At 40.2% G+C, this 288358-nt stretch overlaps 1 protein-coding gene and 1 long non-coding RNA gene across 4 annotated transcripts; one reads left to right on the plus strand and one right to left on the minus strand.

Moving 5' to 3' along the window:
* Nucleotides 1–11773: 11773 nt before the first annotated feature.
* Nucleotides 11774–145505, minus strand: LOC119034220 (leucine-rich repeat and fibronectin type-III domain-containing protein 2). 3 transcript variants are annotated; one of them, XM_037125030.1, is made up of 6 exons: nucleotides 144632–145505; nucleotides 100834–100944; nucleotides 75574–75709; nucleotides 60837–60925; nucleotides 21668–23067; nucleotides 11774–16323 (listed from the first exon to the last, which is right to left on the minus strand). In XM_037125030.1, the coding sequence occupies exons 5-6, from the start codon at nucleotides 23044–23046 to the stop codon at nucleotides 15333–15335; spliced, it is 2370 nt and encodes a 789-aa protein (XP_036980925.1). In that variant the 5' UTR covers nucleotides 23047–23067; nucleotides 60837–60925; nucleotides 75574–75709; nucleotides 100834–100944; nucleotides 144632–145505; the 3' UTR covers nucleotides 11774–15332. The 3 variants fall into 3 exon arrangements, with proteins under 3 accessions (XP_036980925.1, XP_036980926.1, XP_036980927.1); XM_037125031.1 differs by lacking the exon at nucleotides 144632–145505 and adding an exon at nucleotides 144183–144363; XM_037125032.1 differs by lacking the exon at nucleotides 60837–60925.
* Nucleotides 145506–168748: 23243 nt separating this feature from the next.
* On the plus strand, nucleotides 168749–170163 carry LOC119004978. The gene is made up of 3 exons (XR_005070351.1): nucleotides 168749–169372; nucleotides 169640–169929; nucleotides 170038–170163. It is a non-coding gene; the product is annotated as an uncharacterized LOC119004978 (long non-coding RNA).
* The last annotated feature ends 118195 nt before the right edge of the window (nucleotides 170164–288358 follow it).

A 288358-nucleotide genomic window follows, 5' to 3' on the forward strand; every position in this document is an offset into this window, starting at 1 on the left:
GTGGAGATGAAATTCAGCTCATATACATTTTAATACGAATGTGACATGTCATGTGTTGCAGAAATGTTTGTGCGCATCAGGCTGTGCAGAGGACATTTTCTAGGGTACTGGCAAATGGCTAACCCCAAACGCCACTGGCCCCCACATAACACCAAGCCATAGACACCAAAAACATAATCAAGGGGAAACACTGTAAGGAGTTTGTGTGTTTTGAGGAGCTATCATTGCCAAGTAGTCCTTTAGAAAGATGAAGAGGAAGGATAAAGTGATGCAGGACTGAAGTCTGTATATTGGAGGCAAGAGGACAAATAGGTAAGACAGGTCTCACACCATGTGGAGTGAAATTTGAAAGCATATCTCTTTTTCTTGCCACCTGTGTTGACCATTCTCAGCCACAAACAGAGCAAAGCGTGGGGCTTGAGAGAGCACAGTGACAAGATGGACACCAGGCAGGGTCGTTTGCATGTGCTCACCTCTGGGTTGGATTGTTAGTTAACATGACATTCTAAATGAAGCCTGTAAAACACACAATCCTGTATAATCAGGAGATTACCAGGATAAATTACCAATAGGGAGCACAGTGAGAGAAAGGGTCGGAAATAGGGAGGCCCTTGTGAACAGGTACATGCAAATTTAAATCTGTAGGATATTTTTTGTTCTTTTTAAAAGAAATGTATAACGCCAACATTTTATGCTGGTGACTGGGCTGCTATCTGCACAAATATAGAACTGCCTCCAGCCTGATTTTTACAGAAACATGACACATGACACTTTTTTGACAGTTTTGGCACCCCATTAAGACTCGATAGAGACAGCTTTACCAGCAATGAACACGTAGACTGAATCTACTTTTATATCAAGTGCTGATGCATCACAGCCATCATTCCTGAGTTTTTGCAGGCTGTGTCGTTTTGCCCTTTTTATCCAACAAGAGAGTTAAAAAATGAGTCCAACATGTCCAGGATATTTCTATGCCTTCTGTCCAGTTGCCTGCTTGAATAAACTCCAGCTTTCGGTGACCCTGAACTCTAATTAGCAGGTATAGGAAGTGAATGAATAAGAATGTCAGGGGGCCCTTTTTGTAAAACAGCAATTATGTGGCCTTGACGTCAATCATGACGCAATTGATATGCAGTAAGCTTCCCTCAGTAAGTCTCTGCAGGCAGTTAATCCTTTATAGATCCACTGTTCCGGTCTAAGTTGTGTCCTTTTCTCTGACTTATCCTTTGTGTTGTCAGCGGATTCCACAGGTTGTCCGGACTGATTGCAGATATTGCTGCAGGGTACGCTTTCGGGGACACAGGAAGCACAAGAGGCTTTACCAAGCTGCATACACGTCTGGGAGACACTCTCCCAACCTCAGCTACCGTCTCAGGGGATGGTAGATCTGACTGGTGCATTTGGGTTGATACTGGACTCTGGCCAAGCAGTTACAGAGTTATTATCTTTTTTTGTTTCTAAAAGTTGTCTTTTTTAGCTCTTGAACATCATTAGTGTGGGAAGGGTTTCTGGACAGATTATTCATATACATCCCAGTCATTGATATGTTTACATTTTTGGACATTTAGCAGACGCTTTTGTCCAAAGTGACTTAAAGTAAGTCATACATAAATACATACATACATACATACATACATACATACATACATACATACATACATACATACGTTGACTGATGGTGGTGGCTGCCATGCAAGGTGCCGTCCAGCACATCAGGAGCAGTTTGGGGTTCAGTACCTTGCCCAAGGACACTTCGACGTGCAGACCAGGGGAATCAAACCAGTGACCTTCTGATAACAAGAGGCTGGCTCTACCCCTTGAGCCACAGCTGCTCACAACAGGTTGAATTACTGTTTGGCCACATGTCAGTGCACATTTATTCATCCTGTAAACTTCACACACAGAATGTGATGTACATTGTGTCTTAATGCAAGATGTAACATGAGAAGAACTCTGATAATACATCTTGAAGGATTTTCTTATTCGTAATTGTGTTGCTGCAGGCACAAATGTCGGTAGTTATTGTTTGGGTCTCTATCATTATCTCTCAGCATCACTGAGATGAATCTTCATGAAATGTGGATACATTATATAAAGACTTTAACCTGGACTTTGAAGACTCAATAAAGACGCAATAAAGACTAAGACTGCAATGTTCTCTAATGTATTCTGCCTGCAGAGAGCAATAATAAGCCTATGTAAACAGTGAATTTGAGATAATCTCATTATGCCCTTCAAAGCAGATTAGTTCACCCCAAGAAATATGTGGCATTGACCATTTACATTTCAATATTTTATTCCCAACAAATTGTGTGTACTCTCTCAGGTCAAAAGCTAAGTCAGCTGCCACTGCTGCTCTGCTAAGGGAGGTTAGCATTGTGTGGTACTGCCTGTTTTTGTTCCCTTTGTCAAGGATGGAAGGAGAATGAGTTTTGGCCTAGAATAGATCCCATTAACGTTGTTTATCTGGATAAAGGGACAGATTCAGCAATTTGAAAGTGGTCCTGTACAAATGGCTGGGTACTAAGGGACTCTTCGAGAATATTGATTGTCATTCATCGTAGTTGTTAGTGTTAGTGTTAGCTCCATTAATTGCAGCCAGGTACAGCCAGCCACTTTTAGCGGTTACTTTAGCAACAAGTTGCTACAATACATATTACATACATTTACATTCATATACAAAATTACTCCGACTGCAATGTCCTGGAATCTTCTTCTCAGCAGCACACAGCCTTTAGTTCAATATTTATAATATTTTAAATTAAACCATACAGTAAAATAATGAACAGCATCTTCATGAGGACCACATTTTGCCTACCAGTAGTCCTTTTCACACAGAATCTGTTGTATGTTCACACAGAACCATGCAGCTCCGGCGTAAAACCTGCACTGGTGTGTCAATTCTTCTAGCTCCAGCACTGGGATCCAAAAGAACCGCGACATGTCTTTTTTTCAACTCGTTTCCACCTGTTGATCTTAACATGTACCCGCTGACTGTTTCATGCAGCCTGGAGTGACCAAATAATGTTTTTTTGCTTTAAATTACATAATTACATGATCAGTACACAGCAGACCCTGTCTGACTCACTCACTCACTGGGAGGGATGCTGTTTTCTGGAGAAAAAGTTCACTGATGTCTTGGTCAGGAGATGCGACACTACAACAGCACACTAGTGGAAGATGACAAACACATTGTGACTTAAAGTTTTATGCTTTGAATCACATCACATGATCACTACCATTCAACTGCGGGAGCTGCCTGGCTCTCCTACCAGGGACAGACACCGTTATAAGGCAGGAATGTGAGGAAGAGTCGGTAGGACAGACAGGATGACAGACACTTGTCCACATAAAACTGTGGTATTTTTATCTCATATAAGTTGCAAAAGACATTACCAGTGACCTCAGTATTGTTGTTGATGTTTGAAGGACCTGTTTAGATGTCACACTGTGAACACCATCAGATCGACAGGCCCCTGATCCGAGCCCCTGGCTTATCCATTCACACAGACACTGGCTCGCCTCTGCTGTGCCACCTGCCCTGACACTACCTCCAGAGGCACATCAGAGCAGCGGCGAAGCTGTCCCCCCCTCAGCATCTGCAACTTTCACACAGAGGATGTAGTGAATCGCTGCATGATTCCTGTACTCAAAGGGTAGCGTGAATGGGGCCTCTACACTAATTAACACTGTGTTTATATCAACCAAAAATTGAATCCTTGTTGAAATTCACACCTACAGGGTTGCATTGTTTCATGCTTTTGATAATGTTTCAACAAACAAATCTAGTTTCACTTTTATATCATATAATGTCACCTACAACAGTTTTCTAGTTCTAGTTTGGAGTTGCACATTCCATATGCTGTTTTCACAGAGATGTTTCTCTGTGGTTAATATATGTAGAGGTCAGTAAGTCAGATTCTGGAGTCCTGCATTTTTTTCAACTTTGCCATGCTGCTTTTAGGCATTATTGCATTTTAGAACAACACGGCCTGAATACCAATGATACCATGAAATAGAGTTATAAAAGAGATGGGAACGATAGTATAAAGCAGTGTCACCTGAGCACACAACAAACACACTGGTTCAAACGTTCATTTTCCTGCTCATTTTCCACTTTGGGAAATGTGGGAAATGTGAAAACACCACATCGAATTTGAATCATCGCTGGTCTCTGTCCAATTTCCACACTGGTAAAAGGAAAACAAAATAGATACAACCAGAGGATGACTGCTTACCTGGCAGATGGGCCTGAGAAAATATCATTTCAGTTAATACAAATTCTGTCTGCAGCTTATTTCCTGGACCGTTTATGACTTTGAAAGTGTGCCATAAAATATTCATAATGGTTGTTGTTGAGAAAGAAAATCTCTCTTCTCAATTACTGAGGCAATTTTTATGCATGAGCTTTGCAAACAAGTTTACCACATATACCTGCTACAGTTGGATGCAATGATGTCGTCCCATTCATCATCCCAAGCAGCTGGATGACACAGTGGTGGATGTCGTTGTGCTGGTGACTGGAGCCACCCACGGAAACGGTTCAAGGTTTAACACATTTTCCTTTACTCTATTTACTGAGTGACATTTACACAATGTTTTACAAAGAGGGAAGCTGAGGTGAACTGCTGAGATGCATCACGTTGTGCTTCAGATGTCATACTGAGCTGCATTACACCGCGCTCGCTGGTTGAGGTAGAGTTCAGTCATGAATCAATACATAACTTTCCCCTTTCAAATAAAACCTTGGAAATGATATATTTTTCGTGTATCAAATTCTGCTTTGGCAGATGTTTCTTTCTTTCTTTCTTTCTTTCTTTCTTTCTTTCTTTCTTTCTTTCTTTCTTTCTTTCTTTCTTTCTCTCTGTCTTTCTTTCTGTGGTGCTTGCATTGTAAGATCTCAGGGGTTGATGTAGGTGGCTGCATATCCTGCATTGATCGAAATGTCTTTCTAAAATCCCGGCTACAGCTTTGATGCAGCAAAGTCACTTTCGGGATGAAATATTATCATATGTGCATGGTTATCATCTATGCATTCAGATGCATTTTAATACTATAGCTGGTCATTTCTGCAGGGTGAGAGAAGAGCAGATGTCTGTCAGTTGTTTCATGAAAATTTCCTCTCCGTTCTGTTTTACCCTATAATTCTCATTTTAAACTTTTAGTATTTCATTTAGATTTCAGCTACACACCTGGAAAGTTTTGTGTGGTGTATAAGCCCCCAGGAAGTGCGCCAGGCTCTGAAGCCAGTTTTCATAGTGGCCAAACCGTGTAATTACGTCGAGTGAATTTATTTATTTTTTTCCATAAGCTTACATTGTGAAAGAAGTGTCCGCAAAGCAGTGGATATAATTTTTTTTGGAGCATCACAACCCCATTTCCCAGTCATGACTGGAGCCATTTGGTCCAGTAAATCACACAGCCCTGGGGGGATTTAAGTATTGAGCCACAGAGAAGTTTAAAACTAACGTTTCTTTATGCTCTTTTTCGGGTAATTTTTATTTTTGCTCTTGTCATAATGCTGTGCTCATGCTCTGCTTAGATTTAGGCCTGGATTCGTCAAAACAAAAACAGCTGGAGATGGCCTGCTTTATAGTAAAAATAACACTTTTCTCTTATTCAATTCACATAACTGTTATAGAAGTAATGCAGGAAAGCACAGCACAGCAGCTCAAATCAATAAATCAAAGAGTTACATAAAAATTAGGAAAGGAAGTTGATTTTCGTTCCATAGGCTTTTCCACCCTGCATGAGAATGCAATAATTTAATTTTGTCTTTCTATTCTCTGCCTCAGTAAACACAGATATTTGTTTCATTTAGTCAGATTTTTGTGATCAGCTGTCAAGTGAATGAATGATGTATTAGGGAAGTAATTACACGTCGAGTTGGCAGGTGTACAACTACAAAACGGAAAAAATAAAGTTCAGAACCTTGCACATAAACAGACTTCAATTCATTGAAATGTGTGTTTGCTGATAGGGCTATTTGACAGCAAGATTTATGTTTTAACTTGGTGAAGATAAGATTTTTGTATATTGCTAGTGTGGAGTCTGTACTAGCAAGTATTGACATGCTCACTGGACAGAGCTATCGACAGCAGGCAGAGGAGATTTCAATGCCAAGCCTCCAGTGAAATATAAGGTGAACAAAGGTTAAAAAAAATACTGCGGTACTCTGTGAGCTTAGAAATACTTTTAGTAAAAGAGATGAGGAGTAGGAGGTGATGAAACAAATCCGTTGAGGTGGAGAGGTGTTGATGCAACATGAGACATATGATCACTGGATATTTGCGAACTCGTCTTCGTGAAGGGAAAGTTTGAACCTCCTTGCCTGATTCTGAAAATGTACAAAAAAGGAGATTTTATATAATCAACCAAGAAATAAAGAAGTGATGCCAGTGAAATCTGTGCGACAACAAGGCAACCTTGTGCAAATTAAGCATCTGTAAATGTATGAAATATATATAAAAATAAAATATTAAAACAATAGATAACATAGGACCCAACAGTTACATTTACTGCCAGTTTATTTGCACAACATTTTCCCAATATTATGTTGGTAATGCTCGAATATATGATGTTGAAATGTTCTTTCTTTCTTCTTGTTGTTCACTTCATTCATTTTTAGTATCATGACCCTTCATACTTCACTACGATCATTTTGATTGACAATGCATTCACAAAAACATGCAATCATCTTATACAATCTGATGTCATGATTTGGATTACAGTTCCTAACAGCAAATAAAGTAGGTAAACGTAGCATAGACCTGAGCTGGTGACATTAAAATGCTACTTAATGTATAGATCACTGTTACCAAAACAACATAAATGTTGGCGCACGGGGCATTGTTGTACTCTCGCATTGCTAAAACTAACTGGTTAGGTTTAGGAAAACATCAGAGTTTTTCAAACTTACTTTGTTACTCATGCAGCTTTGGATATGATTGTGCCATAAGTTAAGCACAAAGCTTTGGTTATGAACATATGTGACATAACGTAACTACATTAGTAAGTTAAAATAACTCACCCTTGAGTTTCACGCTCACACTGGACACAAACGGTGGTCTCCTGGAGGAAAGTTCCTGCGTTTGTTTGATTTAACCATCCGTCTCTGACCTCCTCCATATGAACTTTACTCCTCCTTTCTTGCTGTAATACTAAACATTCAAAATATATGCTCATTCAATAGAGGTCAGGCACCTGGCCATTCCACTCTCCTTTTAGTTGTTCAGATCTTTTTTCCCAGCTCCTGAGGGAAATATCTGCCTGTTTGGTTCTCCACTATATGTTCACTTGCTAGTTGCAAATTTTGCTAAACTTCTGTTGGGTGCTTGGCAGGTAGTACACAACTGGTTAATCAGGGCTGAAAACAGCTCCTTGGAGCTCGGAGCCGGGCTGATTTGAATAAATCAAAACAGTAAAGTTTGAAGGGAGTGAAACCAAATTGCTGAGAGATGCTAAAGTGCTTTGCAGAGTTTAGGGGATCTGCAGAATTTGATGATATCTCTGTGAGTTTGCAACCATGAGCGAGATCTTTTACAATAAAACACACTCACTAGTGCAGTTTTAGGTGAAGTTTTGAATGCCTTACATAAATAAGAATTTTTATATTGCATATTATGACTTCTACTAAAGTAAATGGGGTTCCGGTACTTATTCAGACATTAGTAAACATAGTTACTACAGCAACAAAAAATACTGCAACAATATTTATCTATAATGTCAGACATGAATATATCAGAGCTGGAATTACATTATCAGTTAAAAGTGTGTTATGAGGAAATACCATAGATGACAGTTAATGTAATAATGTGGTGATGTGATTGCATTTCCCAGCCATCCAGAGGAGCATTTTATTGCATCCTGACATATTATTAGACTATCCAGCAGGTATCACCTAATTGCTTGTTACAGGGGGAGAGAAAGAGTGACAGCAGATGAAATACTTATTAAGACTGAGTGAGAGGATTCTGAGACACGACAAAATAAACTCTGGCAGGCTCAAATTTCTCTCTCCAATCTTGCTAGAAAACTTTTTTTTCCAGCCAGACAACTTTGTCTCGGAAATAAACAAACCCCAGACCCAGCCAGCCTCTCCCACAGACATTATTAATAATGACGTTATTAATGTAGCATTCTGGGTATAAAGAATCCCCATGAAAATGGTGATGAGACTGTAGATGCAGAAAATAGATAAGGTATGCTCCACCAGAGCTGTCTGTAATGGACACTCAGGTTTCTGGGGATTATGAGTCCCCCTATGCAAACTTTTTTGTCATGACCTCCAAAAAAGTCTGCTTTCAGTTCAAAAAAAGACAAAACACACTGCTGCCGGCCATAAAAGATGATGGATAGATGTGCTTTGGGGGCTGCTAGAGCGAAAATGTTGCATAAAAGTAGCTGCAGAAAAAGTACTTCAGAAAAACCTAAAAGGGGTCACTGCCCCGCAAAACAAGATTTTGTTGTAGGTTTTGAAATAAAATACTGACAGCGAAGGTTGAGATAAGAGAAAAGATAACTAGTACGGCCATCACGGTAGGCAGGACATTTCAATTATGACAACGATAGTCAACAAATCATTTTCTGTATGCCTCAAACATTTCTTATTAACACATACTTATTTGTTAGAATTTATTCAGACAGACACGATAACAAACTAGTAATTCCACTCAAGTGATCACACTGAATCTGAATAAGTTGGCACATATCCTGTCAAATCAGTTGCCTCATGCCACTCTTCAATAGTTTCGACTCAGTCTAAGATCGCGATTGTAGGGATGGAAACATCTGACTATTGGTCTGTTCGCCACTTTTGTCCAGACTGCAATATCTCAATAATCATTGGAGGGATGTGTGTGCACATTTCGTTTGCAACATCTTCTAATAAATTGGTGACCTCCTGACTTTTCCTGTAACATGGGTGTTGTTTGTCTCCACCACTTTTTTTAAATGGCTAATTTTGTTTCCATCACTTTTTAATTTGCTTAGATAAATGTCAACTCACAAATAAGAACACTCTTCTCTTCATCAGCAGCTGCTGGTTGTGGTGCAAAATTAGGAAGAAAATGCCAACAAAATGTGCAAGAGAACTTATTACTGACCAGCCTAGATAACAGAGCTGATCAGTATGTACAGTAATTTCATAATACAGTAGGTGGACTGCTTAGCTAGCTAGCTATGATAGCCCATTTTTTTCAAACAGAAACCATGTTATCTTCATCTTCATCAGATTGTAAGGCACATAATAAGCTAGGGGCTACAAGCAGAGTGCTGCTTGCTAAATAATGTGTCCTCTCCCCGTAACTGTATAAAATTACATACATATGGCGATGATAGTGTACCCACCACTTTCCAACACAAAGCGTCCTGTCGCACCACCAGGAGAATAAAAGTTTTGTTTTTGTAGGAATAGCTTAAGAAACTGGATAAATTGCCAATTGCAATTTTCTTCTGACTTGGTACGATTCAGGGGATTTTAGGTTTGTGGGAATTCAAATGACATGAAGACCCCTTATTCAGCAATCTAGTACCACCAGAGCTAGATGGATTGTTACAAATTGCCCTAGTGATATCATCATGTTAGAATTTGAGTGTCCAATACTTTGGTTTGTAACCAAATACATGCTTAACAGACTTTCCCATACCTCGTTTTTAGCAATTGCCAAATGTTACGACATGCTAAACTATGGCGAACATAACTTGATACCTTTTAACGTCAGCATCGTGACATGTTACATGCTGAGACACGTGGCTCAAAGCAGTGCTGTGCCTTAGCCCTCTTGGGGGGAACTGTGCTAAGGATTCTGGACACTTTTGGGTGCGACATGGGTCATGTGCGGGTAAAATGGAAGAAAAGGTTGGGGGGTTATAGTAATTTATCTGGCAATTTACAGTTCAGTATAACTGCAGAAGCCATTAGGCGATATGTGTTTCTTTCAACACTCCAGTCAGGGGAGTATAAACTGTCCTCACAAATCTCCCACTAACTTTTTGTTACTAATTCAGTCACTGTCCTTTTTGTCCGTCTGATCCTGTTTTGCAAGTATTTTTTCATACATTCTTCTTCTGGCATGATGAATGTCGACGCGTTCTCACTTCAAACTCGTCAAATACGGCAGCTTAGTCAGTGGCCTTACACTTCAAAGTATGACTCTCTTCTTATCCCTCTAGCAACAGCATGTGTGAACTGTTCAAAGACCCGATCCCGATGCTCAAGGGACAGTTTGCCAGCATGTCCTCATAGTCTGCTGGATATCTAGCGGGCTAAATATAAGGCTGAGTTGCAGACGGATCAGGCTGCCAGGTATGAGTTACAGCCAATGAGAGCAGACCCCTCCCCCTCTCCTTTCTCCCTCTCTCCTCTGCTGGCCAACACGGCAGCTCTCTGAACCCAGTCCAAGCATGCATAGGTGTGTATGGAGCACGTCAGAGTACATACACGCAACGGTTTCAGTATGTAACCGTGGAATCCTTGCTGAACCACAATACGCACAAGCCGCCACACGTTTGCAGCGGCAAAAAAGTAATCCTTGCTCCCTGTGCATCTTGTAAGGAGACCAAACTTGTGTAGTGTGAACAGGACAGCCGTCTGTGCTCAAGCCGTAACATACATTATGTAACTCAAGTCAACCTTGAGACTTGGTCGCTCACAGGACGCAAACCCCACCCCGACTCAGACTTCTCTTGCTCCCCATACTACTGCCCTTGAAGGAAGCTTCCAGAGCTGATGCTGTAGGTTAAATTACAGCATGAGACTTAGAGATAGGACTACTGATCAGTCTGCTGTATTTTACGCATTGCATCACTAAAAGCAGCAGCAGAGGACACTTTCGTTCATCTCTATTGCTTTGCAGACATGCACACCAGTGTCAAAACAGCCAGGAGGTTATATGTTGAAACCTTTTTTTTTTTTCTTTTTTTTTTTTTCTCATTCAAGACAATCATTCTTCTTATTGTTTAAATTGATACACTGGCTTGTCATCAGTTCAGCCGTCACAGAGGGAAACAGACAAGAACAATAAATGTCAATATATTAAAAGGTAAATTTTTTCAAGGGCATACAGCGTGATGCCATTTCAAAAGGATTTGCACATCAAGAAAGTTAAGATTCTCTCACCTGCTCACACAAAGAAAGCTGAGATGATTCAAACACTGCTGGAGGCAGTTTACTTTATAATATAAAAATGATTTCAAACGTTTAACATGTCTTTTTGGTGTGCTGAATATCCTTGATTTGTATCTGTTTTGTGCCAGCTGAACATATGGTAACAAGCTTCCTACATTCAACATCCAGGGGTCACGTCCCTCCTGAGCCTCAAGCAGGCACATATCGCTGTCTTATCATGCAATGCTTGGCCCTTGTGGAGATTATATTTACTCTGTGCTGCCGTAAGCACCTTTCCTGACAGATTATATGAATTAAGGCCTTATTATGGGCTCTGGCCAGGAGCTGCATGTACCGGTGATTTGTAATAAGGGCAGCGCTGAGGTGAGTCAGCAGCGACTGGCCTGATTACAGCAGCTGGACCTCAGGAGGAAAACCCTTGGCTCATCCACAGCAAACATAGACAACAAGGGAGGAAGGACACTCCATTAGCTACTCAGTGCTTTGTGTGTAAGGACGGTAACGTAAGACTTTAAGCTCAGAAGGATGAAGGCCAAAATGTAATTAGTAATGTTATCCAAGGCACATGAAGTAATGAGTGTATCAGTGAGATGCTTCAAGAAGAAAAAAAAAACACAGAGGAGCCAGTTTGGTTCATAGGAATTAATCAATATTTTATATTCTTTTGTAGCAAAAATTATTCACACAGAAACAGTTTTTATTTTTTTTTTTCTTGTTTTTGTCCTAGAACCTCAGGTGAGAATCATGACTATGTCGAGTCAAGTACACACTTAAATTGTATTCTTAGTTAGCAGCATGGAATAGGGTGTTACATGAAGTCACAAGACGGGAAAGCAAGTTAAAGGGTCAGTTCAACCGAATGACAAAAAGCATTTTCTCATGTACTGTCCCTCTCATTGTACAGTATCTATCCATGCAGACATTTTTGGTTTTATTTATGCAGGTTTTTAGGATAAACATACAGCTTTCTGCATCCACTCAGTAGAATAGAGATGAATGGAATCTTGGTTTTGTTGCTCAAAGTTTCAGTGAAACAATTTTCTGTGCGTGATAACTGTGGTGAGGTTTCGCAGTGGGTTCAAGAGTAGGACTAGGCAATATTTTGATATGGTATCATTATCAGGATAAGAAACTATATATTGTCATTTGGATATGGTTATACTATAATTACTGTGAGTGTTTTCTTTTCCTGGTTTTAAAGGCTATATTAAAGTAAAATTTTTATTACCTAAAGATAGTGGGATATTATTTTAGGGCTGCATTGCCTGGCCCTAAAAACGAGGATGCGTCCAGTAAAGAAAATGTAATTTGGTCCTAATTTCTGGAAAAATACTGTTAATGGAGTTGAGCTAGTCATACTAAGTATATAAAAAGGTTGTTCATTTTCAGATGAATTCCTTGCTCCATTTTTAATTCAAGTCAATATTCAAATGTTGTTATGAAACATTGTTCTCCATGTTGAATTGTATGTTATCCATTAGACATGTTTCATACTTTTGCATGCTCAGCTGAGCACTGACTAAAAGGCTCTCAGTACATCATCATTCACAAATTGCAGACCTTTGATTAGTGCCAAATTACAGAGGTGTTTCTGAGAAACTTTCTATGAATTTGCAGTGAGATGTCACTTAACTTCTCACAAATTATGCAAAACTATGCCTGTTTTGAGGATTTTATGGATATCTCCTCTCCCATTATGAGAGTGGGTGATAAAATCCCCAATCCAGTACATGTAACCTGTGACTCTGATGGGAAATGTAATCATTAATGTTATTATCATTGTCATTCTTATTGGGGTTTCTGGATCTCCGTTAAGAGAATCAGTTTTAGGTCTGTTTTTGACTAGTGCATCCAATACAATAGGTGACCGAATATAAAGTCCATTAAAGACTCAAAACCTACAATGTGTTGGTCTGTCTCAATAATTTCTGACATATCTAGCCTATGTGTAGCTCTGCACATGGCTATGTAAGTCATAAAGGGTATATACAGTTGCACAAAAAACCCAATTTCCTAAAGCAGCTGGGCAATGTAGTTCTGGATTACGTAAATTAAACAGTTATTATACATGTTGTATTTACTACAGCAGGACGCTGTATCCAACTGAACTCAACTCAAGGGCTGAATGCAGTCCTTTAAAAACTGTATTCTGGCCCTTATACCAAATATACTAAAGATAAAGCTGCTATGGTATGGATGGTGGTGTCATCCCCACTGTATTGTGATAGAGGTGGAAATATCATAGAAGGGCATCTCAGAACCTGAACAAATTAATCCAAGTCTGTCTGCATGGTTGACCACCACAAAATGTAAGTCAGAAAATATGTTTTTATGTAATTCGATTGAACTGACCCGTGAAAAACCCGCCAGTCCTCCACTTCCTGTTGTATCATATAAAATCCTGTTTCAGTAAGCCAACTAACAATGACCAAGTTGGTACACCACAGTAAAGCACCTTCTCACTGTTTGCTTCACATGAAAATAATAATATTACTGCACGATTCCCTCCCTTTACATTCTCACCTGGTTATTGTACAAAAAAAATGCCAATATACAGAACAGTACACCGAGGGAAGAAAACCATAATAATGATTAAAAAAAAAATATGACTACCCCACATCTTGAAATGCAGCAGAGGTCCACACGATATTGAGAAAGGCAAGTGTGTAGGGATGTCTCAACTGATCATAGGCAGAAATCTGTAAAACTATTAATTCACAGTATCTTACTGCAATGTACAGCTCTTTGTGAACATGACTGAACGATAAATGGGTCTTTTGATGAATCGAGACAAATAATACATAAACCAAGAAGGCTCTGTAGCATGCAATCTGGTGTAATAGATTTCCAGAGTTTTCAGCTGTTTGGCCCTTGAAAAAGTGAGTTTGCTACCATTCTCTCCCGTTAATGCCGCCTCTTTATCAAGTTAATAAACCTAAATTTGGTCTCATTCCGCCATTTAACCAGGCTAAATGGATAATTGTATTCCTCTTTTATTTGTGTTACCAAATGAGAATGGCAGCTGAATAGTACACCCTGCTGTAGGTTTAAGCAAATGATTTATCGGGGTTGATAGATTTCAAAGACTACTCCCGTCTGACGAATGTAATATGTGCTGATATCTGAAACCAAACCCTGAGGCAAACACTTTGTTTCCATCAATGGCCTTTTAGCCTACAGGGACCACTGTCACCAGAATTCACCAACGGAGAGTGCATCAGAGCAATTAAAAAGACATTTTGTCACAGAAGACATTCAACCTGAGCTCTAATTAATCGGCTGGAGACTAAATCATCCTTTGAAACAATTGCAGACATCGTGTTTCGAGCTGTTTTTGACCCATCTTGTGCATTTGAGTTTTGTTTCACTTCCACTTGCTTTATTTCATAAATAACCTCATATGATACATAACCTGAGGTAGAAACGCAAGACTGGCTTGTTGTGGTTCAGTGTTGCCAAAATTTAGTGCATGGGGATAAAATTTTATTTGAAATAAGCCATGTTTTCAATTTGTGATTGAAATGTCACTGAAAGTACTGTTGAACTAAATGAAATTGCTGCACGTTGGGCTGTTTTTTGATCGCTGACAATTACAACCTTATGAAAGAGCTTTGCCTCTGCCTGCTGATGGAGCACCTCAAATAATAAATAGTGAAAATGATAGAAAAACCCAGATGAAAATAAAAATGACTTTGTTTTAATTTTCTGTTCACTCCTCTGGTCCTTCTCGCTACTGTTGCAGTAGTCCTATTTCACACTGAGGGTCCAAGACATTGTGATGTGGAAAAAGTTCACCACAATTGAGGCAAATCCTCTGAGTGTTCAGTTCTCGTGATGAAGACGTAGTAAATCCACTCTGACTTCATCTTTCATCTTTTTCTCTCAGACACACTCTCGCGTGCCCAGTGGTTAGGGAGTTATTCCATCTGCACAATCTAAGATTCCATGTTGTTTTGAATCGGTAGCAATATTTCATACACAGTTAGACACCGTCAGAGATTAGAGATCATGGCCAGGAATCCATCCATCGACTTGAGTGTCTTTTCTTACATAATTACTTAGACAGTATTCACATGGATGAACTTCATGCAATACCGAAAGGCAGGTTCCCACAGTAGTATGCCTGTCTCTGCTCTCATGTTCCTTTAGTTTCTGATAAAGATTCATTGTTTAGCCATGGACCTCACAGTCAGAGCAACTGCACTCAAACTGTGCTTTCCATCACCCACTCAGCGCTCTCAAAAGTGGGCTTCTCATCCTCACTGTCATCGTACTGCAACAGCATGCCATTCACAGACAGACTGCGCTTAGTCCAGATGTTACTAATCCTGCGGGGGTGGTTGCTGCGACGCTGTGCTGCCCCCACATGACCCATGTCAAACGAGTGACTCCTCTTGGGCTTACCCTCCTGGGGCAGGCCTAGGAGACGGCCCAGCATGGTGGTGGACTCAGCCCTCCCGAGAAGGGGCTCTTTATCTGAAGGGGGTACCGTTGCCACTGCCATCACAGCATTGGAGGTGGTGGGTGGGCCAGAAGCCCCTTGGTGGTCCCTTGCTATCCCTCGCAGCTCAAGTGAGGTAAAGGCCCCTAAAAGGTGGTCCAGATTTTGCCGTGCTTTGGCACCGTGCCCGTGCCTCCTGAACTTACTGCTGGGCAGGGTGCTGCATTCACTGCCCTGCACACTGTAGCGGTCGCCAGCACCCCTTCCTGTTTGGCTGTCTAATGAGTTAGAAGAGGATGAGGATGAAGAGAGACTGCTCTGGAGGGAGCCACACTTGAACTCTACCATTTCCTCACGCATCACTACCACGGTGGATTTGACTTGTGGTGGGACACCATTGAACCGGTTCAACCCCCCATTGGTCTGCGAGTATGTGTTGCTCACGTTGGGTAATTTATTAGTCTGGATGCCGCTGGTCACCTTGTACCGCACCATCAGGATGATGATGAACACCAGCAGAGTGGCCACAATGATGCCACCAATGACAAGGATCATAGTGCCACCCAGGAAGCCACTGTGAAGAGACTGACACTGCGGGTAATCCTCTGTTGTGATGAACTGGACACAGCCGACGATGTTGGTGGCAGTGAGGGTGGTGGCAGTGTCATCCCAGATGGCCAGGACACACAGGTCGTACTGCATCCCTGGGACAAGATTTGTGACTACAAAGGCTCTGTTAGTCATGGGAATCATCCTGAAAACATACAGAGAGACAGAAAGACACAGCATTAAAAATACAGACTTCTCACAATGGGAGTTCATGATCAGGGTAGGGGACTTTAGTGTTAAAAGCAGCACTGGATTAGACTGTTATGCTGGGGCAGATCAAAGCAGAAGTCAAAATGAAGCCTGCTAAGTGGCTATTCATATGCATAGAGTAATTCAGTACTTCATTGGTCCTAGTATATCCCATTTGATATGCATGACGCAATAGTAATGAGATAAGTATTCAATGATCAATTTTTGAATATTATTTTAGCTCAATGTGATTCATGTACATTCCATTTAATGTGCATATTTTTTTTTCAACTCACTCTATTATTATTCCACATGTTTGAATATGACTTTGACTGTGATTTACTAAGCTTCTCTTATGACTGAAAGTATAGGTCAATGCTGCAGTAGAAGATGTATCACCAGTCAACAAAGTGCTGTAGGCACCTTTGTGTTATAACTATAAGTAGGTCTGTGTTATCCAATCTGACCATCCAACAAACCAATGGACACCGGTGAAAATATAAACTCCTTTGTGGCGGTATAATGTAACTAAGATAACAACTTTTGATCAATCTATATCAATTTCAGGCTTAAGTTAGTAATTCTGGGCTAGCCGCATCCTTTCCTGCTTAAGCAGTGCAGACTTCTGGTCAAAGCCATGCATTAAGCATATGAATATGAGTACAAAGTATGGTGTACTACACAAGGTCATTTATAGGGTAATAATAGTAATTCAATCATTGTTGTTGCTGTTGCAGCTTTTACACTGCAAACTGTCTGTTTGGTGAAATTAACTCTACTGGCCACATCTCATTGAATCCATTGCTCATGTTCAGTGCCAGCGTATGAATATGTGCACTGTATGTTGTGAAACGGAAAGTCAGAAAGTGTATTGCTTTTTAAACATGCATTCCCACATATTGCATCTTGCAGATGTGAGAGTTCATGTATGAAGAATTGCACAACTGACACTTCAAACAGCGACAGGATACACATGACAAGTAACTAAAAAAGAAGTAGATACATACATAGATAGATATACAGTGCCTGTAAAAAAGTATTAAGCCCACTTGGATGTTTTCCCCTTGTATTGCTTTTATAAATGGAATTATACTTTTCATTACAAAAACAAAATCTTTAATGTCAATGTGAAAACAGATTCTTGTAGACACTATGAGGAAATGCCAACTGATTCAAAATATATAATGTAAAATGAGGGAGAATTAGAAGCATGATAGACTGGCGACCTGTCCAGGGTGTCCCCTGCCTTCGCCCTAAGTCAGCTGGGATAGGCTCCAGCCCCCCCGCGACCCTGCAGAGGATTAAGCGGCGTACATATAATGTGTACAGATGATGGATGGATGGAATTAGAAGCATGAGTATTCACCCTACAATTAGTGAAATGGGGACCACCTAAGTGCAGTGAATGTGTCGCAAGTGATCGTAGTATAAAGAAACCTTTGTCTGGAAGGTCCATTCACTCATAATCAGTATTCCTGGCAACAATTACACCATGCACACGGAATATCACTCCATGCCACTTAAATTGAAAAGTATAATTGGATGGATGGATAAAACATATTCTTATGTTACTGAATATCCCCCAGAGCTCAGTTAAATCCATCATGAAGAAATGGATGGAAAATGGCACGTGTAAATCTACATAAAGCAGGCTGTCCTCACAAACTGAGCGACCATGCTGGAAGGAGACTAGTGAAGGAGGCCACCTAGACACCTATGAATAGTTTGAAAGAGTTAATAGCTTCAGCAGCTGACATGGGAGAGACTCTGCATACAACAACTGTTGCCAGGTTCTTCAACGGTCAAAGCTTTATGGGAGAGTGGCAAAGAGAAAGCCACTGCTGAAGAAAGCTCATTAACTCCTGACTAGAGGTCACCTATGTGGAAGACTGAACAAGGTCAATCCACCATGAGGAAAGGTGGTAGCAGCATCATGCTGTGGGGATGTTTCTCAGCAGCAGGCCCTAGAAGGCTTGTAAAGGTAGAGGGTAAAATGGATGCAGCAAAATAGAGGGAAATCCCGAGGGACAACCTGATTCAGAGAGCAAGAGAACTACAACTTGGGAGAAGATTTATTTTCCAGCAAGACCATGACCCGAAGCATACAGGGAAAGCTACACAGAAATGCAACCCTTTCTGAGACCAATCCACTAAATACTGACTTGAAAGGGGTGAATACTAATGCCATTATGTATCATATATTTTGAATTGACATCATTTTGTAGAAATCTGTTTTCACTTTGACAGTGAAGAGTTTAATTTTTGTAATCTTTTTGTCAAAAATGCAAAATATATTGACCATGATTCCATTTATAAATGCAATAAAAGGGGAACACATGCATGGGGGAATATTTTTTATCGGCACAGTATATATAAAGTATAATTTATATAATTAATTCCCAATCTGGGACACTAGCAGGGGATGCATCTGAAATTGTGTGACAGAGAGACAGGAGTTTAAATAGAGAGCCAAAGGTAATATAACAAATAATGCATACTTTGAAATGTTCAGTGTATGGCATGACAGATGGTGGTGGCATGTCTGCAAACTTGACCAAACATATTGCAAACCTATTCAAGGTATTCATCATTTTAAGATAGCTATGATAAAGTAATTAAAAGTAATATCACCTATTATATAATTAGAGGTGTCAGAATAGATATATAAAACACATATTCAGGACACAGGAGATGGTATCAGTGAGGGGCCTCATTTAATATGTGTGAATCTGACCCAAACGGGCTGGAAATTACTGCTACATCATCTATACACATATTGAGCTATAAAACATGTACCGCATACCTTATGTGTAAAAAACGTCACTTAAAGACTCTTAACCATATGTGCATCTATAAATAGATGCTTCAATCATTCATCCTTTGTTGGCTTGCTGTTCTTGCAGAGTTATGCATCCTTAGCTTTGATCTCTCTAAAGCGCCTCAACCACAGAGCCCAGACACCAGTGGGGCTACAGTCCATTATTCATCCTTAATTGCCTTTTTCCATAACTAGGAAGAAGCCGCGTTGCCTCACATGTTTGAGAGAAGTCATGCAATTTTTCTCCTCCCCCATGTGGCCCTGATTGATTTTTAATCATGCCATTGCTTGAGTGCGGGCAGTGCCCCGGGAAACTGTGTCAGCCAGCTAGAGGAGCGCAGTAGGTGTGCATGCGCAGGAAATAAAGTCATATCAATATTAATTCAAAAACAGTAGTTGGCCTCTCCGTGCTCGTTATCTTTTGCTCCCAGCTCCTAATTTGTCTTGTGACATGCACATGGATTGCACGCTTACATAAGAGCACAGAAATCTCGTGCTTCAGGTCAAGTTTCTACTGCATATAAAATAGATAGTGTGTCCATTCATTATAAAGTAACAAACAATTTAAAGCATTAAATCATATAACCACAACAAAGTTATCACTCATAAGCAGGAAAGGGAGGTCAAACTGAGGAAATCACAAATCACTATACTGAGGATGTGGAAGCCTCTAACCAAACAAGAAAATAACAAAACAGAACTGAAAATGTGCATGTTTTAGGTCTCAAACTGGCTCTCAAAATAATTCAATGCAATGACTGTTGTCAATGATTCTTGACTGATAACAGTATCACAATGCGTTTAAAATGATCACCACTCAGGGAAATAATCTTGCTGCTGCCAATCAATGAATAAAAAGGGAAAAAAATTGTTTATAAAGCACAGAGCAGAGTGGGTATGTGTGCAGTTGTATAGAAATTATAATACTAATGCATATTAAGAAATGTGCAGGAGTCATCCAAAGTTTCCATTACTGGAAAATAAAGGCGATTGAAAATGCATATTGTTCTCTTTTCTCTGGCATGAAAAACTGGCTCATTGTATGCAAGCAGGACCATCAGATAAACACCTTATTATTTAATTGACTGGGATGGTGAGATGCGTTAACAGTGTTTGAACAAAGTAATATCTTTCTTCATTACTGTGGTACAGTTTAATCTCATACTCTCAGCTAATAACCTGGACTTTTTTGCCTTCCCGTATTCAGTCGATTATCTTTCATTAAACGGCTCTTGCTGGAATGCACAGCAGCTACAGGGAAATTGTGTAAGGCCATGGTGCAGAATATATTACTGGGTTAGGTGTGGTGGGATTCAACATCAGTTGTCACAGTGTAAGGGAAGGCATTAGACTGACAGAATACTGCATACGGCACTTTACCAAATTCCACACTCTTCTGATGCCATAAATGCCATCTATAGCATAGATGAGGCTAGTAATTCTCCGATTGTGCAGTTTTGTTGCAGTATATCGAGCTACTGGAGCCCAGTAGTGGAAGGTACCTACACTTCCTTAAGTACTTGTACACAATTATTTCCATTTATGCGACCCTATGTAAAATTAGCTTAATCAGTAGCAACATTAAAGCTGTGAACACAAGAAACAACAATTACATAACACAATATTACATTATTCTGAAAGGGACCTGTCAGCATGATGAATACTTTCATTTTTGCTACTGTACAAATACATTTCGAAGGTAATATTTTTGTCATTCCCCTTTAGCAAAAAATTCAATGTATCACTCTTCCTTGTAACAGAGTATGTCTGCACCGTGGTAGAAAATGTCTATGACTTTTATATATTACCAGAATAAAAAGTGTAAGATAAAATGTTTCCAATCGATGTACATACAGGACTTATATAAAATGGATCTGTGTTTGTTCTAACAGCACAGGCCAGTATATTGGATCTTTGTTAATGCCTTTCCCAAATTGATTAATGTGAAACGGCTTGGCTCTTTTCTGTATTTTCCAGCTTATTTATCTTTCTGAATGTCACTACTTTCACTGTGTCATTTGACACAGGAAATTGATTTTACAGAGCCCAAAGATCTCTAGCCGTAGTCTCCAAGCTTCCACTTTATGGACTTGAGGAGCTTATGAAGGATACATTAAAATGAGGGTCTCTAATCCTTTTTCTTTTTGGATTTCTAATTAATGGTTCAGGGCAAGGATTTCATTTTGAGTTTCACTTTTCTCAAAAACATGCACTAGCTGTTCATTCATTTGGTGAAAGCAACTGTCCATTTAAGGAAAAAGAAAATGTCAAGACAGATTAAGCAAATATAAAGTTGCTATCTCACAGACACATGGAGAAAATGATTTTGTATTCCCCCGGCAAACAATCAGCAATCGACACAAGAAGCTGAGCATCTCGTATTCAGTTGTTAAAGATTATACCTCAGGCCTAATTTACCACTTTGACTGGAAAGATCTCAGCCCCTACTTGGCTTTAATCAAGATTCATTAATTATCCTTACCTGTAAATGAGGACCTCATCATCAGAACAATTGTACTGAAGCTGGTACATTTTGACCTTTGGGGTTGATTTGTTAACAGTCCATTTGACTAGAGCCGAGACGGCAGTCACCTCTGATACAGACACCACCTTCTCTGGCAGAGGTTTAGGCTCTCTCTCTTTACTGATCTTGGTAGAGCTAGTAATGTCCGACAGCCCTGACTTGGATTGTGTAGTACGGTTTGTACCATTACTAAGATGAGGGAGTTGAATAATTGACAGCTCAATGGAGGCTGTAGACTCCCCAGCAGCATTGGCAGCTATGCAAGTAAAGGTCCCATAATCCTTCGACGTGGTGATTATAATGTCCAGGGTGCCATTTTCATACACTGTTGCACGGGAGGAGTTGCTGATCAAACGGTCGTCAGGAGCAACCCAATGCACAGCTGGCATCGGATCACCGACCGCTTTGCAGCGCAGGCTAGCCGTTTGGCCTTCTAGCACTAGCAACTTGTGAGTGTGTTGTGTAATTAGAGGGGGCTCACAAACAAACTCCTCCTCACGAACAGACCAAAAGTAGCGGCCCTTTAGACTAGCAGGAGAAGCGCAGGTTTCCATATCATCCTCGCGCTCCAGCCTTCGAAGCCAAAGTACTTCACAGTTGCAGTGCAATGGGTTTCCACCAAAGCTGAGAGAGAGCGGAGGTGCATAAGGAGTGGCCATCATCACAGTGCTCTGAGAGCGTGCAAAGATGGGGTCTGGCGGGAGTTTCTGGAGACGATTGGAGGTGAGGTCCAAGCGGGCCAGTTTATCCAGATCTGTAAAAGTCCCCTCGGCAATGAAGGAAATTAGGTTATGGTCCAGACTCATCTGATGGAGGTTAACCATCTTGCGGATGGCTTCCCAAGGCACACTGCGTAAGTTGTTATATGACAAATCCAGATCCTCCAGTGTTTGTTGCAAGTCGTCAAAGCTTGCTTTGGAGATCTGATTCAGCTGATTGTTGTTGAGGATCAGGTGTTGAAGGTTGATCAGCCCTCGGAGGTCATCTGGTCCCAGCTCTGTCAACCGGTTGCTGTCGAGGTGCAGGGATCTCAGGGTCTCTAGGTCAATGAAGGAGAAAGGCTGGATGGCGCTGATGGTGTTACGAGACAAGGTGAGATCCACCAGACCTGTCATATTGGCAAAGTCCTGAGTGGTGATCTTGAGGATGAAGTTGCCGCCCAGCCGGAGCTCCACAGTTCGCCGGTCGATGTCTGACGGGACAAAGAGCAGGCCTTTTGAGGGGCACAGTGTCCCCAGAGACTCTGAGAGGTTCTGACAGACACAGTATTTGGGACATGCATGGACCATCGTAACTGCGGTTCCCAGAAGCAGGAGACTGATGACCACTTTGTCCATGTTAGTTCATACAAAGGGGACCTGTAGAAACAAAAGAGAACAGAGAATCAGTTTGAATTTGACATGATGATCAGCTGAGACACAGTTTCACCACTGTACATATTTACGGCTTCCTATGACAGACAGTGTTTGGTTGCACAAAGCCGCACGATGATTTCAAGCTTAACGGCTAGTCATTCTACAACACAGGGTTGTAAACAAAATGCAAGTTGCAGTCCACTCATGAGGAGTCCTTAAGGAAAGCAGCTGCTCTTGTCTGGTGGTATGGCAGCAGACTTCTGCCGGACAGCGGCAGGGGGCGCGGCTTGTGGCGGCTTTTGGTGGCTTGTGTGGGTGTTGCCTTTAAGTATCCTTTGGGCTCTAAGCAGTAATCTCACTTATAAGATATCACTAACACTCAGTAGATAGTTACATGTGATGATTATGCTGTTGGGCAGTTTTAATCAGCCACTGCAGGGCCCTCCTGCCCTGGGCTGTGCCAGGGTGCCAGTTTGTGATGTGTTTGGTGTCTAATAACAACAACATTAAAAGAAGATAACCCTCTCATTCATAGATAGTTTCATATACTCATGCACAAAACATAACAAAACAGCCGCAGTGATATGTGTGTAGTAGCAGCGACAAATCCAGGTCAGATCAAATTAAATTCCACCGTGGTCTTTGGACCATGTAGGCAAAAATTGCTCACTTGATGAGTCGGACTGATTGTCGTCCTTGAGGATTTTTTTCACATTAATATTCTCCATTATAACATTCATATGCATGTCTTTTGCAATGCAAAGAAGGTGTGAGAAATCTTATGAGGATTCTCTGAATGAAGGTCAGGATTAAACAGTGCTAAGAAGCTATTTTTAATGGTGTACATGCTCATACAGTAAGCTGTCTTTAGAGATATACTGTTATGTATGCAATGGAAACTAGTTCAAATGTAGGCCACATGCATGTTTATTCAGTGAACAATGGAGTTCTTCAGATCGCTGCATCATCTCGCCGGTGTCAATTGTAAAAAGTTTTGATTTTAATCCTGGACAGTGTCTTCTTTCGCCTTTTGTCGTATTTGTTCACTTTCCTCATCATGTCTGCACTGTTTTAGCAAATGTTCATGTGGTTTGGAAAGAGAATATTCCGCAAGCCGCAGGTGTGAGACTTGTCAGAGCTGGCCGACAAATTCAGCATGCATCTGTGAACGCCTTAACAACCCCCACACCTGGCTGATTCCTCCAAATGGATGGCCACGCTTGGCTTCATCCAATGAGTTTTTGATTCCCCCAGACATTTGTATCATTAATTCCTAATACACTCAAAAACTAAAAATCAATTTCAATCATCTTTTTTTTCTTTGTTTCTTTACATCAGAAATATTTATCAATGGAAAACTCTACCCTCTAGTCAGTTTTGGTTGTCACTAGCAACAAGGGGAGGGACAGTTGCAATGTTTTAACCGCATGTTTGTACTATCATTCACTATCTTTCAGAAGTGTGGTATGCTGCACGAGGACTCATTATCTTTGATAACCTGCAACACCCCTTGATGTGGAGACTCTGCTTTTGAAGAAGTCACAATTACAGGAGGCAATATGCATAAATAGACCCTCTCTTTATTGATACCAGTGTGTAATTACATCATGAAGTGGCACTGCACCTGGACTGTGTGTTTTATGGAGATAATTAGAAGGAAATACAAGGTAAGGAAAAAGAAAGTCATTCATGGAAAATGCGATAAGCATTAAAATGAAGAAATGAATCCATAACAGTGAAGGAGATGACATCTTTACAGACATTATGTTCCTAACATTAGGTACATTTCTGATGGGACTTAATGGAATAGAGGTTTGACCATACTATCCCATTTTCGAGCCATTTTTCCTCTCTTTTAAGTCTATATAGCGCTGGTGAGCAATCTTTTGTGATTTAAGTCGACTGTCCTTTTACAGCATTCAACATTTGAGGTAATCCATTGTGCTATTGATGTACTAATTTTAGCTTTGACTGTATCTCAGCAGCCCTTTATATCAGAGTTCAATCAACGCTGCAGACAATGTTGTGAACGTCTGTGAAAAAGATACTTATTTTAGCCAAATAATTGCAGACTTGATGCATACTGTTCTGACCCTCTCGGCACTAATCCCTGCACAGCCTCGTGGTGAGAGCTGTCAGCGATGACAGACTGTCAAAGATTCTCTCATGGATTCATTTTAATGGATAGCATCATGAAACGACAGCTGAAAAGCCTTTTTTTTATTGTATTTTGATCTTCCTTTACCCTGTGTAGGGACAGTTGTTGTGGATAAGCATTTTCGAAAACTGGGGGAAATATACAAAACTTGCAGAAATGCACACAGAGCTGACTGGACGTAGTGGAAAAGTTCAGTGTATTTTCCAATCCAGTGAAAAAAAATCATTAAAGCGTGTGTCATTTGTGAGTACTTTTGTGGTTACTGGGCAGAAAAAAAAAAAAACAGGTGAGGAGAGGCAGAGGTGACCTTTTAGGGATAGAAGAGGTTCAGGCACAAAGAGCTGAGAACCATGAATGATGTTTAATGCCTGTGTCCATTTACTGGTGGCCTTTACCAAGGCTGCAATACTATCTACAATTCAGTGTTAGAGACAAAGAAGTAGCTGAAATACCGACAAGCCCACGTTCAGTGCATCAGTGCGGATGACATATAGAAGTGTGAAATTCATTATAAACTTATTTGAATGGTTGTGACCCTCTGGCTCTTAGTGATTACTGTGCCTGCCATCATCTTTGCTACTGACAATACAGTAAGCTTACTTGGCTTTTCATTTCACATGTGACATGTAATGCATAAGTACAATCTACATTAAGTTATTTCAAAAAATCCATATATATTGAATGTCTGAATATTTAACTTCAGATAATACTTGTTGTGGTATCTGTGAATCATAATAATGGACCATTTGTGAAACATCTCACCCGACTGGCAAATCTCCAGTAATAGTTCAGCAAACGTTACTAGGCCCAGCAGGCCTGTAAAGCTGTGAAGCTTTCTCCACGTGTTAAAGCAATGAGCACAGGGCTCTAGGTTGCACAATACTTAGCACTTAAGAGTTTTATGTCTTTTGTTATCACCTCTGCAAGAGCTGCAAACATTTGCATCAAAGCATGATTGCCTAATTAGCTACTGACACTAATCACATCAACACAGCATAGGTTCAGGAACATGAATGGGGAATGAAGCCATGTCAGTTGTCAGCTCTGTGGCTGAATTCCATCTATTCTTAATCTGCCACCCCAAGGTCCCTAATAGATAGACCTTGATTAGAAATGGCTGTTGTTAGGGTTTTACTGCTCTCACTGATACTCATATGTTCAGTTAAGTTCCTTGGCAATACTCTTATCAGTTCTTTTTCATTAATTGCTTATTTTATTTGTAAAATAATGAATAAAAAAATAACCATATTGTGTCTTGAGCAAAAACAGCAATGTTTACAACAGCAACAGCTACCTTAAATCTCAGTAAAATAAATCATATCCTTGAGATAAAAACATATTGACACATATAAGAAGGATGTCACTCTGCTGATTTTGACTTTTACCATACCCTCACACATTACATCTGAATTCATGTGTGTTAAACAAAGAAACACAGTTATAAACAAAAGTCAGCAGCAGTCACCCTCCCTCTGGTTTGTCTCAGCAAGAATACAAGACAAAGTATCTATCCCTAGCTGTGGTCCCATCCAAACCTGGACCTGTAATAAATAATTGACATAATTGTGTTTTCCATTTTAACTATTGCAGCGGTTTTTTGTTTGTTTGTTTGTTTGTTTTTGTTTTGTTTTTAAACTCAGAAAGGTTTCTGTTTCAAAATAAATAAATAAATAAATAAATAAATAAAATAGAAAAGATAAATAAAAAGGCTTGTCAGAGCTGTTGTGGCAATAGTCAGTTAATAATTGAAGATCTCAGGGGACGCATTAGTTTTTATTAGTATGTAAGGAAAATACAACGACTGAACCTGCTGTTTGTAAATGCATTGTTCTAGTTCTTTTTTCAGCACATTTCATTCATCTTTACATAATTCTGTTGAATAATAGAGTTGAATTTAGACTTCCTCCACACAGTACACCTTGAAACGAAATGCAAATGAACTCGAGTTGAACTAATGTGTTTTTTCTCCATTCTGGCAGCAACTTTGTTTATATGCATCCATTGCTTTTATTGTTTTGTACTTCCCTCTGCAGAGACTGTCCCAAAACGAATGCTAGACATCCTGTGCTGACTGCAAATTGGCACATTTCTTCCGCTTTCATGCTCTCAAAAAAAACAAAAAAAAAAACCAAAAAGTGCTGTTGTTGCGTCTATGAATGTAAAAGGACATCACTTTCTCAGCAGAACAGGGATTTTCTTTTTCAGAGAACAGCCGATAATGTAGTTAGAAAAACACATATAAAAGCTTTTAACAATTAGTGATTAGTTGAGTCATTTGTCGTGGTGTCAGTATAAATCAGTTGTGCTGGCATTAAACCAACAGCACTACAAAAAATGTATTTCATATTTAGATCTATTTTAATGCTTTTTAAACAATATCTGAGAAAATTAAAGGTTTTTCATTCTTTCCCAAATTAATATTGTGTCTTGATAAACAAAGATAACAACACTAATTATGTTACTGATTGTGGGTTTCATGAAGCATGCAACTACCTGGCATGCATGTGTGGAAAGTGTTATACCTCCAAGGAAAAGAAACATGCAGCAATGTTACCATATTCCACATTTTCTTTTTTTTTTTCAGTTTTTGTAAGCCTCTCAGTCTTTTATAGTGGATACTAAGTATACAAAGCAACACAGAGAAACTCTAGATTACACTGATCAATTGTTTTATGTACATTTCCTGAAAGGGAGGGTGTATTTATGGAACCGATTTCCCGTCAGTAGAAAATATATCTTATTGACCGATGATGGGTATTGATTGGTCATCTGCTTTGAGTCAAGTTTGTCAGGTCAGTTTGCGAAACTGACTCCACGTGGACTGCATCCTGACCAGTATGAAGAAAAAGTGTTGTAGACCAGAAAAAACAACAGACCAAAAACACATGAAACAGAAAGTGAGCTATAATAATCAAGCTGAATAATAATAATAATAATAATAATAATAATAATAATAATAATAATAATAATAATAATAATAATAACATCATTAATGGCTAAGAACTAAAGTACAAACCAGAGTGACAGGAGGAACATAGGCAGCAAACTCAGATAAGACACAAGGAGAAAAACAGGGCCGGGAAACACACATGAAAACACAGATGAACCAACAAAGAGTGAGGGAGAATATACAGACTCCAGTCAACGCAGTGCTGAAATGCCTAACTTCCAACCTCTAGGCATTCCAGGTGTTGCGCCAAAACTTGGTAAACAACTTGACTGTAACAAAAGGAGGTCTCTTTGACAAGTGTACACAGGGTGAACTCTCAGCTGTGCAGCCTCCTTGCATTTTAAATAAATAGTAAAGAAGGGAACTGACACATTGGGTGACAGACATTGTTAATGACCTACATTTTATCTTACTGCACTTTTGACACTTGAATATTCCATTCACTTGCCTAATACAAATACTGTCATCCTCGCCCCTCCTCATGTTTGTGGCGATAGTTGTGTGACGTCAGACAACTGCTACCTCATGATGTCAGAGTAGATGGGTTTTGCGCCCTGTTCACAGCGTTGAGTGGCGCTCCATTGTACTTTTTCATATCAGAGTTTTGAGTTGTCTGGACAGCAGCACTAATAAGAGGGGAGACTAATAAGGGTAAGGTGAACCTAATAAAGGCAGTATCAAGTAGCTCTTATTGTATACTTTACATTTGATTCTTCTTATTTGTCTGTCAATGCTTTCATTAATTGCATCCTGTTTATAGTGTAATGACTGTGCAACAATGTTTTTTAAAGATATTTTATGATCAATATTATGATTATTATGTGCTGTTAACTTCCTCGAGTCTCGTCGTGACAATGAGGTTGCCAGGCAACCAGCAGAGACTTACAGAGAGTTACAACAAACCTAGTTTGCAGATAGACTACAGACTTAATTACTCAGAAGAGGCTTTTCAAATAGGTACTGCCAAGGAGCAATCTACTCTAGCTGCCAAATTAAATGTGCATTAGCCTACAGTACCAACACAAGTAAAACCAGCAGCGCCGGCTAGCATCATGCAGCTGAAGCTCATTAAGCAAAAAAACCTGAATTAAATAATTCTCTGTTCATCAATGCATATTACTTAATCTTTGAATCTATCAATAAAAACAGATACTGGGATTCCAGACAGTCATAAAAGTTAAACAAATAGTCTCAAGGAGGGTTAGCATGTACACGTATTTAAGTAGTAACCAACAATCAAATTATGAATCAGAAAATGTGCACAATATGTCTCCTTTAATATCTGTGCGAGCTATAGACTAGCTGTTTCTCCCTGCTTTCACTCTTAAGGCTGCTTGGTTCATATTTAACAGACAGACATGAGAGTTGTACCGATCCACTCATCTAAGCCTCGGGATGAAAAAGAATGAATACATTTCACCAACTTTTGACTTATTCCTGAGCCTCAGCGCTCCTGAAACCTTCCCTGTTTTAGACACTGGTCAGAACACACGAGACTCTCCTCAGCGGTAAAACAACCATCTTCGTTATTTGTCCATATACCAAATAAAAAAACCCCGCTACATTTCAGATGAGATGAATATTCCTGTGTATCGTGCAACTACAAACTGCATGTGACAGGAGAGGTGAAAGATTTCACTTCTTCTCCAGAAAACAATCCATTTTTTTTTCCTTTTTTCTACACCTTAGCCAAGCTTTTGACCCAGATCACGGTCTATTTAATCGAAAGGGTGGCATATTAAAGAAACCATTGATGACATGATTCAATTCTGTATTATTTTATCAAGCAGGACCAGTATAAGCGCTTGAGAATGCATCACGAATGGGAGAGGAAAAAAAAAAAAAAAAGCAATGACAGGCAGGCGTGGCAGAGAGATACTGCGAGTTTGTCAAAAACAAGGTGTGTTGTGGGAGTGGGAGTTTGTTGAACAAGGGTAACCTTCACATGAACATACCCGCACAGCTGTGTTGCCATCTGTTAGGACCGACAGTGGCTATTAGTACACTTGGATATTTGCCTCAGAGAGAGGGAGGTGGTCATTCTGATGCCTTCAGTGTCTTCTCCTCAGTCAGTCCACAGCTTGATTGTGAATTGCTACGTCTGAATCTAAATTTTACAAATATCCCCCTCCTGGAACAGTGAGGACAGCCCCAGTCCTCCAAACAAAGACCCTCCTGACTGAGCTCTTTGCCTCGGTGATATTTGCAGTTGTCAGCTGTGTTCAGTGGTGTAATCTTCCAACACACAGAAGGGAGGGAGGGAGCGAGGGAGGGAGGGAGGGGAGACTCCTGTTGTCTACTAAACAGCATTGAGTGAGCAGTGAGCAGAGAGAGCTGGACTCACTAGCCTCACATCTTTTCTCTTTCTTCTGCCACGCTTTGATAAAACGTGTCACGGGATGACAGCTTGGTAAACCTGACTGTGCCGTGTACAAACCACTGATGTCAAGTTGCATCATTTGTGGTTGCTGACGCTCAAAACTGTGACAGCAGTTATCTCTCACCGCTGTTCGGAGCACCCAGCACAAATAAATTTGCCTCGTGCGGGCCTTAAACTGACAGAATAACAGCTCTTTTCCTTTCATACCCTGAAATCTACAATCTGGCATCTTTAGGAAATTACATGTAAAAATGAATGCGATGTGCAGAATCTCTCACAAGGTTTTCCAGCTGCATCCTGTGGAACGTGGAAAATCTTGACAAAAGATGGAGATTATCAGAGGAGAAAATGGAAGCAGCGCGTCGTGGCTGAAACCCTGACGCTTCCCTGGATGATAACCAAAGTAATCTCTCTGTTCAATCACATGCAGCCACACACACATTGTACAAAGTCGTCTGTGTCTGCTGGATAAGAAAGGACCACCTGAATGGGTCTAACTTTCTAGAACAGCGACAGCCAGCTATTGACATCAACCAGCTGTGAGCCTGTCATGCTGCTTACTTTCTCTGAAAAGACTCTGGGAAATAGAGGCAGACTCTAATCAGAATATCTGTGGACAAGTGCTTGAACAGACTAGAAAAGAAAAGAAAGTCTGTGAGCACTGGTTAAACTAAACAGGAATTTAGGGCTACAGAACCCATAACTTTGAGGTTGCTCACATAAACCGATGTTACTATAACTGAAATCATTGCCAAATGCTTTCTGGCTTGTACACAAGCAGGTCATCGTGAAGAGTTTTGACACAACACAATCTTACTTTTTAACCTCCTTCATGTTGGACAACTGCTGTCTGTCTATTAGTGTGCAATCTATTGAGAGAAACCAAAATCAGTGAGTCTCGCTCTCCCAAATGCTTGGACAGTAAAGTGAATGAGGAAGCTTTCAACCAGACAGCACGGAAGATCCACTCATCACCGTTTCACTGATCCAGTGTCCAACCAAATACGACGTATGGTCACAATGTCCCCTTCTGTTCCTGAGTTATGGTGTTGAATAATGGTCAGAAAAAATGGTTTTGCAGAACACTATTTTGTCACAGTGAAGCTGTCCTATTAGATATAATCACGTCATTATTTTATTCACTTAGACATTTGTGTGTTTCACAGAGTTCAAATGAGGTGATCCTCGAGTCCAAAGGCAGTTCTCTAATTCCACCATTAGGATGACAATGAGATGAGAAAAATCCAGTTTCTGAAGGGGACATCAGAGGTGCCACCAAAAGTACGGTTGTATGAGAAACCACAGGTGGCTGCTGTTCAACTGTACCGGAGAACTGGAAGATAAATAACTTCAGGGTTGGATTAGCATGTTCGAAGATTCAGCTGCTAGACAGCCTAGCATTATTGTGGCCGCACTGAGTCACAAGATTCAGCTGTGAGGTAATGGATGGAACAAAGTGCTGTCTGGTTATAACTGTACATGCTTTTGTTCCGTTGAGTGGTACAAGTGAATTAAAAAAAAAAAAAAAAAAAAGTCAGACACATCTTTTTATTCAAGTTAACTTTAGCAAAGGAGTTATCTACTAGAGACACCACCACCTCCACGCTCCCACAGACTGCTACACTGACTGCAACATCGCATTGAGTGCTAATGCAGAGGTGTGCAGTATTGGTAGGCAGTGGACCAGACCACTGTGAGGTTTATGAAAAACGTGAGGAGACAAGTAAACTTTACGGTTTAGGGTAAGTACGACTGATTCATAAAGCTAAGATGCTTGTGGAAAGCAGAAAAAAAAAATCACTTTGCTAAATGTTTTATCTGGTTTAGATGTAAAGATGAAGTCAATATCACATTTTCGTTCCTAGAATGAAGTCACTGAGGTCATCTCATTACTATCTTTGGGGGAAGGTTGTGGGTTTAGTCTGCTAGTCAGTCAGCATCCTAAATGAGTTAACATCACGAATATTTAAGCCTGAGTATGACTCACAGAGTTGCTGGCATGGCTGTAATGGAACACAAGGTCAAATGTCTCCCTCGTGTTATAATTGTGGATTTCAGAATCTGGGGGGGGATAACATTCTCCCTGCAAACCCTTCCCCCTGCGGCAGTGTGCTTTATTGTCTTTCTCCCTCTTTTGTTATAGTGAGACTTCATTCAGATTCATCCTTGCTCAGTGTATGATGTAACAAAACCGAAAGAGCCAAAATGTCCAGAGTGTTTATATATCAAGGACGACCCACAATACTCAGTTTGTTTTTCACAAGACATCTGAAAAGTCCATAATCAGCCTTGTGTTTGCTGGTAAATAGACTTGGTCTCTGACAGTCTTATAGCCTCTGCAGCCCAGTTGCCAGAGTCGTGATAAGGTTGAGTGGGGCTCTGCAAGGTGCAGTTCTTCTTGTGCCTGCACTTTTTAACAAGAGAACTCGATGAAACCGAGGCCACAGTTATATTTTTTGCTGTTTTTTGTGAAAAGAAAACTTTTGCTCACAGTTTTTGCCCATTGGTCAAACACATGCCTCCCACCTTTACACAACACTGTCAATGGAATATTCTGAGCTTTGTAATGTCAAAACACTGTTTAAAATAGAAGTGAATTTTGACCATCCAATTAATTGTCATCCATACCCATTATTCTAGCTCCCATTAAGCTTTTGTTGGCTGATACTGGCCTATCAGATTTATATTACTGTATGTATTGGCATGTATGTTGCCTGAAAGGTGCCATTATGTTAACATTCTTTAGAGAACAGATGTATCATTCAGTGCAAGGGATTTGTTTTGAAGGGATGGATAATGATTATACATTTTGTATTTATACAGTTCTATATAGTCTATATAGAATTTTGGCCAATATATAAGTATTGGACATTTTTAATCCTTATCAGCATCAGCTCAAAAAAATCGAGTATCAGTCGACCTCTAGCCATAACTTGAGACCAATTTTTTTCAGCTAATATATTTGTTTTCATTTTGTCCCATTGGCACCAGAAAACCATCAAAATGTGCAGCAAGGGTTTAAAAGTGAGCAAGCCAAACTAACAACTAACTTCTGCTTGTTTTCAGAACACCTGCAGACACTTCAAGACTTGGGCTCAATCTCATTTCCAAATTTTATAAGTTTTCCTTGTTTTGAGTGGGTTAGGGTTAGATAGATAGATAGATAGATAGATAGATAGATAGATAGATAGATAGATAGATAGATAGATAGATAGATAGATCCACTTATATATTTTTTGTGCTATATTTACATGTGTGCAGTGTTCATTTCAGATTCTGTTTCGAGTCATCATTTGAGACAGCTGCTTCTTTAACAAGCCATCATTGCAGAAAAGGTCAGACATACTGAGACTGTGTATGCTCCTCATTTGTCTGGTTTACCTTTGTCTTGTGCTAATTGCATACATGCCCCAACATCTGACTACAAACACGCGTTGTCACATACACGCTGATTAATTGAACGACACTTCACAACCCGGCTTGGTATTTGATAAAAGCCCCCCATGTACAATAATGAATGCTAGCGCAGGGGGGAGGTCTTCACAGCCCAAAACAGGATCAAATTAATTGATGCTGCTTCAGGCCAGCAGTTCATAAATTTAATTGTTTTTTTTTTTTTTTTTCATAGCATTTGCAACCTAATTACCCGTTATCGGATTACGCTGTCTATTTATCTTTGTTGTTTTGAATGGCATAATATTTAGCCTGTTGGGGCTGTTATGCCCCTGAATGCGTCTCGTTCCTTCAATGAGTCTTATCAATTTCCTGCTGAAAACACATTGTAAAGTTCTGAAAAGCCATTCAGAATTGACGTGTTGAGGTCAGAGAAGGCGATTTGGGGATGCTAGTGGACTTTAGATCAATAATAGAGAATTCAAAATGAGAAAAGATTAATATTTTATGAGGACAAATTAAGAAGCATGAGTTGGCACAATCTAAGGTTAATAGCAAAGCTTCATCGTGATGGTATTACAACATGCAGTGGCAGTCTGGGCTGCCTGATATAAGCCTAATTCATATTCAGCAGCCAATGTGCTAGTGGAGGCTGAATCATTTGAGCAGAGCAGGTTGCACTGAATTGTCAGGGATATTCTTCAGCATGTGCCAGAAGCATGATTAAGACGTGGAGCGTGCAGATGGTGAATCAGGCTTTGACAGGTTTTATTTTCTTTTCAGCCACCATTATGAAGTAGGTTGCTCAAACCATCTGGAAAGTGTCACGCGATGAAGGCCCAATTGACATTACTCTACCTCGTGATGTAAAAAGCTGGAACCAGATTTGAAATCATTGTTGGTCACTAGAGTTTTTGCATGCTTGAATCAGATCATCTCACTGAATGCTGATATTGGCGCATGTGTTTGGCTGTCAACACTCGCCGTGATGGCATGCCAAGAACAGGCTAAAAGAAGAAAAATAAAAAAAAAATAATAAAAAAAAAGTTCTCATATCTGCCAGTTCCTCAAACTTACTGTGAAACTGCTACTGACAGTAGGAATTAATGTGATCACTACAAACTATCTCGTCCTCACTACATCCAGTTTACAGACACACATTTGGAGAGCATCAGAAGTAGTTGGAAACTTTCATTTTACTCTTTAACAAGTGAGCAGATAATTGGAACAGGACACACGAACAGTTTTGGTTTTGATAAATAATTAGATTTTATTTCATTTTCGTCTTTTTCAGCACACAGTTGAAGGGCCTCAGCAACTAATTGCAGCAAATAAATCAGGAACTATATAACTATTTTGTGCAGTCCTCTTTCCACGTTTATCTCATTGGATATTTAAATGTCTTCTGACTGTGCGTTTCAAATAATCATTATCATATGTATCAAGAATGATTTGAATTAGAGCAGACATTCAGTCCATTTATGGTGTCTCTGCTGCGTTGCTAGTGTGACAAGCGAATGTTATGGGAAGGTGCGTCTTACAAATTCAGCAAAAGGCCTTACCCATACCCAAAACATTTTCCATCAATGATAGTAAATCCAAAATATTTCCACATTCTACTCCTCAGATAGTGACATGAAAACATATGTACCACGGTTTTGTAGTTTTCTAAAAACAGTTCGCCAAAAAAAAGTTAAATTAACAATATATGAGTAGTTTATGACACAATTCAAATGGGGTTGAACAATTATTTGCCTTTTGACATTCTGAGTTTTTGTTTTTGCTAGCTGTTTTCAGAAAACTACCAAATCATGGTAAGTAAGTCGTCGTCACACTATCTGGCTGTGACTTCAGCTCTCTATAGCAAAGTTAACTGACAAGGCAATAGGGCATGCACTGACTCAACTAGACTGTTCATTTCAGTGATCTGCACACTGAAAAATATAAATTCAAACAGGTCACTGGAGAATGGATTACTTGTTTCTCCCAACTTTGAAAAAGTAATACTATCTCATATGCCAACATGCAGAGTTGGTGAAAAAACAAAAGACTGTCTCTGAAAGAGCAATGATTCACTGTCCACAAGTCTTAGCAACCTGGATCAGTCAGTGACAGTTGGTTAGTAAAGTGAACTCCGTTCTGTATTCCTAAGCAAACAGGGAGTGATGATATCCTGTTTCCCTCCTTTCTGTTTTTTTCATTTTTTAGAGGCACTTCTTAAGTGACATAGATATATTGGGTTTTAATGTGTTTCTCCATACATCTCCCACAGACTCTAATGCAGCAGTCACCACAGTCTGGCACCAAAGCAAGACTCAGTGATGTTACCCTCCCTTCTTTTTTAGGCTCCATGTTTCACTCCAGTTCCTCCAAAATGCAAGAAATGTTTCCGAGAGAGGTTCTTGGTGTTCATAGAAAGGTTCCAGTGTTGTACGACGGTTATTTAATGACGGATAAATCAGAAATAACCTGTGCTATAGTTCCGAAGTAATGACGACATCACTTAAAATGTTGTTTCTCCATTAACTGTTCAAAAGGGCCGGCTGTAGAGGCGCAGATATGGAGCCTGTATATAGTATAAACCAAGATAAATAAGGAGGGATGAGTCAGTTTGCTGTACACTTTCAGACAGCTCCCACACAAAGTTGAAAGCTGGCTACACACACTGTTGCAGTGGAGGATACGCTCCTGTATCCATCACATAACACCCCTCACAGCTCCTTTGTTAAGTCACAGGTTCAGCACTATATCAGACATAAATGGGTAATAGACAAGTCATTGGCTACGCCTCCTAGTTTTTCTACTCCGTCTATCCAGCATCTCACTTGTGTCTCTTATTTATTTAATATTCGGTTGGCTCCCTGCCCGGTACATCACATCACTCCTGACTGCTGAACTTTCCGGCCAGAGCCTCTGAACCTTTCAAGCATGAGATGGAGCAAAGGGTGAGATACCACAGCCAGGATTGTGTATGTGCGTGACCATGAGTGTGTGTGTGTGTGTGTCTGTGTGTTTTCTCATTGTGTTCCTGTGTTCTCTCTGATGTGTCTGATCTCATGTGTAACAGGAATATCAAGACTCTGAAACAGCGGAGCCCTGAGGATGAGAGATGGGGAAAGACTTTTTCATGCGGTCATAATGCATCATGAGGTGATTTGACCTAGAGTGAATAGAAAGACAGAGGCCCAATAGTAAACAACATCGCCTCTAAATTATTCTACTGTCTAATTGTCACACAGTTCTACAACTCATCATACTTAGGTCAGTACTCCAAATTCATAATAAATACATACTAATTATTTAAAGAATGATAAAACAAAGTACCTACAACTCAACAACCTTAGAAAATGCAGCTCGATTGGGGGATACTGTGGTATTTTTAGGTTTTTATTATAGTTTCAAAATCCCAAATGTTCTATATTTATGACTTTAGAACAAAATTCCCTTGCACAATATCCTACACACACTGATCAGGTTGTACTCGATCTGTGTCTGTGTACCAAAACACCGTTTTTACATCATTGATGAAGTTATTTTCTGACTCTGTCAACCCCTGGGCTTATCCTTAACACCCGTCACCCTGTAGGTGTGCAAAAGATTTATTCTGTGAATCTGTATTTATGACTTAGAAATACTTAGAAATGTAACAAGTCATATCTTGTATAATTAAAAGGGCCTGACAACATTTGCAATATCATTTACTTATTTATGGGGCTGACAGTTTCCTGCCAAAGTTTGCTGACAGTTTTATTTTTCTAAATGTTTCTTATTTTACAAGCTGTACTACTGTAGTTTTGGTTCTGAGTGGGGGTTTGTCTGTCATGTGACTGAGTGAGATCGTAACTTACATGTCATAGCAGTTCTGAGGTTGACTGCCAGAACACAGTGAATCAAATCTGATCAAACCACACCCACGAGGCAGATTAACTGACTTCAGGAAATTTAAATGTAAGTAAGGTGTCAAACCGTGAACAGCAACGTCCCTGGTTCACTTTGCTGCATGTTATTTCCCATCTGTTATTGCCCTCATATCCTGTCATCTGACTGTTGCTGGCATTAATATAGTGGATACAACACCAAAAACAGTTCAAATCCAGTAGAAAAAGAGGTTAAGTTCCAACCAAACTCCTCTATTAAGGATGTTTTCATTGATTTTATAGAGAAATGAGATGATAAAGAACTAATAAATACAACCAATCGCCCACACAGTTGGAACTGCTGAGAGGTGTAATTCCAATATGAGGATGCATATGACAATACTTGACAATTTAACATATCTGATGCTAACAAATTACTGCCTTTTCAGAGGGATTTGCATTTAACACTACAATAGTTTTATGAATTTGGATTTTAGGCTACATATGGTTGGTCGATAGAATGTAAATGTTGTAGCCGGCCAGTCTAGCACTCCTCCTCTTCGATACCACTGCTAGCGAAGGCAGGATCAATCTGTGGCCCATCATGCATTCACATCCCCATGTGAGGTCTAACATGGATAGCAATTAGGTTTGTCTGACTTCCCCAGAGTCACATTCGCAATTAATTGCAGAATGACAAATAATGTTGGTCCCTGTAGCCCATCCCCACAACCCTAGGTCGAACACAGTATTAAGCTAATACAACAAAAAAGTGTAACAGGGGACCTATTTCCATTAAGAAGGGGCATGTATGCTTTTCAACAAGGAAGGCAAATATACGGATGTTGATAGTAGGCTATTTATCAACTGAGGTAAACAATTAATCTCAAAAGCTCCTAGAAAGAGATTTCAAATAAGATAAATTGCAGCCTGCGGTTTAGATTATCTATTTGTTTATCATTAAGTGAAGGCAGTGTGTAGCAAGACTTTGCTTGGAGCATGCTCAGTTAAGCAGGAGATGCAAGAAGCTGAAGCAGGATCAGGCAGATCTAGAAACTCCAAGAAATCAAAAAATCAAAACTTAAGTGAATGTCTTTGTCAAAGAAGGATCCTCTGTGCTGTCCTCAGTGTTTGCTGTTCACACGTGGTGGAAAGTGGTCTGAAAGGCAGTCCAGTGGTTTAAAGCAGACCTTAACTCGCCTCTGCAGGCGTGTCCTGTTTTGCAGACTATGTTAATCACACACGTCACACATGTGGTCAGTAAACCACTTTAAAAGCTGCACTTACAAATACTACATGTGATAACACTGGGTCAGATGGCTGTGTTTAACATCAAACATGAGGAGTCCCTTTTTAGCTACAGATCCAGTTATTACACAGCGTTATTACAGTCCCAACTATGTGCAGTCTTAAGCGCTGCAAAGCCTTTTAGCCTTTTTCGTCCATTGTTTTGGTTTACCCTATCTCAACTGCAACAATTTCTGGCACACAAGCTAAGTGTTAGCAACAGTTAGCAACAAGCTAGTGGGCATAGTTTAGAGAAAATATTGGACTTAGAATTGCCAGGTAGACAAAAATAAAAGTAGTAATAAAAGTTGCTTTGTGCAGCACGTGTTTGCTCGCAGGTTCAACAAATCCACATTATATGTTAACAGACTACAATGTTGTAACATGCTGCCCTTAAATTAGTGATTTTTTTTTTTTTTTCAAGTTTGGCAATGAATGTGAAAAATACTACTCTTAAAGCTACAGTCATTATCAAATACCAATGTGTAGAATGAAAAGGTGACACTCATGTAACAATTAGCACCAACCATGTAGCACTCCCTGAGCTTTACCTTTAGCTTTTAACCTTTTTCAGTTCACTGTTTTGGTGTTTCTGCCCCACAAACTCTGCCCTAATCAACGTTACTTCCAGCCACAGAAGGGAGCTGTTATAAAAACTCAAACAAACCAAAGACAACATCTCTAACTAGCTGCTAAAAACACAACCGATTATTAATTTGAGAATTGTGGAGCAATTAGCTGTTAGGAGGCAAAAATCTTTCTCAAGGGTCGGTAGAGACCAAAACAGAGGGAATACTTCACTCATGTTCATCACTTGCATAGACACACAAGTCAAAGCTAATGTTGCTCTGCGTCTGCTGTATTAGCAAACAGGCAGTTATTTGCTAACATGTTAGCTTGTTCCACTGCTGCAAAGTGGCTATAAAATCAGTTGATGTTGCTTAAGGATTTGGTGCAGCATGTGTGGAAATCATCACAAAAAGAGCAAATAATGACACTTAAAAGCAGCGTAGCCTCCAGTAAAAAGTGTCTTTTGTAAATCACTTTTTTATTTTCTAGAAGGTCCTTCAGACACAGTACAAATCTTTGCCCATTGGCCTCCCTTGGTGATGAAAAAAAAAAACTTTTAAAAAACATCTCCGAAGGAATAGCACCGGCTCACTCGCTCTCTTATCAGAGGCTGCCAGATGCCAGCCCACAACACCATCCCACACACAGCCTGAAGGTGCACCGCAACATGAAGCCATCGCACTGGGGAGCGAGCGCCAGGGAGAGAGCAAGATACAGTAAAAGGAGGGAGAGGGAAAAAAAGACGTATAGCCTGGGAACATTCAGAGGGAAAAGTGGATCACCGTGCGGAGGAGGGTAGGTGGGGGCTGGGAAAAAGTGGATCTGCGGCGTCAAAGACCAGTCTCCCCCAATCCCCGCACCCCACCATGCCTGAGAGGCTGGAGACGAAAGAAAGGAGAAACAACTTTAGATGGGTTCTGACAGAGTGCGATCTGTTGCTGTCGAAAAAGTGGGGTGGAAAAAAAGCGTTTCACAATGGCTCCAACAACAGCTTTGTGGCAACAGTAAAGATGATGCAAATCACTTGTGAGTAACAAGCTTCATCCATCACCCTTGTTACAGCTCCAGCATGCAGCACAGGCCCAGCGGCAAAGCCAGCCATGCACACATTGTATGCAAAAGCCTATCGGCAGTCTTTCACTGAGGGAGGAAACTTTCTAAATTTCATATGAGGAAGGCAGCAAACCTTTTACCACAGTGAGATACACTCTCTGATCAAGCCATCTGTGATTAGATTTTGACAGGCTGCTGAAAGTGCGCTGGTTGACAGCCACAAAATTCAATTTTGTTTCACTTTCTCATGTGCTCCTCTTAAAGACAACTATCTGTGGTGACAGTCAGACGTACACAGACTTGACAGACGCACCGGCATACACACTCATACACATGATGGCTGGCAGCTGCTCACTGCCTTAACTTATTTTTCAAGCTGCAGATGAAAACTGATTTCCACTGCCAGTCGTCATCCAAACAAAGAGCAGAGAGCTAGAAGAGTATGTGAGCAAAATATTTGCGAGGCAGGGATGTAGGAGAAGGCATCATGAAATGAACATGAAAATTGTGAGAAAAGGAGTCAACTTAAAATTGATGTTTGATGGGTCAAAAGACAGGGAAAAAAAATGCTAAAAATTGAACTAGTTCAAAAATAAACCTAGGGGGTTATTATTGATAAACAGTCTAAAATAAGGAACAGTAAGAAATGCTCAACACAAGCTCTGAGAAGGTCAATGTAATGTCTGTTGTGTCCAGTGCTCCAGAAAAACCTTAAGGTGTTCAGACGAATTTTAAGAAAAGGTATACATTTACAGATCCTATCCTATTAGACAGAACACTTGACAAAATGACTTGACAAAGACCAAAATTCCAATGACTGAATTCCTCTTACAGCCTCTACCAGAGGTGGGAGTAAGTCACATATATGCAAGTCATAAGCAAGTCTCAAGTCTTAGTCGCAGACGTGCATGAAAAAACAAGTGCGTCGCACCGAATGTGCACCGGTACGGTGTCGTGTTGGGTTGTGAGAGCACATAATGCGCGCCCACATTTAAAATAATGGCTTTGTGCACACTGAAGACGCTTTATCCGAAACACACATGCTTTAACCAAGACGACGGCCAAAATCACTGCATGCACCGCGTCATACAGTGGCTGAGGGCTCAATACGCGCAAAAAAAGAAAGAAAGAAAGAAAAGCCAAGACTTTCAAGTCATCTGTGTCAAGTCTAAGTCAAGTCTCACGTTATGAATGCCAAGTCAAAGTCAAGTCGAGTCTTTCATCAGTACTCAAATTTGCGACTCGAGTCATTCCCCCACCTCTGCCCTCTACAGTTCCTATTTGTTAGACAGTTTATTATTGATTCTACTTCTAAACTCATCAAATAATGACGTCTTGGCTTGGTCCGTTGGGACTGCCACCAACCCAGAGCATCAGTATGTAAGGAGTTTAGAAACCCAAAGTGTCAGTTTTTGATGAGTTGGGAATGAGGCTCAATAATCAACTCTCTTACAAATTGGACCTTTAAGGCACAATGCCATTCTAACAATGAGGACATTGTGTCTGGTCAGAGTTCCAGTAAAAACAAGTCTTAAATGGCGGGGGCGATCAGAAGAAGTGTTTGTGATAGGGAAATAGTATAGCCATCTGTATTTCAAACTTCACCCAGATTGAAAAACTCTAGGTAGTAAACTCCACCCATCTGCCACTACAAGAAGGATAAAACAAACAGGAGAACTGTGAGCCAATCTGTATTTAACACAGGTCTGTCCAACGACTGAGCGAGAGCTCACAAGAGGCAGCGTCACATGTGATAGTGGGTAATTAGTCTCTATTTGGACAGTGCAAATGCTTAGTGAGAGCAATATGTGTGTGTTTGTGCAGGACACTGTCCATATGGGGGACTGTTATATAATTTGTATTGCAGGTGTTAAAGAGCTTAGGCTTCTTGAATGAGAGACAAGCAGCTTTGAAATAAGGCCCCTCATTTACAGTGTGCCTGCACACTCACAAAATGGCTGACAGGAAAATGTCACTGAGGAGAAATATGCCCAGGACAGGGATACACAATGGGAGGAGAGGACCGTACGAAGGGCACAAAACCAATCAGCAGGCTGTCAGCCAGCTTTCTGTCAGACTGGAACGCGTCTGATCTGCGGCTTCCCTTGTGGACAGAATGTTTCAAGTTTGTTTGAAGATGAGCTGCGAGAGCAGATTCAAATCAAATCAAAATAATCTGCATGTGATTCAGTCAGCCAATATCCTGGTTACAATAATAGGATTAACTTTTGTTTCCTACTCAATACGTGACTCGCTCCCAAAGCCCGATAAGGGTCCCTTTTAATTAGTTTTAGTTTTTAATTACAACTTTTGGTAACAAAAGAACTCAAAGTGATGTGTGATTGAAGCAGGCAGTGATTTGGAAGTACTGAATACTCCCTTTGATGTAGGATGCACTTTGCTGCATATTGTATACAGTAAACATCCCTGTCAACTAGCAGATGCTGCTGCCTCTCTTCATCATACAACTGGCCTAAAGACAAGAAAAAAGAGATCTAACATCAGCAGAGGCTTGTACAACAAAGGCAGCTGGTAATTTGTATTGCCTAGTGAAGCCTATTTAGTGCATGTTGAGGCCACAGAAGCTCCTGCCTTCTTCTGATCTCTGTGGGCTTCGGTTACTCGCTATTGGAACTAGGAAACTGAGAAACTGGTGATCTATTCTGCTTTTTTTTCCAGGAAATTCACTGTTTCTCCCTTTCTGCGTACTTGTTCTGAGTCCATAAAGGACCAGTCATAAGTGAGCAATTGAAGAGGGCTACCTGAGCACTTTACTGAGAGTTGTCACCGTGTGGGCTGTAGTACTCTGTCTGCAGTCTGGCATTGAGACATTGTCTCTGGTGTCTCAATCTGGGTTTGTTTCACTCATCTTCAATCTGATGCTATGTGTTTATTATGTTCGGCTCTGTTCCCTGCAGACTGCCCCAGCTCTTGCAATGCAGTAAAACAGTGCTAAAAGTTGCCAAAGTTAAATGATTAGTTAGACACAATGTAGCCAATATGAGAGGTTCAGCATAAGAGGAACCATGACGGTTTACGTAATGCTTATGAACGTTGCCAATCACCAGAGTGTTTGCATGTTTGCAGAGCTACACTGCCGAATTCCAATTTATAGGCTGCCCCAAGCAGAACTGAGCACACCACTGGTCATGTCTTCATTCCGCCTGTATCAGTCTGATGGACTGTACTGCAGTTGTCTTGTTAAAAGTCAATACCTGGCACCTACATAACCCACGATGCAACCCAACCGTTGACAAGTTGATCTGAGATTTAGGTGTTATGCTAATAGCAGCTTTGTAGCCTGGAGCCCTGAGCAGACATGAGGCACAGGCTTTAGAGGTTTGGTAACCTCACTCCTTTCTAACTGCACATCGTCAGACTTTTCATTTTCAGACTTTTAGTCTTGTAGAGGCTGGCTAAAGTGACATTAATCCAGGCTCCCTCTGCAGCTACAAAGGGTTTTATTCAACTTTGGTCACACATGTCTCTGTGAAGACAGTTAGATGCTGATATTTAGTGGGTTAGGGTTACATCGTTTGCTGCGTTAAGTCTGCAGGTAAGTTACATTTGTTTCTAAGATGAGATTTGAAAGACAGCGTCAACACTGAGGTCAGATCGTATTTTTGTGTCCGGACAACTCCCTATCAGCACGGGTTGCTATGGTAACAACATAATCGTCACTCACTACGTTTGCAGGTGACGCGGCTTCCCAACTCAGAAGCATGAGAAATGAAGAGCCATCATCTCGTTCTCGAAGCGACTGTGCTGTCAAGTCATCGAGCTGACGCTTTGTTTTGGTGTGACTGTCAGACTGTTGCTTTCTGTGTTGTCTTCCATCTTGCTCTGGTAGTAGTAGCATGGATTCTGCTCAGTCTCTGTGATGCACCTTTTGTCACTCTAGTCTTGATGCTGTTATTATGTGTCCCGCTGCTGGTGACACAGAAGACACTCTGAAAAACGATGTTAGCGTCCAGAACGCCTGGACTGAAATGCATCTGTCGAAATCCATTTGAACCACATATAAAGGATCTGATGGGCAAAAATACAATTTTATCTGTTTATTGCTGTCCAGACTCTCTGAATTCAATCTGGACAAAATCTTAGCATGCCAGAAAATGGATTTGGACTGGCAATCTGAATATAGCCCTAGTTTGAGGTCAGTCTCAATCACTATGTGGATCAGTGTTCTGCCTTGGACTCAGTCTTTTATATTTGTCTGGATGACTTATTTCTTACTTTCAGGATAACAGCATCGTCCTTTTACTTATTTTTCATGAGCTTCTTTGATGGCAACTTTTTTGGCCTCTTAGGGGCAACAAAGCAGACTGTTATCAATACAGTGACATAATGTCACCAAAATACATTTCTGTAGAAGTCAAGTCAAGAAGAAGTTTCCATCCTTCTGATAACTGTAAGTCAGTCACTCCTTCTCCTATAATTTACACCACTCCCTATCTGACTATGTGGCTCTTTTGCCATTAAAAGCTGCACTGGTTGCTAACTTTCTCATTTGGTGCAGGGCAGAAGTTGTCGGCTAAAAGAAAAACAACAAGCTTGAAGGTGCTAAAATGCTCTGTAGAGCTGTAGGAAAACGCAGAGCTGCAGGTTATAATTTTCACATTACACATTATCGTTTCTTACATTGGTAACATACAATTTGTGATTATATTTTAAAGCAGAAATTTCTGGAAGATTAATCTAAACTACACAGGAGGCATACTGATTGTAAATGTGAATGCTATATATCTGCATATTGCTGATACATGTGAAATGCCCTTACAAATCGTGCTGCACTTGCAGAAAATCTCTGTAGTATTTTCTTGACCTTATATTCATACATACATATACATCGTCAATTTATTTGTGTTACATTTAATTGAAATATTCCCTGAGTGATATATCATGCATTTATTTCATAAACCATAACACCGTGATGCTTATTGTTATAAGAAGCCTTTACATGCACATTCTGTTTTAGGTTCATTAATGGAGAAGACAAAGACATCACATAAACATGACAGGCTCTGTGGTCACTGATATGGCTGCACTGACCAGAAACACCCCGTCACTGGAGTCCATTGATTGAAACATGACAGTCAAGAGGAGTGTGTGAGAGGTAGCAGTGTGTGTGCACATTCAAACTCTGCCTGGTGGGGCTGCAGTCTCCTGGGAATCCATTTATCAATCCTGACTGGCTGCTCACTGCTTCTTTTGACAAGACAGGATTCTCAGAAAGACACCACTGACACATTGTACATCGTTCTGGAATTGAGTGCATATGGGTAAGCATCATTTTCACTACCCGTTGAAATATCCCCTGAAATAATGCAGCTCCCTGGTATTTTGTCTTGTGGTGTGGAACCAATATAATATATTTCAATATATTTATTATTTATTTATTATTCAATTTATACTGGCCACGCCAACCAAAAAGGTAAATGTTTCGGGCTCTTGTTAGCCATATGTTGTCCCATATGGAAGAATTAAATTCCGAAATTGAGATTAGTCAACTTTGTCCTTTAACTTAGTGCGTGTGCTGCCTTTATACCTTTGGATTATTAAATTAGTTAGCCGCAAATTGACATAGACATGCCCTTTAAAATGTGTTGGCATTGTCTGCTACAGCATCAGAATTAAGTGTTATTGGTAAAAGTTAAAGAGGTGTAGTACTCAAGGCTGTGTTGAGTAAACTGATGACTCTTTAAACCTTGTGTTCATTCATGTTCAAAAACAATCTGCTCATGTACATGCAATGCTGTACAGTTGAACGAGTTGGCTAATATAGCTAGATTTTGAGCTGACATTTGGAGTTTTTACGGGTGGTGCAGTCTGCACTGTTGTAACTGTGGTTACACTGAGACTTATTCTGGTTGTAAACATGCTGACACTTTAGGGTGATTATGCTATTTTAAATGGTCGTATAACCTAATAGAAAAATCCCCAGACTGTTGCAACTACTTTCTTTAATTTAAGAAGGTAAAACTGTAAAGGCAGATGTGTAATCATTTACCAGTCATGTCTTTTTCTTCTTTTTTTATGTGGCCCCTCATGTTAGATTAAAATTTGTTTTAGCTGTGTATCCACATTCTCAGGCCCGTATTAACCCCATTTGGTGCCCCTGGGCACTATACCTCTCTCTCTCACTCAATATTGTTTTGTGGCATGGTCTTACATGGAGAAAATGGAGAAAATGAATTTTGGGCTGTTTTTTTTTTTTTTTTTTCTTTTTTTAGAATTAATCTCAGCCTTAATGTATAGGCCCTAGTCAACATTCAAATGATAAGCTGTAGTTTAGAAATTAGTTTAGATTATGTTACCTAAGGGTTTTAACACCTGTTATTAAACAGAGCTGAATAGAGTTCATTGACAGAGGAGACAGATTGTGGTTGACAGAGGGAGATAGCTAGCTTAAATTAAAAAAAAAATGAAAAGAAATCCATGAGGAAAACGCCTGGCATTTAAATTTAAATTCCCGTTGGCAATACAAATTTGAAGACATCTGGATTTATTGCTCATTTGTAAACACAACGATTATCAGTCTACAGGCAAGAATCTAAAGGTTTATTAATTCAGTTCTACTCAAATTTGCTCTATTGGCACCAATGCCACAACAACAATATTGCTAAAGCACCAAGAACCACGAAGGAGAACGGCCAAGATGGTCATTTTGACCGTTTTCAAATTTATATGTGCAAAAACTTTGTTGAATGAAAACACCATGGGCAAACAAAAACGCGAGTTCCCCCCTCAGTGAAACAGCAAGCGGAGCTGTTCAACACTAAGGTGCTGAAGTGATGCGACTCTGACTGTGGAGCAGGGAAAGCCGAGGAAGAATGTCTACATCCTGAGCACCGTGCACACAGATGTGGGCACCGTTAGTGGGGTGAAGGCAAAGCCAGAGTCTGTGATGTACTACAACCAGTGGCGGTTCTACATGAGGGCCTACAGGGGCCAATGCCCCTGTAATTATTTCACTGGGCCCCACTGGGTCCCCCCCCCCCCCCCCCCCCATTGAGCTGACTGGATAATGAAATTAAAACAAAATAAATTGATTAGAAGTTATTCTGATTTTACACGCTAGCGGCAAAAGCGTAACTAATGTGACTCATCGTTCTACCCAGAGTAATTAGAGCCGGGTGCGAGATGATAATGAGGACGGCAGCAAGAAGTTTCGAAGAGGGGAGCCGCTAATGTCTTGGTGCAAGAGGCAAATGTAAACAAAGCGATTTCATCTCGTAAAGTGATTTTTTTGCACGTAACCGTGTTACTGTTGTTCCTCACCCCGATAAGAAAATCATGTTTGGAGAGAAGGCAGGTGATGAAAGTGAGGGCACTGACACAGAGAGGGACACTCCAGAGGGTGAGGAGGAAGAAAACACACAGGGACCGAGAGAGGAACAGCCAGAAGAACAGCAAGTGGATCCATGTGGATCACCTACTGCACTATTAGGTTTGTGATGTAGAAAAGGTGTTCTTGTACAGGCCATTTGCAAAGCATTGGCATTAAAAGTCAGAGTACAGTGTGTCCATAAAATGGTGCTTTCTGAAATGAATTATTTTTTGCATCATTGATCTGTGATTCTTACGTTAAAAAAATAAACATTTTAGCCTACATTTTAAAAAACATGCATAAAACAGTAAATAAATGTTGTTTATAGCTATGCCCTATGTTTAATGTGCATCTTTCCACAGATATCTTAGGATCTTAGAGATTACTTTACAAACTGAGAAACTGAGACTAAAGTTATGACTTAAATCTTAAAGAAACTGAGACTGATTTTGCTCATTGAAACTTGTCTTTTGTCACTGCTCTTAATTACGGTGATGTGTCTTTCATGAATTCGTCAGTGTTGTCTCCTCATGCTGGACTCACATAACAAATCTCAATATGCTGCGATCAGCACTTTTAATGCACTCGCCCATCATCTCTGTCCATACATAAACTGAGTCCTTGGTACAGTTTTTTTTTTATAAATCCACTCTGGGCTAACTGCCATCATGCCTCAACCAAGTGATTTTATGTTTGATCCTACAATCATTATTTCAGATCACAACACTGACTGTCCTGCTGTCTGTTCCTACAGACAGAGACATAAAATCTTTATTTTCATTTTCTGCACCCAGCAATTTAAATGAATGAATCTAAAATATCAGTCATTATTTCTCACTACTGTGAATTCTGTCTTAAAAGACTCTTCTGTTCTTAGAATATTCTTGGCCTTATTTTGATAGAATTTTCTGTTTTTTGAGTTTTGTTTCATCTGTTGGCTGCATTTGTATTGTTTTGTCTGAAACCCTTTTTGCTGCTGTCTTGGCAAGATCTTCCTTGCAAAACAGTTTCCAAACCTCTACGGACTTTCCTGGTAAAATAAAAGTGAAATTAATCCAACGGTAAAATTGGTGTGACACAAAACTCTGAATGATATTTAAATGTGGTTTTGAAATTTTAGCCCTGTTCCAATCACCCATAAACATCAGAAACAGTCTTGTCTGATCTACATGGATGGACGCCGAACATCTATGTACGGTATTACATATATCAGATGGAAATGGATATAATCTGCAAAATGGTTTATCGTAGAACGTGTTGATGAAGTGAAAAACATTACAATACAATTTCATCCAGCACTCATCATGCATTGACAATGCTGATTGCTGTATTTTGCACTAGTAACGTGTTTGGTTGTTTAGCAGCTGTGAGAAGGAATGCAACACAGAGCTATATTTTGTATCTATTTAGGCCACAAAATCAACATTCACCACCTGTTCACTTCCATTCCATGCTCGCAAAGGGGCAAACAGAACATTTGCAAATCAAATATGCATCTTCGCTTTGTGTACAGTCACCATGAACTTTAAACTGTGAAGTTGCAGCCACAACCAATAACAAAGATGTGTGTGTGGTCGACCCCTCAAACAGGCCTTCACATCAGGCACCGCCCATTTTTATTTGGGCTTACACTAGACAGAAATCATCTGGTTATTCACGAGGGAAGTTTTAGTCGCAGTACAAAATTACATTTTAACTTCTAATAGAAAACATATAAGATTTGAACAACACACAACATGCCTTGATCAAATAAGAGAAGCACGATGGCATTTGACCTGCACCATTTAAAAGAATAGTATAGAGTATAGAGTATAGAAATGAATGATGCAAAAAGTCTAGGTGGTTAGAAACAGTATTGCATGTGTTTTTTGCAATGGTGTACAGCTCAGAGAACGAATCACATCATGTAGCAATGATCACTTTCATGTAGACAAGTGGCAGTTGACCATAAGGCTGCACATCGAATTTTCATTGTCATCATGATATGAACATGTGCGATAAATATCAGCATCATTAACGTTAGCAACATGCTCACATGCTTCAATGTAAAGAGTGTTAACATTAATCACTGCGACTGTGCAACAACTGGTTTAATCAAAGGGTCCATTTATAAACTTTTTATAATGAAATGATCCGTTCAGCAGAGCAGGGGACGTCTGCTCACTCATCATTCTCCCAGTTTGTGTGCAGGTACTCCGGAAGGTAAACAACAAGCGAATCATGTTATGGGAGGTGATTAGGGTCAAAAGGGGTAATGTGATTCAATTGCATTAATCTAATTTTCTATTTTAAGGTTATGGCAACATTTAACAGTGTTATTGCACATCACAGATTTTCCTCATATGCAGCCCTAGTTGACCATACTATATGAAGATTTATAGTCAAACACGGTGATCTGACCTACCATTTCTGCCATCCTTATAAACTATGTTCCTTAACCAGCATCTCTGATATCTCCCAACAGTGACGACGTGGACTAACTGCTGGTTTTGAGTAAACTCAAGATGTAATTGTCTTTAGTGCATGGCCCAACGGTTAAATCAGCTCTCCAACATAATGTTAGCGAAAGTGTTGTTAATAATCCCATATAAAAGATTCAAATATGCATTTTAGATGGATTAGATGTATACACTTTGAAACAGCATCATGAAAAAAGACCATTAAATTGTATGTAAGCTAGTGCGTGATGTGAGGGTTTTCTGCCCAAAAGTTATTATAATCAAACATTGTAATTGGTTCTATATTCATATTCATGTCGAAAGAGTATGTATATGAAATAGCATGCCAATAGCCAATTAGATTAAAGATTGAAATAGTGAAATAGTTTGATCACATGTTCTTATGTGAACAATGCTTTTGGATGTATTTGTAAGGCTGCAAAATAATTTACAACAAATTGCCCTATCTAGGTGGATCAGGATATATACACAATAGTCTATATGTATATATTTACACAATATGGTCTTCAGCAGCATAATGAAAAAAAAAAAAAGTCCCATGTACTACGAGGCTGTTCATCACAACTCTGAGCAGTATTCTAATAAAATCACAGCTCTTGTACACACTTCAGGTAAAGGCTTTGAACATGCTCATACTCCCCGCTGCAAACTTTTGAAATCACACTCTGCCGCATGATAAAAGGACCTCGCAGTGATGAATCCCCACAAAACACTTTCAAGGCATGAAAATAATGCTGATGTCATGATGCAATGAGAGGCAATGTCATGTGCTCTTCTGAAAGATTCCTGTCCTCATAGCTCATCCACAAAACGCTCTACCCTCATTGCTGTGACAAAAAGTGACACAGGTAATCATGGAAGGGAGTGTCGTGGAATAACTTTTTTTTACCAACAAAAAAATAAGAATACTGTAAGAAGTCCTCCTGTCCTTGAGTCTTTATTTAACCAAATACAGAAACGTGCACCACAGTCTGCAGAGTATGGATGTTTTATACCAATGGGCTTTGTCCTTTTAGACACCTGTCAATGTTTCTCATGTTTCCCTTTCCTAAACCAAAAGGGGCTTTTACTGCTAACTTCCTCCCCGCCGGTGTTCTAGGGGAATTTTGGCACACTGCTCATCTTTGATTTGGCAAAAACAATGTCATCTGGCAACAACTATCTTTGGAATGAACACAAGCAACATCTGGCCAGGTCACTCTGACCTGTTCCTGGAAAACAACCTGACTGGTGCCAGGCCTTACTCAATATCCTGTTTTGCACAAAATCCAAGCCTATTTCGTGTGCAGTTTCATATAATAGTCTGAATATAAAAGTTTTTAACATAGAATCAGCAATGAACCACTACATATTCTCTCTTCATATGACTGGTTGTGTGCTTTTTATTGCTTTGGCTGTAGCCTTGCCCTGCTTGTGGTGAGGATTATTTTTGGGAGAATATCAGTAAAACCTTTTGACAGTCAACTTGGTATGAGTCTAGTCAAGGAGGGGCTCACATCCTGAGCTTACAACCTTCACTTTTCAAACAGGATGACTCCAAACAAAAAAAAGAAAAAAAAAAAGAAAAAACACAGAGAAAATTCCAGAAAGGAATGTATGTGTGAAATTATATCAAATGAAATATATAACAGTGGGCCCCATTGTGCTCATTATTATTATTATTATTATTATTATTTTTTTATTTTTTTTTATTTTTTATTTTTTTTAAGTGATCGGCTTCCATTTGGGCCAAGGATCCCATGTTAACCCTCGCAACTGAAAGAGTTGGCATAGTTTCAAAAGGCCCTTTTTAGATAGAAAAGGCGGCACATTTGCTCCAAGGTAAGGGCGGCAATGTGCCGGCCTGTCTTTCTAAAGCCGAGGGGTAATATTCCTCCTTTTCCAAAAGCTGCCTCTAAGGTAGGCGTAAACATGTGACGTGACGTGAAGCTCGAAGTTGGGCTGTGAACAGTGACAACGAATTTGTATTCAAAATAAGAGCTTTATATTCCGGGCAAACTGAAAGATCACAACAACTCGGCAAAAACAGACCCTGAAAGAAAATAGATTTGCTCCTACATGGCGTCACAAAAGAGAGAGACAAGCCCTTTCTTGGTAAGGTTTAGCTCTTCTGCTTTTTGACTCAGCTCCGCGTACATTTGCAAGACTTCTTCTCCTCCTTCCATGGCGGCAAGCGAGAGCGAAAACACATCAGACAAAAAGCACATGGCAGCTGGTGCAGCTTTTTAACAGCATTAGTTCAGCTCCAGTGGGTTTGTCACACCGAATTGGGAGGGGATAGAAAACTCGCGCAGATTTAGTGCAGATCAATGCACTCCTGTCTCAGGAGTTGTGCATTGTGTGCAACACCACAGAGCAAGAGATGTCCTAGTTTGCAATGCTTCATATAAGCTTGTTGAGCTGATGGGCTGTTCCCATCACATCACATGAAATCATTAAACAAAAAAACACAAAGTAATCCCAAGCTAATAAGAAATTAAGCCAGGCAAATAAAGAAATATATCTGTTATTGTTCTGGTTGAATGCTACAGTGGTGATGTTCATTTGCATTCATGGAAACAGCCTGTCACTATTCCATTAAGAAGATTTGATGAGTGCATGTTCTGAACTTAGATTTCTCCATCACTGGGCTTAGGGATCCCTGCTGGGATCAGAGGGAAAAACGAGGGAGTTATTGGATTCGCCCTTAGATGATGTGTGAATGTATATAACACACTGCCTGGTGCAGATAGTCAATGTCAACTTGCATCTGTTTTCAGCCACTTGTTTTCGTTTTCATAACCAGATAGCCAGACAAAGTTAGCAGCCGGTGGGTTTAGCATTTAGCAGCCAAAGAGCCAGATACTTCCATTTTGAGTCAGTGGAGACCAAAACTTGGGGTTTGGAAGACATCGATTATCTGACATATGTTGACTCTGCTCTTGTTTCGGTGTTTTATTGTTTTTATTGTTTTAATTATTTTAACATTGTTATTGTTTTTATATTTGTTTTTATGTTTTAAGTTTTACATTATATTTCTTATTTATGTGCAGCACTTTGTACCATCTGTGGCTGTTTAAAGTACTTCATAAATAAAGTTGAGTTGAGTTGAGAGTTGAGTTCACATTTAGTATGGTTTGGATGAAACAATGGTCCTGTAACCCCTCGTGTTTGAAAAGCCATGCCCCCACTAGTAACATGTGCTTGTTCATCATGTGTCATCTCCAAGCTTGAGTTGTATCACTTGATATTACCCAACTCTTTTAAGTGGCGCTGTCTGAAACTGGTTAATTGACTTTGATGCCTGTATTAAGTGGAATGCCCCTTTCCATCCTGCTACGTAGCCCACTAACCCACAAAAAAAAAAAAAAAAAAAAAAAAGATTTTTGTCCATCTCACACCAAACTTTTATGGGTTGTAAATTCAAGGAAAGGGTATTCTCATATTTTTAAACCATTATAATTACATATTATGAAATTAAATGCCCCAAAAATTCCATTTCAATAAATGAGATGTTTTATACATTTGTGGACATTCATGCAATAACGCTGTCTAAATCACTGATGTCAATTTTGTCCCGACATTAAAACAACCCTGCCTACAACAATAGACTCCATGTCTCTGTGCTTTTATTTTGTAGCAGACAGACATGGATAATATTGAAGGCAACGGTGTTGCTCAAATTAACAAAGTAATTATTATGAAGGCAAATACAAGCGTTACACCCACCCACAGCCCTTACCAATTTAGTTTGTATTCATCTTCATAAAGCTGAAGACAAGTGCTGTGTGGGTTTGCTGAGTGTTGAATCTCAATAATTATATCTACAATTGTATGTTGTACTGGGAAAAAAAACCTTAACAAAAACAGTTAAACAGTTAATCTAGTATTAGCTATTAAAATCTACAGCAGATATATCAGCCAGTGGGGCTTTTGCTTGCTCCCAATGCAAATCAACTTCTCTTGTTTGAAGATAATTAAACACACCCACTAGCAAATTATATAAGATTTAAAAAAAAAAAAAAAAAAAATGTATGAAATAGTCTGCTTAATAGAACATTTCAGCAGTGGATATGCTGTCCACCTCTATATGCAGCTTGATATCTCCTCTATAAATCATAAAGAGGCAGCGAAGTAGAAAAAGCTTCTAAGCCTGATATAGATACTGTAATTGGTTGATCTCTGGTGTGTAACAAGACGATGGAAATTCTCAACTCTTAAACCAGAAAAAAAGCAAAAAGGTTGGAGAAAGGCCACGTTGGTGCAGCCAATCATCGGCAAGCTGTGAGAATGAAGAAATAAATCAAACAGTAATTGAAAGGGAAAGCTCTGACTTGTTCTTTTTTATTGAAATAAATGATGGATGTTTTTCTAGTCTGTCTATCCTGTAAAGCAGTAGTCCATATTCTGTTTGAGTATACTGTACACTCAAGTATGAGGAATGGTTGAACTGTAATGGATATGAGAATGGATGAGAGGCTTTTACACAGTGTTTTATGGAGGCTGAACTTCACAAAATGATGAAAAAAAAAGAAAAAAAACATGCGGGAGAACAATCGAAGCACACCAGGGAGGCATCAAAACCATGATGAGTCTGTCTATTAGCATTCACAGCCGACTCAATAATATCTTTATAAGGCTGAAAGCTTCTGGTGATTCTCAAAAGCATCTACGGTTTAGCAACTAATGTATGAAATAACACCAGCAACAACAAATTAGAGAAGAGGAGGTAAATAGAGAGAAAATGTGCGGCTGATGGAACACAAATGAGGCAGAACATGTTGCTTTTGGCAAGGCTGTGTCTGTTTTAATCACAGTCAACGTCTAATTTACGCTAGGTACAGGTATATGCACCAAAGAAGACAAAAGCAGAAGACAAATTTACTCAGGTTTATGTGACTTTATTGTGAATTACAGTTTGGTTTTTGGGTTTGCTGGTCTGAATTCTGTTTTAAAGAACACAAACTATAAAAGTAGCCATTGTTCTTTTTAGCCACTGCTGTTAACCCTGTGTTTTAAAAATCAACTGCCCCATTAACCCTCAGAAGCTGTGGTTTATACCGCACCTGATTTCAGTCTAAATCCAATTATTGTACACTCAAGAAAACATAATGGGTGTCATAAATAAGCAAAAAGGGTTAAAGCAACAGATCGAAACACACATCAAAACAGCACTGCAGCATTCTCCTAAAAACAGTTTCTTACTTACACATCCAGGAACGTTATTGGTCATTTGTTCTGGCCACCTACCAAATGTGGGTCCAAATATGCCATTTCCGTTTGCTGTGTTTTGGTCTCTACCAAATCCTGAAGGAACTATTTGCCTCTTTAAAGGAGATGCCTTCATAAAAATAAAAAAGTAGACTTTTAAAAACAGCATTTACTTATATGATAAATGTAATGAAAATGTTAATAGGTTTAATAATTGCTCTTATTACACAAACTATACATTTTAATTATTTTGTGTCTTTTTTATTCATGTGCTGCTGAATATGTCGAGGTACCTCAGACAATACAATGTATCTTCCTTTGAATTTTCAGCCAGGAGAGGGATTCAGACTGTCCATTCAGTCCCATCTCTGTTTTTCCAACATCACTTTCAAGTCTAAATACATGACAAAAAATGTGTTTACTCCAGTAGTCTCCTGTGTAAAATGTCTGAAGTGAGACGTCCCGTGCTGAGAACCATCAGTGACAGTATACTAGATGACTATTTCAACACAATTTATATTGTTCTCAGTGGAAGTGGATCCCAGCTGGCAGCTGATTTCTCCCTCTGTATCTTTGATCACTATTCTTTCATCTTTTGTGAGCCTAGGACTGGAGCAAAATTGCTGCATAGCATGATATATGACATTCCATCTCAGCAGCGTATGAAAAATAAATTAGATTTCTCTACACCATTTCCTGATCACCCACCACCACCACCAGCCCTCTCTCCTTTCATCACACCTGCCTCCCTCTTCCTGATCATGCATGTGGAAGTTCAGCTGTGAAACACAACCACTGAGGGTGTGTTCACACCAAACATGTTGCAGGAGGTTTGTTCGGATTCATCTCCGTACTTTGGTACATTTAGCTAACACAGTATGTGTTAAGTGAGCTGTGCAGGTGGGGGGAGGAGTATATTTTCATTTTGGACAGAGACACACATGGTGTTTGTGATGGGAATTTTGCACTTCATGATGAGAGATGTGAATTGAAGTCTTACACACGGATTATCAATGTATATGTTTAACGTGACCTGTGACCTTGTTTTGGGTTGTTTTATGACCCATGTAAGGTATTAAATAATCATTGAAGGATATCACTTTCTTCTCTGTGAATTATTTCTTTAAGTGCAGGAGGACATGAATCAGTAATTACCAGAGTGAAAACATGCCCACAGAGACAGATAAATACCATGCTTTCCTCTTCACTTTGTAACAGACCTGTGTGCTGCTCTGTGAATGCTCCTCTTGCGCATGATTTGTTTGAACTTTGAGCTGAATCCGATCTCCTTCCTCCAGTACTTAATTCATGCAGAATTATTTTAACAGAGTTATCCTTTGCCATTATGAAATAGGCTAATAATGCACTCACTCAAGCCCTTAACACATGGCAATAAGATCTGAATTTTGGGCAACTGGAGGGGCAGCAGAGCAAATTTTAAATGCAACTCTGCCAAAAATGTAATTTTTCTTTGAAGCTAATCCTGTTATTAAGTTTTTATGCAAATTGTGTAGTTATAATCAAAGGTGTCACTTCTTCCTCACTTTATTTTTGATAAAGAAACAGGGTTACTGATGGTCGGACAAAAAATTAGTGGGGAGACAGTTTTTCACTTATAACATTTGATTAATGGTGTTAAACAATTAAACAACAGGTTGGCCTGAATCACGTTCAGATGATCACACGGCTAGGTGATGAAGCCCTACAAGTTCTGGTTTAGCTGGACCTCCTCTAGCTAAGCAAGTCCACTATTTACTCTTCTTTATCCTCTATTTGTGGTCTCCACCAACTCCCTAGTAAAACATCTGACTTTTTAGCTTGTTGGGTAAGTTTTGTACAGAGGGATTTTTTTTTTTAAAAGCAAGAGTGCTTCAAACTAATCAGAACTGTGAGAGTGAAAACTGTGAAGTTGCAGGCCATAACAATGAAGTCAAAAGGAGCTAAGACACTCCATAGATATGAGAGCTACTAGACAGTCAGATGATCATTTTCTGTATTTCCGTCGATATAAGTGACCCCTCTCACATCACACACAGTCATTTTATCCTTGTGAATTTAGAAAAAAAAAAAAAAAAATCATCATAGGAGCTTTGAGGTTGTGTTGACACAGATATTGACATTTGATAGATACTGAGACTTTAAACAAGGCTCCCGTTCACATCAGGGGCTCCTAAATTATTCAATCCACCCTCTTAACAGCACCACTGCCAAAGAATTACATTGAGGCCAAATAAGGTGAAAACCTCCGGATATAACTGCTTTTGCACCATTTAAAAATATATGTTTTTTTTAATATATTTTAACTGAAACACACATGCAAGCTACTTGAATGTGGGACAAGCGCTCACAGGCTGTGGTTTCTTCCAGTTGTGCACTGTGGGAATACCTCAACAACAAAAAAAAAAAAACTGTAATAAAGCCGGACAGCTGCAGATGTTATCGGGCTATAACAAGGGTTCCTGTCACGCTAAGCATGCCCAGTAATTTAAAAGTTAACATCTACAGTGAATGTGCAAAGTGTTTTCATTAAGACATCAGACTGGGGGAACCATGGGATGAAGTGGGGACCTAATTAAAACATTGCGTGATGGATTTCCCAAGGTACTCCTCAGAGGAAAGCAACTTCTTTATTGAGTCTGAGCGTGTCAGATCCACTCACTTCAGGTCTGAACTGATTTATTGAGCTTTCACACATTGTGGTCTAAAAAATATATCTTCATCTAAATGTTTTATCTTATTGGCTTCAGGTTCAGCCACACAGGCGACTGTTTTTGTGAATGAAATAGCTGGGGGCTATTCGCTAGCCTTCTTCCTCCCTCCACCAGGCAGCCTGGCCCTGTTGCTGTCCTCCTCGGACAGATGCTGAAGTTTTATTTTTTTGCCAATCTCTCACGCTCTTGACTTTGTCGACAGAGAAACGTGAAATGTGAAGCACCTTTTCCATGTCATGAAATATGCTTTATACTTTGCTATATCCATAACTGCGTAACAGTGGAGCACGAAATCCGTCCAACTGAAGTCTTCACTTTTTTTAGAAATCAAGTGCATCTCAGGTTCAAGAGAACACACAAACTTTTCTTGCCTTCGTATTTCTGTGGGGCTGTGTGCCAACTGTAGCCTGACAGTATTCAGTTCACGTACTGTGCTCCCTTAGCTAGACATACTTTAGTTAAAAGTAAATCCTTCATATCATTTTTTTTTTAGTTTAAGCATTTTATTGCGTCAAACAGGGGTTAGAAAGACTGAGGCCGGAGTGGTGAGAGTTGTGCACTTCAAAGATTTGTTGTTGTTTCTGATTACAAATCTATCAAGTAGCACACATTTTCTCCATCTGTAATCATATATTCACACTAACCTCCTGAGTGACAGTGTGTAAAGATTCAGAATCATGAAAGCACTCTTTTGATCATTTTGTTAAAGTGTGTGTCAGGAATGTAGGACAGGCTCAAACGACAAAATGACAATAAAAGCCTCACTGAGATATTTATCAGCCAAAAGTTAATCTATTATCTATTTAGTGTTATTTATCCTTACACACGCATCCATAGACAGGCTACATGGGTTCCTGCATTCATCTGCGGTATGTCAACATTACCACGCCATCATGCATCGGTCTGCCAGATGTATTTCATTACTGAGCAACACAAAAACTGTCACAAAATCAACATTTTTGTTTAAAATGCTCAGTCAGTGTCTAAGCATACTGTATTGTCAGAGGCCAATTCAAAGCGTTGTCACTGCTGAGAAATGCACTAAAGGATTGAAAAATCCCTAACATTAACCAAGTGTCTTTTGTGCCTGAACCTAACCGGATCACGTTGAAAATCGAAAGTTGCAAAGTAAAGCAAATGCGAAGTTTCAATAAATCTGTGGTTCACAAAAGCATACATTTATTCTGACAAAAAGCTCCCACACCTACTGAGCGGACATTTGTCAATTGATATTTCCAAGATCAAGGCAAAACTTTAAATCTCAAAATCATCCATTCTCCATCTGTGGACTGCTGATTTTTACTGAAGAGCACTGTCTAACAAACCTAACAAAAAGTGACTATGTCGAGTCATTTCAACTTATATTTTTGGCTTAAGTTCCAATAAGTTTCCGATTTAAGTCCCGTTTGTTAGCATTATCCTTCCGGTGGGTTGGTCTCAGTGCTGTATATTGATTTGATGGGTAAATATGCCCATTTGCTTTCTTGTTAAAAGTAAGATAATTAAATCGTAAATCACTGAGCATTGGAAGATGAATTTTGCAACCTTTGGTCATAGCTAGGCTCAGAGTTCACCCTGTTTCCAGTCTTTGCGTTTGGCCATGTTAACCAGGTGTTGGTTCCACCTTCGTATCAGTGCCATCAAAGTCTCTGCAAGACAGCAAATGAGTGTTTCTCCCAAAATATCAAATTATTCTTAACTTTGAGGCCTTGTTAAGTCTTTCCCAAGTTCTAGTGTGTAAAACAGTGTGCTATTATGATAGTGTGTCATAGGTTGATTTAAGTCACTTTGTCTCCAGCAAATACTGTGATGCAGGTAGGCGGAGACGGTGCCAAGAGCATGGAGATATTATGTGAGTACAATGATAAAATAAACACACTGCATAAAGCTTAACATGCAGGCTTTTAATGTGAGTGGGATGATGCTCTAGTAGCTCATTTGTGTTTTGCTCAGGATATGAGCTGAAGCGAGAGAAAAAAAAAGAAATAGCAGAAAAGTTTAGCATTTCATCACACCTCCGTCATAAGTGAAGCGTGGACATGATTGATTTCTTTTTTTTATGTCATGTCACGCTTTATCTTTTCACGAGACAGTTTTATATGCTTGCAGAACTACTAATTCCGGCTAACACCACAAAACGGTACATTTTCCTGATCCAAAGCGTCACTTATCGTGAAAGATAACGAGAGTATAAGAATAATTCACCGTCCAAATCCACAAATCTGGTGTTAGGGCTCGGGTTTATCACCTCGCCCTGAGGTTCCCGTCACTTTTATCATGTTAGACGTCAGTCTGCACAGTGAATATGCTGCCTTGGCCTGAGGTTGCTTTTGTATGTGCTTTGATAAGGAAGGATTTTTCAGGGCTTGTTTAAGGCCTCCAACTATTTCTATGCTAAACGGGGACAAAAATGCATTGAAAAGGAAAATCTTACCTATACTGTGTGGTATTGTGCCATATGGTCCCTCAAAAAACACCTCAAGGCCACACATTCACTCACAAAGACCACGATGAATAAGCAGCCTGTAGACGGAAAATACAAGAAAGTTAAAAGCACATTCTATTTTGCCTTTGTTATTGAAAGAGGTTGTTTTTCATTATCGTGTTGGAGGTGAGGTGAAGGAAATATAAAGAGCAGGTGATGTGAGGTCACATGCAGCGTACATCTACTGGTGAATGTTGTGTTGAATAACACGGCCTACGCTAAAGTGGCCGGATCGCACTGTAGACGTGACAACATGAACAACACGTTAACCTCTGGATTGTGGCAGTGTCTGAAACAAGGTCATCCAACACGCATCCCAAGCAATGCTTAGGTGTTAATACATATGTATTCACTGTGAGTCAATCGTGCCATTAAGCCATGAAACCTTTTCCAATTCATGCTCCACTATTGTGGTTTATAAGGAATTATCTGCCTCTCAAACAAAAGCCTATAAAAATCTCCTTAAAACACCATGTAGGAGGGAAGGGAGATTACATTGGTTTATGGAAAGTTATTGAAATAGAGCACAGCGGGGTGTTTGTGCCTGACTCCCGAGTGACATTAAAATCTAAGCAATGACTGAACACACATTATTCTTCTCCTTTTCTCTTATTTTCCTGGCCAGTCATCCCTACAAGCTGTTTGCCTTCCTAAACACACATTCTCAGATTGTTTGTTTGCTTTGCAAATATGTGAGGGCGTTAGTGTGTGGGTGTGCATGCACACATGCCTGAATATGTTTGAGCCTGGCTTCATGTGCTGTATGACAAAAGGACACCTCATTTACAAGGTCATACATGTAAAAATGGATGTGTTGTTAGACGCAGCAAGGTGAAATGCTCTCAAAGGTAAAAAAAAAAAAAACTCAAAAACATATGGTCTCCCGAAGCGATGAATGAGAATGAGGATGTATGGTGCTTTGCATATGTGGCGCTGTTTTATTCAGTGTTGAGGTATTTAATGACAGGACGCTCCACTGATAGCGAACGTCTTTATATCCCACTCGGTGATCATCCTTCGATGTGTTGATATGCTGCCTCTCTCGTGCATTTGCCCTGCCCTGCAAGAAGGACATGATCCAACCTTTCAGGGCTGCCACCGTCTGACTGTTTCATTCACACTCTACTGTTGCCCTTTGTGCCTCTCTCCAGGGACTAATGACAAACCTCGCTCTCTCGGTTCAGATTCATTGTGTTTTCCTGCTCATGATCTCACAAAGGATGTCAGCCAGAGTGGAAGACTCGCAGCCGCGCTCTCAATGGCGCTTTGATTTCTGGGGCAGATCTCGCTCATCAACAGTTTTTTTGTCGACTAGGGGACCCTACAAAAGGAACAATCTAAGCCTCCTTTTTCAGGGGGTCCCCAGCCGATCATTGCCTGGCAATTGGTGCGATAGCAACGCCAACACAGGATGCGCTGCATGCTCACCTCGGACACTGTAACACCACTCAAACCTCTTGTGACTGAAAATATTTAAGCTGATTGGAGAGGTGGGTTCGATGCTGATCACTTGAGATGCGCGCATTCGCTAAGACATTATTAGCTTTTAAGGAGCAGTAGCCAGAGAATCAAAGTAACAGATTATTGATCCAATGTCATTAGTTGTCCTCATTCAAGTTCCATTTAAAGACACTGCTGCGAGCAATTACCTGCTGTGCTGCACATTCAAGCTAACAAAATGGCTGAGGGAATTGAGACTTTTATATGCCAAGAGAATGCTGTTTCATTATAACAATATAACAAGTCTATTAATAACATTCATAATACGTCTGAAATCTGTTTGTCCTTGTGGTTCATTTACAAATCTACAGCTCGATAATAGGGTTTGAGTCAGTATGTTACAATGTTTCCTTGGCGGTTCAGGACCTATGAGGTGAAACACTGAACATCCTGTTCCAGGAGATATCAAACCCAGTAAGCCGGCAATTTCACAGGTAGACTGTGGCAACAAGGATGAGCAACTTGAGGTTAGAAATATTCAGGAAATCAATGAGCTGCCATTATGATGAACAATAGAGGGATATCGGTGGATGTAAACACCTTGGCTCACATGTATTGGAGATCTATCCTCACTTATTGGGTAGCATTGAATGAGCAAAGCCTATAGCAGGATGTAATCGCGCTTCTCAACTTAACGTTTAAAGATATCGTGTGATTACTGTCGCATTTTTGACTGAGAAATCAATGTTCTTTCATCGTTGCATTGGATTGATGAGTATTGTCAGACCGTTGTTTGAATTTCTACAATGCACTCTGATAATAGCTCCCATAATTGACTGCCTATCCACAAGTTTCCTGTGGAGGACACTGGGAAAATGATAATGGCTTATATTTCCAGTATGGGCTAAGTAATATTAATAGTGTTCAGTAGTATTCACTCGATGAAGGAACTAACCTAGACCTTCATGAATGAATGACACAATGTACCAATCACTCGTCATCAGTCGAGCATGCTGCCGCCCTGTTACCATGAAAAACGGTTCTGGTTAAGTTACTGGACTTGTCAAATCTCAAACCCAAAATTTGCTCAAGGTATCACAGGCTTGAAATAAGCCACTTAGCATAAACTCATAGTATTGGTAAAATAATTCATGTTTTACAGTTGAGGTCATGAGCTAATGACCTGATTGAGAATAACAAAGTGTCAGTGCTTGACTTTGACAGTTGCCTTACAAAATGCAAAGTTCTGATAAATTTGAGAGGTCACATCTATAAGATGATATTAATCAATCTGGGAGCAATGTGGCCATGTGTCCTGGCAAATGAAGGTGTGTGAAAGCTTGTCTAGCAAAGAAAACTGATGGCTTGGCTCTTCCTACCTCATTATTACAGTGAATTAAATGGATGAGTCCGCTGAGTGTCTCTGATTTAGACTAAGAGTAGTCAGTACCTGGTAGAACAAATTGTTTTTTTTTTTTTTTCCTTGAAAGGAAGTCCACAGTATATTTGAATCCTCATTCAGTGATTTTAACATTCTGCATGTGTTGAACTCCATGCATGGCCTTTTGATTGGTATTCACCTTAAAACCTATGAGTCAAAGTGGCATTATTCCCATTAATGACGAGTGAAAATAAGAAACTTTTTAATCAGAGTTATTAAAGATACTGAGACATCTTTCATGTTGGTCCTTTCAGCTGACTTGAGTAAGGAGGAGACAGTTATATAATTGAAATAAATAAAAAAAAAAGTGGAAGAAAAATAAATAAAGTAAAACAACTAACCCAAACATTATTCAGTCAAAAGCAACTCCTATCAAAATACCTGCCTGTCTATATGCACTCTCTTTTTGCAGTCTTGGTGCATGACTGGTGTATTCCCCAAAGCTAGTAGACGCTTGTATTGCTAATGTGAACAGCGAGCTAGTCGTTTGATTGGATGCATTGAAAAATGTGCCTGCTTTTGCTGGTTTACACAATCTTACCAATATACACGCAAAATGTTTTTGCGCTGAAGATTAAATGTATTGTAATATATTGGAGAAACACAATATAATTTTACACAGAAGCCAGAGCGAAGTCTCTCACAGAAGAGAATGACATTAGTTGTTTTATAGTACTTTCAGGACAGAGACCCTAATTTCCACTGGTTATTTTCCCCTAACTGAAACACATTCAGAGGTCTTAATACATGATTAACATGATTTCCAGGTAAGTCTCAGTCATCATGTTTTCTGGACATTAGAACAATATGTACAGGATCTGGGCATTTTCTAAGGTTAAGTGGTTCTAAAAGCGTGGTTCGAGCATCTCCACGGGTCCTAAACAGTTCATCGCAGGGCTGACAAACAACCCTTCATGCTCACACTCACACCTACGGGCAATTTTAGAGTAAGTAGCTTGTTTGTCGTTGGACAATGGGAGGAAGCCAGAGTACGCAGAGAGCGCCCACGGAGGCACGGGGAAAACATGCAGACTCTGCACAGATTGGCCCTACCTCAGCTGGATCTCGAACCCAAGACCTTGCTGTGAGGCAAAAGTGCCACCCACTGCACTGCTGTTCTGCCCATGAAAATGTTACGAGAACCCTTCTTTAAAGCCTATGGTAGTAACAAAGTAGCAGAAGGGCCAGTGAATAAGTGATAAAACTAATGATTTTGCTTACACACCAAAGAGGCAACAACACACGGTGTTATCTGCATTACTCATCACCGAATCATCATCGACTGGCTCATGCTCAGCTTCAAAAGCAGACATAGAAAATGGACAGAAACGCCTCTTCCACAGCATTCCTCGGACATTACACGCGTGTCAAAGTTGTTGGTGGGGATGTGGCAACTGAAAAACTGTGCCACTAGTGACAAGCAAAGTCCCCACCCCCACCCAAACAATGTCCCACACTGCACCTCCTGTGGACAAGTGTAATCACATTTTCCGCAAGTGTGGTTCTAGTGCCAATGAGAAAAGGGTTTATCGAATTCACACACTTTGTCATGACACAGCCCATGTGGTTTTCCTCTCAAAATCTGCGACCACTTATGTCCAACCAGAGCGGTTCAAGGAGTATCAAGGCTAAGAAGCATACACATGTTATGCTGGGAGCGCTTTAGATAACACAGAGGAAAATTACAAGGTAGGTTGAAGGATGTGTTGAATTGCATTTGGGGGTTTTGCGAGCACTGAATAGATCTACTTATGAATCCTTAAAGCAATGATTTGCCAAATTTGACACAGTTTCCGTCATTAATTGACGTATAATGATTTTCATCTATTTTAAAACCCTTTAAAGTGTGTCCAAAGTTTTGGACAGAGCTACTGACGTCCCTGCAAATAAATCAATTCAAAGCAGCACAGGCAGAGAAGTCTTGGCTTCAGGAATTGGTGTGGGTCAAGCTCCAAAGGCACTAGATCCTACACTTTCTATAATAAACCTTGATGAATATAATTTCTTTCACTAAATTGTGCTTCGCATGATAAGCAAGAGTCTTAGTATTGGACAATTAATTGAATGCAGATTCATTCAATACTAAGTCTTTGCAACTCTAGTGTGGTTACCGTTAGGGAAGAAAGGTTATTTTCTATGGTTAAAGGTATGGCTAGGCTAAGGCAACTAACACATGTTAAGATTGGGCACTTAAAAAATCAACCTTCTTACAAATTAAACACCTAATTAAGGAAAGCTGTGCATGCGGCCAGTGCTGACAATAAACTAACAGCACATCACTTGTTTAATGTTCAGTCTGTAACCTCCATCATTTCTCCATTATAGATCTTGAAGTGGGCTGAGAAGTTTTGTGGCCTGTTTAGAAGTACAAACTGTGTCATCCCTGACGTCTAAGCATGGAGGAATACAAGTATGTTTACTCCAGTTTGGATGACACAGGCGGACCGGCCATCTGGAGTCTTTTTTTCACCAGGAGGTTGGTGGATGTGTGGGCCAGCACTGAGCCACGCAAAGTTTAAATAATATCCCACAGTATCTGTACCTAATGGCTGTCATGTGTACTGCGCAACCCCAGCCCATCTTTCTACCCCTCAGGTAATATTACCCCAATGAAATACACTACGACTTTCAAATTATAAAAATTAAATGTTCTGTAAAATTGAAAAGAAGAAAGGCAGGAGACTAGAAACAGAAGGTAGGGCTGAGAATTTGAGAAAAAAAAAAAAAAAAAAAACCTGAGGCAAAGTGGCCTAATGCCACAAACTGATTCATTTATTTGGCAGTACGGCAGCAACATTGCTCCTTGCATCAGTGTTGAGCTGCATATTGTCGTCACTGAGTCAAAATGCTTTGTTCTTGTGCCTTCTAGTGCCTCCAGGATTTATTCTCTCCTGATGAAAAGGATGCCAACAAAGATACAGAGCTTAAGAACGTGAAAAACAGTCAACTACACATGAATTTACAAGTATATTGGTGAGTGCCTTCTTCAGTGGAGGATCACTAAACACGAGAGCTCAAAAGACGAAGTAAAGAGTCATGCAGCGGAGCACTTTAACAATTTAATTTTTAAGCGTTGAAAGCGTGAGAGCATGTCTGAGCAGATTGGAGGTGACTGAAATCATTTTATGGATTTTTAACTAGAAACTTGTGATTTGACTATGAAAAGTCAACACGGATGCATTTAGGTCAATCCTGGCATGCTCTTTTCATTCATGCCAATGAGACCACTGTATTGATCTGTGGAGATGCATGGGGGAAGCAAGCAAAAAAGTAGTGCAACTCTGGCAAATCATCTTGCAATATGTTTGCCCATGTAGTACGTACCATAAAAAGATACAAGTCAGAGTAGAGAATCTATAACTTTGTCCACTCATTTTTGACCTCTTGAGTAGTAAAATGCTGCCTCAGAGGAGTACAAACTATCGTGCATTCTGTTGATGTCTGATAATCTTTCAAACTAGACTTCCTGTTCTTCCTGGTTTTGGTTTCATCTCTTCACTGGTACCTGTAGAACACCTACGCCAATGCAGACCTCTTGCATTTTTATTGATAGTGGGCTATTTTTGATGTGAACATGGCTTAAGAGGGCACCACGATCTCCAACAACTCTGCATGAGCTGTTTGTATGTGTAGGTGGGTAGATGAAAAGCTTAAATATTGCAGAAATACGAAAGAACAAGAAATAAAAATTTTGCATCAGAGTCACTGCTTACTGCTGCTAACTGTAGCTGCCCTTAGCTAGACCAGCTCAGTGAGCCGTGCGGTTAGCTGTTTGTACTGGGAACTGTGGGCCACAGCTAACTTGATAACATGCTAACATCCATAAATATCTCTGGAACGCAAGAAATCATTATGTCAAAACTGCTATTGAATCACATTATGTATTTGTTTTATGTTTTCAACAAAAAATCTTACATACTGCTCCTTTCATAACCAAAATAATTATTTTTGATATGACACTGAAACCAAATATCAAAACTAAGGTATTTTGCATTTCAGGGTTGTCCAACCAAGAGCTGGGCTTTGTGTCACTAATCATCATCATTATCATTCCTTACATATGAAAACTGTTTTCAGTGACTAACTAGCCACGATGCCACCACTGCCAGCAGTACTTTTAGGTACATTTATGATTTAGAGTTTTTAAAACTGCTCACAATCAACCACAAATATAACTAATACAACTCAATGTCAAATTCATAGCATTGCTCCAGCCGTCTACCCCACATGAAACTTTTACATTGTGAATGGCTGTTTGTTATGGCTGCCTTCAGTGACGTTAGCCCTCATACATGGTCTTGTCTAAATGAGATTCACACCAAGTGTTGATAGTATTAACACAATAACGTTGGTAAACTAGATCTTCACGAATAAGTAAGACGCTGAACCAATGGCTCTAACAAAGAGGATTAGAGTTCTGTTACCATGGAAAATGCCGGATCAGCTCAAGTGACATGATGCACTGCAAATTTGCATCCATAATTCGCAAAAGTTTCATGGTGAGTAGGAGTAAGGTGGATTGCCATTAACATTTGCTTCACAATGACACAAAAAGTAAGAAACTTGACCATTGCCGGTTAAAATGTACAACATATATAGATATATACTGTAGGTAGCAGCCATTGTTTGAATTAACCAGGAAGGCCTCTCACAGGCACATGGAATATTTGGAATATATTAAGTATTAAGATAAAGAAAACAAAAGCGTTTCAGTTACACAGTTTCAACACAACATTTTTTTTGCAGCATATATAGAAAAAAAACTATCCAAACATTAATATTTAACTATAATCACTTCTAGGCCACCCCTGCTTCTTCAGTTTAATACCTTGTCAGACACATTTAGCTCCTCTCTATGCTTCAGTATTACACACCCATTCCCCTCCCCCTTTTGGATTAAAAAAACATCCTTACTACAATTCACTTATAAATAGAACACCTCGCAACTCAGAGCGTATTTCTGATTGAGAGCCAAAGCCACTCAACTTTGTGATTCAGCCTCACCGTGGATGATTTGCATTCATCAAAACAATCTTCCCGTTGCCCGTTCGTCACTGGAGCCTTAGCATCATTTTGTCAGTGGAAGTTATATGACAGGATTCCGGCGCTGCATCGCCAGGATTTCAGATGCAGGTTGGACCCCGATGACGCAGCTTCCAATTGGTCTCAGTTGTTTCCAAGATGAATCAGAAAGGCTTTTAATAATAAGATCCAAAAAGCTCACAGGCTTGTACGGGTAACTTCAAAGTGAGGTTAATATAGATCCTCTGAGCGTTTGCTGTGCTGCCACAACCTTCATACTGACTGAGGACTGGACCAAATTACGCTCTGTCAGGAAACCTCACTTATTTCTGCCTATGAAAAGTACATTTGCTCTCAGAGCCTTGGGGCAAGTTTGGTATATGAAAACTCTACTAGCATAAGATAAAGTAATAATGGCAACACATGCAGATATGGACGCTGCCCCGAGCCTTAACCTGGAGTATCAAGCACAACATGCTCACATGAAATTACTGTCTCTGCAACCGGTATTGATCTCGAAAAGCGTCCAAAGAGTCTAGAAGGAAAATACTTCACCCTGAATACAGTGTGCGCTAAAAGCCAGCTTGTCTGTTAAAAAAGAAGAATTGGTAAAGGTGCATGTGAAAGACTATAACAAGAAGTGTGAGTGCAATCCATGCCCTTTTCCCACCAACACCAAGGCGGAGCGAGAGCAGCTGCCTTTCCACGTGTTATCTGGTCCCTTGGCTGACAAAGATATCAAAATCCTGAGACACATACGATATTGCACATGGCAAATTCATGACATCTGCACATGCTGCCAAAGATGAAAGTCATGAGTCTGGTACAAGGCATGCGGGAATAGATGTACAGTAATGAGAGCCTTGGGGCCTGCCTTAATGAGGAGGATTAGTGAACCATGATAGGGCTCTCATGTGCAGCTGTAAGAGGGGTGGCGAGGCTGGATGCAGCAAGGGCTGGACTGATGAGGGAGCTGTAGTTTGTCAGGTAGAGGACGGGCTCACCTCAGCTCCCACAAATCTTAAATGAAACAGAGGGGGTGCAGACCAATAGATGAGGCCAGACTGTAAAAACTGACAAGTGCAATCAATAGATCACACAGTGATATTAACTTGCTATCATCTTTTAGATATCCCACTGAGATGGGACGGAGGAGAAAAGCAATTTTCACGTTCAGCAATTCTGATGTGTCTCCTCAGCACTAAAAGTGTTCATGATTAATTTTTCAGTACTAATATTATGTGATCTTGGAGTGCTTTATGAATCTATTTCTCCTTAATTGCTTAATTTGCCAATAATATGCTATCAAGAGGCATTTTACTACTTCACTGTTCCCATCACAGCAGATGGGACAGATGGGTACAGATATTTACTCAAGACAGACTTCTGTATTAAAAACCAATAATGGCGACATATTTGTCTTGTTTATTAGGTTTGTTCACCGCTTTGAGTTTCATCTCAGCAATGCTCTCATGTGCCAAATTCTTCCTACATCCAGACTGATCTGTTCGCACTGCCAAATGTCTGAATCAAATTTGAGGCTGGCCAGCATTCTGGCAATAAATGCTCCATTTCTGCTAGGTATCTTATGAATTCCCTGTTGCACCAGAAAGTGGCACAGTGAAGGTCATACAAGCGTCCTAATGAAATAGGAAGTGTCACATGCTGCTGTAGTGACTGCTTGCAGGGACAGTCACAGGGGTTCCCATACATTCATTTATTTGTGGCAGCCCACCTTAATATCAAAAATTGGCAACCACATATTGATTTGCCGTTGATGCCATACTTGATCGATCTCCTGATAATCACACACGCTCTGCAGTGAAACAGAGAGACAGATGTAACATCCAACCTCTGATTGAGGTGCACCGCTGCAGTTTAATGTAGGCCTAGTTATACCATTGGTGTACTGTAAAACCATGCAAGTGCACCTATTGGTGTCAACTCACTATATGCAAAAAGCAAGTGAAGGAAGTCAACAGAGTGCACACATAAGCTACAGGGAGAGAGGAACAGATAGAGGCAGGGTGGGGCAAGCTAGTCTACTGCTAGTCTTACTAGAATAAGATGGAGAATTAAGTAGAATTTAAATGGGGAAATAAGAAATATCAAACAATATTATTTCACATTTTTTAAATTGGAAAGTATACCTCCCCTGCTACAGCTGCACTGTGGGTTTGATGGTACCACTGAGTTAAAGAGGGGAAAATGCTTGTCGAGGTGAGTCACGGGGCCAGTTTGACCGAGTGATCATCATGGAAAATGGTAAATCTAGTCTTACTGTTACAGTACAGAAGGGTCATAAAGTCAATAAACTGAATTTGTAATGTTAGTTATACAGCATTGTATAGCCTTCCTACACATAGCTAACAAAACCATAACAAGTTAGGCTGCAGCAGAGAAACCATTAATGTACAGATTTTTTTACAAATGAAAATGGCTTCATGAGGAAGATTGTGCTGTTACATAACCTCACTTTCTGAAAAAACAAACTGCACAGTACCAGTGCCTTCTGTCTCATCATTTAATAAACCCCCCTTCTGTGGAGCGGTCTGAATTCCAGCGAAAAACGCTCTGACAGCTTCTTCCATTTTGGACTGGTTGCAGCACAGTAAAGACAGTTTGCTATTTGTCACTGTTCACCTTAGTTTGAAGCAAACACAAAAAGATCACTCTGCAAATTTTGTGTCATAATTTAGCAAGACCATTTATAAGGAAAGTTGATTCTGAGATTAATTTACAACTCCCCAAAAGAAACTTTTGGATTATAGGATGGGTTGGCAGCCACTACTGTCAGTTTTTGATGGGTTGTGAAGTGGGCTAAAAATATTTAAAAAAATGTATAGATCCTGACTTTGAGTCTCAATTATGGGTCAAGCTCCGAAAACCCTTGATCCTGCATTGCCCTTATTATAAGTCAATATAACTCTCCATTAGACTATCCCTTCCCGGTTAACGCTAATGTCTTTCCATCTCCACAGCCCCAGTTTATAATGCAGGGTTTCACAACCTCATTACTCGAGTGATTTCACTTGATTTCTTTGATTTCACTTGAATTACTCAAGTGATTTCACTTGAGTAATTATGTAAGCCTTGACCGAACTCTTTCAGTGACACAGGAGACATTATGCAACTATTTTCACCTGAACTATTTTCGCCGAAGTAGTTGTACCATTAACTAATACACTGGCTTTGACGTGTACAATGGTTTCTCCTTTGCACTGCTGTTAATGTACATTGAAAAATAAGATATTATGGTTCAAGTTTTCTGCCTTTATACCACTTAAGCAATTGCATAATGAAACATTTACTCTAAGGCAATGTGACTTGAGAGTCCATCTTTTTCAGCAAGTGACCAAGACCTTTTCAGTGCATAGAATATAAGATAATGCATATCACTATCTTACATTCGTAAGCTTAATTAAGCAGGCTTAGTCTACATTTACAATGCAGCATAAGACTTGATATTTTATACTGCCAGAGAGAGGTTTATCTATGATGCTGAGCTTCACAGATGATAGTTTACATTTTTACAAAAGCTTCTTATTGAGCTGCTACTGCAACATTTTGTGTCATGTTTTTATGTGTTTTATGTCTCATAGTGATGATGATGATGATTGCAAAGATATTAATGAGGGCAGTCTCTGCCTACACTACTTTCCTCACCCTGGATTTCATGAAATGTTCCTTTTAGTCAAACTGTGGATATCTTTTTACATTATGTGTGGCTGACATTCTGGCAAGCAGTTTTAGTCTTAGAAGAGCGTTCATCAGCCCCAGAAACAAAAACCTCACATGGCTGCCCAACACGTCCCTGACATTTTTGAGGAAATCAACCCTATTTGCCTGGAAGATTGCGTTTTATCTTTCTCTCAACCTTCCCAATCATTGTAGTCAGTTTTGCCTGGGGTATGGAGCATCCTTGCCATCACTTACCTGAACTCTTTATCTGTTTTCTTCCCCAGAAAGCAAAATTGAAACAAGCAGGGATTAACTCAATGTCACGGCAGCTTTGTCCCTGGGATAATGGGTGACAATCAGCTCTACAGTGACAGCGGTAAATGATGCCAATTTTCTCAGAGAAAGGGAGGATGATAGAATGAGAGAGGAAGAAAAGGAAGAGTTTGGGGAGATGGCTTAAGACCCTAATCCAACTTTGAAAATCAGAACACTCTGGGTTTTTGCCGGTGCTTGTCCAGTTGGAGTGATATATATCATTCACACACTGTGGTTCAGGCAGTACAAATGCTGAGTGAAGTGACAGGATGTGGTTAAGTGACAGAATGAATGTGACAGAAGATTTGATAAAGAATGTCACATTTCAGAATTTGACATGTTTTGTCTTAAGGGGATAAAAACTTTGGCTGAGTTTTTTCTTTCTTGTTAAAGTATGAAGACACTTTTCATCCATACAACCACAGTTAACTAAACTGAATAAGTTCCAGTGATACATGCTAACTTAAGCATTAAATATATTATTACATTTGAGGTTAAGGGTTATCCAATGTTATAAATAATCTTTTCTAGGTTAGTGATTGATGATGAATATATGTATACAAGCATACATATAGTCAGATACTTTTAAATACTAAATATGAATAATAGACAGTAGTAGGGCTATAAACACATGCTACAGGTCAGATTTAAATTTATCTCCGATCCCAGCCTTTCTCAGGAGCTTGGCTGGACGCCACTTCCTGTTGCTTTTGAGTGTGTGTGTGTGGTGCAGGGGTGGCAGAGCAGTGAGAGGAAGGCCTGTGGTGAGAGTTAACCTTTCCTCACTGTACAGACATGGCTGATTTTCATAAAATAGTCAAAGTTCACCTGTGGAAAAAAAACAAAAAACAAAAAAAAAAACCCTTACTTAGTTGCTTTTTGTCAGTTAAAGTTTTAGTTTGAATTATTCCCTTTTTAAAATCAAGAATGCACTGTTGGTGTGTTATCCAGTCTAAGGTCTGTAAAGCACATGAATATTAAGCCTGTTCTCATCAGAAAAAAAAAAAAAAAAAACGGCCACTGTGCAAGCTGCTTGTAATGATGCATGTTAATGTTTATAGCTTGGCAGTATCCTCTCACGACCGCAGTAATCAATATGGCAGTAGAGGAGGATGTCAGATGACAGAGTATTAGCAGCCACAAAGTCTGCAAAAGGAGAAGGACGTGGTGGATGGATGGGTCAAACAAACAAAGGAATAATTTCTTCATCATTGGCAACCCATTCAGTCTTTTAGTTATGAGGATGTGTTGTGTATATACAATATCAGAAGGTGATTCTAACCCCAGTTACATGTTTGATTTAAATGACCAAGAAATAATTTTATCTAAGAAGTCTGATTTTCCTTAAGCCCTTCTTCGATGACCAATACCAGGTTTCTTGGATACCTGGTGTTTAAGATATGAAGCTACTGGTAAAAGCGGATTGTTTCCCTATTACATACATGAAACCATACAGATGGGCAAGTGCCATTGTGTCATCAGAAAATAAATGAGTGATCTGGCCAAAACACCTTGTGCTCCTTGCTCAGTAATAGTGAATCAGTTATCTGTACGAGTGAAATGTCCGAATTAAGTCCAAATGACATGACACATAAGAGAAATATCCCGGGTTACGCAAGTGTGGTTTAAATAATAGCAACAATATCTCAGAATTTTTTGTCAATTAACATATCACTCGAAAAATCAATGTACATGCTACATTAAAGCTGTAGTTTGTAACTATTTTTTGGTTATATTTGCTAAAATTGACATTATGATCTGACAGTGGAATAAGATACAGGTCAGCTGTGTAAGAATCTAGTGTCTGTGGCTCCAACCAGTGGTTGTAATTTGATTTGCAAGAATCAACCACACCCGGCTAAATACAACCAATCAGAGCCAAGGAGAGTGTCTCATGCATACACTGCTGGCAGCCCCCCCTCTCTCACATGCGTAATCAGCAGTGCCCCTCCCCCGAGCAGGCACAGTGCCTGCTCTTACCTGGTTAGATACTTTCATGCCCAAACTGTAAACAATGGCAGAGAACAGACAACAACAAACACAAATGCTTCACCACTGCCCACCTCAAAGAGAAGAAATGAAAAGACTGAGGAAGAAAAGCAGTGAGCCAGAGAGAAAACAAGGGTAAATATCAGAGCGGCATTTCAGAGGTGAAGGGAGCTGCGGGATTTGTAAGGACTCAACAGCAATGCACAGTTAGCTGCTTTTTTGCTGGACGAGTAAGGACCTCTGCTTGATATATGTTTCATTCTATGTTTCAACCACAAGGCTATGGTGGTGGCAGTTACAGTAATACTCACAATAGCGCATATGGTTGTACGAGGTTTCAGTCAAGCTATGTAGCTTCTTGCTAAATCTAGCTTGGTAGTTTGTATGCTAACTCTGGTGTTTAGCTCTGTGTTTATGAATACTGGTTAGCAAACATGTCTTTCAAGTAACCGGGCAGTTATATTAACATTAGTTTGTGTTCAGGACCCTCAAACAAATGTCCCTGTCTGCGGGACAAGGATTTCTAATGCTGATTCTGAATTGGTTTAGAGAAATAATGAAGAAAGATGAAGAAAAAATGTTGCGCTGGGTAATGATTAGCTAGCAGCAGAGAGGAAGAAGGAGGGACCTGGAAGCTGTGTCATTCAAATATTCTAGCTAAGTCCACTTTTTTCTCAAAACTCCAAACTGCAGCTTTAATGTCAGAAACCATGACATGTGACCATGCTCATGTATGGATGTCTATATGATTAAACCACTATCCTGTTTCAAATGGGTTCATTTTGTTTATGTACTTACAGTAACAGGATTGGTGGTTTTGTCAGGTCAGGTATCCAAAGACATATTGAGTCATGTCTAGAGGGTGGGGTCTGAATCGTCCAACACCACGTCTTTATAGTTTTCACATTTGCCTCTGATGGATCTCTCAGGTCACCTAAAGAAGGAAGAGGCACAGTAGGACCGTTAGTGACAGGAAGTTATGGCCGATAGTTGTTTTCATCAGAATAACCTGCAAATTGCACACATCTATAAACAAAAATTTTGGATGTTGATGATTTTCTGCCTTTTTCAATTTGACCTGTAATCTGCTAAGAAGTAGTTCATAGTTAGCCATGACCACAGAAGAATTTAAATATCCAACATTCAAAATGCGCTTTGGAGTGCAGCAGGGAGCCGGAAAACAGTATTTTGGCTTTCAATTTGATAATTATACCCTTCTTAGTTGTTATTTATTATCATTATTATTTTTTTGTCAGTCTGTAGAATTAAAGGATGGAAAAATCACTTTAAGGAGAAATAAAAATATAAGGATGTGAGAGTCACAAGGAGACAGGGTGAATCCCATAATGTTTTCAGACATAGTGGCAAAGGAGCCCTGACAATCTGTTTCTATGTTAGTGAGTCGTATCACAGGAGGGAATAGCTGGTGTCCAATAATACAGCATTCATACATCTCATTAAAATTCTGCGACCATGTCAGAGCACATGTCCTCCCAGAACCCACTGCTGCCTCTCACCCTAATGGGACAAGATAAAAGCAGGGAGAGAGAAAGAGAGAGAGAGCGAGAGAGAGAGAGAGGTAGACACAACAAGCCTTAATACATTTATTTTGGTAAAAAAACTGTGTGTTCTGGCTCCAGGCTGCGCTGGCTGAGGCAAGTAAACAAAAGCAGTTTTGAAGTCTCAATGCAATTAGTGGTCTCTTTACAGAACAATACATCTTTCTGCTTAAACAAGACTCCTCTTAATGTCTGCATCTGCCAAAGGTCGGTCTTTGCCAAATCAGACAGTTGGGGTAGAACACTAAATGACACAAAATCCAACTGTCTGAAAGAAAAGACACTGCAGACTAATGGCCATGAACAAGTGACACCAAATTAAATGGTGTCAGTGTGATACTGGATAATAAGCGCTGTGTCACAGCAGTCAAACATGAAAAAAGGACATTGGTTGATTCCTGAAAATGATTGTCCCTGCACTTCCTGCACTTAAAATCCTGTACGTACTGTCAGAAAGGTGCAGCTGATTGAATGATTGAACCCAAATTACAAAAAAAGCAATTGATTTGGATTAGATATATACAGTATATATAACTCAATTATTAAATTAAACAGGGACATCTTTCAACGGCTCATCTAAAGCAGGGCTGTTTAACTCAGTCACTGAAGAACCTCTTGACTGCAGTTTTTTCAAGTGTGTGATTGATTGTTGACTGATATTTATTTATTTTTTTTTGGTAACCATGGCGACATCTCATCCAGAGCCAGATCGTCCTGCTGCTTTGAATTTTTTCAGCCAGACACCGGGATGGTTAATATCACAGAATGGTGCTGGGGATTGTCGTGCAGCCTTGGTTATGTTTGCTTTAGCATCAATCTTTTGGCTCAGTGTAATGCATATGTAGGACCCCTTTTACACAATTCTTGTTTTAAAACAATTCAGCTGGAAATTTTGAAATGTAAGCTAAGTATATTGTTTTTAAGAGGGAGATACTAGTATACTAGTGATACAATGCCATTTTAGTCAGCAAATTCAGTAGCAGTCACTTGGGCAGGTTTAAATTTACAATGGCTGTTGTTGACGGAAGAAATAGGCCCATTTAGTGATGCAGTCCACCAGTCTTAGAGACAGATTGTTAAGTCTAAAAGTCCCTTTTTGTTAACCCAAAGTAGCATTTTAGAAATCATACTCAATGACTGGTTCTGACTGAACACCGACAACCAATGGTGTACCAACCAGGGAATGAGGCCTAACTAGAGTCCACTCAGCAGCATTTTTGGCAACACCCCTGGGCAGTTATTTCAGGCTAACAAGACCAGGCCTCTTTGTAAATGAATCTAAACTGTGTGTTTGCATCATGCAACAACACGACTGACTCATTTGTTTCCCAGTTCAGCTGTGATAAAACAGATGATTGGCTTTGGGGGGGAGCGGGACAGGAGATGTGCTATTCAAACGCCATCTCCGGCATGAAGTACCTGGTTGGTCTCAATGTTTTTGTCTTAACGTAACAATCAGCTATCTTTCTCCAGAGTGCCTCAGCACCTTTAAACTAGCTTGCCTGTTTGGAAAGGACTGTTAATTCCAGACCTTCATGAACACAAAGCCAAACCTTTCCGACTTTGGAAAAAAAAATAAATCTTAGATGTTGTCAGTGATTCAAAGGTCTGGAACATAGCTAAGATACCTCGGTGGTAGGACAGATAAGAATATTAGTACAAATTTCCCAAAAAAGAATTGCACTACAATTTTCTCACATTTGTAAACTATATATTAAAATAACCTGAAATCATTTAAAAAAATTCAATTTCCTCTTTTTGACAAACAATTTCAGTTGTTATTTCATGTGATTTTTGCCTCTGTCACACTGACAAGCTACAGAATATCCTCCCAAAATCCAATTGACAAGCTCTTTCTGCAATGTGGGGTGTTACTAAGCCCCAGAGATTTCCTGACTTCCTTGGATGTAGCAGTTAGCTGGTGCCAAGTACACCTCTGCTTTGATTCTGGCTGCACAATATGGTTAATGAGATTCCAGAGCCTGCAAGCGGCATTCTCTATTTCTCCCTATACCCACCTACAGCAGCATGAGTGCCCACACTGCCTTGTGGTGAGCTTAACATTGTTCGAGTGTAAACACGCATGCAGCTATGAAAGTTCATCCAGGAATCACACAGTGACAATTTCATGCAGTATAATTGAAACGCTGCTGTTGCATGTAGCGTAGGTCATCAACAGCTGTCATTCCAGATTATGGTTGATGTAACAGAGTGAAACATGGCACACTGGAAAAGATGTTCTCCAACTATGTGTGGACACAGAGTTCCTTTATACACTCTTCAGCTTTTTGCAGTGATGCCCAGTATGTTTTTAACACAATTATAAAGCCTGAAATTATGGGCCCTGAAGGTGATCAATGTGTAAAACAAGGATTGTCCACCTTAGAGTTTTAATACTCAACATCATGCTTTTACCCTTTTTTAAATCCGTTTTGAAAGTTCTGCAGTACATCTGCACTGGCTGTCAGTGTCTTGATGTAAAATAAGCGGTGCATGCTCAGAAGTGTCAAATACCTTAAATGAGATGTGAGCAACCAAATGCCTAAAGGGAAGTTAATTAAGCTGTGTGGTCTCTGAACACTTTATTCAGAAGAAGCTGCATCAAGGTAATCAATCAAGAATGCATCCTGTCATTTTGTACTCTTAAGGGGTCAATCAAAGCAAATAGGGGAGGCCAAGAAATCCTTTAAATGCTTTAAATCCTTTAAATTTAAGCTCTTTGCATCACCGGTTTACCATCAGGTAATTATGAGAAAGACAGCACAGTCAACATCATGTCTGTTATGGCCTGAATTGTATTAAGGATTCATCACAACAATACAGCAGCATTGGAACATCAAGAGTTGGTGAAACACTGTGAATAACACTCAACATGTGGATAAATAACTATACTGTGAACCAAACACACGTGTAGACACACAAATCTCTAATACATTCATTCAGTTGCCATATGAGACACAGGATGTCAGCTACATAGAATATACACACAGTGGTGTTTCCATGATTTCTGGGAACATAATATACTAACATTAATTTTCTGGAGGCTTATGCTAACCGTTACCATAACCATGATTTGCCTAATCCCAACCCCAACAGTAATCCAAAAAGTCTGCACCCTAAAATTGAATGATTTACTTTATGGGGATTTTCGTTTTGTCCTTATAAGAAAGGCAAGTCCCCACAACGTCAGTGTGTGACTTATGTCCCCACCACATTGCCAAAACACGTGTATGAACATACAAACACTGCTGCTTCAGATGATACATTAAAGTGTTGTTATTCATTTTATCTGAGCCACACTGAAAACGCAGCTGATGCCAGACCAAAGCCACAACTGGACCTCACAAGAAGAGAGATGGAATTACATTTTATTTAATCTGCTTGCAGATTGGTTACTGAGAGCAACATGTTTTTAAAATAAGCAGGGAAATGGTTGTTTGATGAGTGGGAGACAGATCCAAACGTAAACTGTTGTTGCTATCCAGGGAGATGATGAGTGTTTCGAGGATGCACCCTTTGCATCTTATTCCCAGTAGAGCAGATGTACATGTTTGTGTCTCCAGCCAGATACTACATCTACAATGTATAAGCTACTTACATATGTACAAATGAAAACATGCACACAGAAAACAATGATTTTGTCAAATTGCAGGCCTTGAAATAAAGAAATGTCTGCAGCCATAGAGTAAATTATTGTAACAATTCTGTGCTAAAGTTATAATTCATCATAATATCCAGCTCTGCAAATTTAACCAATTCCAAACATCAACACTGCCAAATTCTGCAGCTACAATTTAGACCTAGATTTAGTATATATAATATCATATATCTATGTAATTACTTATTGCAAATATGTATCAGTGTATATCTTGGCTGAAGAGTAACACAAACTTGCACTGCAGAAGTCTCAATCTTGGTTTGAGTCATTAAAAAACAGTTGTCTTTACATAGTAAAATGTCTGAGTAGCATTTATCTTCATCACAATTCTTTGAAAAAAATCTAATCTATTGGATCATTGACAAGATTGTTTATATTAATGCAGGTCAATAGAAAGACATTTCTAAAAATACGCATATCGATATTAGTATTAGTGTTAGTATTAGTATTAGAAATCCTAAATCTATCAGGCTAGCTTGTCATTGACAAAATATCTGTACTTTCACTGTACTCCATTGATATAATATTGTCAAACACTTGAACCTATGCACACACAGCTGCTATCAAAATCCTGTTTAATTTGTTTGCTTTCACATGACAAAACCACCACAGTCTGCATGCTGTGGACTAGTACCATCTTTTTAAGCAGCCCAGGTTCGGTTGTTTGATCAAAACCAAGTTTCGATTGGCAGCTTTCACACCAGCCCTAATGAACTGTACTAACCAGGCAAACAGATTTGAGCTCATTTCAACCGGACCAAACAGGTTAGATGTGAAGACATACTTAAAGAGTGAGAAAATGAGTTTCCACTGACTTTGTCTCGTCTTTCACAAGTCTCTGCAAAGCCTCTGCTCCTCCTTACACTTATTACCACGTGGATCCAGATCATCAAAGAGCTGGTGTGCTGTCCTTCCAAATCACATCTAATCTCCATCTGCAAACAGACCTGTCATAATAGCACGGCAGGTTGCTGAGTATATCATGACATAATCTATCTGGAGGGATTTGTATATGACAACTGAGCTGCAAATGAGGTGTCTCAAAGACTGGAGGTCAGAGAGAATGCTACGCACGTCCCTGCTGCCCTGCTGTTGCTAATGTTTTGATCCAAGCACTGGGTGGTTGGACCAGGGCTATCCTAGAATGCTAATGAATGATGGCTTCAAAGAAGCAGCGCTACCTAAAGTCACCTTACACTATTGGGCCTGATGTAAAAGACGACTTCATACAAATGGTACAGCCTGTGTAGACATCAAACAATTGGCCTCATGCTAGAACTATGTTCAAAACAAAACCCATTCTCGTAGCTCAGCGAGCTACTGTGAGAGCACATCCTGCACTAAGAACAGTGTGCTAACTAGCTCATCCCAGTGGTGCAAACATGAGATATATTCATTGGGTGACTGTTGGCTGAGTTTGCAAGGCAAATAATACAAAGAGGAATATATTTTTGAGCAAACTTTACCAAAGTTTCTGAACAAATACTGTGACACAGAGCTCAACTCCCTTTCCTTCCCACTGACTAAATCACACCACAGCACAACACACCAGCACACACGCTAACACATTGCCTCACCCACTTAAAACACTATTTTCCTAGTACCATCGCTCCAACATTACCACACATCATGTTTCATGATTAGTTTTAGTATTATTTTAGTATATGCTATACCTATGCTTTGTGATGGATTTTAAACATTAAACACACTCCTCTGGCTTTTTGAACTAGCTCTGTATAAAACCTACTGTCTTTCTAACACCATTGTAGGCTTGGTGCAGGGGAGGTGAGCCTGACCTGTTGTTGGCTCTATCTTTAGCTCTGCAGCATCTGTGACACAGCCTGTGGATTGCTTCAGTGGGCCTTTGCTACATAATTCATTTGTGTTTGAGCAAAATCAGCTTTAAAGGAATCAATGTAACCCTAGCTCAAACCACCTGCCATATAATCATTATCATGGCCCATTGCAACCAGCCTCACTTCAAGGAGATCCCGGGGTAGAGGAGTCTGTGTGGGGCACTGGGAGGCCAAATGGTCACAGTAATGTTGCCATTTAAAAGTGTTATTACATTAAATGAAATGAAATTACATTAAAATGTTTGTTTTTTTTGGCATTTCTTCAACCATAAAGAAATTTAATGCCATGAACATGTGTACAAATCAGCCAGGACATTAGGTTAAGGGAATAACACTGATTATCTTGTCACACTTTAATGTTCTGCTGGGAAACCTTGAGATCAGCATGGACATGGAGACCAGTTTGACATGCATCTCACACACAAACTCTGCCGCAGAACACACTCCAGGATAATGCACTATGCAGAGGCAGGCTGTACTTTTAGCAAACCAGGCATTTTCCTGGAGTCCCGGGCCCCATACAAAGCCCTCTTTAGATTTTGTCCCCATATTTACGCTTTTAAAAAAAATCCTGTCACAATAGTAGCATTGGGATGTCTAATTTGACGGTCTTTCTGCCAACCATGCACCCCACTTCAGTCTGCACTTCATGGACAATTCCATGTTACGCATCATGGTCCTCATGTTGCACGTATCCAAAACAGTAAATAGTGGTAAGAGAGAGAGAAGAGCAGGGGTTAATTTGCGCAGGATTGTGCTCTAGCAGGATCTGGCACAAATTAAGCCCTGCTGGTTTTGGCCTGCCTTTGTTTCAGGACTTATTTGGGCAGATCCGGTACCTCTGTACTGTAAAGCAAAATAATAGTATTCATATATCCCAATAATTGTGTGTTGTTCATTAAGATTTAACGTCATTTGAAAGAGTCAGGGATCTGCTAAATCTAAAACTAAATAAAGCATACTGTCTATTAATAGGCCGCTGTGCTGTGTTTTTTGTGTTTTACAAGTTAGACCTGTTGAGAAATTAATTGCTGACTGTATACTGTAAGTCCCACCTGTGGTGATGTGGGCATTTGCCTGCGCTGTGCAGAGTGTAGCCTAAAATCATTGTAAATTATTGTCATAACATTATATATCATGGATATCATTAGAAATTGAGGCTTTTAAGTCCCACAACATGGTAAGTGGGCATTTGCATGTTGTTTTTAGCACTGTTTTCTGTATGCGCTCTGGGACCTGTGCCCATCTCATCATCCGTGCACTGTCATATGCACTTTGCCTTCCGGCACCTTATGATTTACAAATTAAGCACTGGAGAAGAGATAAATTGAGAGAAATGACGTGAATATATGAAAGAGGGTAACAGAAAAAGAAGAAGAGGGACCAAAGGCAGTAGTTTATTTAAAAGCTGCCAAAAATATCAAGCTTTTTTACAGGAACAGCGATGTCAGCTGGACCGGTAGTGGAACAAGAGCAGCCATCTACACCGTTTGCACTCACTGGTAATGTTACAGCTGAATCTGTCACCGAAGACAGTATCAATTTGTATCAGTATCAATTTGTCAATCCAAATGGCTCCAAAACCTAATTTCAGTGTTTTACAAAAATATGTTCATACACGCACTGGCCGAGCGTGACAGAAGAAAGGAAGGTCCATCCCTTGTATGGAGTATCTCATTATGCGATATAAGGTACATTAGACTGGTAGATGCAGTGGCACCCAAATGAATGTTCGCCTGGAGCCCCCATATGGTCAAGTTTGCCACTGGCACTTAGTGACCACACCCCAAATACTGCTCCTGAAGGACCGTAGGAACGTGACAAGGAGTAAAAGTGACAGCATCTTCATCTGATCTCATCAAATATCTATTACCTTCCATGGATTGGATTTGATTTAGCACAACGCACTGACACTCATTGGTGTTAGGGTGGCATCCATAGAAAAGTAAGGACCCAAGGTGTCCGAGATGATCAAATGTATTCCACCTAATTCAAAAAGTTTAAAGTTGGTTGTCACTTCAGCAAAAGGTAAAACTAAATTCATTGTCAATTTTCTCCGGTCATTGCAATATCTATAACCAAAAAATATAAATTTGGATTAAGTTCCATCTTGGTGATCTAGTTGTATTCCACTAATAATGCCTCAGCCTAGTAGCTATGATTAAAAACAGCTAAACTCGTGCTAGGTAGCTCCCCTGCTCAGCAGTAATCAGTTGTTGCATTGAACCTTTTTAAATGACATATCTAAATGTGCTACATGGTATATTAATTTATTCTATCTATTTGAATAGACGTATTAACATTAATAGGCAGAGACACACACAAAATAGATATATATTTAAATCCGATCAATATTTCCTTCATCAGACCAGTTAGAAAGGACAAGGATGTTAAAACAATGCACCCTACTATGTTTCCCCTTGAAATTCCTTATGATAGGGTCTTGCACTTTTTAGGTAATATGGTCATGTTTACTATTTCTTTGGGTAAAAAAAACATCTATGTCTTTTTCTCATTTACACTTGGCAAGCCAGTATGAAAACTTGTATCCCTTTTTCACTTCACCCATGTTGCTTCCTCTGTACTTTTTCTGTAGCCAGTTAAACACGGACTAAACCAGGTTTGCACATCTCGTGGCAGGAGATAGAGACATTGTGAAGCGCTGTGAGACAGCAAGAGACCTACAGTTTGTCACAGCACAGTGTTTAATACCACGGCAGTGTGATGCATCTGAGAGATGAGTCGGTGTATTTATAGTCTCATTTGCATGCAAAATATATGATGAAGCCGCATACAGTAATTGACTGTGTAAGTTGAGCCCTCCAGTGCTAAACACGAGATAGAATATTTTAGCTCATGACAAGTACACAAAGAGGGGGTGCATTATTTATGCAAGGGTAATAAGACATCTTAAATTCCAAAACTCTTTGTTGTTGTAAAATCTGTTTTGGGAGAATATTGGGATGAGGCTTACATAAAGAGCCTTGGCCTGAAGCTCGTGTTTGTCTCCTGTCAGGTTGTAATGTACTCGCTGATGTATGCAGGATGTAAATGGTAAGCTATCTGGATTACATCCAAAGCAAACTTCGAAAACAAGCTTAATGTGACATCATTTTATCGTGCATCGTACAGCCATGCAAAGCTGGAGTGCACTATCTTTCCTGTGTACTGTAAAGTGATGCAAAAGATCAACTGACTGTGGATTCATTTCACACCACGTCTCGGCACTCCACCCAACAACGTGCATAACATGTATTTAGCTATAACACTTGTCTTCCTTTTCCCACCATTATTCCAGACGTTCTTGGTAAATCTTGAAGTACATTCACCTCAGCAGAAGAACAATTTATATATGTAGGTGTTTCAAAGGCAATACTGCTCTCCTGTAGCAGAGGGTCAAAGGATGGCATTTTAAAAGATCAGTCTGTAAAGTATGAATACATAGCAATTCCTCTTTCTCATACTGGAAAACAGTCCTTTATTCTGGCAAATAACCACTGTGTTAAAACTGCACATTCAATTATAATCATCTAGTCCATGAACGACCACATTCTTTTGATTTTATTTGGATTTTAGTATTTTAGAGTTTCAAACTCGGAAAACATCTCTGAAGTTTTAAGAGATATTTGATGAATCATGTATCTGATGCTGAACTTTAAAAAAAAAAAAAAAAAAAAAAAACATCTCTTGCCTGCAAAAAAGGTTTAAACCATTTGTAGACTTTCTGAATGGCCTTCACACAGAAAGCCAGTTAATTTGTCATCAAGACAGATTCTAATTAACATCAAGACATTTTTATTAACACGAAAGGCTTATTAACTCAAAGGCCAAATTATGTCCATTAATAAAAATAAAAAAAAACAGTGTATAATTAAGGTTAAGTCCTGTCACAATTATGGATTGAGTGCGAGTTGAGTCACGGATAAACCAGCTGCCGGTTTGTAGGAACGGTGCTAACTTGTAAGTCAAGCTGCTGACGCTGGTGGGCAGATCTCACTTTCTAAGTGCTTCGGTGTGACAGCCAGCCACCCGTCCCTGCTTCCTGTCAGGGTTAATCACAGATGATGAGGGAAGTTGACACATCTTGATGCTGACATTAGAAAACACTGGAAACAGCCTCATTTAACACACAGGTGAAGTATACTCCTATCCACATTTCTCAAACCTTCTAACTTTTTTCCTTTGGTTTTTCTGTTTTTGAGTGTTTGATTGTGTGTGAATTTTTTTAAGGGAGTCATTTCATATCAACTGAAAATCTTGTCTGTGCTGTCTTCTGGGGACTGAAGTATCAGTCTTGCTGCGGTGATGTGGAGGTGCAGTCAGGGCATGTTCAGTGTACCTTGACATGTTGAGCGTGGTTTGTTGAACTGTAACCACACTTAAGCGCAGGCACATGGTTCATTCAAATAGGCAAATGCAAATGACAACACATGGCCCAGCTGGCACAAATGCACACTCGAGTGATCATAATCAAAGCATGCTCTTTCACACAGCTGGAGTCAACAAACATCAGTCCTCACACTTTCCATATAGAATAGAATATACACTATGTTTGTGGAAGAATGTTTACTACTGTTTCCTACTGCACAAAAAGGAAGAGAAAATAAGTAAACAAGGAGAAAAGAGGTGACAAGCTGTTATAATTATGCCAACACATACACATGTTCACCCAGAACTTCATCAAAATGGGGAAATGCTCAAACTGGGGGTAGCACTTGCAGTGCATTAACATTTTCAAATGAAACATTTAAAAACACAACAACGCAGGAATCAGATCTCACATAACCAGCCAACGACCATAAAGCTGATTATAAAAGCTACTTATTACAACCCATATTTACAATTCTTGTTAGGTGGCAACCCCTTGCAGCTGCAGTAATTATTACTGTTGCAAAGACGGAAGTGAGAAAAAAGTAAAACGTCCACATATGGAGGATATTGGGGATAAATTATCAGGTTAAACAAAGCACAGGATTTTTATTCAGGAAACCACTGTTCATGTCCAGTGTGAAACCAAAAGTCAACCTTGAGTTATTTTATTTTAGGATGTCTTTAACATTTACTAAGGTGATTTCATATTTTGCAATTTTGAAAACTCAAAAAGCAGGAGGTTTATAAATTCAGGAATTAAGAAAATCCAGGTGAAACTCACACTGGACGGAGCAAATATTATACAATTTAATTATCTGTCTGAATTTGTATGTAAAAAGAAGTGTGTTTATTATCAGTTTTTAAAAACTGTCAAAATAGAATATATTAATAATTTAAATTCCAGTAGAATTTGAACTGTTACTAATTCAGTTCATAAAAGGTTACAATATGTGGTTTCATAATTTATTCGAGACTTGTTGGTTGGTCTACTTCTTGTAATATGCAGGGTGGATGGAGTTGGCCAGTGTAGCTGCTTTTAGATGGACAGGTAACCTTTGCAAATCACAGCCTTGCATTAGTGTAGGTGTAAATATATGTTAAAGCTAAAAGCCCTAAAGCAGTGCCTATTGAGAGACACAGATTGACAACAGATGCAATGGTCTCAAAAGAGAAAACAAACGTAATTGCAGGGAATATTTCTCGCTTTCTCTTCCTCTCTACTGAAACAAGTGCAGAATCTTGAGCCAAACAGACTGCATACAGTACAGTAAGGTACAGGACTGAGGAGAAACAACAAGCTTTCAGGCTGTTAGCTATAATGGTAGTACCTCTGACTTAAGTACCTGGTAATTATGTCGTCTTTGTTTAATTTGCTTTGATTGTTTTTTTTTTTTTTTGGTTTGTTTTGTTTTGTTGTCTGTCTTTTTGTATTTTTCATAATTACACAGTTTGTGTTCTTAATACTGTTATAATATGTTGCAGTTTTTAGAACATTATCAATCTAAAGAAAGCTTTGCAGCAGTGAGGTATTCCTACACACAGAAATGCTGGTATTTGGTGTCCAACCATCCACCTGTCCTGGACTTGTCCTGCCCCTGAGGCTTCTGAAAATACCTCTAGGGAAGCGACCAAGTGTTGTTAGATGACATCTGTGTTTTTTGTGTTTTAGATTAGACACCATTAGAAAGATTCAAAGGGTGCGTGCATGAGACGTGATTCAGGAAGGCTGGTTGACTTATAAATTCATGAGTTTGAAGGCTTAGCAGATGCCAAAACACGACACAGACAGATTTTCAACTCTATTAAATTATTTGTCACTGGGATCACTAAGTAGAACTACATCTTTAATGTTACAAAGTAATCTACAGGGAAATCACATGTGTTGCAAGCTAAGCCAACCATGTTTTTCTTTTCATTTTTGCTTGAGCCCTCTATATCAGTCCAGTGTCCTCACTGAAATGAATGAGGTGGGATGATTATGTTCATGCAACACGAATGAATGTCTAATGATGTCCCCAATGGCAAAATCATCACTGAATGTGATCCAGATGGCAAACTGAGTGTACATGTAATTAAGGGGATTTCCTCCACTAGGGGTCTCTCAATGAAAACAAATCAGATGTTTTGTTGTGCAGAGAGCTAGACCCTCTGGAGGAATAAACACCACACAGTCCCAGTTAGATTCCGCTCTTCCTGATTGGAGAACTTTTGGGATAGTTAGGTGGATTTATCTTGACTCCTGTTTATCAACCTGAGTACAGCAGCCATCCACAAAGGTGACCTGCGGTGTCAGGTTTGACTGGAGAAGGAGAGGAAATGCACTTGCTGAACTTAATGTTACAGAGAGGACAGGGGAATAGAAGAGAGAGAAGTCTCTGGTGAGTCCGGAGTTAAGTAATTGTATGACACACAGGAATGTGTGTTTCATTCATTCATCTATATATTTTCAGATAAAGACTTTTATGGGTTTGGTGTAGCTGGTGTCCGGCTCTCGTCTTCATATTGACAGAAGCGAGATAAGGAAACACATGTTACCTGCCTCATCCTTTCTCTGTCCTTTACAGGACAACATTACATCTGCCTTCAGGCCTCAAGCCAGGGGCTTGATACAACTGCCCATACTGCAAACACACAGACACACACACACACAAAGCCTCTTAAATGTAACCTCGTGGTTAATGTACAATAAAACTGGCTGTGAGTAAACACTCCTGCAAGTAACACAAAGAAAGGAAATGATCTTGCTGTCAAAATTCAGTTTTCTGGTTGTGAACACACCGTTAAACAGACCACTATTGCTGATGGAAAGCTATCCGACCTGACTCAGGCGGAGATGTTCACGAACAAGGTATTTCTTGCGTTTTATTCATATGACATTTTGTTGCGATCTGTGTCTTCTTTCCTCACATCAAGATAAAGTGGCAGGCAGCCAAATGAACCTATGGGTTTCTCTGGTTTGAACATCAGTGGAAACATTTGGATTAATGCAGGTACAAAACTCAACACGAGTATTTAAATGGGGGTAATTTCTTCTTTTTAGAGCAGTCATACTACATTTATTTATCTGCACACAATGATGACATTAACTGCCGCACAAATGTGCAAATCTTGTGACAAATGTTTAAAATAAATACATGTATATGAAACATGCTTAACAAATCAAGAGGCTGCTAATAAAAAAAATGATCAAATGTTTTATTAGTTCATTTATAGGCTGTGTTTCAAATTGTAAGTTAAGCAAAGTTAATTTAAATGAATTCATGATCAGTGTTTTCAATGAGCTGACCTTCAGTTTCCTGAGAACATATCAGATATCCGTGCACTCACAACACTGTCAGTTAGTGACGGCTTGTATGTTCTTTGATGAAACGCTGATGTTTGTCAGTAGCATGCGGCATTCTGTTTGCAGACTGCTGCAAACCAGTCGCTGAAAATAACAGAAGTGCAAAAATACCAGAAAGACCCCTGAGACACATGAATGAAGAAACGGGGCTGGTTTGACGCTCACTCCATGTATGAGCTCCTCTGATGTGGCAAGTGAGAAGTTGCTCCACATTTGCGTGATGTGGGACTGTTGTTGTCTGGCAGTACAATATATTCCATCCGTTAATTAGATGGAGAGAAGCGCATTTATCTATCAATAGCTGCTTTGATCAATAAAACATGAAAAGCTTTGTCAGCGGTTGCTCAGTCACATTCTAAAAAAATAGTAGTGGGTTGCTTGTTTCTTCTTTTGTGTTTGATTACAGGAAAAAAATAAAAATGAACTCCAGTTAATTTTCACCACATTTATGAGTAATTCTGTGCAGATCACTGTAATTATTTTTTCTAATTAAGTCTAAAGAATGGCTAAGTGCCTTGTTTTTGTCATTAACGTGTATAAATCACTGGATATTTTTTCCCACCCTGTGGCCTCTTAAAGATGGTTTTATCTACTGTTGTAATTAGTTGTTTTTCTATATTTGCCACACATAACACAGTGATATACTGCAGTATTTCAGCAAAAGCTGTTTGTGCATGCCATTCCACAGTTTTTATGTGAATGTAATACAAAATGTCAGTGTTCATTCTTTATGTCTCCAGCACACTATGCAGCCCAGTTGGAAGGATGAAATGTTGCCTGTGTCATAGCTAAAATGTTAAGGCCACTGACCAAGCTGCTGTTTTTGATGGGTTCATGTTTGTACCGTATTTACATTTATACAATCACGTGTGCAGTATGTTTATGACCTGTCCTTCATATAAGACAATGTTTCAACATTTGTAAAAAAAAAAAAAAACACTGGATATTTTTAAGGAGACCCTGGGACTCAATCCATGTTTAAGGTGGAATTTTTAAGCTAAAACATCCTTCCTAACCATAACCTAATATCAGGCAAACACACAGAGTTGTCACAAGATAAACACAAAGAAACATGCTGTTTCCTGTCCTTTTATCCCCTTTATCACATTTCACAACCTCAGATTGCTGACAGTGACATTAAATGGTCACCTGTTGTGTTGAGCAGTCTTTATAAAATAAGTTGTTGCTGTAACACATTTTTCTGTGCATCATTAAATCCAAGCAGGGATTTCAGTGTAATACTGTATCAGTCTGAAAGTCATTTGATGATAACATAATCTCTACACGAAGTGCAATTAACCCAACTGGGAGTCTGAGAGGGAAATTAAGGGAAAACAAAATGTTACTCTCATTACAGCAGTTAGCAATATACAGACTCCCATGAAGCTGTTTTGCTGAAAATTTCTCCCAAGACAGCACACAATGTCAGTGTACTCTGCTACTTTAGACTGATTGCACATGTCTTTGCTGCATCTACAAAGAGCTACATTCAGACAGATTCATTTAAACATTACACACCGTTTTCAGGATCCCTCACAGAGACAGAGAAGTATATGTGAAAAAGCAGATTAATGAGCCTAAATGTGTCATTTTGTGAAGGGTTTGGCTGATGTGGGGGTTTATATATAGGTTTAAATAGGCCCTGTGGAGTTTCTTGTAAATGATATTGCGTTTGAATTCACTGTTGCACACTTAAAGGCATTTTGTTAATCTCAACAAACATTTTTAATAATCCCTTTCTTGCTTAAACGTATGCAAAGCCAACTTTATAACCACTTTTAATCTTCCATTGTTTACATCCATGTTTGCTAGCCTCCAGCCTTCCTCTACCCTTCTAATGTTAATCCATCCCTGCCTTTAGCTCTACCTGTAGATCAGAATGAAATCATCCTTTACAAAAATACCTTTATACAAGTGTGTTATTAGTATACCTATCACAAAATAAAAATAGCAACAATAAGCTTTCAGTTTACTTTTTTGGATTAATTAGAGATATGCTTAAAGCTGCTGCAGGTGTTATTGCAGTCTCAGCTAACTTCTTGCAGTTTGTTCTCAGTTCTCCAAGTCACCACACCATAGTGACTCACTGTCAGTGCTTTCCTTGTTTTGCCATTGCCTGTGTAGGTGGAACCGGAGGATCCAGCTCTCTGTGTGTTTGCTAAGCATACAGGACTTCTTCATTATGGAATATTCTATCCTGATTATATAAAGTAGGCAGGGATACCAGAAAATGTATTTTCTCATGTGTTGAAGAGACTTAGGTAACTGACCAAACACTCTATAAAAGTGATTGTTGTTTGAAAGCAGAGCTATTTAACACATTTTTTACATAATAAAACAACGCTTACGGCTGCTTTGAAAAAAATGATACCACCAAAAAAACTGTACTTGATAATGTATAGTATAAACAGTATCTTATGTACTGGTACGGATAAAATGTTAAAATATTTGGCTTATACTATACTATGTGATTACATTTGTTGGTAGGTGGTTGCAAATATAACCATTTTCTCTTGAAAATGATAATTGTATTCCTGACAAACATCAAAAGGAAAGCCTGTAGTGTATTCAAACTATGGCTCTGTCAAGAATGTACTCAATAAATATAATGGAAATCTACCCACTAGAGTTTTTTTTTCCTGATGGTGGTGGTGGAGATATGGTCCAGACAGCCACAGAAAATAGTACTTGATAAATATCAACAGAAAAGGTTGTGGAACTCCATTGATGCCTTTGTGAACAATTAAGCGTAACAGGATTTACAGCTCACCACTAGCTGTACAAAGATGGTGTCATGTATAACATCTGAATTACTTTCACATCATCAGAACAAACAGCTATTCAACTAACATTTTCAACTGCGTATGCAGTTATTTTTACTCAACAATCAACTGAAAAGTCTAGGCTACAGAATAGACTTTCTGTATCCACTCCTATTGTGTCTACCCAGCCATAGTATAGTTACCAAAGATCAGAAAAAAAAAAAAAATCTATTTGACCAACTCCAGAGTGAAAAACACAGCAAACCACAGGTCATACAACCAAAAAAGAAAGCTTAGTTTCTTGAACACTGCAGTTTTTAATAGAAAATAGCCCGGCTGCCCTTCTATTCTCAGTCAACACTTTTTTAATCAAGGCAGCGTTTTTTTCAGGCGGCTGCTATCTGTTTTATGATGACTGTATACCGTGAGACTTCTCCTTCATGTGTTTGACACTCTTGAATTGGGGTTAATGCTGAGATTTTTGCAATCTAATTTCACATTCTGTTAGACTCTTTGATAGGATTATGGCTCAGGAGTGATTGTGATCAGCCGTGGGATGAAATGCATTTAAGAGTCATTGATATCCGTCTTGCTTGTCAGAGATACTTTTACCTTCTCTGCACTTCCTGTTAACAATAACTAATATGACTGACTGGTTTAGTTTCATACCATTATGTTTGTCTTCCCTGTTGATTACATTCATTATTCAGAGCTAGGAATAGAATCGAGCTGCAAATGAGAAAATAATGTGATTACTCATAAATGAAATTACTACAATGGCCATTCCGGTACTGAAATGAAACGTGATGCCACTTCTTCATGACAACGCAATGTATAAAGTGTTTGTATGAGAGCGTTTACACTGACCCATTTGGAATTATTGAGCCATCGCATTGCTGTGAAATGACTTGGCTGTTCTCTAAAGTTTGAAATGATCTGCTCTAAACATTTTGGCAGGCGGCATCCTTGTCTGGCAAAGGTTGATGAAATGACAAAATGAATGTTTGATGATAATTGTTGTTCATGAGCTTGATATGCAATCATGCCTGTGTAATTGTTTCGATTGCTCTTGTCATCTCATAAATTCTTCCCCCTCCATATATATATATATATATATATATATATATATATATATATATATATATATATATAATTGGTGTGTTGATGTTGAATCTATTGTGCAGCAACACAGAAGGAAAGTCAATCACTCTGTTACCAGTGTTGATTCCTCAGTGTACGGACACCAAAATGTGTTCATGTGAAATAAGTAGCCTGTAAATGAAATGAGGTACAAATATATAAAATTACAGGTTTTTCAGTGTAACTGTTATGATGTAATATCTCATTTTCAAAACAAACTAGACCTTCTATATTTAGATTTTGAAGATAGCAGCATTTAGGTAAATATGTCTTCAAACTGTGTGCTCTTCTCATTTCTTTGTTTTCCTCATCTCCTGTCTGTTTTGTCCTTCTGCCTATGACCCGGAAATCGATCTCCTGCACCATATTAACGGATTTCTCAATTCCCAAAATGCTTCTCTGGGAGTGAGGAGGAGACATGTCAGAAGAGTTATGAGCAAGGATGCACAGGCGTATTCTTTGTGTTTACACCTGTGACATAAATGAGGGGCAGCACACAGCTGGGATATACAAACCATTGTGGGAATGATCAAACTTTCAACTTATAACTGTTTGTGTTAAATGAATTAAATATAAATACATAAGTCACTAGTATGTACAAACTGCCACAAATATGCAGTGTGTTTAAGTGTTTTAAGCTTATACATTTATTGATACTATGGTTTTCTTCAATTTAAGTTATTAACCATACTTCTTACTACTTATTTACATGAGAAGTTAAGCATGAAATAAAGATTTATAAAGATATTTGTGTTTTTCCAAAGTATATAAAAATGGATTCCCATAGCATGGCACATCTCCATACTACAATGAAATAAGCAGACTACTGCAATGAGATTGTTAGCATTTGAAGACACTGGATTATTCATTACAAGCACTTGCCCCCAGGTATCCAAACAGTTAATCAGTGACAGTATAGGGTTCAGTTCACCTGAGACATCCGCTGCATCTCATCCTTCCTATCCCCATCCCTCCTGTGCATGTATCAAAACGAAACAATCCCATATAGCGCGTGATTGAATCACCGCCTACTGTAACATTAATAAAAGTATTTCTTAGTCGCAGCACATGGTGAAACCCCAGGCCCTGTCTAACCACCCAGCACTTCGTTGTTCCGTAACCGCGATGACGCAAGCATGAGAAACAACACCCCTTACTACAGGCTCACTTACAGTTTCAACCCCACATGTGAGAAAGGTGAACAAGACACACAGATCAGGTAGCTCCAGGGGGTTGATAGCTAATATACTCTTTAGCTCTCAGACCATCCAAAGACTTCTGAGGAAGGGGCTGACGTGATCCCGCTCTCAAAACTTCATCCCTAGGGCTTGTGCTACTGTTCATCAACCACGGTGACAGTTTTGGGACAAGTTCATAAACAGATGCTGTAGGAGGCTGAGCTATTCAGGGATCTCACCATCCAGATATTTTCTGATCAAAGCAGATCAGAGGAGGCAAAAAACATTATGCTGCACAGAAAGAGTCTCTGCTTCAGTTTCATCAGCCAGTTTTTATATAATCAGCACGACTGTGGGATGTTGCAGATTTTGTTTGACTGTCAAGTTTGGTTTAGTTCTTTGAACTCAATTTGTTTGGGCAATGTTTAAAGCATATCACATATTTCTCCACATTCTTTTCACAGATCTCTTGTGAAAGGCTTCCAAGCACTCCCACTCACAAAAGATGTAGAGGAAACAATGCAGCCCTGCGTAATTCAAAAAACTGATGGCACATCACTTTCATTGCAGTCGGTCGTGTGCCCTACAGTTTTATTTTCTTCCTGTCATAGAATGTATGATTTTTTTTACTCTTTACAATGTATAGTTATATAGACTGTGTTCAACAGTGCGTCCAAGCAGGATTCCAAACTCCACATGTCCCACCAGCTGATTTATGATTGAAGTACTGAGCTAGTCAGTTCATGCAGAGAAGAAAGTGACAATAACTAATAACAGCACGGTGTAAGCTGAAAACGGATTCATATTGGGTGGTTGTGTCCATTTTGCACAATTTAGGTCCAGTGCCCACAGTCCTGCAAGAAGTGATCACTTTGTTAAGAAGGTAACAGTATGGGAGTTGGGAGGTGTGTAGCACATCTGATTATAGTGCAGGAGACTGTCCATGTCCAGTCCATGTATAAACCCAGTGTGACATCAACATTTTAAGCCTGGAGTTTGGCATTATGTCCATTACTTTCTTGTTTTTTTAGAGCCAGAAGTGACTTTATTTTGACAGTAGGGTGTAGGCTGGGATGATACTGATTGGCCTAACTTGGAACCAAAAGACAAAATCCTCGATCAGCCAGGTCCTGAAGTTAAACTGGTTGCAATCTCTATTTAACGCTAAATTGGACGGTAACACTTATACCACAATACCGATCATTGATAAATAGTAAAATCAGAGTAGTAATACTTAATTTACTGCTAAGAAATTGTTTATTGTAAAGTTGCATTGATGTTTACAAACCTGTTCAAGGTTAATAAGCTCAAGTTTAATCAACTATACATTTACCTTTTAATAATGATGGTTAATATTACCAGCGGGCTATGATTTACAAAATCAACATAATATTATAAGTGGGAAGTAGGGTCATTTGTTCATAAGCTGACACACATCTCCTTTTTGCAACCAGTACAGTTACCCCAGCTGGCCGATAGAAAGAATCCGGTTTTAGGCCCTTTTGCCTAAGATGCTCCATCCACTATTTCATACATACACAGTAAATGTTCATCGTTTAACCAGAGCCAGAACCACACCTTAGCCATGGTTCAGCTCTTGTGTGATGTCTTACTATGTAAATGCAATACTTTGATCTCATCACTCCCCACCACCTATGCACAAAGGCCAAGCCTTGCATATCAGGGAGTGGAGAGTGACAATAACTTTCCCCTGGTAGAACATAAACTCTACATGTGGATGCTTGGGCAAAGGTGGGGCTTATGAGGTGCTTTATGAACACCAGGGTTGTGGTGGCAGTAATAGCAACAACTGACATGACTTAATAGTGGCGAGCGAAGGCATAGCAGCAAACAAGTAAGCGGAGTGCTGCTGGCTTAAGTTTGGCACCATTATCAAGAGGGTGTGTCAGTGTTACATTAAGAGTAGCAGCGGCCTCAACATGGATGTCCAAGCTAGCTTTTAGGCTATGCTTTCTTTTGTCATACGCCATAACCATGGCCCTTCCTTAACCTTAACAATTCCATAGTAGTTGCACAGAGATGTTGTATGAAGTTATTCATTAAAATGTGTTAAATTTGTACATAAAGAAACATTGTTGAACATAAGATCACAGAATTGTCACACAGCAACATTTTTGTCATGTGATTATGTTATTAAAAAGTAAGATATGGTATTATGATACTCTGCAATGGTTCTCTATAGAGGTATTCTTGAGATTAATGCGCAAACTAAAACTGAATGATAACAATGCTGCACCAAAACAAAAACCTTAGGCTGTGCTATCAGAACCCTACAGCACCTTCGGGCCCCCATCATTAACAGTCTCACTACTCAAGCTCACCTTAAAATCCACCACAATCCATTAAAAGAGCAACATGCCAGCCTTTCAATAGCAGTCAAACCTTTCCTTCTTCCCCGATAAGACTTGATGACTGTCTACTAAGTCAACTAAACTAACACTGGTTAAATGGTGGCCTGACATTCAACAGTAACAGTTGTGGAAATGCATTAATTGCCAGTATATGTGTTCAATAAAGACGGAACTTCAAAAGTGAAACCATGAGATTGAAAGAGTCTAAGCAGCCCTCTAATCAAATAGCCTCAGCTCATTACATTGTAAAACAATCAGTCCACAGAGAGTTAAACTCCACTTTCTCAATATGTTGAGGAGTGACATATTGAGATCACATCAATATTGCATTGGCTATTATTAAAATTCATATTATGGAGGATGGAGTGTGTGTGTGTGTGTGTGTGGGGGGGGGGGGGGGGGGGGATCTTTATTTGGCAAATCAATTAGTCTGTGTTTCATGTGATAGACTGAATATCATCCTCCTCTGGGCGAGGAGCCTGTTTCTGGAAAGATTAAAAGCAGCAGGAGAATGTGACATTTATTTGAGGACTAAATTGTCTATTTGTGACTTCATCATTATCATCGATTGATTTACAGATTACTACCAAATGATGCAGTGATGAGGGTTTTGTCTTTATATAGAGTAGTCATACACACTAATGAACTTTGCTCTCAAGTTAATAGCCCTGGCACGGGTAACGTTCCCTTCAACTGCATTGGGTGTGTCATGAATATTCAGCTTGATGTGTTAAACTTTGATTGAGGCATTGTGAGTACACCTTGGACAGCCAACTGTAATACATCCATGGAGTACACCTCCTGACTAGGTCAGTGCATCGTCTCCAGAGTCTGCGGGTTACTGATGGTCAGCAACAGAATATTTCTCTGTCCTGCAGTATTGAAGAACACCACTCATGCTAGAGTTGTACAAATATGTCAGGAATTCCACTTCTATAGACTGAATCGCCGGGACATCTTACATCAGCTGTTACCCCATTTTTGGGTAGACAACTGTCAATTGATTACCATTAGGGAAAAACACGAAAACACCAAAGTTGTATATCTCTGTTGTCATTTTCAGCTGCAAATCTAACATGTAATGGTTCATAGTTTAACAAAGTCACCTATATATATATATATATATATATATATATATATATATATATATATATATATATATATATATCCTAAAGTAAATACAGTCTTCAAACTAACACTTGTGAAAGTGTTGTTTATGACATATGAAGGCACCAAATATGCATTTACGATGAATTACAGTATATGCATACACATAACATTGTAAACAAATAATGCAATTGTTCTATTCATTTTCATGATGCAGGATGACATGGAATTGGTTCAACAAGACGCAGAATATACTGTAAATAAAGCAATGTAAATGTACAGAGATGTTTCTCGGTGTGATTGCCCCCTGTACTGTCTAGAAGATGTGCAATTAGGTGAATGTGATTTGGTTAATGCAGAGATGTGAAACTTTGTTCATTTTGTCAGTGAAATTCTGCTGCGGTTCAATACAGCTCATTACATTTAATTAGCTCTACCTTATTTGTCCATTAGCGAGAGCTTTACCAATACTGCTGCTCTGTTTTAACAACCATACGAGTTGCCTATAACACTTGAGACTACTGTCACTGAACTAGAGGCAAAGCTAAATATCAGTTTCAGTAAGGCACCTGGCAGCTGAATGCCACTCACTGCAGATGTCAAAGATATTTGCACAATATTTGGACTATTCAGGAGGAAATCAGCATGCTGACCAAAACCTAATCAAATCCTCTGTGAATTCCAACCAACTCAGCTCTCATACATTTGAATGAATGCAATTTGTCCCTGGCAATGACATACAATTTACAGTCAGTCTGTGTTTTCATCTGACCCAACTTGTCCTTCACAGTGCCCTGGGATTCTCAACCTATAAAAAAGGTATTATTATCCTGAGCTTGTGACGTAGTTTGACAGAATATTCTACGAGGACTCTGTGCCAGGCATCGGTCCTAAGGGGAATGTCATGGCCCTAACCTCATCTCCTGCTATCATTGGCTCTGCGAGAGCTGTTCACATGCACCAGGAAGCAAAGCAGAAATGAGGAGAATCATGGGGGATCAAACAAAAGACGGCTTGGAGGCAGGAAAGAAGGAAGGAGAGAAGTAGTGGAGAAAGGGAGGAAATAATGCACAAATGACAGAAGGATGGAAGGATGAAAGAAAGGAGAAAAACATGGAAGGAGAAAATGGAAAATGAAGAAACACATGGGAAAGCCGAGTTAGGATGAAGGAACAAAAGGAGAGAGCAGGAAGAGAAGGAAGAAACCAAAGACAGGAGGAAAGAAAGAAGGAAGGAAGAAACCAAAGGCAGGAGAGAGAAGAAGGAACAAGGCAAAAAAAGAAAGAAATAAAATGCAAGAAGGAAGGAAGGAAAAAGGGAAGGAATACAAGACAAAAGTGTGAGAAAGAACAGAACAAAACACGGATGATGGAGGAAGAAAAAGGAAAAATGGGAAGAAGCAGGTAAAGAAGGAATAAACAAAAGTGAGGAGGAAGAGAAAAAGGAGAGATGGAACAATTGCCAGGAGGGAGAACAAAAAGACTAAATGTTTGGATAGGGAGGAAGAAAAGGTAGAAGAAAAGGAAGACAGGAAAGTACACGGAAAAGAAGAATTAAGAAAAGAAGGAAGGAAGGAAGGAAGGAAGGAAGGAAGGAAGAAAGAAAGAAAGGAAGGAAGGAACAAGAAAAGGTCTGGTCTGATTGATTCCGGTTGGAATTCCGGCTGTCTGTGATGAATCCCTCCTTTTTAACACTGCCTGAATATAGATGAAAAAGCCTGTCTGGTCAACTCTCCTTGAAAATAAAGAAGAAAGGAAAGACGAAAAACAGTCAAAACTGAAGTAAGCAAGAAGTATCGATGCCCTCAAGATCAAGAAGTTTACTTTCCGTTCACTCTTCAAAGCAACTTCGATTAAACTAATCAACCTGTAGTGCAGTCACAACAATGAGCGATTCCATTCGTCTGATGCCCGGCGCTGACACATGTGGGCTGAGGAACTACTCTGTTAACATGACAAGTCAAGGAAGCTTTGAACCACTGACATGAGTCAAAAACGCTTTTTGAAAGTGACACTGATGTTTATATAAAAATGGGGAGACATCCAGTCACCTTTCTTTTTAAATATACTGCAAACGCAACACTGCAGTATGCATGCTGCGGTAACTGTGGTTGGCAGCATTCAGCGAAGGTCACAAGTGGCTTTCTCTTATTATGCAATTAACCTAGTTTCCTAGTGAAGCCGCAATCTATGGGGAAGCAATTAAAATCCAAATTCTTCCCAGTGTGTGGACTTCACAGGGAAAAAAAAAACCTTGGACAGCCCAACAAAGCGAATGGAAATGTTGAATAGTGATTTCTTTAGATATATGACATTTTAAAAAAGAGATGAAGGACAGGGTGAACGACAGAGGAAGCAGGAGAAAGAGAGGAGGGAGAGAGCAAAGAGGGAAGGAAGGGAGGACAGAGACGTCTGGGAATTGTCAATTAACTCTTCCATCTCAACCAAGATTTTCTTAAAAAATCTGTTTTTCTGTGTTAGATGTCGGATTCCTCATTCATTCTCCAATATTTGTTCATGAAGGTGGTGCAGCTCATGCATAATATCTTATCAACTCACTGAACTCCTCTGAATATGAACACAGCCAATTGAAAAGAAGATGCTCCCTCCATCTATTTATTTGTTCTCAAACCTGTGTGTGTGTGCGTGTGTGTGTGTGTGTGTGCACATGTGCATGTGTGTGTGTGCGTGAGTGAGTGCACTGTGTACTGACCTTGGATTCCTCCTGCAGGCAGCAAACAATCCCAAGTCCTTCCCCTCCTCCCACAGATGAACGTTGCAAGGTGTCGACTGTGTGTGTGTGTGTGTGTGTTCACTCTTTCACCTGCAGGAAAACAAAGAGGAGAGGCAGAGAGAGGAGAGGATGAGAAACAGGACTGATCTTGGACATTTGTGTGGCATGTAAGACTCATTCTCTCAGTCTCATTCTCTTAGGACATCTTTATTTCCAAGGGAATGTGGAGAAAATCAACCTTATAACAAAGTTCTACAATGTTTTTGTGCCTAATGTGGCGACAAATGTCTGAATTTTGCTGTAAGGCTATCAAATTAGAGAAGGTCCAGCATTAACTAAAACACTACATTTTGAGAGGTATATAGTCACTCAACTAGTTCACAACACAGCTCTCTCTGTGTATGAATTCAATAAACGAGATACAAAGAGTTGGGTGAGTTTGAGAGAATCTGGAGAGTGTATTTGTGAACTTTGGACCAAACTGGGCAAGCTGTTTCCTCCTGTATCCAGCACGTATGCTAACGTGAGCTATGTTACTATGTTACTGATCTTATCATTTAATTTTTGTTGACAAAAATGGTAATTTTAAGTAAACCCATGACCTTATCATAAACTTAACGTCACTAGTTTTTGTACCGTTATTAGTGTTGCACCCACAATAGGTAGTTTGGTTACATAGTTCCAGGCATCAAACAGCAGCTAGCTTAGCTGGATTTCGATTGTAAAGAGAACTCAACTCACCGCTCTCGATTACCGAGTGCAGTAGAGTTCCGCAGCTCAAGGATGAAAATGTATAATTATTACTCCATGGAAATACAATCAAAGTTCATATGTGCCTTGCCTTACAGTTATTGTCGAGAGCGGATGGGGAAAAGAACGGAATTGAGCATTTCTAACTGCACTCGGGAATCAATGCATCGGGCTTCCCCACAAGAGGACGCTGTTGCAGGAGAGTGCTGAGTTGTGTTCTCTTTACAACAGGAATACGATGAAGCTAGCTGCTGTTTGATGCCTCAAACTATGTGCTGGGACCCTATTTGTACTGTTGCTGAAGTTTAGTGCTGTTCTGAGCATTATTTGTGGCTTTTTGTGTCTGTTTCTTGTTGGAGGCATAGACTGCAGTGTATTGTTATCGTGTGGTCTTTTTCTGAGGTTGCTAAAACTACATAAGCTAGCGGTCGGAAAACTTGATCTCTCGAGGGGGTGTCTTACTTGGTGTCACATTGTGTTAAACCATGGATTGACTTACATTGGAATATACCTTTAAATGAAGCAGGTACATTTTTACATTACAGTATTTTCTAGTGCCCCTTCAATCATCTCAAAAGGCTAAAGTCTAACCTTGAACCCACTGTGCTCCCCAGCAGGTCATGAAATGAGGTTGCCACATCATAGTGCCTAGGGGTCAACATGGTAATTGGGGTTCCTCTTTGTGTCATGCTGACTTTGCAAATCACTTCAACATGTTTCTGGGACAGCAGCCTGCGGCATACATCAGTCAGCCACCAGCCAGCTTCACTTGGAGCTAAGTGTTGTGCCAATTATTGCATGACACCGCCGTCCATATCTGCTCTCATGGAAAATTCATAATTTATGACACATCCTCATTTCTGCCTCTGGGGACCTGAATGCTATAATCCTGCTAAAGTGAGATCTGATTGGGCAGCTGCTATCTCGGTTGCTTCTTTGAAGTCATTTCTTAGAGCGCCCTTATATAGTTTCTATAATGTAGCGCCCAACAGAACAGACATCCAGTGAGCCACAGCCTCAAAATGGCAGCTCCATCTAAAGCTCAGTCTGATCGTGGATGTTGGTGCTGAGATATTTGGAACCTCATGTCTGTTTGTAGACTGAGAGTCAGTCCATTCATCATCCTCTATTCTTTGTGGTCCACCATTTAAAGAATACTCCCCCTGGAATACACATTATCTAAAGACAGAGAGAGAGAGAGATAGAGAGATTTCCTGATTTACTATAACATACACATCAATATATCCATTAGCCTTCAGTCACAGCATTGATTTCAGTTTTTAATAGCAACAGAGTCATCACTTAAATCTTCCTATTATTAACTTTTCACCTCAGTAAGCCTTTGCATGACATGTTGATCTAGTCTCTAACTTTGCATTTGCCTCATTTCTATAGCCAATTCTTTCAGACAATGTATATTTGAATCCATCCATCCAATGCTATTTTAAAAATAAACCTACTGTCAGCGTGACACTTTATCAGCTTTCACAGGATCAAAAGGTTATCAAGAAACAGTGTGTTTCACTGCCTCATTAATTAACATGCAAGTCAGCAATTACCTATGATGTTATAAATCTTCTTGGCAAGCTTTCAAGAGTGGATGGTTTTTAAGTATGCAACACATTCATAGTGCTGCAGCAGTGGTAGTTTGTATGTTGCATGCAGTCTTTTCTGACTAACAGTTTTTCTTTGCCTTCCTTTCATTCCTTCCTAAGTCATTAACACTTGATAACACTCAATAACACCTTTCATCTCCCAGTCAATTTACTTCACAATAACACTTCAGTTTCAAAAGAAAATTGTGTATCAGTCATAATGTGATCTGAACTACAAAGTGATGAATCCTGGTTTGAACTAATGGCAAATAATGTGTCCATTTTATTGGGTATCAAATCAAGCATTAATGCCTAAAAGGTTGGACAAAAACAGCTTTGCATTGTGACTGACTGGGATTTCAACTCCAAACCTTCCTCTGAAGCCCTGCAAGAACTTCTGTAATAGAGCAACATCTGAGGCCATGTTTGATTTTGATGGCTGGAGACAGACTGGGTCTACTTTTTTATGCATTGGGGACTTAAAATGCATTCGCCCACCAGGACTTCTGCTGGGCACCTGCAGCGGCAAATAAACACATCAGCTTGAGTCCATCCCGATCTCTCTCTCTTCTCATATTTTCCAGTCTATTGCATGTCATTCCCCTGCCTCATTTGAGCTTCTCTCCCCTCTTTGCAGGAGACAGTTCTGCAAGTCCATTAGCAAAGAAGTTGGCTGAGAAAGCTGCAAGATTGCACCAATTCTTTCACTTGCTGCTTACTTGTTACTCCCAAAGGTGTTTCAGTAATTCTTTTTCTTCCCTGCCCAGCGAGGGACCAGTGAACTTTAGGTGGAAAACTTTGCTATTAAGAACATCCAATCTAACCGCTCTATTTTTCGCTTCAGAAAAAAAAAAAAAAAAAGAGTAAATGTAAATGTAGGTGGTTTTCACAGGCTTACTGCATTTGCAAGGTCTTATTGGGACATACTGCAGGTGTTGTTTAGCACTACTGGGATAATGGTAGCAGTATAAGGCGCAGCTTGCCTCAAATGAACTACGTTAAATGACATGTCATCGAACCCACCCGACCTAAATGGCCACACTATGATGGAGCAAAAACGCCTGCCTTTGCAGCCTCTTTCTTACTGACAGTCATGGAATGTGACTGAGTTCATTAAGTACAGCACCTCAATTTAATTTTGAGTTGCTTGCACTTTACTTGAGTATTTCCATTTTCTGCAGCTTCATATTTCCATTCAACAAAACTTTGAAGACAAAAAAACAAGCTTATTGTTGGAATCGGGTGTGTTGGAGCAGGTAAAAGTCTGAATATGAAACCAGATAAAAATATAAAAATACTGGTGTGCATTTAAAGGAGAACTTCGGTCGATTTAAACATGCTGATTCATTGCTTAAGCTACCCTTGACTTGCCAGTACAGAAGACGCGAACACATTTGGTCCAACCATTACAGGGATCCATGAACGGAGAGTTAGCATTGACAGCTAACAGCATGGGGTCAGAACTTTACGCTGTGTTCATCTTAACATGCTCCACATCTCACCCCAAAAGTCATGCAACATCAGCAGACACCTTACAACACAGCACTGTAGCGTGTATGACTCAAAATGAATAAAAAAGTAGTTAAAACAGTGTGTTTGTGCAAGGAGTTACATATCGGTTTGTTGACATCCGTGTCCTCCAGTAACTCGACCAAACTGGTATATCCATCGAGTGTGCACTTAACAGGCTTAACAGGCTATTGTAAGGCTCATGGCTCATGACAGGCTGTAACATGGACATGTACATTATGAACAGAGAAATGCTGGAATATGTTTCCTTCTCCACCAGTGAGGGAGTAAGTGCACGCTCAACAGATTGACTAAAGCCCTCAGGTGTAAAGGAACGTATCTTGGCCACCCTCTGCGTTTTTCCCACCATCCACCGTTGAGAAAATACATCTGCGAGCCGTGGAAACTAGGCTGCTACAGTGAGCTACAGCAACAGAGAACACTGATAAAACTCTGAGCGGTGGATACAAGATTGAACATCTGTGAATGGGTCACTATGAAATAGAAAGAGACCTAGAAAGTAGGTCCACTGGTCCCCCAGATTAGTCAACATGAATCATACATGTCCTCCATCTGAGAGCATTATATGTAAGTCCATAGCTGTCCAAGCCTGCTCTTTCAAACTGCTAGGATTTTGGCTGAGACAGATAAACCTGCTTATGGATTTACTGTGTTCCTGGACATCTGTGGATCAAAGGTACATTTTCATGATGGCTGCCATCAAGGCTTTACTACTTGTCTCCACAGCCAGCCATGAACATTGATAATGATGCATGCAGGGTTTAATGTGATTTCCATGTTCTGCTTGTCAGTGTTACCTGACAAAAGCCTGTGGACTCATTTAGATCATGCACCCTACAAATCTGTGACTGTGAGAGTAGAGACAGGCTCCAAGCAATTACTAATTGATAAATGGAAATATTTTCCTCAAGTCTATGCTGAGAGGAAAGTTTCTGACAGGTCTTGTCGCAAGTGCAAAGCTAAAGAACACAGTAAACTCAATTTACAGCTTATTATTTATAAACAGCCTTTTATAAAAAGCCTTTGCTTGTGACTTCACTGTACAGGGGTTGTTTAAAGAAGTTATTGAGAGCTTGGACCAAGGTTCAAACTCCTCTCATACTTGACCTATGCTCATCTCTCTCACACTCTCTGTCTCAAACTACAGTATTACCTCCTTGCGATGGTTGATAGGGTTGAGCATGATCTCAGAGATCTTTCAGTCCTTGAAACATTAATCTGGTACAAATGATGTACATTTACCAGTTCCATCCAAGAAAAATGTGTCAGTATTAGATAGCTGAAGTAACTGATTCAAGTATTAAAAAAGGCTAAGTCATTTTTTTTCTCAAAACTCAAAACTGCAGCTTTAAATAAGCAACTTCTGATTAATCATGCCCACTTCCAATTTAAGCATCACCCATTTCTGATTAAAGCTCCATCTATCCTGAGCACTGACTGACACAAAACATTTAGTTGGGTGAACGGATACAGATAATGGTGTAGCCATATATATATATATATATATATATATATATATATATATATATATATATATATATATATATATATATATATATATATATATATATATATATATATATATATATGCCACGTAAACATGTTAACAACATGCAAATTAACATAATATACATACAAATATGATTTATAATTAAGAAGAACACCTTGCAGAGTCATGTCAGCATGATACCATTTATATATGATATGCCATCAGTTAATTACCAATTAATTTCATCTTGAAACTTGATTGCACATACTGTTTACAAGGGAAACATGCTGTGTCACTTTTACGTTAATCTTTCTGATTATCAGTTGTGCAAAGGGGAAATAAGTCAGTTCTTTATATTACAGGTGTAGGTCCATACAGGATTATACACTGTTTCAGGGCTGACCTTTATTCTTTAAAGCATTGCCGTTGTAATTGACATCCAAATCAGTATTCAGAAACCCCACCCTGGGCATTTACTGATTAGTTACAAGTTACAAATAATCAGCCCTGTGCTGTGCAACAGAGACTGGTCATGTACTGTTGATTGAGCAGAGCCACTTGATATTGTCACATTTGCAATAAATCATCTCACACTGTTTTTCTATGTTACAACATAGCAAATGCCCAGTCGATGGGGCAAAAGCCATTGCAATGCAGAGAAACACAGCACGCTACTCATCTGGAAATGTGATCTTCTCTGGTTTCTTTGCAACTCTGAATCAAGATGTAGTGTAGAAAGTGTGAGTAAAAGTAAAGGAACAGTAAGTAACAGTGACAGTTGAACAGTAGTACAGTAGTACAGCTATGATGGTAAAATGTGTAATTTGTCCGCTGCCTACAGTCCCTACAGATTACTGATCACTTATGTTCCATGAGGTAGTTTTGCTTTCACAAATGTGACCACAACCAACCCTATTAGAAGCATAAAATATTCAGGGGTTATTGCCACTGAAGCGCCAAAGCCCCAAAAATGGCATTTGTGACAGCTCTCTAATGAATTTGCTCCATTTCAGGGAAGTAAGGTCCACAGGGGAAAGAGACATGAGGTCAAACAGTCATACGAGTTGTAAACAAGCTATTGAGCCAGATTAGCCTCCAATTTATTTGGATAAAGAACTAACAGAGTGCGTGCTTGAAGCATTGCTAATATTATTTTTATTCTTTACATAAACCTTGAGTCGCACAACTAAAAGTGCAGTAGGTCTGTAAACGGTGACAGACGTTCACAGAATACATTACGGATCATGATGGTTTTTATTTTCTCTTTCAAATAATCTGATTAACCAGGTGGTATTTGCCCAGATTTGGCTGAATCTATGTTAAGATCCAATACATGAGACTTTGCTAACAAGCTGAATCGATGCCTGTAATTTATTTATTCATTACCATCATTATTTTCTATTTTTATTTTTACTATTTGCTAGTAACAGCAGAAGCAACAAAGCACGCTGTTAGTTTGACAAGTCCTTGCATTATCTGAACAAAATCTAACGCTCATCGGAAGCCTACTCTAAGCTCTACTAAAACTGAAAAGTTAGAACACGTCCCATTATTCAACTTTGATGGTCTCAGTGTATTTCGTGTATGTCGGACAGACTTCAGTGTCTTCTGCAATTTTTCAACAATGCTGCAACAGCGCTTTAGCTTACGCCCACTGGAACTGAGTGAAGTCAACAATATACAATTGAGACATACATTTTAATGGTCGTGCGCCTTTCTCTGTCCTCATTACAGAGATACCAAGAATCCATATGCCCGAGTCCCAATTAAATTTGCATTAGCACATGAATGTAAATCCAGCAGTAACAGAGGGGGACGCATGCATGCAAACGCAGACATAATTCACTCTATTGACACCATTCTTTTAACCGCGCACACAGACAACAAAATCCATCCACGTCTCTCAGCACAGCACACAGTAATCGTATTGGATCTGAGTGCCTGCTTGTGACTTTCTCTGCACGTGAGATTTAAGTCATGTGCATGGCTCTCATTAAGCTAATTCAAGGCTTTACTCTGTGACCAGCTTTAAATCCCAAGCTTAAGAACACTACGTAGCACAAAGAGGTAACGAGGGGTGAATCTACTTTGTGATGCCACAAAAATGCCTCCCTGGGTCCTGCCAGCATCTTAATAAGGCCGGCCTTTATTCACCTAGCATTGGCAGTGAAAGGTGCCAGGACCCAGCAGCCACCTGTTTATGCCCATAGGTGGCTGTGGATAAGAGGAAATGTGCCTTCTGCTCTCTCTGGTCGGAAGTCAACAGCCTCCTATTGTGCTTAATCCGTCCAGTGGAAAGTCCACAAGTAGACTTTCCAGACAAGGCTTCGTTATCATAGGAACGCCTCATCTTCTATGTTTCATTTGCTTTCTTGGCACTATTTAGTCCAACCTCTAAACACTGCAGGTGCATACTTGCTGCTTTTTTCCCTTTTCTTTTCTCGTTTTCACTCAGCTTTTCCTTCAGGCAACCCAAATTGAGCAAAGCTTGGCAGTCAGAAAAGCAATTTGTTAACGGACTGTGGAGTGCTCTCATCTAATGTTTCATTAAATTATCCCTATTCACTCGCCTCTAGTCTGTAGTAAAGCCTCTTATAGTGACACTGGGATTTCCAGCAGCGGGCCGAGGTCAGTTGGAATCTGATATTCTTTCTGTGGTAAGACAATGTTTCGGAGCCACTCCAGCTGGGGTTGTCAGGGTCAAGGCTTTGGTGTTGCCATCATATGTGACACTGTGTCCTTCCAGCTCCCCGCTACAGGCTGGCACAGGCAATTACAGAACTGACAGCAGCACAAATTCCACGGCATACACGTCTTTGTTGTATCACACATCAATATTCTGTTGCACATAATTATTTCAAGATCACTGTATGTTCCTTGTGGGAGAGAAGGCTTCATGTTTTAATGTGGCACAGCCAGTGTTATGCTGTCACATACTGACATACAGACACACGCCTTGAGAGTGTGAGGATAAACAATTCACCTTCTCCAGATCTGAACCACTACATTAGCCCATTCCTTAAATGTGACAACCTAATGCCAATAAGTACCCTGCACTTAACCGCCAACATGTAAGTGTGCATTTTTCAAGAGCAACATGTCACCCAACAATGCTGCTGGAGGTTAAAATTTAGCAATAACTACCTGCCCTCTTTATTGTATTATTGTCCGCTGCTGGTCCTCTCCCTCGAGGCACATCCATTAGCATCTTAAAGACTGGAGAGCTGCTATTGCTAACATAGCTGCAGCATGTCCTTGGGCTGTTGTTTGTGTTTCCTAGAGTTTACTTATCAAAAACAGAAAATGCTTCCATAAGGCCCGAAGCAAACTGTTTTCTCAGGGGGGCGAAAAGCACAAAATGCATCATGTAGCTACAGCATTATTCCTGGAGCATGTTTAATCTGTAATGGACTTCTGCTACTAACTACCTGTTTGGCAGTCCCATGTGGGTCATGTGATGTCCTGTAACTCAAATATGTTTGGAGAAGACCAATCAATTTGTGGTACATTATAAACTTTTGTAGCAGATTTACCGACATGTTCTTTTCACATCAATTTCCGTTGATGGCGCCGAATGGCAGTCACTTTATACTATGCATGCAACACTGTCAGCCCAAATCAGTGAATTTGCAATGAGAGGTGCAGCCATAATGGATTCTCTCATTTGAAATTAATGAGCTCCCATTGGAGAGTAATGCATTCCATATATGATCCTACATTAGTCTGTGGTCTACGTTGCATGCCTTCCTTACTGTGTCTCTATATTTCAACCTATATTTCTGCACTTTAGTCACTATGTACGCAATGCATATCGGCCTCCTCCGGTGGCATGCATGAAGCTTAGCAGCAGATTCACTACCACACAAATTAAGCAGCTGAAGTATGTCTCACTATCACCCTAACCTGTCAAGAGTAAGCAAGGTAGGCATTGAGGAATATTTCCTAGGATAGTGGCCTCCTTTCTTTGCTGACGGTAGTACCACAACAACAACAATACTTTCTACACTGGTTAACACATGCCACTTTATTGGATGAAGTGCTTAAAGCATGCACAGCAATCCCACTGCCTTTTTTCCCCTCGTTATTCACTGTACAATTACTCAGTGCTCTTTAAACTTCCACCTTCTCATGCAAACAACAAGAGAGAGTAGCAGCCTGACACAAAGACATCAGTAAGAACATTTTGGCTGTGCAACCTTGATATTTCCATAAGCTGAATAACAATGTGTTATGTGCAGGAAACCCTGCTGATTTGCTGCATGTGGACAACGCGTCAATGGTTTACCAAATCAATTGAAAACAAGTTGATGTGTGCGCTGTTCTTTTCCTTTTAAGCATAGAAAAACAAAAGGCTAGCAGATTTCTTTCCATTTCCCACTGTTGTTGGATGAATGGATTCACATTATTATGTAATTTGGCTTGATAATGATAACAAAAAAAAAAAAAAAAGCCTGCAAACATAACTGAAAACACTTCACTCTGTCTGACTGGTTATTTTTTGCCCTAAGCAATATTGTCTGTTTTTCCTTTTGAAAGTTTTCTTTGAAAGGCAGCCAACGCCAAGTGAGCCCTAGCAGTGAGTGCCCTTTGAATCATACTCCTCCTGCCTACTGCTTCCTTGTATCTTCTGACCTTCTGTCAATACAGGAGTCATTGCTTATGTATGGACTTGGCAGGCTGGACACTTCAACAGTTGTCTTGCTCTGGGAAATGAGTGATAGTATGGAGCCTTGGTCAAGGAAATTAATGCCCATCTGCAAGGTGGGCCTTTGAATTTCGTTAGCTTGGACAGGCTTCTGCCTCTGAAAGGATTAAAACATCTCCTAGGACAAGGTAAAAGCAGTTTAGTAAAGACTGATCAATAGCCAATGTTTCCTAAATCCCTAAACACTACCTAAATACTAAAACGAACCTAATTATTAGATCTTTTATTAAAACTGAAATCCCTGGCTTGCAGGCTCACAATGCAATCTCGTACTTATCAGCCTGTAAAGTGTAAGATTATTGGCAACCCATGTGGACGCCACCCACATGGATGGCATCTGTTGCTACATTTCACACAGTCACACTGTTTAGCCTGACCAGACATCCTAGGAAAATTTAATTTAATCATTATCATTCTTGGATTCACTTAAAGTAAATGGTTGATCAATAATTGACTTTTTTTTTCCTTTGGAAAGCACTCTAAAAAGGTGTAAATGTCAATTTGCACAGGAGGATCTTCCCCATGAGACAGAGTTAGGGCAAGAACACACCGACCCAACTGTTGGACGTCTGAAGTGTTTGGGGAGAGTCGGACAAGGTCGGGAACAAATCTGTTCGGTGTGTTCAGCTGCATTGGAAGCTTTTGGAACCGCAAGGATGTTGTCCACTCCGATTCAACAATGAGAAGTCTAAGAAGGTTGGCTATTGGCCGTCTGAGCCATTGGATTCTATGATTGGTCGTGTGCCAGCTGTCTGGCCATTCTGATTGACGGTGTGCTAGCGAATCAAAGTGAAAGACCTAATTTGCCCATTTGTCTTCTTCACGATTTCGGCTATTAATCTGTGACAATTAGCAGTAGCACTGTTTTATAAAGGTGTCAATCACATCAGAAATCCGCTATTAAAATGCAGAGTCTGCAGAACTTCACATGAACCTATTTAATTAGATCACAATTTTAAGAATATTTAAGAAAAGTGTCAAGACAAAGAGACTACATGGATCAAACTGTTCACATAAACAAATACTCTTGATATCGAGGTCAAGATAACCGATAGCATAACTATGGTTTATACCATCACTTTACATCCGGTAACTCAGACTACTGCTCTAAACTGATGGTATGCTGCCTGCCAAGCCCCCTCTAGCTTCTGACCAAGTGCTTGATAATTCCCCTAAGGACTTGGTGTTGACCAAAAACAGAGCTGAAATGAAACTAAGAATAGATTTTACATTTATCCATTGGACAGAGACACACCCACAACTAAAATGTATACAATAATATGCCAATGTTTTGTTGCCATTTAAGCAGCACTTACGTGGCCAAACCTTCGATCAGTATAGGGTTATTTTCCACTCTCCTTATATCCCAACTATGTGTGAAAACCATGCATACTGTCCTGTATGTATCCCTCTCAGTTAATTCGAACACCAGCTGTTAATAAAATATGAAGAAAATATGCTAAAATGGAGAACCTCACGATGAAAAATATGGGGAGAAAAAATCCCAAGTGAATCATTCAACCTCCCTTGCATTAAAAATGCAAACATATTTTTCATTCTGCTTCTGGATATTTTGAAGCCCTGCTGGCTCATAGCTGTAGCCTTGACATTTGTGTGGTTCTGGGATTAAATTTGGGGAAAGTTGGCCTTTACTCTTATTCGCCCTTATAAATCTTAAAGTGTATTAAATCTAATATGCTTAAGTTTCAGATGCATTATAAGAATCTGTGGTATATAATGGCTGCGGCATATCCCCTGTGGCAGCAGCCTGAGCTGCTACCTACTGTATGCAGCTGCAAAGTAAAATTACCCTTGTGGATTTGTGGAGTATAATGTTACAATATGACATACCATATCGTAGTGTTGGTGTAAGCATTTAGAACACAAACTTCTTAAAACCTTTATATACACTGAGACACAGTCCAGCTGTAGTTCTGCTGATTCAAATAAGTTCAGATTCTTTAGTTCTCAGTTTTAGACCTGTGTCTTTTTATCCAACGATTTCAAGAAACTGGATTGTGGACTTTGTATTAAAAGCACTGAAACTAAAAGTTTAGGCCCTGTCCACACAAAACCAGGTTATTTTGCAACCAAGGTTTTGTTAAATAAAATTCCACGTCCACACTAGTGGTACGATAAAAATAACTGAGAATAACTTTGTACACACGCAACCATAAAATCCGCCACCAAGTGATGCAATATACGCGTAATACATATGGGGATCTATAGGTGGGGATCTAAGGTAAAATGGGTAGGCTGTATTAACCTGTCAAAAGAGTTTAAAATCAGAAAGGGGAAGCGTGGCAAATACCAAAACACAAACAACAATGGCGACTCGCAAGGGTGCATCGTTTGTTTGCCAGCAAGAGGAGCAGTCTCCTTTGTTGCTCATCCAGGCGCCGCAGTTGTTGCATCAGGTTGAGTAGCTGGACATGACAGCCGAACACAGCTGACAGAAAGCCAATAAACAAACACTTTGTCACGTCCATTTTAGCCAAGTTAGCCAAGTCTCAAATGACCATGGTTTCAGTGTTCCAAAAGCACGGTTGCGTGTGGACAGAACAGTAAAACTGGGAACATAACCTCACGGCTGCAAAATTAACCAGGCTGGTGCGGACGGCTCCTTAGTTTTAAAATCCCAGGAGCACTGAAACTGCCTTTTAAGTCTTTAAGTCGACTGTACCACTCCTAGGAGTGTTTCTTGACCTGAGTACATCTGGAAATGACACAGCAGTCACAGCTTTCAAAGTGTTTTGGTTCAAGCAATAAGTAGTGTTGAATGGCTGAACATTTACCCGATTTAAAAATAATAACTGTTGAAGTTTTTATTTAGTCCCTCTCTGGTGGTCTAACATTTCACTGGTCAACCACAGGGCTTGTGCTGGACTATCATCGAGCTGTGTCTCTGACCTTTATGAGCCTAATTACAGCCAGAGATCCTCGGGCAGGGTGCAGTCTGTAAATTCAGCCCAACAATGAAGATCGATTAGGCTTCAGCGTATCAGTGGAACAAGATGCCTGAGGAGATCAGTCCTGCTCCTACACTCACTTCCTTTAAATTACTTTTGAAAAGATCCATCCATTATCTGAGCCAAGTTATCCTGTGCATGGTCACAGTGGGATGTACAGGTCAGCACTCTCACAGAACTAAAACATGTAGACAGTCATACATTCACGCTCAAACTGGCAATTTAGGGTATCCAGTTAGCCTAATCTGCATGTTTTTGGGATGTGGATGTGTCGAATAGAGCAGCTTGGTCAGTGGCTTTAAAATTCAAACTGTGACACTCTACCTGCCTCCTAACGTTAGCAAATGTTATATACAACATCCAGCTACATATTATTAATGAATAAATGATTAACTTAAATACAGACTCTGTCCCCTTTAGCTTTAACCCCAAGTAAAGAACAACACAATAAATGCAATGAGATTTTGAATATTATCAAACAAATTTTCATATTCCCCCCTCCAACGTTTTCAATTTGGAGACACAAATTGTGCAGTGGCCGGTTTAAAAGTGTCGTTTGAGCAGAGGGGGGTTTCAGGACCTCTAACAGTGACCTTTACAGCGAGTGTGGAGCTGCTGTATGAGAGGTCATTAGTGTCCAGCGATGTCATCCATCAGCCACTTCAGCTTTGAACTGCTCACTACATCCCTCTCCTCGGCAGAATTTCGCACCGTTACTGAGAAGTGACTGAGCTGGAGGGTTCATGTGTGAATGGGATTTGACTTGTAGTCTGCTGCTTGGATGAACCACCCCTCACCTAATTTGTCTTCAACAGGTTTCCTTTTATTTAGAATTGTAGACTTGTTGTAGACTAATCTCCACATGTAAATTCTCTACAGTGACCCTTTGACCCACCATTACAATCCTTTCTTCTGTATTTGTGAAAACCTTACATTCAGTTTGATAAAAACTTCTTTCAATGTTCATAGGCTTACAATATGAGGCTCCTACAGTTTAAATATACATCCATTTTCTCACATATAAGGACAGTGGCAGTTTCAGTTCCACTTGAAATGCATCATATGTAATTTTTATGCAGGGGGTCCTTTAATTGAAAACAAAATACATAAATACCAGGGGACTGTGAGAGTTGTTGTCTTCACTGTTAAACAACCACCATTGCAGATGAAAACGTATCTGACATGACACAGAAAGAAATGTTAGTAAGGATGAGGTATTAAAGTTTTATTCATGTTATGTTTAGTCCCCATCCATGACTACCTTCCTCATTCTCACTTGCAAAGTGAACATTTGGGACAATGTAAGGACAGTTGATGCAGAAATGTAACATATTTTTAGATGTGGTGTATTTGACTACTAGTGGTAGTGTAATGCAATGTCTTGATGGCAGGCTCATAGGAAAGCACATGCCCCTCAGGAGTACGCGAGTGGGACATATTTTTGCTGAGTGCAAAAGCTGGTTCCACATGCCAAATGTTCAATGTAGTGAGAAACGTTTGTCAGGATACTGAGAAATCACTGACGATAAAAAAAAACGAATGTAAGCATTGAAAACTCAGCGGGGTACCTTTAATTTGTAAGCTAGTCTGACTCACGTTACACCATTACCCAGGAACACTGTTAGCTTACCAGCTCATTCCTTTGTTGCAAAGGCAAACACATCTCTAATCCTGCACAGCCTACTGTGGGACTCTGAATCCTTGACTTGACCTCCACAGTGGAATAAACTAGCAGCAGCAAGCATTTTTTTTTTTTTTTTCACTCCTCACTTGCATTCCGTAAGCACATGTGATCACTCTTGAATTAAACATACACCAGTGAACTCTTGCAGAGATCCAACAGGCTACGCCTTGCAGACAAATCCCAGTCCAGAGATGTGTGTTTTCCCTCAAGGCTTAGTTTATTCATCCAATATTCCTTTAACCTCAATTAGACATCTGCTGACTATAAGAGAGCACATAAACGACTCTAAACGAGCCAGATTGTCTGCAATGGTTGAATAAAATGCAAACTGTATCTGCCCTTGAGGTCCTAAAAATAAAAAAAGCTTGCATGGTGCCGCTGCCCTTAACTGCCTGAAGAGACGGTGTGGCTACATAGAGCCTTTTCAAGAACAGTACAAACAGACGGAGACTATTTTTACACTCCTTGTACATGAGTGATGCAAGCTGAAGCCATTCTACCTTGGAGCCTGTCTGTAGGCAAAGAATAACCGAACCAAACTTTGTTTAAAATTGCTGCTACATTTTAGTGTGAAGCTTTGCAGCACTTAAGACTCTGACTGGGCTAGAATTCAATCCCTTTGTCTCAGCTCCTGCTTCCTAACCTCTGCTAAATGCCCATGGCGCCTCAAACTGATTTTAACTTAGGCCCTTTTGCAGCATTATCTCTGAATGTTTAACTGGTGAACTGAACTGAGATGGGAAAATTGAACAATATGCCTCCACTGTGCAAAAGAAACAAACAAGAATATATACATAAAACAAGAAAGAAAAAAAATTATACACACACATATATATATATATGTATATATATATATATATATATATATATATATATATATATATATATATATATATATATATATATATATATATATATATATATATAATTTAATTTTTTTCTTGTTTTCACTTTCACTGCCTCCCGCTTTTGAAAGATATATTTTCAGCCCATGTTGTACAAAGTGTTACTGCTCAACCATAAGTGCTTGTTAAAAGATTATGTTCAATATAAACACAGTTCCATAAGACAAAAAGGATCTTTGGGACCACTCTTCCAGTCTATTGTCATCACTATTTTAATGATATATGATTCTCAGATCACACACTGCCAAGGTTGAAATTAATTTGGAAATATTGTTTTAAAAGTTCATATTTACATTGATCATATTTTCTTAAATTAGTCATGAATGTGTCTTTAATGGCGAAATTATCTAGGAAATCTTAAAACTGAGTAACAAAGATTAAAGTAATTTGAACTTAAACCAAAATCTTTCAAGCCTTTAAACACATATCATAGCCTTGTAGATTGAACCTTTATATTTCAAGATGTAATTATACCTTGATAGTTATACCTTGATATACTATGATATTGACAAGACAGTTCCCTATAATTAAGTAATTTTCTTCTCAGATTCAGTACTTTTTATTGTATTTTAGCTGTCCACATTCATATCGCAAGTGTTCGCTCTCTTTGAACACTGTGCAATTCAGCAATATTGAAGAGAAGAAGGCCTATTTGAAAAGTTTCAATGTCATTGTACCCAAGCAGTACTGCAACCAAGCTGCTCTGTCAGGCTGTATTTTGCCCCAGTCATGGTTTAAGCTTAATGCTAATGTCAGCATGCTTACAAAGACAGTGCCTAACAAACATAAACAAGTGTTTACACTAGCTTACTGCAGCATGCTATCTTCTGTTAGTTTGATCAAAACACATATTACCGCTAACTGGATTGAAATGTCATTACTTTGTTCCTTAACTTTTGGACAAGTAAAATTTTGATCGAATGGTGGCTCTAAATGTTTAGCCATCTATTTAATAGTTGTTGGGACATTCCACTCAAAACCTCATATGTAAACCTCATGGTTTCCTCATGGAAACAAGAACATACACATATGCAGAAGATTCAACATATTAATATGTTATAATACTAATAATACTAATAATAATAATAATAATAATAATAATAATAATAATAATAATAATAATAATTTCAAAGTTGTTAGTATCACTCGTGGGATCTGCAGTTAGTTAGAACTGAAGAAGCCTCTTGGATGGTTTAGAAGTGAAACACTCTCAAGAAACTAAAACACACTGAGTTGGCTACGTTACAGCGCTTAGAATTTCCATGACCTGGATGAACCTTCATCAAAATTCAGTGTTATTCCTTAAATTCTATTTTTATTCTATTCAGTATTTACACTGGTCTTATTATTCCTCTATGTTGTTACATCTCTGTTCTTAGATGAAGCATGGCCTGACACTGTTTCTATCCATTGATTTCTTGAGTACCCTTTTTCTAATTTCAAGTCACTATTAGTTATGAATTGAATAAATAAGGACTCACTCTCCTTTTGCAGCATTTTTTTGTTGAACATTGAACACATGAAATGAAATGGATGTGTATGATATTAGGAAAAAAAAAACTGTGATGAGTCAAAGATTGCTCATTCTGATCCTTTTTGGTAGTTTTTATGATAGTGACACATGAACCAAAAGGACCAATATAAAAGTAATGTTGTTGTGAAAAAGCCGGTCCACCAGCTACAAGCCATTTGAACTAATCTGCATTCATGATGAATTAAAATGAGATTTATGCAAAGCTCAGACAGTAAGATATGCAATAAATGGAGCTAATAATTGGCCTAGTTGTGAATAGCCTCTCTCAAGTACCTGTCAAGAAAAATGAATGCACCCTGAGTCTTTCTCCTGAAATTTCTTTTGATATTGCAATTTTCATACTTTGCTTGCTTATTTTCTGACATCTGGGTGAAAAGAAATGAGTGAGGCTTTGTCCCGCAGCACAAATGACCACATAACTCAGATCAATGGAATTAAAAGGATGTTTAAATAAGAAATGGAATAACTTCAGTTATTTGTATTTCAAGATCAGCACAGAACAAATGCCTGATGCCTATGTCAAGTCAAATGCTGACGCGATGTCTGAGCTCCACTGACCATTAAACAGTGCAAACTGTCTCACAGAGGCAGAGGACACACAGCAAGTCATGCTGTGTGTGGCGAGCAATGCCTGAATCATACAGAGAATAAAAGCCTGCGGTGTGGCTTCAACATGTGGGTAACAGCATGATGTATAGACATACTTTGTGGCCGTGATTTATATTGATCCACTGTCAAAGGAATCCGAACCCAATCTAAGGAAAGGTTGTCATGTTGTGATGTGGTGAAGCCTGCTCACATGCATGCTAAATTCTGCAACGCTACTATCTTTTATAGGAGAAGAGTCTGAACTACCGTTAATGATGAAGCTAATGATTTCAGAGTGGGCTTACCATAACATATGTGCAGTCAAATGGCACGACTACAGGGCAGTCACACTAATTTAATATACTGAGTCAAGAGAAGCACACATTGCTATAGTTAATGGCAAATGCCATACAAACAACATGGTAACACTTTATAATAACTGTCATGGATAAATGGTAAATGTGTAGTTTATTAAACTTAATCGATAGTAGTTTTAGAATTAACAGTCACAAAAATGCTTGGGGAAAGGTTGTAACCTTTACAAACCAAGTAATGTTTACTGATGAACAACACAGGAATTTTAACTACTTACATAACATTATTTATCTCAGTCATCTTACAAAGAATAGTTGACAAAATATTTATGTTTGTTATTAGTGAAATAACTATTACCTAAAGGTTAATGGACTATTCATTTACTATTAATTAGTGATGGTTAGTGTTAACAACACTTGTAAAGTTTCCTGGAGAAAACATATAAAATGCAATGCAATTGGTACCCTCTGTTATCACCTTAAGGTTAAAGGATGACTGCTGATTTTTTTTTTGTTTGTTTGTTTCATCTATTATGGAGTTCTGGTGAAGGGACTGTATTTAGGCAACAACTGTCCAATGTAACATCAAGAGCTAATGGAAACACAAGGCCATCCATTTTAGTCAAGACTCCCCATTTTCTCTCTTATATTCAAAAGCTGTCAACTGGCGTGCCTTCACTTTGTCATTCCTCCGGGGGCACTGCCACAATGTCGTCAACCCTCAAAAGAAATACAGAAAACAACAGTGACAGATCACTCTTTGTTTACCAGATCGGCAAAGTTGCCAGCTTTTATTGTTTAACGTACTGCTGAATGGTTTTGCATCCTTTTTTTCAATAAAACCCTGCAGCTGGGTGATTTAAAGCGGATTTAAGGTGAAAAGAGGGTGCAGCCGCAGTGGAATGCCTTCTGTCACCTGTCAATCAGAGTGAGCTCAGCCAGGATTTTAGAGAAGGTTGGAGGCATTTAACACAGGAGAGGTGGTTAGAGTTGAAGTAGACTGTTCCTTGCTATTATCTAACTTCACTGAGGGTTTGTATTTGTCCTCTTGTAGCCATTATGTGATGTTTGTTGTATTTGTAAGCATTGTACATTTAAACATACATTAAAACACTATCCTTTTTTTACATAGTATTTAGAATGTGATGTAAGTCGGAGGGTAAGAGAGACAAATGGTAATGTGTTCCATAGAGTTAATTTATCACTAATGAGATTATGTCTTTTCCTTAACTGGTTATTTTACCATGGGTTTGTCTAAGTGATACATTGGTAGTTTTGTCAAGTATTTATGTCCTATGATGATGATCCTATGTTTAGGTAGGCCAGTACCAAAGGCCAAGATTATGTATCTGTTTACTGATTTACTGACAATATAGGAAAACACATCCATTCATACCTGATTCAACATTATTGTACTTTTGAAGGTGGTTTTACTCTATTTTAACTGAAAAACATATCTAAAGCTCAGAAAGAAAAAAAGCTACTTGGTGGACCCTTAGGTAATATGTTTTTTTCATGATTTCTTGTCAAACTATTATTTCTAAGGTTGAGAGTGAACTGTTTTGTGTGGCAGAAAAAACATAATCTCACCATTCATCTGTGGTTTCTTTTTCACGTCCGGTAATAGGACACTCACATAATACTGTCCCTATTTAGCACATTTAATAGCCAGCCTCTTCATCATGATGGAAAAATAAGCCTGCATTTGTAGAAAGTGCAGCCAGAGCCAAGACAGGCAGCACCAGCAGTAAATACTGGGCAGTTAGCTGTATAATGAGTGTGTAATGATGGGGCAAAGCAGAGGTGGCTAATTCATGTTGCCCCGACTGTGTTCCTGAAGTCTGTATTCAATCATTTGTTTTACAAATGTCATGCAGAGAGTGCAAACATTTATACAACCCTCTGGCAGAACAAACAGAGGTTTCCTGATAAGATGACAATTAGTGAAACATTGCAGCCCAGGCGCCAGAATAAAATGTTTGCAGTTAACATTTCTGCAGTCAGATACATTCAAATGTACACATGTAAGATTGTGAAGTACCATATTGAAAAGCCTACAAGACAGTGACATATCACATTCACATTGCATGTTTGGCACTGGTGAGCCAATGACTGCAGTGTGAGAATGTTTCAACACTGGATCTCTCTAAGGAGACATTGGAACATCTCTAACGGTGTTCGTGGCGACAACAAGCAAATCGGCTGATGGAAGCTGACAGAAGTCGGTCCATCTGTGGCTGTGTTTGTGGCGACCAAGCAGGTATTTTAATACAGAACAAAAATATTTCCTAACCATGACCGAGTGGCTTCGTGTGCCTATAACTAACCAGACCATAAGCTCACTGTTGTGACAACTGAAACAATGGAAACTGAGCTCAAAGAAATTAAAAGTTTTGACTTGTTAAGTGGTTTGAACATTGAGCTTTGACAGTAAGACATCAGTATATTTTTCAGGCGACCTTTCTTGATAGAGGTGCTTCTGGAATTGACGCTGTAAGTGACCGTGGCTTGCAACTGTGTGAAGGTCGGTCCTTTGTGACTATCTTAGATGACCACAGCCAACCCTTAAATGTTTTAAGTGTGTAGGATTTAGGTGAATTTAGGAGCATCTGTTGGGAGAAATATAATATAATATTCATATTTATGTTTCTTGGTTTATAATCACATGAAATTAGAGTGTTTCCACAGTAGCCCAGAATGGACAAACCAAACTCTAGTTCTAAAGAGGACAGCATTTTAGAGGGGGTTGAAGTGAAGGGTATATAATCGGTTGCAATCTGTACCCTCACTAGATGCTTAAATAGCTAAATCAGTAAGGGGTTAACAGAAGCTCTCATAATCAAATAAATCTACCCTAATGTTTGTACCGTGAGAGTAATCATCACAGTTAAGTGAAAAGTTCACCTCTGTGTCTAAACATGAAGTGCACCAAACTGCGTCTTCTGTCTGCAGGCCTGGGCTTCAGCCATAAAAGTTGCATAACTATAAGCTGACCTTTTTTATTGTGATATCAAGTACTTTCTGATGAAAAAGCTTCCAGTCAATTCAGAACTTCAGAAAAATCTCCTCGCAGACGCCCACTGTCAAAAACTGTGGCCAGCTCTCATGAAAGAATAAAGCAGCTTTCAAAGAATAAGAGCAGGTTATGAGCCCTGCTCCTCATTAATGTGTAATGACACGATGTTAACTTGGCACAGCCAAAACAGCATGGCTCCTGCATTGTTTTTGGTACACGTATTCCCAGTCCGCTGAGCCTTTTATTATTTATAACAGCCTACATCCAGGCTGCAGATACTGGCAGTGGATTTGAGTGCTGGGCATGCTGGGAAAAAGACAGATGACACCACTCTGCTGTTGTTGTCAAGCAGTCCACTATACAGTATACTGTTGACAGGCCTGGTCTCTGTACTTGGGGAGGGGGAGTGTGAAAGACAGTCTGGCTCAAACACTATCTTTCGTATTAATGTACTTCTGTATTGAGCTTCAGCTTCACCTCACCCCTTTCCTTCCTCATCACTGACCGATACCTTTAGACAAGTAAAACATTGTCAGATGTGTCAAACATGTCAAAGTATTGTGTCATTTCAAACAGAAAGTACTGATCAAACAGCAGAGGGGCACATGAGAGGGGAGAAGATAGGTGCTTTATAGAACTTTATAGTTTAAATATACACGTCTGCTGCAACTTTACTCAGTACAACTTTCTCTGTCTGTCTGTCTGTCTGTCTGTCTGTCTGTCTGTCTGTCTGTCTCTCTAAAAAAAAATATATATATGTTTTTATATTATATATTATATATATATATATATATATATATATATATATATATATATATATATATATATATATATATATATATATATATATATATATATACATAAACACACATCTCAGTGGTTATTTAAAAGTACATAGGGTGGCTCCAGCAATTTGGTATTGCACTTAAAATACTAAAATTCGAAGGCTATCGCGAGAGAATGTGTGCGTCCCATCCAAAAAACATTGGGTCCCATATTTACCCTAATGCAAACCAATCGCAGCCTCCCTGTCTGATAATTGTCCTCATCATTCAAACTCCACACCAGAGTTTTAACAGAGGCTCTCAGTGATACATTTGAAGACTTAAGCCATGATTAAATTTAAATGACACAACAGTCTTCACAGACTGATAAGTGCTCCTCATGATAAGTACACTTAATTCGAATACCACTGTGTTGTAATCAAACGGGCCTCATTTTTCAGTTTCCGATTTTAGTTTCAGGGCAGAAAATCTAATGAATGAAATACTGAACCCTTCAGCAGTATGACTGGATGTCATAAAGCATTGAAATTCCTCTCCTGAGAAGCTTTAATGAAGTATTCCCAGCTGCTACCACCACTGACTCTCTAAATGTGGAACTGTCAAAAACTTCCAAAATCCAGTGTAGCTGTAAAAGGGCTGCGTTTAATCAATCAAAGCTCCTGCTGATTGCGGCTGAGATCCGTCTCCCAATTTTTTCCTCTCTCATCCGGTGTCCCTGATTGAACATCAGACTCTTTGTCATTAATCAACCTGTGTGAAGACTTGCACTGAAAGGCATCAGTCAGAGACTGTTTGGTTGCCCCTCTCCGAAGAGACGTCCACAGCTGTGTGAAGACATTTAAGAATTTTTGATGCGTTCGTCTGGGATCTGTATAGACAACCAGCAGAGAGAGGAAGCAATCGAACTCAGGCAAGCACCCAAGTCGGTCAAGCCTTGTTATCCAAGGGAAAAAAATCAATGTTCTCCCTTCTGAGTGGGCATGCTGCTCTGCACAGCGCTCACACACGGCAGCAGTCTCTGAAGTAGCAGGGCCAGGCTGACTGACATTTAACAAGTGCGCTTAGCAGGGTTGTGTTTACTTTAGCTGTTAATCAAAAGTGCTAGAGATTGCTTTGAATGCAAGCATTTAAGCTGTTTTTGAACAAAGAATAATTTGACATTTCACCTATTTCCGTACCATCACTTATCATTAAAACTGCAGTTATGCTGCACAATTCAACATATTCAACTGGGATTTTGCATTTGCAGCCATTACCAGTCTACAGTTTAATTAGGATGGTAATGATATTACCAGTGAAGCAAGTCAGGCACACCTGTGTCTCAATTTATTTCAGTGAGTCTGTGTGACTTATTATTAAGTTGTCTTTCCACACAGTCGCCAGAATGAATGTTGGCAATGTACTGCACATTTCAGCAAACCACAGCTATGTTGCGACTTATATTATATTATATATTTCTTTGGGTTCAATTTAGATGTTATGCTGTGAACAGTGCTGTGTTTATGACCTGGTTAGGTTTAGGCACAAAAAACAATCGGCTATGGTTTGGATAAAATCATGCTGGCTGGAGATATTCCAACTTCCCTTCAAAAATATAATTTTAATGTTATAGTATATTATATTAATAATTATCTGTTTTCGCTGTCCATCTTCATTCTCTTTTAACCAGGCATTTTTTTTTTTTTTTTTTTTTTGTGCAGCACAGGTGGAATGAAGACACATCTTCTATAACTCTGTGGCACTGATGTGGTCTATGTCATTAAAAAGCCAGACTTGGAAGAAATAATTTCTTTATTTATAGGGCTTTAAAAAAAATGACACATCCCTCCTCTAAATTAGAACAAATCATCTCATTAGCAATAAAACTGATGCTTATTCAATTTATTACACTCAGGGGTTTTACTGCTACAGCTTTACCTGGTCTAGTATGACCACTTGCTCGGTGGCTTACAGTAGCTAATGTTGGTAAAACTTGAGAAATATATTCTGTGTAACTGATGTTGGTGAGTCACTTGCTGATAGTATGCCGCTTCTCTTATTCTGCTTCTTTTACTGTGTAGTTTTAATTTGCTATTAGCCTTTAAGCCTTAAACTAATGTATTCCTCTTTTCTTCAGTCAACTTGCACATATTTCACACATGTGACAGAAAGCTAAATATAATAGTATTCATATAGATGAAGGTATGTTAGGCATTGTGTTAGTCGGTTAATCTAATCCACAACATTTCTAGAAACTAACACAGGCAGGCCCTGCCTCCAACATAAAAAGTTTCTGAAAATACACAAGAAAGTGTCTGGGCAAAAGGAATGCTACGAAAATGTGAATATTATCAATTTTGAATCTCTTTATCTTTTTAAGCTGCTATATTTGGCCTTGCACTGTTTCAGCCTCTCTCTGTCTCTCTGCATTCCCACACACCGCGTCCCACCATTGGAGACATTTTGTCAGCACCGAGAAAGCACTCAAAGAAATGCATTCCTTGCATGAAAGCACATAAAATGAAAGATGTGAGAGTCACTCCTTGAATCAATGTGGGATTTCCTTGACTGTTGTGGGAATTTCATTTCAAATGAACATCCACATAACATTCAAAAGGATTTGTTTCCAGTGTTTCACTTGTTTCCCATGCAAATGTCAGAAAAGTTTTAACCATGGTGTCAGATATGACTTGGAAATGAATGAGTAAGCTACCGTTGATGACAAGCTTACAAACTTCACAAGCTGACAGGACTGAATCCCAGAGGCTTGATTCACAGCTTTTAAAGTATAGAATTGACATTTAGCCAAATATCTATATGAACTACAGAACAACACTTTTTTTTTTTGTTGGTGTTGTAAACAGCAGAGAGAGAAAGCCATTTTTGCATAGCCATTTGGGTATTTGTCAATAGTACAGAAGAGAGAATGCAGAGTTGAATTAGCTAAGAGTGCAATATTTGTTGTTCAGCCACAGAATTCACACTGTGTTCAGAAAGCTTGTTTAAAACTGCTGTTTCGCTTAAATCAATCATATTTGGTATATTTGTACCATGTGGACAATGTGAATATGAACTAATAGAAAATTAACAGTTATATTTGCAGCTCCCTTTGAGTTAATTGAGCTTTATAGCACATTGCAGCTTGTTTTATTGTTTAGGTTCACTCTCACTTCACTTTTCCCTGAAACTGGAGAACATAGTGGAGGATTTAACGGCTCCAGATGGAAATATCCCTCATGACATGGTAGAGGCCTGAAACCAAATGAGTGCTAATGTTGCTGGGCGATAAGTTAACTTATTTCTGCGGTCTGCTTTGGCCAAGGAAATCTGCTGTTTTAGGTCTGAGCTTGTCTTCACTGGAAAAAGGTAAACCACAGTGGAGCAGCAACCAAAGCAGCAACCTACGCTAAAGAAAAAGTAGCTCAACACAACAATTTCCATGCAAAAGCAATGAGTTATTTGGCCTGCAGATAGCTGACTACACTCAAAAACTGTTTATATGGCTCTGCTCATTGAATTTTACCCACTCACTGCATAAGTTAAGTGCCTTGAAGTGACTTCAGATGCACTCTATTAAGTTTATGAATGTTGTTGAGCCTCATGGCCCTGATTCTTAGCACTTCTCACCTACACACACTTAAAAAGAAAAAAAAAAAACAAAAAAACAACTCAAATATCCCAAATGTGCATATGGGCCACACACGGAACACATGCAGTGTTACATACACTGAAGTGCACCCACCCACTCACATATTTACATTCATCTCATAACACAAACAACTATTGCATACTCATTGTTATTTACTCAGTCAAACATTAATCATCTCCTCTACAGGACAAAGTAATCCATGCCCTGTGAAAAGAAATCACTTGCTACACACCTGCCAGCGGCCATGTTCAATCCATCTCCTTTCCATTTCCACCATCACCAGTAAGTTCAAGTACATGTAATTGAGCTCATTCTGCCCCTCTGAAAACTAATTTGACTTCTAATCATAATCTGACTCCTAATTTGATGCAGCAGGAGATCCATGGCTTGTCTTGGTTTCACTGGCACCCCATTCTTTTTTTAACAACTGCCATTATAGAGAAGAACACACCATTTTAGTTTCTTCTATCTCTAAATTGTCACCTGGAGATGGTGTTTACACAAGCACCTCATTATAATTGAGAGGAATTATAGTCGCCTGGTGATGTAACATCTGTCGGCTAATTCTATGTTTCTCACAGTTATGTAAAGCATTAAGACTGGAGTGATAATAAAGCCTCACATCAAGTGCTGGAATAGTAACTCTTAATCTTATGTATAATCTGTTTCTTGTTTCATGCAGAGCTGTGAAAATATCACCTAAAGAGAGTGAACTGCACGTCATACAGTAGACTCTTTGATTAGAACTGTAACCTACCTTTACATTCCCTGTCATATTTTTTTTTTTTTCTCCTCCAACAAACATTTTCTTCAACTGAATAAACATAATGCATCCCAATCTAAAAGGTATTTCTAACCATTCATAAATGCCAGGGGTATTAAGCACGTTAAAGGGTGTCAGAGCAGCCGCTGGGGGAGAGTCGATAAAAGAAGGGGGCCATTGAGGTAGCTGAACATCGGCCTTGTCAGACGCCAAACTACCACAGCTATCAATTCAGGTCCAGGCACAAAGGATGCTGTGTGTTTTTTGTGGCCCGGTCAGGGCAGAGCTGGCACCGTGTGTTGTTTATTAGTCAGTAACAGCTCTCTTTGCAATCTTGTCAGGGGCGAGAGACACGAAGGATGAAGCGAGCGGCGGTAGCCGACTAAGGCTGTTAGTGCCACAGCCATGAAAGTACCACCACAGCTTTATTGCTTTCAATCTTCAACCATGTCACTGTCATCCGTGATGCCGTGTAAGTCTGCCGGTCGCTTTGAGCAATGTCTGGCCTTATGGGTCTGTTGTGGCTTCAAACAAGACTGAGAAAGGCTCTTTAATGACTATATCACCCTACTGAAACATTCAACAAAATGTTGGCTGTCATTTCTCTCAGTCATACTGCTTGAAAATATATGATTTACGCTGTGGTGTCAAAGCACATTTATGGAAGAGAATGTACTTTATTTGTGTGATAATTGTATTGTTGTGTAAATCTCCCACTGATTTTCATAAAGCTCTTGTTTGTAGTTGTTTGAGAATTAGATTAGTCAATACATTAACATGTATTGTTACAGATGAAGTAAACCAAATCTATCCTTTTGATATGTACAAATATCAATCTGCAAAAAATGTTCGCTGATAAGTATTTACATACTTTACATACTGTATTAAGTATTGATTAATTATCGCGTGTTTTTGCTGCCACAGAGGAAAATTTCCAAATGACTAGAAAACTGGCTGAAAATGACCCTGATGTCTCTGGAAACCGACTGGGGACCAAATCATGTGTCAACCAGCCAAAAACGTCCACTGTCACTGTACATCTGTCAGTCTGAAAAACAGATGGCTAGAAGGAGGAAAAATGAAAGAGAATGAACAAAATCTTAACGTCATACTTTATTGAGAATCTAACATTCTAAAACTCTCACGTCAGGACTGTATTGGCATGATTTTGATCAGATTTGCTTCGACAGTGGTGTTTACAGATGGCAGCACAAGTAAAAAGCCAGCAATCGTCATCATGTTGACAATGTGGCTAAATTTTGATTGGCACATGCACATTTGTGAAATCATCTTTTTTTCCAACAGAGCCCCCGCCCCCTCTATGTGACGATATATTATTTCCTGCAAGCAAGGATATCCACGAGAGACAGATTCTAAAAAAAAAAAAAACGAAAATAGACTAAAAACAGTGAAGGCTAAGAAATCCTGATTTGAAGTCTGCAGTCTCCAAAAACGCTGAATTCAACTCACTTCCCATTTTGGAACCACTTAGCAACTTTTACTTGGTCCTCCCTTTCTGGTAAATGCCTATATCTTTCAAATTCCACACTTTCAGCTTGTATCCTGAACTCTGAAACATCCAGAATCACAGGTCAAAACAGGTCGAAACTTTCAAACAAAGCAAAAGTTAAGGCAATGAAACACCATTTTTCAGAATGGTATTAGGTTACACTATAAAATACTGATGTGTCTAAACCCAAGCTGAGATTAAATAGCCCTGATGATTCCTTAAGAGACAGGGAAGCATTATACTACATGTTACTGTTTTTACAGGCTGAGTAGTTCTAACCATGACTAGTGAACTGACTCGTAGTTAGGCTTGCCTTGGTAGTCAGTGGCACTGGTGTCACATGGTATTCAGGCATTTACCAGTTAAATCCCTTGCTGATCGCAAAGTGAATGTGTCTGCTCAGTACACCAGCAGCAGCAGAGTCACAGCACTGAGTAGCAGGAGTCAGATTTCACTTCTCACTTGAGGAGAGTTCAAAGAGTTAACAACAAAAAAGATGGCAGAGGATTCTGAAGAAAGGCAAAAGCACATTTGGCAGTAATTTAGATTTAAACCCAATGCTAACAGGGAACCTGATAGCATTGGGTAGATGCATCTTGTTGTGTAGATGCATCTTTTAAGACAGAGGGTTAAGTACTAAACTCACTGACAAACACATTGTGTTTCCTGTCATGTCAATAAGATTCAACTTGTGGTAAATGCTTTTGATGTGAAGCAGCAGCAGCAGGAGATGTTATGTTGGCATCAGCAGTAACTTAATACAGTGCTCATACAGATATTCAGCAGCTAATCTTGTCAGGTATAATCGGTAACACCACTGTTGTCTCGAGCTGGTTAAAAGAATATTTTTTATGGCATCATTACAAATGCTGAGTAAAACCATTGGAGTTCCCCTTGGAGATCTGAGTACATATGAAGAACTATCTGTGCCTACTTCAGGTGACAAGGACACATTTTGTTATCTTCTCTTTGCTCAGACAATTCCTAATTGTTTTACTGCTGCCGGCATCACTAGAGAGGAAGTGTGATTGATCACTATTTATCTCTTTACCTCCCCCATCGGTGGCTCCTATGTCTGAAACAACTTTGAACAACAGTGACTGATGCATGAGGGCTCCTCAGCATCACTGGTGGCTGAAAAAACTGCCTACAAAGTGATTGGGATAGGCTCTTGACTGTGACCAGCGGGTGACTTGTTTGCAAAAAGCAGTTGCACCACAGGGCCACACCACATGCAGTGACATGCAGAACAGAGCATGCAGGCAGAAAATGATCCCCCTAGAACGAGCTCTGCGAAAGATGGGAGAGGAACTTTGAGTGACACAGGTTTTTGTTTTTTTTTTGTTTCGTTTTATTTGTTTTGTTTTTTTTTTATGAGGCAGCTATTGTTGCTAGTGAGGGGAGCAGCAATTCACTCAAGCAGAAGAATGGAGCAACGGTATCTGGGATAATTTGCCTTCCAGTGACACTGAATCACGCAGACAAAGTGGAGCTCGGCAAAGGTCCAGGAGGGCATTGTTCACTGATTATCTGCTGGTATGTGCACAGGGTTGTTTCATGCAGAACAGCTCAATAATACACATGGCTCAAGGCTGTTTAGAAAAAAAAAAAAAATCATATCAAATGGATCACTGTTTTTCCAAATGAGCTGTGCGACGGTTCCCCGACCCTATTGTTCAGGTGTGTGTGTCTGCTGAATAACCACACTGTACAATCATTTTTGCACAATGTTACCGTTCAAGGTTGTCAGATCAAAGTAAAAGGACCCAAGGGGAGGGGAACTGACAAAAGGTAACTTTGCAAACTTACTGGAGTTTGAATCAGAAGCAGGCAGGGCTAATGCCTAAGTGGGCACACAAGGGTGCCCGCTTACTTTTATTTTACCTAGGTTGGTCTTTTTGGATTTCCCTTTTGGAAAAATCCAGAAAGAAACACCAGGAAATGGCTAGTGAAATGACCAAGAAAATGCAGATGAACTGCCAACAAGAAAGGGGATGCACATGTAAAAGGACTAATTAGAACAGGTGAACAAAGGCAGGTGAAAGGTGTCAAAAATAAAAGACAGGACGTGTAAATTAACATGGAAACATAACGGCCAACCTTCAGAAAAAACAGTAAATGGCAAGACCTGAATCCATAACCATGACAGAGTAGTACAAGAATCTCAGTTTCCTTATATTAAGATCATTTACACCCCAGATCCTCCCACTCAGTAACAGGGCAGCAAAGCAAAGAAGTGTTCCATCATTTCAACACAGTTTGTTTTTCCAAGGAGTTCTTTAATGGCTTCCCAACTGGCTGGTAAATAACTGAATTGCAGGAGCATATTGTCCATACATCAAAAGTGGGAAATCCAATGAGAAAAAAAAAATAAAAAAACAGCATATCAGAGTGAATGACTCCAAATTATTATTATTTTTGACGGCTCTGAGCAGCTGAGAAATACCTCAATACGTGTTCATGTACTCTACAGGGGTTATAGAGCTGTATATAATCGTCACATGACTGATGGAGACGGATGGGTTAAGCCGAGCGCTGGGTTACCTGGCAAGCCTGCTGACCAAAATTGTGTGTGTGAGCTGTTGTAAACACTGCTTTAGTTTAGATTCAATTGGCTGTCAGCTCAACTCCATTTCACTTAGAATGTTCAAGAGTTTGAATATAAAGTTGAAACTGAAACGATGACAAGGACAATTAGTTTCAGAGGGGGTGGTGATGGAGGTGGGCAGATAGTCACCAGAGTGGCAGGAATTGTTTGCTTGATAATGTAAATAGCTGAAGGGAACTCAGATATGCATTTTTATCATCTGCTCTCATTTCTTGTCTGGATTTTGTCTGCTGGACAGTCTGATGGCAATGGTGTGAGAGATTTTTGTAAGATCGTGAACCAAGGACCAACATAGGACCATATACAGTAAGTGAGGGAGACATGTTTCCCCATTCATGGTGGAATTTCATTGCCTTGTGGTCTATAATTTGAGGTAGTCTCAACTCTCTACTTTATTAGAAACAAATTCACGTTTGCAGCTTACTTCAAATCAGGTCATAAAATAATGTGGTGGTCTGAAAGGGCAACGTTTACAGTTGTGCTCCTCTCCATGTAAAAAATAGAAAGGAACACTAATAATTGATGTATTTTGTGGCTTCAGAGCCGTTACTACAACAAACTGTTGGCAGTTCAGCAAAATTACGGGTAATGCCCACAGTAGAGCTGCAAACAATTGTTTAAAAGAATACATTATATCTATATGATATCAACTCACAGATGAATCCAGAAAACAACTGACAGTGAAAATGGTCGCAGCCCTAATAAACAGCAGGTAAGAAAGACAGTATATCCAGTTGTGCTGCATTGATTTTGATCCTGTCTGTATGTACTGATGCTGACAGTGTTGTAGGAGTGTGACTCTAAATCAGTGCTAGTTTAACCTGTCTGCTAGTTCTGCTATGAGCTGGGGACAGATTTGTTTTTCAGTGACTTTCAAATACTATCAAATACTAAATAAGTAGTAATTAGCAGTAATAAATAACTTCATCTTTCTCTCATGCTGACTGTGTCAGTTCACTGAGTCTATGTGTTTTTCACATGTGTGACAGAGGAAACAACCACAGGAGTGCAGCAACTGTACTGCGTTAGCCTGAAAGTACACTAAACTACTGCAGCAATGAGTGTAATTTTCAGTTGGGTTGAGGTTTGAGACGCAGGTAGAGGCTGAGCTCCGGTCTCAGTTTAAAGCCAGTGACGTGCTCTCATTTCTCAAAGGGAGTAAAGAGAAGGGAATAAAAACTGAATCTTTAGCATTAGCAGCTATAAAACAGATAGCTACTGTATCATATGGTTACGAAACATCAGGGTCTACTCTCAGGTCACTCCATATGAGAGGTGACCTTTAAGAAGTGCCATAAAACAGTACACTGCTGAGAACTCTGACCACTCTTTGACTGCTGCATTAAAATTACAGCCCAGACTCATCACTGTTAAATATTATTAAGATTATTTTAAGCAATTTGTTTACAATATCTTCTTCATAAATGGGAGTGACAGTCCCTGTCAGTGTCTTTTTGCCTCTGTTCAGTACCCACTTCATACAAGCAACAAATTGAGGCTTTGTTGCTACTGTTGACATCTAAAGGATAGCCTGCTGTGGGATTTTATGGGCTCAATGCCTGAGGCTGTGTGGCTTTTTTTTTCTTTTTCTTTTTCTTTCTTTTTTTTTTTTTTTCTGTGCACGCTTCACCAGTAAAAAGCAAAAATATAATGCTAAGATATTGTTTTCTACGGTGGAGATCATCTGTTGGGAGCAAACCTCAACGTCTCAATTCAGTATAACAATTCACAGCCATCACTGCATGGCGTGCACGCTGGCTGAAGCAGATCACAACCCTGTTGGTTCATCAAAACGGGATAAACTGTGGGCATTCACTGCTGGGCGTTCAGCTCCGGCACTGAATCATATTTGCCGTGGGATGATTTCTGTCTTGACAGTGTCACTGAAACCTGCTGGTTTGTGTTGGAATACAGTGGCACAAAATAATCACCAGAGGCACACACAGCTACTTTTTTTTTTTTTTTTTAGCTTTCACCTAATTTTTTTCTATTTTTGGCAGATTTCCTGCATCCCAGGAGTGGCTTGCCAGCAGCTTATTATAGCTAATTACAGCACAGTTACACCACTTCATGTAATCATGTGGAACACAAGCCATGCAGAGCAAAACATCTTAGTTACCGTTAAAAGGAGGGAAGCCAACTAAACGACTGTATTCACACTATAGAAATGATATGTACTAATGTGAGACTAGGATCTGTATAATCACAGACTTTTGTCAGTACATCTCTATTGTGTCTATTGTGGCATTTTTTAACATGATGATACAAAGTCCATGTAAACACGTTGGTCCAAATTAAATCGTACTAAATTAAATTTGTCAAATTCAGACTAACACACCCAGAGTATGCGGTTGGAAGTTGAAGTGCCTTAGTTGGACCTGAACTGCGGTCTGGGCATGCCCTACAGCCTTGCCACAGGATACAATATCTGCTTTGGTGGTGTGAGAGGACATTGGCAATGCGCAATTTAGGCTAGAGCAAGTTTTAAAGGACCCCACTGATGTTATGGCCCATGATGATGACTGCAAGCAGAGAAAGCACGGGGATCCCCTGTCCTCCTCCAGCAGTTCACACACTATCACTGCACAGAGATGCGTCTCCTGGCCTCTTGCTTGAAATCAGAACAACTTTTTCTTTTACTCCTCCAAAGTCTGTGGTTGTAAACGTGAAGCGTGCACTGCTTATGTCACTTTCTGCCATTTAACTTGCTTCATTTCATTCATTTCATTTCATTGAAGCCATAGCTGAAGCCCCAAAATAGTACTCTGTCAGTTTGATCAGTTGTTACTTAAAGTTCACAGTGAAGTGAATTGTGGGTATGGTCAAACAGCTTGTGCTCATATGTAACATTTTAAGATGATTGAGATGTATGAGGAAAGGACATGTTGGAACAGATGTATGTGGGGTTTTATAAATCTGATGATAAGACCACGCACGCATGCCTCCTGTTCTGTGTACACATATTTGTACACCTGAATACACAGAGAGTGACAAAAACATGTTCATTGTTCCATGGTTTCTGTTGTTTCTGTCGTGTGTGAGGATGAGGATGCCACTATGTGAGAAGTGATAATGTCTACACAGAAGTTATTATAATTCATACTCAAAGGCATTTGAATGTATCTTCTGTGGCAAAGCATCCAACAGTTGAAGAGACATTTCACTCTGAGCCAAAAATGTCAGCCTCATCTTTGCATCGCGGCAGTGGCATTCACCAATACTTTAAGGAATCTCCTCCGAGGGCTCTGAATGTCAGTCCATTGAATATGTCACGATAGTTCATTCTAAACCAAAATGGTGGACCAGCTGACCAGTGTTTCCATGTTTCCAAGTGCTGGTGTGGCCAAAAATCCTCCTTTTTTTTTTTTTTTTTTTTTAAACATGGGTGTTTCAGCAGTTTTGTTCAAATTCACTGGCTTCCTTCCTCTCAAGCAACTACTTCTCTGGATTTGAATATTATTGGAAACATCTGGGATAATGTGAGCGAACAACTCAACAAAATATACAACAAAGGACTCACTGGTCTTTCCACATTTTACCGCTAAAATATCCCAATTTGTATCTTTAGACTTAACCTCCAAACATAATCGAAATATCTGACTGCATTGGTGTGTGTGTGTGTGTGTGTGTGTGTGTGTGTATGTGTGTGTGTGTGATATTGGTTTCACAGCTACAGAGAGTTAAGGGAGTTATAGGGTGATAAACATTTCACAGTCTAATATTCTGCTATTTTTCTGCACCCAATGCCTAATAAACGAGCAAACGAAAAGGTTGACGTTCAGCAGCAGCACCGAGGGAACACTGTGTGTGTACTGTAGCCCCATGCTGACTAAGAGATGTACACTGGCTGCTGTGAGACAAGGACAGCGCTTTACAAAGAACCCATCAACAGAGCAATCATCAGGGAGGACCCCAAAGGAGCACAGTGAGATTAAAAGACCTGCTATCAATTTATCAAAGACGCTGCTGAGAGGGAACTTCAACTTTAAAGCAGAATTGGGACATTTTCTTCCTAATGACTGCAATTTATAACAGAGCATGGATGACTATGAAACTGAAATCTCGAGAGCCAATTATGATGAGCACTTTAAGTTGCATGTGGATGTTACATGTTGATGGTGCCAGCGATTCTGCGCCACAATATGGCAATATGTCCGGAGAATTCCAGTAAAAAGAAAGCAAACACATACCTTGGTGCTCAACATAATGGTGCAGCATATGTCAGAGGGGGATCTGAAAATGAGAAATGTTGCTTTTCGAGCATAGTCAGGCTTTTCAGCATCCAGTGGACCCAGTGGCTTTGTCATAACAAGACATGCAGACTATATAATTGCTTGACCACCTATTTCATTTCCTGGCGCAATATTCCCTGCAGCAGAATACAAATGTCACCTATGTAGTGGCAATCGACCTTTTGGACCCAGTTTGGGTGACTCTTGCTCTCTTAACATAAAATTACATGGATAATAAGCAGGACCACAAAGGCTTCATCCAGAGAGTCTTTTTCTTTACTCCTGTTTGCCATCTACAGTGACTCATTGCTCCTGTCAAGTGTGTGTTCTTTCCCACTATTTCTTTATTTTGCTCACAGGCTTAGGAAGATAAGCTTTTCCAACCCCTCTCTAAATTACAGCTTCTTCACAGTGGCGGCTTCCTCAGCAGAGCCTCAATGTTATCACTCCACACCGGCACGAGGGGCTCTCCATTTTAGATCTCCAAACAGTTTTTTGCTGCTAAGCTCTGGGCCCACCGCACACCAGCGAGCTGCTGTCATGCCCTCGGTGATAACTTCAGTAATGGCAATAGTTTTTTTTTTTTTTTTTTTTTTTTTTGGGGGGGGGGGGGGGGGGGTTTTTATGGGGTGGTCATGTGGGAGCATTTCAGTAAGATATTAAAATACTGTTGTGGAATGACTTAAAAGTAAGTCAGGAAATGTGTGCGTGTGTGAATAAATGACTGCAGTTTGTTGGAACACGTGTTTCCTACACATAGGTCTGACTTACTGCATAAGATCTGCAGTCTGAGCAGCCCAATGGCACCCAAAGACAGTTCAATGTCATCCATATGGCAGCAGTGTGCATAGGCACCAGCTGTGTTGATTCACAACCGATTGAGGTGGTTTTAGCTCAGTTGTCCACTCATTAGAAGGTTGGGGTTCTGCTGGGTTAAGTTAATTTACCATTCGAACAGAATGGCAGGAGGACGTTGCCACATCTAAGCACATCAAGTCAACGAATGTCCTATGAAACGTGCTATACAAAAAACCTTGATATGACATAGTGAGTATTATCCCAAGGTAAATAAATAAAAGAGTGAGAGGGAGAGGGAGAGAGAGAGAGAGAGAGAGAGAGAGAGAGAGAGAGAATGTATGTATATTCTATAAAGATATACATATATGTATGTGTGTGATCTGATATGTCAGTATTGGTATTGTTCCTGGAACATCGCAATAATGTTCATCCAAGAGCAATCATGTTTTTGCAATGTTGCAAATGCCTGAAAAAAACGGACATAGAATAAATGATCCTTTCATACATGCATTTCATATATGACACGTGATAGGGTCTTAAAACTCAGACCATCTTTTGCTAAACCTAACCAAGTATTTGATTCCTTAACATATCTAGGTGTTTTTTCTTGCCTAAATGCAATCTCTGCTTCATAAACCATGACAGATAATTGAAAAAAAAAAAAAAAAACGATAATAATAAGTAATTTATTGTTATTGTAATAATATGTCAACAACTTGTTTTAAACGGGAAACAAACGCCAAATGTGGACATTTTCCTCAGTAGCACTGATGGTCCTGGAGCAACCTGAGAAATCACAACTTGATTGGTCAGTTGCAATGATGGGGCAACATTAATTATTAGGGTCTAGGAACAACACCGACATGGTGATAACAGATGAATCATATATATGTGGCATCTCTAAACTGGAGTACATTAATGATAGAGGATTTCATTTTAAATGCCGGGGATTATATTCTAACATGTGGTCCGAACCTGTTTTACATAAGATGTAGTCATTCTGATGCTGCTGAAACAGCAGTCATACTGTATGTAACCTCTGTTGGGACACCAAAATAACACCAACCTGAACTTGTGTGACAGCTGATGAAATCTGTGTAATACAGGTGCTAATAAGTGGCTGTGTTTGCCATACCCATCTGCAATTCATCCTGTTATTCAAATCACAGATTTAGATTTCTAAACGTGGAAGAAATCAGTGTTTATCTCCGGAGTCTCCTATGTTTCAACAGCATGTAACACAGGAGATAATCAGTGTTACATGTTGGTGAGAACAGACTTAACTGAAGATCATTGCCTTTAGAAGCAGTGTGCTGTGCTGGATAAACATATATACAGCAGTATTTTTGGCATTTTAAAAAATGTAAAAATCTAATGTTGTATTTGTGGATTATAATTTATAACATTATATACTGATTGAATAAACAATATTTTTTTCACATACAATTACATAAGTAATTCATTATATTATAAGATATAATAATACAATCAGATTAATACGAATTAATGAGACTAATTAGTTGTATTATAACAGTATTCAGCCATATTTTAGGGTGATTTCATTGTTTCTACATGTGTGGATATCTTTATTTTAACATTAAAAGGCCAACATATAAAAAAAAAAAGGGAAAAAAAGCATCTGAAACGAGTTCTTGTACAGAGTAAGAGGACCTTGAGCTGTTGTAAAGATGTGAAGTTGTTTCAAAGCCAGGAAGGTTAAGACAAGGAGGAGCACCTGTGAGAAAACCACCAGGATGGCCTCTGTCAAAAATTATGCTTCGCTAATCCCTGCAAGTTAGCATGTGACACTGACGCCACGACATATCACCTCTCTCCTCAGAGGCTGTGAACCACAGAGCCTGTGAGCTGTGACTGCAAAAGATGACGGTACAGTACACCACAAGTTCCATGTCATAGTCAACTAGGGTGTATTATTTGGACAGATAGAGTCAGCGACAAACTGTACCATCTTTATTTCCATTTAACACTCCAGGTTACAGGAACTACAATCAATTATTTTGAATTTTATAAAAGAAAGCTCACGAACAAACCCTCTTTGTGAATAAAACAGTCTCGGTCACTGAACCCCATTAAGTGTATTTTTGTCATGTGTGACAGTGGATATGACATGACTGGCCTCTACTCTCAGTCTATCAGCTGCACTGAACACTGTGAGCAGCAAAAGCTTGGATTGGAGGCTTTTAAAATGTAAAGGTTGGGTGAAATACAGTGGCTTGAGTGGGCTAGAACTGCTGACTGTGATGAATGAACCCGCCATTAAATGACGGAGGCCACTGTATTCGAAAGTGCAACAACAACAACAACAGTGGAGAATTCACGTGGGATTGGAGAGGGGGTGACAGCAAAATTAGAATGTCAGCTCTCAGTGCTCGCTAGCCTTTTGAATCTGGAAATCAAACAAAGGAAATAACATGACACACAGAGGGAGCAAGGAACAATCGAGCCTTCGTAATCTGACTCATGGTATAATTTTCATAATGTCTTTAATGTGCTCAGAGTTTGAGTCATGGCTCAGACACAGTGTCGCCTATGCTGGTCCCATAATTATTGCACAAGAAAACATCTTCCCACTGACTCCAAGTCTTCTGAAGTTTCACATCTGTAGCTGTCGCTGCTGTATCTGTGTCCCCACAGTCATATTGGTCAGTCAGCAGTGACATCTTAATGTTCCGACTAGTGTTTCACAATGGTAGGAGGCTGTCGCCTATGCAAACTCCCCCAGGTTCTTCAAAGCTGCACAATGGCCCTGAGTCTGCAGCTGACTTTGACATATGCTACAGTCAAGTGCTTCCTGCTGAGACTTCCAGGAAAGGTCCCATCACAGGACAACTGGAGCAGTGTGGCCACCAGGATACAGTACCAGCAGGTGAACTAATACCAGAACAAAGTGTATGTTGTCCATTTTTCTTCTTATTCACTATTCCATTTGCACTGCTAAGAAAAGAAACTATGCATGCGAATGTCAATATTTTCAGGTAGTTCTGATAACATGGTTTATAGTCGATGTATAGTCAAGTGTCCACGGGTATATTCAGTCTTCTGTTTTCAATTCAAGTGATCATTTTAGGGATCGGCTTATACGATTTTTATAGGGGCCAGTACCTATATCAATGACTCGCGATCAAGGAGACCGTTAACAGATATTTTGGAAACCGATATGCATTTTCAGAGAAAATCATAATCTCTATGTCAACATTTTGGACAACCAGTGATGAAATGTAACCAATTACATTCTACTCTATTATTATCTAGTATTCTAGAATACTTTAATTCTTTTTTTTTTTTTTTTTTTTTTTTTCCATTTTCTGCCGCTTTACACTTCCAATGACTTTGCAGATTCAAATTAGTCAGTGTTTTTAGGCTACTACCCATCACATGAAAAATCAGATGTGGGTGGGACACTGAATAGAGTGGTGACTAAAGAGGAAGAACGCTGCCTCAGAGCCAAACTACTGCATTTTCAAATTCATGTATTTTGCCAGCAATCGGACATGACAAACGCCAACACCAATGACTGAAAAACCAGCTGTTTTTGTTTGTATGGACATTCCAAACAGAAGAAGAATAAGACGTTCCAAACAGAAGAACAATTAAATGTGATGGACGTTACGGTACACTTATCATAAACCATCTATTAACTGATATTTACAGAACAATTACTGTATTGTAATCATGACATAAAACCTGTGACTTGCGCTGTGATGCAAGGCTTTGGCCTTTTTGCACAGCTCTACTACATTGTTTAACTTTTTGACTACCAACTGTGCTACTCACTGTAAACCCCCCAAGACATGAGCACCTTTAGAATTTCTGAAGTTTGGTGTTCTACGTTCCTAAATAAAATATGATATGCTATACCTACCACTACTGTATACACACACACACACACACACACACACACACACACACACACACGTGGAACAGTTCTTAAACTTTGACTTTAAAAAACTTGCACGTTGGATTCCACAGTATGTTGACAGAATGTGAGAAAACAACAACGTCTGCCAGTAAAAGTGGAACCTAAGAGATAAAAGCTGCAAGTGGGTGAAGATATTCCAAACAGACAGTACGGGCCTTTGTGATGTCCCTCAAAGCTTTCCTTATCACAATGGGAACATCAGATAACATCTTATGCCTCATATGTTGCCAAAAGGAATCATGGTTTTCATAAATTTGCCTCATCTAGTGATCTAGTTTAAATGAAAAGCTGTTGATGTTGAGTATAGGTGGCACCCTCAGACCCATATTAAGGAGCTGATTTTAAGGAGCTGATTTTTTTTAAGTGTGGCGTTGGAGAAGAAACAAAGGAGAACTGGAGGAGCTCTCTACAACCACAACTATCAGAACCCTCCTTCAGACAAAGTCCATTCTTAAAAATCTCAGGGCCCCACCCAAGTGTCGGCTTCACTGCACATATGCTGTCCTACAGCAGATGCGCCACAGTCACCAGGCTTGAATGCTAACAAAAGGCTAACTCTGTGACAACAGCAGTGATGATTAAATTCATTAGGGAAATGACTCCGTCTAATGCATGGCAATCTGAGTTGAAGAAGCACATGAAGATGCCCCGCAGCTGTGCATTCCCCAAGAAGTGCTTTAATGCATTATCTTACGACAGATCAAACGCATGTGACTGCCTGCATGCAGGCCCCTCCTAGCCTTTCTTTCTGGATTTATTTATTTATTTTTCTCTTGTGTTTTCTGTGCACCCGGCTTCCTTGTTATGCTGGTGAAGGTAAGTGAATGAGCCATAAGGGAGACATGTCTGGAAAGGAACCAAGCTCTAGTTTTCAGCTGACTCGGAGATGAGAGTGGTGTAGAGACACCACAGAGGGTTTAAGGCTAAATCCCATGTTATTTTCCACTTAATTTCTGAACTTCAATTGGCTTCCATCTAAGCTACTCCATGTGAGAGAGGAATTGATCCCCTCTCTATTATTTTACTGTGTGTGGAGTTTAATGAAAGCGTCCTCCCGTCCCCACTCCTCCCACCTCGCTCTCATAATTTCGCTTGCAAAACAACAACTTTCGAGCATTCTCTGTTGAGCCTTCTGAGCATGTCGAGCTTCTCCCCAAGGTAAAACTGGCCTACTTCTGAGAGCATCCTCAGCATCCATCTGCCGTACCAGTAAATTACATTTGCCTGCGATTGCAGGTTATCTCATCTGTCAAATCGGGCCTATCAATTTCACCGAGCCGTCGCCACAGAAGGCATTAACCCTCCAGCATCATCCTGGCATCGGGCATTGACAGACAATAACTGCCAGTGATATCAACATATCAGATGAGCCCTGTTGACAGTTCTGTTGTGGCTGCTAGAAGTGAGAGACAAAAGACTGAATGATAATGAGTAAAACAGCTCCAGTTCATATTGTTCTCTGGCCAGAAGAGGATGATTATTTTATTTAAAAAAGGATTCATCAAACAATCCAAAATGGAACAATCAATACATCTAATTCAAGTTTTCGTTTTGTCATATATGTAGCCAACAGGTCATACAACTGAAGGATTTAATTGAATCCGAAATATCTGAAGTTATGTTTTGAGCCAAAAGCAGATCAGTGTCTGGAATCTGCAGTAGCTGTTTGTGTTATTATGATGAGAATGATCACAGAAGGATATCGATTTCAAAAATCAGTATGCATGTACAATATTAATGCAGATGCGCATTACAGTACACTGATATTTGAAATGAAGTATTTGAAAGGCGTATTCCAGCAATTTGGTATCACACTTAGTTAAATTTGGGGGAGTTATTAGAAATAGATTTTTTTTGAAAAAAGAATGGTCAGATTTGAAGCAACAGAGACAAACATATCGGGACTTTTAGCCTCAAGTCTGTAGAGCTCCAGCAGCTGAAACACTGGATCCTCCATTTCCAATAAAGCAACTGATGACATCATTATAATCCTGATGTCATCACTATTATTTTGTCTAACTGTACAAAGAAAGCATTACAATGTTCAATTGTAAACTAAACTAGACTTTTCCCCTTAAATCTCTCTCAACTTGAATTCCACTTAAAGGCCCCTGAAAAAAGATTTCCTTACTCAAGTTCTTACTATAAGCGATTACGTCACACACGAACACAAAACAGAACATATTCTGTCCATGTACAATTCTGTCTTGTAAACTGTGATTTGTTGCTCTTTTCGGTAAATGTAACACCTAGTGCATGTCAGTCCGTCCTGGGAGAGGGATCCCTCCTCTGCGGCTCTTCCTGAGATTTCTTCTATCATTTTCTTTTATTTACCCTGTTAAATTTTTCATTTTTTTTCCATCAACAAGGCAAGTTTTTCCTCACTCAAATCAAGAGTCTAAAGACAGAAGATGTTGTTCTCTGTACAGATTGTAAAGCCCATTGAGGGATTTTGATTTGACTCTATTGTCTTTAAAGTAACAACCGTTCACTTCAGTTTTTTTAAACATGAAAGATTTCTGTGTTTGTGTTTTTTACCGTGCTCTTCTTACTTCTCTTTAATGACATGTGAGCCAGAGTCTGGCCAGAGTTAGTGGGTTGTTTAGTCATGTTATATGTTATTAATGTCATAGTTATGGCTTAGCAGTCCGCCCACAACTTTACCATTTTGCTTCACTCTCACTGCTCTCCCAGGATCTATTCTGGCCACAGCGGGCAGACGCTTCCAGTCGGCACAGTTAAAAGCTCGATGGTGAACAAAGCGGAGCGTTTAGTAGCTAAGAGACAGGAATTTCCCTCTGGAGTCTGTAGAGACCAAAACGGAGCTAACACAAAGGGAATATTAGACTTACATACGTCAGGTGGAAGAACTAGCCACCAAATGTTAACACTGTTTCTTTGCGTTCTCTTGGTAACTGTGGGCTGGTTGATGTTCTAAACTAAAATTCTTACATGTTGCACCTGTAAGAAATGATGTAGAAATTGGATGACAGGCCTGCTAACTTCAAAAAGTAATTTTATGTTCACGTTCTCTTTTGTGTTGAAGCCATTGCTGTAAGTAATTACACAAAAAAGGACAAGGTTATGGCTCTTTGTTGTTTTTTTTTTGCATGAGCTGTTTCTGGGCACAGACTTAAGTTGCAGACTGGGACAGTGAGAACAGCTGGAATAAATCACAATGACAAAACATTAAGGCAGGGTATATTTAGACGAGCGCACTTGTCGATGAGTCGTGTTGCGTCATGATAATTCAGTTTTCATGAATAAAACACTCCTGGTGCTCTCAGAAAACAAATACACACATAAACCTACACACACTAAATTCTGTTTAGGAGGACACCGGCCGTATTTATACGTCAGTAAATGCCCATACACATTGTGTGGGAGTCGAACCGTTCCTCCCCACTGCAGCTTCATACTTCTGTGCGCTGTCCGCGGTGCTGAAGTGACCGAGCGGCTCTCTCCGCCGCTACACTCGGATTTCTTACTGCGATCCCGCCAGTGCCATGCTACCACTTGTAATCCACAAGAGGGTGGTGATTACAGCAGGCGGTGGCGTTACACTGCTGCCCGCGGTGCCTCATGACGGCCATCGATCCCTTAACCAGACACGCGCGCGCGCGCATGGGCGTATATGCCACTGTTAGTTTAATCAAATAATCAGCACATAGGAGACATATCATATAATCTGCTCATGCACGCGCGCACACGCACACACACACACAGCAGTCCATTCGTGCAACTTAAATGGAGTTTAACCGTTTAACCCCACTGTCATCACAGGGGAACATTTTGGAAAGAGTAGGCTAATCTTCCAATCCGTTCTCTCTCTGTCTTTCTCTCTCCCTCACACACACACACACACACACACACACACACACACACACACACACACACACACAGACACACACACACACACACACACACACACACAAGACAATACACACGTTGGCACACCCACAAAAAAACGCACGTTTATACACACCAAGTATTAGTATGCGCCGGGCACAGCTATCCAACCTCTCGGCTTCCAGTGCAACTGCTGCAACCTTCCCCACATTGCGTGACAATCCAAAATGAGAACAACAGTCACCTCGGAGCTCCTCGAGCGCTGAGCGGATTCACCGGCGAGCGGGTTACTTTCCGCGGATACCTGCAGTCGTCCGAGAGAGTGAGCCACCCCTCAGCCCACTGACACTCCGGCTCTCAGCGGACGCAGTATAAAACCCACCCTGCACACCTCAGAGGCTATCTTTTGCAGTTAAATCGCATACAGTGCGTCAGGCAGCCTAGTTAGAGGTAAACCAAACCAAAAACATGCAGCACATACAGATGAAAAAACAACCAAATAAATTACAAACTGTTCACATAACGTGTGCGGAGTGCAGGGCAGTCACTACTCCTGTGTATCAGACAATTCCTGGTATTTCTTACCTTCACAGAAGGACAAGTATCCATTGTGTGCCACCGCAGGCTCTGTACAGTAAATTCTGTTTCCTTGGATCGAGGCTACAGCCGCTCCCTTCCCATTCATCCACTAATTCCAGGAGACGAAATGCAACACCAGCTGCCTACCGAGCCGCACATCGCTCCTTCTTCTTCTTCTTCTTCTTCTTCTTCTTCTTCTTCTTCCTCCTCTTCTCTCGCGCTTCTCTCCTTCACTAATTTTTCCCACCAGCAGATGCTCTGGAAACCTGCGCTTTTGCCGGGAGCCAAGCTGCGACGAGGAGCTTCACAGCATGTTTGTAGTTTCCGCTCCAAGTAAAAATAACCAGCTCGCTGCTGTGTGGGCTCGTCTATGTATTTCCAGGCGGTTGTTTAAGAGAGCGCTGCTACATGTTTTTTTTTTTTTTTCTTATTCCAATTTTCTCCCCGCGGTGCTGTAGAGTTACTTGTCTGGGAAAGCACAATATGTGCTTGGTTCTCTCTAGCTCCTAATCGGCCATCCAAAACAAAACGAAAGTTTTTTTTTTTTTTTTTTTTTTTTTTAAAAGATGAAATAATCACATCCGAAAGAAAGTTAATAACTCAAGAGTTATCTGTTAGTCCGAGAGCCAGGGGGTGATGGAGAGTTGCGACCCTCGGTGCGAAGTCTCTGCGCTCGAAAGACCGCAATAGAGCGGTGGACCCCAACCCTAGATGGCACAACTCACCGTGGAGTATGACGGAGCCCACCGTGAGGAGAGGCAGAGGAGGCAGGTCAGCTAGAGCCACAGCGGCTGCACGCAAACAGACACCGGGCTGAGACTACAGCGATGATTACGCGCGAGGGAGCCACTTTGGCACGGCCCGCAGCGTGTAACCTCCCTTGTTGTCTGCAGGAGATTAAGGACCGACCACGGATTAGTGTGTGTGCTTATAGGTGTTTAGTGTCCACACTGACAAAGTAGCCTATCAGGGCAATAGGCGACCTTGTTTTTATGGTGCGTGTCAGCCCGTTGAAACAAGTCAGTTACTGTAAGCGTCGTGCAAAAAAAAAAAAAAAAAAAAAAAAGCTATAGAATGTTTCCTGTACGACACCAAAACTACAGGCTGCATCGTGTTTGACCTTCAAATATCAGAGAGCTCACTTCCGCGTTGCAACACTGACACAGTGAGGGACATTACTCCTGTCTGTCCGGAGTCAGGAAAAAAAAAAGAAAAAGAAAAAAAAAACTATGAATATAGTTGTGAATGTCACAATAGGTTCCTGAATCAATCTGTTCTATCTATTAAATTAACATCCCCCGGTTGTGGAACATTTTCCCAGCTTAGGTACTACACTGATGTATCTGAGTATTCCCAGGTGATGCTTCTGTCTCAAATACATTTCAGAAGGGCATTTGTTGCAGCAGATTTATTTAAGAGCTACAGTTACTAGCTACTTTTATATATCAATTATGATTATTGACTACATATGATTTACACTGAAGTGCCCAGTACCTAATGTAGGTTATGTAGGCTTAGGTTTATTTATTTATCATTTTGCGTCACCAGGGTTCCAAAACAAAAGTGAGTTTAAGTCCCTTTACCCCACATCATCACCAAAAAACTAAACCAACTATTTGGATGGAGAGTTGATGCATTCAGACGTCTCACTGCCCGAGGAAAGAAGCTGTTCAGCTGTGTGGTGGTTTGGGCTCTCTGAACAGACCTCATCAGCGTCAGTACAGATGCCTGGTAGATCTGTTTCAACTATGTTCTGAGCAGTTTAAACTTCCCCCCTAGCAGAACTTTCCTGTCCAGGGCCGTACACGAACCCTGTCAGTTTGTGATGTTTATTGTCAGGATAATGAAATACAATTGAAAAAAAAAAAAAAAAAAAAAAAGGTATATAACATTTATAATGAGACTGATAGGGGTCATTACTTAAAACCCCTTTTTGTAAGATTAAGTTGATTTTTGAGCCTCATCCTCAGCTTGTCAAATACTGATGCTTCATAAGTGCAGGTGGGGTCGGCTGCCATCCGCAAGCGTCAGTTGAGTGTTTTAGTTTCAGTTGTATTGAGCTAAAATTATCCAGTTATTCACAAAAAATAAAGTGAACTAAAAGTAAGCATTTTTTGAAAAAAAGCAGAATTATATTGATCATATTTCCTATCCGTCTGCTCTGTTCTGGTTACCTTCTCATCCTGTGGGCTCTGACTGATGCATGTGGATTATAATATCAATTTATATAACAACATAACATTTTTTCCCTTTATTTCCTCCTAAAACCATATATGCAGTAAAGTTTAGGGTGAAACCATTTCTTTGCCACATGCTCGGCAATACATTGACCATATAAGAAACAAAATGTTTGCTTTCTCATTGTTCAACCAAACAACAATCTTTCCCTTAACTGAAGAGGTTGCATCAACCTCAATAAAACATTGCTAGGGAGTGTAATCATGACAGTAAAAGGGTTATTTGCAAAACAAATTGGTACTATACAAGAGATCAGACTGTAGTTTTTGTTTACCAAATGTTACTTATGAAGTGGAATAACAACACAGACCTAAGCCTACACGTCTGAGTGGTAAATCTCTGCAGGAAAAGAGAATATAAAGAGTTGTTCTTATTTGTTGCTGATTCTTATCTTCATTGACTCCTGTCAAAGTGAATCCATTGATATGTCTTCAGCAGTTGGACGTCAGGCAGGATGTTTTTTTTTGTCCTCTAGTGATCTTGAGCAGAAAAGGATCCCTGGCAGCTGTCTTGTAGCTGTTGAACTCTGTAGGTGAAGTGGAAGTCTCTTGTGCCCCGTCTCTTCCCCTTTCTTTGCTTTCCCTCTGTTTTCTATCGACGCAGAGGGTTGGAAACATGTCAGCGGTGCCTCTCTTGCCCACTGTATCATTGATCTATGTTTAGAATTTCTTTCAAATCTACTTAAAGCAACACCCAGAGGGCTACAATGTATTATTTATATTAGCTCAAATACACCTCAGGAAAGAGATTAAGAGAAAACAAGCAAAGAAATACGATAAATGCCGTGTAACAGCCGCAGCTCTGCCAACAGATCACAGCAAGAGTGTGTACTGTAGTGTAAAGTCTGATGCGTGCAAATACTTTTAGCTGTCCAGTTCAAATTGTTCACAGTGGAGAAACAATGAGGCGGTTGCTCTGCCACTTAACATGTAACTATCGTGCTGTTTAAATTACCTCTTCAATCAGGAGATCAGGAGACCCCCCACCCCCCCCCACCCCCCCAACAACAATGTTAGACGTTTCAGAGAGAGGAAGAGGAAGAGGGTGAGGAAGAGTAAGAGGAAGGGGTAGAGCTGGTAGATTTTCTTTTTCAGTTTTCTGTTTTGTGAGCATATTTATGTTCACTCCTATGTAAACAAATCTGCTGTGCATGTGTTGCACTAACTTGTTTGGTGAAAAACAAACAAACAAAAAAAACTATTTCAATAGTATGTGTGTGTATATGCAAATATTTCTGTGCATTTGAACAATCTGAAGAATTCTCTACAGTTTGAACTATGTTGGTAGTGTGGCAACGCATACTAAAGATGAGAGTGCTTTTCATTATACCCAACAGAGTGTAGTTAGTTAGATAAAACTCTGTATTATGAATGAAGTGTGCGCCATCAGGTTCAGAAGTTTGATAATGCTTTATGTAGTTTTGGTTGCAGTATACTACAATTAGTCATTGCAGTGCTTCATTTTGCAGGATATCTGATGCATTTGGCAGTTTGGGTGTGTGTTTTTGTGAATTGTGTTAGGTATGTTGATAAAACCGGCCTAGTTTGCAAAATTGTGTTTTATCAATTGGAAAAAAACTGTAATTACTGAGCGTTTTATGATGTGTAAAACAGCGCCCCTCTACATGTTATGTGGTGTATTAGCGTTGAAAACATGGTACTACACTCTGTTGTCTGTGAAGAGGCAAAGCTGAGTTGGCCTCCCTTGGAGAAAAGAAAGAATGATTAACCAATCAGGTGAGGTTATTGTCACGACACTGCTCCCCTATGATTGGTCAGGACAGTGTCAAGGGAAGCCACCAACTCGTTGGCATCATGGCTAATCATATGTATAGTATGTTATCATCAATGTCACTGAAATAAATAACGGAAGAATTATTGCCTTGTGTTCATATCTTGGTAAGATAGCAAAATTATTAAACGCAGGTATGAAGGGTTGAAATTTGGAGTATTTGGTAAAAAATAATTTTACTAAACTGCCTCTACAGCGGCAACTCTGAATTAAATCAGATGGCAGGCCAACACCAGAACTAGAGCTCCGTACTGAGAGGAAGAAAGGTTTTCAGACTGTCAGTGAGGAGAATTACGGCTGCACCGAGGGGTTAGCTGGTAGCACCAATCTTTAGTGGCTATTTTGCTGGTCCTGTCTCCTTTTTAACAAAGGTTCCTGAGCACTGAACAATTTCTGGGTTACCACAGGATCCACCGACCTTGCCAACCTGTCTCGGGCAATTGAAAGGCACGGCAAATCAAAAAGAATCACATCGACTGTGCTGTTAAACTGAAGCTGTTTGGACAAGTCAGGATTACGAGGCTCTGGATTTGGCAAAAAGTCAAGTTGATACCTGCTTTTGCAGAGTTTGACAACACTCTTGCAAAGCACTTGGGCTTGTGAACAATCTTCAGTGGTATGTCAAACACCATACAAAATGACGTCATCGAAAGCATCGTTCACATTATCCAGGATGAGACTGATAAAGAAATACGCAGATTCCTTTTCATTGCTGCCCAAGTGTATGACACGTCAGACATATCCAACAAGTGCCAACTCAACGTCATAATGAGATATGTAAATGAGAGAGGCAATGTGTGTGAACGTTTTCTAGGCTTTTATGATGTCAGCGCAGATAGAGATGCAAAAGAGCTAAAAGGTGAGATGGAACTTTAAAAGCCGTGCAGTACATGCCATCCATGAGGGACGCACAACGCTCTATGTGGCTTCTGACAGGATCATGACAGAACCGGGATGGGACAAGGACACTATTGCGCAAAGTTGGGCCTTGAAACAAAAAATTGAGGATTTTGATTTCTCCTTCCTGCTCGGGGTCTTTCAGTCCATTTTCGGCCTCACAGAACCACTTTTTCAGGTTCTGCAAAGCAAGATGGTGGCCATAATAAAATGCCAAGATTGAATCAACAGCATGAACAGTGAGACATTAACTGGCATCTATGAGGAAACAGTCCAGGCAGTCGGAGAACCTCTGCCCCAGTGTAAATGTTGTTGTCGTGGCTGGGAGGATCTGGGACAGGGAGTTAACAAGCACCAAGAAGGAGATGAGGTCATTGTTTCATCTTTCTGATGTCTTTACTCCGAGATTGTTGACAGTATAGTACTGCACATGACCCGGAGATTCGCCGACATGGAGTTTTTTTTTCGGGTACTGGACCACACATCATTTGCATTGTTCTGCAAGCCTGCTGCATTCCCCAGCAGTGACTTGGCTCAGCTGATCAGCACCTATCCAGTCTCTGATGAGCAGAAATCGAGAAATGAGCTGCTCATGGTGTACAACAACAAGTTGTTTCATAATCCACCAACAGAGCTGCTGCAGCAGCCCATTGAGGATGACCTTACAGGGCACAATCTAAGAGGTCTTCAAACTGCTGCGGCTTATGCTCACCATACTGGCTACCAGCACATCAGCAGAGTGCTCATTTTCCTGTCTAAAGAGGATCAAAAACTATCTGAGGAAAACATGTGGACAGGACAGGCTTGTCAACTTGGCCAGGATATCCATTGACTCTGTTGTTGTGGGGGACCTTAAGGCCAGTGGGAAGTTCTTCAACATGGTCATCGATCACTTTGCCACAGTGAGAGACAGGAGAATGGTCTTCCCGTTAGGGTGAGCAAAACACTTTTTTTTTTTCTGTGTGCAGCTCAATAGTTACTGAACTGCCCAATTAGGAATGGGTGTTATTTTTGATGTCCTTACTGTGTCTTGCTTGCCTCAATTAAGCAGCATGTGAGTCCATTGAAGTTGTTGTTTATGTGGAGAAAATGAGCACCACGGACAGTGGCCATGATGGGCCGGGCTGTCTGTGTCAGGTGTGCTGTTTATAGCCACAGGTACTAGGTTGTTGTGCTGCTGTATAATGAACATTTATATATATATATATATATATATATATATATATATATATATATATATATATATATATATATATATATATATATATATATATATACACAAATATATATATATATATATATATATATATATATACAAATATATATATATATATATATATATATATATATATATATATATATATATATATATATATATATATATATATATATATATATACAAATATATATACACAGAGCGTACAAGTCGTGTTTAACATGGATGTAACACTTCACAGCTTCTGATTGAGTGTGTGAATGAATTTACATCTTTCCAATATCAAACGTGTGCTTGTGCTTTTGGGAGGGTGGTTGCATAAATTGATGAGATGTTTAAGAGGACTTAGTGTGTGAGTGAGTGATGAGAGAGAGAGAGAGAGAGAGAGAGAGAGAGAGAGAGAGAGAGCGCATCAGTACTTGAAGTGTTGTTTAGATAACAAGCGTCCTGGTAAAATGATGTTGGACGCTGTAATAGTTCATCTGACTACATGAAATAGCAACATATAAAGTGCAACATACGATTTTCTGCCCCATCCACATAAAACATACAGCTTAGAGGTTGTGTCTCACTTGGCTTCCTCGGAAATTTTCCCCACACCACACCACTGGTGTTCAAGGGCTTTCATTTATAGTCAGCAAATATCCATGTATCTATGCCACCTATTCTATAGTCTGATTAGCAACTTGAAAGACAGGAATGGATATAGAGTGGAGAAACAAGTTAATATTAACCTGAGTGCTGTTGAACAAGCACGGGCTCCCTGAAGAGTGTCTGAGCTGTCATCACATGTGTGTCAGAGACATCATTTGCCACTCCAGGACAAGGCATGTCTGCTGGCTGACCAGCATGCACTGTGGCAGTAATATTATGAACGCTTGATGCATTGATAACTGGTAACACATTAAATTCCAACAGTGAATCACATTAAGTGTCATTAATCTTGTTCAGTTTTCCTCTCCAAACACTTTATTAGGACAAAACATATCTACAAAATATTTCCACCAAATGTTTATCATGTCTGAGGTATTTCCTTTTGATCTGCTGCACAGTACATGTAACTGGCTCTTATATTTTTAGATCATCCACAACCCTTTCTGGTATCAAAATTTAAATGACATGACACTTTTAAATGTAACGACCCAATTACATAAGTTTGACACTTGTTTATAGTGTCGCCCTCAAGGAAAATTAAAAGAAACCAACCTTTATGGCCTAAAACTAGAGTTAAACCATTTGGCTGTGTAATTATTGTGGCAGTAAAGGAGGGAGTGAGGAGATGTAGTACAGAAAATGAAAAGTCCATACAAGGAGGAGGTTGATACTTGGATTAAACATGCTGTTCATACCGCTGGTAGGTAATTTAGGTATGTAATGTAAATAATGTGATTGTTTGGACCCAAACCACAATGTTTTCTCGAGCCTGATGAAGATTCTTTCTTGCCTGAACTTGGATACTAGCCTATTGCTAGTATGCTACAGTGGTCAAGTTGTTTTAGGAGTTACTAGAAATTGACCGATTCAGTCACTTTGTAATGACAATGTGTTTGCTTCACGACTTGACCTGTTTACTACACAGCCATCAGAGACCAAATCTAGAGAACACAGAAATGGGGTTTAAGCAATATTGTGATGGAGCAAATACAATGTAAAATCAATACTAAACCTTAAACCTTCAAAAATATGTAATATGGCCATTCTACAAGACTGCTGTGGTGATGAGGGAGCTGAGCTGGAAGGCAAAACCTTTGAGTTGATCTGCATTCCAATCCTAAACTGTGGTCATGAACCCTGTGACCAAGAGAATGAGATTGCATATACAAGTGGCTGAAATACGCTTCCACTGTAGGGTCACTAAGCTTTAAGAGATGCAGTGAGGAGCTCAGACATCAGGAGCTCGGAGTAGAGCTGTCAGGATTAACGAGGCTCTGGATTTGGCAAAAAGTCTCAGCACAAAGAGGTACAATGAGCAGGTGAAGAAAAACAGGGACCAGCCCTGTACATTGCGCGCCAAGAGCAAGCATTCAGGGGTCACGATGAGGCCGCTGGCAGCACAAACAGGAGACATTTCAGGATGCCCCAGCAGGAGCAGGGACATGTTGCTGAGAAAAGGGCTGTTGTAGCCAGCTGCAACCGCAAACCAACCCTGGAAGCAGAAGAAAATGGATTGACAGATGGATTAAACCTTAAACTATCGCTGTGTATTGACAGAGCAAAGGCCCTACAATGTTAATGTCATGTCTCCTGTTTGTTTTGTTCTTGTTTCTGGTTTTTGGTTCCTTGTATTTGATTTTCATCCTTGTATCTTGTCTTGTGTTATGTTTTGCTTTCTCCATGTCTTGTGTCTCGTTTTGCCTTCTCCATGTCTTGTGTCTCTTGTTTTGATCTTCCATGCCCTCATGTGTCCTTTAAGTTCTCCCCTCTGGCTCCCTCTGTCTGTTGTCTTGTTCCCTCCTGGTCTGTTCCTCTGTGCTCCTCCCCCTCATTATCACACCTGGTTTCCTTCCTCCTCTCTCCTCACCTGTGCCTCGTCATGTCGTTAGTGTGTGTGTATTTAGTCTCTGTGTTTCCTTCACTCCTCGCCCAGTCATTGTATTCTGTTTGTTGGATTCTGTCTTGTGGATTTTGTCTTGTGCTTTTTTGGATTCTGTCTTGTGTGTTTTGCTCCATGCTCCATGCTCCATGCTCCATGCTCCATGCTCCAGTCTTCAGTCCCGTTTTGGTATGTTTTGATTTTGAATTTGCCATGTTTAAGTTGAACTTTGAATCTTTGGTTTGTACTTTGTCTCGCTGTTTTCTTTTGCTACTTTGTCTGATGCTTGTTTGTTACTTGGTCTGATTTTTGTTTGCTACTTTGCCTTTGCTCTTTTTTGTCTGCCATTTGTTTTTGTATTCAGCTTTTTAATAAAGCTCGCCCTTTGTTTGTTCCCTTATCTTTGCCTCCTGAGTTCACTGCGTTGGGTCCACCATTCCCTTCCATAGTTTTCCCTTTTACCCCAACGTGACAGAATGACTGGGCCAGAAATGGACCCACCAGACAGTGTACTTATTTGTAGGCTAGGGAACAAGATGATGGAGATATTGAGCGGCAAGGCTAACACAGGGGAGAAGCTAAAGGCCATAGCAGACTATAACCATGAACTGGATATCAGGCCTTGGTTAAAAGAACTCCCTTGGGTCGCACAGGTTATAGTGGACCTAGATAACCTCAGAAAGGCCTTGGTGGCTACAGCCACTGCCAAGCTATCAGCCCATGCCACAGCTCCAGTCCAGGCCACAGCCACAGCCACAGCCAAGCTTCCAGCCCAGGCCTCAGCCACAGCCGAGCTTCCAGCCCAGGCCACAGCCGCAGCCACAGCCGAGCTTCCAGCCCAGGCCACAGCCGCAGCCACAGCCGAGCTTCCAGCCCAGGCCACAGCCGTAGCCACAGCTGAGCTTCCAGCCCAGGCCGCAGCCACAGCCGAGCTTCCGGCCCAGGCCGCAGCCACAGCCGAGCTTCCAGCCCAGGCCGCAGCCACAGCCGAGCTCCCAGCCCAGGCCGCAGCCACAGCCGAGCTTCCTGCCCAGGCCGCAGCTTCAGCCACAGCCGAGCTCTCAGCCCAGGCCTCAGCCACAGCCGAGCTCTCAGCCCAGGCCTCAGCCACAGCCGAGCTCTCAGCCCAGGCCTCAGCCACAGCCGAGCTCCCAGCCCAGGCCGCTGCTTCAGCCACAGCCGAGCTCCCAGCACAGGCCGCCGCTTCAGCCACAGCCACAGCCGAGCTCCAAGCCCAGGCCACAGCCGCAGCCACAGTCGAGCTTCCAGCCCAGGCCACAGCTTCAGCCACAGCCGAGCTCTCAGCCCAGGCCGCAGCTTCAGCCACAGCCGAGCTCTCAGCCCAGGCCTCAGTCTCAACCCCATCGACACCTGCCAGTGGCCCCCAGTCGGCGGTCCCACGCCACGTCTTGTTCATGCACCTCGGTCGGAGGACCGGCCGAGGCCCACGCCACGTCTTGTTCATGCACCTCGGTCGGAGGACCGGCCGAGGCCCACGCCAGGTCCAGCGCCTGTTCCTGCACCTCGGTCGGAGGACCGGCCGAGGCCCACGCCAGGTCCAGCGCCTGTTCCTGCTCCTCGGTCGGAGGACCGGCCGAGGCCCACGCCAGGTCCAGCGCCTGTTCCTGCTCCTCGGTCGGAGGACCGGCCGAGGCCCACGCCAGGTCCAGAGCCTGTTCCTGCTCCTCGGTCGGAGGACCGGCCGAGGCCCACGCCAGGTCCAGAGCCTGTTCCTGCTCCTCGGTCGGAGGACCGGCCGAGGCCCACGCCAGGTCCAGCGCCTGCTCCTGCTCCTCGGTCGGAGGACCGGCCGAGGCCCACGCCAGGTCCAGCGCCTGCTCCTGCTCCTCGGTCGGAGGACCGGCCGAGGCCCACGCCAGGTCCAGCGCCTGCTCCTGGTCCTCGGTCGGAGGACCGGCCGAGGCCCACCCCAGGGCCAGCGCCTGCTCCTGATCCACGGTCGGATGACCGGCCGAGGCCCACGCCAGGTCCAGAGCCTGGTCCTGCTCCTCGGTCGGAGGACCGGCCGAGGCCCACGTCAGGTCCAGCGCCAGCTCCTGCACCTCGGTCGGAGGCCCGGCCGAGTCCCCCGCCTGGTCGAGCGCCTGGTGCTGCACCTCGGTCGGAGGACCGGCCGAGTCCCACGCCAGGTCCAGCGCCTGCTCCTGCACCTCGGTCGGAGGCCCGGCCGAGTCCCACGCCAAGCCCTGTGCCTGCTCCTCGGTCGGAGGCCCGGCCGAGTCCCACGCCAAGCCCTGTGCCTGCTCCTCGGTCGGAGGCCCGGCCGAGCCCCACGCCAAGCCCTGTGCCTGCTCCTCGGTCGGAGGTCTGAACGAGTCTCACGCCAAATCCAGTGTCAGGTCCTCGGTCGGAGACCCAGCCGAGTCCAGTGCCTGCTCCTCGGTTAGGGGTCCGGCCAAGGTCGTTTGTTGCCAGAGACCCTTCATCGGTTCTCAGACCACCAGCTCCCGGCAAAACTCCGTCGGTGGTCCGGCCAAGAACCTTGAGGGTTTCCCAGCCAGTGGTCTGGTCGCCAGTGGGTCTCCGTCCACGCCTTCGCCTTCGCCTTCGTCGTCAGCCTCCAGGGGAACCCAGCCCGCACCTACGCCTTCGCCTTCGTCTAGGTCGCCAGCCTCCAGCGGGTTCCAGCCCGCATCTTCGCCTTCGTTACCAGCCTCCAGGGGGTTCCAGCCCGCACCTACGCCTTTACCTTCGTCTACGTCGCCAGCCTCCAGCGGGTTCCAGCCCGCACCTACGCCTTCGCCTTCGCCTTCGTCTACGTCGCCAGCCTCCAGCGGGTTCCAGCCCGCACCTTCGCCTTCGCCGTCGTCGCCGGATTCCAGTGAGTTCCAGGCCGCTCCTATGTCTTCGTCGCCGCCCTCCGACGAGTTCCAGGCCGCGCCTACGCCTTCGTCGCCGCCCTCCGGCGAGTTCCAGGCCGCGCCTACGCCTTCGTCGCCGCCCTCCGGCGAGTTCCAGGCCGCGCCTACGCCTTCGTCGCCGCCCTCCGGCGAGTTCCAGGCCGCGCCTACGCCTTCGTCGCCGCCCTCTGGCGAGTTCCAGGCCGCGCCTACGCCTTCGTCGTCGCCCTCCGGCGAGTTCAAGACCGCGCCTACGTCTTCGTCGTCGCCCTCCAGCAGGTTCAAGCCTGCGCCTTTGCCTTGGTCCCTGGACTCCAGTGGGCTCCAGTCCTCGCCTCCACCCTCATGTTTGTTTGGACCTTGGCCCTCCCCTTGACCCCCTCCACCCTCCCGGCTTTGACTCTGGCCCTCCTCCTGACCCCCTCCACCCTCCCGGCTTCATTTGGACTTTGAACCCTAGTATTGAGGGACATCTGGGAGCTGTCCCTTAAGGGGGGGGTTCTGTCATGTCTCCTGTTTTTGTTCTTGTTTCTGGTTTTTGGTTCCTTGTATTTGATTTTCATCCTTGTATCTTGTCTTGTGTTATGTTTTGCTTTCTCCATGTCTTGTGTCTCGTTTTGCCTTCTCCATGTCTTGTGTCTCTTGTTTTGATCTTCCATGCCCTCATGTGTCCTTTAAGTTCTCCCCTCTGGCTCCCTCTGTCTGTTGTCTTGTTCCCTCCTGGTCTGTTCCTCTGTGCTCCTCCCCCTCATTATCACACCTGGTTTCCTTCCTCCTCTCTCCTCACCTGTGCCTCGTCATGTCGTTAGTGTGTGTGTATTTAGTCTCTGTGTTTCCTTCACTCCTCGCCCAGTCATTGTATTCTGTTTGTTGGATTCTGTCTTGTGGATTTTGTCTTGTGCTTTTTTGGATTCTGTCTTGTGTGTTTTGCTCCATGCTCCATGCTCCATGCTCCATGCTCCATGCTCCATGCTCCAGTCTTCAGTCCCGTTTTGGTATGTTTTGATTTTGAATTTGCCATGTTTAAGTTGAACTTTGAATCTTTGGTTTGTACTTTGTCTCGCTGTTTTCTTTTGCTACTTTGTCTGATGCTTGTTTGTTACTTGGTCTGATTTTTGTTTGCTACTTTGCCTTTGCTCTTTTTTGTCTGCCATTTGTTTTTGTATTCAGCTTTTTAATAAAGCTCGCCCTTTGTTTGTTCCCTTATCTTTGCCTCCTGAGTTCACTGCGTTGGGTCCACCATTCCCTTCCATAGTTTTCCCTTTTACCCCAACGTGACAGTTAATAATTTACTCACAGGGAGTATTATTAGTAGGAGTACTATTTCAGATTATGTGCTAATAAACTACATTGTTTCTTATTTCATCCTGAGCCATGGTTATGGCTCTTGTGCATGACCTCAAACAAACCTTTCAGCTACAGTTAGATTACAGTGAAAGTGCTGTAAGTATGCTGTAAGTATCCTTATGTAAATTGAACTGGGCTGTTTTATTTAGTCCAAGCACATTTAATTACCAAACTGCCACACGGCAATGTGCACGGACAGATAATGGATCAGAATAAACAGAAATGTGGAGGAAAAATGTTGGAGGACATAAAAACAAGTCGCGACAAAGCCACACGGTAAACAAGACACAATCAGCAGCCTCGTATGTACCCAACAGCAAACATGACAAAGCCATGACAACGACAAGGAAATAAAAAGAAAGGGTAATGAGATAGAGAAATGCAGTAGCAGTAAGTGGGCAGCTGAGACAGCAGTGATTATGGTTTTCAGGAGGGTGAGTGGGATGCAAATGCTGGCAGGGTGGAGTCATCCAACAACAGAGATGGAAGCAGTTCGGACAGACTTAGGCACTTTGGAACACTGTTTAAAGCACTGTTTGACCTCAAAATTTGGTCCTTTGTGTAAGCTTCAAGTCATGTTATTGTCAAGGCAGCATACCAAAAGAATAAACAACAATGTACCATACAATTTTAAAGGTTTTGCAACATCCAATAGCACCATTTTTGACATTTTACCTAAGTACCATAAAGTACGTTAGAAGAAAACAACTCACACTACCATAAAGCATGAGCTGTTTTCTTTCCTCAACTGTTATTATCTCTGAGCCTTAAGATTATATCTTGTGATCCCTTGGAAAGCTCTTAAACCCATGACAGGAAATCACTTCAGTAAACACAAAATGTGTATCCATCTCCATTTAGCCTTTCTGTTCTTAGTTTTGGAGTCTTTGATTATGAAACTCAAACTTCCTCAGGAATTTGGTTGTGATTGCTCATGTTGGTTCAGAATTTACAGTTTTCACTTCACAAGGTACATGCAGTCAATCAAAGTACACCAGGTTTCAAAATATTGGCTATTGTTGACTTTACAAAAACTGCATAGACTTTTATGTTTCAGTTGTACAGGTATATGCATGCAAAACATGCAATCCACTGTTTTTACACTAAATTTCTTGGTTGGGAACTCTATGTCCACATGTAATATTCACATTCAGAAGCATTCCAGTAAAAAGCAAAGCAGTTTTTTTTTTCCTTTACTGTTTACTACAGGAGGTACAGTAGAAATACTGTTTACAATATGATAGAGCAGAAAAAAGTTTTACAGTATTGCTTACAGTGAACAAAATATCCATGAAACACAAAAGAGCATTCTGAACAAAAAAACAACAGCAAAAGCCCAGATAAAAAGGGCGGGAACTTAAAAAAGCACAAAATTACTGTATATAATCTCTGCGATCTTCAGGGTTAGGCCACATGTTTTCATCAAAATCACATCTGATATTATCCAAGGTGATGCACCTGGGATAAAACTGCTTGGTATGTCAGATCCACCCTTGGCAGTCATCAACTGTGATGTCCCTGCAGCCAGCATCCATGACTTCAAGGAGGGACATCTGGACATGTGGCTGATGGTCATAAACCTTCCACCTCCATGCTGAAACCTCCTCTATGGGGTTGAGGAAAGGTGAATAGGGTGGAAGGAAGAGACGTACCAGTCTTGGGTGGACTTCAAACCATGTTGTTATTGCTTGCAAATGATAAAAAGCCACATTGTCCCAGGTGATTACAAAGGTCCTCATGTTTTCACCCTTTTGATCCTGCTCTGGAACCAGGCGCTGGTGGAGATCATTGAGAAAGGCAAGGAGGCGCTCAGTATTGTAGGGTCCAACCTGACATCTGTGAAGGAGTAATCCTGCATTTGCAATTGCTGCAGTTTTATTGCATTATTTGCAACAACCATTTCTACAATGGCAAGCTCTTGATCATCACTGAGGAGCTTTCCTCTTCCCCCAGGGGGAGGAAGACGTTGCATTCTTTAGAGGGACAAAAAGAATCAACATATGCATTACTGTATGGCCTCATTGACATGTCAAGTGAGAATAGAAACAATCCATGTAAAATGCAATACTTACCTGTTGGTTTGTTGAAAGATGCGTATAATGGAGGCAACCGTTGACCGCCTCAAATTGGGTTGCACTCTTTCACCAGCCTCTCTTAGTGAAAGACCGTGGTTGATTACATGGTCAATGATAGTGGCACAAATTTCATCACTGACTGCTGTTCTTGCAGCCCTTGGAATGCCACCACCACCATGCATTCTTACACCTCTACCTTGCCCTCTCCTTGGGCCTGCTCTTCTCCCTGGCCCTGCTCCTTTCATTGCACCTCTCACTGCACCTGCTCCTCTCACTGCTCCTGCTCCTCTCACTGCACCTGCTCCTCTCACTGCACCTCTCACTGCACCTGCTCCTCTCACTGCACCTCTCACTGCACCTGCTCCTCTCACTGCACCTCTCACTGCTGCTGCACCTCTCACTGCTCCTGCTCCTCTCACTGCACCTCTCACTGCTCCTGCTCCTCTCACTGCACCTCTCACTGCTCCTGCTCCTCGCACTGCACCTGCTCCTCTCACTGCACCTCTCACTGCACCTCTCACTGCTGCTGCACCTCTCACTGCACCTGCTCCTCTCACTGCACCTCTCACTGCACCTCTCACTGCTGCTGCACCTCTCACTGCACCTGCTCCTCTCACTGCACCTCTCACTGCACCTCTCACTGCTGCTGCACCTCTCACTGCACCTGCTCCTCTCACTGCACCTCTCACTGCTGCTGCACCTCTCACTGCACCTGCTCCTCTCACTGCACCTCTCACTGCTGCTGCACCTCTCACTGCTCCTGCTCCTCTCACTGCACCTCTCACTGCTCCTGCTCCTCTCACTGCACCTCTCACTGCACCTGCTCCTCTCACTGCACCTCTCACTGCTCCTGCACCTCTCACTGCACCTGCTCCTCTCACTGCTCCTGCTCCTCTCACTGCACCTGCTCCTCTCACTGCTCCTGCTCCTCTCACTGCTCCTGCTCCTCTCACTGCACCTGCTCCTCTCACTGCTCCTGCTCCTCTCACTGCACCTGCTCCTCTCACTGCTCCTGCTCCTCTCACTGCACCTGCTCCTCTCACTGCACCTCTCACTGCACCTCTCACTGCTGCTGCACCTCTCACTGCACCTGCTCCTCTCACTGCACCTCTCACTGCTGCTGCACCTCTCACTGCACCTGCTCCTCTCACTGCACCTCTCACTGCACCTCTCACTGCTGCTGCACCTCTCACTGCACCTGCTCCTCTCACTGCACCTCTCACTGCTGCTGCACCTCTCACTGCTCCTGCTCCTCTCACTGCACCCCTCACTGCTCCTGCTCCTCTCACTGCACCTCTCACTGCACCTGCTCCTCTCACTGCACCTCTCACTGCTCCTGCACCTCTCACTGCACCTGCTCCTCTCACTGCACCTGCTCCTCTCACTGCTCCTGCTCCTCTCACTGCACCTGCTCCTCTCACTGCTCCTGCTCCTCTCACTGCACCTGCTCCTCTCACTGCACCTCTCACTGCACCTGCTCCTCTTACTGCACCTCTCACTGCTCCTGCACCTCTCACTGCACCTGCTCCTCTCACTGCACCTGCTCCTCTCACCGCACCTCTCACTGCACCTGCTCCTCTCGCTGCACCTCTCACTGCACCTGCTCCTCTCACTGCACCTCTCACTGCACCTCTCACTGCACCTGCTCCTCTCACTGCACCTCTCACTGCTGCTGCACCTCTCACTGCTCCTGCACCTCTCACTGCATGTCTCACTGGGCCTGCTCTTCTCCCTGGGCCCCTTCCTCTTACTCTTCCTTGTCCAGACATTACAGTGTTTGTCTTTTTCTGTTTCTGTTTCCAAAACCATCACTCCTCAAAGTCATCCTTTTAACCCCTGCTACTGAGTCTAAGCCAGACTGGAATCAGCTGTGGTTGGCCCAATTTACCCAACATAAATCAGCTGTGTGTCAATTATTCAATTGTTTGTTTATTATCAGCTGAGATATATTGTTTTTGAACTGATACCATTGCAGAAGCAAAGGTTTTTATACTGTATCTAAGGTTTGGAATATTGTTTTTGCTATTGTGGGATGTTGTGTGCTAACATTCGTAAATAATAATACAAACTCAATCCACAATTTGGTTGGGAGGTACAGCTTGTCTGTTAAGAAAATGTAAGCATTGTGGAAATGTGTTCACTGACTGCATATTGTGTGAAAATGACTTGTTAGCAATTGAAAAAAACTGGAATAGCTTATTTAACTTAATAACTTATACCAAACTGTCTGAGCTGGGTTTGCCTCAGTTTCTATCATCAACATAGGGTTTCTATGTATGCCGGCTGAATGAAGAGACATAATCATAACTGAATTGATTAAATTTTGTTTTCTATTGCCAATCATTCCTAATCTCTGACCTTGAATAAAAATCAGATGCAGATCTTTAAGTAGTAAGTTTTAGAACCTTGGTATAGAACACAGGAGAGTATATATTCCATAACATTGCTGTAGTTTGTTACAAAGTGTTAATTTGTACAGCAGACTTTGTAAGATTAGTAACATTTGTATTGCAAAAATGACAAGGTATTGCATTTCCATATGAATTAAAATAGCATCAAGAACAGTGTAACACTGATTTAAAATACCATCAAGAACAGTGTAACGCTGATTTAAAATACCATCGAGAACAGTGTAAGAGTCTAGCTTGAAAACAGGCCTTTTGCATGTGTGATGTGTGAACAATGGAAAGTGGATGGGAAGAAAGAAAGAGCAAACAGTGAGTACTTGACAGCAGCGTTTGGCTGGTCTCCTCAGTCACCGATGACGAGTGTCTGTAAATAAATAAATAAATAAAATTAGCAACACAATATCTCTGGTAAAATATAAAAATATGAAAGACTAATGGAGGGGGAGAAAGAGACATAAAAAATGGGGAGAGAAATGGGCCAGAGCAATTAACTGTTCAAGGGAGAGATAACGTGGTTAAAGACAGGACAAAAAGTTAGTTAGAAAACTAGTGTGCACTGAAGTGAATGAAGTTAAATTGATAAATGATAAGACAGTGACACATACATTTTACAAACACAAACAAAAAAAAAAACGTTATGTGGGTCAGCAACACCTCCGGCTAATTGAGCTCGAGATAGCTACAGAGCTTGCTTCACTTAGCCCTATTTAGCAACCTGAACTAATGAAACAGACCTAATGAAACATCTGAAATGTAAAAAGTTCAATAATCATGCAGACAAAACAACACTTGACATACTTTTGGGAGATAAGCATAACTTTACTTTACCTGCTCTGTTGAACTCCACATGAGCTTCTCTGGCTGGAATGATGTGACGGAGCTGTGCTCTCCAAAGTCAAGTTCTTGAATTGCCAGTTAGGTTACGTATTGTCACTCAAATGAGTAGTTTGAGGAGTTTCATCAGTAAAGAAGTGCTATCATCAAAATAGAAACATAAGCCCACAATCAACAGTAAGATGCTGATGGATAATGATTAGACTTGAGAAGGGATGTGAACACATGCCTCCACTGTTTGACAGAAAATACTGTTTTATGCTGTTAAATTACAGTTTCGTATTGTTAACTGAGCATTAACTGTTAATTTACATGTGAACATGAATATTTAATAAATATTTTACAGGTATTTAGCACAGTTATTAGTACAGTAAGATACTGTTGTAATCCACTGTAAATTTACAACAATTCATTACAAATACTGTTTTGTGCTGTTAAATTACAGTTATCTACTGTAATTGTTAAATGACTGATTTAACTGTTAATTTACATGTGAGGGATGACTATTTAACAGTATTTTACAATTATTATAAAATACAGTGAGACACTGTTGTAAATCCACTGTAAATATACAGCAGTTTGTTACAGTGTATAAGGTCCTTTTCCTTTTGTATCACTTGCCACAGTAGAGCATCGTACGGCTCCACGGCTTGCCAGCAGAAAATAGGGAAAGATTTCCCAGTTCCATCTTTGTGTTTTTACAGCAACCTGACACCATTATGTTGAAGATGCATGACCCTGATCCTCTGTTACTTTGTGGCAATCCATCAAAGATGAAGTGGATAGAGTTCACTTTGTCATGCTGTTTCTATTGATCTGTCGTCTTCAGCGCAGAGTTGATTCGCTGTCAGGGTTTCAGTGTCAGTGACCTGCTGACACACTGGCCCCTGCGGGAAAGATGTAATTAAGTAGAGCACTGAATGAGATAGTTATAGAATTGGAAAAAAGGCCTGACTGTTTGGATGGTCATCATAGTTAATCTTGTTAACCTCACAATCCATCACCCCAACAATCAGTCAAATTACCTTTCAATAAGTGTGTAAATTTAGCTGGAAGAAATTGATGTTGTTCCTTGCAGACATATCATGATCACATTGCCATGACTGATGAGAACATAGTGTGACTGTTATCAATGTGTAATAATGTCACAGTTGTCAAGGATTGCAGCTTTTAATGAAGGTGTTTGTTAGCTGGTGCTGTCACCGAACACACTGTCCTTCATATGTCTTATCATGTGGAGAACAAAGACATTTCCTTTCTTTAGTGGTTTGATCTTAACCAAGCATCAAATAGGCTACAAACTGCTGATTTTAGAGCCTTTTAATTTGAGAGGATAAAAATGCTAATAGATTGTCCCAATCCACTTCAAATACAAATATGATCACTAACCGAGCATATTTTAACATTATCTACCATATTGTGAGGTCATTAATATCATGCCTCTGCTATTTGTTTTGTTTCTGCTACAGTACTGTATGGAAGTGAAAGTAATATAGCTGTTAAATTAATGATTTAACAGGAAACTGTGTGTGCAGGACTCATATTCATCTGCAGAGGTACTGGGGCAAACAATAGAATAAGAGCTCAAACAGTTTCAACTTTTCTTTTGTTGTTACAGTATTCATATAAATGTAATTTCTCATGCTGTTACTGATAGACCATGCCACCAGGTGCTTGTGGAAATCTAAGAGCAAACGTATTCTTTTTTTTGCGATGGTGAAAATGTTATTTTTGAAAGGCTAAACGTCAACAAATATAGATTGAAGCATAATATTTTGTTTGGTAAAAACATGTTTTGGATTTTGGAAATGATACATGGATATTTTCTACATATATTTCAATGTTTAGAAGTCACTTCATGTGACATTCCCAGGTATGTAGTAGCTGAAATTTGTCCACGGATAAATATTTTGGGATTGCTTCCAACTCTTGTTATCCGAGCATTTCTAATAATATCAGGGCATTGAAAAGTCCAACAGTATACATATATTGAAAACAGATCAATATAATGATTTCAAAAATCCAAAACATGTTTTTAAACAATGAAGTATTTTGCTCAAGTTTGTTGGTGTTTAGCATTTAAAAAAAAAAATAAAGTCAGCTTACCTAAAGGAGAACTTTGGTCGATTTAAACATGCAGCTTCATTGCTCAAGCTACCCAGTACCAAAGACGTGAACACATCTGGTCCAACCATTACAGGGCTCCTTGAACGGAGAGTTAGCATTGACAGCTAACAGCGTGGAACATCAGCAGACACCTTACAACACAGCACTGTAGCGTGCATGACTCAAAATGAATAAAAAGGCAGTTAAAACTGTGTGTGCAAGGAGCTACATAGCAGTTTGTTGACATCAGTATCTTCCGGTAGCTAGACCGAACTAGTATATCCATTGAGCGTGTGCTTAACAGGCTTAACAGGCTATTGTAAGGCTCATGACTCTTGACAGGCTGTAACATGGACATGTACATTATGAACAGAAAAATGAAAATGCTGGAATACGTTTCTGTCTGCAAAATTCAAGTTTCCATCTCTGCCAGTGAGGGAGTAAGCGCATGCTCAACAGATTGACTAGTTTGGTCTAGCTACCAGAAGACACAGATGTCAACAAACCGGTATGTAACTCCTTGCAAAAACACACTGTTTTAATTACTTAATTATTTATTTTGAGTCATACACGCTACAGTGCTGTGTTGTAAGTTGTCTGCTGATGTTGCATAACTTCTGGGGTGAGATGTGGAGTATGTTAAAATGCTTAAAACACAGTGTAAAGTTCTGACCCTATGCTGTTAGCTGTCAATGCTAACTCTCCATTCATGGATCCCTGTAATGGTTGGACCAAATGTGTTTGCGTCTTCGGTACTGGCAAGTCAAGGGTAGCTTAAGCAATAAATCAGCATGTTTAAATCGACTAAAGTTCTCCTTTAAGTAGAAATTTTGGCTATCTATACTTTACTGGAGTTATTATTTTTCAGCTGACTTTTTACTTCTACTCCTTACATTTTCATGCTATTATCTGTACTTTCTACTCCTTACATTTTAAAAATAGCCTCCTTACTCTTATTTTATTTTGGTTTGTTTTCATTTTGGTTTGTCATCATTCAAAAAAAAACAAAAAACAAAACCTATCCAGATAAATTGTGCCATCTGGATAAGGTGGAATTTGATTGTGGTTGGATGAGAAGTATAAACATAGTACCATTCCGACACCCTATTGGTTTGTATGTGATCCCTGCACATGACACAAATCACGTCACACTCCAGTAACGACAGAGCGGCAGACGTATGCAGCACTAGCCAAGTAGGAAGATGTCCGTGGCAGAGACTCAAGAGAACGTGAATGAAATGTCCCAGCAAAGCACCAGCGAGGAGGTTGGTAGCCAGGAAGACCAGCCAACACTTGTACATCCCTGGCCGTACCTGGAAGAATTTTTCGAAATAGTTGGATGCAAAAACAACTCCTTTCAAATGCGCTGCAAGCTCTGTACGCCCAAGTACCATGAGCTAATGGCTTTCAAAAAGTCACCGTTAATTTAAAAAAGCACATTGAGGTGAGCTGAACGTTTGTTATTACCAGTCGATCATTGACAAAATATTCCAGTGACCTAGTAACGCACGAATGTTAAGTTTGCAATGTTTGCTATGACTAGGTACATGCCAAGACATGCCATGGTTAGCTTGCTAGCAGTAACGTTAGGCTATGATTCAATGTTGCAAGTGTGTTTGGTGGGCTCTGTGTGAGATTTGAAATTCGACTTTAGACAAATGTTATCAGATCTTATATTATTGCTATATGCAGTATTTTTAAGTTGATTGTGCAAAGCTATAGTCTACAACAGGCTGTTAAAGCATGTACAAAGGATATGCATGATCCGGTCTGTGTATGAGAGTGCGCCTGTGTGGGGCAGGCCCTATAAAGTCCTTGTAAAGAGGTAATAGGCCCAACTATCAGCCAAATGCTGTTTTTAAAAATTAATTTAGCTGAACTATCTCATCAATAATGCTACTTTTCAGTCATGACAGCAGCTGCTTGTGGTGCTAAAACAGCTTTAAGTGGCAATATTCTGGTCTGCTCAACATAATTGCATAGACCAGTGAAACTGCTTCCTAACTTGTAGTGTGACCTTCATTTATGAACTTCAAGCATGGCAGTTAATACAGTGGAAGTCCTAGATCAGGGGTACTCAAATACAAATCTTAAAGGGCCACAAAGATTTTTTTTTTTTCAATGGCTCAAAGGTCCATGTATTAAGGCCAATCAGGCCACATGCAATAATATTGTAATATTCAAAAAGACAACAAAAATACAAGCAAAAATAAAATGTAATTTCCATTTTGACATGAATTAAAATATATAGCCTTTTGTTTGCCTTCAAACATTGTGTCCATCACTTCAGTCATGCATTATTTATTATTTATGCATCTGAGAATAGCTTCTTATGCTTACTCAAAATCTACACCAATCTAAGTGAGCACTCTGTTGCTTTTTGTTGTTGTGTCACAGATGTGAAAAAAAAAAAAAATCTGTGTTGCAGCTTGATATGACAATTTCAGTGCATTAATTTTTGTTCTTACCTCTGAATTTTGAGGAAACGTCTCTTCAGAAATCCTATGCTTCATCTCATAATGCCGTTTTCAAATTGGTAATCTTCGTCACAGCTATAGTCTACAGCTATAGCTGTCTGTGTATTGTTGGCATGGAGATAAGTCCCAGTATACACATGCTGACCCAACCAAAACACATAGTGAAGGAATAACAGTTTGGGGGCCAAACTAGGAGGCCGGCAGGCCGGATGCAGCCCGGGGGCCACCTATTGAGGATCACTGTCCAAGAGAGTCTGAGCTTGTAGTTTGAGAGAAAATAATATGAATCTTAATCTGTGCCTGTGCATTCATTTTCTCCACAGAAGAAACACCCCACTTGAGAGGTACACACAACTTGATTCAGCGCAGGTGGTGGGAGAGAGCAGGATGATGGACAAGCTGTCATCGCTACTGATGCAGGAGTCCCGCCCCCTGCAGGACACTATCTCAGCACTGGGCAGCTCCATCAGCAACAGACTGATACACCCTAAGTGTGTGAAAAGGAGATATCGCAGGTCCTTCCTTCCTGCTGCTGTCAGATTTTACAACCAGCACTGCTCCCAATATTCTGTAGACCTCATCCTGTACCCTGCACTGTGCGGTATGTCTGCACAAGGTCACTTCTGTTTTTGCACTATCTGGTCAATTTCCTTAGCACCCGTATTTATTCCATATTTATTATCTGTATTTAAAATCTACATTTAAAAACAGAAAACAAAACAAAAACTGCTGTTAATTTTGCACTACATCATGTAAATATGTATATATGTCTATTTCTTCCCGTTTTAATTTTTGTGCTTATGTTTTGCTATTGTTCCTGTTATTGTAATATGTTTCTGTTTTTGTAATATTATGTCGCTGCTGTGACAAACAAATTTCCACATCTGCGGGACATTAAAGGATTTCTGATTCCGATTCTGATCCTGATTACTGCAGCAGCCCTCAAAAGGAAGTCATCCAATGAAGGTTATTTGACCCCACCCTCCAAATAAACCAAGCTGTGGGAGACTCGAAGAGTGTCCAAGGCAAGTGTGGATGAAGTAATCCTCAAATTCGTTGTCGAAGGCTTGCACCCACCACACATTGTTCAGCAACAGGGATTCATTGATCTTGTTCAACATCTTCAGCCAAATACAAATGTTATGGCACACAATACTGTTGTAAACAAAGTCACAAAGGCCTCTGTTGAAATGAAAAGAAAACTGAAAGCTGCCCCTCGTGAAACTGAGTACATAGCGACAGCAACAGACTGCTGGACGGCACACCGTCGTGGTTTCATTGGTGTCACTGCGCAGTGGTTTAACCCCCAGACCATGGAGAGATCCTGTGCTGCCCTGGCATGCAAGCAACTTAAAGGGTCCCATACCTTTTCTGCCTTGGATGGTGCCCTAAAGGACATTCACACAGAATTCACTATCAGAGAGAAGATCCTTCGCACTACAACTGACAACGGATCAAACTTCTTGAAAGCCCTCAGAGTTTACGGGCAGACTGACGAGAACAACAATCCTGAACCTGTAGGAGAGTGTGATGGAGGAGGGGATGGTGGTGGCCAAAATGATGATTACGATGAAGAAGAGGAAAGTGTTGAGAGTGTTGAAGTTGTTGATGCCGGAGCCCTGTTGGACGAAGATGACTACTTGGAATACCAGCTACCCAAGCACCATCGCTGCACCTGCCACCTCCTCGATTTAGTGTCCACAGTTGATGCTTCAGAAGCAGAGGTCAGCCCATTGTACAAGCATGTGTCAAGGTCCACATTTGCCAAATGCTCTAGCCTGTGGAACAAAAGTTCAAGATCAACCACTGCATCTGAAGTAATTGAAGACCACTGCAAACTCCAACTCGTAAGGCCTGTTGCTACAAGGTGGAATTAACTCAGCCGTAGAGAGAATAGTGAGAATAACAAGAGAACAAGGCGAAGGAGCCCTTGCAGCTGTCTGCAGTGAACTAGATACACCTAAGTAAGTGCTTGTTTTTTTCTGTCTTTCACTTTATGATGTGATTAACAATAGATTAAGTCACTTTGAATACTGTAGAACACATCTATTCACTATGCCAATATGCAGTCCCATATCTACTACGGAGGTGATTTGTAGAAATGTATCTACATTTCTAAAAGTCTCAGATGACAATATTTTTACTTTTTAATTGTCAGTTCCTCCAGTTGAAGGTGCTACATCAAGTAGGCTAAATGTTCCATGTTGTGTTTTATTTTCTTCTTTGTACAGGTTTACTCCATTGAAACTGGCATTTCTTGCCAAGTATGCAAAGACAATGAGCCCAGTTGCAAAGGCACTTGATGTTCTTCAGGGAGACATCAGTGTGCAGATGGGATGGTTGCTCCCCACCATAACTCTACTAAGGACCAATCTCAGGCACCTTCACATCGCCTCCTTCGATTGCTGCACTTCTTTCAGGCCTTGAAAAACACTTGCAGATCCAGAGCTGATGGCTGCAGCCATTCTAGCTCCCAAATTTAGGACCTGCTGGACAAGTGACAAAAATATCCTCAAACTTGGTAAGTGTCTCACTTCTCAACTTCGTCTTAATACATGTAATTTCTATGGAGACAGTGAATACTGTCATATGGTCTAAATTTTCCTGATTTTTGTTTTTTATTCCACAGGCCTTGACTATATCAGAAGCCACTTGGACTGTCAGGCCGAGAATCACACCAGTGAGGGCTCCCAATCATCTGAGGAAGAGGACTTTTTTTTTCCTTCTTGAAGAAGACCGGCCCTCTTGAAACGGCCCAGCGGTTGGATTCGTACCTGGGGTGCCTAGGAGACACAGTAGAGGTACTGAAGTCCTTCCCAGCTGTGTGCCAGCTATCACTGAAGTTTAGCACGGCACTTCCTGCCTCAGCAGCCTGTGAAAGACTGTTTAGTGTTGCAGGGCTGATCTTCAGGCCAAGAAGAGCTTGCGTTGGCTCAAAGAACATTGAGAACCAGCTGCTTTTGTGGCCAAACAAAGCCAATTGGTGACTCTTTGTTGAATGTTCTGTGCTTAAAAAAAAACTGTTAACACAGACATAAGGGTATGGAGAAAGTTCATTTCATGCAAATGAGAGCAAACAAATGAGTACAAGGAAACTTCGGCGAAGGTGGACAAATATTTTCTTTGACAGGTAGCATATCAGACATATACATGCCTCAACTCCTCATTCCTCAAGGAGCGTATTACATAACAGGTTACTACACTGCTTACAACATGAACATCTGCAACAATGATGATGAACCAGTATGTCACTTAATTAAAAAAAAAAAACGAAACACATTGCTCAGGTCCCGGTGCCACGTTACAATATGTAAATAAATACGCTACTAAAACTATTTGATGTTGTTGCCATTTGCTATAGAATTGAGCATAGTACATGCCAGGAAGGTATCGATCAGGAAGATATCAGTAAGGATCATGAGTTATTTTTTTTTATTTTTGGATTAATCATTTGGATCAATCATTCATTTTGACAACACTAAAATATACTGTATATAGACAGCCATACAAGTGTAATTGTTACTAAGCCTGACCTGGGTACACTGATTTTCTTGTCCAGTTTTGATATCTTTACATCTGTTGCCCTCACAGATTCCTGCAGCTAAGCTTGGATGGACATTTACATTTCAATAAATGTTGATAACAGGCCTCTGAAGTTTGAATACTCATAGGCAATTAGTCATCATATGTTCCACTCCATGAAACACATGTTAATGCTCAGTAGTACACGTATATATGGTCCTTTAATGAATTTGCATTGTACAAAAATGTGTTCATTTTCAATTGGCATATATGCAGCTGAACCAGGTAGCCAAGTGGATCCCAAATTTTTCAACATTAACATTTTAATATAACATTATAGTCATCATGGCCTGTAGAAAAATGTTTTTTTGGGGGGGGAGGTGGGGTAGTGCACAATAGGCCCCTATGGTGCAGCCTAAGCTTTGGTCCTTAATGGCATTTTTTTCCCCTTACATTACTTTTACTTTTATACTTTAAGTAGTTTTGCAACCAGTACTTTTACACTTTTACTTGAGTAAAAAGCTTGAGTTGATACTTCAACTTCAACAGAAGTCTTTTTAAACCATAGTATCTATACTTCTACTTGCATAATGAATGTGAATACTTTTGATACCTCTGTGGTCAGGGTAGGGGTTAGGATTTTACAGGTTTTAAAATAATCACCATGGGCCTTTTCCAGCACAGAAGATTCATTTCCTGTCTCCTGGATGAAAGTCACCCATCCAACCTCGCCCCCACTAGAAAGTCTGATGAGATAACTTTTGTTGCAAATTGGTGCTATTGAGTGATTGATTGAAATGTCCCTGACAACCTCTGTCTCATTCAGCCTCTTGATAGCGACCATATTTTAAATATACACAAACACTTTTTAAATTCAAACACTGGTTATTTCAGCATCATCCAACAAAAAGTAGAAACTCCGAAGCTTGTGCTAACCACAAACCTTGCATCTTACCCATTCAAAAAACCCACTGACTGAGATGAGGGACCTGAAAGTACCTTATTTCTGGGTTTTAGGACTTGTTCCTGTAGCACTCTATTTAATTTAAAACCAAAGCACAAATAACAAATTCATAACTGTTTATGGCACCGTATTATTTCTCAGAATTTATCCTGAGGGGAACTTCAGTGACGGCCAAATTTCATGGTAATCCAGCAAACATACATTTTATGTTAAACCAAAATATCCTAACCCAGCTATAAAAGGTGAAAATGTCAAATCTTAATTTTTCAGTCAAGTCATATGTTACCTATACTATTGTGCTTGATGTTAGTGTCAGCAGGTTTATGTGCCTACTCTTTTCCTCCAGTCAGTTTTCTCCCTAAGCAAATGAACCCACGTGATCAGTTTTATCATGTTTTGTTGATGATTAATCTCCCGAACATGCTCTTTTGTCCATACGAGCTATTACTGAAACAATGCAGTCAGTGTCATTGACTCAACGTGATGACAGTTTGTGCTTAAATCAGTCAGTCAGTCAATATGCCACCCTGGGGAGACAAAGAGGCATCAGGCGTGACAGTTGATTTATTTACCGATTATTGACCACTTGATACCCAGGGAAAATGTGTTAATTTTTACTTTGGAGTGAGAGACAGAGACCCACTGTGGCATGCAAATGAGAGTATTTCTGGGGATTTTCTGTTTGAGTTTGGTTATTCTGAAAGCCTAACAGAGGTGCATCACTTGATAACATTGGTGTCTCTTACTCTCTTTCTCTCTAAGTGTTCTCCTGCGTGATTGCTTTATTATATTTGATGAAGGAAATCGATACAGGATAGTAGCCTTTACCTGGAGTCACCTCTTCACTGAGATTCATGAATGGTGTAATGTGAAAAACACTCAGTTAAAGGTCAGTCACATTATGCACTATGACACAAAATGATACCAAGTGAGGTGATTGACTGGATCAATAAGGTATTGCTGCTTAATGAGAAGTACCAGTTTGTACAACAGATCAATCATACAGTTAAATACAATTCTAATTATAATTAAATGTTGTGTATGGCAGCCCACATTACTGTTCCATGGTGTGTGTTAAATACCAGCTGGGAACTGATCAAAAATGTTAAAGATGTGCTGGTGGGCACACAACTGTCCCAGCTGTTCTGCAGATCTAGATTTCAGTTGCACTCACACCTTTTCTTTGAGAGCATGATTGCACTGGAGGCTACACAATGGACAGTGGATGAAGTAGAAAATTGAGGAAAGTGTTGACAAGGAATTTGCATAGTAATCTTTACACCTGTTTAGACTTGCCAAACACTGCAGAAAGTGTTAGTGGCTTATGAGAAGTTACAGAAATTGGCCGTGCAAACCTCTGCATCCGAACATGATATAAAAATGGTGTCACTCCTGTCATACTGTCAAACTAAATGGGATTCAAAACACTATCGAGGGTTCATAAGCAGCATGGGGGCATAAACATTTTTTAATGAGCATAATTTACTTTTAAGAGGTACATGTATACCTAATGGACTAAACAGGTCAATTAACAGTGTTGGTAGTTTTCTAGCAAGTGAAGAGCATGGAAGTTCCCTGATTTTGCATATTTGTAACATTAACATGTAGGAAATCCCTGCTGTTTGAAAATATACCAGTTTATGGCACAAAAAACAACTCCTTGTGTTGATAAATCCTCTGTATAGCATATATGAAGGTATACCTTAGACTTAAGAAACTCAACTCTCTTACTTAACTAATGGTACAACACTGAATGCACAATCTTTAAACTACTTCATAATTCCTGGACAATCCAATTTCTGTTGCTGATCAGCCCACTCCCAAGTTTCTGCAAACCTATGACATGTACAAATGTGAACATGTCATAGGTTTGCAGAAATGTTCACATTTGTACATGTCATGGCCCGACTTTGATGTTGTCAGGTGGAGGGGACGGTAGTAGAGTTACTGGTAAGAAGTATTAACCAGACAATATAATATACAACATATATTCTGGCGATTGGGTTGTGCCTGTATCTTAAGACAGCGTGCCCTTCAGAGTAATGTATACATATTTTCTTTTGTAGTGTAGCAGAAAGAAATGGCACAGCTTGATCTGACTGGAACCACCAGTGTTCAGAATAAACATATTGAAAAAAGGAATTGCTTTATATTTATGTTCCAAGATGGATCATTTAGTCTAAAAATGTTGAGATGGAGCAACAGAGTTAACTGTACCCCTAAGGCATAGCTTGAAGATATTATGTGAAATAAAAATCTTTCTTTAATTTTCTTATACTTTAGGGTGCCTATGAAACTTTTCTCGCTGCAGTCAGATTATCACTTAGGCATTTATCCACGTAAGCACATTTTCACAGCACTCCTGATTTGCAGCAAGGTACAATAGAATGTTTTTAGAATCTTTTGGGCCAATTTCAACAGCTTCTTGCAATTGGCAATTACCTCCTCTGGTCTGAATGCTGACAGAGCATTGTGCAGAGGCTGTACTGTAAGTGGAAAATACTGTACATCTTTGTATATAAAATATGGTATTGATGCATGCAGGAAATGTAATGGCTGATGAATTGCTGTGGTGCAGGAGCGATAAACCTCATTATTGAAATGCAGCTGCCCTGTCGGAAAATAGCAAAGCCTTTCATCAACACATATGTGCTCCTCAGATAAGGAAGTTTGAAGGGCTGTCATAATTTACATTTCAGACCCTCAGCAATTACAGTGGCAGGTACAATTATTGTGATTCTTATCATTTAGAAAAAACACATGACCATGAAAAACATCCATCATATGTCAATGGTGCTTACCATACCCCCTGGCTGTCCTCAAAACAAAACGACAGTATTTATTTTTGAGATTTGCTTCACTGGAAAAGCGGTGCTTTCCAAGAGTGTTATATATTACATATGACCATTATGTTATTTTATTCTAATGTTCACTGTGGCCAATTAAGAGGCCTTGAGTCAAACTATGCTGTTTACAGTTAAAAACTACTACATACCTCCACCAATGAACAACAGTCCCCTTTAAGTCTAATCCAATATAAAACAGCCCTGTATCACCGTTACATTTTAAACAACTCATAACCACATATATTTAAGCTCACCAGATCTGTAACAGCCAAGCACTTGGGCAACAAAACAATGAAGATAATTTCCATAGTGCTGCAGAAGATACATGAATGTGCATGTTCTTTTATACCAAATTCCACTCATGTCTTCTTCTTGTCAAACAAAATGTCATGTGTGCATAAGCTTCAGTGGGCCTCAGTGATCCCTGAGTATAACTGCTGTTAGACAGTTACTGCTTGCTTGTAAGTCATGCAGCCAATATTAATAGAGTAATGTTAGGCCCTGGCTTGTCATGAACCAAACACAGCAGGAAAACCATTTATACAGGGTATACAGGTACTGTATACCCAGTAGCCCTCTGTCTTGATGCCTTGAAATCCGTTCAATAGATTTTTTTTTTTTTTTTTTGTAATACTGTTGACAAACAAACCAACCACATGACATATGGACAAATAAGAACATAACCCCATAACCCATGACTTATGCTCTGTTTTGGTCTAGCCCTTAGAAGCAGGCTATGTACTCACCTGCTGGTTGCTAACTTTGTCTTTCTGCTGTTTGGTGCCCTGCAGGTAGAGTACAATTAGGTTAATGATTCTGGTTTGGAGTACATCAAGACAGATACACAGCAGGCCATAAAAACAGTGAGGTGAGAGACACTTGGAAGAACTGAGAGGATCTGCAGAGTTGGTTGATGACTCTGGATTTGTCATTATCATTGTTAATATAAAGATACTTTTTGTGTTGCTTTGTTTGAGGTTTGAGAAAAAGAATTGAGATTGTTGAGGTGAAAGTAACACGTTAACATTAAAAAAGTCAGTACCATAAAATATGGAAGGCACAAGATCATAATTTCCATTTTGTCTAGACTGTTTATTCCTGTTCAGGGTCCTTAAGAAGTATCAAGTCTATCCCAGCATGCGCTTGGCAAAAGGCAGGGAAAACATCATCATATGCCCATGATATCCAATCGTCTTGTCAAAGAGTTGACAAAAAAGCAAACAAGTTCTCACCTAGATGTTTTTTTGAGTGTAGTTAACCCAACCTGCATGATCCAAGGCTGTTTGAGGAAACTGGGACACAATGAAGCTCAGAAAAAAAACACAGAATAGATGTGGAGAATGGAAGAAAAACTTATTATAGGATAATAAGAATAACTTATTACTATCATGCTTTCTCCTTATTTTGCTTTATTTTGACTGTTTGTCTCTCTCCCTCACTTTGTTCCCCCCCTCCTCAGGCTTTCCCCTTCCCAAACAATGATTCCCTATCTTTTGTACACAAAACCTTTGACAAAATATAAGCTCCAGATCAATACATAAATATTAGCAATTTTCCAGTTGTAAAGCAACTAATAAGAGTGTGTTTTGTGTAGTGACTGGAGAACAAAACCCAAAGCCAATTACAGATGTCTCTCCTTTCACATGACATGTTTGCCGCTGAGTTACCGCATTGACGCCAAGGCAGTAAAAGGGGGGCTGCACTTGATTACCGTAGACGCTAGGTGACAGCAGAGTGCTTGAATCCTGATGATGACAGTAAATTCTCGATGATGGGATTTTACTTTATACCACTATGTGCTCAGCAATGGCAGAGTGAATTGCTGAGCTGCATACTTATATCCTTGTGGACGCAACCATCACCGATGCTTTGGTTCTAACAATCTAACCCTGACAACACATCAGTTAAGGTTGTAGCTGATTTTGTTTGAATATGCAACATTTAAATTGTACGACTTATTGTTCATTAGATGATGGGGCTAAAGTAGCTCATACGTGCTAACAGCAGTCGCCACTTGTTGCCATAGCAACGTTAAAAATCAGGTGATGTGAATACTGCTATGCCAATTCAGGCAATATTGTAAATACAGGTAAGATCCTGTGTATTTAATACAGTATGCATGACTTTTGCTCTCAGTGTGACAGTGCGCCATATTGGGGTGGGAAGGCCTATTAGGCAATGACCCATTAAGTGAACCCATTGTAATGCTAATGAGGTACCTACTAATAGTAGCCCTCTTGGCCCGGCTCTGCTGCTGCTGTCTGCTACATGAACACACACATATTAAACATGTAATTGTGTTTGACCATGTCCCTGTCCCAGGAAACGGATTAAGGGGAGCAGGATGAGCACTGAGGTGTGTCTCTTTTAGTGTAATTTGGTGCGTGGATCTCAGTCCTCTGAATAATTTCACCCACCCACACCCCATCCCCTATTAATAAGAATGGTAGTTTTTATGACCTGGCCAGTCCAATCAGAAGACTGATATTGGCGAACCACGTTATGCACACAGATATGTACCTCGGCACTTCTCCTCCTCTAGTTAAATATAGCATTTTGTTCACATACAATAAAACTGAGTTGTTGTCATCATCTTTATTGTTTATTGATCACTATCAATATCTCAATATCCCTATCGTGGTGCTGATCAATGAGTAGAGAGTAGAGGATAAAAACAGGCACACGGATTGTGAATCCAAGAGCACAGTTTACAAATCTGTGAGCATGGATGACCATGTTACCCTAAAGGGTCACCATAGATATGGATTAAATCAATGAGGAAATAAAAGTTTGTCTTGTTCGAGAGGGAGGAGAGAGGAACTCAGATGACTACTCGCATGTGCGTGCCACCCAGTGGTTGTTGATGCACAATGCAGTTAATGCAAAATCAGCGTAATAAAATAAAAGTGTATATAAAAAAGAAACATGTATACGTTCACATTAGCCTAGTCATGCAGTTGGGGATAGAATGATGGCTCAACAAGCTACACAAGTAGCAGGATTCAGGTGGAGTTATCAGTGACTCAGAATATGACAGTTCTTTGTACAAAAGATTACAGAGAATTTGTCAGACAAGGTGCAGAGCAATGCTTAAATCCCCTTTGGTGTTGCAGGAGGTTTTACAGGCATTTTACTCCACAGATGAAATACCAACACAGAAAACAGTTGTAATAATTTTGGTTCAGAGGAGGGATGAAACATGAAGTGGGTCGTTTCTCATTTCTGCTGGATTCCAGAATCAATTCAACTCCTGTGTGCTGAAAGTAATCTATAAATAAATAAGAACACATTTCAAACTTCAACAAATCTTTCTTAAACTGTCTACTGTTATGTTTATCCATTTTCTTTCCTCCAACCTTCAGCTGCTTTTGGAAATGACTTTGTTTGGGCCCAGCAATTGGTTTATGATGGTGTGATGATGAGGAGGGTCTGTGGGGACAGAGGATGTGACTTATAAACCAGGCACCAATTTTACCTTGTGCTTCCTGTTTCTTTCGTTTATTTAGCCAGTAACCCAACCGAGAAAGAGAAATGATACAACAAACACTCAAACTGTGTTCTACATTAAAGTAATAGTCTAAACCTTTCTGTATTGAGTATGAATAGAGCAGCATTTTGCTAAAACACACACCAGGACAAAGCTTCCCACTGTTTTCCATCCGGGTGGGATCTGGGATTCCCCATAACAAATTTTCCAAGGTGCTGTAACATTCATACTTAGTGGCACAATTTTAATTAATAACAGAGGGATTGATAAAAGGGAGACGATTCCTGTTTTTTATGGTTATGTCATTTTAATCAGTGCAAGGATGTAGAGAATTGTCCTTCTTGTCCACAAAAAAAAAAAAAAAAACAGCCCATAGAGGAGTGGAAGAAGGTTGGACTGAACCCTCAGATAGAGTCACTGATACACTTTTCCATGGTTTCACTTTCAGGGTGGGACAGGTTATAGAGTCAGCAGGTTTGGAGTAGAGTACCAGGGAGGAGGTGTATGGTGCAGTTATAAGGTGTGTAGAGTGGTAGAATCAGTGCTAACTCTTTGCTAAAACCCCTGGCCAGGTCATGAAACACTGGAGGCAAATCAGGTGGCGCTGGATGGTTTAAAAGGGGAGATTTGCTGGCAGAGATGGCTGAAGGAAGGCAATATGAATGGCAAAAAATGCTGTGGCCTAATCAACATGTGGGTTGTGAAGCTTTAGCCAGGGAAGACCAGGAACCACAGGTGAAGTGTGAGAGGGAACAAATTAGTGCTGGACCTGCTCACGATGTGGTGAGTGACTGTGACTAATAGTTAGCCAACTAAGGCCTTAAAAGTCTTGGTGGACTGAAGGATAGAATATATAAATCTACAGTGCTCAGCGTATATGAGTACACCCCCTTCAAAAAGTAATATTTTATACAATATTTAAACAATATTCAAACAAAAACAATTTCCAAAATGTTGACAAGACTACGTTTTATATAACATCTGTTTAACTTATAACATGGAAGTAATGTTAATAACATAACTTAAAGAACAAAATTTTCAGTTTTACTCAAATTAGGGTGATGCAAAAATGAGTAAACCCCACTGAAAGTCTCTGGAGCAAGGCTGAATTTTGGACTGCAAATGTCTAATTTAACAATAATCAACCACAGGTCAGTCTAATTATTCATTACACAGGTGTCCAGCAGACAGTTGACTATAAAAGGGTGTAGAAAACCCCTTCCCATTTCATGTTGTTAGCAATGGCACCACATGGAAGAGAAATGTCTCAAGACCTGAGAAAGAAAATCATTTCTTTACACCGCAAAGGTGAAGGCTACAAGAAGATCATCAAAGCTTAACTTATCAGTCAGAATACTGTAGCAAAAGTGGTCCAAATCTTAAAAAACATGGAACTGCAACCATCTCATAGAGACGTCCAGGTCGTCCACGGAAGTTAACACCTTGACAGGAGCGTCTTCTGATGAGAAGGGTCGAAGAAAACCAGCATGCAAGTTCACTGCAGTTATCCAAGGAAGTAGAAAGCCAAACTGGGGTGACTATTTCTCGTGACACAATACGGCGTACAGTGCAGGGGAATGGCATGCATGGGTGCCGTCCCCGACGGAAGCCTCTCCTAAAGCCCAGGCACAAAAATCCCACCTAGAGTTTGCCTACTGGGACTCTATACTTTGGAGTGATGAGACCAAGATAAATGTTTTTGGAACTGATGGCTTCAAAACTGTATGCCATTGCAACGCTGAGGAATACAAAGAAAAATGCATGGTGCCCACAGTGAAACATGGTGGTGGCAGTGTTCTTATGTGGGGTTGCATGAGTGCTGCTGGTGTCGAGGAGCTGCGTTTCATTGATGGCATCATGAATTCACAGATGTATTGCTCTGTACTGAAAGAAAAGATGCTACAATCACTCTGTGCCCTTGGTCATCGTCCACTTTTCCAACATGACAATGATCCTAAATACACAATTAAGGCCACTGTTGGATTTCTGAAGAAGAACAGGGTGAAAGTGATTCAGTGGCCAAGTATGTCTCCTGATCTGAACCCAGCTGAACACCTATGGGGGATTCTGAAGAGACAAGTTGAGCATCACTCTCCATCCAGCATCCAGTCTCTAAAAGAGATAATTCTTGAAGAATGGAAAAAGATTGATGTAGCAAAATGTTTCCAACTTGTTCATTCCACACCTAGAAGACCTGGAGCTGTCATTAAAAATCATGGAGGCCATACAAAGTGCTAGATTTAGTGGTTTTTGTTGTGGGGTGTACTCATTTTTGCGTCGCCCTTATTTGATTAAAACTGAAAAATGTGTAATGTAAGTTATGTTATTGACCTTACTTTCATGTTATAAGTTTAACAGATGTTATATTAAACTTATATGTATATACAAATATTAAACATTTTGGAAATTGTTTTTTGTGTTCTTTGCGATATTGTTTATAAAGGTACTTTTCAAAGGGGGCGTACTCATTTACGCTGAGCACTGTACATCAAAGGTTCCAACTGACTGGGAACCCTGTTGTAAAGCTAAGACGCATTTAGCAGCCTCCTGGCCCTGAACTGGATGATCAAAACCTTGCGCATCTCAGAAATAAAAGAAGACTAGAGTTACAGATTTACTGTCTCACAAAGCTGCTACCCACTGAGCTGCTTTTCCTCTCAACATTTTCATACTGTAAAGCTGTAGAAGCCATGTCTATGGGGTAACTGGAGGGCTGCTGTTTAAATACTGGAGAACACTGGAGTAAGAAGCAGCCACAGGTGCCCACATCGCTGGAGTAATGTTCCAGAAGAGGAATATAGTGCTCTCTGGTATGGGGGGAGGGAGGTTGAGCAGGGGGATTCATTGGGTAATTACTCACAGGTGCAGGAAAGGGTGCAGGTGGTGTAATCAATTGAGTGGAGCGCTGTTTGTGTTGGCCATCGAGTAGAGTGACATAGAGTTGAGATCATGCAGTAATCCATAACCCCAGGGAACATTTGTTCATGTTTTCCAACAAGTGCTCCTTGTGCACTGAGGGCTTGGTGAAAGGTGTCTGGGTCTGCTGGGTCCATGTTGGTCAGACAGTTCTGTTACAAATTGTAGGCTGGTATTTTAGACCCAAACACGGACACCAAGACAGGGGGAAGATTTAAAGGAATTTATCGGATTGCTCAGGTGAATGGTCTGTAGATAATGGCTCAGGCTCAGGCAGTGACACAGCACGTGGTATAGCTGGGGTTCATTGTACTGCGTGGGAGGTGGAGGCACAAGTGAGTGGGACACAGGTGGATCCACAGAGGTGCTGGTCAGGTGAAGGAGGCGGGGCGGCAGAGTAGCTGTGGAGCTGGAGCTCAGAGGTGGCACAGGCTCTGAGAACAATTAGGAGATTCAACAAAGTATCACTAGAGGAAAAAATCACGAGTAGTAATATGAGCTTGTTTAGTCATGAATACCAAGGTGATTAGCAGAAACAATCCGGCAGCAACCAAAGTAGTTAAAGGAGAACTTCAGTCGATTTAATCATGCAGCTTCATTGCTCAAGCTACTCTTGACTTGCCAGTACCGAAGACGTGAACAAATTTGGTCCAACCATTACAGGGCTCTGTGAATGGAGAGTTAGCATTGACAGCTAACAGCATGGGGTCAGAACTTACTGTGTTTTAAGCTTCTTAACATGCTCCACATCTCACCCAAAAAGTTATGCAACATCAGCAGACACCTTACAACACAGCACTGTAGCGTGTATGACTCAAAATGAATAAGAAAACAGTGTGTTTGTGCAAGGAGCGACATACTGGTTTGTTGACATCCGTGTCTTCTGGTAGCTAGACCAAACTAGTCAATCCATACGTTAAACTATGTCAGCAATACATTCGGTTTTACTGTACTTTTCACAATTACAAAGCAAGATAACTTTTTGTCTTTTATACTTACAGGAAATTACCCAATACTGTTTAGCTTCACCAAAAAAGGACCCAAAGGCAAGACACAAAAAGGTGGGTCAGTAAAAACAAAAATGCAAGCTATAATAATGAGCTGATTCAAAATCCAAAATCCACACTAAAACAATCAAAAATCCAACATTCAAGATACAAAAGGAATCAAAAAACAGAGGACCAATGAAGTACAAACCAATGAAGGGATGGGAACATGTGGAACAGGACTGACACAGGGATACAGACAGGAAGAGGAACAGGAGATGCATGACAAACAGAACAGAGCAAAGACAGACAAAGACCCAGGTGGTGCTTACTAATAGAATGCAGGTGAGGAGCAGAGAGGGCTGGGAAAGGGATAAAGGGAGGAAATTAAAATCAAAACACGACACAAGAGGACAGAACTTCAAAATGAAACCGGAACTGCCAATAACAAAAACTCAAACAAAATCAAATACATGGCTGGAAAGCAGTAAAACTATGACTTTGGAATGGCATTTTACTTCACAAAGAGGCACTAAAATTTTTTTTTTTTTTTTTTTTTTTTTTTTTTCTCTTTATCTTGCTCAAGCTTTCTCACTAACAATTTAGTCAATATTAGGGGAACTTTCTACAACAACTGATGCTGGCGATCTTCTGGAGGCTGTCTCTCTGTCTATCAACAACAACAAACGTCAAGCATATTTAAGTATAGTGACTGAGTAAAACAATTCAACTATGTTTATCATTTTCCAGTGTGAACATAAAGCCTTCTTATGACGAGTAAGTAGTTCTGCATTTGGGATATGCCAGCCGAGAAAACCCCTCTTTTTTTTTTTCTTTAACAAAATAAGTAGTCCTATGATTACAGCACTGACTTCAAGGCAAAAGAACTTTGGAGTTGCCCTATAGACTTCTGAACAAAGTATGTTTAAATTTAGCCTTTCTGCCTGAGTTGACCTTGTCAGCCTTGTAAACAGGAGTGTCCATTTGTTTACCTTCACGCATCCGTCTGCTGCTCGTCCGCTGGTCAGAGCTGCTCCAAAAGCCCTCAAGCGTAAAAAGTCAGTGTCCACCAGACAAACATCACACAGACGACTGAAGAATGTGGCTGAAATGCATCCGCTGTACACAGCCTGTCAGAAGAAAAGAACAGACAATAAACCAGAGTTGCAGATACCAGCAAACTAACTGAGACTACACTACACTCTGTGGTATTTTTTCAAAATTGTGTAGAAAGTCTGCTGATAGGTATATATTAGGTAAATTGGGAAATATTAAAGTAGTTTGAATAGTGATTGCAGTCGTGCCAGAACCCCCTTCATTTCATTTCATTTCATTTATGTAATTACACAATACATTGATACAAAGAGCTGACACAGGCTTTGTATGCTATGTATTGACTATAGACTGATATTTGCCTTTTTCGTATATAGAAATATTATAGTTATTATCATATATTTATCAAAATATATGCTCCAGTAATACATGCAAACATTTTATATTAGAGTTCTATCAGCACATCAACAAATGTATTATCAGAATGAACAAGCCATTTATCATGGCACACTTGAAGAAAAATGGCAATATTCAAATATATGCCAACTCCTTATATACTATATTAAAATGTATTTTTATAATACTACATTATATTTTTCAAATTTGCTTGTGTTAAATGAGAAACAGTAGAAGACAATTTACAACCAGATTTTCATTTACTGCACAGATCATTGCAGTGTCACCTGGGTGTAATTCATCTGCTGATTCGATTGAAAAAGGTGTTTTCACTCTATGTTGCTAGGACTTTTCCCATAAATATGTCAGTCATTTCTGGAATCGATTTCTCACAGCGTTTGTCTTTACTGCTGAGGGTTCTCTCTTGCCAAAACATTACCAACAGGACAGCAGCTTGGATCTGGGATGTGAATTAATGAGGACTCGAGGCTGATAGCTACACAGCTGAATCTCATAATGACTGGAACAGAGAGAATAACCTATCAATAACACAATGCGACAGAGCCACTGTCGTGTGATCCTCACACACACCCACTGGCTTTGTTCCTACAGGCAGCTTTCTGCTTTTCAACAAAATAACACAGCTTTAAAAAGAAGGATGCACACTGATTTACAATATACTGGTGAAAAAGAATATTGAGGCATTATGGAGAAAAACTCACTGCTTTGAAAAAAAGTTTTTTTAATACTTTATCGGAATGGCACTGTGTAAAATAGCTCCAGATCCAAACAAGGTCAGGATGCACTAGTTGGATTTTCGGATATTTTGGAACTGTGATTAGCTGAATACTTGTGAAATAATTTATAATATCTGTTTTATTTTTCAGAGGAGTGTCAATGATTTTGTTTCAGTGCCAATATTGTCACTTCAGGTTTTCTTTTTGTTGCTAAATTTTGTTTTCAGTGCCAAGATGTCACAGCTCCAGCCCCATGATTACCAATCTGGTCACTAATTTTACCAGGTAAAAATAGCTGTATGTGTAATGTGTAAAAGTGCACAAGAGACATTGTAAATCTGAGAACACAGAAGAATCTTGAAAATGCTTACCATAACTTTTCCTTATGGAATGTTTCCTTTCCTTTCCTATTATTTCCTATATATTTAAAATATGTAAATATGTAACTGTCATTACCTGTTAGTCGTGGCTCAAAGGACAGAAAAGATGGTTAGTCTGTCGACACCAAAATATTTCAACAACTCTTGGATGGATTGCACCCGGAGGATGACTCAGACCGTTGTCTGATTATCTAATAACACCAGCATATTCACATTTGTGGTGTTGATATATGTTATTAACAACTATTGACTGGATTGTCACAACATTTGACAGAGACATAGATAATATGAATGAAATATACATACATAAAGTGTACAAAATCCACCCTCGCCATTATCCAGTATTTAGTCGTCTTTGCACTACTTGTTATTATTACTTCACAACACACAGAACAGTTGACTTATACACAGACTCTTTCCCCATTCTATTGTGTGGTGCAGTCCTGACCACTTACCACTCCTCATTCCTTACCATTTGTAGGGTTTTTGTTGTCTTTGTTCTGAGGATTATTCTAATTTTCATTTTAATTACAAGAACCTTATTATGGGCTAACGTTGGCTCACAGACCTCACTTTGGGCAGCCCTGGTATATGCACTAACAACAGAATTCATAACACTGTGTCCTTACTACATGTGACGTAAGTGAATGTCAGCAGCTTAGGTTTGTAGTTTGTTTACATTCACACTTGTTTGAAAGGCTATTGTCATTTGAGAGTGGGGTCGCTGCAGAGCACCTGTTTCACTGAGTGTGTGAGCTTTTGTGGGTAAACTGTGTAAATGCCAATTTAACTGGGCAGTTTTCAGGACAGTATTGTATGAAGTATTATATATATGAGGATGAATTATTATCATTTCCTATAATCTCTCGATAAGATATTGTACAAAAAAGGCCTGAGAAATTCTGCGGTCGTTTTAGCACATCAGTGAAATGGACAGCTCCTCTGCACTCGGGCGCTTGTTGTAATGTTTCAGAACTTTGATGGTTCTGATAACTTTCTCTTTGGTTTCTGTACTTTGCAAGTACAATAGTCTAAGTAACACTGTAAAATCCAACACATGGTTGTTACGTTATATATATAGCAAATTTTGTGTGCATGTCTAACTGTGCGCTGTTGTGTGTGTCCCCATCATTACTAACTAGGTCTCAGGTGAAGGGCAATGTATATTCCCGGTATATGTACACATACTTACTAGTAAACATACTAGTAAAAGATGATTATGATTCTGACACTCATGGTTTCCAGAAGATCAACTGAAATAAAAACCTAAATGTTCGCTTCACCTTTTCTCCAGTGCCCTCACTTCGAAATTTTAATTTGCCAAATAATTTAGTTATCAACCAAATACCTGCAAAACTAACGAGGCACAGTCTCGGCTAATTACTAATGGACTGAGACAGTGAGCATGGTAAAGATTATGTGCCAAGCAGTATCATATAAGCACTGTTGTTTCATGGATGTCAGTATGCTAATGTCAGTATTTAGGTCAAAGCATTGTCGAGTCCATGTAAACATTACACAGCAGCTGGCAGGGCTGTGTATCTTTAGACTTATACACCAAAAGTTTGAAATTCAGAATTTATCATAAACTTGCATACGAGCAACAGCCTCTATGAGAATACAATATCAGTAAAGAGTAAATGTTAGTTACACCACGATATGAAGTTGAAATCGGCATTTAACAGTGTGCGCAATGTCGCTTCCTTCTTCTCAAAGGATGCACTGGATGTGGCTACACACACAGCAGACACATCCGGTTCATTCACAACGACCTCCTGCTGAACATGAGACAAAAAGCAACACAGAAAACACCATGAATCAAACATGGTTTATCCTGTTCTGGCTTCAGGGTCCTGCTTGTTCCACTGGAGTGTGTTGCTCTTTCTTTCTGTGTCAATGATTATTATAAAATTGATTATTAGATATTAACATGAAGGTTTTAGCACAACTGAGTTAAATGAATCTCATCTGCCATCACACCGTGACCATGACCATGAAACCGACACAGCCCACAGACTCTGCAGCACCGTTACATCAAACAAACTGTGACCCCAGAATCTTCAGATTTTTTTTGACACACACAGCTTTGACATGAGACATCTTTTCACTCATTTCAATGCTGCAAGGCCAAACGCTTCAAAGATGTTGCTCTGAGCTCCATCTGCTTCTGTCACATTTCACTTCGATGTCTCTATCCAATCTGCACCGCTGAGAAATATCCATTTCCCAATCCTGTTTTCCACTGAGAAATGTTATCATGATACCAATGTCAGTTTGCAAAGTTTAGCTCTGTGATTTCACATCTCAATTAACCTTTTCCAAAAACATAACAGACGGAGAGATTCATTCTGTTGGTTGCTCAATTATGGCATGTTTCCCTGTGTGCCTCTATAGCCACTGGTTTCAGTATGAAATTCAGATTTCAAGATTCAAATGTTAGGGCACAATTAAATGACCTTGTGTCCCTCAAAAGGTTCTAATCCCCCATTCACCAATACCTTGATCCATGTAAATAGTGTTTGAATAGATACAGCACACTAAGCTACCTTAGATACAGGTCACATTCATATTATATTCAGACACACACAAACATTTGAACCTGTGTGTTTGTGTATTTCACAAATCTGTGTATTCCAGTGGTGCCCATTTTTTTTTTTTCCCTTGGAGATGGACCAACAAGCGGTAGCCAAAAACACAGAAGGTCCCCAGGTCCTTAAAAATATTCAGAACTGACACATTTACATGCTGCAACTGCAGTCACCAGTTTGGCAGCCTCGTCGCTTGTAGCAATTCTGATTTACCAAGGCTTATTTATGGCAGGGCATCTTTTCAGCTTGCAATGTAAGATAGGTCTGTTGTGACCATGTTGGATACGATCGAGCATTTAGCAAATTATTTTACAGCATCAGTACAGAGGACATTTATAAAGAGAAGCCCTTTGAATGCTGTGATCTTCTACGATTTCGGTTGTGTTGATGACATAATCTCTGTATTTTATGAGAACTGCATCAGTGTGAAAACCATGGTCTCTTCCTTCAGGACAAAGTTTGAACCACTTATTGCACTTATTGTCAGGATGAGTGCAGCTCTGCTATTGTGCTGCTCTAGAATAAATCAGAGCAAGCTTGGCAAAGACTGTCCCTGAGCCCCACCCAACCCTTAGCCATGCCAGGTCCTCGACCACCTCTTTATAGTTTGTTCCTTAAAAATTAAAAATCAGCTGTTGCAGCAAGGATGTAGAGCTCAGTTGTTGCGCAAAGAATGAATGAGCAGCAGATATTTAGATCATGGAGGTGCGCAACTGGAGAGCATTGGGGGAAAATAAGGGGGGATACTTGTTACATGGTAAATATTGCATATTAGGTGAATTCAGCAAATGTAACAATGTGAATTGAACTGTCAGCATCCATGCCCTAATATCTCCATCAGATAAATGGCAAATAGCATTGTGATAATACCAGGATTTCCACAGTAACACAAGAAAAAGCACCCAAGATAAAAAAAAAGTCATATTGCAAATGTCCAGTCTTAAGCTGAACACCCTCAGTTTTAACTGATGATGTGTGGGGATCTTGAAGGGTTGTTCCATTTCATGGGAGTAAGATTTCAACCACTACCCCTTGTAACTCTGTTCTAGGGGTAGTGGTTGAAGGGGCAAGGGAGCACTCAAAATCAGGGGTAATAAAACTACAAGGCATAAAACTACCCAGAACATCATTAGTGCCCATCTGTAATATCAGTCTGGTGAGTTGTCTGCACAGAGCCGAACACGTTTAAGTTGTTCCCCGGTGTCCTCCCTGTCAATCAGACTCTCACTCCCGGGACAGAGGCGGTTTTCTGGGGGAAAGTTCACTGAAGTCTCGGCCTGGAGGGCTGATCACGGCAGTGATTTATTTTCATTACAAACACACAGTGAGTTAAAGTTTTTTGCCGGTGACAGATGCTGTTTTTCAGGCAGAAATGTGCCAGGGTCAGTAGGGCAGGCGGGAGGACAGAAGCTTCTCCACGTATCTGCGGTATTTTTTTTCTGATATAAGTTGCCAAAGACAGTTACAGTTACTACGTTTGTACTTTGGTTTGGTCATGTAACCTTGCTTTGTGGGACATTTCTCTGTATTAATTCTAGTGGCGGACCTGTGTAGTTATCAGACTGTCAAACCGACATGTACTCGATACACAGAGCTGGCTTATCCGTTCACTCACATCAGGGCCGTAGTGAAATTTCAGTCCTCGCCGCCTCCGAGAGATTCACACTGAGATGGAGGTGGGCAATTGGCTGCACCCAAAAGCCAGTGTGAATGGAGCTACTGTGTTCACACTTCTGCCATCTGACTAGCCGTACCACCAGACTACAAAGCTGCTTCTTTCCTCAGGTTGTGACACTCACAACTTGCGTTTCAGTGCACAACATTGTGTTGTAGAATGATAAATAAATGAACCTTGAACCTTGAAATATGGGCTATTAAGATGCTTCCACCATATCTGAAATGGTTTTATTACTAATTTTCCGCAGGATTGACACACCTTGTAAGGCAAGGTAAATGGAAGAATGATTAATGGAAGCAGAAGGGGGCCACAAACAAACAAAAAAAAAAACTCAGTCTATTGTGTATTTAGCTTACTCGGTCACTTGATAACAAGCTGAGCCACAATTTTGTCCTCTGGTGCTGGGATGTCGGTTTCTTGAGTGTAATGATTTTTTACTATTTAAAATGAATTCACTGGCAGTAATTTGGATAAAAAGCAAGTATACACTGAAGCGGCACGATATATCTTTGAGCATTGTCATCTCAATGTAAGTGTGCGTAATAGTCACGTGGCAGGACCTGCCATGTAGGAGGCAAATTAACTCATCTAATTTCAAGACTACCTGACACATGCACAGCGATCCACCAATCGCAGTAGTTCTTATTCCGTGTGCCAAAGCAGACCACGCCCATGCCCATGGAGTGAGTTTCTGGTAACAACACTGAAAAATGAGCGACGGAGAAAATTGCGAAAAAAAAGACTTGGTACCAAAAAGAAAAGCAACATCAGTTATCTAGAATTATTTCAGCTACAAGAAGGATGATATTGACCAAACACATGTTCTGTATCGACAGCGCCTTGCATCTGTTGCCACAAAAAGAAGTAACACAACTACTTTTTTTGACCATTTACGTCGGTACCACACCGTTCAGTATGACAAAAAGAGGTAAGATCAGTGCAGGTTAATTGTCCACAAGATAGCAGCAGTGCAGCATAACATAAAGTGCTATTCAGGTGATTTGATGAAAATTCCTGTATTTTTTTCATTTCACAATATATATCCCAGGGTTAAAAAAACATCGCAATGTCAGTTTTTTTTTTTTTTTTCCAATATTGTGCAGCCCAAGTATACACACTTAATTAATAAAACTCTTGGTCTGATTAATCAACCCAACCTCCATTGTCATCTCAAGGATTTATTACCCAAGTCAAGATGTGTACTTAAAAATTGTGACATGTCTTTGGGATCCAAACCTGCTTTTGTGTGTGACCAGCAGACTCCGCCTGATCCTGAGTGCTTCATGATTAATGTTAACAGCATGAATGAATACAATGTAATTATAGTTTATCACAGAGTAGCTGTTACTTTTCACTGAGCTGAGAGGGAGACCGTGACAGCAACCCAGGAAAATAATTGCACAAGCCCAACAGGAATTTCTTGCCAACCACTGTTAATGCACCAGCACAGTTTGTTCCATTTTGTGTCTCAGAGGCTTCCGCTTTCATTCAAGGTTGTGAGTGTTTGTACCGAGAGTAAATTATAGATTGCTCATTACACCAACATTGTATGCACCCTTCCAGAAACAACTCATTCTGTTATGCTGCTGCTCTTAGTGTGACCATAGAAAACAAGGAGATGTGCCATGCATGCACAAACAGTTTGGGGTGTTTTTTTTTTTTTTGTTTTGTTTTGGTTTTTTTTGTTTTTTTTATAGTAATGAGGTGAAATGAGGTCAGTGGATTTGATAGAAGGGTTAGTGTCCATAGTGGGAGTGCATAGCCTCATTTTTCCTCTTATTGTACATTTCTTACACAGGAATCAGAGTTTTACAAGGCTGGTATGAGTTATATTCCATTACTCATTCAGTGTTTCATGAGAGGATTACAAAAAAAAAAAATCTCTGGGTTTCTGTTTGATAGGGCTGCTGTTTTTATAGTTGTGTCTCCAATCTGTTTTGACTCTGAAAACATTAGTTTATTTTCCCCTTCAATAATTCATCTAAAGATAACACAATGACAAAGAACACATAATACCATCCATTTAGACATGTAATTACAAGCTGATCAGCTTTTGGAGCTGATCTCGCTTTATCTTTGCAGTCTATCCATCTAGCCATTTTCTGCCTGTTCCACAGTCCTGTGTTAGCTTGCCTTTATCTTGTTAATGTATCTTAAAGTACATTTGCTTTTAAACCTACATAGATACATTTCTGAGGCCAACACCAAAGCACAAAAACTTAGACACAAACACTGCGAATGCGCTAGGCGTCCCTCATGTGCCTCCAAATCCAAATCTCACATGCACTGGATGGGGAGTGTCCCTTGCAAGGGTTAAGGGCCAGAATCTACATCATGTTCATCAGAATGTTGCACAAACATGATGTTGGATTAATAGTTAGACAAATCATTGTTCATGTAAAAGTATTGGCTGTGCAGGAAACATCGACAAAAATCAACAACATACAAAACCTGCCGATTCGACTTAGGTTTAAACACAGTAGACTAATCAAGAAATTGGGTCATTGCCCAAACTGACAGTCTGCATTTGGATATACTGTATAAGTAGTCCCATGTGCCATGTGCCATGCTAGCAGAACTCATTAACATGACCACAAATTACATAAAGGCTGCAGGGGCTGCAGTGGGAGACATAAAATGGTCAATTTATATGCAAATCTCAACCTTTTACAGACAAAAGGCAAAAATAAAACCTTTTTCTCACAAATATTTACTGCATTACATGCAATGATGTACACAGCATAATTGTCTTGCCTGTTTGGCAGAGTTACTGTGTGCACTCATTAGACCATTTAAAAAATGTCAACCTTTCCCATTTTCAACCCACGGTGGTGTGAAAATCTCTAAATAACCTCTCAAAATGATTGAACAATATTTATGACTTAGACAAAACACATCAAAGAGATCTCTCTCTCTCTCTCTCTCTCTCCATATTATGTTTGGTATAGTAGCACACATTAATAGTGCAGTGCAACAAAGCTAAAGCTGTGGAGCAGGGGGCCGTTAACTACAACGTCACAGTGGGGTCAGTTTTACAAATGAATACATAGAAATGGACAAAAAAAAAAAAAAAAAAGGACAATTAACAAAACTGAAGAAAAAAGATTCAAGTGTATCCTTTTTTCCTTTCAACATGCAGTATTTATAAAGCTAATAAGCTGTATGGCTGTACTGCCCCTGAATGCAAAACAGTTAAATACTGTGTTTGCCAGTTAATAAGGGACATCCATCCAGGATCATGCACCTCCTTTTGTCTTTATTTCTGCAACTGTTGCAGCTGCTCTGCTCGACCACCAAGAGTGGTGATACCAACAAACCTCAGCCAAAACAGGTGTAATACATACCAGCCAGTGCACGTTCAACAGGTTAATTATCCACTGGCTGGGCTGTATTGCTGGAAGATGTGTATCTCTATCAGGGTGTTGGTGGAGCCAGGTTTGGCGAATGGGTAGCTGCTCTCTTGTAAGCCGCAGTAATTTCTGAACACAATAAAAACTAATGGAACAAACATCACGATGATGAGCGGTTCAAGTAAAGGGTGAAATGGACCAATATCATTACACTGCCGAAAAAAACCCCTCCAAGTTATCTTGAGAGAGAGAGAGATATGCAGAGAGCGACAGAGAGAGAGTGAGATCTGGACCTCACACTAGAATTACAACATCTAGTGTTACCAATTAAAATCAACAAAAGTACTAGATTCACTGTATGTAGGCTGTAGCAATAAGCCTGCCATTGATCACCTATTTCAGGCAGTGTCCGCCTCCCTCCTACTATCAGCTGGTTACTGTTCAGGAAACAACAAAAAACTCCAAACAGGCAACCTACACACCGAAAATAGCATGTTACCCTTACACTAACCTGTTCACCAACAGTATGGACATAAACAAGATACCAGCTTGTTACCTTTTCTTATGTGGGGATTTAACAGTTTTAATTGAAGGGCCCATCTCCCTACCTGCAAAACAAGTTCTCCCCCAGCATATTTTGAATGGGGCATCATAGTTTCAAGGTTAATTTTATTGTCTATTGTCTAATCTACAGCACAGGGTTGAACAATGGAATGTATGGATTCCTTAAACAAAATATGTTTGCAGAGGATTAGATCAGGAATCTCAAAGCTTGATGAAAGAAGATGCTCCATGTTCTGTATCGTTTGTCAGATGGCAGGGTGAACACACTGTAGCTGTTCTATTTCAGTCTCCTTTGGGCTTTATGCAGAAACCTCACTTCACCAGTATCACTGATGCTGTGAGATCTACCTCAGCTCCACTTCTGTAGACAGCAGTGTGTCTTTGCCTCAGTCCTGCTAAAATAGACAATTAGTTAAATGGTCGATTGATGTGAGATTGTTCTCTGTGCACCACGCTGGATGGGGTGATTCCTCCTCCTGACACGGGCTCAAGAGACACTTTGGCAACAATAATGCAGACTTTCAATGGCTGCCAAGGTAACACTCCACTGACCAAACATATTGGTGGCTCAAAAACACACTAATAGACTTCCCACACGCTAGTTTCACGCAGCGCGAGTTTCTTGAGGGATTGTGATTAGATGACTGCAAGATTGTGGATGTTAACAGTGAGAAACATGAATGAACTCTTTGACAGGTGGGCAGTGATGCAATTCTGACAGCCAGTTGCTTCAAACATTGTTGATTTTCTCCTGATACAAACTCTCGTTGGTCTTAATGTGGCCGATAATGGTGGTGTTGTCTACATAATTCACTATAGATAATTCTCTTGACGTCTGGGAGTGCAGTCATGGGTGCACAGCGTGAGCAGAATGGGGCTAAGCACACATCCCTGGGGAGCTCCAGTGTTCAGCACTAATATACAGGAGATGTGACTGCCAATCCGTACTCTCTGGGGTCTGCTTGTGAAGAAGTCCAACATCCAGTTCCACAGTGTTGTATTCAAAACCCTAGGATGTTTAGTTATGCAAGGCCAGTTATGTGGCTTAACACTCCAGAGAGCTGCAGGACTCCAGGCTTTGTAGTACTGAAATGTATCATCTTGCTGACAACAATCAAAATAGTTGGGTTTACATGTATAACTGTTAGAAGTATTCAGCACATGTGTGATCAAATCTTTCACAACAAATACTTAAAGCGAAATAACAGTACATAGTTGACTGAATCAGTGTGTATTAAAACATTCATGCATACAACTATAAATAAATGTATAATCCCTTCAGAGCCTCACCTGTAAAGCCCTAGCCCAATAACCGTTTCCCATTCCCTCTTTTCCACCCTCACCACTCACCGTTCAAGTCCATTTGTATTTTATTTTGCCCCTGTCACACTTAACTAGCTTGACTGTAACAGACAAGATCTTTGTCTAAATTTAAGTGTTTTTAATGACTTTTTTTTCATGCTACTTGTCCTTTTTTGTGAATTTCTTTATCATCCTTTACAGCCAACATTTGGAACAGAGAAGAAAAATAATATGTAAATGATCACATAGGATATGACAGAAATGATCTCTCTAACCAGTGCAGAGGAAAGCACATGATTACAGTGGCCATACATATTGATTTATAGTATGAGAAATGGTTTTCCTTTTTCCTGCTGCTTCTCTGTCAATCCAGCATGTTACGCTTGGGCTCTTCATGTGTTTTATAATGAGGTGAAATTAGGGTCTTACATTACACAAAGCCTGTAGAGGACTGGATCATGTATTAAATGACAAAAAGAGACATGTAGAAAAATGTGGATGGGGAAAATGTCAAGTGGAAACAAAATACAGAAAAGCTTTCACATTTACAATGGAAGTGACAGTGTCAAATGCCTGTGCCCATTATGCTTGTCTGCTTCCCCCAGAGCCCAGCAGCCCACTGGGACATTCCCTCAAAGAAGAAGCAGGGGACAACACCGCCGCTCCTCCTGAAGCAGACACTTTTGTTCGCATAGATGTTGAATTCAAATTCAAGGCATCTCTACAGGCCTGCACACCCTGATGGATATCCTATGGTTTTTAACAAGCACGGAAAGAAATGTGGAAGGTACAGTGGAACAGCCCTTGAAAGAAAAATCACAGAAGCTAATTCGGATGCACTGGGTGGCAACTCTTTGTGTCTGAATCCATTGTTCTTGGCATTTCTGCGGGCCCCTTCCAAGTACATTCAATAGCAGATGATATGAGACTTGCTCAGACTTTGACTATCTTCAGAGGTAGGTTAAAAACTTTTCTATTCTCCTCTGCTTGTGACTGAAACTTCAGCAAACACCTTGCACTTATGCCTTGGCTTACCGTGAATGTATCTCTGTAAGTTTATCCCACACATGTATTTATTGTGTTTTCAGGTTTGTTTCATACCCAAAGGCATTTTGTTATCAAAGAAGCTCACCCCATAATGAAAAGTTAGTCATCACAGATTTAAGATGCTAAGTTATGATGGTGATTGTTTATAAAAAATTATTAACCATTTACAGTGCTACTACCAATAATCCTAAACATGTTCATGGATAGTGCACTAATTTAATATTTCTTATCTGCATTTTCATAATGTTTATGTAGAAAAATAACTGGAATTGTTGTCTTTTGCTGTTGTGTTCTAACATAAGTAAAAAAAAAAAAAAAACAAGCATGTGATATGTTTTCTAGCTACATACTGCTCTTCTCCTTTGTTTTTACTTCCTGTCTTTTGATAAGGATAACAGCAGTCAAGAGATGTGACAGAAACAACACTGACAACAACAGTGAAGGTGGGGTCTCCCTCATTAGCCTGCATTGGGTGGCACTTGCTAAGCTCAGTGCAGAGCATGGGATGACCCATATTCCTGCCCTGTTATCTCTGATTGCTGCACTGTGGCAGAGGCTTGATTAAGTGTTTTCAGCCACCGTGCCCTGCTTGAAGTGTGGTGAGAAAAGTGAAGGCTAGCATTTGACTTTCAAATGAGCCTTGCAGAGCTAAACTTGGAAGCCACATATAGAGGGACTATTCTCGAACATTGGAAACAGAAAAGATAGCAAGGTTGAAATGAACAACAGAGATGTGAAACAAGGAAACAACCATGAGTGAATGCCACATTCCGTCTGGAGAAACGTTCATGTTGTGAATAAACACAAGTCAAAGTCTCGCTGTATAAAATAAAGATATTGCAGGAGCTAAGATGCAGCCGCAAAATCTGATCTAATATATGTCATTCAACTTTCTTCCAAGGCGCTGTGCTATTTGTGGTCACTGTAGAGGGGAATAGTTAATTATTGTGCATAAAAGTATGTCAGTATTCAGCTTGTCACAGTCAAAAAGACAGTGACATGCAGATAGTTTAGTTTGAGTAAATGATAAATTACCTTGAGTGTTGGCACACCGTGAGAACCTGTAATGAGTGAGAGCTTATCAACAGGCAATCAGGTCCTATTTTAAAACACTGAGGGGAAATGAATATTCATGCAGCATGGCTGATTAATGTGTCACACTGTTGAATTAGAACTTTTGCTAAGAGTGTCAAGTACTGTGTGTGATGATATCACAAGGTCGAAAGAAAAGATTTGCAGGAGTGGTGCGTGGTAGTGACTGGATAAATATAGACCTCAAAAGCTTTGACAAAGTTTTTTTTTTTGTTTTTTTTTCCCAGTGGCTACAGTTTTTATGGCACCATCACATCAGGTGATGGCCTTAAATCAGATTTTATAACAATTCTTTTGAAAAACAGTACTTTAAGATTTAGCACATAAGAACTCTTCAACATTTCTTCCTCATAACTGGGACTGTGTTCATCAGAAAAAACTACCATATAAGTTAACTATGCAAGCAGCTTATTAAGAGCCATATTTCATTGTCATGTTATGAACTCTAGTGACATAAGTTATTATTACTGTGGCAGCAAAGGAGGAAGACAGGTGATGTGACTTAAAGACCAGCAATCTCCACATAGAGAGGAAGACGGGGTGGATGGTTGAGTAAAACAAATACAGAATTTTCATCCAGGAAGGATTCATATTGGTATCCAATGTAACACAGAAAAACAATTGTGAGTTATTTTAACGTACTAATATAGTTGTGTAACATCCCATACATAGTAACTAAAATACATAGGTATCATAAGTTTGTCACATAAATTATATATTATATTTATTATATTATACATAATATCAATATACATATATATTATATACAGTAAGTTTTAGTGCTTGAACCTAAACATGTTGTTTTGAGAGCCACAACACAATTGACCTATCCCCACGGAGCAACCAACATCTGTGGAGGTTCAAAACAGGTTGATATCATATTCTGGACGTTGAAGGACAAACAGAAGCAGTTGGAAAATGGATGTTATGATAGGTCACAGTCTAAACGTCCAGGTCACTTCCAGCATTAGTTGATAAATTACATTCAGAAAAGACATCCATCAAGGCCTAATCCTGGACGTCTATGGACAGCCAGCATTAGTTGACAGTAAACCTTTTAAAAGACCATAATATGGACATCCACAAACATCCAGAATTAGTTGGTTAATGACATCCAGAAAAGATGTCCAACCTGTCCTATATCTGGACGTCAACAGAAAAGAAGATGTTGAAAATATACGTCCCATCAGGCCACCATAAGGATGTCTAGTGACCTCTAGCAGGCTATAATATGGACATCCAGTGACAGTCAGAAATAGTTAATACATGACTTTTAGAGGAGACACTCGGTCAGGCAAACTTCTGAACGTCTAATGACAGGCGGATATTGTTGAAAGCAGCCATCCCTACAGGCTATGAAATCCAGTAATGGCCAGAAGCAGCTGGAAAATAACACTGAGAAAACATGTTCAGCCAGGACACTATATGAACTTCTACTGACCACTGTAAGTATGCTAGTTGATATATAACATTGAGAATGAGGCCAACTTCAGAATGTTCACTGTCGACCAGATTTAGTTAATACTTTACACTAAATAAAGACCAAATGATAGATGCCAGATGAGGCCTACGCGCTACAAGAGAGAGGCTGACTGGTCAAAATGGCATTTCAGCCATTTCAGTCACTATGTATCAGATTAGCATTGATGTACAAGGAAATGTATAGTTTAAACCCTTTCTCCAGGTTGTAGGATTTAAAGCTCCCAAAGACACAATGAAAAACAATGTCAGGTATTACCCCTCACACACAAAATTAGATGTCTACTGACTTGTTCATCTGTCGCTATAGTCCAAATTCAGTATCTGCCTATGTCATTATGTCAAGTCTAATGCCCAGTCAATAAAAAAGCATTCTGACTGGAAACCTCCCAAACTGGCATAGTTGATGCATGGCGCTCTATGGCGGGTAATTTAACTGCCCAGATCATTGGTACCCAGTTGAAGTATACTTTCTGTATCTGCTCGTTTGCAGGCGCTTTTCTGCTTGTTCTCGCTTCTGCTTGCTTTCTTTTCCGATGTTATCCTTTTTCTTCACTGAGGGATTACAGGCAGTGACTTTAGAAACCACTGGGACTATAATTAATTGGTGATAGAGTATTTCAGAACGTTTTCAGAACTCTTCAGTACTTTCAGAATTAGGCCTCTCAAAGTAGCACAAGCCTATTAGCAGCTAAAGCTAACTAGTATCAACATGCCTCCCTTTACCGTAAATGACTTTGAGAAGATCATTCAGAAAATTGCTGTGCTGGAAACCAAGGTCCACCAGATTGGAGTAAATGTGGAAGTGAATGGATTAAAGCTAGGGTCTGTTCAGAATCACATTCTGTTATACTGGATGAAATGGTCCTGCTATCCTGAGAGTAGTCAATACATTATGTATTCAGAAAAAGGAACAAAATTAATCAGACCTATGTGGCAGCTGCAGGACTGAGAAAAAGCTTACTAATCCATGCTATTCGACCCGAAAATATATAATAGTCCCTGTGGGGGCGTGGCTTTGGACAGAGCACTGACGGGATGAGGAGGGGGGAGTGGAACTTCCTTCCTTGCTGGAATACTCTTGGCGCAAAGCCTAAAGATAAATTGTTTTAGGAGATTGAGTAACAGGCAGAACCCAGAGCCCTGAGATCTGTGATGCAGCTGGTTGGCCTGCACTGTCCTCTGACAAAAAGGAAGAGCAAACCTACCCAAATAATGAAAATACAACTGAAGAACAGATTTGCTCCACTTTATCAAGACCTCGCAAGCTACAAGATACTATGGTGTTTATCAGTGGCCCAACTGAAGAGGCGATGAGAGATTCAGTCGGTTGTTGATGTTGAACAGATGGCTCAAAGCGACATGTGCCGCTCAATCGGTAAACTTTTTTTGGGAATGCAGACACCTCTTTAAGGCAGATGGATTTTGCCTTAGAAAGTCAGGAGTAAGGATGTTAACCATCATCAGTTCCTCCTTCCAAGCACAACCGACAAGACAAACCAAAACAACTGATAAGACAGCCCTCGAACTACTACTGCCTTAGATAAGCTTCGAACAGACAAGACAGTTGTGCCAGGAGGAGGAGTCTTTGCTGCCATCTTCGTCCCAAAGAGGAGTGCCCCTTAGTCTCAACGAGAGGGAACTTCCACTCTCCATCATCCCCAACCAACTCTCTACCCTCTCCAGTCAGCCTGTCCCCCTCCTCCCCCCTCCTGGATTTCACAGATGAGATGAAAAAGCATGTCAATGTTGGACTCAAACTCACACCACATCCAAATCTGCCACGCTTGAAACAACCATCACTGAAATGTCATTGTGCCCCTCCACCTCCTCTGAATCCTCCTCTGTCTCCACAGTCTGAAAACAGCAGAGCACATTCTGTCCACGTAGACAGTCCAATTAACGTTGATATGTGATAACAGATATGTGCCCGATCCAGGCTACAAAGTTGATATCACTACAGTTTTCCCCTCGAGAAAAGCCAGGGCCCCTTGGAGTTCAGGTAGCATCCTCAAAGCCTGTGCTTACAGGTTTGCTGAGAAACAGGAAATGCCTACCTAAATCTGCTAATCCACTCAATTTAGCTCCCAATCCTCGTCAGCCACAAACTGTCGCAAAAACTGAACAGTTGGTTTTGACACTGTAACTTACGCTCTATTAAACATCAGGTCTCTGGCAGGAGAATCGTTTTTAATACATGATTTTATCATCAAACACGATCTTGATTGTATGTTTTTAACTGAAACTCGTTTAGACCAGGATAACAGTGCAGCTGTTCACATTGAACATCTGAACATTTCTAAGTCTAGGATGTGGCCCATGTTGTGTGTGGGCTGCATCACATGCTGAGTGAGTCCAAAGTGCAACATCACTGAAAACCCCAGTGACATATTCATTGAGGCTTTCTCTTCCACACACTTTCTCTTCCACGCCCCGCTCTCCAGGTTCTCTGTCAATGACCTTGTATATCATTTAAATTCCAGAATTGCAAATGTCATTGATGCCACTGCACCCACTAAAGTGAAGGTGGTCTCTGGTAAGAAACAATCTCCTTGGAGGAATGCCACGCTGGTCAAAATGGAAAAAAAGGAATGTCAAAAAGCTGAGCGCAGGTGCTGAAAAAACAATCTCCAGGTTCATTTTGACATTTCTAAAGAGAGACTTTACATTTTTAATTTAGAATCGAAAAAAATCCTTCTCAGACATTATCACCAAGAATAATAATAATGCATGCGCTTTGTTTGCTACTGTCGACAGGCCAAAAAAACCCTCCTGTGCCAATAGCCTCTGAACATCTGTCTGGCATGGCCTGTAATGAATTTGCATCATTCTTCACTGCCAAAATTCAGAAAATTAGAGAAGCGGTCAGTGCCATCGTACCAGGTACAGGTATGTTGTCGTTTTGTCCATCTAAAACCAACTTCAGTACCATGACAAGTTTGGTCCAAACAATGACAAAAATGCAAGACTATTTATACAGCACTTGAAATCTTCCTCCTGATGCCTTGATAATTTACCAGCAGTTCAGGCTTTGACATGCTGCATTGGAACATAGAATTCTGAATTCTGAAATTCAAATCAGGACAAGGTTATTATTATTATTGTTATTGTGGCCGGGTGGATCGCCCCCCGGTCACTGCATGGCGCAGTGCCAGCTGGTGCAGGTTAATTGTTGGGCAGCTCTGCGGGTGATTAAAACCAGGTGTGTTGGTCGCCGCTCTCCCTCTTTGCTTCTGCTGTGCGGTGTGTCTTGTGTGCTCGGCGTGCACGTCTGTGTCTCCCGTTATGTCATTACAGAAAGCATCCTCTACTATCTGCTGTTGCATTTTTTTTTATTCGGCTCTGGGGCTTCATCCTCCCGTTCCGTTGCAGTGCTGGGAGCGACAGTGAGCCAGAGGGAGCGAGCGGTTCGGGTGGGCGCATGTTGGGTGCTCACTCTCCTAGTTCTGCACCTATCTAGTTGGCGTCCTGGTGTGTTCTGGTCATCGGCCACCACGACAAGGTTGCTGCTGTCCTGGCTCGGCTCTGGGTGGACTGGGTCACTGCATGTGGCCGCAGCTTCAGGCCCAGTGTGAAGGCATCATGCCATTATCAGTGTCAAAGCTACAAAATCAAGCCTGAGCCAAGCCGAGTTTGGCTCGCCTGTCTCTTTAGGTTTCAATTATTTTCCTTTACTAATTTCAATATTAAGGATTGTTTTTTTTTTGTTTATTTAATTCAGGTTATACTCAATTTAGTATTTGGTTGCTAAAAGTTTGAATTATTTTTTTGGTTCTCTTTCTTTCTTTTAAACTGTAGATGCTCCAGATGTCCCCACACTGTGCCTGGTGTTAATTTTGTGTTTCTTCCTCTGTACAACAGGTGCTGAGGCCCCAGCCAGCGGCAGCCCTCCCCTGGTGCTGGTATTTGACACTGTTTTGTTGGTTGCAGTGAACTGGTGGTTTATAGTTGGATTTTGTCCCTTTTTGAGTTTCCTGCCGCCGTGGTAAGCCCCAGCCCTGGTTGGGTGTCTTTTTGTTTGTTTTGCCATTGTGGTGGCTCCATCTGAGCATGGAGATCCCCCTCTGGCCAGCCAACTCTGCAACCCTTAGTTATTTTAAAGTGATTTTAAGCAATTTGTTAATTAAGTATATTCCATTTGAAACAACGTCTTCTGGCCCTCCTGTGAGTTTCAAACCTGTGTTGGCCTTGCATGGCTAATTCCTGGGTTAAAATCCCAGGTGGCGTTGTTGACAAATGCACACTATACACACACACACACACACACACACACAAACACAAACTCACACCCGCTCCTGCCAAATTACACATGACGGATGTACATGTTAAGCGGCGGATGAACCTGTTAATGAAGGTCATGGAGATGCGCCCTTTATTGATGATATTAACAATAGCTTCATTGTCAGAAACGACTAAAAAAAATTTCCGACACCATACCATGCCCCAAAGTAGACATGCCACTACCACAGGGTAGAGCTCCAATAATGCAGTAGATTGAGCTTTTTGGGGCAAGGAAAGCAAGTATTTTGGCCAGATATCTGCAAACCAGACATTTCTGGAAGGGAATTAAAGATGCAAGGGCTGCTGCGACAGCTAAATGTAAGTCTAACTGAGAAATACATCCTATCATTCATTTGACGCCAAAAAGATGCCATTGCAATGGATGCAGCAGCATCACCTTGATGGCATATATTATATCAACCTTACCTAGCCATGCCCCTTTACCTGCTAACTTAATAAACTGGATAGCATTGCCCATGGTAGCATACAACAAAGAGAATGGGGCAAGTGGTATGAGGCTGTTAATACTCAGAACACGGTCTTCGTGGGGGGCCAACAAGTCTATGATTAGACTTTTTTTTTTTCTCAAATATTTGAGAGTTGCTATGCCCAGGGGGCTTACACAAAACGTGGAAAATGTGGGATTGTCAGAAGGTCCAATCATGTAACCCTTCTCAAACATCTCTGGTCAATAATTTATCCACTATTTCTGGTTCTTTCAAGGCTGATTGGAGGTTATTGAAGACATGAATGACTTTTGGAAGAAAACATAACCCAGCGTCAAAACCCTAAACTAAAGCTGTGATTAAGTGGCTCACAAAACAAGGATTTGGAATTGCTTAGCTTGAAAACGTTGACTGTAGTAAATGGTTTACTCATGTCTGGGGTCACTCTTTTTTAAAATCACTGAAACATCTCCACAGTTGACCATACGTCTGCCAGAAGAATCAGCAGAACACAATATGATTTTAACCAAATTGGCGTCATTACCAGCAGCAACTGACAGAAACAAAAAGAACTGGTTGGAACTGCAGTTCCCAGGGTTCTGTGCAGCATGATGACAATGGGTTGCACGCCAGATGCCGTGGCTGCCGGTGAGACATCCGACAGTCCGAGCTGGGGAGATGTGTTTTGGGGTGCACAGGTAGACAGAATATCCAGATGTTGGATCTGGGTGTCCATATCGCTGACAGAGGATTGATGTTGGACAGCGCGGCAAGGACTGGATTTTCATTTTGATGGTGGATATGAACTCTCGGCTGTTTGGCAGGGTAAATAATGTTAGCGTTGGTGAACTCGTTGAGGCTAGCGTTATAGCGCTGGAATGGGAACATGGGAACCTGGCACCACTCTTTCCTCCTTTTTGCTGTGTTTCATTTTATTTAAGGTGCCAGCCAGCCTTAAACTGGACCTTGACCAGCGACAGACAATGCAATGCCAATTCGTTTTCACCTGAAGTTAGTTTTTACATTTGGCGGGCCATCTGTGAGTGAAAATGAAGCTCACCTTAGCTATGTAGATTGTTGGAAGCCTTGCATGATTGCACAGTGTGCTGTGACAAATTACCTCACCAGTGTATGAGATGTGGGAGTAAGCAACAGGATGCCAAGGACTGCATGCACAAAGTGCTGGGCAAATATTTATTTGCATGTTTATTCATACTTCACAAGACATTCTTGGACATCTTTGGACATTGGAATGGTTGAGTATGGTAAGCTTGCTCTGCTTCTGTTGTCTTGTGTCACTAATTGTTATAGAGAATTTAGCTGATGTGTTGTAGGCCTGGCAATAAACTTTTTTGTGCTGACTTCCTTATGGCACAAAAGATAATTGCTTTCTTTTGTATGAAAACAGCACATCACAGTAGTCATTAGATTCAGAATGCCAACACCAAATTTTAGATTTACCCTTTTTTTTCATACAGATACCAAGTAATTCAGAATCAAGACCCTGCTACTTCCAAGTTTACTGTTAGCTCTGCTTAATGTTACACACTATAAATCAATTCCTCTTCCCTGTTCAAAAAGCCAATGCGTTGTGCTGTGCTGCCCCAGGCAACTGTTGTTTGTAGAGCGACAAAGACAAAGTTGTACAAGCGTTACATACATGTTTACTTAAGGATACAAGTTTTAAACACGCAGCATTGTTAGGATGTAATGAGATTTGTTTGTAGTTAGCACCTGCATTATGTTTGATGAATTGTTACAGATGACTTGTTGATGGATGATAATACTTTTACATAGAAGCTATTTTCCCCAGCTACCCAATTTGATCAGACTAGACTTCCAGTAAACTTCTGCTTACTGAATATAAAAGGTAACATAACTGGTCAGTCCAAATTTACATGTCCAGGTGATGACAGAGCACCTAGCTAGAAGGATTTTGTTTTTTCATGACATCTATACAATGTCCCGAAAAATGTATGAAAAACTTTGATTCTGGCTCAACTGAACACATCTTCTGGATGTCCACAGATGGGGTCTTTTTGATGTGTAAGACTACTTTTTTCTCAGTGGGTTAGTTCTTTTGGGCACTCAAATGTCAAAGCAAATGTGCAGTGGAAAGAAAAAGATGTTTAGACTAGGGTAGCAGATGACCTAGGCCAACATTCTGCTTGAGACAAGTTTTCCGCCATATCAGTATCCAACACAAAAAAAGTTACAACACATGCATATAAAAGAAACATATTTTTATAAACATTCACTGGACTAAAGGCTGACCAAGGGCTCTAACCATCCAAATGCATGTGGGTGTGGATGCTATAGAAATACCACCATAAATGGCTGGTAGGCATCATCATGTACAGAACATTATGCAGCTTATAACGCACTATGTAAATGCTGTTGTTGTACCCCGTGTCTTTCCTCTGTAGCTCAAGTGTAAGCAGGCTTTTGAGAACTGTTTTAATGTACATGCACCGACTTAAAAATGTACAATGGGTAAACATTTTGCTAGTCACAACTGAGGGACGGAGTGTATAATTAAAAGAAGGATGTTGTGCAAGTAGAGTCTGCTAGTCTCCTGTGACAGAGAAGGAACCACCACTCTCCTTGGACCCAGTTAATCACATGAGCTGGCTTTTCTTGATCGTCACATTAATCCTCAACAAACATAAACACTGATTTTAGCAGTCATATGCAGAAAAGGCTATTAGACTCTACGTAACCAAACATCTAGTAAAATCAACTGAAAAGGGTGGGTTTGCAAACCAGCCGTAATGCTTACCATCCACCCTCTGCTGACATACACTCTCGTCTGCTCTGCGGATTTAAAGGTTACCTGTGAGCTACTGATGTGCTAAAAATAACTGTTTTCGTCTGACTGTGTAGTCTGCCATACCTGCCATCCATACATAAGAGATATGGCTGTGATAATGAACCTGGCAGTAACAAAAGAGTTTCCTTGAAATGTTGTAGTCAAAACTGATGCAAAATGATTCCAGCTCAAAGACAACATAGCATTTACCTTGTTTACCCTCGATATTTTGCATATCCAAACATCAGGTGTGCTTCCACAGCACAACTGGTCGCAAATATGGAATAAATAGATGTTCACAGTGATGTCAAGATAACTAAACACATTTGTGCATTTTGTAATACATTGTGACTACACTGAGATTGGGGTGCTCCCCTGTGACTGTTCTCTAAAAATGTATGGCTTTTTGTGCCAGTATTAAACATTCTGGATACAGTGCGGTAGCATTGCAGTGGGAAAAGGTCCAAAAGTCCTCAATGATATTTACCATCTCTATTTGAATGAACATTTTCCATTAACTTTATTTTGATGTGTATTCCCTTTGCTGTTCAGTTCCTTAACTTTGTGTGTTTATGAACTGACAGACTCATTCTTCATTCAGCGGCAGCATGTAGCCTCTAATGTTCTGACCTGACAAATGTAAATTATTTGCTGCTTTTCCAAGATTCAAATGGAAATGGCTTCTACTTATCTATGCCTGATGAGTTGCTGCAGAATCATGCAGGGATACAACTCCCATTTTAAGCACCAGTACAACTGTGGCACTGTAGTGTATTTAATACAGTAATACCTCGCCCCATCAGCCCATTTGAGAGATCATAGTAACCTCATCCCCCTTTTTGAATTATACCAGAAATATGAAAGACACTCCAGGATAAATATCCTCTCCCCTCTTCATCAGAAGGAGAATATGAAATGCCGTTTCCCAGATATACAAGTGGCAATTGGACCCTTAAACCTGATATCTGAAGCTTTGACCCTCATCACCGCACCTTGTAGAAAAGCTTTTAAGCTTGAGCCATTACACCAGTTCACTTTGTCAGATGAACTCCACCAAATGGCATTGGGAGGTGATTAGGTGCTTTTATACAGGCCCCAAAGTGATATGACTGAGGCACTAGAGATGGAGAGTGTACTCAAATCACCAACCAGAATCCGAGTCAGAAAAGGGGCCAATTTCTTCCAAGAGTGCTTGGCTCCTCTGTCAAGGTTCATGCATGGAGATGAGACATCTCCAGGACTGCCTTAGATCTCTGATGAGCCAAGATGCGAGAATGAGACGAAACAGTAAACAATAGTTGGAGGGAAGCTGTTCCAGCACCTTGGCGTGGTAAGTGGTTGTCTAGGCAACACCCAGTGACATTCAGGAGGAACCACAAGCAGCTCTGACACAGACCATTTTGCTTCATCCCAGATTGATGCATACAGTTTGTCTTCATATGGTTGTTCTGTTTCTGGAAGTTACCAGGCTGTAAGGTAAGTTAACAAGAACCCAATTCAATTTCAAAAAAATCAATATGGAGTAGGGACATGGTCATGGCAATTATGGGCACAAAATATGATTGGTCCTATGAAAGTGAGAAATAATGAGTCTTAAGTCTGGATTTAAATGTCACAGTGGGGTCAGTGCTATTAATCATAGAAGAAGCAAGTTTACTTCACAGATAAGGAGTACTGCATGAAACTGCTCTGCTGCTTTCTAATTGCTTCATGAAACTTGAAATAGTTGGGAAAAGGTTTTACTGTGACAGCAGGGGAAACATCACTCTACTACTGTGGAATTCTTTTTTTGATTATTATCAAAATAAGGGTTCATACCCGTGTCCAGCCTCACAAAACTCCAACTACACGACACAGGAAAAAAAGAAAAAAAAACAATGTTCAAGGTATGTCTCTTAAAGTGAGTGGGACCCTTGATGTTCTAAGGAAGATAAAGGCATCTCAATGACTTTAAAACCCCTAGTTAAGGAGGAACGGAGGGGCAGCAAACGTAAAACACGAAAATTCTCATAACTACAAACTGAATCATGATGAAAGCTCTAAATGATCAGAGAAATGCTGAACAAAACCTGCAGTAAGATTCTGAGGGTTTTAAAGATTAAAAACACAAAGTAGTGAGGCCTTGCCATTTATCTTTAAAACTAAACGATTCAAATGAGAAGTTTTCAAGTGAGCAAGAGGAAACATCTACAATTATCTCCGTGAATAAGAATCACATTGATCTAATGGGTGGATGGGTGGATGCTGTAATCACATAGTGTATAGCAGGGGTCACCAACTGTATTTGGCAGAGGGCCAGAATTTTTCTGGACAGACACCTTGGGGGCCGGATATCCAAATTAAATGAAATAAAAATCACATTTTGGCCTAAAACATATCATTAAATTGTTTCATGTTCATTGTTTAGATATTTTAATTTTATCACAAAACTGAAGGCATTTTTTTAGCCTTTACCAGTCAGGCTCCTATCACCTATACCACAGTCAGCCAGCAGGACTGAGATATTTTGCCTCGATTGTGGGGCTGTCATATCCATCACTGGCTTCAACGCTAATACCCAGTGTCAAGATTAGTGGAAGGAAAAGGCCTCTAGCATCGATTTAACACAGGTAAAATGGCACTCTCAAAGTCCATGAAACGTAAAGTAGATGTGGAAAACCGCCTCTGTAATGATGAATGGACAGATAAGTATGTGTTCATCATGCCAACAATTTGCAATGTCACCACAACAAAGTATGCAAGTTTCAAGGAGTCATACCCTAAGCAGTCAGAGGCCCATCAAGGAAAAATGTAATTCTGCCTACTTCTGTGCCAGTGGAATTATTACTTGAGCTTTAACTGACCAAGAGAGGGTAACGTGTGCACCTCTATACGCTGCCTGGGTGTTTTCCAAACATAGCATGTCATTTACTGAAGCTGAGGTTTTTAAGGATTGCATGGTCACTGTTCTGGAGGAACTTGTTATTGACGGGATCAAGGACGCCAAATACGTATTTCTGGCTATTGATGAGTCCACTGACAACACTGATATTTCACAGTTGTGCATTTTTGTCAGATATTTCAATGGCAAAGATTTCCAAGAGGAGCTGCTGGCATTGCTTCCACTGGAAGACAACACCACTGGTGACATTATCTTGGGAAAACTGGAAGAATTTTTTGAAAAGCATGGATTGTCCATGGATAAAGTCAACCTGATAGTGACAGATCACCGGCCATGGCTGGCAAAAACAGTGGTCTGGTGAGCAGAATAAAGATTGTTGCTCTTAAAAACACACTTCACTGTATTATCCATCAAAGAGTGCTGTGCGCTAAACTAAGCAGGGAGCTTAAAGAGGTGATGGAGAAAACAATGTCATAAAAGGTGGGGATTTCTGATTTTAGAATCAGTCTTTTTATCAGTCTTTTTTTTGTTGTTTTAATATTGGGGACCACACAATATTTTCTCTTAGATCCTTGGATAGACAATTTTGGAATCCAGTCGTGGGCCGGTCTGAGAGTTTCGGCAGGTCGGATGTTGATGATCACTGGTGTATAGGCTCCTGAAGACAGTGTTTCGCAATTCTTTGAAATCCAGAATACTGGCGTTATTCTCTCCTACCAGCAAGTTAATTGCTTTCACTTGGCCTCCCAGGTGTAAATACTTCACTGATTAGAAGACAGCAAAGCCTGACTCCACATCCCCACACACGATCTCCACCCCAATCGACCATACCATTACATCCCCTAAACAACTCCCCTTCCTCGTCATTTTGACTGACATTCAATTAAAAGTGAAAGAAATGCTCAGAGACGAGGAACTGAGGTAAGATAGTGTAATGTTGTCTTCCGGGTTAGAGCACTGCTGGCGTCTGGTTTGTTCACTACCGTTTCTGTACCTGTCTCTGTCCTAAGTTTTCGTGTCTGCCTGTCTCTTTTTTGTTTTGTTTTATCGCCTCGTCTATGTGTTAGTTTAGCTGTTTAACTGTCCGCGCTTCTCTACCCATCACGCTTCCCCGCAGTTCCGCTCGCTTCCCTCATCCGTTCCTTCACTCCCGGACAATCAGCTCTGTTAGCCAGCTAGCTAACTACCAGCCGGCTATACCTCCACCACCACTGGATTTATTTGTTTTTCCCCCACTGGATCCACCTGTGTCTCCAAGTGTGTGGATCGCCTGCTCTGGACCTGGTTTCCGCTCACTTCCCTCATCCGTTCCTTCACTCCTGGACTACCAGCTGTGTTAGCCAGCTAGCTAACTGTCAGCTGACTATACCTCCACCACCACTGGATTAATCTGTTTTCCCTCCACTGGATCTACCTGTGTCTCTGAGTGTGTGGATCGCTTGCACTGGACCTCGGTGAGTACGTTGTGTGTTTGTGGTGGTGATTGTGCCAACCCGTGAACATCCCGCTACGTGTGCTGCTAACAACATTAGCCACACTCCCACTAACCCTTTACCGTCGCTGCTTCATCCACCAAGGTTCTGGTCCCCCTCTCTTCCAACACCTCCCCCATGGCTCACCTATCCTCTCACTCTGGACTAATTCTCCCCCCCCCCGTCATTCCCACTTGCCACACTGCCAACCTCAACAACCTCCGTTCCCCCTCCCCTGCTCCTCCATCCATCTCCCTTGCATTGCTAAACTGTCGCTCCCTCTCCAAAAATCATCTGTTATATCTGAACTGCTACTGGACAATAGTCTTGACCTGCTCCTCCTCTGTGAAACATGGCAACAGCCCCTGGACTACTATGCTCTCAACCAAGCCACTCCTTCCTACTACAGCTACATTGCCAAACCCCATCTCTCCGGCCGAGGGGGAGGTGTTACTGCTCTCCATAAACAATCCCTGACCATCACTGAACTAAACCTCAACCTCCTCATCTCATCCTTCGAACACCTTGCCTTCTCCCTCCCAACTCTATTGCTGTTCTAATCTACTGTCCCCCGAAGCCACACCCATCTTTTCTCTCTGAACTGTCTGAACTCCTCACCATTGCGTCCTCCCTCTCTTCCCACCTCCTACTTACTGGTGACTTCAACAGACTGGCTGCCAACTCGAATGACTTCACAAACGAACCCACCTCACTGTTCACGCTGAAGCCTACAAACACCACATCTCCTCCTACCGTGATGCTCTCCAGCTGCTAAATCTGCCCACTTCTCCACCCTGATCAACAGTACAACCGGAACCCCTGCATCCCATTCTCCACCGTCAACAAACTGTTCTAGCCGCCAGACATCAATCCACCCTCCTCACCCGACCTCTGCAACTCTTTCCTCCTCACCTTCAACAATAAAATCTCCCAAATCAACAGCTCCCTGACTGCTGCCGTCGGCAACTCCTCCACCACCACCAATCCAGTCCCCCTCACCCTCCCAGACCACTCCACCCCCCCTTCCCTCACTGCCTTCTCCCCCATTCACTCCTTCCACATTTTGGACATCATCACTACGTCCAAAACAACCACCTGCTCGCTCGACCCCTCCCAACAGCTCTAACCAAGGCCTGCCTCCCCGTCCTCATCCGGCACCTCACCACCCTCTTCAATCAGTCTCCATCCCTTGGTCTTGTTCCCTCTATCTACAAAACTGCCTCCATCACCCCCATCCTCAACAAGCCCACCCTTGATCCAGCCAACCTCTCCAGCTACCTTCCTATCTCCAACCTGCCGTTCCTCTCTAAAACCCTGGAATGCATTGTCACCGCCCAACTTCACCCCCACCTCCAGTCAAACAACCTCTATGAACCCCTCCAATCTGGTTTCTGCCCACTTCACAGCACCGAAACTGCCCTTGTTAAAGTCGTCAATGACCTCCTCACCTCTGCAGACTCTGGTGCCCTCAACATCCTGCTACTACTAGACCTCAGCGCAGCCTTTGATACTGTCAAGCATTCCATCCTCCTTAAAAGGCTGCGCCAGCAGGGTGTCGAGGGCTCATCTCCTACCTCACTGACACCACCACCCAAATTCCTCCCCTCAACCATATCAAAACCTGCATCTCTACAATAAAAACATGGCTGTCTCAGAACTTCTTCAAACTCAACAGTGACAAAATAGAGCTCCTCCTCATTGGCACCAAATCCACTCTTAACAAAACTGGACCCATCTTACTCACCATTGACTGCTCAATCATCTCTTCCTCCCCCATGGCACGCAACCTTGGTGTTATCCTGGACCCCACTCTCTCCTTTGATCCCCATGTCGGCTCCACTGTCAAGACCTCCTACTTCCACCTCCGCCGTGTCGCCAAAATCAGACACTGCCTCTCCCCTCCGCCGCTGAATCCCTTATCCACGCCTTCATCTCCTCATGTCTTGACTACTGCAACTCCCTCCACACTGGCATCACCTCTCATTCCCTCCATAGACTCCAAACGGTCCAAAACTCCAGCATTCTCCAGATCTGCACCCTGTCTTTGGAACTCTCTCCCCCAACTAGTCTGTGACTCTCCCTCACTTACCACATTTAAATCCCGCCTAAAAACCTACCTCTTTTCACAAGCCTATGATCTACCCTACCCATAACCTTCTTCATTCCTGCCGTCTCCCCCTGACTCGCCCCTCTACACTCTCCTTCCACTCTCCTCACTCATCAGCTCCACACTGCTCTTCAATCCATCTCTGCCACCTCTTGACTACTGTTGTACCTGTTTTGTCTATTTGTCTGTACCACTGTTATCTACTCCATGCCCTACTACTGCTTTTGTTCCCTGCTGTGCTTTGTGTCTTGTTATTCTTTGTTTGCTATCAGTGTATTGTCTTTGTTTGCTATCTGTGTACCTAACTCTGTAAGCGACTTTGGGTCCTTGAAAAGCGCTATATAAATTAAATGAATTATTATTATTATTATTATTATTATTATTATTATTATTATTATTATTATTATTATTATTATAGCACTTCACTCTGACATCACATTCTGCTGACATGGAGGATCACCTGCCAATTGTGTATTGGGGGGCACACAATTTTGAAATACTTTCAGCATTTTTATAATTATTTTTTTCACTGTAAAGTACACTATTGCACCTTTGCCCTTGATCACAGCACTGTGGTGGATTGGTCTCAATCAGGCTTGCAGATCTGGACACTGCAATTTTAAGCCATTCTTCTTTGCAAAACCTCTCAAGCTCTTTCGGGTTACATGGGGATCAGACGTCAGCTATTTTCAAGTCCAACAAGAAATTCTCTTTGGATTGACTTGTGGGCTTAGACTTGGCCACTTCAAAACATGCACCTTGTTGTCTTTAAACTATTTCTGTGTAGCTTTGCCTGTATGTGTCAGGTCATGTCTTGCTGGAAAATAAATCTTCTCCCAACTCATGATTGTCTTGCACTCTGAATCAGGTTGTCCTCCAGGATTTCCAAATACTTTGCAGCATTCAATTTTCCCTCTACGTTTAGAAGCCTTCTAGGGCCCGCAGTTCAGATACATATCCACAACATGATGTCACTACCACCATACTTCACTGTGGGGATAGTGTGATGTGCAATGTTTGGTGTGTGCCAAACATAGCATCTATTCTGAGGGCCAAAAAGCTCAATTTTTGTTTCATCAGACCAGAGAACTTTCTTCCAGTTGACCTTGTAATCCCCATCATGCCTTTGGGTGAACAAATATTTAATGAGCTTTCTTCAACAGTGGCTTTCTCTTTGCTAGTCTCCCATAAAGCTCTTGTGAAGAACCCAGCAACAGTTGCTGTGTCTCTCCCATCTCAGCTGCTGAAGCTTTGAATTCCTTCAGAGTATTCACAGGTGTCTTGGTGGCCTCCCTCCTCACTATTTTCATTTTTGCATTGTGACTCAGTTTGTGAGGATGCCCTGGCTGAGGCAGATTTGCATGTTACATATTCCTTAAACATCGTAATGATAGATACAACTGAACTCTGGTGAATGTGATTTGAGTGTGACCCAGGGACTTGGAAATGTGATTGCATCCATCTCCGGACTTATACTTTTAGCACTTTTTAATTTAAATTTCCCAATAGAAATCTGTATTCACATTGACATTAAATAGAGTTTTTTTTTTTAATTGTTTGTTAAATATATATTTTGTAAATTGTATGAATTTGTAAAAGCAATAAAAGGGGAAAACATTCAAGGGGGTGAATACTTTGTATAGGCAGTGCAATTTATATATCATGTTGATGGAAGTTCTGAGTCATCCAGGTCATGGTAATTCTAAGTGCTATATCGTAGGCAAGTTGTCACACTGAGGGGAAACGTTTACAAAAAAACAGCAGAACAGGAAAAAAAATAAAAAATAAAAAATTTAGTCAGGACCAAAAACAAAGTAAAGCCTGCATCTCTCCTCCAGTTTGTTAGAAATTAAAACAAGTTCAGATGACTTCGATATAGCACTTTGGATATTATGTTGAACACCAGACGGGTCACCAGTTAATCACAGGGCTGGCATAGATCCCAGGAAATTAGTTTATTGAAATTCAGATCCAAGCCAGATTTGATTTGAAATGCAATTCCAATTGGATTTATTCTGATATATCACTGTATAGCATCTCTCTCAGATTACAATTGTAATTTGTCTGTCTCACAAAGCTTCACACAATGTCAAATCCATAGTGACAAAAGTGAAGAATTGAACATAACAATGTATACCAGCCTCTTATGTCACTGAGTTTGTGGGGTGCGATGGAGGACTCCTGCCCTATGCCATGACAGCATGATTACTTGCAGGATGAGACAATGGATCTCTATTTTTCATGTTTCTGCATCCCTCCTTTAAAACTGTATGCTTCATCTAATGGACTGAAAATACCTAGACTGATAAGGAAGCGATATTTATTGAATAGAATACAGAATAAAGATGAATTAAGATGAATGATTTTTAATAATAATACATAACACATTTTAGAAAATTCTAAATGTAGGAAACAATAAAAATCAAATTGAGCTTTGGATCTGCTGCCTGGTAATTACCATTCTCACGATAATATACAAATAGCTTTCACCATACTACATAAACTCAAGCCTATAGGCTATGTCTCCAGCTTTATGTCCTAACATAGTCAATTACAGCCTTTACAGTCTGCTTTGCTGTCATTGACTGAAGTATTTCAGAGTTCTCTTTGTACTTTACTTGACTATTTTCATTTTATCCAACTTTATATGTCTACTCCTCTGCATCCCAGAGGTAAATATTATACTTTTTACTCTACTACATTTTTTTGACAACTTTATTTACTAATTACCTTACATTTTTCCATCCTTTATCGGTTCAGAAAGCTAAATAAACTATTTTAAAATCCTCTTGGATTAGCTGGAAATCACATTGTCAAAAATGTCAAAAGTACAAAGTTGAGTTTTTAGAGATGCTTTTCTTACAGGACAGCCACATTTCATATGTTATGGTAATATGAAATGCGATTCATTGCTTTACATTCAACTACCCAACAGTATATAAAGTAGTTAAAATGAGCTCACATGCAAATATCTGCAACAGTAAAATGGCACACTGACATTAATGCGATACTATGTGTAATGTTTTTTTTTTATTTATTCATTTTATTAATGGGATATAATAATATCTTTTGATATTCTTGATATCTGATATATTGTACCTGTACTTTTACTCCATTTTGCAATAAATAAGCTTATTTTTACTTATGGTTTTGAATGAGGGACTCTTACTTGTAATTGACTATTTTCACAGTGTGGTATTAGTACTTTTACTGAAATAAATGATAATCATTGTTTGTTATGTGCTCCAAAGAGCAGTGTCATTCAACCCATACACAATACTGTTTGGACTGGAGTCTGGACTCCAGAGAATTTGCTGCTGGAAAGCAAGAGTTTCATTTCATGCACATGCATTTTAATGCATATGAGTGCATGTGAGCTCGGCATAGTTATCCTTTCTCATCTCTAGTCTATGAACACCATCGCCCATTGCTGTTCATCAAACATAATGAATAATCGTATTTCAATCTCACAAAGACAGACAGTAGCTGCCCTGCCTGTTTTTACACAGACAGGTGTGTTCAGACATAATGTAAATTTCAGATGAAAGTCAATGTAAATCGTTGAGCGGTCACCAACCAAGGGTCAAATAAATATACTCTCTCTGTTTGTATCCCTGCAGCCTTTCTTTCTTCAAACAGTGTTCTGGGGACCTTTATTCCTATGCGGACAGCTTTGTGAAAACATTTCTGAGACTGTATTTTTTCATCATTAATATTGTAAATATTAACACTCTGAGTTTGAATTTCTTCTCTGAAACTACACAGCAGCCCTTTAACTTGGCCAAAAAGGTTGCGCTCCATAAACATATATAGATAAAGAGAGTTTTTGTTGGACATGACGGTACATTTCCACACACATTAGTGTTGCAACAGTTTCTAGCTAGCTCACAGCTAACTTATAGCTTACAACTGCACTCTGCAATTTGTGAAAATCGGCTTTGCTTTTTGTTTGAACACACACTTTGAACTAACTTTTTTTCTCCCCAAAGACTTCTTTCATTTTTCCATTGTGATGTTAGAACATGACACAGTTATTGCAATCAACAGTATGTCTTTGAGAGAATCAATTTAGATTTTATGTAACGGATCTCATTAATTAGAGCAGAATATGTTTTATTTCAATGACCCCTTTGAGTTACTCTGCAGATCCTCAAAATGATGAAAAGAGCAAACGCTAAGCAGTGTCAAATTCTTCAAAGGAGCGACTTGTTTGCAAAAGAAGCCTTGACAGTCCATCTATGATAGTGAGCTGTGAGAGGAAGATAATTTGACAGACAAGAGAAGCAGTAACAGCACAAACTAAGCCAGAATGTTCAGAAGATGTCCCAATGGATGTTCTGCTAAGTTTCTTACATCTAAATGAAAAAAAAGGACTTTGCAATGTCCTCCTCGAGAACACTAAGGAAGCCCTTTGAATCACCTGAATCTTAAGTGTGTCTCTTTACTGACAGGCATAATGGATTCTTTATCATCTGTCAAAAGTGAATAGGGATGTTACAGAAAACCATAATTTCAATAAAAAAGGTGTGTGAGTCTGTTTTGCTGTTTTTCATGGGGCGTTTTAATATATGTTTTAATACATTAATGTGAAACAGCTCAGGTTAATTTGTAGTGCATATGCGGGATTGTTTAGTCTGCCTTTAGACGTACACATCATAGCTACTAGTAAAGGCAATCAAATTATGAAAACATATTCCTCAGAGAAAAAATCTTGACAGAATGTCATAACAGTTATCCTTGACACAATAGCAGCGGCTTTGAGTTGTGTCATGAATCTACCGTCGGTTACTATTAATATACATATATACATCTGGACTGCACCTGAAAACAGTTGATGGGAGAAGAGCTGCATAAAGGTTTAAGGGTCATTCCATCAGTAATGCACATTAATGTGTGCTTACAGATCTGGGGAAAACTACTGCATATGTGACAAATTAGTGCAAAGCCTCCAGAGGGAGCAGCAAGTTATCTGATAAACTGCCCCCCGGTGATGTCACTCAGAGACTCAAACTGCATTATGGGCAATGTAAGCGACAGGTTTTTAAAAGGAAGAAGAATGCTTGGAAAGAGTCCAACATTGTCAGAGTGCAATGTTCGACGAGAGCAGAGCTTTTCAAAACCTGACCTCTACTATGCCCATGATGCAACTGCATGGCATAATATGGTTGCATTCAGTATCAAAGAGCAAAAGTATGAGAATATAATCATAAGACAATGTAATACAACAGACTCCAGCCTGAAACATGACCCCAGAGGTCAATCAGAACTTTTCTGTAAACAAGACCTGTCTGCCACTAATTAAGGACTGCACTAATATTAATATTTAAATGATAATATCTTTTCCTGTATTTTCAGGATCCACATCTGCCTAACATTAGTGTGCAGTGGCTGGGGTGTGAAATATATTGCCTACTGTAACCGATCATATTATTTGGTCTATACATGTCGAGTTCTTAATGTTTTGTCTCATGAAATTGAGTTTTAAAATCCTATAAAAGTGTGTAGATTTTTCGATCGATATAAATTACACTGGTGTTTACTCCTGCATAACATGCCTGGCACTATTTACACATAACCAGATTTGAAAGATTTCCATAGGCAAGGCGTAAATTACTTTGATTACTGTGATATGGCACGACAGCATGGCTCCGTTTTTTTTTTTATGTCAGATAAGATAACATTTTATTAGAAACAATGGCATGAAGTGCAGAGCACAATCAAATTATGTTCAATATTGTGCTGCAAAGATAAATATCCTGCAGTCAGCAGCTGTGTGTGTCACATTAATTCTTTGGCAAAGATTAGCATTATGTGTACAGGAAAGTAAAGTCGAGTCATTTGTCTTTCGAATTGGGCCCTTCACTTGGAATTAATTGTTCTCCATATGTGGAAGAATAGCAAAGAATGTGACTCTGTCCAGACTTCATTTGTTATAATTACTGTGTGTAAAAAGAAGAAGAAAAAAAAACCGAGGAGAATATATTCTGATGTGTGGGATAATTTAAGCTATTCATCAGCTGCAGTCAAACTGCTCGCCAGTCCTTCTAACATAAATGGAAAAAGACCAGAGCCAGGGTTCAGATCGGTTGAGGGGTCGGTAGGCTTTATTGTGATGATGACTGTTATTATTATCAGTGGTAGTAGAGTAAAGGCACTGTGGCAGTGGGGTCCGACATATGGGAGAATTACAAAGAGCTCAGCTCCCCTGAAAAACACGAGAGCTCTCTAGAAAGGGGGGACAAGTGCCAGTATGTTTTTTTTTTCCTGTATAAATGTATATTCTTGCGCATATTAACATTCCTGAAATAAATAATTTAAGTCAATAGAAAGCCATGTGTCATTTTTATTTGTGCATAGCAATTTTCAATTATTGATGTTGAATAATACAATATCTTTAATATTCTCTTGATGTATTGCAAACAATGTTTATTTCATGTAAGCATGTTTATGTGTACAGTGCCCTCCCACCCCTGAAAAACAGAACTCCCCTGAAGACCATGGACTTATTTGTACACTGAGCAGCAGAATGTCACCGTCTAATAACAGCATATCAAAGATAGTAACCATGATCAGATTCCAGGAGTGATGAAAAACGTACAAAAAGTACTGGTTTCCTACCAATATAATATCTTCTCTATAATTAAGTATGATCATAAGAGTATTATAAGAAAGAGACTTCACTGAACTTTCATTTGAAGTTAACTCCATGTTCTTTTGAGATTTAACATTTCATTTCAGGCGCCTCTGGATAATATCTAAATGAAACACGATGCACTTTTGTCTAAACTTGACCACGTATCTGTGTCTCAGTTGGCCACAATAGAAATGAGGTTGCATTTCTCTGCTGAAGCTGCATCTGAAGCTGTTTGATGATGGTAAAATGGATGAAAAATACCCCTGGATTTCAGCAGTTAACAGACTTACCACTATAGGAGGGGGTTTGTGTGCAACCCTGAATGTTGTGAAAAGTTTAAGTGAATGTGTTTTTCACGTACTGCCCGTTTCAGCCTCCTGCATGCCTCTCAATGGTTCCCAACAAAACAAAACAACAGGGGGTCTTGATAGTAAGTGCTAATAGAAGAGTTAAGTGGAGGCTCTGTGCCTCGCCTGGAATCAATTTATTTCAATTAAATTCCACAGGAAATTGGACATCATCACATAATTTGGAGTGGGGAGGGGCAGTTTACTGTTAAAATTCAAGAGCTTCAAGAAGCATTCACAGGCCTCACCAGGACACGGGGCAGACACAGTCCAAAGAAGAAGAGGTATAGAAGAGAGTGCAGGCAGATGGAGGTAGGTTCTCCAGTGAAAACATGTGAATCTGCTGTTTTGGATTATCAAGTACCTCTTTGTGACTGAAGAACCTTGTAATAGTTCTGTTTTATTTATGTGTGAAGTTAATGATGTTCACACAGGTCACTGACCAGTGATTGGCATCCGCTGACACACATCCGCCAACTGATGAATGAAAAACCTTATTGGAGCACCCTCACTCATTCTGAAACTCTCACAGATTTGTAAAGCTATTCAAGTGGCTGCGTCTAGTGCTTTTGTGCTGTCACCTGTTTTGCTGAAGGTTTTATCCAAGCAGCAACAGCATTTACCTTCCTGTGCCGCCTCCTGCTTCTGTAGTATAATCCCCCCCCAAGTAAAAGATGATAAAACATTAGCCAAAGCAGCAGTGTAAGAACATGACAACATGCATTAGCATGCATTTATATGGATGTATCACTTTCTGTATGAAATATCATTTGCATTACTCTCATCCTGTCAGGGATGCATTTAAAATGGTATTACAATATAAGTGCACCCACAAATACCAAAGCACCACAAACTACATGTTGCAATGTCACTATATTTTTTTTAAACCATTCACCTCTCTGACCCATGTTGTATAATCAATCCTCACCCAAAGCTGGTGGAGTCCATTTATTCCATTCTTTCTGTATGATGGAGCGTTTCCCTGGTTAAGGCTTGGGGAGAGGCCAAACAGATCTATCCCACACTCTTTCCTCCTGACAGGCCGGGAAGTCGGTGACCCGTCACATACTGTACACTGTCACTGACAGAGCACTGCAGGCTGTAGAAGACCTAAAATCAATGCGGCCTTGTTTAAATTATGAATAGCAGCACACTAGTAACCTATTCCTAAACTGTAGTCAGAAATCAATACAGTCTCTCAACAGAGATGACTCTTGAAATGAAAACAGGAGAAAGGAGAAAATCAGATTATAATACTTTTAATCATACACATAAAATGACAGATTTCATGCTCCTGTTGATGAACCTCAGGCAAAATCAGCAAGGTGGAAGACAGCCTGTGGGCATGTGCGTGCTCTTGATATTCACAAAACAGCATACAGGTTGTGGTGGTTTTGGTGGTTGGCTTTATCCAGGAAAGATATTATTTCACGTCACTGTGAATATAGCTGCATTTTTTGACTCATAAATAAAATGAGTACTGTAATTTACAAACTATAGGCTACTTTTCACACACTTCGAACCCTGCGGCCAAAACAATGATGCGGCTAATCTATAGATTTCTACGGGCTAAAGGCCTCCAGGAAGCGCAAGAGCGAGACAGACAGGTGGAAGAGATAATGCGTGGAGGAAGACCCTAGTTTGATTGTGTCTTGAACAGTCATTTTGCGCATCATGCACACACCCTCATCATGGAAAACACATGAAGAAATGCATATGTTGCACTGCTGCATGATGAAGCACAAATTCGCCTCGAGACGAAACTGACACTGAGAGCGACAACGAAAGAGAGACCGAGAAAGTGTGTGATGTCATTGTGTTACTGCCGTGTTACAGGCACTGTTCGGAAAAAAAAAGCCTTTCTGTGTAATTATGTTGTGTTACTATCGGACACCTGTGGCTTATAGACAAGTGGGGCCTATATATGTACATTTTTTTCTCTTTAAAAAAGTAGTTGGTGCGGCTTATATTCATGTGCGCTTAATAGTCCGTAAATTACGGTAATAAATCATCCAAATTGCATTTTCATTTTCTTCTTCAAGACTGCTCATTTTCTAACTTAATTAAAATGAAAAAGAACATCACATTTAAGATTTCATTTTCAAAAGATGCCCTAGCAAATAGTTATTTGAAATGTCAAATTTGAAACTTAAAATGCATAAGCAGAAATGCTTTTTCATTTCAAGGTCATAGCTACATTTTGTGACTCATAAATAAAATGAGTAATAAATCATCCAAATTGCATTTTCATTTTCTCCTTCAAGACTGCTCATTTTGTCACACGACTACAAAGAAAACTAGGAGGACATTGCTTTTTCTTTTTCAAGCCCGCCCCCCTGCAAAAAATGTTCCAAAATTCAGTTTGACTTCGCAATCACAAACGGCGCAAGAGAGTGACGCTATGCATCTAATACAATAGAGGGTAGTGTGCTTATTCGACGCTGGAGCAAGAGGAGAGACAGGAGGAGAGAGTGACGGCTGTGTTGGTAGCACAGACTGTGGTACATGTTTTCAGAAACAGCAGGGAAATCACCATTAGGTCCAGTTCTGTGCTGCGGTCAAGCCCGCCACGGTTCGTGTTTGCTTAGTCAAGTCAGCTGCACCTTTTTTTCCAGTGCGCAAATGCTCTAACATTTACGGTGATCGCATTGAAACCACTCTGAAGAGCTGCTGGTAGTGACTGTGGGTCAGACTGCAGTCTCACAGTCAGACCCATGAAACATACACTGGGCTGTGCGTCGACGTTGCCGCCATATGTGGCAGCTCAGCCCCGTGAGCTGATACAAGTCAATGGAGTGAACTTTATAAAGCTCCTTCTACAAAGTGCTATAAATTAATGCCTCTCATTTACACATTCACACATGTACAGATATACTCAGGAAACAGAGAGGAACCAAAAACAACGTCTGTAACTTTCTCTGATGATTATAAACGTTAACTACTACTCATATGTTCAGTATACAGGTTGGCGGCAAACCACAGGATGGATTTTTATAATGTTTTTATGAGTGTTTACAGCTGCCAATGTATATAACGCTGTTATTGTGATGATACATGACAGTTAAATATTGAATCTGTGTCTCTAATAACCAGATTCTGACATGTAAATGCAAGGTCAAGCCTGACAAACTGGGAAAGCATTGTTCTGTGCCACTATTGCATTTGAAAAGAAAAAAAAAAAAAAAAAAAAATATTGACTTTGTACAAATGGACGAATGGAGTCATACAAAATGGCTTACAAAGAGATGCAAAACAACTCCAAAGATGAACAAAATGAGCACAGAGAGACACAAACCTGCCACTGAAAGATGCAAATAAAACATAAAATGGTGAGAAGTCACCTCAAAGAGATGCATAATAACTACAAAGACACAAAAATGACTCCCGGGTAACAAAATGACTATAAAGAGACTCAAAATGACTATAAAGAGTCAGGAAGTGCACAGGGTGCATAACTTGTAGTCTTTTTCAGTCTGGATATTTTCCTCACTTGTAGAGGGATGGGGGGGCTTGAATATATCTTTTTTCTAGGGTGCCTAATGTGGCAAGATGCATGGAAGTTGTTTCTCATCCATTCCAGACATTCATTTATTTTCAATACATGCTAATTGGTAAGCAGGATCATGGGGGGCTAGCCCAGCATGCTCTGAATGAAATGGAAGTTAACACTGTAGTTGTCATTCTGTCTACAATAACAGAAGCTTGCACTTAAAATACCACAGAGCTTGTATTTACACACTTAATTGCATTTACATGGGTTTATTTGCTATTTTAATTTTAGGTTACCAATAAGAGGATATTATTTAACCACCCTGTAAATACTGCTTACACGTTCACCTAGAAAAACATAAGACAGACTGCTGCCAACATTAAATTTGACTGAACAAATTTAACAATGAGTGATTTCTCAATTTTTGCACTAGTGCTAAAGAAACATATGTATTTTTTTTTTTTTTTTTTTTTTTAAATCCAGCTGTGCACAACAGTTATACAAATCATTCCGTGGGGATCACAGAATATAATATAATAATACTGAGGTATACATTTGTTTCTTATCTCACTAAATTATTTCAAATGGTTGAGAGCACATATTATGCAAACTAATGCCTTCTCACCATTTCCACAGTTTCTTCTGCTGTTAATGCTAACCCAGTGGTCATTATCTTTTAACAACACACAGCATGTCAGTTTTAGTAGGCTCTGAGCACTTACTGCTTGCGAAATGATAACACTAAAAGATGCTAAATCAGCATATATTGCATGTTTGACAGTCCACTAATGTGGGTAAAATTATACTTAAAACTGGAGCTCCACTGATGCGAGCATGCTGTACAAAGAAGAGTACATAGTGAATTGCTTTACACATTTGGATGTTTTAGCCTTGGGCTAAATCCATTCAGAGTGTTTTGAAATATCCTGTTAGTCAACAAAGGTAGACATTGTTTGTGTTGGTGATGGTATAACCTCCAGACAACACTTTTTGCAGAAAATAATTATTGGATTATGGATTGCATTCAGAGCTCATTTTAATGTTCTTGTGTGTGTTTGTATGTGTTAAGGCAGCGGTGTGTCTCTATGATTGTCTGGCTCGCCTGTTATTACACATTGCTGTCATGTCATGTCATGTTGATCAAGTACAAATGCTCCAGAGGTCAATAAGGCAGAGGTTGGGTGATGTTGAAAGGTTATAAGATGAATTATTTTTCCAGTCAGAAGCTCTGTAAGTGCTTCCGGCATCAATCAATAGGAGTTTGAACCTAAGCCTGTAACTTTTTACACTAAACAGTCAAAATCAAGTGCTTAGGTGAAGAAACAGCCTATATGAAGAGCAAACTTGATAACACTATATAAACTTGCATATTTTCAGGGCGCCGCTTAGCTTAGTTGGTAGCATGCGCGAGCCGTGTGCTCTGCAGCGGACCCGGGTTTGACTCCCGGCCCAGGTCCCTTTGCTGCGTGTCACTCCCTCTCTCTTACCCTGTTTCCTGTCACACTCTTAGGCGACACTGTTGATAAAGCTTGCATATTTTCCAAGCTTGATCTGAGAAAACCCATTAAAACTATATGGTACCGCTTTTGAAATTTCATTGGCCGCAAGAATTGTCCATTTTCCAGTGGCTGGTCAGTAAGTTGCTGTAGTTTCTGGGCTGTCTTCCTCAAAGGTGTCGGCGTGTAGTATGTTGATAAAAGAATTCTGCGGAGGCAAGGCTGGGTGGAATGATAGAGCAGTCTTTATTTAAACAAACTTCGGTTAGCCGAGCGTCCGAGCAGAGTGTGGCCCCACATCTGATGTTCTCCAATCTAGGGCAAAGTAATGCCAAACGTTTTTGCCCTCTTGCCCTATCAGAACTCCTAGCGCCTTCGATCTTGGAATTCTACCAAGTGCCACCCCCTCCCTCTTCTCTACTCGTGGGATCCTTCTTAAAGTCCCTTGGGCAGTACCTGCCTACTCCTGATTGGTCACTGTGGTGGGTTGAAGGTCCATCTGTCCAATCAACTAGAAAAGGAGGTGGTCTATCTCCCATAAATGACTAAATCTTTTACTGTCACTCCTTCGGTCTTGTACTCCTACATTACCTAAATGAGCCCTCTATCCTTTTCTGGAGATATATGTGTTTAGATATCATCCTCCATCTGACACAGGAGTCAGGCTCCATTTTAGTCTCTATAGTGACCTTGTCTCCTGCTAACCTTTGACCCACAGACAGCTGAATGTTGACTCCAAGGTCTCTTGGAGCTGTGAGCCCCGTATTGTCTGCATTCCCTAACTCACACAAGGAGGAACAGGTTATATTTAAACTGAGTTGAATTAAAGGCCAGAATGTGTTGCCATCCAGAAACCTCATTGCTAAGGAGAGAGTGGAGGGAACACGGAGTCGACTTACTTTCTCTGTGTTCTCTTTTTGGTTGTTGTAGGCTCCAGAGCTCCTAGCTGATAAAATTAGGTTTCAGTGAACAGCTGACCTCTTAGTATTACTGCAGTATCAGTTGCTGTTTTGTTGCCATGTTTTTAAGACTAAATATTTGCTCAAATAGGTCCACTGGACATTTGGTAGTACGAAAAGAAAATCATCCGTAAGTTGCCAAAACTTCAGACTTACGGCTCATGAATTGTAGAGGTATCAACTAGGAGGTTAAATCACAGAGGTTTTCTAGCCCCTACTGCACTGGATTTGATCTCTGTTATGTATGTAATTCAAAAGAACTTGAAATTCAATTAACTTGAAATGCGAAAGAACATCTAGTCTGATACTAGGCTGCAGCTAGAGAGGTAGAGCAGATCGTCTAGTAACCAAAAGGTCACTAGTTCAAATTCCTGTCTACCCCAGCTACATGTAGAAGTATTGTTAAAGTGTCCTTGAGCAAAATATTGAACTCCAGATTGCTGCTCATGGGAAACCTCTGGTCCTGGCATTCATGCCAAACACCATTTCAGACAAAGTTCTCCCTCATGGCAGTGCCCCCTCGCCCAGCACCACAAAATGAACAACTCATAGCAAGCTAACTTCTTATCTCAAAACTTCTTGATGTTTTCTGCTGACTTGAGATGGTCTTAGTTTGTGTAACACAAACTACGACCATCTCAAGTGGATGCTCACTCCCATAGGTGGTCATTAGAAAGCAGCATGGTCCAGTCCTGAAGGATATTGAAAATATGTGAAGAAATAAGTATTAGAAAGGCACATTTTGCATTTTTTTCTTTTTTTTTTTTTGCGTCGAACAGCCAGGGAAATAAGTCCAGGTGAGGAAGAAATTAGATATTTATATTCAGCTGCCATTTCAGCCTGGAATACATACAATTTCAGCTTGGTAAACAAGATTTGGTTCAGGACACGTCAGCCCATTATTGGTATTTTACGGAGTTCAGCAACAGGTGTGTTTGTCCAAATTAATCACGAATTGGCAGCAAAACTATGTTTGTTACCTACACATGTTTTATTGTTATAGCTGAAGCTTGGGCAGATGTATGACATTAAACAGCTTGAAGGCATCATTATATGAACACATCTCTCTCCCTCTGCCTTAGTTACACACACATACACGCAAAGTGAAATGCAGACCTTGTTTTGTCATTCATGAGGCAGTGAGCTGCTCTCCTTCTGCAAGTGTATTGATACTCCATCAGAATCTAGCACAAACAAGCTGTCTTGTTTACTTACATATATCAATCGCCCTCTGCGTCGGATGTGATGGCCTCCTAGATCTTTCTCCAGCTGTCCACTGACTGCAAGTTGATGAATGCGACCCCTGGCTAGTCAACACTCTAACTGTTTTCTGTTCAAAACCATTCTTGAACCAAGACAGTCCCCTATATACAACATTCTGTCCTCAGGTGACTTGACACCTGACACTTGACACCGGTGTCGGGTCATCTCGTGTATGAAGACAAATAAAAGTGTGATTGAAAGCTCATATGTTAGTGCTAATAAGTGGACCATTCGCTTGATATCAATTTATAGTGAGTTGGAAGTCTTATTAGATATCTATTCTGTGTGTGTGTGAAGTAGACAGCCTCACTGTGTTTCATATTTCCATCACTGGACTCCACCCACCACTGAGAAGCATGTTTAGGACTCATTTGTTTTCTCTTCAGTAGATTATTGACAACAGCAAACAATGACTTCTAGGGCAGGGAACCAACAATAAACATTGTTATGACTATTACTTACCAGCACAGGGCTGCAATTGCTGCTGATTTCAAGTCAGCTTTTGTGGCTGTCAAAGCCCCAAAAGTTATTAGAATCTCGCCAGACATTAAAAATTCATTTTTTTTTAATATTATAGCCTTTATATCTTTTCACTGCAGAGAAGTTAATCTTGCTGGTAATGGAGCTGAGAAAGTGTAAACACCACAAGGAAAAAGTAAATTAAATTATTTGCATTTATATTGCGCATTTCTACCTTATCAGACAACATTTTTAACTAAGTGCCCCTCATTTATCCATTCAGACACACTCACACAGTGATGGTGGAGGAGCAAGTTGGAGCTCAGTGTCCTGCTCAAAACTACTTTAGAATGTGACCAAGACCCAACATCTCTGGGATTAACGGAGAACCAACTCTACTCCCTGACCCACAGCTGCCTACAAAAGTCCATCGAGAGGCCTACCTGACTGGATTCTTATTTAAGATTTGTGTCACACTCTTTAGAGAACATTTTCCTTAATGTCCCTCACAAATTGATCTGGCCCATTACACAGCAGCTCCCAAACCTGGTCCCTGCGAGACTGTGGCACCACAAGGATATTTTAATAACTGCCAAATGATAGACTTTCTGATTAACCAGGCACACACTGGAAATTGGAATATCAAGGTCACCATATCTACACATGTATATATCACACTGCATAATTCCGTTATAGGTTTCCTGGATTTAAAGTTTGAGACCACTTGTCAAAATACATCATTTTTTTAAATTGTTTTTTTGATTTTACAACCATTTTCTCCATAACAACAGTTGGCGTGAAAAGTTCAATCTTTGAAAAATGTACATGAATTTCAGTATTTCTTGGTATTTGGTTTGTCCCCTTTTGCTTGAATTACAGCATGTACTCGAGCTAGCATGGATTCCACAAGTTTATATAAAACCTTTAAAACTCATGTCATCTTATCCCATTCAGTGTTCTGATGATGTCACAAAATACTAGGCTTTCTCAGGCTTTAATTCCCCTTATAAATGTTCAGTGGGATGGGGGTCAGGTGATTGCGGAGGGAAGACGATGAGTCTTCTTTGGTCTTTAAGTAGTTCTTACAAAGCTTTGAGGGGACATTTCAAATGCTGAGATATTATGAAACTCGTGCAATTCAACTCAAGATTCAACTCATCATCTATTATAAAGCTGATACCATCATTTATAATTAAACAACATATTATAATGAAACAAATGCAACATATAAATATGTTGACTGGTGCTCCCAAACTTTTTGATGTTTCTTGCTGAATGTATCAACACTGAAACCCTGGACATTGATATGATGACATTTGTGGGCACGCTGGTTTGATGACAATGTTTGGCAGACCATCAAAGATCATATTTTCTGACTTATACGTTTTTTTCCCCTTATAAATCTATTTCATAACAGGGTCAAAACCAATGAGCTTTTAAGTTTATGACAAACTCCTGCATATTACACACATTCATATTGATCATGGCAGCTTCCCCCTAATCCTACAATTAGATAACAACACTTTTTTCTGACTGAAAATTGTTTACCAGGATAAAACAATGCCTGTCAGTAAGATCTAACACATGTAATGTTCATGCTCTATTTTAGTGTACTTTCTACTGAACACATTCTTATTGTTGATAAGAAACCATGTTAATAATCCAATTCTGTTCTCAAACCTACACGGGAAAACCAAGAATTAAGATCTGAATAAAAAACGCAAACTACTCCTGGACAAGAATTTTCTTTATAGTTCAGGGTCTCACATTGCTGTGATGTCTCTCGTGCCCCCAGAGGTACGGCAGGAGAACATAAAAGTAATTGCAGATCTAAGCTTTCCATGCATTTAAATTCTCTATTTCCAGAAAAGGACAAGGACACTGACTTGCGAACAAAAACTGTGAAGATGAATAACAGCCTTGTTGGTCTCTTCCTCATTTCCATTACAAAGCTAAGATGCTTTGCTAAAATTACTCAACTTTTAGCCAACAAATAGGAGCCTTTTTTTTCTTCTGTTAGCAAATATCCACAGTTTGAAGTTTGAACAAAAAAAGCAAAAGGTAACAGAGTGAATGATTTTGTTGGTTATATGGACTGACTGTGCCTTACCATACAATGATTAAATAAATGACTACATCCAGATTACACAATATAAAATAAGCAGTTTGTTGACCTTCGTAGACATGGTGTTATTCTCTTCTGAATGCAGAGTGATGTGCTGCTCCAAAAATACAAAAGAGAAAACACTGGCTTGACTTTTTTGGGGACTTTGTTTGGCACTCACTTTGAACTTTTGCAGAAATACCTTTGCATTCGATCCAAAGGTGTACCTGCAGTGAATGAAGAGATTCTCAGTCACTGAGAGACTGACAAACTTTTCAAATGCTGCATGTTTTCATACTGACGCATAAACCCCCAAATACCCTTTGGTAAACTCATAGAGGCATTAGAGGGAGGGGGACCATGCTGATTCCAGGGAACATGAAGACAGTCAGAACAGGTTTAAAAATAATACTGCTGCAACAGTTGGCAGTGTTGGGAACATGTTGTGTTCCACTTGCCATTGAAATGCAAGTATCTAGAGGCTGTTCATAGTTCGAGACGGAGGCAGTGTCAGAAAAAATAAAAACCAAAAAAGGAAAACAACAAACAAACAGTGGCTATTGTCCGAAATGTATCCAATCCAAAATAGGCATAGGAAGCTGATAAGTTAAAGTCAGCCTGAGATACAGTTTGCTTTTACTGGACTAATTGGACAACACAGATCCTGTACAAGAAAGGGCAAACTGAGGAGCCTGAGGATCTTTAGCGTGTGCAGGACACTGATAAGAACTTTTAATGACACTGTGGTGGTGTCTGTAAGTCTTCTACGCAGTGGAGTCGACTCAGTAAGCTGGTCTGCGCCCAGGACTCAATAGAGGAGGTGGACTAAGAGAAGGGTGTAAGCAAAGTTGATGTCAAGTGTGAGACATTTACCACAGTCAGCGATTAATACAGGAAAACACTGCAGTTCACAGGAGTTCACACCGAACCGCTTGTATTCCAATTTGTGTGTAGTAAGGTTGAGATGAATCTATGAAAGCTGTTAGTTCACTCCCCTGACAACACCTGGAAGTGGTATGATGTTTATAGCTACATTATCATTACTGTTGACTGCCTATCTAGGGTCTATATAACTACTGTACCATCTTACATTGGTATATTTTAAAGTTTGGATAAATCTGTGGAGGTCACTGTGAGAAAAAAAATAAAATAGTTCAGAACATTTTAACCACAAACCCTGAGAGCCATAGAAAAAACAAAAAAAAACTACAGAGTACATTTCAGTGTTACATGGGTACCTTAAGCATTCAGGAAACTTTCCCCATATGAAATTTAATATGAATTCATTTTCATCCCACTGTGTAATTAAACATGTGACTGTGCTTGAGTTATTGTTCATGCTGCATTATTAATTCTCTTTTAATTCAGCAGGAGCTGGTAATTGGGGATGTAAAGACCAAAAAGACGGATATGATAGCAGACTAGACACTTCTTCTTTATCATGATGGGCACTGCACCCTGCTGCGGCCCTCACTGATGGCAGAGGCCACCACACAAGGTGCCAACTGCACATCAGGAGCAATTTTTGGGGTTCAGTATCTTGCTCAAGGATACTTCGACATGCAGCTCAGCTCCGCCCCAGGGGAGCTGGGATTCGAACCAGCGACCTTCCGATCACTAGCGACCTGCTCTACCCACTGAGGAACAGCCACCCCAATAAATAATGCAATCAGTTGAATGTATCTTTAACTGTTTATTGTGGGTTATTTTGGCAAATGAATTACTCTCAAAAACAAGTGTAGGGAGACTGTTACCATTAATGTACAAAAGCACACAAAGAACAGTTGCACTTAATGAATAGTGATGAACAAAATATCCATAAGGCACCACCATTAGCCATCAATTCAATGTTAAGATTTTTTTTATTTATTTATTTAGTCATCTCACATGAACAGGACGCAGGAACGTGCAGTTGGGAAAAATCCAAACACTTTTCTCACCCTTGTACTGACATCCACATATTGCAGGCCACAATAAAAGATGACATTTGTACTTCCTAGGGCTGTGCGAAGTAAAGTATGCCCTCAATTACGTGCTATCTGTCTGTCACAGCAACACAGGTGAACCTGACAAGCTGAAGTACTTTTGTCCTTCAGAGCCTTTTGCCGACCAAATAAGAAAACCGGCACGGTGGGTTTCCTGTAAAGAGCTAGCACAAACATCCACTTGCTTTCACCAAACATCACATCATATTTCTATTCAGAGTTCAATGGTTTTAACTTCTGAAAAGTGATAATGCAGAGGTGATTTAGAGGTAACATCCACTCAAAGAAACTATTGAAGGGGATAATTGCTTTTTTTTATGTGGAAACAAAAGCACCTGTGATCCTCTTTCGATCCTCATTGAATCTTAGGTGCCTTCTATCCCACAGGTTTGCATTCTGTCATGACTGGAGAGCCAAAGACAGGTGTCAGGACCTGATGTTTCTGAAGTTGACGGGTGAGTCCCAGGGCATTGTCACCTCTCTCACAGTGTTATCTCTGTGCAGATAGTAACGGCAGGATCTGTTAGGAGTTGCCATTCAAAGGTGTGTCGCAAGTACCTGCAGATGACACTGGAGCTAAAAGGGATTACTGACTGGAGACAGATGTGTGCTATGGACCGTGACCATTTGCATTATCCGCCCAAAGGGTCCCCATAGATATTTTTCAGCTATGTGCTGTATATTTCTGCTAAAATACACTTTATGCAAATCTACTTTAATATACACATTGAATTTTGAACTTAATTGACATAACGGTCTCAGCAGAATGATCTGTGTTAAGGGGGCCTAAAAATAAAAACTAATCAAATTTGCTTCATTTATTAAATTAGGTGCTTTTTTGGAACAGCACTGACATACTCTTACTTTAGTAGGTTGTTATGGCTAACATATTAGGAAACAATCTCCACTATGTGGATGACAACATCAGTATTAATTTGGAGTCATTTTTATCCGACCACTCAACAAATGTAAGACCTGTGTTTACTCGCTGGTTTAGCCCCATTTTGTTTTTGGGCCCCTGCTGGATACATCTGGCTGTTTTGCTGCGAAATGCTCCACTATGTTCACCAGCATAAAAGTAAAACAAGAATTTGAAAGATGCCAAAAGACTTTGAGCCTTGAGTCGAGACTGCAGGGTTGGTTGAAGATTTTCTGTGGTTTGATCACAATGAGCAACTCCTGCCACATTAGACATTGCCATAACATGTGCAGTTAATAGAAAAAGACTGGGCTATAAAACGGGTCAGTTTTTTTTTTTTTTTCAACAGTTGTTAGTTTCTTATTTATTGATATTTGTTACATTAGTAGTTACTGCAGCAAGATTGTGTTTGTGTGTGTGCTCATGCTAATGAAGGGCAGTTGTGTGTTTGGACATCAGTAAAGATCCATGGCACAGGGGAATAAGACATATCAGACACATATCAGAGACACTCATAGTTGTGAGAAGGTTTTCATTGCTAAGATGCTGGAGATAAGGAATAAGAGAAGTATAGAATATTGCCTACTTTATCTGTTATGACATGTCCTGAGCTAATTCTCTTCATTTGAATTTCAGAAATCTGATATCTGAGATGTATGTTAAAATTAAGTCTAGGGTGGGAAAAAAATATCTCTGAGAAAATGGAAAAAAATGTTAAAACAGTGTTAGAGATTCTCAAGTGGGCAAGCTGTGGATGCAGTCTTTGATCAAGAGAGACGGTCTGGTCCTAAACACACTAACATGCTAACTGACAATTGCTAATGATGTAACACACTTTTCTTTGTCATTCTGTCATAATAAAGACCTTGATCATAATCAGCAAATACCAGACAATTGCGTAATGTGAGATAATGCCATATTTTATTCATACAGGCGGCTTGTTCACTTTGGTCCCATCTTCATTATAATCCCAAAGGGCAAATGTTTGCAAGTATACATGTAACCTCATGCAGCAGTATGATAACTAAGCACACAGGACTGACTGAGTGAATCACAGGTTAAATCAAATATTAACTCACAGTTTCCAGGAGATGCAGTGTGTAAAGGGCCATTGTATAACATTTCTGTGTGTCTTTGAGACTTGCCAGCATTGCATCAGCTCCCTGACAGCTGCCCAATCATACACAATTTTAGAAAAAAGTACATGCCAAAGCTGAAGTCTCAGGCAGGGAAAAAATGACGCCAGATCTGTCCACTAAGCTATGTCAAGAATATATAAATTCTAACAAAGGGTTTGCACAGAGTATGACTCATTTTAAATATTTCTGGATAGGGTTGTATTGGGTCAACAAACTGGCAAAAGGCAATAAAATGTCACATGACGTGTTCCAGTGGAACTGAAAAATAAATAAAACCTTTATTCTAGTGTTTTATCCTTTGACCAGTTTGTGAAAGACAGAAAATTTTAACTTTTTATCCATTTTTTTTTTTATATATAATCAGTCAATGCCCCATTCTTACCACCAGACACTTCCTTTTCCTCACAACATTTCTGTTTTATTTCCTGGTTATGACAATGAGAATGGTACAGAAGCAATCAAAAGTAGGCTAGCGTAGGCTATTGCATGGCGCTTAACTGAAAAGAGTGATAGCTAAACGCACTGAGCATTAGCCTATTTAGGTATCTAGCTGAACTTTCCTCATACAAATACAGTAGCCAGTGCATACAATGTAATTCATCTATTTACTGTACTGCATATTGTTGTAGCATTACAGTGTAAAGTATTGTAGCCTACTGTAAGTAGGCTTAAAAAATAATTAATCTAATACTGAAAAAAGCAACCACTATTTAGCTTTTAGTTTGACAAGAGTAATGTTAAATTGCCTACATTTCAAAGATGACGCATAATAACCATGACCATTGAGACTTTAAGGACAGACAAGACACATGAATTTGAAGAAACTAACTTTGTTTGTTTTGTTTGCTTGTGTGGCGGGCGGTTAAGAGGTTGACCAGCCAAGTGGTATAACTGAGGAAGGAATGATACTTATACCTCAGACTAAAACAGGCATTTGACAAAAAACATTGACAAAAACAACAATTAGTGGGACATCACTCATACAAATAAAGAAAACACTGGATCACACTGACCAAATATGCAGCCAAATATGATACAGTTAATGTAATAAACACAAAGAGAAGATTATTGGTGGGCCTAAGCACCAAAATAGGATAAAGGGAATAAACATGAGCAATACAATGGTAGGCAAAGTCGCAGCGTGCAAAACAGTGGTAGGCAAAGCAGCAGCGTCGGAACACACAGTCCCCGCCCGGCCCTGCCTATGAGCTCAGGGAGGGGAGCAGTCAAGCGCCTGTAGTGCTTATTCCATCAGGTGAGCCAACTCCTAAAATAAAATTTAGGTTGCAGCACATGGCATAGATCGACCTACCAGCACTGATCTGTGAGAGTGTCACGTCCAAGGAAGGGAAGAGGGTCCAAGACAGGCATCTACCAAACCATATACAGCTAGTTTAAAACATGCTTGTGGAGGTGAGCATGGTTGGGGCACAGGTGAGTGATTAGTAACTGGGTGCCAGCTCTGTCAATCACTCACATGGCTCTGCTCTCCACCTCTCTCTCTCTCTCCTGCAGCCGGGCCCCGACCACGCTCACCTCCACAACGCTAACTGAATGGATCGCTGAAAGCACAACCAGTACAACCACCGCTATCGTACCTGCTGCAGTGGACATTGGGCGCACCGGAAATGAGGCGTGGTTTCAGTTTCCAGTCACCGAGCCAACATACGGGACCACAGACACTGAAGTAGAATATACTGCACCTCCATTCTGCTACAACCGCCTTCTAAAATGTTTAGCTAAATGCTTAGTGGTAATGTTTTACACTGCATTTCAATCATTACTAATAGTGGTATTTGGTCAGTTATATTTTTGAGATCTGTGACATTAATGTTGGCTTTTTACTGTAAAACACGGTTATTTTTGAGGCTCCATATACTTTTTTGCCTGACTTAGAGCTCCCAAAAATCGATAAAGATACTAACGTGCCACTTGAGCCCATTTATCCTCGAAATGAGAAATATTGATTACAAAGACAATGTCCTGAATATCCAGCCTGGTGTTTGCATTTTCAAGCACAGTCAGATAAAGGTTAGAAACTTCGCAGAGACTCTATGAAGTAATTTTCTTTGTGTCTGCTTCACTCTCTTCTGCAGCTGCAAAGGAGTTTCACACTCTAACTATACAATCATTATTTCAGTCACATCCAATTTTTTTTATATGCTCGAGGGGCAACATTTGGCGGACATCTTTTTCATGTTGTAATGTTTCTCTTGCAGGTAACATTCATTCAGGAATACTAATCCATTTCAGTTTAAAAAACAACATAATCATTGATTGGGCTTTGAAGTAGATATTTATTTTCTCACACATACTTTCATTTCAGGACCATTCTGAATTCTTATCCTCATTCAGCTGCAGTTGTTTGCACACATAGCAAAAAGTACAAGACATGCTCCGTGTGACCAGCAACATTTTCCTGCTGTTCCTGTCTGTGTGGAGGGGAAATGAAAGCATCCCAGACTGAGAAAAATTCAATATGGTCGACCAGGGTCTCTCAAATTTTTAAAAGCTTCATTTCTGAGGTCGATTGAGATCCTCAAAAGCTCTTCTGGTTCTCTGTGTGAGTCAAAAATAACAAGCTATATCCTGCTAGCTTTCTTTTTCAGATGCCCCGATTCAGTTTTATGAAGTCTACTGGGGACTGATCACATGGAAACGTTTGGAATCTCACATTGAGGAGCCTTGGGTCACTCTTTCACAGGAATGGGAGCAAGCAGAAAGTGCTCCAAACACAGAATATGGTTTGGTTTGACACCTGGAAGTAAAATGGAGTTTCATAAAGCTTCAGGGTGATTTATTTGTAACACAGGGTTGCATTACAAAAGCAATGTTTGTCAAGAGGATGACAAGATGTAAGCTGAAACATCATAAATAAACAAAGATCTTTATCTTTTCTTAACACAGATCACCTGCATGCACTATAATTAATTTTGCCTACACCTAATATTGTGTGGCTATATCTTTTTGTGACCCTAATTAGAACCATTGACCAATAAAACTACAACGTACGGTCTTAAGTTATATCAAGCCGCATAGGAAGGTATCACTGTTTTTCCTAGAATTGGAAGTTGTAAAAACTGAATTGAGAGGTAGGTGGGGAGTTTGAGCAGATGCTAAAAACATTTGTGCAATGAGAGTTGAAATATGTTCCATATTATAGAAAACACATTTTCTCTGGTCTCCACATATATAAACTGGTCCTCTCTGAGCCTACCAACTCCCAGAATGAAATGAATGAAAGCAAATGATTCCTGCATGGTCTCTGCAGCCCACCCACTGGTAAAACTGCGCTCCTACAGGCTGTTCAGATTCAGCTCCTGTTGTTACATAACGAAAGGAGTTATTTTCATAGGCCGGCCTCCTCTGTGCAGTGATAAGAGATATCCGAGAGGGGGGTGTTCATCCCAGAGGTGAAGTTTGGTGTGTCTAGCGGTAAGATAACAGTGTTTCACAATGTCGTCACTCAGCTAGACATGCAAATTGCTCTGTTGTTGGTTGTAAAAATCAACCTAAGTGCCTATATTCTGTCCCAGCTACAGAACAACAGAAGAGTTGGTTGTGTTTCATTTTTAATGACAATGTGCCGGTGACACTTCCTGTTAGTTTGTATGTGTGCTAACCACTTCACATCGGACTGCATCAGTAACGAGGGTCAGTACAAAGCTGACTTTGCCTTGACACTGACCCTTGTAAAAGGATCAGTCCCAACCACATCGGACCCATCAACTGCACCCGACCCAAGTGGCTAACTAGTTAGCTCTGCATCGGTTGGCTATGCAATGACATTTAATATTAATATTAATAATATTATGATGGAGCTTGGTTATCACAGTAAAGAGTCTGGAAACATGCAGACTGGAGACAGAGACGATGTGAACAGTGTCCAAGAGTTTGGAGACTGTGTTGGAGACAAAGACAGCTTTCGCTAGCTGTTAGCCATTAGCTACATGGTAGTAACTGTAACAACACATACAAACAAACTAAGTAACATATTAAGACTAGGGCTGCCAGTTAAATACATTAATTAGATTAATTAATTACACTGCAAATTAACGTGTTATAAGAATTAACGCAATTAATTCTGTAATTCTGAGTGGCAATTCAATGCGCGAGTATTTTAGATTTGCCCATTGCAATGTAAAGCTGTTATTTTGAAGACAAATTCTATGTCACTGTTCACAGCCTTATACTTCTACTATTCATTTTGAATTGCTGTATTGAGTCAGCTTTAGTGCTCATTTTGAATTGAGAGTCTGCTTAAGTGCCTACTTGAGACTCGAGCCTTATTTTATTTCTGAATTATATTTATTTAAGTGTATTTGTGTTGCATTTTTGAATAATGCACCTGATCTGATTGGTTTGCTGGGATGTGCTTGACCGTTTTCTTTTAAATTTCATTTATGAAACGCACTTCACCAAAAAAATGTGGATTTCAAATCTTCTCTTCTTAGTGTATTCAATTGATTAGTCATGCAATACAATTTTGTAATGTCCTAGAATTTGAATTCTTTATTTGGGTACCTTTAGCAGATATGAGATTAAAATGCGATTAATTAGATTAATTAATTGCAAATCCTGTAATTAATTAGATTATTTTTTTAATCACCTGACAGTCCTAATTAAGACACACTAACCATTCTGAAACGTCCTGCTGCAGCCGCAGAGTCTGTATTTCTTCAGGATTCTGGGTCAAACTGGTATGGTTGAACGACAGCATCTTGGCGAGCCGTAGTGATACATATATATACACATCCACCATAACATTAGTGCATGCTACCACTAGTTTAAGTGGCATCCTCTCCTTGAGAGGGGCGTGTAGCAGGCAAGTAGGCTTTGACAGACGAAGCTCATTAGCACTTAAAAGTGCAGGCACAGAAACAGCCTGCTCTCAGTAGAGCCCAGTAGAGCGACTTTTAGACAGCTGAAATTCAGGACCACGGATGGGTTTGGGGCAATACATATCGAATACAGTGTTGTTGGACCTCTGACAGCTGCATGAAATTAATGAAAAACAGTATAATATGGGACCTTTAAGAGGGTGATTTTAACCATAATTTATCCAGATTTGACAGCGCCCCCATTTGTTGACTGTACCCACTTGATAGCTAAGGGTAAAAGATTTTTATAACAGTGGGTCCTATATCTGCAGCCCTTTTTTGTTAAACATGCACCCAGGTCAAGGTTCAAAGGTCTGTTTTTCAAAGCAGGAGGTGCAAAGAGTTGTCATACTGACGTATATTACCAGATCGAGACCTTTCCAATGATATATTCGGTTCAACTCTACAACACATTTTGAGTTTCCTCATGTCACGGACAAAAGCCATTGCAGGTAGAGTTTCAGAGAGGACTATGAGGGCCCAGATATAAAATGAAAATGTAAGTTACTTATTTTTGTCACTATATTCACTAAAAAAGAAAAACAAACGATTTAATTAATTATTCTTAGTCCAAAACGTCTACTTTATTCTCCAATGCCGAAGAATGCATTTATGTGGTTGGTAGTACAATCAGCTGACAAAAATGATGCAAAGTTTGGAGGAGCTTGCGTCTGCATCTGCATGCGCTGCTATTGTAGAATATTCATTCACAAACACTTTAATTTAGAAAGTGTCACTGTTACAATTAGGAGTAGATTGATAACAGTGGCACAACTGGGTAATTGTACATTCTACCAATCAGAGAGTTATCCACTCAGGCAATCTGCTCACAGTGTAACTTAATTAATACAAGAATATGTTCATCATAAATATTTGCTCATTAAGTGACGGGACCAGAGTTCTTCTACACTCCCAATTAGTGAAATAAGTGCTTATTTGGGAAATGAGCTGCTTGTAAGTCCCACAACATTGTAATTTAACAGTTTAACCCTATCCTAACCCTAAGTGTGACAATATGAATGGAATCAAATGTGAAGTTTTTTTTTGTTTGTTTTTTGTTTTTTTTCCCCACATAGCCACAGTTTTGTATTCATCTTCTCTCCTTGCCAATAAATGCAATATGCATTTTAGATTATGAGAGTGGTGTTGTAACTTCTCTCAGTCACTCAAACTTCATTAAATATTCCCTCCAGAAATGTTCATCCTGGTGAATTAATAGCTAAACCAGCATGCTGAACCTGGCTTTCCTAATGGCCACGGGAAATTTAGCAATACACCCTTACAATTGGTTTTCTTCCTGCAGTTCAACAAAATATTTACAAAGGTTGGCTGTGCAGTTTTTTTTATTGTGATGTAAATTGCATTCTAATGCCAAGATGTGTGTGCACATGATAGATAAGGGCAAACACAACTAATTCATTTTCCAGGGGGGATGGATCAGTAAAGGTGATCACAGGGTCATGAAGGGCCAGGGGTCATTAAAGATGAGAGGAGAAACAATAGCAGAATTCACATTGATTAAAGAATTATAGCGCCACTTATCCATGAAGTCAAACAATGTGTCAAATGCATGTCCTTCCTTCCTTCCTTTTCTGAAGCCCACATCTGTTTTAAATACTCTGTTTACAATCATGTTTGCTTTCTTGCAGTCTTCTTTCTCATTGCCTTTGTGGGAGCATCATTACGTGTGTTGGTAAATTACCAGCACTCAGTGGAATTTAACATCAAATCAAAGGCAGGATGTGAATCACACCACCATAACAAGACAGGGTCCCATTTATCAAAACAATGATCTATAGCACTACTAATGGTCAAAAACTCCTCTTGGAACATTAAAGTACAGAGCTAGAGTGAGGGTGAGTTTTGCTTACCGTAGCATAGAAAGCAGAAACGGGAAACAGCTAACCTGGCTCTTTCCAAACCCTACCATAAATCAAACATAAATCTTACTGTGTTGAGTTGTGTGCCGGTCTTACTGTATTTCTTAGTGTGTACAGACCATATATGGGCAAAATACTGCCCACAAGTTTGCTAATGAATAATACCTATTAGCCTATTATTTTCTTTATTCAATTTGATTCATCTGCCCAATGTGTGGCCTTCTGCTTCTGTTCTGTTAGACAATATGGAAAAAAATGATGCCATGCCCAGTTCAGACTCTGGTTTTCAGCTTCTGTATAGCAAGAGTGAAGCCAGAACACATATTGTGTCTGTGGCACAACCATAGCTTCGAATCTAACGTTGCAAGATTTGTTTAAAGAAAACAAGGTCACTATTTTGCCTTGCTAATAGATTTTCTCTTTGTCAATATGAGGCCAATTTGTTCTGAAAAGTCAAATAATCATGTTTATCAGCTAATGTTTGGTTCAAGCTGCGTTCATCAGTGAGAGAAAATGTTCACATGTTGCTTGTCAAAGCAGGAAAAGTACAGGTGTGTCCAATAACAGTAACAATGGGTCCATTAAGTAGGACATGTCATGAACAACACCAGAACCCTGGAACTGCTTTGAACAGAACCACAATATTCTTAGTTTGAGTTTAACTTTATCATTAGCTTTAAATAATTGCTTAATTTATGTACAATTGGAAGAATTATTCACTGACAGTTATTCATTCATTAGGCTATAACAGTGTTTGTGTTAAAAGCCCTGCAATGGCTAGGCATGAGCTGGAAGGGAATTGTGTTCACTAAAACCATTTATTCCATTTAGAAGAGCTGTTATTCATCAATAAAAACTTCCAGTATGAAACTACACCTAAAATTAGTTATTTCTCTTAACTACAAAAGAGATGTCATAATTCCAAATGGCGAATCATTCCCTTAAGAAGTTTAAGTATGTAAAAAATTGGAAATAAAGTTTCAGGAGGTAATTATTTAATCAGAAATATGGAGTAAACACACACAAACACACATTACAAATGTAATTACTGCACCAAGTAAAAGACAAGACCACACAGGAAACAGTTGAGACATTCCACACTGTCAGGAAGTGAACACAGCACAGACATTTCATTGTGTGTCATCAGAGCTGGAGTCAGTTATAGCAAGTGTTGGGGGGGATGCAAATCAAATACCCTTGAATGGTGCGAGAAAACCTACACTGACTTGTTTGAAGAAGTCTGCAAAAATGTTTCTCAAATGTTGCATCACATTCGTCTCTCTGTCTGAAAGCATATACAGGTACGCGCACACGCACCATACTGTATGTGCACGGCCGATGTTACCATCACACAAACGAAAATTTTCTCTCTGACTGACATTTGCTCACTCTGTGTCTGATCTTAGTTCAGAGCCCCAAAAGACCTGCCACGTTTTTTGCATGTTTTTTTTTTTTTCTTTCTGCATCTCATTACTTTGATTCACAAGTTCTGAATGAGTGTTCTTGCTACAGGCATGCCTGGAGGTATATATACGAGGTCAATTTAATATTGTTTTTTTCAGCATTACCTGCTTCAGGAATGGCCACAGTAAGAAAAATAAAATCTAAAATCTAACTGATAAAGTTGAGCCTTTGCTAAAATTATAGTAGACATCATTTTAAGAAACACTGTAAATATCACAGCATGTTACAGTTGATTTTGCTTGCCCTAGCTGATCAGGTTTAATTTGGACAAAGCTAGGAATTACAGTACATGAGGTTACGAAAGTTAATTTCGGATGAAGACTCTTAAAACTTAAGCCTAAACACCATGTGTGGAAACTAGAAGGACACTAAATTAGTACATCAACCTTTTTTCAATATACTTTGGACTTGAACTTTTGGACTTTTCAATGCTCTGAAATTATTGGAAATTTTCGGATAACATGAGTCAGAAGCGATCCTATGCAAAACAAAACAAAGACAAAAACATTTGCTTATTTGTCCTGTACTTCTGCAAATGTTGAAAGCAGATTTTTTGTGAAGCCATGATATCTAGCCTGTTGAGTCCAGCTTGAAAGCTCCAAAGATTGTGGGATTTCCCAAACTGAATAAATAATGCATGTATAAACACAGATATGCTCAGCATAAGTTGATTTTATAACTCAAACATTTTCAGTACAAATGACTGTCGTTATGCTGTATATTTCTTTCTGATATTTTTATCAGAAATTCCTCACACAGTGGCAGATGATCAAATAGATCCAATCAGTTTATTAAACTGTGTTCGTAAACATCCTCTGCGTTTCTTGGGAGGTAATAGGGGCCAAATACATCATTAGCGTTACAGTGCACCTCTCTGTTCTTATTCAGGGCAATCCGAACAGGTCTGTCAGCCCCCCACACTCATTTGGCCTGGGCTGTTGAATCAGCAAGATAATTTTTTTTCCCACATTTGGTCGGGATACGTACACAGACACAAAGAGCACAGACAGATCTGGAGAATGAGAGCTTCCATGTGCACTCTCTAAACTCCAATGGAACTGTCTAAACCTGGCTGTGCTGATAACACCTAAAGCAATAATCTCTCACTGCACGCCTTTGCATACCCCTATATGCTACGAGGAGCCTTTTCTTGTCTAGCAGCTAAATACAGAAAGCTTGTGAAGCAGATGTCCCCTCCGTTTCGTTTATGTAGGCTACTTTTAAAATCGAGGCTAAAAAAAACTCTGAGGAAACAAGTTGGTGTGAGAAGAAATGTTTCACTTCTCTTGGCGGAATGGCTTGAGGGATGATGAGAGGCAGGGTGATGACACGCAACAAGAGACCACAGGGCTCTGCAAGCTGTTTAAATATGGGTTGCATGCTTTACCAGCTGAGCTACTGGGGTGTATCAGAGAGACTTTTTCATCAGAGCAGAGATTTCTTCATTTATTGATTTCATGTGATTAAACATACTTAATAATCACATGGTCTTTGTTTTCATAGCTGAATAAACACATTTCAAAATATTAAAGATGCATGCAGTGATGAACGGGCCCTCACAGTCCATGCGTTTTGGGGCATGGTACTGTTGGGCAGTTGGGCTTCACGCAACATTTTCTGTTGCGGAAGCCGTTCTTTATAACGTGACCTAAACCACACAATTAAGCTCAATTCACAGAAAACATGTAGATATAAGGTTTAAAAAGGTGTGACATATTATGTGGGAGTTATGAGCCAAAATAGTGCCAATTGCTGGTCTATTTTGGTGTGTGAGTTGCGGGGGCCAGTCTATACCACCCCTATGAATTTCATCTCAATAAGTGTTACGGTGGGGGCACAGTGCCAAATATTGAATTAGACTGCCACCAGAGCGCCACCTAGTGGCAGATTGGTAAACTCTTCCTCAGCTGTCCTCGGGAGGGCACTGACAATAATTGTACCAAGTTTCGTGTTAACCCGATGAACTGATGAGGAGAAAAATCTTCAATTTGAAGAGCACCACCTAGTGGTCATTTGCCAAAATTTTACACAGAGCCTGCCAGCTGACTCATAGCTAATTGGCTAGCAGCGGATTGAGAGGGGAAAATCAAGGCGACTGTAACTGAACTAATAAGAATGACAAAAAATGTTGTCCAACTCCAACAGGTGCTACAAAACTAACAACAGAGTGATAGTAATGTCAGACAGCCCATAATATTATTATTAATAGTCCATCTTAGGGAATACCCAACTGGTTTGAAAATCTGTTTTTGATTTTTCTGACAAACATAAAGTGTCTCACAAAATTGAGAACACCCCTCACATTTCTGCAAATATTTTCTTATATCTTTTCATGGGACAACACTGAAGACAATGACACTTGATTCAATGTAATGTAGTGAGTGTACAGCTTGTATAACACTGTACATTTGCTGTCCCTTAAGTGCACCCTTAAGTGAATATGTCCCAAAGTGTCAAATTTTGTATTTATTTATTTATTATTATTATTTTTTATTGACTGTATTTAGCCATTTAAATTGTATTTATTTTCAGTAATCAAATTCAAAGTCTGCAATTGTGTCCATGTGAATTAAATCAAACATAAACAAGTCACGGCAAAAGTCATCTTCATAATAAAGTTTTTTTCTCTCAGAAGGGCCTCCCATATAAAAGCATGAGATGAGGAATTTATATTTGTTTCCATAAATACATCAGTATGAGCTCTCATAAATCTAATACATTCAGGGTCCTCAAGCATATATGTTTTAAACCTCCAGGTAAAGGGCGTCGTTTGTGTAGCATCAATTTCCCAGGTCATTTTTATGGGGTTATGATCGGACAATGTAGCTGATAGATAGGAACAGTAACTGATTCTGGCAGCCATATTGTGGGGTACTAAAAACATGTCAATTCTGGAATGCGACTTGTGAACATTTGAAAAGAAAGAGAAATCTTTAGCTTTTGGGTTGAGCTGTCGCCAAATATCGCACAGTCCCAAATCCCTCATCTCCCTGAGGAGTACTGAAGCAGCCTTAGAGCAACTAGGAGATCTGGACATGGATCTATCTAAATTGGGGTCCAATACCAAGTTGAAGTCACCGCCAACCAGACAGTGACCCTCTGTAGTTGCACGCTTTAATACAAGGTCATTAAAAAAAGCAGGGTCGTCATGGTTGGGGCCATATACGTTAACAAGTGTAACCCTATTGGAGTTCAGTTCACCCTTAACTAATATCAGCCTTCCGTTACTATCTTTCTCTATTGATATTAATTTGAAGTTCAGTTTTTTTATTGATAAGGATGGCAAACCCCTTGCTTTTGTGTTGAATGAGGAGTGGAAGGCATGTCCCACCCAGTCTCTCCTTAGTTTGATATGTTCTGCATTGGAAAGGTGAGTTTCTTGAATAAATGAAACATCACTCTTAATTGGAGAATTAATTCCCCTGACATTCAAAGAAATTAAGTTTAATTGGCTAGTCATGACTTTGCAACAGAAGAGACTTAGTTAAGTTGGGAGCCTCAGTGCCTACAAATAAAATGAAAGTTAGGCGAATAGCAGTGCTTTTAAGTGAAAACTATACCAAACCCCCATTTGAGACCCACCCAATGGTGCCCTTAACACTGGACATACCCATTGTGTACATAACTCTCTACTCTCTCTGCACGACCTCTCAACAGTTGGAAAGTAGATATAATAAGCATCAAACCATGGTACAAATTCTAAGAGCCAGTTACATGTTAAGAGAACGGGAGGTCCGGAGGAAACAGCCATTATTATAGCTAATACTGTATTCAACAAAAGACTAAATGGCCACCTGGAACAGGGAGCGGTACCATCTTATATCCACATGTCTAAAGTGGGATCATGAACAGAACAGGTGTAACGCAGGCATTAAACACATATCTAGCCAGAGTCACATTATATTATGAAAGCCACCTTCAAGCTAGTTCAAACTGTCCATTTGTCACCGCTTTTGGGCACAGTCATTGTAAACAATGTGGAAATTAAGTGGGGCTCTTAAAACGATGGTTTGGTTTCTATCTTACTCAGTGGCAAACATGTCTCAGAAATTAAATATGAGCCCCTTTGCAGCCCGCATATTAACTAACGCGTATCCTCCGCTCTGCGTCGCAGCAGTACCGCTGGAGCAGCCAGGTGAAAGTCCTCCAGTGTGCATACTGTTGTGACAGCTCAGCTGCTCGGTCAGTTGTTATTGTCAATAGTTTTCAAAAAGTCCGCCGCTGTGCAAGGTGACACAAACCACCTGATGTTTCCCTCATGCGTAATCCATAGTTTGGCTGGGTGATGCAGGGAATACGCAATTCCTCTTTCCCAGAGGCTCTTTTTAACATCCTTGTGTCTTTAAGGTGGTGCAGACTGGGACTGCAGTCTGGGAGGATGTACACCCTGCTGTTTCCGTAGTGAATCTCTCCCCTTTTTTGGCGAGGCGCATTATTTTTTTTCTTTAAAATTGAGGAGTTTTGCGATCATGGGTCTTGGCCTCAGCACGTCACCTCCAGCAGTGGGGGGGGGGTCTTCCCAGATGGTGGGCTCTCTCGCAGGTAATGGGGGTAGGAAAGTTTTCGACACTGATGATTTCCGGTATGACTCGCTCCAAAAATCCTGCAGCATCCCGGCCTTCAGCGTTCTCGGGGAGGCCAAGTACGCGGATGTTGTTACGCCGACTCCTGTTCTCTATGTCGTCAAGTTTATCTTTAAGGGACTACACCTCCTTCTCCAGCTTCCCAAAATGGACAACATTTATAACAATTTGAGAGCACGAAATGGCAAACTTTACTGTCCGACCTCAAGTTATAATTCTCTATATAGATCATATTAACTAAATGTGTCCTTCGCATTGTGTCAAGGTGGCAGATGACATTGCTGTCTTTGCCACAGCTTCCCATTATGCTCAAAATTACTTTCTGGCATTTCATTCATCTTGAAGATAATGTAAATTATGTGTTAGTAACCTTAAGGGCCCTGGTAGATCAGATTACAAAAACGTCAACGAAACACATTTCACCTGTGCTCCCCTATATGATAAGTGCTACAATGGGACTCATCTGTATGTAAATACGATGCTGTGCTGCTGTCAGTTTTTCTGTCCCAATGATATATTCAATTTGGCGAATCACAACACAGATTGAGATGATTTTTGCTCTCATTACATAGCTTGAACTTATGTGATAGCCGTAACGACTGTATTTCATTACAAGCCCAAATAGATCTGCAAATTGAAAATGGGGGGCATTCAAGGAAGGAGAGGAAAACCTTATAGAGATAGTTTCATTAAGTGAAGTGAAGCAGTGAAAGCGAATGATTGATCTGAGGGACCTTCGTCTCACAGACACGACAAAAAACTTTGGTCTTCAAAGAGAGTCACTCTTGTATCATCAGTAGATGCTGAAAATATAAACAATAATATCTATTCTTTTTTCTGCTTTTCCCCAAACATGCTTTCCAAAAGGATTTAGCCTTGCCGAACTGGTGGCTTTTTAGTCTCCATCCCTATTGTCACTTTGTAACAAAGCTGCTGACCTTGGAGTAGAGAGGGATTCCTGTTAACATCTTCCCTGTATTGTTTTCACAGCTCATGGGGGAAAAAAAAAAAAAAAAAAAAGTCTGGGTTTGATTTGCTTCCACTATTATACATATCACATCACTGCAGTGCATTGTCTGTTGCCAGGTTTGGCAGTGGCTTTCATACACACCAGAAAGTCATCTCTCCCAGGAGTGCTGTACACTGAAAAACCCCAGCATAACTAAATAGACTGGCCTTTGCTATTATGTTGGCTCCCACATAACCTTCAGCATTTGGCCAAGCCCTCTTCTCAAACCCCTGCGTCTGCTCTGCTGAAAGGAGATCACAGCTGAGAGAGAAGCACTTGGTCATTTTTTAGAAGCTACCAGACATTCCTTTGACAGGAAACTGCGTCCGTGGAGACTGTCATTAATCAGCAGCTGGGTGTCACCTTTAAAGCTGGGTATCACGATGTAAACTGGCTGAGGTTGAGATATTACAGTTTTAAATTACTAAGAATCCTTTTATCCGCAAAGGATCAGCTTCCCCATTAAAGGAATAATTCAACATTTGGGAAAGATACTTATTCACTCTCTTGCAGAGAGTTAGATGAGACGTCTCTCATATCTAACCATTAAATATTGAGCTACAGCCAGGAGACGGTTCGCCGAGCGAACACTGGAAACAGTACAGTTCAGATCTTATTGTCATTTTTGCAGCAGGGCAGCATAAAACATGATATAAAAATACAGCAAGAACACACTAAGACATATAATGACAATAAAAGTAGTGTACTATGTAAAATAAAACAAGAGCGTTTGTTAAGTGCTCTTACAGCCGTGATGGCTGTAACTTGAAAAAGATAGGAAAAAAAGAAAAACTGTTAAATTGATGCATGAAAACTTGAACTTGTTCCTGTTCTTTTTTTTTTGTAAATGTGTATATCTGACATTCATGAAGGTGGTTTGGATTTTATATAATGGATTCAGCTTTGATGTTGTTTGTTTTTATTTGTTGGCTATAAATGTCAGAGGTGGCAGCTTCCTATCATGACCTTCACTAACTGTAATGACAAAGTTTCAGTTGATTCCTGTTTCACACACTATGTCAGGCTTGGACAAAAAGAGAGGACTCAGATGCAGAATGGCAGAAGTAATGTCAGGTTTAATTTCACTGATATCAACTCTTCAGACAGAATGATAAAGTAATATGCTATGAAACTCTACGAGGGACACACCAGACAGACAAGACACAAAACACAGAAGAAACAAAAGACGCTCCTGAAGGAGGAAAACCTACACTGTTTTAAATTCTTGAACTATGAAAATTTAAATAAAACAAAAACACTCCGAAGACGACAGCACACAGGCTATGAAAATTATCTACACTGTTTATGCAAAAGGTACAACAAAAGGCGCTCCACAAGGAGGAAAACAAACGGCTATAAAAATGCTAAAGTGAAAATCAAATCCTAACCAGAAAACTATGAAATCAAAATCACTCTTCTCAAGAGGAACAAATACAGAAAATAAAATTTGGCAATACTTAACTCAAGGAATGCAAAAACAGTGAACAGGGCTTCAGTAGACGACAGGACGACAAAATACTTTGGCAACGCAGACAGGGGAAGACAAAGACTTTATACATATGGGGGAGGGGAACACAGGTGAAAACAATCAAGGATTAGGGATGACGTCAGACCAGGGACAGAAGAGGAAGGGCAAGTGACCTGAAATGAGAAGAGAGTTCCCTTTCAAAATAAAACATGAATTTCACAAGGCAAAAAACCCAAGACAGGACATCCCTCACCACGATGTGACACACTAAGATTTCCATAACTAAACTAAATTGTTGAATTCAATTAAATTAAATCAAATTTAAGACAAGAACAGGACTGATTCTTTAATTCCACTATTCCACCACTGTACACTGAACAGTGTCAGTAACTCCAAACTCCATGTTCGTTCACCTGTACTCAAGTATTTCAGTAAATGTATTTCCTGTAAACTTGTGTTGTCACATTAAACTGCAGTTCACTGTTTAACACTTCAAACACTTGTTTAACAAGCAATTGGAACATCTTTAAATTTGACTCTGTCCTCACATCAAGTCACAAACCAGAAATTGAAAAGCTTATTAATGTCATTTAAAAAAATACAAAAAAGACCTTCTGTAGCCTTGTTGCCACCGTGAGGTTGCCACACCCAGACCCTCCAGGAAGTAAATCAGTGTGTTTCTAATATGAAGGATTAACATCCTAACAGCATGGTGGAAAAAGCTGTTGGTGAGTCTGGTGGCGCAGGAACGGAGGCTCCTATACCTACCCAGAGGGCAGGAGGCTGAACAGATTGTGTGTGGGGTGGCTTGCATCGTCCACACTCATGGTCGCCCAACACAGTGATGCAACTGGAAAGGATGCTCTCGATGGTGCCTCGGTAGAATGTGCACATGATGGATGGTGGTGCACTCGCTTGCTTGAGTTTGCACAGGAAGTAGAGGTGCCGCTGGGCTTTCTCCGCCAGTGATGCAGTGTTGGTGGTCCAGGCGAGGTCCTTACTGATGTGCACCCCCAGGAATTTGGTGCTGCTCACTCTTTCCACAGTAGCACCATCGATGGTCAGTGGCGGGTGTTGGATGAGGCCTCTCTGGAGGTCAACAACAATCTCTTTGGTCAACAATCTCACTAAGGGCTGAACATTGTTAACCATTGATTTAACATGAAGCTGTCCAGTCCAGGAGCTATCATCACTAATTAGCTGTGCCGCACTATCAGCTTCAGTTTAACCTTGCATGGTTTCACTCGTGAGTCAATAGTCGATTGTATAAATATTTCTGTTGGAAAATCTGAGTGAACACATTGCTCTGTTAGCAACCAAGCTCTACAGCTAATTTGGAAAGATAGTGAGAGAAAAATGTAAGCGATACAGTGTTTGATGAGCATTAACATGTTCCCATGAACATGGTTGTTCTTTTGATTGGTTGCCATACATGAAGAGGGCAGCTTAATTTCATGTTCAAGAGAAATGCCAAGTGTGTGACTAAGTTCATGTGTTAGCTAAACTGAAACAAACCCTGAGCTGAAGAATGGTCAGTGCACAGCTGACTATACACCAGAGGAAGCTGCACCTTGAATTCTCCCCACTTCCATCTTCATAGACTTCCTCTAAATCTTAGGATACTGTATCACTTTCTCTGCCAAGCTCTATCGCTCCAGGTTCTTCTTTTCTAATTTGTCCATCTCTTGCCCTCTTTGCCAGCCAGAGCTGAAGCCAGACTTAACTTCCCTGCAGTGGAATACCTTAACCATCTGCACAGTTTGGCTGCTCATCTCACATCACATCAGAAATGTGATTATAAAGGTGCTGAGAGAGAAGCAGAACTCTTAGCCCCTTTTCTGCACAGTTCAAAACCATCTGTGAAAGCCAAATCAAAGAGGATATATGAGCTGGGGCATATAAGGTTTTTGTAAAGTCTATTCATCATCATAGTTCTGATACTGCGCCTGCAGCGCTAAGACATTTTTGAATAATAATAGCATATTATTATCTTTGAGATTTCATTATCATTCTGCTGTGTCTGTGCACAAATTTGTGTTTCACAGTATTAGAAGATGATGGACGGAAGTGGTTATTTTTTTAAAAAATGTTGTGATTGAAACATCAATCAGAAGATAACATGTTTATTGAGTCTTTACAGGCTTCTCTCAAACATCAATGCTTAAACTGCAAGCACATTTAAATGTTTGCATCATGTAATATATGTTAAATAACTTATTTTGTCAAGACTCCATAAGCCAAACAAGTCACTTTTCTTCTGTAGGAGGCCGGGCTATGTGGACACTGCATTGTGGTGTTTGGGTCACCTTCTGTAGGAGAGGGGAGAATGATTGTGCAGCTGGTATTGCTGTATCGATACATGACTTTGCAGTTAGGATCATTTCCAGTGAAGACAGTAAGCTTAGAGAGAGTCAGGAGGAGTGGTGAGTCACTACAAAGAGTTCTAATCAAACAATCAAATAAACAGACCCATACTGGTTTGCTTGTTTGATTGTTCGTGTTTCGTTTTTATCGACAGTAAACCTCTCGTCCAGCAACTGGGCCTCGCACTGTATTTCGGAACCGATTGACTATAGATATCTACTTTATATGACCCCACTTCAAAAAACACAAACTATCCCTTTAAGGCAGTGTACAGTCCAGGTGTCGGTATCAATTTATGGTAGGTCGGCTCGGGTACGGAATGTAATTTGCGCTACTGTCGGAAAACGGGTCGGATGCGGTTTAAAGTATGGTGGGTTCGGCCACGTAGGTGTGTTTGCAAAGTACCCGTGCAGAACTCTGATCTAAGTGACCATTTTAATCATCTAGCAAATAATCAAGCTAAATATCCAACGTGCTAGTTAATGTCAAGGACTGCGGTGGAGGACGACGGTAAAATATTTCCTTTCTGTAACACTGGATTTATTTATGCCAACGGTTTTACATGAAATCGGATTTTTTTGGGAACAAACTAGATGTTTCTGATTAGTTGTCTGCTGCTTGAGCTCAAATTCCTTTGAGCTGGAATGGGCCAGAAACTTGAAACATGGCCCAGTAATTGGAAATGATGTGCATCAACTGTTATTGAAATATGAGCCCAGTCAGCCAAATGATTGCGCTGTAACTAAGGCTTGAAAATGTGTTTTTGGGAAGGCCACGCCCCTCACACCGCAAGTCTGATTGACTTGAAATTTGACACACAAGTCCAGCTCCATGTGCTCTACAAAAAAGCCTCTTGGACCATTCTCCACCTACTTAGATGTTTTGCTAATTAGCATAATGTGAAAAACAGTCAATTGAATAGAACTTTTGAAAGATTGACTCTATCAACACCAAATTTAGTATATGGCTTCAGGGCATGAAAAGACACATTTCTACTATAAATGAGCCAGATTGGTCAAAAAACATGGCCGCCACTGACCAATGTATCTTGCCAATGGGTGGGGCTTAGAAATCATCACAAACTGTACTGTACTGTACCACTGTACTGGGAATCTGCCTACCAAAGCAGATTGTTGAGCTCAACCTATAGGGGGCACGATAAATTCTACACATGCGTCTCTCAAAGACCATCAGACGGAATTTCACCAAATTTGGTATGCATGCTCTAGGGGTGAGTATTAACTAATATCTTGAGTGCCATGTTGATAGGTGAAAGTGGGCATGGCCTATTTGTCATTAACCATCATTGTTTGCGTTTTATTAATTTATGGCAAGATGGAAGAACCCAGAGACATGAAAATTGGTGTGTTGAGTATAAATAAGTCCAAATGCTGCTCCAAAAGTTTGATCCCAATCTGTCAGATGGCGGCACTATAACATAGGGTGTGAACTTCGAAAGGCTCTCCCCGCCAAGCCATAAGTGCTATTGACTTGACATTTTTCATAAACGTCCTCCTGATAGTCCTCTACAAAAAGCCTTTTGCACCACGAAAGCCGCTATTACAGATGTTTTGCTAATTTGCGTAAACTTAAAAACAGTAAAATGAATAGAACTTTTGAAAGATAGAGTCTATCAACACCAAATATGCTATACAGCTTTGGGGGATGAAAAGACACATTTTTACGATAAATGAGCCAGATTGGTCAAAAAACATGGCCGCCACGGACCAATGTATCAACTGCAGAGGATGAGGGTCAGGGTCGAAAGAGGCTAGAACCCGCAGATTGCCACTGTCAGCTATATTTTTTATGATTGTTTTGTTTTGTTTTTACAAATAGGACCTTTGAGAGTTATTTCTTGTGTTTTTGGCCTCAGTTTTAGAATCCTTATGAGATAGGCCAGGTTGAATTAGTAAAGTAAAAAATAAGTTTGGTCCCTTTTGGTTGTCAGTTGCGGTCATGGGTAGGTAAGGAATTTATTTCATTTTAATTTTTCCAGTGGCAGCAAGTGATAGGTAGGATTTTGTTTTTGTTTTTGTTTTTATAGCAGCAATGGATACTCCCAGCATGTTAAACACACACACACACACACACACACACACACACACACACTTTTATATGAACAAAATATGTGGTCAATATGAATGCTTCAATTAAAATGTGCTGATTTTAAATGTGTGTACTTTTTTCTGCTCCTAAAAACTAGTTCTGGACTATTGGCATTGAAGACGTCTCAAGCAATATTTCATAAATAACTTTAATAGTATCAGCTCTTACAATACTCTGTACAATGTATATGTACAAACCTACAAAACCATGAATTACTGAATGAATTATTCCAAAGCTGTTTAATTAAAGTGTAACTCTGGTGTTCTGCAACTCATAGCCCTGTTGTCCAACATTACTGCTTGCTATTTAGTAGGAAAATCAATGAGAACAGTTGGTACAACTCAGAGCAAACAGTGGCCGGGCAGCTAAAGCTAACCTATTAATGGGATGTTAAAACTGAAACTGAAACAAAAGCCAACTGGTCCATTAGGTAAGCTTTAGCTTCCGGGTCACTATTCGCTCTATATTGTACCAAATTTTTGCATTGTTTTTCCTACAGACAGCATATGGTGATCTCGAACAACAGGGCTATGGGTTGAATAACACTGGAGTTTTTATGCATTTAATTTCAGTACAAATACAACAAAGTATATATTGCACTGATATGTTTAATGTCTCAAGAGTGAAGTAAGCCTACGATAGGCCTAGAAGGATTAGACAGTGCATGCATGGAGTCAATTCAAGTTAACATTGTGACTTACATGTAGCTTCTACTATTCTGATAGTATGATATATAATATGAAAAATATCTTATGAGAGCCACATATATTTTTCATAACATATCATAATCATTATCATTTTTAGATGATTATCATAGATCTATCTATAATAGGATAACTCCAGCCATGTTTAAACCCTATATCGTTTTCCTGGGGGTCACCCAGTATTGGGATGACCCTTTAACCTGATTAAAATCTCTCTGAACAAACCGTAGATCTCCACTGTCAGAACGTCAGAAGCAGCCTACAAGCTTCCACTGGCTTTCACTGTTGATGTAGCCTAGATGTAAAAAGCTGCTAGCTGCTATGCAAGCAACAATTGCTATGTTGTTACACAGTCATAAATATGGACGTGACATCTACACATGGAGATAATATTGATACATCTGCACTGCTCGATCGTTGCTTTTTGTAAACAAAACAAAGCAACAAGAACAATGTATTCGCTTCTGAGTGGTGAGTGGGTGGCTCCGGAAATATAAACTTTATCAGGTTTTTCCACATTATTTGAGTTAAACACGCACTGCGGTGTCTTGTTTAGGAACCAGCTTGCGTTCGATAGGTCTTGGAATGATTCTCCAAAAGTGGTTAAACGATTGTCCCCATAGGTTAGCGTTGTAGCAATTCCGAAGCTCTCAGAGCCAGGGTAGATCTACGGCAGGGGTGTAGAAAGTTTTTCAAAAGTACAGGGGATGGATGTGGTGGTGGTGTGTTTTTTTTTTTTTTTTATGGAGGCGGGGGTATGTAACGATGTTACTGTGATGATAAATAACACTTAAGTATTGAATCTGTGTCTATAATAACCAAACCCTAACATGTAAATGTGACATCTGTCTTGGTTCATTTAATTTAATTCTAAATATGGACAACTGACTGCATAATATATGAATCAGAAACAGAAATACTTGATCCACAATGAGAAATTGCAGCATTACAGCTGCTCCCATTCAAAGTCAAGAATATTAATAAGAATGGTAGTAGTGGTAATAGTAATAAGAAGAAGAAGAAGAAGAAGAAGAAGAAGAAAAAGAAGAAGAAGAAGAATGATGATAAACTATATATATGGTGCATATTTTGATAGAAGCCTACTGCAACTTTACTTTTATTTTACCATTAAATGTTGTTGTATACATGATCATATTTTATATGTTCTATGGAGTTTATCACTTCACTGCTAGTTGCAGCTTGATCTGCAGACTTTGTACATTTTTTGTCATGATTGTTATTATTAGCACTTAAATTATCAAAAATCACAGTTACATGTCAGGATTTATTTATTATACACAGATTCAATATTTAACTGTCATGTATAATCACAGTAACAGTGTTACATACATTGGCAGCTGTAAACACAAAAAAACATAATAGCCGGTTATGAACATATAAAGAGTAGTTAACGTTTATAATATTCAGAAAACGTTACGGACGTTGTTTTTGTTTCCTGCCTGTTTCCTGAATATATCTGTACGAGTGTGAATGTGTAAATGAGTCATTAACTTATAGCACTTTGTAGAAGGAGCTTTATAAAGTTCACTCCATTGACTCTTATCAGTTCACAGGGCAGAGCTGCCGGCGACGTATCGCAGCCGCAGGCCAACCCACTCTGGAACATAAAAGCCCACTCCCCTGGACTTTCGGCTGGGGCAAATGAGTAAGTTGCTGTGCTCGAGACAGCATCTCAAAGGCGGACGGGTTTGTTGTACTCGTGGAGGACACAGATATCTGCTCTGGGGCATTCATCAGTGCTAAATATCTGAACTGAAACAAAGCTACGATGCTACTGACAGGCAAGGTCAACACCCCATCGCTGGCGATGTCAATCCATCTGTCAGCTCGGTCCACTTTGCCGGCTACTGACACAAATGAACAAGTGCACTGCTTGACTTCTTCAAGGACATTTTCGAAAGATTTCATACCCGATGTTACAATTTTGTTTGTCACACTGTTGCATGGGCAAACAAAAATGTATATATCCATCTTTCTCCCGCAACCATATAACAAGCGCTACCGAGTCCTCTGCATGCAGATCCCACGTGAAGCCGTTGTTTTCGTTTAAAAATGAGAGAATACGCACATCCTTGTACAGGATGAAGAAGTGCTGTACAAAAACGTAATTATAGTTTGCATCAAAAAAAAATATATATATATTATTATATTATATATTATATTATTACTTTTTTATTCCCCAAGCTCATAAAATAATTTGGGTTGCACATAAATTGACAGGGTCGGTTGGGGGCTTTAGCTGTTCCTGCAAGAAGAGAGAAAGGTAACAAAGAAGAACATGATTTTTTTTAATGTCTGATGAGGGAAAGAGTAAATCCCATTTATTAATGAATTATTTAAAGACTGATTCACACATGGTTGCAGTTATCACTTGTGTGTGTTACTGGTCTAACTCTAGGTAACAAACAATCCAGGAGAATTTCATGCAAGGCTGGTTGCTGGTCCCTTTCAACTCTCCCTGATCTGTATAATTTTGATTTTGTTTATTTTATTTATAAGATTACAAGAGTGGATTAAAAAGTAAATGTTATCATTACATGTTGCTCACTACCTTCATCACTACTCTGAAGCCAAATTACTCTTACATAGTCAGATGAAACGTATGGCTATCACAGTATGTGCACTCTTTGGAATCATGTGGTTTTCTGCACTGACTGGTCATAAAAACGTGACCTGTGGATGTCTGATTGTCACCAGGAGCACTGGCTAGAGGGTTTTCAATGAAGGCCATTTAAGTGGGACATTTTTTTTCTTGCGCTAATAACATGTCACACTGCAGGAGCAATCATGCATAAAACATCTGCACCATCATACCATGCAGAAATCCACACTATTCCAGAAGGTTCACTCTTTTTCTTCCAAGGATAAAAGTAGCTCCTAACAGGCGAATTTAGGAGCAACTCCTCAAAATAATGGGCGTGTCAGTTGTAACTTTAGGACTCCTAATTTTTTAAAATAAAAGTTATTCACATAACATTTTAGGCTTAAAAGTAGCAGCTAAGTCTAGGAGACCTTAGAAGTAGTCTAGAGGACCCCTAACTCGCTAAGATCTAGTCACAGCCAAATGTGTTGGAGACCCTAAATGACAGGGAATTATTAAAACGATGTCGGATGGACCGCAAAGGGATTGAAGTTGTGGTTGAGTTGGTGAGGGACGCAATAACATCTCCAACCACCCGAAACAATCCAATAACGCCGGAGTTAAAATGTTTGGCAACACTCCGGTATTTGGCTTCGGTGAAAATGCAGCTCTTCACACGGGACTAGTATTACCTGGGGACTTCAAATGATTTAGAAATTACCTCACCACGTCTGTGTTTCACGCAGAGCATTTGCAGGGGATAAGCGAAGTCTGTGTTTTAACTCGAGTTCACTGACATTATGCCCCGGGTCGATCACACTGTGGAGTGCTTGTTGGAGCAGGTGAGCCTGTTGAAAGATGGAAAAATGTCCCTTACCGCATGCTGCTATGCACATAATCCATCTAATCATCTTTCAAGATTTTGCTCTTCTGAGCCTCCTGAATTTGCACCCAAAATGCCGTCAAAACTTTCATTTATAATTCCCAACGCAGCCTCCATAAATCTTGACTGGGAAAAAGGCAGAAAACAAGTGTGGAAAAAACAAAAAAAACGACCCCAAATCATAGAGATGCTGATTCGCACGGGACTAATATTATCACATGACCTCTGTGTTTTGTGAAATATGGGAGGTAATTTGCGGTGGAATTTTTACTTTACAAATTGCGGGCATGGCAGATTCACACGGGATTAAGATCACTCAATTACTGGAGGTCCCCAGGTTATACTAGTCCCGTTTGTCATCGGAAAAAAAGTTGCATTCCATCAAAACACATATTGTCTTTGACGCATGTTACAATATACTAGACATTGTTGCAAAATGGCCCAGATCAACACACAATGCCCGGATTTTAATGGAGAGTGGTTTGATGCTTTTATTGGCAATTCACGTTTTTCATCGCAATCTTATAATTTTCATTTGGCCAAAGCGCGTTTGTTTGGGGTGGGGGGGGGCACTTAATTCTCCTCATAAATACATTTCTTTATCCAATATCTTTTCACAGGCTTTGTCATGGGCTTGTAGGCTACTTCCTTATTTTCACGTCATGCATTGCACAGCCTAAATGACTTTTCAATGGGCTGCCCTGTCACTCAACAACCGATCACTGTTGTCACCGCTTCTAAGCGCGTCCTTATAAATTGACGTCATCCATAGCAACAGAGAGTTACTTCTAGTTTAGGAGTTCACTGTTTTCATAACTAAAAGTAGGTCTCAGTGGCTTTGTGAATTACTTTCAAGAAACGACTCCTACATAAAAACGTTTAGTCTGATTTAGGAGTGCTCCTAATGCTAAGATAAAAGTCTTTGTGAATACAGGCCCTGATTTTTTATGCAGGTGACAGTTGTCCCGCATGTTATTTGTTTGTTTGTTTGTTTGTTTGTTTTCTGTTTTATCAAAATCTGAAGGTGTCCTCTCCCTGATGTTTTTGAATTGTATTATTAGTTAGATGCCTGTTTTCCTCAGACACTGATGCCCTGATCACAACACTGAATATGCATGTGAAGTGTTGTCGTTAAGAACTAGTAAAGACACATTTAAGATATCAGTATTTGGTATGCCAAATCTTTCCAGAATAAAGAAAAGAGTGTGTGATGCATCTAGAAAGAAGATTGCTGCACAAAGCCTTCACATGTGCTGCAGTATGTCCACATGTTTTCACTCAAATCATCAGATAGGCAGCTTGGTCTTATACTTCAAACTAATTTCTTGGTCTTTATACCGCTGCACTAGAAGAATACTTCCAGAAGTGACTCTAGAGTGGTACCTACATTGTCATAAGTGTAGAGCCACTGAACAGGCTGCTGTATGTCACAAGTTCAGAGTGAGAACAGGCTGAGTATGTAACAGTATGTAAATGCTGTGTTCTGTCATCCCGGAATCATCTGTTCTTTTAGGGCTTATGTTGCTCACCTTTTGCTTTATTTTGCCTGTGTGATCTGCAAAATAAAAAAAAAAAATAAAAATAAAAAATGACAGAGTTGAAACAGGAGTCAACAAGTCAGTTGTAAATTTAAAAAAAAGGTCTTGGTTTTGCATACAAAAAAAGATTGAGCCTTGAAAAAGGGAATACAAATTAGATCTGTTAATCATCATGTTATAGTTATTTCCTTCATCCTCGTATATTTTGAGAGCTTTGAGATCATCACACAAATTTAAAACAGACTTCTGAGAATTTCTACCCAGCTCAGCTCCAAAAACATGCAGTTTGATATACTGTAGTCCTAATGACATCTATGCACTGCACTGCAATTGTCATATGTTATCTATTTGTCTCTAGCACGTCATTTTGCAGGTAGATACATCATAGATCAACGTTTTGATTATTTCGGGATGCAAGGAAACATCTTTAATAATCTACCTCAATCTACCTTGCCTACTATTTCAGTATAATCTCATCATTTTACGGTTGCTTTCTTGGGACACAATAGGATCTATACTGGTGTGCTACTGGAGCAAGCCACTAATATGATGCTTCATAAAACAGATGTTAAAAATAGTGAGAAACCACCTGCGCATTAATGCTTTCAGAAAGGACAAATTAATTAGCTGAAAGGTCTTTTGACTTTGATGTGTTTTCCCCTCCACCCCACAAATCTGATACACATCATCTGAATGTCATCGTCTTATGTAACCATTTTCAGATCTCAACAGGAGATCGATATCCGTGTGTTTGCTTTGATGTAGCTCAGTTGACATTTTTAGCATCCAGTCATCATTAATTCATTGAAATGACATATTCCGAGTTCTTGGCAGTGTGGAACAAGCACAGAGCTGCTGCCTGCTCATTTCGAAGCAGATGGAGCAACCACTTTAGCATGATAGGCTTCTTTATTAAGTCTGGCTGGATTACAACCAGGGAAGCAAAGCTGAACAGATTCAACTGACTGTTTTAGATGTTAGTGAGAAAGTGTGAGAAAATATGGTCAGATGGTGTGAATGTGGTCAGCTGATTCTCTGAGAATATAGTTGGCAACTAATTAATGAAATTTGGATGCACACCTTGAGATAACCTTAAAGCCTGAATTACAGTCTGTCATTATAATTACTTACAGTATCCACAGACCATGAACTAATTAAACCAAACTATCTCAGCCACTTCTTCAAACTACAACCAATTAGATTCTGATAAGGAATAGCTACATATGGATTGAGGGAGTCGAGTTCAAAGTCATGTCTATGTAAATTACTGCTAGGTTGATACACATGATACAAGAAAACACTAATGACATTTTCACGCTTCGTCATTCATCATTAATGTGTTTCATTGTCTCTTCAGCATATTCATTGCACATTCTGCACCATCTTTCACAAATATCCCCATGACATTCAGCATAGTACAAGCTTTGAATGGCATGTCTTAGTATGTTGATAGATTTCCAGCCGCATTCATGCATCGTTTAGTTTTTAACCCTATAAACCATCATCCCTCATGGAGGGAAATTATAAGTCGTTGTTGCTGCTAGCCTGATGTCATGTAGGACTGCCAGAATCAAACACAAATAAATAGCTCAATGAATAAATCATTTATGTGGGTAGAATCTCTAATTCAATTCCATTGAAACTGTAAAATAAAAGCACGCCTATATAAATGAGTTGAAATGTCACAGTGTGATTGGCCCACCAGGCAACAACTGCATCTTTCTATAAAAGCAAGGAATCTCTGTCTGTCTGTCTGTCTGTCTGTCTGTCTGTCTGTCAGTGTGTACGTGTCTGTTCCTCAAATATCTCTGCGGATCAGGATCAGACTGACCTGAGAGTTTCAACATGGCTGCTGCTTGGTTCAAGGGTGTGCCAAGTCGGATTTGTTTGGACTACAATGATACTGTTAATAAATTACTTCATAAATGCTTTAAAAATTCCGCAAGCATTGTCCACCGGAGCCACCACAGTCACATGTGCACCAGAACCAATCAGTGCAGAGCCCACAACATATAAGAAACAAGCGGATTTAGACCTGCAGCGGCGCAAGTTGGACCGGGATTTTGTGGCGGTTCGGTCCCGTTCTGTGCATCTAAATTGACTGTTGCAGATCAATGAGACTAAACGAGTCTGGACTGAGTCTGTTCTGGTCTGAGGAGATCCCGAGGTCAACAAACTAGAATCGGAATCTGTGGATGTTCATGTGTAGCTAGCACCTCACGAGTCGACGCACAGCCAGGTCCAAAACTGGACTTGGGGTAAATAATGTCCGCCACGCTTTTTCGCGAACATGGCTGTCACGTTTGCTTTGTGTCTGGAGCAGGAAGAAATAGTAAAAACGAGCTTTTGTCACGAAAGTGTCCGCAAGCAGCAAGTTTGGTTGCTGAGGAACTGGGAAGTTGTGTGAGGGACACTGGCGGTGATACAGACAGTGACAGGGATGGCGAGTTTTGAGAGTTGAGAGATTTGCGACATATAGCGTGTTTTGAGCGAACAGTTAATATGTTATATAGTGTTTGTGTAGTGTGTTCAGTGTGTAGTGTAGTCGTTTTTTTGTGTTGTGAGTCAAAACAAGGAGGAGACTGCTGAATGTGGAACAGGCAGGAATGAGCTGAGGAGCCCTGAGCCTGAGGCATCGCCTGCATTTAAATGTAAATAGTTACATATAAGTTTGTAAATTACAACAACGTATGCACAAATTTAGCAATCAACAATTTGTATTTGCATTATAATTATAATAATTATAACTGCAGTTGGTTCATTAAACATATTTGTGGTTTTCACAGTAAAAACACAGTCTGATGTTATGTTATTTTGTGATTTTAGGTCCATAGTATTAATATAGTATGTCAAAATGAAAAATAACTGTACAGTCACATATGTGAGGTTGTGCTGAAAATAATGACAACAAACAAGGCAAGGTAAAGAGTTTTTAAGGTGAAACATGGTATAATCAAAAGTAGTCAAAAACACCCAATTATATCCCGGCATTGCAGCCTGTGAACTGTTCTGCGGAGCACAGAATTAATTGCAGGACTGTCATATCAAACTGCATTACTTTTAGCTAGGTTGTTATTTTGATTGTATTCTATCACAGTTGTAAAGGTGAAGAGTTTGCTCCCTGCGGATCATTGTACCTCCAGGGAGGCTACTATAAACCCAGTGTATAAGACGCACAGAGTCAATACTGGTTGCAGCTCTGAGGCCTAAATCCTCTTTCTCAGCCAAGCTAGTGTTAATACAATGAGATTTGTGAGCCCCTTGCTACAAGCAACAGTCAGTGGCAAGGGAGAGCCAGCCATCCAGATCAAATGACTCAACTCTCCTGAGTGCTATATGCTGTCAACAAGAAGGATACCACCCTGATTTGTTTTGATTAGTGAGTATAAATCTATGGGAAACAAAGCGAGGAGAGAAAGTGGAGGATCCCCCTGGTTTGTGCTTGTGTGCAGAATGGCCTCGCCACAGTGTTGCGTGACATGCTTTATGTTGTTTTTCTGCACTAACAGATATGTGACCTCCTTATCCCAGGGCCTACATGTGGGTTTTAGCATAAAACAAGTCATAGACATCCTCATTTTTAGTCCTGGGGATCCCTGAGTGATCTTTGAGACAAATCTACTGCACATCAGAACTGACCTTCCACTGCTGTCTCTATCAACTCCCACTGAATCCATTACCAGACAAATCATCTATGGAAATGAGAATCCACTATTTTCTTCTTTCCCGCCTTCCCTACAGTGAGAGCCAAGGTCCCACTAGACCCCTTCTCCCCTTGAACACTTAATACAAGGTCTGAAAGCCAAGACAAATGTGGCCTCTGTGCAATTAAGGCTCGTTGTGCTTCATTAAATCACGTGAAAATACAATTGCCCAATTCAGTCTCCTCTCCAGCTTTACTCATGACTTATGCAGGTAAGAGGACAGACCCGAGGCTGTTGGGATTGGCAACACACAGCCTTCTACTAATAATTATACATGATATGCATATTTATGGCCCACTGTGCATTGGTGGGAAATGTTATATCCTGTAAATATAATTAAGTATCTTTTACTGTAGTATAACCACTTGAGCATCAAATGCGTTGTTTCGTTTGGTATATCAGCGTTACCATCTTCATTTGAAAGCTGTGTGAAGAGCTCCCTCCAGAATAATAACTAATTTCAACTCATTCATAAGTTTTGTGCTATTTAAAGGACTCCAGTGATCAATTTTTAACAGCTTGTTTTTCCTCGTGACACATTTATTTCACCTTGAGATTTAGTTAAAGTGTGTTTCTCTCTAAAAGGAAATGTACTCTCTGTCTTTCTGTATACCTGGGGCATTGCTTTAAACACTGCTTATTTATATTTCTCATGTGAGTGCAGTTTGAAATCATTTCTCTCCTAGGTTGACACACAGTATAGATTCTACTGAGCATCTTGTGTAAACGGTCAAATTATTTTACTTCTTAATTACTAGGAACCTTAATGATTCAGAAACTGGTCAGGCCAAGTTACTGTCTAAATATAATTAGGATTTGAACCAGATTTAAAAAAAAAAAAAAAAAAAAAAGAATAGAAAAAGAGGATGCCAATTAGCTCCGACAATTATAAGGAACTGGTTCACTGAGATTAACAGGTAAAGGTGCTAATTCTCCAGTGTGGCTCCATTAAACCATTGGAGAGGAAGTGATTACAATGAGATGGTTTAAAAGAGCTTCAGTCAATGTCAAACAAAGAGTTGATGGAAATATGACATTTATGATTGTTTAATATATTAATTTGAGAAAGATCGCAGTTTTCTTCTTGCTCCACACAGATCTGGTGCTTTCACCTGCCACTTTGTTCATTTTTTACAGGTAGACCCTGATTTATCCCTGTGGACTGACCTCTACAACAAAGAGAATTTAATCAGCAATGTAACGTGTGGGAGAGGCAGGTGCAAAATCAGTGGCACTCCTCTCACACCAAGGGAGAGGTATTAGCATGCTGACACAGTGAGAGACGGTCGGGGAAATAGTGTGTTTACACATTTTTGCCTTGCATTCCTTGTGTGAGTGGGAGACATTTTTTTCTTGTTACTCCTGCACATGTTGATTCATCCTAAACTTAATTAATGTTAGGGTTTAGAGTTAACCCTAACCCCTAAACTTAATTAGACCGAGTCACAATTTCTTCATGAATCGAATTTCTATCTTTAAATGATATCCCAGGGTGGTGGATACCACTAACTGACTCAATTGTTTTGGCAAGGCGGAAATCAATCAGCCTGATTGCCATAAACATATAAAAACTGCGGTGATGTGTAACACTGCATGATGGATGTTTTTTTTTACTGTACATTAAGTGTAAGCTAGTGAGGAACTGCATGCATGGTGTGCAATGGTGTGTGTGTGTCTGTGTGTTTGAATTCAATTAAGCCTATCAATGAACTGTACAGTCACCAGTTACTCTGGTTCTCTCTCTTCTTCCCCCTCCCATCTCCTCTGTGCATTCATAACATAAAGTTGTATGGTCTGTCAACACTGGAGTTCACCTCAGCCAATCGCTGCTGCAGTTAGGTTGATATATGGGAGCGAAGATCACTTCACTGGGTAATCTCTGATGTCTCCTCCCAATGGTAAACCGCTCCAGATGAAAGCAGGATCTGATGTGACTCTGGGTGTTTATACCTCCAGAAAATTTAGCTCTGCAACTGACACTCTCACCAGAGCTCCCAGGTTGTGGCAGCTGATGCCACAACAAGTGATGAACTTTGCTAAAAGTTGAGTATTTTTAATTCATGTGAGTAGACCTACATTTTGCATATATTTGTCTATGCATAGTCTATGTGTGTAGATGAAAAGTTGCTTCACTTTCCATGGGAACACACCATCCTTGTCAAAGCCATTTCCAAGTCCATTGTCAGTTGCACTGAGCAACTACATTACAGAAAACAGGTCTTTAAAAGGAGAAGATTGTTGACACTTTGAGTAATGTTTACCCTCATTTTCTCTTCCAGACATAATTTAGATATTTTTTTATGATTAAATGTATCTTGTTTGTGTTTGCTGTGTACACTCTCACCAACCAATATTTCAGCCTTGAAGCTATAATGACAGATTTGAATTTTGCCAATAAAGTATTTGCAGAGTTCAAATGACGGTTATGTATATGAGAAATATTGCTTAAGTTTCAAGACAAGATTAGAAGGATTATAGTTTTTTTGTTTTGTTGTGTTTTTTTAAATGAACTGGAATTTTGGAACCAGAAGCCAAACTTCCAGCTCTGTGTTGATGTGTAAATCATATTTCACATGTTTAAATACATTGTAATGCACTGCAAACGTTGCAGGAATTTTTCCATCAAATTGCCTGGAGCTGGAGTGAGCCATTGGCATGCTCTTCATCAGTCTATAAACATCTGTGGTCTCCCGCACTCTCATGCCTGGTCTAGATCATTGATGATGAAGTCTTTTTGGGGGGGTAAACCTTCAGCAGGTTCCCTGCAGGGGCAGCACCACACTAATTGGCTTGAGCCTGCATCTTGGAACTTGAAGAACACACTGTGACTTTCTGTGATTTCAATCTAGTTGCCTCTCAGGACATGGAATCACGTTACATTTTCTTGTATTCAGCATATACAGGGAATCATTTCTCTTTTTTGTGTGAGTGAATTAAAATCATGACATATCTGAAGGGGTTCACCAATTACTGAGTCAGGTGATGAAATATCTGCTTCCCAAAGCTCATTGTCCAACAAGCCCTGTGCTATAAAAAGCTGTCCATGTCCACACGATCCCTCAAGGGCGCTAGAACTTGTCTGTCTGTCTGATTTCTGTCTTCCAAATGTGGTTACCGTATATTTTTTCTTTATAATAAAATGGCGAACAAATTAAATCGCATTTAATGTGACTTTTTGCATTCTGATGTTGGCTATTCCATTGCAATGTTTGCTGTTACTCAAGCCACTTGAGGAAAAATCTTGGGGCTGTTCAGAGGAAGTGATGGACCACATACATATTTAGAATGTAAGGTCAGTGTAGGCAAAACTCATGAACAAGTTTTGTATTAAAAGAGGTGTCTGAACACAGCCACGAGAGGAAGTGTTAGCAATGTGAACGTTAAGCTCTTTAAACTCACTTCAAAATGCTAAAAAGATTACGGCATGGCTGATGGATGTCCTTTTACCTTTGAACCTGAACATGTTTTATGAGGGAAAAGAGTCTCCAGGGTTATTTAATGAAAACTGATATAATGAGCAGTTGTTTGAGAATATTGTTTTCAAGTGTATTGGGAAGGCTCAGTGCAGGTCTGTGAAGGCAAGTCCCCAAAGCAGATCTACATAAGTGCTGTTGAACACCACCACTGTCCATTACACAGCAATATCAAAAACTACCCCATAAAACTTTGGTGCAGACAAAGGATTATTTTTGTTCACTTTCTTCTACATTGCGAGGTGGGCTGTTTCACATTTTTATATGTTAATTTCTCGGGGATTAATGCAGGGATCTTGATGAAATGCAAAAGATAAACAGGCATATCTAGGTGGCTGGTATCTAAGAGTGAGTACAATTTGATCCAGATCCTCGATGTGCGCTCTCATGAGTGCCATTCCAGCCTCGTCCTCATTTAAGATGTAAGTTGTAAGGGGAAGAACATGTTATTTTTCCCATCACAAGTTACATACCATATTTCCTCAACTAATGGCCTTTACTTATCTTAACTGCTGGACTTTTATTCGAAACTAGCTTTTCTTTCTAAAGTGAATTTGATTTTATCTTAAAGCAAAGCCGCTCCTTCTGTTTGCCCTCGTCCTATTGTCAATATTAGAGACCCAGCTTTATTTTAAGGAAAATTGCAGTCTGGTTTTAAGTTCAAGCCAAGCCACAAATCTTGACAAGCAAGTTTCAAGTAAAGTGTTCAAAGTCTCTGATTGGCAACCAGTAAAAGTGCACAACAACTTCTTTTCAATTATTCAAGTAGTGTCTCATACATGCAGTAACTGTAAGTATGTACATAAAAAAGTAATTCTAATACACACAACTCATATTCAATAAAAGCTGTTAAATAATATTGTTATGGATAATGTGCCATTTTTCTAATTAACCTAAACATACTTTATGAGATAAATATGAACCACCAGAAATGCTTGATCTTGACCTTTAGCATTCTATTTTAACCCCAGCACGGGCACGCTACATATCATGTCTTGTGTGTGATGAGTAATTCAGGCATGACACATGTACTGTAGTCACAAAAGGATACTCGTCTCAGTGCATTTATCTAAACCAGACAAACAGATTTTTTTCACAGATGTACAGTAGATAAAGTCTATCAAGGCATTCAATAACAGCTTTATTGGTGCAAAGATTTTACATACTGGGAAAACACAATACTTACTCCGAGGTTTTACTAAATTAACTGAATTTTACTAAATTAACACCTTACCTACTTTAAAGTTGAAACATTTGTCTTTACTATGTGTGGCTTTTCATAAATAACCCTGTATATTGTTTGTCCGAAAAAGTAGCTTAAAGGATAAAGGTTGGAGGATGAACAAAGAGAAAATTAACCGCAAAACAAGCCTATAAGCAGCACATAGTGTTTGAATTTATTATGAATGGTATAGAATGTATCATCTTAAGAACAGGAATGAGGTGTTTGCAGTCAGCTATAGTTCAGAGGCAATGCTGGCACTAATTCAGTGCTGCAATTGAGATATCAAGTCGAATGTTGACAGTTTGAGCCTTTTGAAGTGATTCATGACACTTGAGTAGAATATTTATTAACTGAGCCAGGCATCTAGATATTATGCTGGTGAATACTGAGAGGAGTATCTGGGTCTTATGCAGTCGTATGCACTGAAAATTCATAGTCTGTCAGCTTCAGTTGCTGGACTGACGGCATCCATCTGCATGTATCTGACACAGGCTACATTGACATTCTGTGGAAAGTAAAGCCTCATGGCTTTCAAGTTAAATGCATATCAACTTTTACGTCGTCAGAGATAAGTCAAAGTCTATTCTCATGCAAGTTCAAGTCAAGGCTCATGTCATCTGAGATAAATTGAACTCAAGTGTTAAGTTATTGGAGATTTAAGTTAGTGTTATGCTATGGGGAAAATACAGTTTTATGCTCATGTTCAGGTTTATGTTTTTTCTCCAGTGCTTTAAAAACACGTTTTCTCAACTCTTAGGTGCTCGGTTTTAGCTCCTGCCTTTAAGATCCCCTCCCAAAAAGCCCAATGTGCCCTGATTGGTCAGCACTGCTAACCATGTCTCCTGCTCTATTGGTCTATTTAGTTTCCAGGGAGAGGCGCTACTACCATGAACATCCCCAGAACTGCTTCAAAACCAAAAACTTAACAACCGCACATTTTTGAGAAGGAATATGCTCCACATTATCGCTGGCCTCACTGACAAGCGGGCCACTAATCATACAACTTATTTGGTCTTTGTATGGCATTAGAGAGTTATATACAACATTATATACATATACAAAATACACAACTCAATAGTCTTGGGGACATTTCCATTATCATATTTCATTTAAAAAATAAAGTAAATCCACTGGGTCTACACATCCTCAGATGGGAGTATATGAAGACTTTTGTGATTCTTGCAGCCAGCGATAGCTAAACAATCAGCACGAGAGCAGCTCCCATGTTTAGACTAGCATTGCCTTAGTAGGTTGTTTTTTGTATTGTTCCTGGAATTTTCCTGGTCAAAACATGAGACCTTGCTATAGACTTTACAATGCACATTAATCAACTGTACTGTGACAATACAATCAAAACAGTAGCTGTCAGTATGTAAGTTGTCAGTATGCTACATATCCTATGAAAACAAAAGCCTATCTGGGGTTTGCAGAAACACTGACTTCCAAGAATTTTTTTTTGGTGACTGGGCTGACTGGCCAGATGGTACTGCTTATGATCATGACACCTGTTTGAGGTTTCAGTGTTTTGGACATGGACAAAGGCTATCCTGTCAGACCTGGAAAGGTAAGCTCTTTATCTTCTAATGACTCCATTTCTGACGCCTGTGTCTTCCAGCTAGCAGGTGGGCAGACACTGAGAAGTAAATGATTACTTGGATGACTGTTGACATCCTCATAAAACAGGGGGTGTGGTGGGATTCAGGCTGATGTTGTGTTGTTGTTGTGCGTGAAGTTTGAAGATAATATCATCAAAGTTAACCTTTAATATTATAGCACTGGGAGAAGTATTTTGTCCTGAGCTGGAAGGTGTAGAAAGTTTCTATAATTTTATTTAATAATTTTTGCTGAATCACTGAGTCCTTGAGTAACTGCCCACATAAAAAGGTGAATAACCTTCACTGGGAGGCAGAAGTGAAGAGGCTTTCCTTTATAAAATCAAGGATTTGCTAGAAAAAGTTTTTGAGGATAAAAGGGCCACAGGACCTACCAAAATCTTAAAGGTCCCATATTATACTGTTTTTCATCAATTTCACACAGCTGTGAGAGGTCCAACAACACTGTATTCGATATGCATTGCCTCAAACACATCTGTGGTCCTGAAATTCAGCTGTCTAAAAGTCGCTCAAGTGAGCTCTACTGAGAGCAGGCTGCCTTGCCTGCTGCATGCCCCTCTCAGGAGGACAATGCCGCTTATGCTAGCGGTAGCATGTGCTAATGTTTATGGTGGATCTATCGCTATGGCTCACGGAGATGCTGTCCTTCAACCATACCAGTTTGACCCAGAATCGGACCCAGAAGGAGAGTCTCCTGAAGAAATACAGACTCTGTGGCTGCAGCAGGACATTGCAGAATAGTTAGCGTGTCTGAATAATGTTAGTTTGTTCTGTGTGTTGTTACAGTTACTACCATGTAGCTAATAGCTTACAGCTAGTGAAAGCTGTGTTTGTCTCCAACACAGTCTCCGAACTCTTGGACACTGTTTGCTTTGTCTCTGTCTGTACGTTTTCAGACTTTTTACTGTGACGATCAAGCTCCCTTGTAATATTATTAACATTAAACTCGCTTCAAACACCATTGCATAGCAGACCGAAGCAGAGCTAACTAGTTAGCCAGTTTCAAGCTGACTTCACCATATACATAGGCAACTGTAAATACTATCAAACTGCCGCGACACTTACCTGTGGCTCAGGTGCAGTTGGCTTGGGTCTGGTAGGGTTGGGACTGATCCTTTTATGAGGGTCAGTGTTGAGGCAAAGTCAGCTTTGTACTGACCCTCGTTACTGAAGCAGTCCAATGTGAAGCGATTAGCACACACACAAGCTAACATGATTCGCAGGCACACTTTTGTCAAAAAATGAAACTCAACCACTGTCTCTTCTGTTGTGCTGTAGCTGGGACAGAATACAGGCACTTATGTTGATTTTCACAACCAACAACAGAGCAAGGACCAGTTTATATATGTAGAGACCAGTGTTTTTCATAATATGGGACCTTTAATGGAAATGTAGTCGGACAGCTGTTCACAGATGGGGATGAAGGCAAACTAAGTGTTCATGAAACAGTTACATTTGTGAGCAATCTTGCAGCACTGAGAAGAAGCATCACACGTTTCTGGCAGAGGAGATAGGAAGTGAAAGAGACATCATTGCAAAAGACCATCTCAGCTCAAAGTAGTCCCATTATAATGGGAAAACGTGGAGAGGAGGAATCTTTTTAACATGATAACTGCTCCCTTGTCGACGGAACACAATTTAGAAATCATTTAGTCTTTTACAATAGTCCTGTGGGGGCTGAGATAATTGCATACGGGAAATCCATTCAGTTCATGTGAAATCTATAAATAAACATTGCTATTTAGCTAACAGATAAAACTGCTTTCCATATTACTACATCCCAAGACCATAATAAACAAAGCACATATTGTTGAATAAAACACACTTAGGTAGCCAACTATGCAGAGAGGACATGCACAGAAAACATTTCACTCACTGCTGGCTTCATGTGAAATCTGCGTCATAAAGATTGACAGGGAAGTAGTTTTACTTGAAATGTCGCCTATCGAGCAACAGCATATATTCCAAATGTAACCATAGCAAGATAGAGCAAGTTAAATTGGTTTGAACAGACATGTAGGTGTAGCTGGTCTTATTGATTTCCACTCTCCACAAATCAGCACTTTAGAAGGCATTAGTCTCTCAGTAAATCTCAGTTTTCTGAAAGTGAGATGTGGTTTTATGAGCACTGATACTGGCTGTGATCCAGTCCAGAAAATACAGTTCACAGATGATTGTATAACACTAGGAATTACTGTATTTTGGTTTCTGGCACATTATGAACACTCAGTCTTCCATCTACCATACAGCGTTCATGTCACAAATCGTGACACACCCATTGAACATACTCTCACTTTTAATGGCCATAATTGTCAAATAATAGTCCACTTGTAAATTTAGAAAGGTGCCTAAGGGTTGAGCTATTAAAATTTGTCAGGGGAAGAGATCCAAAGTGAGGCAGTCCAGGGTGGAATGATTGGGTGTCAAGTAGTTTCAGCAATTTATAATGAAATGTTTCAGTTAGAAGCTATTTTCAAGGAATATTTTTTAAGGCTGTCTGCAGCCAGATATGAAAATTATTGAAAGCCCCGGCATCATATTCAAGTTTAAGACTTTTCACGTCTTAAAGCAACATCATGTAACTTTATTTACTTTAGAATAAATTCAAAATCGTTTTCAGGGTACTTTGTCTTGTAACAAGCTGGATGGTGGGCCGCCCGTTATCACTTGTTTCTATGCTACGTAATTTCTTGAACTTTAGTTCAAGATGTAAGCTTTCAAAACACAACATTTGTGTGGTGTGATGTGTTTTTTAGGTAGTTAGCACATTACATCTGACAAATCATTACAGACATTGGATCAAATCGAATCAGTGCTTATTTATATAGCCCCAAATCACAATGACATTGCCTTAATGGGCTTTACAATCTGCACAGTGAATGACATTGTCTGTCCTTAGACCCTCGATTTCAGTGAGGACAAACTTGCTGCGTAAATATTTTTGGTATGTTGATAAAAAAAAAAAAAGAAGAAGAAGATGGAAGAAACCTCAGGAAGAGCCACAGAGAAGGGATCCCTCTCCCAGGACAGACATGCAATAGATGTCACATGAACAGAAAGAACAGCAAAATCACAGTTTAAAAGTTGCATTGACAGAAATATCTGATACAAATATATGTAAAGTGTGTGGATCCAGGATGATGACTGAGCAGGCCAAGGCATCGCCAAGTGGTGCCCAAGCCACATGACTTCCTCTCCACCGTGGTGACCTGGATGAGGGCAGCCACACAAAATAATTAGTAATAGACAGAGAGATATCAAAGTTTACAGAAATACAGATATAAGGATATAGTGAAACAGAGGAAAGCAATGATCTAAGGCATGATGATCCATAAGCATCAATATGTGAGGCAGTGGGAGCCAGGAGAGATAGATGGTCCTATGGGCTCATGGTCCATTGGAAAGGCGCCTGAATTCGTATTCACAACAGTGTTGTCTCACTGAAACTTTTCACAAAATGCCAGTTTTTGTTTAGCTTAGCACAAGAGGCCACTAACATTAACAGTGGATGGGCACATGGTGTCCCTTCAAAATATGTAATATATTTCAGAATCAGAATCCTTTTTATTGTCATTGCACAATGTACAATGAATTTTTTTAGCAGCAACCATGTGTCCACACGACATAGATATAGTAAAAAGTACAGGCAAAAAAAAAGGTACAAGGCATTTAGTGCATTGTAGGATATAAAAAATAGATAAATAGATAAAAATGTACAGTGTTTTCTTTTATACGATACAATGCAATGATTGTATTTGCGGTTATTGCTCATTTGTCCTTGGGTAGTGTGTGTGAGTGTGGGTGGGTGCGTGAGTGTGTGTGTGTGTGTGTGTGTGTCATTGTTTATTTGTGTTCAGTGCAGTGATGGCTTGTGGGAAGAAGCTGTTTCTGAGTCTGTTGGTTCTTGTTTTGATGGACCTGCAGTGCCTGCCAGAGGGTAACAGGTCGAAGAGGTGATGTGTGGGGAGGGTCCTGTCTCTTGTGACTGCCTCAGAGGCAGCGGTATGAGTAAATAGCCGTTTTTAGACAGAGCACCAAGCCGCCAATTTGCCCGTCCTTTTGGCGGCTCGGTCCGTGGTTTTAGCCAGAGGGCGGCAAATTGGGGGTCTGTTTTGGTCCGCCGATTTTCCGCCTCAGAGGGTACATTTATTTCCGCCTCGCCTGCTATCTAAAACCGAGGCGGAAATGTGCCGGCCCGTGGGTGAGATGGGCTGAGGTGTCAATGACCTGCACTGCTGTGCGACCCACAGCCAGGGAGTTTTAAAACCAAGAAACAGCTGATCACAGCAGTCAGTCCATCACTTCATCCACGGACATTAAGATGAACAACTGGACAGCTGCAGAGATCCAGGTGATGCAGCATCTCCAGTTTGGTTGCTAGGAACGGTCGCTACTTTCAAATTAAAAGCCCCCCCGCTAAGAACCCAGTTCTAAACTCCGATAGGGTGCAGTGTAAAGCTCTTATTCTGAAGACAAATTTGTTGTCACTGTTCACAGCCTAACTTCGAGCTTCATTTCACGTCACATGTTTACGCCTACCTCAGAGGCGGCTTTTGGAAAAGGAGAATATTACGCCTCCGTTTTAGAAAGACAGGCCGGCACATTGCACATTGTAATTATTTAATCTAATTAATCGCATTTTAATCTCATATCTGCTAAAGGTACCCAAATAAAGAGTTTGAATTCTAGGACATTACAAAATTGTATTGCATGACTAATCAGTTGAATACAGTAAGAAGAGAAGATTTGAAATCCACATTTTTTTTGGTGAAGTGCGTTTCATAAATGAAATTTAAAAGAAAATCGTCAAACATCCCAGCAAACCAATTAGGCCAGGTGCATTATTCAAAAATGCAATACAAATACACTTAAATAAATAAAATTCAGAAATGAAATAAGGCTGAGTCTCAAATAGGCACGTGAGGCAAATTGGCGTCTTGGTGCTCTGTCTAAAAAAGGCTCATGTCTGTTGTCACCCTGCTTTGACTAGCGACGCAGGTTGGAAGTGACGAACACGTCCAGACAAGTTCCTTGGTGTTAGTGCCACCATGACGTGCCACTGCCAAGTGGCCTACGGGTCATTCAGTGGGCCATATTTAAAATGCTCCCACATTGAATTGCCATTCAGAATCTCAGAATTAATTGCGTTAATTTTTATAACGCGTTAATTTGCAGTGTAATTACTTAATCTAATTAACACTTCAAACTGACAGCCCTATTATTTACTCATTGACTTAGTATAAGGGCAAGTTAGGGATGACAATTTCAGTTAATGTTGCCCTACACCCATGCCCTTACCATACACCCATTAACTGATAACTGGTTAGTTATTAAGAAAAAATAAAATTCAAAATCACTTGAAATACAGGGGTGCTTTCCTCTTGGTCAGGTGCTCCACTGACTCAATGAGCTTCTCATTGTGTCAGCTTCTCTGTAAGGTTGTCTGACATTTCCCCAACAGAGAGGCTCTGCATGAGCAGCACACTAGTCTTGCACAGTCCGATTCATTATGTTTTGTTGCTGTGGCAGTGCCAGAAAAAGGAGCACCCTGAGCTGAATCTCCAGTCAGCACTGACGAAGTTACAGCTGGTTGTAAAACTGACTTTTATTTTTAAGCGCTGTCCAGCAGTCGCTTGCTATGGATGAGCTATGGATGGCTTGTCCTTCCTGGCTAGCTTGAGTTTAAGCTCATCCTTCTTGTTCTCAAAGTGCTTTTCCATGTGTTTAGTCGCATACATAGTCATAGTCATAACATACTTTGGCTTGAGGTAATGTAATCTAAGTAACACCACGTTCCAGCACTTCACAATATCTCTTTTCTCTATGTTTATGTTGGAGGGAGGGGGGGCACCTGCTGAGTGTAACTATTAGAGTATCTTATAATCTAACTTACTTACTTTTTAAGAGAGTAATCAGTAATCAGATTACTTTTTTCACAGTAACTGTGGCAACACTGGTCATTAATGAAGTGTGAAGCCTATTTATGGAAATTAATTATAGACTAACGTGTAACCAGACATAAATATTTTTGGATCTGATGTCTAAAGTGTGTCACCTTTCTTAATCCAAATGTAGTTACATCGTGAACTAATCCAAGTTGTTGCAAGACATGGCTAATAAACACATAATAACTAATTACTGCTGCCTTGTTGTTGCCAGCAGCAACATCAGCAGCTCATCCTTGTGTCTGACATGCAAACAGTCCCAGAGACTTTGATACTGGCATCCACTGCCTGCCAGCACTATTACATGAAGTAATTACTGTTCTGCACACCTACCGTATGTGCTCCAGTGTGCGTGTGTGTGCAACTGCATACTGAAAAAGCAGCATGCACACAACCAAACAGAGATACAGACCTAGTGATTTGTGTCCTTCTGTGAGTGTGCAGTGTGTTGCCAACTGTCTGAATGTTTGATTACTCCAATGAAATATGTCTGAAAAACTGATTATGTGGCATCAGAGTGAAACTCGTTATGAATTATGGATGAATTTCACTCTTGTAGATGAAATTCTGCTGTGTGAATTCAGCGAGAATAACATTGTTTACTGAGTTGGAGGGTCCTTGGGTTGCCTTTCACTCATCCTTTGAGCATTGCAAGTATTTCCGAATCTACATAACCTCAATATTATGGTTTAATTAACAATGATGTAAAAGCATCAGACAACATGGTCACAGTGGAAAGAGACAGGAGCTGACATGGTGGATTTCATGTTCTCTGCCAGTAACACACAACAACTGAAGCAGAAAGTCACAGTCAAAGTTTGGCCTTGACTAGGCTTCCTAAAAAAGGTAACAAACTACTTGGTTAGGTTAAGGAAATGATCATCATGACTGAATCACCATTTATTATTGGCTGGACGTTCTGACTGAGCCTCCGATCTGACACAACCTCCTTCTAAATGCCATATACATACAAACCATATGTGAAACCTGCTGGAAATTGGAGCAATCACATATACTGACAAACATAGTTTATGTATATTTATGCATGTAAATTATGTATTTTGTCAGACCATTTATTTAAACATATTACACACGTATTTGTGTTATATACAAACTTTATTTACATGCATAGAATATTATGGACCCCTATGAAAATAAATCACGATATTGTAGTGAGGAATCAGGCAGAGGAAGATGGACTCTTGAAGTTGTTTTCCACCAAGGCATACCGTTAACTTTAGGACACACTTGTAGTCACACGGGCAGGAGGTCACTACGGCAACAGTAAAGGTAATTTATAAGACATTTGTGAAGAACATAACACAATTGGAAACATTTGTGAAGAACATCAACCCTAATAACTACACTGCTTAAGAATGTGGTCAAACACAGTTTACTTTGGCTTATGGCTTCAAACACATTGTATCAAAGCATTCTGGGAAACTCAACTCACCTGCTGCCAGCATGCTACAGTAATTAAGGCCCGAGCAGGGAACCTGCAAGGTCCCTATTGTTTTCGAATTATCATTTTTCACTGCCTGAAAAACATGCCCCAAAACACACCAAACTTGGAATATACGTCACACCTCCTCAAATTGCAAAATGTTGCAAACCAACTTTTTCAAACTCCTCCCAGGCGATATCACCAATTTGCACCAAACTTTGCACACCGCATCCATGGACTCTCCTGACAAAAAGATAGTAAAAGAATTTTGATATTCCAAACAATACTCAAGTTATTAAATAACAAATGTGTTGCATATCTCCACATTGTTCTGTCTGAATGACATGAAACTCAGGTGACTTCTTCTCCATGAGCTCCTGAGGCTCTGTGCAAATGTTTTGCACATGACCACCAGGCGGCGCTGTTTAAATTGAAGTATTTTATATCTCCACATTGGTTGCTCGGATTGACATGAAACTTTGTAAAATTAATGCCAGTGCCCTCCTGCGGATAGCTGATGAAGGAGTTACCAATCCACCACTAGGTAGCACTCTGGTGGCAGTCTAATTTAATATTTGGCACTGTACCCACACCATAACACTTATGGATATGAAATTGATAGGGGTGGTATAGACTGGCCCGTGCAACTTATAGACCAAAAATGACCAGCAGGTGGTGCTATATTCAGTGCAAAAGAGTTTTTGACACATAACTCCCACATGATATGTAGCACAATGTTAAACCTCACATCGATGTGTTCCCTGAAAACAGCTAAATTACGTGATGCAAGCCACACCCACTTCGCTGTAGATTTAAAAGAATCACAAAACTTGATGTACATACTTTTTCAAACTCCTACTAGGCATTTTGACCAATTTGCACCAAACTTTGCATGAAGCATCTGTGGACCTTCCTGACAAAAAGTCTATGAAAAAATTGCCAAAAAAACACCCAGAATATAAAACAATAAATTCCTGCAAATTGTGCTCAAAACGGACAGTCTTGCATATCTATACCAAATACAGTCTGATTAACACAACACTTCTGTTGATTGTGTTTCATTGCCCCATGAGCGGTTGTGCAAAATTTGGTGCCAATTGGCCAACAGATAGTGCTTTATGGCTTAATTGACAAAAAAAAAACAAACAAACAATCAAACAAAAAAATTTGAAATATCTTCACTTTGAGTGGACAGGTTTTCTCCACCAAAGGGCAGTGCTGCCTCGCTAATGGATACAAACCTCTGTTCAGCAGTCTGTAGGGTCACACAGTGTAGTCCTCTCATTATTTGTGCTTCATGTAGATTGCAGGGAGTTCTTCTGACTTCAGTGTACATTATTTAATACCAGTGGGAGCAGGCAACACATTTTTGGCTTCCTCAACGGAAGGTGTTGCATGAAGAAGCCCGATGGCAGCATGACACACGTGGACTGCGAGGGCCCGTTCATACCTGCTTGCGGCTTTAATTATTCTTTTAATGTATGCACAGTACATACACAGCTTGTTTGGGACATCTCATATATGTTATAAACCTCCATATACCCAAAAGATGTATTTATGTACTAATCACATATACCCTTAGGTAACATATTGATATAGGGGCATATATGGCATATATCACATTTCTATATGAGAACTGCCTTGAACTGAAAAATGAAGACGTGGCACACACACAGGTCACAAGTCCACACAAAACTGAGAAACTGAAGTTGCATATGTTGTCTCAGATGGCACAGTTACTTTGTGAGAGGCAGAGTGATAAAGGTGTCCCTATCTGCTGTGTGTATTGAGCTTGCAAGTCTTCAACTCAAACAGATTTATGAATTAGCTGCATGGACAAGGTTGCATGCAGAATGTTTGCAGCTGAGTTTCAATAAGTCTCTTTAAAGTGTTATTACTCAGCTTTCAGACTTTGTAATAATACTATTTTGTGTGCACGGATGTATGTGTGGATAAAATTTGGCAAGTTTGAGATTAACAGCCTTGCAGATTAAGGTGCTGTCACACAGTTATGTTTGAAGCCATGTTTGCACATTTATCATTTATTCTACATGGTGTTTGCATATTAATTTGCTGATGATTGGTGCAAGATTAGTTTGGCATTTGATAAATGGCACTTATCAATATTTTTATATCACCAATGGATTAAATGGATATGCTTGGTTTGAAAGGGCTGGCTTAATTGACAAAGCCACAGAGAAACATCACCAAACCCTGCAGTCCCTCTCAGCTTTATGAAACCTTTTAGTCTGTTTTTGGCACTTGATTTGGATTTCCGGCCTGCAAACTCCTATCGACCTGCCAGCAGGCAGCTGTCTTCAGCAAACAACTCTAATTAACCAACATGCCAAGCACCAAACAGCAGACCAAATCACCAACTAGCTGGTGAACATAGTGGTGCATTTTGCAGCTTGCCAGATATTTCTTTCAGGAGTTGGTAGTAAGGAAAACATGACTACAAAGGAAGTATAAGAAAGAAACATTAATCCAAACAAATCCTACTCTTCTGCCACACACAAGGCACAACTGTGTGAATAGGCAACTATTTCATAAAATGTTTTTGATAACAACTATATAATACAAGATATTATAGAGGACTGAAACTGGCACAGTCAGAAATAAATAAAAAATATATAGAAATGCCTCAATAAATACAATTAACATCCCATCAGTAGTGTAACATCATGATGATAGGCCCCAGTGCAAATACTTTTTTAAATATATGTTTGTGCCTCCGACCCCCGCCCTAAACACACTCTAGAGAACTGCTATTGCAGGGGTGGACTGGCCATCGCGAGTACCGGGATTTTTCCTGGTGGGCCGATCAATAATGGGCCAATGGGTGGCCGTTTTTTATCTTATTTATTTATTTATTTATTTATCTACTTATTTACTCACTCACTTACTTACTTACTTACTTACTTACTTACTTACTTATTTTTCTGCTGCTTTTTGCCTTGGTGACTATGATAACTCTTCCGGCCTGGGGAGAGAGACATGCATCGGCTCGGCCTGCAGTGCTCAGCTGCAGACACAGCAGACCTTCATCCTGCTCCTTTCTTTCCTTCCTATTTTGTGTTCCACTTTTTTTGTTTAGGCTTGCTAAACATGATCTCGTCAACTTTCATTCATTTGATTTTTTTTTTTCTTGCTTAAAGGAGAAACATCTGACGTCAGGTCATCACGACTCATCATGACTGACAGGCATCAAGATGATTGGACAAATTATCATTAACTCCTATACCAACCACTCAGCATTACCTTACCGACCCACCCCCAGCTATTTCATTTACAAAACAGGGGCCTGTGGCAATTCTGGACAGCTGTTTTTTTTATTAGGGTTCTAAACCCGAAGGGGCAGAACCCTTCTAAGATTGTGCCGGTTTATTATTAGGGTTCTAACTTCGAAGGGGTTAGGGTGTGAACTTTGAAAGGCTTCCCCGCAAAGCCATGAGTGCTATTGACTTGAAATTTTTCATAGATATCCTCCTGATAGTCCTCTACAAAAAAGCCTCTTGCACCACAAAAGCCGCTATTACAGATGTTTTACTAATTTGCATAATGTTAAAAACAGTAAAATGAATAACACTTTTGAAAGACTGACTCTATCAACGCCAAATTTGCTATATGGCTTTGGGGGATGAAAAGACAAATTTCTACTATGAATGAGCCAGATTGGTCAAAAAATATGGCCCCCACGGACCAATGTATTTTTGCAATGGGCAGGGCTTAGAACTGATTGGCCATAAATCACACTCCCTTTGCCCTATCATCACAAAACCTGGTGGGTAGGTTGACAACAGGACTGGGAATCTGCCTACCAAAGCATGTTGAGCTAAACCTGTAGGGGGCGCTATAAATGCTACAAATGAGTATCTCAAAGACCACTGGACGGAATTTGAGCCCAGTTAGCAAGAAGGTGGTGCTGTAACTAAGGCTTGAAAACCTATAGTGGGCACTATAAATGCCATTAGCATGTAGCTGAAAAAAACATTTTGGAGAAATCTAGGGCTTATCATGAGTTTGTTTTGCACAGAGCTTTGAGGAACATGGTGGCCGATGTCATCAACTGCTGGGGATGAGGGTCAGGGTGGCCGGTTTGGGGAGAAAGAGGTTAGAACAGATTGCCGGTTGCGGCTATATTTGCTTTTTTTTCTTCCTTCATGGGCCCCTGATGGTGTTTAGGCCGTGGTGCAGCTGCACCAGTTACACCGCCAATATGTACGCAACTGCATTAAATACACCAATACGTTTACTGAAAAAACTAATGTAGACAATTTGACATAAATTAATATTTCTGTTTTAATTTCCCTCTGCATTTATTTACCTTATTAACTGATTTGATTGATTGTCCATTTAATTATTTAGTTTATACATTTTTAAATGAATTTACTTACTTATTTCTGTTTCAGTTTTCATTAGCATTTTTCCCTTATTAATTTCCACAAACACATTTATTCCTGTCCATCTTTTTAATTTTCTTCATGCATTTGTGATGTTGACACGTTCAGTCTCCCACAGCTATTATGGTAGGTGACGGCATTTGTTGTTTGAGTTTATTGCATCTAATGTGTAATTATGCATTGGTTCCATGCCAAGCTGCCGCTGGACAAACCTATATGTTGTGAGCCTACAGACTGGATCTTGATGTTGTAAATAGTATAGGCTATAAACAGTAAGCAATATCTAAAATGACCCTTACTAATAATGAATAAGCAATTATAATGTAGCATAATAAATCTTAACAGTGAGGCCACCAGACCTGCATACTGCTGTCCAACCCAATGCCAGATGGGTCTCTGGGAGCTCGTCAACTCCATGTAGAAGAATTAAGCATTAAGGAAATATGTGTCAAGTCTGGTAAATAATGAATCAACTTTTCTTATTTATTGACACTTGTCCACAGTGATGTTCAAAGTCTGTTATATCAAGCACAGCCAATTTTTTTGGAATACCTCTTTCTCTACTTTGCCTGGATATGGATGAGAAAGAAGGTGACAAAACCGGCCGACACCTATGAAGCTCACTTTTCTGCATGTTGTGTATAAGGAAGGTCTGGCTCCCGACTAACCTTAAATATACTGGGCAGATTTGAGGAGATGATCTTCATCAACATCTCAACAGGAACATATATCACCCAACATGTCAAACTATTGCTCTGAGACCAATTTATAGCACTGAGGTTTCAATTTGTTTCACTGTGTAGCCTATGTTTGCTAACCTTTAGTGACAATTCACATGATAGTCAACTCTTCAAACTATAAATTTGATTGGGATATGTTACAGAACATAGTTTCAGACAGACAGACAGACAGACATGGCCAGTATTTATAATGCTACATTTTCCTTTGATACTTTGATAAAACATTTGAACAGTCAACACATTCAACTCATTTTACTGGAGGGAAGAGCTTGACTATATTTTCCACTGCTGCATGATAATATTGTGAATATATGTGGACAAAGCAGAGAAAAAGAAAATGAAAAAAAAAAAAAAAAAAAAAAAAGCTTAACAGTGGTCTGATATTACTGATTAAATCAGTTCAGATTTTTAATAAGCACTCAGACCATTTCACTACTTTGTTGGAGTCAAAGTGGCCTTGATATGAAATTGATAGTCGCCGCCTTAGACAGCAGGATAACCCTGCCATTTGCAGTGGCGTCTAATTTGTTATGGTTGATGGGTGGCCATTCAGTTGGCCATTTACCAATAGGAAGAGATGTGGTGATAGAAAAATTGATTAGCTTCAAAAGAAGCCTAAACAAATTATGACTGGCTATTCTGCTCTCTAAGGGAGTTTTACTCTTAAGGAGGACAGCTATTGAGGAGGACAGATCATTTTTTAGGATGTTATTAAATGTGCAACAGATTGATTTCTAGTCACACAAAGATGAAAGACGGTCAGCATCCTACAGTAGTTCAACTGGTCCAGTTTTATCAAGGTCCTTGTCACTTTTTACTTCCAATTTGCTTTTCTGTCATACTGTAACTGAAATATTTTGTGAACCAATAACTTTTTTCTCTATTTGTTTCACTTTAAATCTTGCTTACTTAATAACTAATAAAAAGGTTAAAGGTGCTACTTGTAAACTAATGATGCATTGGGATTGTAGGGCAGGTCAGCCACCATCCCATAGCTTCAGGTTTTGATGAATTGGGGGATCCAGTGCGTCTTTATTTGACAAGTTAGGAATGAGACTCAAAAAAAAAAAAAAAATGATTGTCTTACAAATAGCATCTTTAACCAATCTACAGCATACAGTGTGAATTTATAAATATATACCACGATAAGACTAAACTAAGAAGTCACAGCTGAACTACGAACTATATAAAAATGTGCAGCAAAATGCATGTACATGTCATCATACATATCATACATATGCAGTGCCTCATTAAGCAACATTGGTTTAAAAATGGAGATGGCTAATATAAACTAACAACCGGCTTACAGTTATTCCCAATCACTACTGTATGTGTGAATGTTGTCGCGGCTCATCTCATACTTGACTTTTTAAGCTTTGTTGGAGACAGAGAAAGTCACTTTTAATCATGCCAACTGTACTGTACACTGTCACCATAATGTTTGCATGCTCTCGGCATATAAAGATCCAATCAAAGCAGGATAGAAATGGCAGCACAACAACTATGCTCTAACAGCATCTGCAATGATTTACTGTGAGCTGGACCCAAGCACTTCTCTCTTACTCTTATACAACAGACACCTAAGCCAATGGCTATATAGAAGCGCCTACAATGCTTTAAACTCTAGCACTGTACGTTTCCGCACACCAAACTCTCAGCTAATCCGGACCTTAACCCTGTGTTTCCCTACACTAAAAAAGGTGGACTTCACAATAAGTGCTTTTCTTTTCCCATAACTGAAATCCACACAGTAGTGGGACATTTCTTTCACACTGCAGACCTCTATCTTTCCTACTGCTGGTGAGATTTAGACTCACCCTTAAACTCAAAACATTCACTGTGTGCATGCATCTTGTTGTATAATCATGCATAATGTTTCAGAGTAGTCAAACTCTTAACCTACTAAGTGTCCAGCCACTCATCAGTTGCTAACTTTTTTCAGTAATTTCAGTTGAACTTTGGCTGAGGCCACTCTGGAAGATCCTTCACAGTGCTGGAAACCACCTCTCCACATACAAAACACGCAATATTGTGAAAAAGCTATTTCTGTTTTCCTTTAGTGATCGAGCTCTTGGTGCATTAGTCTGGGGAAGGGTTGGCGATGCCACACTGGTCTGGTCCCTGAGGAATCCCCTCCTGTCCGGCTCACCAATTTTTTGACCTTGAAATTTTCTTTGACTGTTGGTGTACAAGTAGGCAGGTGAGAGGTTATTTTAAGTTATGGAGGGACTGCAAAGTGGGTTGTTGGTATATGAGTGAAAAAATGTGAATGCAAAATGCAAAGAGAATGGCCATTCTGGCATTACTCAGTTGCCACTAGGTAATTTTGTCACCAGGAGCAAATAAAACTGACTAGAGCATATGCACATATATAAAGTTTTAATGCTTAAAATGTGAATAAACTATTTGTATAAATCACTCTTCCACCAATAGATACATATCACCGTAGAAAATAAGATCATGTGGTGAATGCAGCAATGCTGGTAAATCAGTCTATATTCAGCAGTAAACAGTCTCTGTACTGTATGAAAAGCTTCTCCTTCAGTTTATTAAATATTCATAAATCTGCAGCCTGTGATGGGAGACGTGTCACACCAGAGCACAGTGCCATTCCACACAGCTGTACGCTGTGTTTACTGGTTATACAGTAACCCTTACATGTCTACACAAAGCTGATTGCTATGTTATAACTATATTCTTACCATCACATGTTGCTGTCATATTTTTATTTATTTATTCTCATTTGAAACATGAAATACAGCAGCATTAGGACTGAAATAGTCAGATTGACAACTCTTATTTCTTTCAATCATCACTGTACAATTTAACTGTTAAAAGACACCCTAACTGCCTCTGGTTGCAGATTTGTTGTGCTGTGTATTCACATCGAGCTTCTCTGCACCATCCCAATAACAACATGATTCCCTTCTAAGCTAATACTTAAATTGTTGTTGTGCATCACTGTGATTGACTCAGCTGTTTCAGCTGAGACCAGTGGTGTGACTGACTGAGAGCATATATGTTAATCATCACGCCCACTGATTTTTATTCTCTTACTTACCAAGACATGCTTTTTGTTTGTAGTGAACACAGACCTATAACTCAATGAAATCAATTGTTCTTTTTAACACTGATTACTGTCTGTCAGCTGTTGATACAGGGATACATTTTTTCATGATATTTTAGCTCTGTCCATTATTTCCTTTAAGAATACAGAATCAGAAAGCAATTCATGAGTCTGCGTAATTTTAATGCCATCCCACAAGCAGTCTGGCTTGTGCAGGAGGACACAAGGCAGCGATCCCAAGGTGACCCTACCATAAATGTTTTATCAGGGCTTGCGCAGGGCTGTCACAAGGGATCGTCTCTGCGGGTCACGCATGGCTCTCGCAGGAGGGGACTGATGCTTTGCTCACATGTCAATATACGCATGTTAAAATCCTTGAGCTAAATGAATGGTGCCATTGACAATGAGGTAAAATTTGTTTTCTTTTTTTTGCTCTTGTGAGCTGCTCTCCATTGGCAGATTTCATTATGTGCCTCAGTTCTCCCTTAAAAGCTTCACTTATTATCAAGCACAGTCCACAGCGAAGGATTTCATCGGCTCTCCATATAAAACCAGAAAAGTATTGCCTTTGGCATTTCTAAGTGATGCATGACTTCTCTTATATTTCTGTCTCTACTTTTAATCTGAATATCACAGACTGTCAGTCAGCATTCACTGACATGACCATAAAATGTTAAAGAAACTAAAAGAAAATGAAAGATCAGCACAAGGAGTTCACACGTTCATGGTAATCTTTGATCTTGACTAACTAACGTGGGGTTCACAACATAGCATGAATCAATAAAAAAATAATGTTAATTAATTAATGAATTCATTGTTTGTCTCATTGTCTACATCTGTTACAAACAAGTGAAAAATGAGACACTTACTGTGTGTGGCATATGGCTGAGTATATCAATTTTAATAACTTGTGTACAACAGTTTCGTCTCTGCATCATCACAGTCACATTGTAGAACTTGACATTAAACAGTACACGTTCACTTGTACTTAATACATTTAAATAATTGATTTTGTCCAAAAAAAGACATCCGACTCCACAAAGAGTAATCTCAGTTGACACAGAGAAGGATCTGTTGACATTCAAGCAGCTGTTACCTGATCAAGGTCCATTACTGGCTTTTTCAATCATATCACATGATCTCCCTCAGCGGATGCAGTTGATCAGTTAACAAATGTAAGTCAATCTTGAGTTGAGATTGTTATTTAAAAGAAGTAGACAAAGCAGACAAGTGTTACAGATAGAGGATCCTGGTGACGCATAAGAACGCTATTGCAACGTCCCTGCTTCAATTTCAGCTGACGGCTCTTGCTGCATGTAATTTCCCCTCTCTGTCTCCCCTCATTGACCCCATTTACACTTTGTCACTTCATGTGTCTTGGGCAGATCTGATAGCCATCCAAGTGTGGGAAGTGTAACAAGCCTTGGAGACAATGTATTCTTGCCAGAAACCAATCTGTGGAAACAGCCTCTGTCACATTAGATAACAGCAGCTGAACTGAATCTACATTAAAAGCTTGTATTCCATAAATACAAATCTTCCATGTGCTGTGTTTATGGATAGTTGTTACCGGGTACTCTCACCAAAAAAGATAAAATCGCCTATGGTCGCTCTGGTCGCTCACATCGCGTCGCTGCAGTCACCTGTGTGGCAGTGACTACAGGGCGGGTCTTTCAAGCAGCAGGCAATTCTGCCTTTTTCCGCTTTCGGAATCCAGATCAGCCCCCAGTTGGCTTTCGCCGTGGTTGCGCTGCTGCTCATTTGCATAAAGTTGAGCATCTGTCAACTTTCGTCGCTCGCGTCGCAACGCTTGCGTCATGTTGCTCACGCCGCCGGTTGCTCCTCTTCGCCAGAATACATTGAAAATGAATAGCATCTGGTCGCCTCGGTCACTCAGGTCGCTTTTGGTGTGAGCACCCGGTTAGGTAGCTGTTAGTGCTAATTGCTAATTGTCAATTGTTGTAACTCACTGGCACTTGCATTACAGCTTCAGATATGCCACCACCACCTTCAGGACTGTAGCAGAACCTTTCTTTGCATGTAGTCTTGGGAAGCCAAGAGAGGAGTATCAGGAGACTGTATCAGGTTTGTGATCAGGCCAAAAGTGACAAAAATGAAGCTAAATGGAAATAAAAGACCATTAATTACATAGACTACTATCCCTCTCCCAGGACAGAGAGACACACAATGTACAGAACAAAACAATAATATCCAAGTTTACGGCTGAATAGCTGATAAAATGTTTATAATATATGTAAAGTGTATCAATCCGGAGGTGGCTGAGCAGGCCGAGGCATTGCCAAGTGGTGCCTGAGCCACCTGACCTCGTCTCCACAGTGGTGACCTGAAAGAGTGCAGGCCAGTGTACAGTGCAGCAGCCAGTAGACCAGACTGCTCCTTTCTTCTTCAGAGAGAGATTGCTGTGAGGGAGGTGAGGGGCTGTGGAAAAGGGGTTGTGGTAAAATCCATATGATTGGGACGCACCAGTGAGAAGCAGGCAAACAAAAAAACACCAGGAGAGTGTGTGGGAGAAGAAGAGGAGAGTGAGAGCAGAGAAACAAAAAGAGTGGCTAGAAAAGTGGTGAGTTTTGGGAGAAAAGCATAAGAAACAGAAGGAAGCTGACGGACCACGTCTTCCTGAATCTTCTGAGCAGGTTTGGAAAAATGTACCTTTATGGCTCATGATTAATGTGAACGACAGCTCTCCGGACTTTAACTGTGTATCATTGCCCCTTGAGAATCTCATTATTTCCTTTTGCCCAGAGACTGCCACTCTTTGCATTCACCACTGTGCCCATTCCACACTATCCCACAGCCCCTTACCCTCTCAAAACCCTGGGAAATCACAACTTCTCCCAGTTTGGACTCTCCCTTCCCCCTTATATCGCAGTAACACCACCTGGACTGACCACACACACACACACACACACACACACACACACACACACACACACACACACACACATTGAAGAGGCATCCAATTTTGCAGAAATACAGACATAAAGAGATGGTAAAACAGAGAGCAATGATCCAGCGGAGCACAGGGTATGACGATCCAGATCCTTCTCTATGTGAGGCAGATGTTCTCTGGGGGGCAGTGGGACATCAGAAGGGAGCCTGAACGAAAAGAGAGGAGGAGGAAGAGTAGGAGGAGGAAGCTATAGAGAGTGAGAGAGTGACATAGCTTGCAGCTTGTGGGAACAGAAAACAAAAACAAAAGTTAAAGAAATGCAGTGTTAGTCAGAATAAACAGTCGGCAGGACAATGTGAATTCTACTACTATAGGTAACTCAGTGAGACTGAGACTGACCGACTGGAGAAGCTAGCAATTGAACTCAAGAACTAATTAGAGGTTAAATCAAAGAAGTAAGTTTTGAATTTAGATTTAAAGTAGACAGCACTCTGATGCTACTGTGGATCCACTACAGAGACTGTAGCTACATGCTCTGCTCAAGCGCTTCTCAGAAATAGTTTTGTATCAAATATCAATCCATTAATAATCGTTCTGTAAGATTTTTTTGCATATTTTACAAATTTATAATGAGTGTTGACAGCTTTAGTTTGAAGCTTCGTATCCTAATGGGTGTCACCGTGTTGAACATTCACTTTCTGTGAGCTTAAGATTGCTACAGTCATACAGACATTAGCATCTAGTAATGTAAGAAAATGTGTTTTAAAGAGTGTCAAGAAAATTTGCCAGCCCGTTGGTGAAGACTGAAGCTATTTTTCAAACTAGTTTCACTTTTGAGTCATGTGTTAACATGTGCTGGGTCATGCCACATGTTAAGCGCTGCAGTCAAGTACAAGTGTAATAGAGTATTGTGTATGTGGTAGAAAGTTTTTGTGTATATTAAACAAGTGGAGAATGAGTGTAACTGTAATGTATATTTTAAATATGAATGAATGTAAGGATTATAGTGTAGTGGATGTGTATTTTAAGATATATTGATTTTTCTAGCTACGTTTTTGTACATGTAATATTCTAATTGAAGATAATAATTGACAGTTGTCATATATGTAGATTATAAGGAAGACTCGAGTAGCTGATGTGACAGATTTTTTTCAGAAATAAGCGAACACTCCATCAATCCACAGACAATGTCTCATTGGCTGCACAGTGCTTCCGAGCCTGTGTATCCTTTGCTGCTGGTCCAGGAACAAGGTACCTTTCAGTGTTTTAGTTGCCTATGCAGGTAGGGACTACAAGGTGTATTGGTGATCAGCTTTGGTATTTTGTTTTGTAAGACTGTATAAAGTGCTTGCTGAGACATTTCCCCACTGACAGAGGTGGAGATCAAAATTAGATGATTGTCATTTACACATTTAAACCAAGCTATCAGTCTGGTATTCTGCATGATTTCCCCGACTAGCTATATTACCTAGGCTAGTAGACGCCACACCAGCAACTGTATCACTAGCAGGCTCTCTAGTGATACCTCTTTCAAACACCTGTCTATATGGTTAGATGAAACAGTAGTGCCGACTTCAGTAGGATGTAGGCCATCCGCTCTCAGCAGGTGGGGGCAACCACAGAAAGAGGGCCAGTATGGTGATGCGCCAGCCAGCAGTTCATAGCTGTAAACCCACTGTACATCTCGTGATCTAAGATTGCTTCATATGGATACTGTTGCCCCCAGCATGAATTACAATGTTGCTGTAGCTTGTGGTGGGTGT

Source organism: Acanthopagrus latus, chromosome 16, assembly GCF_904848185.1.
Source record: "Acanthopagrus latus isolate v.2019 chromosome 16, fAcaLat1.1, whole genome shotgun sequence".
Lineage (NCBI taxonomy): Eukaryota > Metazoa > Chordata > Actinopteri > Spariformes > Sparidae > Acanthopagrus > Acanthopagrus latus.

Bases quoted from the DNA above. Each gene is read 5' to 3' on its own strand.
- LOC119034220 (XM_037125032.1), bottom strand. From the start codon at position 23,046: ATGGACAAAGTGGTCATCAGTCTCCTGCTTCTGGGAACCGCAGTTACG. The intron at 16,324-21,667 runs GTAAGGATAATT...GTATGTTTTCAG, and splicing joins GATGAGGTCCTCATTTACAG to GATGATTCCCATGACTAACA.